The sequence below is a fragment of the Cyprinodon tularosa genome, unplaced genomic scaffold, assembly GCF_016077235.1.
Source record: "Cyprinodon tularosa strain WSP-4 unplaced genomic scaffold, ASM1607723v1 ctg396, whole genome shotgun sequence".
NCBI lineage: Eukaryota > Metazoa > Chordata > Actinopteri > Cyprinodontiformes > Cyprinodontidae > Cyprinodon > Cyprinodon tularosa.
The window spans coordinates 1-283,091 of NW_024039114.1; the positions used below are offsets into that span (position 1 = coordinate 1).

At 38.8% G+C, this 283,091-nt stretch overlaps 4 protein-coding genes across 7 annotated transcripts; 2 read left to right on the top strand and 2 right to left on the bottom strand.

Moving 5' to 3' along the window:
- Positions 1-11,793: 11,793 nt before the first annotated feature.
- Positions 11,794-17,856, bottom strand: LOC119791580 (galactosylgalactosylxylosylprotein 3-beta-glucuronosyltransferase 1-like). The gene is given in 5 exon segments (XM_038297764.1): positions 11,794-11,820; positions 12,904-13,006; positions 16,304-16,600; positions 16,745-17,163; positions 17,646-17,856. Coding segments are annotated over 4 exon segments (1,014 nt in total). The 3' UTR covers positions 11,794-11,820; positions 12,904-12,919.
- Positions 17,857-45,451: 27,595 nt separating this feature from the next.
- LOC119791576 (vacuole membrane protein 1-like) lies at positions 45,452-151,078 on the top strand. Of its 4 annotated transcripts, XM_038297757.1 has the most exons (13): positions 45,453-45,599; positions 49,538-49,642; positions 51,666-51,804; positions 67,530-67,620; positions 68,617-68,727; positions 99,007-99,240; positions 107,819-107,950; positions 121,391-121,471; positions 121,672-121,788; positions 125,388-125,449; positions 149,419-149,494; positions 149,621-149,723; positions 150,778-151,078. In XM_038297757.1, the coding sequence occupies exons 2-13, from the start codon at positions 49,561-49,563 to the stop codon at positions 151,008-151,010; spliced, it is 1,461 nt and encodes a 486-aa protein (XP_038153685.1). In that variant the 5' UTR covers positions 45,453-45,599; positions 49,538-49,560; the 3' UTR covers positions 151,011-151,078. The 4 variants fall into 4 exon arrangements, with proteins under 4 accessions (XP_038153686.1, XP_038153685.1, XP_038153687.1 ...); XM_038297758.1 differs by lacking the exon at positions 121,391-121,471 and having other exon boundaries at positions 45,452-45,599; XM_038297759.1 differs by lacking the exon at positions 149,419-149,494 and having other exon boundaries at positions 150,778-151,034.
- A 32,693-nt stretch (positions 151,079-183,771) lies between these two features.
- Positions 183,772-211,082, top strand: LOC119791578 (ribosomal protein S6 kinase beta-1-like). Its single transcript, XM_038297762.1, has 15 exons — positions 183,772-183,966; positions 184,798-184,841; positions 189,377-189,497; positions 194,525-194,593; positions 197,467-197,614; positions 197,726-197,783; positions 199,710-199,810; positions 203,690-203,780; positions 203,874-203,964; positions 204,031-204,138; positions 204,871-204,933; positions 205,034-205,111; positions 205,329-205,436; positions 207,156-207,268; positions 210,512-211,082. Exons 1-15 carry the CDS (start codon positions 183,895-183,897, stop codon positions 210,774-210,776), a joined length of 1,530 nt encoding a protein of 509 aa, XP_038153690.1. The 5' UTR covers positions 183,772-183,894; the 3' UTR covers positions 210,777-211,082.
- Positions 211,083-215,990: 4,908 nt separating this feature from the next.
- Positions 215,991-225,149, bottom strand: rnft1 (ring finger protein, transmembrane 1). Its single transcript, XM_038297756.1, has 9 exons — positions 224,975-225,149; positions 223,174-223,640; positions 223,003-223,079; positions 222,822-222,922; positions 221,277-221,430; positions 221,041-221,199; positions 220,902-220,967; positions 220,731-220,832; positions 215,991-216,391 (listed from the first exon to the last, which is right to left on the bottom strand). The coding sequence occupies exons 1-9, from the start codon at positions 224,998-225,000 to the stop codon at positions 216,257-216,259; spliced, it is 1,287 nt and encodes a 428-aa protein (XP_038153684.1). The 5' UTR covers positions 225,001-225,149; the 3' UTR covers positions 215,991-216,256.
- Positions 225,150-283,091: the final 57,942 nt, after the last annotated feature.

A 283,091-nucleotide genomic window follows, 5' to 3' on the forward strand; every position in this document is an offset into this window, starting at 1 on the left:
AATAAAATTTTGGCTGGGGGCCTTTTTCTAAGCATCTTGGCAGTTTTTGTTTCTCTTAATGCGCTCATCATACAGAACAGCGACCTCATCTTCATGATCTGTTTACTGCATTTCTATTTTCTGAGTCAGCTTCATCACTTCTTCTCTTAATGAGGCGTTTTCCTGCTGAAGTGCTGAGATCTTCTCGTCTTTGGAGCCTAAAATGGCATTAAACTCCAACTCTAACACCATTATAGTGCTGCTGGTTTTATCAGCAGTGTGTCCTTCAGCAGCTGTCTTACTTTGAAGAAGCTGTAAAATTGGATGTTTTCCTTCGTCTTCAGCCTTTGGGCGAGACATTGTTTTCAGTTGTTGTTGAACATAAAGTTTGTCAGAGAAATGACTGATTGGATTCATCCTTTCTCTTCAGAAAGGTTTTCTTCACGTGCACAAACGATTCACAAGATGTGACAAGGAACGGCCAGGGTCCATTGAAAGGTTCTTGGAGAAAGCATTGCAAGAAAAACACCTTCTGGCTCTCATAGATGAAGAGTGTCCATATTTGGGTTGGGCAAGTTCAGGGTTGAAGGTGGAGAGATTAAGGTTTCTGAGAAGGGTTATAAGCTGATAATGCTAATGGGGGGGTTAAAGGTTACAGTTGAGGGGGAGCTTCAGGAAGTATTTTGTCACTGTGATGGTTTGGTTGAAGGAGGGTTTCTTCGGGTTTAGCTGTGGTCAGTTTTCTGAGTGAGGTGCAGCCTTTTTAGAGCCTCTGAAGATCTTTAGGAATCTTTTTCTGAAAGATTTCTTTTTGGGTATTTCTTGAAGCCACTGCTGCCTCTCATTGTGCAGTACCTCCTGAACATCTTTCATAGCGGCTTCTGCATCTCTGACAGTTTTCTGCTGCTCTGTCAGGAGCCTGGATTTTTCCTGGATCCAGAGCTGTCTTTGGTTCTCCAGGTCTTGCTGAACTTTGACCAAAGCAGCCTGAGATTTTTCCTTCTCCCACTGCAGGCGCTGCTCCGCCAAAGCTCTCTCCATTTGGACCAGAACAGCTTGTAGTCTGGACGTTGCCTCATTTTTCTGGGCAAAGCGATCCTGAGCCTCTTTTGCTTGGCTTTTCTCTTTAATCAGGGTTTCTTCCAGCTGTTCAGCCCTTTTGATGGCATCTTGCAGGTCCTTGTTTCTCTTGCTCAGCTCATGATGCAGAGCAGCGACCTGTTCTTCATGGGTGACCTTCTGCGACTCCAGTTGATATTTCAGCTTTTCCACCTCAGAGGGATCAGGCTTACTGGTCAGGAGGCAGCATTTTTCCTGCTCCCACAGCTGTCTTTGTTTCTCCAAATCTGTCTCCATCTTGGCCAGAGCAGCTTGTAATCTAGATGTTTCTTCCATCTGCTTGGCCAAACAGATCTCAGCCTCCTTTGTTTTGTTCTTCTCAGTGATCAGAAATAGTTTGAGCTGGTCGGCCTTTCTGACGGCATCTCGGCGGTCTTTGTTTGTCTTAATGCGCTCATCATACAGAACAGCGACCTCATCTTCATGATCTGTTTGCTGCATTTCTATTTTCTGAGACAGCTTCATCACTTCTTCTCTTAATGAGGCGTTTTCCTGCTGAAGTGCTGAGATATTCTCGTCTTTGGAGCCTAAGATGGCATTAAACTCCAACTCTAACACCATTATAATGCTGCTGGTTTTATCAGCATTGTGTCCTTCAGCAGCTGTCCTACTTTGAAGAAGCTGTAAAATTGGATGTTTTCCTTCGTCTTCAGCCTTTTGGGGCGAGACATTGTTTTCAGTTGTTGTTGAACATAAAGTTCATCAGAGAAATTACTGATTGGATTCATCTTTTCTCTTCAGAAAGGTTTTCTTCACGTGCACAAGCGATTCACAAGATGTGACAAGGAACGGCCAGGGTCCACTGAAAGGTTCTTGGAGAAAGCATTGCAAGAAAAACATCTTCTGGCTCTCATAGATGAAGCATGTCCATATTTGGGTTGGGCAAGTTCAGGGTTGAAGGTGGAGAGATGAAGGTTTCTGAGAAGGGTTATAAGATGATAATGCTAATGGGGGGGTTAAAGGTTACAGTTGGGGAGTTGGAGCTTCAGGAAGTATTTTGTCAGTGTGATGGTTTGGTTGAAGGAGGGTTTCTTCGGGTTTAGCTGTGGTCAGTTTTCTGAGTGAGGTGCAGCCTTTTTAGAGCCTTTTGAAGACCTTAAGGATTCTTTTTCTGAAAGATTTCTTTTTGGGTTTTTCTTGAAAATTGTCTGTCGCCGTTTGCCACTGCTGCCTCTCATTGTGCAGTACCTCCTGAACATCTTTCATAGCGGCTTCTGCATCTCTGACAATTTTCTGCTTCTCTGTCAGGAGCCTGGATTTTTCCTGGATCCAGAGCTGTCTTTGGTTCTCCAGGTCTTGCTGAACTTTGACCAAAGCAGCCTGAGATTTTTCCTTCTCCCACTGCAGGCGCTGCTCCGCCAAAGCTCTCTCCATTTAGACCAGAACAGCTTGTAGTCTGGACATTGCCTCATTTTTCTTGGCAAAGCGATCCTGAGCCTCTTTTGCTTGGCTTTTCTCTTTAATCAGGGTTTCTTCCAGCTGTTCAGCCCTTTTGATGGCATCTTGCAGGTCCTTGTTTCTCTTGCTCAGCTCATGATGCAGAGCAGCGACCTGTTCTTCATGGGTGACCTTCTGCGACTCCAGTTGATATTTCAGCTTTTCCACCTCAGAGGGATCAGGCTTACTGGTCAGGAGGCAGCATTTTTCCTGCTCCCACTGCTGTCTTTGTTCCTCCAAATCTGTCTCCATCTTGGCCAGAGCAGCTTGTAATCTAGATGTTTCTTCCATCTGCTTGGCCAAACAGATCTCAGCCTCCTTTGTTTTGTTCTTCTCAGTGATCAGAAATACTTTGAGCTGGTCGGCCTTTCTGATGGCATCTCGGCGGTCTTTGTTTGTCTTAATGCGCTCATCATACAGAACAGCGACCTCATCTTCATGATCTGTTTGCTGCATTTCTATTTTCTGAGACAGCTTCATCACTTCTTCTCTTAATGAGGCGTTTTCCTGCTGAAGTGCTGAGATCTTCTCGTCTTTGGAGCCTAAGATGGCATTAAACTCCAACTCTAACACCATTATAGTGCTGCTGGTTTTATCAGCAGTGTGTCCTTCAGCAGCTGTCTTACTTTGAAGAAGCTGTAAAATTGGATGTTTTCCTTTGTCTTCAGCCTTTGGGCGAGACGTTGTTTTCAGTTGTTGTTGAGCATAAAGTTCGTCAGAGAAATGACTGATTGGATTCATCTTTTCTGTTCAAAAAGGTTTTCTTCACGTGCACAAGCGATTCACAAATGTGTTCACGACAAGGCCTTTGGAAGAAAGGAGTCTAGAATCAAATGACCTCAATGTATAGACCCGCCTACCTATGATGTCACAAAGATTAAAGAACACCAGTTATGATGTCATCAGAGCTATAAATAGTGTCCTGTTGCCTGGCAACAAAAAGTTCCGCCATGTGCACCTGGATCCTAAGAAGTAAACATCAGGTGAATTTGAATCCTTTTTTTTTATTAAATTGAAAACTATCTTCAACAAAAAAAAAAACATTTTTAACCCAAAACTATATATATATATATATATATATTTTTTTTTTTTATTTGAATAGGGACAATGCACATTAATGAACATCAGTATAAAACAAATGTAAATATGCCGGAATATAGCTACAAAGCTAGTTTCTATCCGTAGTCCCTAGGCAGGCAAATACATAAGAAAGAACATATAACTTACAATACAAGCATCACAAGGAAATGTTAAGAGTTTAGTGGTTACATGACTTGTTTGTTTTCATCTGTAGTTTGTGTTGAGCTCTAAAGCTGATCAGTGTAGGGCTCTCCCGTATGTTCAGAGGAAGACTGTTCCAGATGTTAGTGGCTCTCACAGAGAGTGTTCTGACCAAAAATTCGCGATCAGAATGTATCATCCCATGCAAAACTCAGTGGTTGAATTTCAACCCCAGTCATGCCAGGCTGTAACAGATGCATCCAGTTTGATGTTGAATTCCAGGCAACATTTTGCAGCTCTGGATGTGGCAGCATATGCCACATGTAGACCAGGCTGCTGCTTATTTTTTCCTGACCACTGATCTAGTAGAGATCCAACCGAGTCCTCCACATGGTGTCCAAGTACTGCAATAACTTGGACTTGGTGACTATGGCTGAAACTGACCTGCATGCAGCCTGTAGTACAGAAAACCTTGGTGTAGAGCTCTGAGTATATTCCCAAGGTTTTCATTTGTTTTTATTTACTGGAAATTCAGCTGGATCTCAATCTCTATGTAATGTCAGACTGGATAAAAATTAGTATGGTAAGAATTACAATACTTAGCTGGCTTAGTATCGCAACAGCCCTGGTTCAGAACCAGAACCCGTAAGTGGAAAACCTCTCAAAGGTTCTAGATCTCCTTTTTGAAACCTTCCAAAGTCAACTACCGGACATACAGGTGCTGGTCATAAAATTAGAATATCATGAAAAAGTAGATTGATTTCAGTAATTCCATTTAAAAAGTGAAACTTGTATATTATATTCATACATTACATACAAACTCATATATTTCAGATGTTTATTTTGTTCAATTTTGATGATTACAAATGACAACAAATGAAAATCTCAAATTCATCATATCAGAAAATTAGAATATTACTGAAGACCAATAAAAACAAAGGATTTATAGAAATGTTGGCCAACTGAAAAGTATGAACATGAAAAGTATGAGCATGTACAGCACTCAGTATTTAGTTGGGCCTCCTTTGGCCTGTATTACTGCAGCAATGCGGCGTGGCATGGAGTCGATCAGTCTGTGGCACTGCTCAGGTGTTATGATAGCCCAGGTTGCTCTAATAGTGGCTTTTAGCTCTTCTGAATTGTTGGGTCTGGTGTATTGCATCTTCTTCTTCACAATACCCCATAGATTTTCTATGGGGTTAAGGTCAGGAGAGTTTGCTGGCCAATTAAGAACAGGGATACCATGGTCCTTCAACCAGGTACTGGTAGCTTTGGCACTGTGTGCAGGTGCCAAGTCCTGTTGGAAAATGAAATCTGTATCTCCAAAAAGTTGGTCAGCTGCAGGAAGCATGAAGTGCTCTAAAACTTCCTGGTATGTGGCTGCGTTGACCCTGGACCTCAGAAAACACAATGGACCAACACCAGCAGATGACATGGCACCCCAAACCATCACTGACTGTGGAAACTTTACACTGGACTTCAAGCAACGTGGATGAAGTGCCTCTCTTCTTTTCCTCCAGACTCTGGAACCTTGATTTCCAAAGGAAATGCAAAATTTACTTTCATCAGAGAACATGACTTTGGACCACTCACCAGCAGTCCAGTCCTGTTTCTCTTTAGCCCAGGCAAGACGCTTCTGACGCTGTCTGTGGTTCAAGAGTGGCTTGACACAAGGAATGCGACAGCAGAAACCCATGTCTTTCATACGTCTGTGTGTGGTGGTTCTTGAAGCACTCACTCCAGCTGCAGTCCACTCTTTGTGAATCTCCCGCACATTTTTGAAGGGGTTTTGTTTCACAATCCTCTCCAGGGTGCGGTTATCTCTCTTGCTTGTACACTTTTTTCGACCACATCTTTTCCTTCCCTTCGCCTCTCTATTAATGTGCTTGGACACTGAGCTCTGTGAACAGCCAGCCTCTTTAGCGATGACCTTTTGTGTCTTGCCCTCCTTGTGCAAGGTGTCGATGGTCGTCTTTTGGACAACTGTCAAGTCAGCAGTCTTCCCCATGATTGTGTAGCCTATAGAACTAGACTGAAAGACCATTTAAAGGCTTTTGCAGGTGGTTTGAGTTAATTAGCTGATTAGAGTGTGGCACCAGGGGCCATCAATTTTGAACCTTTTCACAATATTCTAATTTTCTGATATGATGAATTTGAGATTTTCATTTGTTGTCATTTGTAATCATCAAAATTAAACAAAATAAACATCTGAAATATATGAGTTTGTATGTAATGTATGAATATAATATACAAGTTTCACTTTTTAAATGGAATTACTGAAATCAATCTACTTTTTCATGATATTCTAATTTTATGACCAGCACCTGTATATATATGATGAAATATCATCTTTAACTCTACAGAGCATCCTTTCCTCACATCTGACATCATTCACAATCTCTGGTGATTAGGCTCTTCTTTAGGAAAACCTAACAAACTCTGAGAACTCAGCAGAAAACAAATTTTTACATATAAGCCAAAGAAAAAATCCAACAGTTTCTGTATCTGGTTAGATTAGCTGCTACAAGAGCCACTTATTTTAAATTTGAGGAGAATTAACCAAAGCCTTCCTCACATCACTGCTGCTGATGGGAGAATATTGGGCCTGTGTTTTAACCGGGCAGGCACAGCATGGTAAAGGTAGGTGCCTACTGGAGGGGGTGGACTGGGAAGCTATCACCGTCCTATGATGTTGAGGGTCACTCTTTTTTCCAGGACAGGGAGGGGCTGCAGCTCAGAGAAAAAAACAAGAGGAATACTCTGAATCAAGACAAAAACCACTCTGGGTCAGATTTGGATGAATGAAAACTATTTAAATGGCGTTGGAAGCAAAAAAGTGTTGATTTAGCCCAATGAAGGCCAGATGTGTCAAAGTCCAGTGCTTAAGGGCAGCTGTCCTGCTCCCTTTAGATGTGATTTGAGGCAATTTACAGAGTTAATTTAGTCAAATCATACAGACAAATTCATCAACAGATTTATAACAAAGGAAACCCAGCTGATTGCTTTGATTGAACCATTCAACCCAAACCTCCAACATTAAGAGAGGTGCTGCAGGTAGAGCTTCATTCAGATGACCAGCAGCAGGATAATGAAAAGGATGAATTACCTTTAGATTTGATTCCCAGCAGATGTATGATTTAAATGACAAAAAAGGGTTTTTAAACTCCTCCAACGTGTTTGTAAATCTACAGCTAAGACAACTTTCCACCAAACCAGTTTAAATCTTCAACTGGAGCCAAGTTGGAACCAGTTCTGTTTTTACCAGGGGCACGTGAGGGGCAATAAAACAGCTAATTTGTTGTTCTTCCTCTAGAACAAACCCAATAGAACAGCTAATTTGTTGTTCCTCTTCTAGAACAAACCCAATAAAACAGCTAATTTGTTGTTCCTCCTCTAGAGCAAACCCAATAAAACAGCTAATTTGCTGTTCCTCCTCTAGAACAAACCCAATAAAACAGCTAATTTGTTGTTCCTCCTCTAGAGCAAACCCAATAAAACAGCTAATTTGTTGTTCCTCCTCTAGAACAAACCCAATAAAACAGCTAATTTGTTGTTCTTCCTCTAGAACAAACCCAATAAAACAGAAGTGGCAGCAGCTATACTCTCAACTGTAACGTCCTAACCCATTTTAATTGTTAATGTTTTGAATACTAACGACATAAATATAGTAATGGATTATTAACATCAATATACTGACATTACAGATTATAATTGAGGAATTCACGCTCTTTTCAGGACTAGTATCTGTGTTTTATGAGTGGAAAGGTTAAGATTATGTGTGTCCGTAGATCATTTTGAACTCTTCTATATAATTAAAGACAGTGAAAGACAGTGTGCGAAATACGGGGGGGGGTCCGATTAACCCATGAGACCCCCTGAAAGCCTCAAAAGCAAAATTTAAAGGGGTCTTAAATTGTGTCAAAAAAATTAAAAATTAAATATTTTTTGTCACTAATGGTAACTAAAATGTTTTTAAGCTCAACATGCCCAGTATTTAAAATTCAAAACCTTTATTCAAAAATATGTTCTGATTTTGCCAAGTGGAGCCAGCCAATACTGTTCGCGTATGCAAATTAGCCATGTGCTTTTCCGCAGTTAATAACACGGGCAAGCGCGGAACAGATTGCGCAAAGACAGCAGGTCTTCACTCCTGTTTTTGGACCTCCTCTGGACAAATTCAACCCAGTTTCATTCGTCAGAAACTGGATTAAAGCAGGACATATGCGTGTGTGTGAAAGAGAGAGACAGACAGAGAGACAGAGAGAGAGATAGACAGACAGTCTTTGTGTGTGTGTTTTCACAGACTGACTGACTGTTCAGGCTCTTGCCCGCTCCACCAGATTCACAGAAAACTTCATCCAACAGGCTGTCAGGAAGCTGAGCCCCCCTCAAAAAAAATAATCACCCGGGACAAACTGTCTCCTGCACTACTATTATTACTGTATTTATTTACTGTTCTTTTGCACTGTTACTGTTACAAATATATTTTACATAAGTGGTAATAATAATTATATTATTATTTTTCTGCTGCCATTACCATCTGCCTTTTTGCACTAGCAGAAGTATTGTATATTTTATATTATTGTGCATTTTACATTTTATTATGAAATTGAATGTTTAAATTTTAATATTAGGAACTGATCTTATCTGTTGTGCCTGTGCACTTTATCTGTTTCACTGTTGGTGGATGAGAAACGTCCTCTCCAGTCCTTGTATGTCTGGTGAATGTGAAGAATTGACATTAAAGCTGACTTTGACTTTGCAATGTTATAGGCCTACTGCATATTGAGAAAATTTAGATCGGTATTGCGCAACAATTGGGAGACGGAGACCCCCCAAATATTGACAGGTATTTCTCACCCTGATTAAAGACAAAGTAAAACTGTTCAGCCTTATTTGTGTATATTATGTAAAACCATAAATGATTCATTTAGACAGCATACATGTATTTATACTCAGCACAGGAAATAATTCCTGCCTGTGGTCATCAATCTCCACAACGCCTCCCTCAAGTGATTCAGACACACCCCCTCTGAAATTGACATTTATTCATTCTTTGCACTGTTTTTGCACGTCACTATCACTTTATTTGGATCTATAGTTATACATATGCATATATATACATATATAGTTATAAATGTATATTTATATTTATATTATTTTGTGTGGTTTGTTGTATATATATATATATATATATATATATATATATATATATATATATATATATATATATATATATACATATATATATATATATATATATATATATATATATATATATATATATATATGTATATATATATATATATATATATATATATATATATATATATATATATTTAAATATATATATATATATATACATGTATATATATATACATACATAAAAATAGTTTGTATATTTGGAGCATGTAACAAAAGTAATTGTAAATGTTCTGGCTCTACTATTTGTTTCTACTGCCTAAATTGCTTTTTCTAAGTTTGAAACAGGGTAGGATCATGGAGGAACCATCAGATTAACACATTTCTTTGTCAACTTAATAAGAAGTTGAGCGAGCGCTCGACTAAACGAGCTAAGCAGTATCTCAGGGCTTCTTATAATAAAATTGCCAGTCAGTCAGTTAATCCTGGTCAGCACATTATATATAGGTGTTCTTAAAACATCATTTCAAACTGAGGTTATAAAAGCTGTTTAGTGTCCACCCATCACCAGCTGTTGTTTAGAAATTATATCTTTTATGTAATCCTGTGTTGGGTTCATAAATGTAGGTTTGCAAAGGAAGAACTGAAATATACAGTAATGGATACAATTTCTGCAGAAGGAGAGACAGTTGAACCCCAGACTCAAAAACACTGTCTCCCACTGGACCTCCTCCACAGAGCGTTTTATTAACAGATATTAACTAACAGACAGGATGCTGCACTAGAATGACAAGGCAGGATGGTCTCTTGACTGAATCACAAGACACAGCACCCCCTTGCACAAATGTTTCATAAGCACACATTCATTTTATAATCATCATTGAATAAACCTAACATCCTGTCAGCTAGTTTGCAAGGAGCACCCACGCACTCTTTGACTAAAGCATTGCACACAAGTTTAACACCCTGCAATAAAACGAGAAAAACAGGTTGGATCTGGGTAGATAAAGTGCTTAAGATATTATAAAGATATTCAGAAAGATGGTGGTTTATATTAGAAGAGATAATTTGGTAATTATTAAGCTATAGAGCTATAGAGCCAGCAGTTAAAGTGAAGCGCACAAAGTTCCTGAAGATGTACAGAAGGAGAGATAAACTTTAAATAGAATTCTGTCAACCATTTAGGGAAAAATCTGTTAGATCTACAAAGGATGCACAAAAAAAATATCTTCACTCAAAGCAAAATTGAATGACTCCAAAAGTATTAGTCAAACAGAGAAAAACAGAATAACAGACTTGGCTGCAAAGCACCCAAACGTGGTACCACTGGAACAGCTATCAGCTACAGAAGCTAATCAGAGCAACGAGCACCTTCCAGGTGATTCATTAATTGCTCATTCATTGCTCTGATTCATTGACAGTGAATGAATCTACTTCATTCACTTCAAGCATTGTTTTTTTTCCCCTCCTGTTTCCTAAATTCCAATAATTTACACAAAAACAGGTTAAAATGTTCAGCGCTCAGATCTTAGCTGTTCCCAGAGCAGATCCAAACACTTGCCAAAGCTCCCAATAAGCAGAGGTGTCAAGTAACAAAGTACAAATACTTCGTTACTGTACCTAAGTACACTTTTTAGCAATCTATACTTTTCTTCATTACTTATTTTTCTTTCTACTTCTGACTTCTATTCCTTACATTTTTTAAACAAAGATAACTTGTTACTCTTGGCTTCGGTTTAATGTTTATAAATATTTATTTCACGTCATGTGCGCCATCCAATGCAGATCATTGGCGCCATCCACATCTAGTGAAAACTAGTGTAATTGGATGAGTCATATAACGCAAACACTCATTGGTTAGCTAAAGGAAATCATCAGAAGCAAGCAGGTGTTCTTCAGACTGCAAACGTGAATTGTCTATGCCATGCTACAATGTCAGATTCATAAAAAGATGTGGAAATGTCTGAAAGGTCGGACACAGGCGAGAGCGAATCAGGAGATGGAGACGGAGACCAACAAGACCTCCCTCATCCTCATCTCATCATCTCATAGAGTTTTTTGGAATAGTCAAAAAATTGAGCTCTCAGTTCATATAGTGGCATCTGGCTGGATTTTTTAAGGGTTACTTTATACTTTTATACTTTAAGTAGTTTTTGGAGCACATACTTTTCACTTTTACTTGAATAAAGAGTTCAAGTTGATACTTCAACATGTAGCAGAGTGTATTTAAACTGCAGTATCAATACTTCTACTTAAGTAACAAATGGGTGTACTTTTGACACCACTGCCAATAAGACAAACAATATCTAAACGACAATGCTGACATTCTGCCAATAAATTTAAGATGACAAATAGAAAAAAATCCTTGATTTATCTTCATTAGCACATAAAACAGACCAGGAGACTTTTCTGCATTCATTTATTATTTGTAGTAACAGCTACAGCAACCACATTATTTTTTTTAAGCTTCTCATTAGAGCTCCTGTATTTGTGCATCTGAAGTGAACCCCAAAGTGAACCCATGAATAAATTGTTGGGAGAAAAATCCCCCTAAACTACATAAAATAGTTACTGTAAACAGGAAGCTACAATCTCTGTCACTTTGAGGGTTTTGAGATTCAAATTATTTTATCCTTACCAGATTATAAAGTTATTCAGCTGTAACATTAAGTGCAGAAATTCTAACCTATCTGCCAATTAGTTTTTTGTTAAATAAACCCTTGTATAAAAAAAAAATGTCTGAGGTCAAAAGTTTTAAATATGAAGAGGTGCAGTACTTCTAGGCTAAGAATCAATTGAGATGTTTTTTGGTTTCCAGATTATAAAGTTATTTAGTTCTAACATTAAGTGCAGATGTGTCTGCTTCCAAGCGCCTGAATCAAATGGCTGAATTGTCTCCTCAGTGTGTCGTCACGACTCCTCCTGAATAGAGTTAAGAATAAGAACACTTAGACTTAGACTGTTGCTGCATCATCATACATTCAGTTTATTTCTATAGTGCCCATTAACGACACATATCATCCCGAGGCACTTTACAGAGACAATTCCACCAGATCTCAAGGCACTTTACAGTTCAACCAGATCATATACCCAGATTGGTTCAAAGTTTTCTATCTAAGGAAACCCAGTAAATTGCATCCAGTCATTGACTCGAAAGCAATCCCTCACGCCAAGCATGCTTGTAGCGATAGTAGAGAGGAAAACTCCCTTTGAACAGAAAGAAACCTCCAGTAGAACCAGGCTCAGTGTGAACGGCCATCTGCTGAGGCCGACTGGGGTTCAAGGAGACAGAAGCAGACATAAAGAAAGAAGCAGAGATATAAAGATAATGTCAAACAGGTCCACACAGCCAGGATAGTGCTGGCAGTATGTTAGGAGCTAGGAGGAGGAGGTAGGATGCTTCCTATCAATAGCTCAATTATACAGCCATTCAACCATTCCCTATAATTGTATAAGTTTAACTTTTGTTTTTGTAGTTCTTTTCCAGAAGGCTATAGTACCAGCAGACAATAAAAATGACAAGACTTTCTGAAGTTTGAATGCATTGTGTAATGCTGTTGGTAGAGGTAAAGGCTGACTAGATTCTGCATCGCAGTCTGGATGTTCTTTCCTACTCTGGAAAGTGTTCTTACTGTTGACCCTGCAAAGTGTGCAGTAAAAGGAGTAATATACAGGAGGTAGAAGCTAAATTTAAAGGAGTCAGATTCTCCAGAGTCCTGCTATTTGACAGAGAGACACAGAAGAGGTCTTCTAAGAGGTAGAAGACACCAGACCTGGTGAAACAGAACTGAGAAATGCTGATATGGATGGGGAAATACAAAAGAAGATCCTGGTACAAGCTTTGAATTAAGCCTTCTCCTTACTGTGGACAAGTGATTTTCTTATTACATCCATAAAGGAATAAAGTCTTCAGTGTTAACAGTATCCTTTCACTTTGGGCCAGTCCCCTAAAAATATCACCATACTGAACTGCATTAATTTGCTTTTTTAAATGTATGTTTTTACCTTTGTCAGATCAAGATTATATCTCCACAGTAGAGTCTGTAAATCCGTTCTTGCTCTCATTTATCAGCACAGGCTTAGCAGTTTGTGTATGCCATACTAAGACCTGTGGGTAAGGAAAAAGACATTAACGAGCAGAAAGCTAGTCAAAATAATGAAATACTAATGCAGAATATTGAGTTTGCAGACAACACCTTATATCTCATATCGAGCAAAAATGAGAACCACTATAGAGAGGGCGTGCACAATCTGATGCAGTGGGGTTCCAGGATAAAACAGTTTTTGTACACCGGCAGGACCAAAGAGGTTATGTGGTGGATTACTGGGAAACAGGGAAGCCATACAGTGGGTGGACAGCATGAAGTTGCTGGATTTAAAATCCTCTTTCTCACATCCATCCATCCATCCATCCATCCATCCATCCATCCATCCATCCATCTTCTTCCGCTTATCCGGGGTCGGGTCGCGGCGGTAGCAGCTTCAGTAGGGAGGCCCAGACGTCCATCTCCCCAGCCTCTTGGGCCAGCTCCTCCAGGGGAATCCCAAGGCGCTCCCAGGCCAGCCAAGAAACATAGTCCCTCCAATGTGTCCTGGGTCTCCCCCTGGGCCTCCTCCCGGTGGGACATGCCTGGAACACCTCACCAGGGAGACGTCCAGGAGGCATCCTAATCAGATGCCCGAGCCACCTCAACTGGCTCCTCTCGATGTGGAGGAGCAGCGGCTCTACTCTGAGTCCTTCCCGAATGACTGAGCTCCTCACCCTATCTCTAAGGGAGAGCCCAGACACACTACGGAGAAAACTCATTTCAGCCGCTTGTATCCGGGATCTCCTTTCGGTCATGACCCAAAGCTCATGACCATAGATGAGGGTAGGAACGTAGATCAACCAGTAAATCGAGACCTTTGCTTTTTGGCTCAGCTCTCTCTTCACCACTACAGAGTGGTACAGGGCCCGCTTCACAGCAGACGCCGCACCAATCTGCCTGTCGATCTGCCGCTCCATCTTCCCCTCATTCTTGAACAAGACCCCAAGATACTTAAACTCCTCCACTTAAACTCCTCCACTAGGGGCAGTACATCCTCCCAACCCGGAGAAGGCCCTTTTCCGGATTAAAACCATGGTCTCGGATTTGGAGGCACTGATCCCCATCCCAGCCACTTCACACTTGGCTGCGAACCGCTCTAGTGAGAGCTGTAGATCATGCCCTGATGAAGCCAACAGAACCACATCATCTGCAAAAAACAGAGATGGAATCCTAAGGCCACCAAGGTAGATCCCCTCAACTCCTTGGCTGTGCCTAGAAATTCTGTCCATAAAAGTTATGAACAGAAGCGGTGACAAAGAGCAACCTTCACCCCTCACCTGAAACAAGTCCGACTTATTGCCGGCAATGCAGACCAGGCTCTGACACCAGTCATACAGAGACCTAACAGGCACGGGTAGTGGTCAGTGGAGAGCGCCAGCCCCTCTCTTCACCCGAGTGTCCAAGACATGCGGCCGCAGGTCAGATGAAACAACAACAAAGTCGATCACTGAACAACAACCTAGGGTGTCCTGATGCCAAGAGCACATATGGACACCCTTATGCTTGAACATGGTGTTCGTTATGGACAATCCATGACGAGCACAAAAGTCCAACAACAGAACACCACTCGAGTTCAGGTCAGGTGGGCCATTCCTTCCAACCACGCCTCGCCAGGTCTCACTGTCATTGCCCACGTGAGGGTTGAATTCCCCCAGAAGATTAAGGGAGTTCCCAGGAGGGGCACTCTCCAGTACCCCCTTTAAGGACTCCAAAAAGGGTGGGCAATCTGAACTGCTGTTTCCACACGTATGCGGAGGGAGGCAACCCTCTCGTTCACCAGGTTGAACCCCAACGTACAGGCACCAAGATGAGGGGCAACAAGAATGCCCACTCCTGCTTGGCACCTCTCACCAGGGGCAACTCCAGACTGGTTCCAGAGCCAGAGCCATGCGTCGAGGTAAGTCCAACTATCTCTAGCTGGAACTTTTCCACCTCGCGCACTAACTCAGGCTTCTTCCTCACCAGAGAGACGACGTTCCATGTCCCAAGAGCCAGCTTCTTCAGCCGAGGGTCAGAACGCCAGGGTCCCCGCCCTCGACTGCCACCCATCACAAAATGCACCTAAATCCCCTTTGGCCCCTCCTATAGGTGGCCCATTGGAAGGGGGACCCATATTTCCTCTTCGTGCTGTGCCCGGCCGGGCTCCATCAGTAAAAGCCCTGCCACCAGGCGCTCGACAGCATCCCCCACCTCCAGGCCTGGTTCCAGAGTGGGGCCCCGGTGACCCGTGTCCGGGCGAGGGACCATTAGATCCATTGATTGTATTCATCATAAGGTGTCTTTTGGGCTCCTCTTGTCTGGCCCCTCACCTAGGACCTGTCTGCCTTGGGTAACCCTACTAGGGGGCATAAAGCCCCTAGAAAGCATAACTCCTAAAATCATTGGGACACTCAAACCCCTCCACCACGATAAGGTGGCAGCCCAGGAGGGGCTCTTTCTAACATATAAAGCCTTAAATGGCTAAGCTCCATCTTATATCAGAGATACGATTGTTCCTTATGTTCCTAACAGAGCACTTCGCTCTCAATATGCAGGTTTACTAATGATTCCTAGAATTTCTAAAAGTGGAATGAGAGGCAGATCTTTTAGTCATCAGAATCCTCTCTTGTGGAGCCAACTACCAGTTTCAGCCCATGAAGCAGACATACTGTCTACTTTTAAGGGTAGGCTTAAAACTTTCCGTTTTTGATTAAGCTTACAGTTAGAGTGGCTCAGGTTATCCTGAGCTATCTCTGTAGTTATGCTGCTATAGGCATAGACTTCTAGATCAGCCTGGATCGGCCTGTTTCTCAGTGTAGTCCTGTTTCTCTGACTGTGACTGGCTGGATGTGTTCTCCTCGTCCTCTGAAATGAGAGCTGGCTTGGAGCTCGTCCTCCTGGATGTGTGTTTCCTGGACGGGGCCACCTGTGGAGCTGGCTTACAGTTGCTTTTTGTATCTCTTCTTCTGCCTCCTTAAACCTCAGTCGGCCTCAGCAGATGGTCGCTCACACTGAGTCTGGTTCTGTTGGAGGTTTCTTCCTGTTAAAAGGGAGTTTTCGACTCTTCCTTCTCAAAAAGTGTAATTATTTTCTCATCTGCTCACAAATAGAGAGCTAGGGTATAAAGAATTCTGTGTCTCAGTGTGAAAGTGTGGTATGGGAGCTGCAAGTAAGAGGGAGAAGAAGGACATGGCCGGGGTGATGAGGACATTGTGTTTGTAGTCTATCAGATCTTGTCTGTGTCGGTTATGTAATACTTTAGTTAGTCATTCACCTAAAATCCCCAAAACAGAGTCTAAACTGTAGAAAGACGTCTACATTTAGATACATCATCATACCTTAGTGCAGTTTGAAGCTTTAGGCTCCAATTCACTGAGAGTCACCAGTTCCTTCAGTAAGCTGCTCTCCTGATATCCTCCTTTCACCCCTCGTAACTTGAAATAAGCCTGAGGTTTGGACAGAATAAGGCTGAGGCTCACTGCAAACCCAGCCATGTCAATGGCAAACGGTCTGTGTGGGTCGAATACAGCTTTCCAGCCATACACCTTGCCTAGAGTGTTTATCTTGGGTGATTCGTATCGTAGGCCACCCACTAATGCCACAGGCCACACAGACACTTTTTTCGTGGACCTCATCTGTTAGATGAAAGAGAGATTAAAAAAATTTAAAAAAAACTCACAGGAATTTACAGAAATCATTATGACATATTATTGTCATGTAACAGGGAAGCCAGAGAGCAAAAAACAGATAAATTCTACATGCAATATGTACTAGCTCACCTCTTCAAACAGCTGCAGACTGTATGTGTTGTCATCATCTGCAAAGTAAACGACTCCAGGCTTGCTGGTGTTTAGAGGAAAGGTCTCTCTAAGCCACTGCAGCGCCAGGTTCCTCTGCAACGTACCATGTGGTACTCTGGGGTCACCTTTGGCTTTAAAGTTTGAAGGGGTCTCCACATTGAGATGAGTGAAGTTAAGCCCTGTTTCCTGAAGGAAGCGGCTAACTAGAGCAGTCCTATTCTTGGAGTCCTCCACTACGATCCAGTGCAGGTTGGAGACATGAAGCAAAGTGTTGGCCAAACGAGTCAGCTCAGCCTTCTGCACTGGGCGGCTGTAAGTAGGAGTGATGATGTGTAGAGTAGGAAGGGTTTTGGACCAGGGCGGGGGCCGGATGTAAACGTACTCCTTGCGCACCATTGCTGAAATACCAGTTATGAAGTGAGAAGGATTTCTTTAAGGCTCAGGAGTACAATGCACCACTCAGTGTCAGTGAGTGAGGAGCAAAAAGACACCAAGCTACAGCTTCTGTAATTACACATCTATGAGATCTTTGAGGTGAGAATATTGTCTTTTCTTTGGTTAGATTTGACCAACAGCAATATTAAGTCCTAGCACAACAAGAAATCAGTGATGAATGAAATTAGATAATTTCCAGCTTTATCAACTCTTACAAGTTATCAGCAGGTCAGTTTAAAAGTGTCAACAAATCAACAAATACAAAATACCTAAATACTAACATCATTAAACAACAGATTTAAAACTTGCTTCTCAAATATAAGAGTCAGTTATTTTCAGTATCAGAGAGTTTTATATTTAGTATCAAGAAGTGAAGTTAGAATAAGCACAAAAGTTAAAAGAAACCTGATTCTTTTGGGTAATTTAGCAAAACTAAAGCAGAAACCAAGCTGAAAAAAAATGTCAGAACTTGCTGACAAAGGTTTGCAAAAGGCTTTAAAAAGTCAAATTTCTGAATAGCGCTAACCAAATATTGATATTTTACCTTTTTGAGCAGCTGGACCAAGGCTAATTTTGGTTTGGTGCCAAAAGAAGATGAGCAGCGCCCAAGGCAACACAATCAATACAATGACAATTATGTCTCGTCTTTTCGGCATCTCCAGTATTCCACTGAATGACCTTACTGTCTGTAAGAAATACAAAGTGAAGTTTTGTGTAATTTTGATTTCTTATACTTTGATTTTTGTTCAACAAAGATTGAATTTTATATTTTAAACGTTGATTCGTTTGTAAAGATTTCTTCTAGATTGGGAAATGCCATAAAAACAATTGTTTTTTTAATTTAGGGCCTTACAAAGCCTTAGAAACCTTTATTCTTACTACTTCTTAAGGGTATAGTGGTGGATTTGGGTAAATTTTTGAAAAGACCCTCCCTATCTACTTTAAAAACAAATGCACATGCACAATTTTGTACATAACCTCCAGGAGAACTCCCTGTGCAAAGCATTCTGGGATATATCTGCCTTTTGTGAGGCCTTTCTTTTCTTCTCATACACTTTGTAGACACTTTTTCTCTTACGACCCTCGGCCATTTTCAAAGAACCGCGTTGAGAAAGGTGAGCTTCAATGACTGTCTGAAACCATAGCTCCCCACAGATATACACCTGAAAGTGCGCATGTGCAGAAAAAAGATAAATAAAAGATAAATGGATGAGCATGTAGGACGGCCTTAAGTAACCATATCACGAGAATGATTGACAATTAAGAGGACCCTTTATTTAGATGATCCACCTGGAAATAAAAGATCCTCCTCTATAACTTTAAATGAAATGATTTTATTTTATTAAATGTTTTTAAGTTAGTATGTTTTATTTATTGTAATAATTTTTTTCCCAGCAAAATTTGCCAATTTAGAGTTTTGTTTAAGTACCGTCTTCTTTGGTTGCTGGATTCCCTCCCTTTTGTGATGCTCCTCGCTTGGGGATGTTCTGAAAATGGTTGTCATTTACTTTCTTGTTTGTTTTGTTTTTAATGGCTTATTTAATAGGGACAGATACATTATTATGACAAGAAACAATCTGATGCCTGTATTGCAGTGTTTATAGCCAATGGCTGATTCATACCACCAGTCCCTAGAACAACCTTAAACAGAAAAATGAACTGTTATATAATAAATAACAATAAATGCATTAAAATAACCAGAATGGGATATAAACTAATTATTAAAATCTAGTCATTCAAAATTATTATTTTTTATCTTTAACCTTTTTTATGTCTGAAGGTGAAATTTTTTACTTAAGTTATTTCCATAAAATTTGACGAAGCTGATGAAGATTTGTGGTGTTTCTAGTGGTTTTTAGTCTCTCAACAAATCTATGCGGTGGCTCAGGTGCTCAGTTATCAGTGTTGGGCACGTTACTTTGAAAAAGTAATTAGTTATAGTTACTAGTTACTTCTCCCAAAAAGTAACTGAGTTACTAACTGAGTTACTCCACAATAAAAGTAACTAGTTACTAGTAAAAGTAACTATTGCGTTACTTTTGCGTTTCTCGCCCCCGTAACCCTCACCACCCGGCCCCCACCTTCTCGCGGTGTGTTTCCAAAGCCAGCTGAATAGAGTGGATGACAAAGACAAGAACCTGCAGAGAGTTTAGCATTTATTGCAACTCAACGTAAATTACATCAGGGGGGAACGCCATGGGAAGTTTTTTAACAGGGCATTCAGATCTGGTGAAATTAATAACTGGGGATGTCTAATTCTGAAATCCTGTGTGTTTGGGTTGTTATAGATACTGCAACTTCTATCTATCTATCAATCTATCTATCTGTATACTCTGCGTGTGACATAAAATATGGATCTCCATCCCTGCCACAAAGGCCATCAAATAATGTTTAAAATAAAAAATACAGTAGGTTGAAAAGGCAGAGTATCCATCCATCCATCCATCCGTCCAGATTTCTCCCTTTCATTTGATCGTTCACGCTCTACATAGTTCTCCTGTGGCGTGAGCACAGGGCGACTGTTGCGCGCCTTTAGCGAGCATGTGCGTTTCCTGTCGCTTGCGCGGTGACTCGTGCCGCCTGCGCTGTGCGGAGATGCAGAGGAAACCGTATGTGATGGGGAAACGCAGCTCGACGTAACACCGGTATTTCCATCTGGAAAACACTGTTTTGCTGCTGGAGTCATCCTCACTCTCCATCTCTCTGTGTGTGCTGTACGTTAACACCCGCCAGCGGAAACACCCACCTTCCCAACTGACAGAGGGAATCTCACTATTCATCAGCCATTCTCATCCTCCCCTCTCTCATGACAACGCGCGCACCTCTGGATGACCTAAAAAATAATCTTTAATATCTCTTAAACAAAAGTAGCACAAACAATATTTTTTTCTGCACAAATCTGCACTAACGTTGCACTAACCATTCAGTTTATTTAGAGAGTTTTTTGACGTGGGTGGGGTGTCAGCTTCACGCAGCTGCGCACCAGTCCTATCATGAAAAAAGGTTCATTGTGCGACCTGAGTAACGCGCAGTAACGGGGTGTATGCAATGGTAACTGCGTTATAGTTACAGTCAAAGTAATTAGTTAGATTACTCGTTACTAAAACAAGGTAACGGCCGTTACTTTCAACGCCGTTAGTCCCATCACTGTCAATTATTAACACATTTATTAAATAACTAAACAGAAAAGCCATTCTGAAAGCTTTCAAAGCTCATTAGTTTGTATCTCCTTAGAATAAAGCAACGATTATGGTGGATTTGTGCTTTATTCATCATTTTTATTGCTCCATTGCAAGGGCGTAGGAATATGTTTACAATTGGGGGGGGGGCACATGTCGGAAATCTGACATTCGTAAATATTCAACAGAAACATGTCTTAAGTACGCTACTTTAAAAAAAGGCTATTTAATCTTTTACTTTATTCCTTTATAAATGTGTCTTGCAAAAATAATGCATTTAAAATTTACATAATGCATTTGTTCATAAGATGTGAGCATATCACCAAACAAAATGACTGGAGTCTTTTATTAAGCAAAGGGAGATGTCTTTCAAGGGCTTCAGCCCTTGGCATATTTAGTGTCTGCATACGCACTAGAAAATCAAATATTTCAGTTGGATAAAAAACAATTCAGTAGGCCACAGAAGTGCAAAGTTTGATATGTTTTATTTTGTCAAACTTGCAATAATGGTCAAAAATGAATTTATATAGATTGACTGACAGAGGGAGCTGACAGTGTGGTGAAGAATTATGGACAGGGCGCTTTGAAGCATCTGGTTCAAAAACGCATTCTAAATCTTTAGTAGAAATCCATCTATCCTTCCATTTTCTGTACACCCTGTCTCTTAGTGGGGTCAGGAGGTGCTGGTGCGCCAGTCTGTCCCGACCTTTGGTAGAAATGGCGTCTTTAATTCCCATTTGCAGTACAGAACAGAGAAAACTACAGAGTTGTCAATGTTGTGTTAATCTGTTTATAGTCTAAAAAGAGGAGCCAGCAGTTTATTTGAGGAAATAAAGGTGCAGAAGTTAATTAGTTGGTTAATTAGTGGTTGTGCAGCAGTTCACTGCTAAGAATTAAAATTAATTCTCCCTGTGGTTTTAACTAACGATCAGGAGCGCGGCAGGTATAACATCTGTCCATTTCGGCGAATCAAAACCACACAAAAAATAAAAAATCCCAGACCGGGCTAATTTCAACACAAGTTGTGTAAGGTGACTGTTACTCACACTGACGTTTCTCTTTTTTAAAAATCTGAGTAAGTCCTACTGCTGTTTCAGCCTTTTAGTTGGTGGTGGCATTGTACTGAAATGAGATATATAAAAAAAAATAACATTTTGGCTAGCGTGGCAAACATCTAGAGAAAGTTAGCAGTTAAATATTGGATGAGTGATCATCCCAAGACTACGGAAGAGGATTAGGGCCACTGAAAAAAGTTAAGTGATTTTTAAATTTTATTTCAGTTTAATACATAATCTGACTTTTTTTCACAGAATTCTGACTTTAATCTCATAATTCTGACTTCTTTCTCAGAATTCTGACTTTAATCTCAGAATTCTGACTTTTTTTCTCAGAATTCTGACTTTAATCTCAGAATTTTGGATCTTAATGTAGATGGGCAACATGAAGGTAGAGATTTTCAATTCAATTCAATTCAGTTTATTTATATAGCGGCAAATTCACAACACATGTCATCTCAAGGCACTTTACAGTTCAACCAGATCATACAGTCAAATTGATACAAAGTTTTCTATCTAAGGAAAACCAGTTGATTGCATTGACTCATTGACTCAAATACAATCCCCCACACTAAGCATGCTTGTAGCGACAGTGGAGAGGAAAAACTCCCTTTTAACAGGAAGAAACCTCCAGCAGAACCAGGCTCAGTGTGAGCGGCTATCTGCCGAGGCCGACTGGGGTTCAAGGAGACAGAAGCAGAGATACAAAAAGCAGCTGTAAAAGGCGGCCCCGTCCAGGAAACACACAGCCAGGCAGACGAGCTCCAAGGCAGCTCCCATGCCAGAGGACGAAGAGAGCACATCCACTCAGTCACGGTCAGAGAAACAGGACCACACTGGAAAACAGGCCGATCTCCAACATCTATTAACAAGGGTGTTGATAGAAGCAGCACAGCTGATGTTTTTTCCAGGATGACGTCACAGCCAAACAGGAACAGACGAGGCAAAGCTACTCTGAGGAAAAGCAGAGAGAGCAGAAGGTTAGAGATTGAACTAACAGATTCTGCAGAATAGGAGAACAGAGAGAGAATGAAGCAGAATGATGAAATGGGGGTCCCTATGTCCTCCAAAAGTCTAAGCCTATAGCAGCATAACTATAGAGATAGCTCAGGATAATTGGGAGCCACCCTAACTATAAGCTTTATCAAAAAGGAAAGTTTTAAGCCTAGCCTTAAAAGTAGACAGGGTGTCTGCCTCACGGACTAAAACTGGTAGTTGGTTCCACAGGAGAGGAGCCTGATAACTAAAAGATCTGCCTCCCATTCTACTTTTAGAAATTCTAGGAACCACTAGTAAACCTGCAGATTGAGAGCGAATCCTGTTAGGAACATAAGGAACAATCAGATCTCTGATATAAGATGGAGCTTGGCCATTTAAGGCTTTATATGTGAGAAGGAGGATTTTAAATTCTATTCTTGATTTAACAGGAAGCCAATGAAGAGAAGCCAGGATAGGCGAGATATGATCTCTCTTTTTAATTTTCATTAGAACTCTGGCTGCAGCATTTTGGATCAGCTGAAGGCTTTTAACTACAGTTTGTGGACTTCCTGATAGTAAAGAATTACAATAGTCCAGCCTTGAAGTAACAAATGCATGGACTAGTTTCTCAGCATCACCCCTGGACAGGATATTTCTAATTTTTGCAATGTTCCTCAGATGAAAGAAGGAAATTCTAGAAACCTCTTTGATATGGGATTTAAATGACAGGTCCTGATCAAAAATAACACCAAGATTTTTTACTTTATTATCTGAAATCAGTTTAATCCCATCCAAATGAAGTGACTGGCTAATCAGTTTCTTTTTCAGAGACTCTGGTCCAAAGACTATAACTTCTGTTTTGTCTGCATTCAGAAGCAGAAAATTAAGAGTCATCCAGGTTTTTATGTCTTCAAGACATGCCTGTAATCTATGTAATGGGTTAGCTTCATCTGGATTTATAGACAGATATAGCTGGGTATCATCAGCATAACAGTGGAAATTAATCTCATGCTGTCTAATAATTCTACCAATTGGGAGCATGTATAAAGTGAAGAGAATTGGTCCTAGCACTGATCCCTGTGGTACTCCACAGGTAACCTTTGAGCGTGTTGAAGATCTATCATTAACATGAACAAACTGAATTCGATCAGATAGATAAGATTTAAACCAGTCTAGTGCTGTTCCTTTAATTCCAACAAAATATTCAAGTCTTTCTAAAAGAATATTATGGTCAACTGTATCAAATGCAGCACTAAGATCCAACAGGACGAGCACAGATACAAGTCCATTATCTGAGGCCATGAGAATATCATTAGTGACTTTCACCAGAGCTGTTTCAGTGCTATGATGAGCTCTAAAGCCAGACTGAAACTCTTCAAAAAGTTCATTATGGTGGAAGTGATCGCAAACTTGTTTGGCAACTACTTTCTCAAGAATTTTGGATAAGAAAGGAAGATTGGATATAGGTCTATAATTGACCAAGTCATCTGGGTCAAGAGACAGTTTCTTAAGCAGAGGTTTAATTACAGCAACCTTCAAAGCTTTAGGTACATATCCCTGTAACAGAGATAGATTAATCACATCTAAAATGGAGGAGGAGATCAAAGGGAATACCTCCTTAAATAACCTGGTTGGAACTGGATCTAACATACAAGTTGAAGGCTTAGATGAAGACAATAATTTTGCTAATTCAGAGAGTTCAACTGGATCAAAGCAGTCTAAACCCGGTTCAGATTCCATGACTACCTCAGGTACAATCGCGGATAGAGGAGTGCTTATGATCTTATTTTTAATAAGATCAATCTTATTTATAAAGAATCCCATAAAATCATTGCTGCTAAGAGCAGGTGGAATGGACGGTTCAACAGAGCTATGGCTCTGGGTGAGTTTGGCAACTGTATTAAAAAGAAATCTAGGATTATTCTTATTCTCCTCTATTAATGAGGAGAAGTATGCTGCTCTTGCTTTACAAAGGGTCCTCTTATACAGCAGTAAACCATTTTTCCAGACTAGGAAGGACTCTCGCAGGCCTGTGGAGCGATATTTTCTCTCCAGTTTCCTAGCATTTCAAAGTACGCAGCTCTGCATTAAACCAAGGAGCAAGCTTTCTATTTTTAACGGTTTTCATTTTCAAAGGAGCTGCGTTGTCTAAGGCAATACGCAGAGAACTAGCAACCCCCTCAACAAAATCATCAACCTGTGAAGGGGAATAAGCTAAGCTTTTGCACTCTGCAGCACTGCTCAGTGACACAGAGCAGAGAGAAAGTGAAGCAGATTCTTTAAAATTTATAACTGCACTATCTGATAAAGATCTACTAAAATTGAACCTTCTTTTGGGGGAGGAGAACTCTGTTAAAGTAATCCTGAAGGTTATTAGAAAGTGGTCAGAGAGGACAGGGTTGTGAGGAAATACTGTTATTTCTTCACATTCTATGCCGTATGTCAGCACAAGATCCAGAGTATGAAGATGAGAATGCGTGGGACTATTCACATTTTGAACAAAGCCAATAGTGTCTAAGATAGCATTAAAGGCTGCTCTTAAGCTATCGCCTTCAATGTCAGCATGGATGTTAAAATCTCCCACTATGATGACCCTGTCAGTATTTAATACCAAATCAGAAAGGAACTCTGAAAACTCATCTAAAAATTCAGAGTAAGGACCTGGTGGACGATACAAAGTTACAAAAAGAAGAGGTTTTCTTGCCTTGAAATTTGGATCAGGGAAATTAAGGGTTAAATGTTCAAAAGAGTTGTAGGAATTAATTGTTTTGGGAGTAATCAGTAAGTCAGACTCGAAGATTGTTGCTACTCCTCCTCCTCGCCCAGAACTTCTGGGGATGTGAAAATTTAAATAGCTTGAAGGAGTTGCCTCATTTATGCTCACATAATCCTCTTGCTGCAGCCAGGTTTCTGTAAGGCAAAACAAGTCAATGTGATTATCACAAATCAAGTCATTAACTAGTAGACTTTTAGAGGAAAGCGATCTTATGTTAAACAGACCGCATTTAATTGTTTTAACTTTTTCCCCAATTGGAGTTATTTTGATTTTAATTAGATTATCATGATTTACTCCTTTGGGAATCTTTGCTAATTTATTAGATTTTGGTCGTGGGCAAGACACTGTCTGGATGGAGTAAAGAGTGGGTAACAGTAGAGAAGCTGCAGAGATGTGTGTTGAGATGTGGAGCATTCAGCTTCACTGATAAAGATGTGAGTTGTTTGAGGTGGCCAGTGACATATTGGTGAAAAATTACAGAATTAGGCAACTTTTGATGTGCCCGAGGGGTCCCCCTTATAAATGGAGGAGCAGAAGGTCATTAAAACAAGAGAGCTAGTCTCTAAAACAGACACGGCTATGGCTTGATGCTAACATGTTTGTTTTTAAACATACTTTTGTTATATTACATTTGTGTTGTGTTTTCCAAACAGTGTAGAAAATGAATGGTGGGTTTATAATGTTTACCTTTTATGAGCAGGACAGGAAGCAGAGAAGTGTAGCATTACCTCCAACTAGTTAAACTCATAATTATGAAGTTATTCAACAAATTCCTCAAGTAAAAAAGTGCAACTTTTATTTTTTATTTATTTATTTTTTACCAGATTTGTTGATTAATTTCAAAATTATGTATTCCTTCCAAATTTCCAAATCTGAAGAATTTTTTAAACCAATATCTACATTATTTAACATTTAGTTTGTTTTAGCAGTACTTCCTGTTATATTTCTTTATACGTATATTTTACATTTTCTTGCACAGCAAGCTCAGCAGATTTGAAATTGTGTGCTTGTGTACAAGTAGTAAATCTTTACTCTAAACATATATTCTGGTTATTTTTTTAGTTAGACCTTCTTGTTTTTATATATCTGTATAGTACCCCCCCCCCCCCCCCCCAAAAAAAAAAAAAAAAACAAAAAAAAACACTGTAAATTGATTAGAAATATTAAAAAAAGTCAGAATTCTGAGATTAAAGTCAGAATTTTGAGGAAAAAAGTCAGAATTCTGAGATTAAAGTCAGAATTCCGAGATTAAAGTCAGAATTCTGAGAAAAAAGTCAGAAGAAAAAAGTCAGAAATCTCACTTTTTTACCCATGTTAAACTAAAAAAAAATTTAAAAATCAGTTAACTTTTTTTTTTTCCAGTGGCCCTAATCCTCTTTCGTAGAAGACTAAGATGACTAAACCAAAAAGATTCAGTTTCTATATATGAAAGTGAACTGACAACAAAGACGTTTTAAATAGGCAGCATCCCGACAGACCATTTTACCTCTTTCACAAGTTTCTGACTTCTGTATCGCTGTTTCCCTCCCTTCTGTGCTCAAACACTCTCACTCAGCAGTTCAGAGAGGGGAGGGGGAGTACAGTGACGTAACGCTATTCTGCGCCTTCAAAATAAAAGCACGCTAGTTAAAAAATGTCAAAATCTAATATTTTGCGGTACAATTTTTTTGGGGGGGACATATCCACCTGGCTTTTATATTGGGGGGGACATGTCCCCCCCGTCCCCCCCGCTTCCTACGCCGCTGCTCCATTGTACAAAGAACCGAAGAGCTTGCCAATGCTGTCATGCAATATATGTGAAAGAATGCATGTATGGCATGCATACAAATAAAGAAAACTATTTCTTTATTCAGTCAGTAACTTATGCACCTTGCAAAATTTATTGTTTTAATAAAATAATGTACTATTTCTTTGATTCAGCAAGTATTTAACCCTTTGTGTTATGGAAAGATCCTTTAGATACAAGAGAAAACTCAGTTTTTTATTAAAATAGCCCCTTTTCTATTGATATTCAGTTGATCAATATTTTCCTTTAAAGTAGCTGTGATGAAACCATTTTTATTATCTATTTTAGATCAGTCTCAATGAATCACTTGATGCTCTCTCTCCTAAGTAGTTGTGAAACCTCAGGATTGAAATGATAATTTGCATAGTTTTGCTTTAAGTTTCACAGGCACTAACTTTGTACCCGGCAGAAATACACCTTTGAGATGCATTTAGGTGGGTATTATGTAAAGCCTCGAGGCTTCTGCCTGATATATGTAAAGCAAAGCTCTATGTTTACATCTTTAAGCTTTCTCTCCCCGATTCTTTACTGAGAAGAGATCCCTTGGATCATACACTTTAAATAACACTTTATAAGGATTATGTATTAAATTACTATGAGACATGACAACAGATTTTACAGAAATTGTAATCTTACTCAGAGCAGAGAAAATGCTTAGGGTTAGAGATGGCAGCGCTTACCACCAGGCTCGCTTGCTACTTCATCTTAAATCATTACATCATAACCATTTGTACATGAGGAGACTTCATTGGCTCCAGCATTATCAGAATAGTATAGTGTTCTTAGATCAAGGACAACCTGAATACACAGTTACAGAGCTATCTGTTAAAGGAGAAGTCCGGTCATATTCAGAATACAAACTTCTGAAAGTACTTTAAATCTAAAATTATTACATGATGTTTAATAAATGATAAGTGTTTTTATCAAAGAGTCATTTTCATTTGAATGTGCTTTACTGGAGGCATCCATTTTTATCAAATAACACTACTGCCACCTACTGGTTTGAGATGTCACGGTGCGGTATCGGCTGTTGATCAAGTCCCAGTGCTGTATCTGGTGTTTGTCACAACGCGCTATTATCCAAGTCATCTTGAAAACATTCTTCTTCCAAATGTTGGCTACATGTTACGTGTTTTTTCTCAGGCCATAAGTTTGATGGTAAATCCTCCCTCTTCAAGTTGGCAATCCAACAACGAACCCGTCTGTGGAGGATCATGAACCGGAAAGGTGAAATATCAAAAAAAAAATTTCACTGTTACCCGATGTATTCCAACATCCAGCTGCCATACACGTGGGCATTGTCAGTTTCACTATGGCTCTGGTGAATTTCAATGGTGAAGTCCTCTGGAAATCTTCAATAATTGTTGTTGATTGCAGATGTGTCTAGTAGTTCCCATTGATTTTGCTTGTAAAGCAGAGAGAATGGCGCTACGCTTACCGCACCGTGACGTCACTGCTGGAAGATGGCAGGAGTGAGGTGTTACTATATTTGAGCAAAAATGGCCGGGTTTTTATTTTCTTAAAGGTTAACGTTAAATTCATTAAATTACCACGGAAATATTAGTTTTAGGTATAGACAATGATCCATTGATTATTCCTTGCTGACTGGAATTTTCCTTTAAGAGTAATCCACTGTCTGAATGCTTCTATTATATTCCCAAATCTTTGTTACATACATAATGAAGATTTTTACTTTTTATTCTGACAGAAGAGCTGTCTTAATTAGATAAACTCCTCGGGGAAAACATTATTCTTGACACTTAGCAGGCCGGTAATATTAGGGTTTACCAAGCTCATACATGAATTACAAAAATAATCCTAACATATACAAACAAAATGACTTAAATTTTATGTCATCATTACAACCAAATGAAAAAATAAAACCCCTTAAAGAAAAATCACATAAATTCCAGATAGCTCTACAGAAGGGGATTAGGGCCAGAATTAGGAATTTAATCTCAGAATTATGACTTTGTTCCCAGGGTTCTGACTTTAATCTCAGAATTCTGTCTGAATCCTGACAGCTAACAAACATGTTAGCATAAAGCTGTAACCACGTCTGTTTTAGAAACTAGCTCTCTTGTTTTAATCACCTTCTACTCTTCCCCATTCGGGCATGTAAAAAGTCACCTAATTCCATCATTTTCCATCATTGGCCCTCCCAAACAACTCACATATTTGTCAGTGAAGCTGAGTGCTCCCACATCTCTTCCTTCGTGGTGCCCATCTACGTTAAGATCCAAAATTCTGAGATTAAAGTCATAATTCTGAGAATAAAGTCACAACTCTGAGAATAAAGTCACAATTCTGAGAACAACATCAGAATTCTAAGATTAAAGTCAGAAGTCTGACTTTCTTCCCAAATTAAACTGAAATAAAATTCAAAAATCATATAACTTATTGAATTTTTTTCAGTGGCTCTAATCCTCTTCCGTAGAGCTCTGAGCCATGAGATATCTATTTTGTATGCTGTGACCCTCAGACCATTTATTGCACGATGTTATATAACTGTATTCTTGCAGAAGTAGCTGCTCAGATACCAATCAAGTATTTCTCAGGCGTGCTTCTGCAGCAGAGTTCAACAATGTATGAAAATACATCTTTAAGATCCACATAAAGCCAATTTATAACAGTTCTTAAAAGTTAATCGAGCATGAAAAGTAAATAATTGGACAACTGTGTAATGCACCTATTCTTTCTGTGTATCCCATGTGATATACATGGGATACACATGTGAAAACACCAATAGACAGGTAGGGAAAATTGACAACAGGTTAAACCAAATGATGGTGACAAAATGAGCACCTCTATGATAATCTAAACGTTATGACACTGCAGTGTCTCTCAGGACTAACAGCAGTTGCAGTATATTATAGGATGCTTATTTGCTTTGTCGATATGCAGTTTGTTATGGAAGAAGATACTCAACATACCATTACAATTACAGAGTACAATCTCATGATCTTCATATGGAAAGGTAGCTTATCACATGTGATGAAACTATTTACATGTGTGGACCAAATGATCAAAAGTTTCTCAATTGGCACAAGAAAAAATACTTTCTATCACATGTAGAACATGTGACCCACATGGAAAAAATGAAAACCGCAGGTAAACACATGTAATATGTGGAAATATCCAGTCAAAACATTTTGCCTAAACCGTTAATTTCTTTATATTTTTGAACTGAAACTTCATTGGTTCTGTTCACATACAAGAAAAAATACTCAAAGCTGAAAAATCCTGCCTAAGATGCATCCTAAAGGAGTCTTTTTTACTGCATATAAAAGTAGCAGCTGACAAACTAACAGTAAAGCCAAACAAATTAAAACTAACATCGGAGAGTAAGCATTAACAGTTGCATTATGACTCTTACAGAACAAAAGATGTAAAAACATAGCTTCATCACAGCTACTGTACAAGAAAAAAGATATCCACTACATCCATGTTATAACTCTCTAAGTAATTCTTAGGATTACTTTTGTAATAATTTAAAGGCACTCCATAGATTAACTTAAATATTTAGCTGTAGGTTTTGTTTTCCTTTTAATAAATTCTCTTTTTTTTTTTAATTGTGATATTAGTCAAAAAGCATGCATTCTGTTGGATAGCAGGGCAACAGTTTTAGATTTGCAGAGATAAAGACAACATTTATTTGAAAGAAAAAAGTGTTGCCAACTTTGATTGGAAGCTGAAACAGCAGAGCGATCACATTCCTACAGTATGTGTTTTCTGTCATGTTGGGTTCAAGGCGTCTAACCCACATGCAGAAAACACTCAGGAGGCAGAGAAAAAGTTCAAAGGTTTATTTACAAAATGTATAATGAAATGTGAACTGGTCCTTTGTTTGGCAGACTGGTCACGAGGGGATCACCACTGATGAGGACAGAGAGGTTAATGTTTGATCCAGGTTAACTGCAGGTTTTCTGATGTAGGAGTATATACCTGCTCAAGGGTTAAACGGAACTGCTGAGGGGGGGAACCTTGAGGGTCCAGAGGCTAGTCGGCAGGCAGAGGGCTGAGGGCAGAGGCTTAACTGAGTGCATGCAGGCAGCTTACAGACAGAGAAACTCTCCAGGATATCACTGAGTGGAGGCAGGCAGCTTCCAGACAGAGAAACTCTCCAGGATATCACTGAGTGCAGGCAGGCAGATTTCAGACAGAGATCTCTCTCCAGGATTTCAGATCTTCAGGCTGGACTCTATCTGTGAGGCAGAGAGAAACAGGGTCAGGCAGGTTCAAAAAGTCAGAGATCCAGATCAGGTTATTTGGCTCAGGTCTAGCTCTACCATTACTGGCAAACACTCTGGCAGGGAAGTGTTAGCCTCCTCCTCCTTAAATGGAGCCTACTGATGAGCAGATTGAAGACAGGTGTTGCAGTCAGCTCATGCCCCCAGGAGATCTCGTGCGCTCTCTGGTGGAGAAAGTGGACAAAGCCTCCAGATCCCAACATTTTAAAAGTGATCCTTAATTTATTTTTTTATTTTTATTTTTTGAGCAGTGTATATAGTGAATAAACAAATCTCTTTATATTTATGCAGAATAGCAAATTTTACATATTTGGTTCTCAATGCATGGATTACATTTTTGGAGTATTCTTTTAAAAGGGAAAGTCTTTTAATTGGATTAAGATATAAGATATTTATTGACACTTTTCTGAAAAGATGTTTTTGCCTTTTTCATCTATTATATTGAGTCCTTCAACAAATGTATTTTTAAGTTTAGGAACTGGAATATTACTGAGGCACCCTGAACTAAATTGATCAACGTTTTTAGGATATAATTTATAATTTGCCCATATTCCTGGGATGAGAATTAGGCATTATGCTTATTATTTAAATCATACAGTGACAATAACTCTCCATCACTTCTCATTGCTGTTCTGGGTTCTAATACATTTTTTGCGGAGCTTCAACAGTAGTACTGTATCAGATTTATAGTCTGCAGACTGATTAGAATGTGAGCTTAAATATCAGCCAAACCCATTTACACAGGGACAGATAAAAACCCTTCAATAAACCAAACATTGCCCGCCACATATCTGACTCAGTAACCTCTAAAACAACTATTGTCATTAATTTCAGATGGAACTATTCAAATACCTGTGTTGTGATTTTATGTTCAATGCTCATCCAGGTAGGATGCCATATTAACCTATTAACATCTACCTCATTTTGGATAATCCTCGCCTATTTTGCATACCCAAAGGAAAAAGCAAATAACTTTGGAACTGTAAGCCCAAATTACATCTGTAATACATTATTTGAAAGCTAACACCCTCTAGTTTGGAAATTATAGGTCTTGTTAAAACAGCAGTAATAAAGACATTCTTGAGAGAAAAAAAAACAGGTTTTATTGTATTATATTTGTTCTACATCATGTGAACCGCAAATGCAGAACATTTCAGACCTCTAGCTATAACAGTTCCAGAGCTGTGGGGATTAGAACTTTTGGCGTCAGCTTGGAGCTGCACGCAATGCCTCCACCTGCTGGTAAACATTTTGCTGCTGTAATTTTTAAAAACCAGTAACCAGAGTCTTTTGAGTGAGACTCTGTTTTCAGAGGTTAATGTTGTGTATGTATATTCCATTCATTCCCATCTAGCTGGGAATTTATATTTCTCATACTTGAATATGTTTATTGCCCTCACCGGTAGAGATGGTAAATATCTTATTTAGTCAGATATTATTTCAGCTGTTATATATTATATATGAACACACGCCCTACTAGCTGTGTGTTAGAACAATAAATGAAAGAATGATTCAAGCACTAGTCATGGTCAAACAGTTAATTCTGCACATACATGGAATAAATTCACAACAACTTCTGTTCAAAACATGAGGTTATTAACAAAAATCATTCAGCTCCAAGTCAAACTTATTTCAGTTTAAAAACTCTTAATTAAAACTAGTGAATCTCAATTAACTAAACTACTTTGAACAAAGAGGAAGGGAAACATGGTTGAAAACCATATTACAGTTTAAGATGGATCTTGTGTTTGAAAACCAAAGTTCTTTAAGACTTTGGGATATGATCAAATTAGCTTTTTACTAATTTAGAGAAATTGGAATGTTTTCAGACCAATTCACAATCCAAATCCATGAGTTGAACAAAACATTATGGCCAAATAATGTTTTATTAAATTATTTGCTTAATCAAGAACCAATAACCTTAAGTGCAAAGTAGGTTTATGACTATGGAGGACCAACTCTGCCATATTTAAAAATAAATTACAGAAACAAATAAATGCTTAAATAAATAAGCATACAATTAATCGCCACCAAAAATACAATAAACAAATAAATGTAAGTAGAAATTAAATTATACAGTGAGCCATAAAGGTATATAACTCTTTTAATTAGTTTTTTTATGTCATGATTTTATCTAAAGGTTTGACCCAAAAATGCAGATGAAACCAATTCAGAGAGACACTGGTGAAAAGTTTAACAGGTTTATTGAAGAGTTAAGGCTCGGTGCGGAGTTGCTCAGAACTCAGCTCAACCGGAAACTGGAAGGTGAAGGGAAGACAAACGATTATTTCAGGCTCAGTGGGAAATTTCATTCGTGGATATGGAGAAGAGGATCTGGTGGTTGACTCACTTTTCCAGAGAAGTCGTAGGATCTTGGACTCAATTCAATTCAATTCAGTTTATTTATATAGCGCCAAATTCACAACACATGTCATCTCAAGGCACTTTACAGTTCAACCAGATCATACAGTCAAATTGATACAAAGTTTTCTATCTAAGGAAAACCAGTTGATTGCATTGACTCATTGACTCAAATACAATCCCCCACACTAAGCATGCTTGTAGCGACAGTGGAGAGGAAAAACTCCCTTTTAACAGGAAGAAACCTCCAGCAGAACCAGGCTCAGTGTGAGCGGCCATCTGCAGAGGCCGACTGGGGTTCAAGGAGACAGAAGCAGAGATACAAAAAGCAGCTGTAAAAGGCGGCCCCGTCCAGGAAACACACAGCCAGGCAGACGAGCTCCAAGGCAGCTCCCATGCCAGAGGACGAAGAGAGCACATCCACTCAGTCACGGTCAGAAAAACAGGACCACACTGGAAAACAGGCCGATCTCCAACATCTATTAACAAGGGTGTTGATAGAAGCAGCACAGCTGATGTTTTTTTCCAGGATGACGTCACAGCCAAACAGGAACAGACGAGGCAAAGCTACTCTGAGGAAAAGCAGAGAGAGCAGAAGGTTAGAGATTGAACTAACAGATTCTGCAGAATAGGAGAATAGAGATAGAATGAAGCAGAATGATGAAATGGGGGTCCCTATGTCCTCCAAAAGTCTAAGCCTATAGCAGCATAACTATAGAGATATCTCAGGATAACCTGAGCCACCCTAACTATAAGCTTTATCAAAAAGGAAAGTTTTAAGCCTAGCCTTAAAAGTAGACAGGGTGTCTGCCTCACGGACTAAAACTGGTAGTTGGTTCCACAGGAGAGGAGCCTGATAACTAAAAGATCTGCCTCCCATTCTACTTTTAGAAATTCTAGGAACCACTAGTAAACCTGCAGATTGAGAGCGAAGTGCTCTGTTAGGAACATAAGGAACAATCAGATCTCTGATATAAGATGGAGCTTGGCCATTTAAGGCTTTATATGTGAGAAGGAGGATTTTAAATTCTATTCTTGATTTAACAGGAAGCCAATGAAGAGAAGCCAGGATAGGAGAGATATGATCTCTCTTTTTCATTTTCATTAGAACTCTGGCTGCAGCATTTTGGATCAGCTGAAGGCTTTTAACTACAGTTTGTGGACTTCCTGATAGTAAAGAATTACAATAGTCCAGCCTTGAAGTAACAAATGCATGGACTAGTTTCTCAGCATCACCCCTGGACAGGATATTTCTAATTTTTGCAATGTTCCTCAGATGAAAGAAGGAAATTCTAGAAACCTCTTTGATATGGGATTTAAATGACAGGTCCTGATCAAAAATAACACCAAGATTTTTTACTTTATTATCTGAAATCAGTTTAATCTCATCCAAATGAAGTGACTGGCTAATCAGTTTCTTTTTCAGAGACTCTGGTCCAAAGACTATAACTTCTGTTTTGTCTGCATTCAGAAGCAGAAAATTAAGAGTCATCCAGGTTTTTATGTCTTCAAGACATGCCTGTAATCTATGTAATGGGTTAGCTTCATCTGGATTTATAGACAGATATAGCTGGGTATCATCAGCATAACAGTGGAAATTAATCCCATGCTGTCTAATAATTCTACCAATTGGGAGCATGTATAAAGTAAAGAGAATTGGTCCTAGCACTGATCCCTGTGGTACTCCACAGGTAACCTTTGAGCGTGTTGAAGATCTATCATTAACATGAACAAACTGAATTCGATCAGATAGATAACATTTAAACCAGTCTAGTGCTGTTCCTTTAATTCCAACAAAATATTCAAGTCTTTCTAAAAGAATATTATGGTCAACTGTATCAAATGCAGCACTAAGATCCAACAGGACGAGCACAGATACAAGTCCATTATCTGAGGCCATGAGAATATCATTAGTGACTTTCACCAGAGCTGTTTCAGTGCTATGATGAGCTCTAAAGCCAGACTGAAACTCTTCAAAAAGTTCATTATGGTGGAAGTGATCGCAAACTTGTTTGGCAACTACTTTCTCAAGAATTTTGGATAAGAAAGGAAGATTGGATATAGGTCTATAATTGACCAAGTCATCTGGGTCAAGAGACTCCAATCTGTGTGCTGTTTTCCAGTGTTATTCTGATTCGGTGGAGGGCGGAACAGGGTTTACCCAGAACTCTGATGGTTGTTGGTGAACAGAGAAACTGATTGCCACTCAGATTTCCTACGGTACTTGAACGGGTCATAATGGAGATGATTCCCTTGTTCAGAGAGTTAACTCAACGTCCTCTTCAAGGAAGATAGAAACCTCCTGTTTGAATCCCTAGCTCGGTTTGAGGCTCAGTTGATTCCTTCAGGGAGAGAAGGTCCGAAAAGATCCAGTTTGCAGGAAGACTTCCTGCCGAGAGGCAAAGACAAAAACCAAGTTAAAACTCAGGTAGAACAAGAACTCAGTCTTACTCAGCAAAAAATCAGTTTGGCTAGAGTACCCAAAACTGGCAAACACTCTGGCGTCGAGGTAGTGGCAATCAGCAGCTTAAGAGCACTCCGCTAACGAGGCAACCATCATCAAGCGTGTGAGGAGGCGGACCAGAACTAGGCGCCTCCTGCTGGTGGAAGGGAGAACAACACAAAAAGACAAACACACAGACTGGAGACCTGACACTTTATTTATTTGCCTCTGTAATATTTACCTTATTTATTTTTTGTCCTTTATAATTGTCAACTTTATTTTTTAAGTACTTATATTTTTAAGTGTTTATTTATGTGCAGGTTATAATATTTTTGTTTGTTTTATTCTTCCTTTGGATTTGTTCACCCTAGTTATTTCTTCACCGCTATTTATTTCTGCCTGCCCTTTTTACATTTCTGACTGTCGTATTTACATTTCTGTATGCATTTCTGCCTCATTATGCAAATGAGGAGGGGGGGGTGTCCTTACATCTGCAATACATTATTTGAACGCTAACACTCTCTAGTTTGGAAATTATAGGTCTTGTTAGAACAGCAGTAATAAAGACATTCTTCAGAATTGTATTATATTTGTTCTGCATCATGTCAACCACAAATGCAGAACATTTCAGACTTCTAGCTATAACAGTTCCAGAGCTGTGGGGATTGGAACTTTTGGCGTCAGCTTGGAGCTGCACGCAATGCCTCCACCTGCTGGTAAACATTTTACCGGTGGAATTTTAAAAACCAGTAACCAGAGTCCGAGTTTGGTGAGACTCTGTTTGCGTCAGTCAAACTTACTCCTTGTGGTGGAGAGTATTAAATTAGAGGTGGATAGTTCAGCAAAACCGCACAATGAGGCAGGCTGGACAACTTTTTCAAATGGGAAAGAGAGAGATGGAGGTGGTAAAAGGGGGAAAAGTGGATGGAGAATCAAGGAAATAAATAGGGAAATTGAAAAACTCAGTTCAGATGAAGATAGAGTTGTGCGAAGGAAGTTTGTCAGAATAGAGATAAAATTATTATTTAAATTCAGTGTTGAAGATAAGCAAATTTGAATTTTGACTTCCAGAGAAATAATTAAGAAAATTGGGGAAGTCGAATTAGTGAAGGAGATGAGAGATGGGAACTTGGTGGTAATTTGCAATTATGAGGAGAAAAAAATCAAAGTATTTGATGTTGAACACCTAGGAAAATGAGAGATCATAGGGATAAAAGTCATAGAAGAGAATAAAACAGTTAAATCTGTAACAACAAGAATACCAATTAACGACAATTTAGATCGATTAGAGAATTACATTCTTGGAGGCCAGGTTAACACAACACAGGGACTTTATAAAAACATACAAGGGGAAATGTTGGCAAGCACATCACTGCTGATAGAGTTTTTAGAGTCAGTTCTACTAGAATGAGTCAAAATAGGTTTCATAAGTTTCATGGGAAGGCCTCTAATTCCACCTCCACTCAGGTGCTACAGGTGTCAGCACTACGGCCATGTGCCAGCAGTTTGTAGGGGAAAGCAAAGGTGTTCAAAATGTGGAGAAGAACACAGAATTGAGGAGTGCAGGGAAGGAGTTGAAGAAAGGTGCTGCAACTGTATGGGCCAGCCAAAAATTAAACTATGGAGGATGTGAGGTGAGAAAGAAAGTAGTGGAAATACAACACGTTAAAACAATAAAAAATATAAGCAATGCAGAAGCAGAGAAGAGAGTTCAAGGACAAAGGACAGAGGAAGTAAATCAAACACATAATAAGGTACAAAAAAAAAATGAAGTAGAAAGAGAAGATAATTTCACTCCAACAGTAGATAAACTGATTTTATTCATAGCGTATATCATCAACTGCACAGACCAAGCCAAACATAAAACAAAAAATCAGCATCATTGCAAGAGGAGCTGAAAAGATTTTGGGACTCAAAGAAGTCAGCTGAGAGAACATAGTTACAAGTTTGGAGATGGAGGGAAGAACAGGAGCATCTGGAATATAAAAGTTTAAGATATTTTTAATAATAAATAGTAATTATATTAGATAAAGGAATAGGATTTTGGTTTATTATAGTATGGATATAAAGTAAAGTGGATTTATTTGTTAATATACTGTCATTTTGTTTCACAATCCATACCAGTAGGTGGCGGTAACGCACTTCCAAATTATTTGCCAACCGCCACTAAATTTCACGCAAGACAGAAAAGAGAAAGAGCAGGTGTGGAGGGAAGAATCTAGAAGAAAGCAAGGGGAAGGAGACTGACACAGTCTCACAGGGTTAACAAGAAATACACAAAAATTCAAATGCAACCTGAAAACAACACAAAATGGAAATTAAACAAATGAAAACTCAAAAATAAAACTTCAACAGAACCAAAACCATGATTGGTTACTGATTTAGCAAATCATTTAATTATTTGGCCAAATAATGTTTTATTCACCTCATGGATTTGCCTTGGGAATTGGTTTGAAAACATTGCAATTGCTCTAAATTAGTAAAAAGTTAATTTGATCACATCGCAAATTCTTTGAGATAAACAAAATCCATGCTAAACTCTAATATCTTTGCATCATCTCATTGATTACGGTTTGAACCATTCTTCTTTGTACATAGTAGTTTAGTTGAGTGTAACTAGTTTTTAGTCAAGAGTTTTTAATTGATATATTTTGGACGTGGAGCTGATTGATATTTGTTAATAAATTCTAATATTTCTAACGGATCTTGTGGTGAATTTATTTCATGTATGTGTAGAATTATCGGTTTGACCATGATTTGACTCGATCCGCACTTTCATTTGTATTTCTAAAACACAGCCAGAAGGGTGTGTGTTCATAAACAATATATGACGGTCCGAATTATATCTGATTAAATAAGACATTTATCATCCCTATGGGGGTGGGCAATAAATATATGGAAGTTGCACAACACAGGTTTGTAAAAACGTTATAATACATAACAAATTAAACTTTTCCAATCTTATGAATCCGTTGCGCACTTAAAGAATAATACTCAAAGTTAATTACTGTATAATGTTGAAGCAGGTTATCATATACTATTTTTATCATTTTAGACAAAAGGGTAAGGAAAGGTTTAAATGTTTTAGTGGGCAATCATGCTCCTTGTCTAAAAGGAGTCTACTGTATTTTCATTACCTTTAGGTGTCACAGATAAAGCTGCTGCAGACATCAATTTGACATTTGAGATAAATGTAGAATAATCTCCAAAAACCCAGCTTGGCCTTTAAGTCGGCATCAGTGAGTTTAATAGGTTTCCTTCACACACCTGCAGACAGTTGAACCTCCTCTTAAAATCTCATTTTTATGTGCTTACAATTTCTACCGACTTATCAAATCTTGTTGACTGATGCAGGGTTTCATCAATGGCAAAACTGTGCATCAATCTAACATATATATTAGACTAAATGAGTGACTTCAGGAAAGCGATTAGATTGGGATAAAACCCAGGAAAAATGTACTTGTTGAAAAAAGCTTGACAAAAAACTTTCTCCAGAAAACTGTATTTTTTCTGTAGTCTAAAGTACAGAGTTTTTTTTTTTGTAGCATTCACTTTCATGTTGTAAATAATATTCTTTATAAAAGATAAACTTATATATATTTTTAATATTCTTAGGTGTTTGTAAAACTTAATTTTACATTTTCTTGTAATCCAGGTAAAGGTTTCTTCTCTGAAAGACTTCCTACGGAGTTAGAGGTAAACTAAGCCTTAGAACATGATTTTAATATATTTATTTGGAGCTTCATCAGCCACAGCTAATGCTGCTTCTATTCTTCCTGGAGGTCATTAAAATAAAGTACATTCAAAGTCAAACCAAAATGATCATTATAGATCATAATATTTAACAACAAAATTACATCTGACCCACATGGACATTTCCATTCACAATTCGTAGTGTAAAAACTCTAATTTGCATTAAGCCAAGATCATCATTGGATTTCAATACAACAATTACATCCATGCTAATTTAACCACATATACATTAAACGAGAATAAAATAAATCACATCCATTGGCACACAATCCGCTAACAACTTTTTTGGATCAGCTGATCAGATCTCTACCTCTAAACCCATCTGCTGAGGACAACTCCTGCCCATTCTGCAGGATGACCTTCTTAAGTAACTTTCTACATCTAAAAAATAAAAAATTAACAATTAAAACAACTTTTCATCTGTTTGGTTACCTTCACAGCATGTCTAGTAGCATAATTATGAAGGTCTGAACTAAATGGTAGATTCTGGTAAAGATTCAAAGGAATCATAGTAAAAGAAACACTCCTTAACAAACATAGCAGCAGGTAATATTAAACTCCTTCATGGACCAATGGCAACTTTAATTTGTGTTGTATTAATATAGAGCTGTGAAATAAGCTGTGCATTTCCAGAATTTGTCATTTTCCTTATATTAACTATAGTAGTATTAAACTACACAGTCAGGCAGTTGTCAAGATTTGATCAAATGAATGCTTGCACTATTATATGAATGGTTTTTCTTGTCAAAAATTGTGCATCCTAATCATAGTAACTTCTTTCCATTTTAGCTCTCATCCCTTGCATATGATCTATTATTTCAGTAATTATTTTATTTTATTTTTTTATTGATAATTTATTTCGAACACTTAATAAAAAAGCAAATATAAGTAAATTAATAAAGTCATAACAAAACAAAACAAAACAAAAAAGAAGAAAAAGAAAAAAAATATGTACATACCATCATGTTTGAAAAGGAGTAGGAAGAAGTAATAAAACTTATTAAATCCTACCCCTGTTCTATATTAACATTTACCTATGTTTAAGCATACATACATATCTGTATATACACACACACACATACATACATACATATATATATATATATATATATATATATATATATATATATATGTATATATATATATATATATATATATATATATATATATATATATATATATATATATACACATACATACCTATACATATATATACACGCATACATACTTATACATACACCCATATCTCAAACACATGCACACATACGTGCATATACATACACACCCACATAACTATAGACAGTATACACATATCTCTATCTACATATACATACACATATATCCATACATATCCATATACCAAAAACCCTTTTCTCTCACACTTTTTATATATATATATATATATATATATATATATATATATATATATATTTATTATTATTTCATCTCTCTTGACTTCTTATCGATTTTAATTCATATTGGCAGAGCAAGTTCTATTCCCCCTCAAGCCCCCTCCTCCCTGTATCTTGTAAAAATTATTTGTTTATATTTGTTTTTAAACTGGTTGATGTTTGGACATTGCTTCAAATCCATGCTCAGTCTGTTCCATAGCCTCACTCCACTATTTGTTATACAAAATCTTTTCCTTGCAGTTCTGTATCTTTGAATCTTAAAATTAGTTATCTCCCTTAAATCATACCCCCTCTCTCTCTCATAAAACAAATTTGTGAAGTGACTTGGTAATAGCTTATTTCTAGCTTTAAATAGAAATTGTGCTGTTTAAAATTCTATCATATCATAAAGCTTCATGATTTTAGACATTATAAATAGTGTGTTGGTGTGTTCTCGATATCCAACTTTATGAATTATTCTGATGGCTCTTTTTTGCAATATGAACAGTGGCTCTAGTGAACTTTTATATGTGCTTCCCCATACCTCCATACAGTAAATTAAATGAAGTAAGACCAAAGAACAGAACAGAGCATGGAGTTATTTGTAATCTAAATAATATCTTACTTTGGCTATTACAGAGATGCTTTTAGATATTTTAGTGCTGATGTATTTAATATGAGACTTCCAGCAAATCTTGTCATTTATTATCACCCCGAGAAATTTAGTTTCATATACTTTCTCTATATCGACCCCTCCTATCTGTACTCGTGCATGATGATTTATTTTTTTGTTACCAAATATCATGTATTTTGTTTTACTCAAATTTAGTGACAGTTTATTTTTATTTAGCCAGTATTTAATATTAATGAATTCTGAGGTGATAGTGTCCAAAAGTTGCTGTAAATTCTCACCTGATCCTATTATATTTGTGTCATCCACAAATAAAATAAATTTGAGTTTTTGGGATATCTTACATATGTCATTAATGTACATGATGAATAATTTAGGACCCAAGACCGACCCCTGTAGTACACCACACACAATGTCCAAACATCTTGACTGATGAGCTCCCATCTTCACAAATTGCTTCCTGTTTTTTAAATAACTTCTTACCCACTCTAGTGCCAGTCCCCTGATCCCATATTGCTCTTATTATTCTAACAGCTTGGTGTCATAGACCTGCCTAATTGGTTTATGTTTATTTCCAAAGAAGGATCCCATGCTTGGCTAAAACCCATGACCATGTAATGCATTTTTTATAGTTTTAACACTAGTTTGTTCCTATTTATCCACTCAATAGCAGCATTTAGCTCTAACTGCAAAACAACTTTCAGCTATTATTTTTCTACTGGTGCCTTTCCACTACCTTGGCATATTTTATGTAGTGGCACTCTGCTTCCCAAAAGTTCGTTGTACCACCTTTGCAGTTTGTCTAACAGCCAATATTTGAATCACTCGACTGAAACCAAGTCTTCTTTTATGATGTTTACTTGAAGAACTCAAAAAAGTACACTTACAGAAAAAAGTGAAAAGGCTCGGTACAGATCGGTCAAAAAATTGTGCTGCTTCCACCGTATCCAACTGCAATCTGAACTCAAACGTAAATACTAGAAAAATATTAATGTTACGCATTACGTAGTGGAAGCCAAATTACTTTTCACAATAAAAGTATCCTTTTGTATTAACTAAGTTATACATTCTAGAACATATACTCATCATGAATTTCTTAAAAGTAAATTAAACATATTTATACATTTTTAATCTAAATTATTATTCTATATGAACTCCCCATTAACTGGCTCTTACATTGTTTCAACAGGTTTAATGAAAACAATCAAACGTGGTTGCTTACATTAAAAAGACAATCAACTGTCCAATGACAAATTTTTATTTTATTTTATTTTATATTATTTTATTTTATTTTTTGTGAGCCCAGCAATAAATTCCAATCTCTAATATGAACAAATAACTTCTACAATAATGAAGCCAATCTTTTTCAAAAAGAAATGTAATTACAAATGTGAGGTATATTTATTTAGGTTTAATTTTAACACTTACCTTAAAAGCAAGGAACAATTACACTGCAAAAAAATCGAAATCTAAATAAGTAATAAAAGTGATTTTTTTATTTATTGAGGAGGTGAGACACTTTGCCAATGGAATAAAACAATTTACATTTAAAATAGGGGGGGGGGGGGGAGTATTGTATTGTCTTATTTTAACTGCATATTATTTAATTATCTTATTTGAAGAGTAAAATACTCATTCTATTGGTAAACAATCCCATTTACATACTCAAGTTAAGGGTAAATACATTTCATTTAAGAACATTTTACTTATTTCTACACTGTTTTTGCAGTGTAAGGGCCTTCAGAATATGTGTCTATTATAGGCCTCCTCTTACAAAGTTCAGAATCTAACCCAGTTGGCCAAATATAAGAAAAAAAGAGTGAATCCAAACATGTTTTAAATGCGGGCAAAGATTTCATCTCAGACTCACTCTGGTAAATTGAATTCTAATTATAGATGCACTTAGCAACCTCTCACTAATTCTGCCTCCCAGCAATATTACAGCTCATTTCTAGGAAGATGAAAACTGATCTGCTTTCAGTTCAGCTGCACTGTTTCAACTCAACCAGCAGAGGCTACCCTTGCTACACATATCATCCATGACTTGCTTTCAAGCAGCTAAGAGCATTCATTTCTGCTGACCCCATTATGCAAACAGGATCAAACTTATGAAGGAGTTGTTGCCCCATTAATGTTTCTGCTTTACATACATCAGAAAATCAAAACTGCTTCATGAGATCCACAGGAACCCAGTGGCATTGGAAGAACTTGGTGGATAAACTCTGTGCCGTAAAACTGCTGCCACACATTTATCCTGACATGCATTTGGACTTATCTAAAAATCTGCTTTAAAGCAACCACTAAAGCAGTTATTTTCCTTTAATTTGTAGTTTGTCCGGCATCCAGATGGCCGCTAATTCAAACCTCAGCTCCATCTTTCTCAGTCGTTGTGTCCTTTAGCAAGACCCTTCATCCACATTGCGTACTGATGGTGGTCAGAGGGCCTGATGCCTGCGTATTGCGGCCTCACTTCTGTCAGTGAGCCCCAGGACAGCAGTGGCTACAATATACACACCATCAGTTTGTATGTGTGTGAGTGGCTGAAACTAGTATTAAATGCTTTGGAGTTCCTTGACTTAAAAAGGTGCACAATGAGTACAGGCCATTAACCATGGCATGTGTACTAGTACAGGAAGTCTAAAATGTGTGGCGTACTAATGTTTCTGGATATTAAGCTAAGATGCAGAAACATGATGGGCTTTTTCTGGACTGATACATTTTAAAGACTTTTTTTGACAACATTTTCTGAATTTAAGTCTGAAATCCTTTTGTCGACTTCATGTGACCATTACAGGTTATATTTAAGGGATTTCTACATTACAGAAATTATGTTGTGTTTAAAACATAAGGGAGCTAGCAAAATAGAAATAAAATAACTCAAAAAAGGTGTTTAATTAAAGCTCATTCTTGATTCAACATGGGTGAGATAACTCGTTTACGAAGAGCCAAGTAAGTTAGAATAATATATTTCACCCAAAGAATGAGCTCTTTGTTTTAAAACAGTTTTTTTAAATTCACTGAAGTTTTTTATACATATATAATTAGCTTGAATTGAAAAAATTGAAAAAAATAAATAAACAGTGGAAAACTAAATTAGTAGGCAGGCTTATACTTGCTATATGAATTGTATATCAAAGCTGCAATGCTCATGCCTGGCAATTTGTCAAAGTACCCCCCCAAAAAAAAATCCATGGCAGACTTTGCCAGAGATCAAATTGCATGTGCTTCAGCATCAGTTTACCAGAAAGGCGATGCCAGAGCATGATGTTCAGGCTGTGTACCTTTGCTGAATTATACTGATACATAACAGACTGAGGTATAGAACTCTTAAACAAGCTGAATGATATCTGAGGAGGACAGCTTTGACCTGAAAACTGTAAAATCCGGTGGTCAGTTTGGGAGTAAATTGGGTGCACTTGCTTTGCCCAGCTGCCTTTCACTCATCTGTGAAGAGCCCTGCAGAGAACTGGTGCATCTTTGAAGTTTGCTCCAGGAAAGTTATCTACTTATTTATAGACGTTTAATTAGACTGGCTCTCTGGAGCTTTGACTGGGCAAATTATAAGATCTTCCCCTCTTTTTGTGTCTCTTTTCTATCAGCCCCCCACCACCCCCCACCCTCAGCCACCCTGTATCTGTACTCTATCCCTCACTGGCCCCCTTCATTACAACACCCTGTACTCAAGTTATGATGCAGTTCATGGGTTGCAGACTATTGCCCTATATTACCAGTAGAGCTCCAGTACAGAGTTATATTTGAGCTCAGAGTTCCTTGTGGAAGAAAGGACGGCTGAACGGTGAGTTTACTCTCTGCATGATGCATCGCTTTAACACACAGCACTGTTCTACACAAGGCCGGCCTTTGTTTAACCTTCTGTGGATTTATAAACTCTTTTTGTGAACTTGAAATGTGGGGACTGATTAGGGCTTATTGAATTTCTCATCCTGGACTTTGAATGAGCAGTGTGTTGAGTTTCTGATTGTCTCTTGCTTAAGTTACTCAACAGGTCTGAGTTGTTTTGGAATGAGGGGGATTGCGAAATCCAGCACTGGAACAGTGCATTGCTACCGTGTCACACACAGGCTGGGGGGGTGTTATGAAAATGTTTATTAGCCACTTGTTGAGATGAATGCTTTTGAGTCTAATGAATAATCAATGTAGGTGTTCAATATCATAGAGCCTAGATTATATTTTTTTAGATGAGGGTTATGTTCTGCAAAGACTGTTCTCATAACTATGTGGCAACCAGACAGTATTTTGCATTACATTTGCACTGCTGAACCTTTACTCCTCAGCCAAAAAGAACAAATTATAGGGTTTCTGAAGAACAACTATTAAGGTGTGGTGTATACTGATGATTAAAAAACCTGATGAAAAGCTTTTGTTTGCAGTTCCCATAGAAATCCAAGAGTCCTGCAAACATCTTAACTTTTTAAATCATTGTTTTCATCTCTTTGGTCCTTGCACTCGTTTGACTGCGGCCTCAAATCGAACCTCAATGAATAATACCGTAATGTATCTACAGTACTAGCTAAGAAAATAATAATAATAAAAAGATCTTCCTCTGTGATAGATGATATGAGGATATGAATGCTTCCACTTGGTAATTCTGCTTTTTTTCTATAATATTACACAAAAAGAGAAATATACTGTCCCATTGTGAAGCAGGAAAACTAGTCCACTACTACTATAATACTATGCTATCAGGGAGTGAAAAATGTTAGTACTTGTGTGGTTTTCTACAATTCCCAAAAGCAGAATTGGAGACAGGTATTTTACTAATCAGGCTCCTCTCCGTGGAACCAACTACCAGTTTTAGTCTGCAACACCCTGTCTATTTTTTAGACTAGGCTTAAAACTTGCCTTTTTTATTGCTACAAGCTATAAACCTAAAAGCAAGGAAGGCTAATGTTATCCAGAGCTAACTGTAATTATGCTGCTATAAGTTTAGGCTGCTGGAGGACATAAAGACCACTTTTCTCTCACTCTGCTTCATTTTCCTACTGTTCTCCAGAGATCTATTTTTGCATTTATCGCTTTAACTTAATGCATATTATCTTTTCTCTAGCTCTTCATAGAAGTAGCATCTTACCTGGTGTTTATGTTTACTTCAATTTAGTATATGCATTTTTTTTATCCAATAGATTGTCCAACCCAGAGATGATCTGTTATGTTTTTCCCTTACAGTACATGAGCCGGCTGAAGGAGCTAGTGTGACTACAGACAAGACACATTAAGAAAAACATCAGCCGCAAATGCAACCATTTAGACTCCTACAGGGCCTTGTGTGCATAAATCCTCTAATTGTTGTTTTGTCCAGTTTTTACGCTGCTAAATAAGTTGGTGACTAACTACATAAAGAGTTCTAATGGATATATAGGGGCTTTAATCCATTACAACACTTCTCTCCCATCCTGCAATCTACACAAAACATTATGGGTTTTCAGCCCTGGGAGGCCAAGTTTAACGTATGTTTGAAACACTTTGAGTATTGAAAGAGGAGGTCGCGAATCCTAGAGCACAGGACGGAGAATTTAGCCCAGCGTGTCAGAGTGTTTGCTTGAGGAACTGAAAATTCCTCCAGATGGTGAGCTGCATACCTCAGTGTCAGAATTCCCATACTCACTGCTCGCTGACAGATTTCTGAGGACACAGATACTGAAGACTGGGAAATCCAATGCCTGTGCTGACTTCATTTGCATAAATACAAGGGAAACAAATTGAATTTTTTATTTTGTTATATATATTTTGCAATCTCAAAGATTAAAATAATTTTAAAACTACAACAAGAGACAGTTTTGTGCTCATAAATGTACAATATAGTACCGTAATATATAAAATACTTTGATATTTACACTCGAAAATAAATATTTTCAATACAGACACTGGAGCTAGTTTTGCTTTAGCTACAAGTACAATTCAAAAGAGATATTTGACCGCATGGAACACATGTCTTAGCAGAAGAGATGACACAAATAAACACATAAGAATGTACAGATTCTTATGTGGGGGGATATAATCACATGTTGTAATAAGAGGTATTCAGACATGTCAATATATATTTTACTTATGGGTTTGTATGTTTTTAGTGTTTTGAAGGAGTTCTGAAAATCATGCAGAAACTTCTTAAAACTATAGTTTTCAGAAAGCCTGACTATTTTCCATTTGCAGAAATGAATATTAGAACATCAAAAGAACCAAATCAGACTGTCAGTGTAGACAATATTTACCAACTGAAAATTTGGAATCAATTTTAAGTGATTGCCAGTCAGGTAAAGTGAGACCAGAATTTTCTAAGGTTCTGGACGCAGGAAATATCAGGGGTCAATCATTTCCTCCATAGTTATTCAAAATCCATATTAATCTACTCCAAATGTTAATTTCAACGGTATATTTGGTACAAAACATGAAATTTAGTCATTTAGTCATTTATTTTAATTGTTGAAAGCAAGAAAATGAAAAACGAAAAATTATAATCCAGAAACAACGCTTTAAAAATATTTCCAATGTGTTTAACTTTTTTTTTTTTTTACCGATTTTGTTTTTACAAATTTTCTTTTTAACATTAAACTACATAGAAATGAAGAGACTGTGATCTTTAAAATACAATTTGAAAAGAGTGCAATTCATAAAGCTGAATCTGTAAAACAGAAATTTGAAAATGTTGTTTTATTTTTTAAATTTCTTTAGTAAACTTGTTCCTTGCTTGCGACAATAATAGAACAGCATTCACTCCACCATAGAAGACATATTACAGTGTGCAAATATGCTTCTGGACAAGTACTGTAAATATTTGAGACATGTCTTATTGTCTGATTGAACTAAAACGAAACTGATACTAATACATTTGGAGAAAAAATAGGAAGCCTAAGAAAACTATCCTTACTGTGAAGTATGGGAATGGAAACATCATGTTTTGTTGTAGCTGGGTCTAGTGTGCTTGAAAAAAAAAAACTACCTGATGAGGAAAAATCTTTATCTCGAAGTATGATGTCATTATCTCAAAAAGTTAGTCTGGTAGTTAAAGGTGATTATTAGTCCTATTTTTTTCCAAAATTTGTCATGAAACTATTTTAGAACAAAAAAATAAACCTTTCAGATTCACCATTAAAAAGCCCTGATTTCAGTTCCATATATTTGTGAACAAAGCTGATAGATGTATGATAAACAGCCCACAGTCTGACTTAGTTACAACATTTCTATGAGGAAGAATGGGCCACAATACCAGAAAACTATGGTGACAAGTTTCTGAAAGGAAACCCAAATGTTTGACTCTAAGTCATACAGTTTAAAAGTAATTTTACTAAACACAGATGGAATGTATTTAAACATCTGGCTTTAAAGACTTGGTTTTCACTGTAGTGGGATGGTGTGCGATTGTTCTACTAGTTTATTTAGAGAAGATGAAAATCCTTTTTACATGAGGCAGCCATATGAAATCAATTGCAAGGTAGTTAAAGGATAAAAAAGACAAGAAGACTTTCATGTGCTCGCAGTGTCAAGACCATATGCCACTCAAAGCAGTCATTAAGTCATGCACAGGCCTGATCAGGTTACCAGTAAAATGCAGGCTGTAGCAGCAGGAAAACAGTGTCTGCTTGGCCGGAGAACGGAAAAGGTTTTAGAGGATTTGGGAATGATGCGTAGTTACCTGGGATTCTATGTTTGTTTAGGATTCATGTTGGTTTGGAGAGCAACCTGCATGATACTGAGACCCGTTTCTCTGCTCGACAGAACTCACTATCAGTGAAAGGAGAATGATGGCGGAGAGCGGAGTCGAATTTGAGCAACCTCAAAGGCGTCTTGGTGACAAGAAGCAAGACAATGGAGAACTGACAGGTAAGAGTAATTTATAGCGAGGCACCAGTTTATGCCCATGTTAAACCTTTTGAGCAGGGGCACCGCCACAAATTTGGGGCCCCATATAAGACATTGACATCGGGCCCCCACCCAAAAAAAGATTATGCAAGCTTTAAAACTGCTATAAAGATGGACTGAAGAGCTTAATTTACATTTTAATAAAATTTTTACTGTTCAATTTCAACAAATGAAAATTATCCACACACGAAAAAGATAAATATACTTTAACTTTACATTAAAAATCATTCTCTCAAAATAAGAACAGCTTATTTAGAACAAAAAAAAAAAATTATCTATGTACAGATGAAAAGAAAATAGGTTTTGTATTATTTTGTTTCGCTATAAATTTAAACAAAGGACAGTTTATCTTTATGCTGTCGCTGAGAATTTATTTTTCATTAAAGTCTACATATAATGACAATAATGGTCAATATATTCATGCTTTGTTTCGCTTTTAATCCTGAAAGATCATGGATAACACAAAGATAATTTATTTTACTGGCAGATTTTTTTTTATATTTGAAATATTTAGTGAGACACATGTTTACTTGTTTTTGTAGGGCCCCCCCCCTCAGTCGATGGCACTTGGAATCTTCCTTGGCTATTGACTTAATAGTGTGTGCAAAACTATCCAAACAAAAAATCTATAAAACAGTCGCAAATCGATTTGTGTGTTTCTTCAGTCATTTTCACACCTGGTAGTCAGGTAGATTTGGACCAATTAGGGACCAAAATTGCAACATTGTTACTATTTTCATCTGGTGCAGCTTGCATTCACAAGGAAATTTTTCAAACCGAAACAAACCTGTTGATCCACCTGTTTACCCCCACCTGCAGTCCGGTTTGTCCATCACCACTAAAACATGTCTCTATGAGCTGCAAAACCATTACCCTGCATCTTCATTAAGGGTTTGCAAAATAATAGTCATGACGATGCATCGCAATTTTAATTTTTGTGATCTACTGCATCGATTCTTGAAGGCAAGAATCGATTATTTAAAAAAAAAATGAACAAATAAAATACATTAATGGTTGGCGCACATCAGCCAAATCAAGTGGAATACAACTTCCAGTCCAGCAGATGTCGCTGCGGATGTGTTGACGCCCGCTGCTTTGAGTCACAAGCATGTCCGGCCGAGGGATATTGAGACAAGTCATATGAAATAAAACATGGAAGACACTATGAAAATTCGCCCCACGGCTCCATCACATTTAAAGTCAGATCTTTGGATGCATTTTGGCTTTAAAAACAAAGAAGGTAAAAACGAAATTGATATGACGCACGTAATTTGCAAAAGGGGAAATGTCATAGATTTGAATGTTTTCGTTTCATTGCAATCTAGGTCCTCAAGGCCCCCTGTCCTGCAGGTTTTAGAGGTTTCCTTGCTCCAGCACAGCTGATTTTAATTGAAAGCTGATTAACAGGTTTTGGTCTACTGCAATCATTATAACCAGCTGTGCTGAAGCAGAGAAACCTCTAAAACCTGCAGGACAGGGGGCCTTGAGGACCGAGTTTGGGGATGCCTGGTTTAAAGGACCGATGAGGCCATGTAAACGGCACTGATTATCCTTATTTTGTTGTTTTAAGTTTGATGAATCCTAAGATCTTTTTGTCAGTGTGTCCACGCCAGTAATAGTAATATTTCTGTCCAGTATTTGTTTCCATGGCAACACCTCCAAAAGTCGTTTCAATAAATACAGCTATGTAGGAATTCAGTTGCTTTCAGTTATGTATCAATTGAAGACACTATCCAGATCATACCCAGCCAGTCAGCCTCTGATAAGGGCTGTATCCTTTTCTTACAGTGTTCAGTGAAAATATCGCAATGCATCGCAATATTTCAAGTATCATGATGCATCGTGATAGAATCGCATCGTGGCATGTGAATCGTGATTCGAATCGAATCATGACTTCTTTGCCAATACCCACCCCTAATCTTCATACATTTATATCAAATATGTTAGCTTGTCTTCAGTTCATTTATGTTTGTTTGTGGTTTAGACTCAAAGTTTCTTGTGGAAGAGAAGAATCAGAGAGACAGGGAAGACCAAGAAAGTCTGGTGTTATGGAAGAAACCTCTGCTCACACTTTATTACTTCTCCCTGGAAATGCTCATCACTCTTAACGGGTGGATATTGAGGTAAGGAAAATGCAAAACAATAATACACATCCATACAGCTGATGCAGTCGTCCATTTCATAAAAATACAAGGAAAAAAGTACTAAACATTGTAAAACCTGTTTTTTCTGAGACCTCTCTTCTTAAACCTGAGGGTTGTGTCTTCTAAACCCTTTTTATTTGTTTTATAAAAAAATGAAAGCCCTAGCAGTTAAAATGGAAAATATACGTGGTTCTAGACAAGGGACAACAGGGGCCAGTGCTCCTGTACAATAGGTCCCGGCCCCCGTTATGGCCCCTGACTGAAAACAGACTGAAAAAATGAAAATATATTTTTTATTTTCCTTTAATTAGAGTAGGAAAGAGACAGTTTGCAGATGGATTGAGATGATGTACATTAAAAATATCTACTTATCATATTTGAAGAGCAAAGATCCTAATTTCATTGACAGAGCATCTAATTTTCTTGGTCCAAATACAGGAAAATAGTATTACTCTTATTAATACATTAATACATTTTTCTTGTTTAGAACAATTTAATCCGAGCAATACTAAATATGTTTATGATGGTATCCACTAATAGATGAGAATGGAACTAATTTGTCCCTTGGACCAATTAAAAATGTTACAGTTTAGTTTGACAGTTATTTAGAAATTGAAGTTAGTTTTAAACTTTAGCCGTATTAAATAGGATCACAGTTTTCATCTGTTACATCAGAGGCCCCTTTCACAAAGCAGGTTTTGTCATGATATTGGTCTTTCTCATCACTGCTTATCTAATCTACCTGCACCTGCCTCTATTTAAGGTGCCTGCATCCAGTATTCAGGGCCAAATTATTCTTTATCTGTCTAGCCAGTGGTGAGGGTGTTTATAGTGTACCTTGGTGTTTCTAATTTTCTGATCCTGACCTGTAATGCCTTTCAACCACTGAGCCTGCCTGTTAACATCTGATCACAGTAGTTAGAGTGTTTTTAGCCTACCTGAGGGTTTCTGATTACCTAATCCTGGCCTGTTCTGCTGCTCAACCATTGATCCTGCCTGTTCCCATCTGGACGGTTTGCCTGACCTGGCTTTGGACTCCCAGACCTCTGTGACTGCCTGTTCCTGTTCTGATCTGTTTGCCTGACCTGGCTTTAGACTCCTGTACCACTAAGCCTGCCTGGTTCTGTTCTTATCTGTTTGCCTGACCTGGCTTCAGACTCTGAATGTTCTTTGGGGCTGTAGCATCTGGGACACTCTGGGTGGCGCCTGCTACATATTGATGGCAGCCCACCAGCTGGATCCTACAATTGCCTTCGAGTCACTACGGGGTTTGGGATGGTACTTAATGTGGCAGACCCTCAGTGGGAAAGCGCACGTTCCTCCAACTTCAGGTTACACTCGTTTCACACTGACAAATCAGTTAAATTCAGTTTATTTATATAGCGCCAATTCACAACACATTTCATCTGAAGGCATTTTATAATTCACCAGATCATACAGTCAAATTGATTCAAAGTTTTCTATCTAAGAAAAACAAGTTGACTGCACCGACTCTCACACTAAGCATGCTTGTAGCAACAATGGAGAGGGGGAAAAAATCCCTTTTGCCAGGAAGAAACCTCCAGCAGAACTGGACTCAGTGTGAGCAGCGACCTGCCAATGAAGGGGTTTTTTAAAGGATAAAAAGCCAAGATAGAAGAAAAAAAGAGTTTAAAAAAAGGGGGAAACTTTTTAACCCTTTAAGCCCCCCAAAAGGGGAAACCCCCTTTTTGGGAAAACACCAGGGGACAGGAAAGAGCCCCCAATTGGCCTCCCTTTTTCAGGGGGGAAGGGAACATAAAAGCGTAAGGTAAAAACAGTAAACCCGGGAAAAAAGGGGTCAAAAACAAAAATTTAAATTTTAAAATTCCTGGGGGCAAAAATTAAATTTTTTCTCCATTTTAAAACCAAATAAATTGTTTTTGAAATGTAAAAACAGAGGGAGCCATTACCCGTTAAATTTTTTCTTTTTTTCCCAGCGGGGAAATAGAGTAGAATTTGCCAGGGGTTTAAAAAAGGGGCCACTCCCCCGGTCTAAAAAAGCCGAAACATCCCTAAATTAAAACCTTTTTTGGTCCTGGGGCCAATTTAAAATGGTTTTTTTTTAAAAGTAAAGCTTTAACCCGGATTTAAAAGTGGGCGGGGGGTTTTTCCCCTTTTACGGTTTTAAAACCCCCTGGAAGGGGGTTTTCCCTGGGGGAGCCCCCTGAAAAACCCCTTCTTTCTTTTTTAGGACCCCACTTTCCTGCGATTGAGGTGAGGGTCCGTTTGGAATGCACCTGGTTTCCCCGGAACAGCCCCTTCAAAAAAGGGGGCTATTGGGGGTTAAATTTCCAAAAAATTTCCATAAGAAAGATAAAACTTGCACCCTTATATTTGGGGGTAGTTTCATTCCCACAAGGGTTTTGGGGGTTTTTATTTAAAATCCCCTTAATTTTGGACTAGGCCCTTTTAAACCCCCAAATTTTCTACCCCACAAAACGATTTTATTAAAAATTTAAATTTTAAAAAAATTAAAATTTTTTTTTAAAAAAAATATATAATATAAAAAAATATTATATATATATATATTATATTATATATATATAAAATATATATATATTTTAAAATTATAAAATAAAAATTTTATAATAAAATATATAATATATTATTTTACGGGGTGCTGGCAAAAAATTTTAAATATCTTTTAAAAAAGTAGATTAAATTTCGAAATTTCCCTTTTTAAAAAGTAAAAATTTGGGTATATTAAAATTCATACTTTACAAAAAAAAAACCCATATATTTCAGATGTTTTTTTTTGTTTAATTTTGAGGATTACAAATAAAACAACAAATGAAAAACCCTTCAAATTCACCCATATCAAAAAAATTGAAAATTACTGAAGACCAATAAAAAAAAAGGGTTTTTATAAAAAAATGTTGGCCAACTGAAAAGTATAAAACCTGAAAGTTTGGCGTCAGAAATCAGTTTTTTTGGGGTTGGGCCTCCTTTGGCCTGTATTACGCAAAAAAGCGGCGGGGGCATGGAGTCGTTTCGGGCCCCTGGGGGCCCACTGCTCATGTTTTTAAATGATAGCCCGGGTTTGCTCAAAAAAGGTGGCTTTTAGCTTTTCTGAATTTTTGGGGTTTTGGGTGTTTTTGGGAAAACTTCTTCTTCCCCAATCCCCCCCCATGTTTTTTCTAGGGTTTTTTAAGGGGTCGGGAAGGTTTGCTGGAAAAATTTAAAAAACGGGGTTTCCATGGTCCTTAAAAACCGGGGTACTGGTTAGCTTTCCCACGGTGTCCCGGTCCCAAAGCCCCTGTTGGAAAATAAAAATTTTTGCATCTAAAAAAAAATTTGGGGTCGGGTTTGGCAGGAAGCATGAATTTGGCTCAACAACTTCCTGGAAATGGGGGCTGGGGGGTTAAAAACCCTTGGACCCAGGAAAACACAATGGCCCAAAAACCCCCAGCAGATGACATGGAACCCCAAAAACCATCACGACTGTGGAAAAATTTAACCCCGGGAAACTTAAAACAACGTGGTGAAGGGGGCCCTCCCCTTCTTTTCCCTCCGGGAATTTTGGGCCCTTTTGGTTTTCCCAAAAAGGAAAAATGCAAAATTTACTTTTAAAATCAGAGAAACTTATTTTGGGACCACTCCCCACAGTCCAGCCCCTGTTTTCTTTAGCCCAGGAAAGAGGGCTTCGGACGCTGTCTGGGGTTTTCAAGAGTGGTTTTAAACAAAAGGGAAAGCGACAGCAGAAACCCATGCCCCTTTCTTTTAGGGTCGTGTGGGGGTGTTTTTTAAGCCCCTCCCCCAAATTTTCGGGTCCCTCTATTGGGGAATTTTCCCCCCACATTTTTAAAAAGGGGTTTTTTTGTTTCACAATCCTCTCCAGGGTGGGGTTTATCTCTCGTTTGGGTTAACCTTTTTTTGGACCACTTTTTTTCCCTTCCCTTCCCCTTTCCTTTTTAAGGGTCCCTTGGAAAACTAAAGCCTGTAAAAAGGGCCCAGCCTTTTTAAAAGCGAGGGGCCCTTTTTGTGTCTTCCCCCTCCTTTGTGCAAGGGGGCCCATGGTCGTTTTTTGGGAAAAAATTCCCAAGTCGCGGGTTTTTCCCCATGTTTGTGTAGCCTATAAAAACTAGACGGGAAAGACCTTTTAAAGGGTTTTTTGGGGGGTTTTGGGGATTTTAATTAGCTGATTTGAGTGGGGCACCAGGGGCCATAAATTTTAAACCCTTTTTTCCAAAAATATTCAAAATTTTCAATATGATGAATTTGAGATTTTCATTTGTTGTCTTTTTGAAAACATCAAAATTAAACAAAAATAAACATCTGAAATATATGAGTTTGTATGTAATGTATGAATATAATATACAAGTTTCACTTTTTAAATGGAATTACTGAAATCAATCTACTTTTTCATGATATTCTAATTTTATGACCAGCACCTGTATATATATATATATATATATATATATATATATATATATATATATATATATATATATATATATATATATATGACAACCTTTAAGCTCTAGGGAAAATGTTTATACGGTATCAGGCACAGAGGTTGAGTAAATTCTTCATGAAACAGAAAACTCAGGGTTTCTCTGATTTTACGTTTAGAAAACATAAAGATTCCATTAAGCCTGCTTCCTGAAATGGAACCCAGTGGTCTGCCAACTTTGATTGACAGCCACAGCTAAAACTGGAAACCGGTATGCCACTTTTGAAAAATGGTATATGCTATTTCAAAAGTGGCATATGCCATTTCAAAAGTGGCATGCGCCAATTAATAAGTTGTATGTACCAAATAAAAAACAGCATATGACACTTTGAAATGGCATATGCTAATTTCACCAAAGGAATGGGTGCTGAATTTCATAATCTGATTTTATTGACATTACATTATGGGGAGATTTTTTTGTTCCATCATTGTTGTAAGCAAAAACATGTTTTTTATATCAAATTTAAAAAAGCAATCCGGGAATGAAACTTTGAAAAAAAAGACTTTGAGAGTAACTTTGTTGTTTTCTCAGATTTATTTTCTAATTTTGTTATTTTTTTCAGATTTAGCTTTCAGATTTAGTTTTTTTTCCAGTTTGTTTTAAAAAATGTATATTTACATACTATATATTTTCAAAATGTATAATTTTTTTTTTCTTTGTTTTACAAATTTTATATTTTTTTTTATAGTTTTCAGATTCTGTTGCATTCTTTTCGAATTGCGTTTTAAAGATCACACTCTTCACTTCTGGTGATGGGCTTTCCTCTGGAGTGAGGACAGAAGATTAATTTCTATTGCTTGAACATACAGTAAGCAACAACATTGTATCGATCAATGAGTCAAGAGCGAGTATTTGTATTGGCCTTGAAGTGAAGAGAATGTGATCTGTAAAATGCAATCTGAAAATGAAATATATATACCGTATATACATTAAATTTGAAGAAAAGATTACATTTGAAATAAAAAAATATATTAGAACACAGCAAATGTATCCGCATGCCATTTTTGTTTATTAAAAACCTTTTTCAAAGTTCCATTTTTAGATTGCATTATTTTTCTAATTTACATTTCTAAACTGTCTTCTTTGTGTGCAACAATAATGGAGCACATTCACTTCATACTATATAAAAAATCCACAGTTGAAGTCATCATCATAATAATCATATTCAGACAGTTTTAATTGGACGTGTTAAATGTTTAATGTCTGCTCTGCACACTGTTAATGTGTTAACTTTAATACCAATCTGAGTGCATTTGGTCCCACTCTAAATGTTCTAAACTTTTTACATAGTTCATATCTTACTCCAGTTGTTGTTGCAATAACTTTAAAAGAGTCATTGTACTTTAACACTGCATATTACACACTGTGTTTTTATGAAAGTATTGTATTCATCATAAAGAACTTCCTTTAATGTCTTTTTTGTTGATGAGCCTCTTTGTGTGTTTTTTTATATATGTATTCCTGTTGATTTCCCTTCAGGGATTATAAAGTTTAACTGAACTGAGCTACAGTGCAAATATTGCTTATCCACATGAGGATGAGTCCTTTTGGCGGCACTCTTATTCAGGGATCACTGCAACATGTCAGTACAACTTGCATACAGGTTTTGGAAAGTTTTCTTACTGGTTACCCTTCTTCACACTCCTGGGATTCAAACCCTGATGTAAAGCGGTTTTATGGCTTAACCCTATGGATGTACAATAAATAAAGGGTTTTATATGCAGTAGATTACAGAAATTATTAACTCTTTTATATTTATACAGATGTATGCCTTTATTTAATTGTTTTACTAGTCTTTGCAGGATATTATTCTGGTAAAGCTTTTCACGAGGCTACATTTTTAATCATACTCTAGTTGAGCTTTTGTTTCCAGTTCATACGTTTATATGGGGCAAGAAGGCCTGGTTTGCCCTAATTCCTGCTGAACATGTTCTATCAGTTGAGGTCAGGTCTCTTTACACGCCAGTTAGGTTCTTCCACATCAAACTTTCTTTCTGTCAAGCTTCATGGCTTTAAGGATATGCCTTTTTCCATTAATGTGCAGGGATGTCATTGCAGAAAAATGCCGCACTGATTGCTCCTACAGGGTTTGATCAAAAAAATTGTCCAAAATGTCTTGGTAAGCTGGAGCAATAGGAGTATCTTTGGTAAAAGACTTTACATCCTATTTGTAAAAAGGAGCGCTTAAGGCAGGTCATTCATCCCTGCTGCAACCAGACTCTACGATGCGCCACTACAATGGCAGTAACTTGTGCAAGGTACAATGTGCAATTACCATTTAATAACGTGTGCAGAAAACCTGTTTCTTTATATTTGATACCCAGTACAATAGCAATATATATATATATATATATATATATATATATATATATATATATATATATATATATATATATATATATATATATATATATATATATATATATATATATATATATATATATATATATCCATCTATATAAATACCCTGTGCAATAACCCTGCATAATAATCCAGCTAAATAAGACACTTCAGCTGTCATATATGTGGACGCACTGTACTGTATATACCCCATGCACCTTTTACTTCCTTTGGCACCTTCTTCTTCTCTCTTTGACAATTTGAGCTGATGTAACGAGGAAATTTCTTCACTGTAAGATCAATAAATTCAATAAATCAATTTAAGCCCAACTTCTAGGTACTGCCCCACCCCACAATCCCTTCTATGCCAAAGTTTACACTTGACATAATAGAGTCAGGCAAAAACTGCTCTCCTAAAAAGTGCCATGCTTAGACTTGTCGACTGGATTTTCAGAAAGGCTTGAATTTTCCTTCCATGTCGATATCTCTTAACTGTGTCCTTTGGAGGTATGCTTTACATCACTCCAACTGACCAGTGCATCTCACACCTTGATTTCCTGGGCAATTTATATGACAGATTATGGTTCTTCTGTTTGCTTGCTTCTTTTTTTTAGTTCTCTTTCTGCTTTAACAAACATGAATAACATATTCAGGTCATTGACAGCACTCTGGAGAACCTGACTGTAACTGAGGAGGTAATTCAGCTGTTTATTTCAAACGTGGAAGAAGATACATATCTAAGACGTGCAGGAAAACAGACTTAGCCACAATTGAGAAACCCCGGCACAGATGCACACAGAGAGATACACTAGGAGTAAAGCAGAGGAAGAAGTGACAGAGTTTGAAAATAAATGCAACTAATAAATTAACAAATATCTAAATTGTGTCATTTACTTCTCTCTTGGGATTTAAGTCTTTGCAAAGTTACAACGGGCTTCTAAGCTGATTATCAATTTTTCTGCAACCTTATCTTTATTGACTTTTCAACCATCTCTCCAATAATCTACAGGACATAAGTTTACTCTCACATGAAAGGAAAAGAAAAGATCCAGAGAGGTTAATTATTGTCCAACATTGTCAACTTATTTGTCCTTGCACTCGGATGTTATAGGATATTTTAGAGCAGTACTTATTTCATACAGAGTATATAAAAAAAAAAAACAATAACCCCCCAAATGAAATGAAAAAGTGACAGTTTCCATTTTATAATGAAAGTAATCTTTTCCGTTGGTAAGGTTGTGGATATTTCATAAATGTAGTTAATGAATTTTGGTTTACTGGTACTCGTCCATGAGAGTGCTGTGACTCTTTTTGCAAATAGAAAACCCATGGCGGCTCAGATGGACAGCCATGTCTTGGTAGATGTGATAAGTTTTACATTTAATCTATAAGCAACTCTTGTTGACATTTTCAAAATAAATAAAACATAATGCTTTATGTTTCTTGTCATAAAATGATAAAATGCAGAAACTTCCATAAAGTAATAGTGCTTTGCCGAGCTACTTAAGGACGCAATGCACAACTGTTTTTATTTTTTAACTGATATATGAAAAAGGAAGCACCTCCTACAGTATGAGTCTTCTAGTCTGTGTTCTTGTTATGCCTGTGAAACACTTATAACATGTGAGCAGAGTTTAGAGTTTATCAGTTTGTCTTTTTGTTTAAAGGTGTTACAGACGTCTCAGTTGTGCGCATACAGGAGGAGGAAATAGCAACACTAAAAGAGTGTCCATGTTTCATTACCCAGACGCTTATTCACACAAACAGCCACAGACACCAAACAACTGCTGACCTTGACCGTCTCTCGGCGCTATCAGCCTCACAGCTTAGACTCAACTAAATATCTTAAACACCTCACAGGAGACATTGAATGCCTTTCTTATCATTATCTACCTCTATTACTCCTCATAATTACCCTACTTAAAGTCTGAAAAACAAAACTCCACCTCACAAACTACTGTTTTGATACCTGCAGAGCAACAACATTGCGTCAGACTATGTCAGAGTTTGCCTTAATGTGGAATCCAGGTACAGCACAAAAAGTCTTAAATAAACTTTGTTGACACCAAAGGCCCAGAAGAAGGTCAGAGTGTACTCTCGCAGGGCCCCTTTGCGGTTAAGTGTGTCAGGACAACGTGTTTATGCTAAAACTACAAGAGGATGTGGTTAACCACAAGCACCACAAGCAGTGCTCCGACTTAGAGAAGCTGTTATTTACGCAACGCTCACAACACATGGTATTCTAACTGCTAGGGTGGCATATAAGTGAGAGCATTATGGGTTACAAGCGTGCAGAGAAGTTTATTGTGGATTTTTATCTGAAGTGGTTTGTAATGTAAAACATATGACCAGAAAGTCCACAAGGCATCACACTGTCTGTTGCTGTGCCTTTACTGTTCTGTAGGTGTAAACAGATCCTTTTTTTTTTTTTTTTTTTGGAGTGGGAGGGGAGGAATCGTTATGGTAGATTTAACTCAAAGCCTTCTGCTTAAAGTGAGGCTCACAACAAAATGGTCTTAATGCGGCTGTGCCTTCAGCCTCATATCCCTGGAAAGGAAATGAGCCAATTAGTTGGGAATGATGTATAACAATTGGATTTGATGCTGGTTAAAAAGAGTGGCTGATAATTATTTGATCTTTTTCTGGTAAATAGCAACGCTTGCTTTGATTGTTTCTGTCATCACACAAGTTTGTTTAGATTATGTTTCTTTTTCTTTGCCTCTGATTCGTCAGCTATCCCTCATTAATGCAACTCGTTCCTCTTAGATCATTTTTTAAAGAGACTTTCGATAGATTTTGGTTGCCTGCCAGTGAAATATTCACCAATATGGTGTGATTGTGATATTTACAAACCCGTCTTATTCTGTGAGCCTAGATTAATATAAAACTGTAAATACTCCTTGAAACTATTCTGTAATCGTAGGCAGATATTCAGATGCTTCTAATTCCTTCTGTGAAGGACTACTTGTTACAGTAGCATAACAAGTATGTCATAATTGGTTTAAGTGATCTGACCCACATACAGAGAACCACTCAGAGACCAAGGGAAAAAGTTTAACAATTCAATTCAATTCAATTCAGTTTATTTATATAGCGCCAAATTCACAACACATGTCATCTCAAGGCACTTTACAGTTCAACCAGATCAAATTGATACAAAGTTTTCTATCTAAGGAAAACCAGTTGATTGCATTGACTCATTGACTCAAATACAATCCCCCACACTAAGCATGCTTGTAGCGACAGTGGAGAGGAAAAACTCCCTTTTAACAGGAAGAAACCTCCAGCAGAACCAGGCTCAGTGTGAGCGGCCATCTGCCGAGGCCGACTGGGGTTCAAGGAGACAGAAGCAGAGATACAAAAAGCAGCTGTAAAAGGCGGCCCCGTCCAGGAAACACACAGCCAGGCAGACGAGCTCCAAGGCAGCTCCCATGCCAGAGGACGAAGAAAGCACATCCACTCAGTCACGGTCAGAGAAACAGGACCACACTGGAAAACAGGCCGATCTCCAACATCTATAAACAAGGGTGTTGATGGAAGCATGGAAGCTTTCCAGGATGACGTCACAGCTAAACAGGAACAGACGAGGCAAAGCTACTCTGAGGAAAAGCAGAGAGAGCAGAAGGTTAGAGATTGAACTAACAGATTCTGCAGAATAGGAGAACAGAGAGAGAATGAAGCAGAATGATGAAATGGGGGTCCCTATGTCCTCCAAAAGTCTAAGCCTATAGCAGCATAACTATAGAGATAGCTCAGGATAACCTGAGCCACTCTAACTATAAGCTTTATCAAAAAGGAAAGTTTTAAGCCTAGCCTTAAAAGTAGACAGGGTGTCTGCCTCACGGACTAAAACTGGTAGTTGGTTCCACAGGAGAGGAGCCTGATGACTAAAAGATCTGCCTCCCATTCTACTTTTAGAAATTCTAGGAACCACTAGTAAACCTGCAGATTGAGAGCGAAGTGCTCTGTTAGGAACATAAGGAACAATCAGATCTCTGATATAAGATGGAGCTTGGCCATTTAAGCCTTTATATGTGAGAAGGAGGATTTTAAATTCTATTCTTGATTTAACAGGAAGCCAATGAAGAGAAGCCAGGATAGGCGAGATATGATCTCTCTTTTTAATTTTCATTAGAACTCTGGCTGCAGCATTTTGGATCAGCTGAAGGCTTTTAACTACAGTTTGTGGACTTCCTGATAGTAAAGAATTACAATAGTCCAGCCTTGAAGTAACAAATGCATGGACTAGTTTCTCAGCATCACCCCTGGACAGGATATTTCTAATTTTTGCAATGTTCCTCAGATGAAAGAAGGAAATTCTAGAAACCTCTTTGATATGGGATTTAAATGACAGGTCCTGATCAAAAATAACACCAAGATTTTTTACTTTATTATCTGAAATCAGTTTAATCCCATCCAAATGAAGTGACTGGCTAATCAGTTTCTTTTTCAGAGACTCTGGTCCAAAGACTATAACTTCTGTTTTGTCTGCATTCAGAAGCAGAAAGTTAAGAGTCATCCAGGTTTTTATGTCTTCAAGACATGCCTGTAATCTATGTAATGGGTTAGCTTCATCTGGATTTATAGACAGATATAGCTGGGTATCATCAGCATAACAGTGGAAATTAATCCCATGCTGTCTAATAATTCTACCAATTGGGAGCATGTATAAAGTAAAGAGAATTGGTCCTAGCACTGATCCCTGTGGTACTCCACAGGTAACCTTTGAGCGTGTTGAAGATCTATCATTAACATGAACAAACTGAATTCGATCAGATAGATAAGATTTAAACCAGTCTAGTGCTGTTCCAACAGGTTTATTGAATGTTGATGAAACACAGAAGTAGGAGCTGGAACTCAGTGGACTGGTGAACTGGAACTGGAAAGTCTGAAGGAGAGGTCACAGAGATGGGAGGAAAATTGACTGAGGCTTGAATATAGCTGGAGAGAAACTCAAGTTTGAGGGGGCTCTTGTTAATCCTTGAATCCAGTTTGGAGGAGAGGGAACTCGTTGGAGAGCGGACAGGTAGACATACGTTGGACCCAGAGGAGTAAAGGAGCGGACTTTTACTGTACTTGGTTTTTCGATGAGGACTTGAACGGATCATGTGGAGGTTTACCCCTGCTCAGTGTGTACTCAGTAATCCTTCCAGGGGGAGCAGGTCCAGGTTATCCAGTTACACAGGAAGGGCTTCCTGCCGGAGAACAAAGACAAAACAAGAGCTTGTTTGCCTGGCTGTGTGTTTCCTGGACGGGGTCGCCTTTACAGCTGCTTTTTGTATCTCTGCTTCTGTCTCCTTGAACCCCAGTCGGCCTCAGCAGATGGCCGCTCACACTGAGCCTGGTTCTGCTGGAGGTTTCTTCCTGTTCAAAGGGAGTTTTTCCTCTCCACTGTCGCTACAAGCATGCTTAGTGTGAAGGATTGTATTTGAGTCAATGAGTCGATGCAATCAACTGGTTTTCCTTAGATTAGAAAACTTTGTATCAATTTGACTGGATGATCTGGTTGAACTGTAAAGTGCCTTGAGATGACATGTGTTATGAATTTGGCGCTATATAAATAAACTGAATTGAATTGAATTGAATAGATAAGACTCAGAGAAACAAAGCTTTGGTTAGACTCTGCTAACCTCAGCTTGGCTAGAGTACCCAAAACTGGCAAACACTCTGGCCTCGAGGTAGTGACAGCCCGCTGCTCAAATACTCCTCCGGTAATGATCCAACGAGGTGTGCAGGGAGGCCCAAGGAGGAGAAGGGCACCACCTGGCGGTAGAGAGAGAAAAACACAAAAACAACCCACACAAACTGGATTCCTAACAAAGTACTGCTGCACTAACATAAGAATAAGGGCTTTGTTTGATAAATGATTCTATAAAATAATGAAAAAATATTACTGGTTGGCATTTGAGAAATGAGACAAAATGTATGTGTCCTGTTATTAATCTGAAATGTAAATTTTAGTAAAAGGGACTTGAAGCCAATTTTAAGTTCAGAAAATTTTGGCTTTTCAAAGCCAAGTCTAAATTAAATCTCTTGCATATAAGGTAAGCGGTCACTCCAGTCAAATAACAACAACAACCATTTAGGGGGAATTTAAGTGGAATTTTCAACTTTTAATCTCTGTAAGTACTGATCAGTGTGGTTTAGTAACATTCTAGAAAATGTAATATAAAACCTTCTCATTAGGTTTTATTTTAATCATGAGTTAAGTGAACATATCAGTTAGGCAATCCCTCTGGTTTTCCAGCTTCATGAACAGTAAAGTTCAGGTGGATGTCATTCCCCTTCTAAAAAATTTAACAAAACACACTAGTTGCTACAAGTGAATGTTCCTGCTTCACTGTTCCCCACTTCACTGTGTTTGTTTACCTTGCCAATACAGTAATTGTGTGATTTTTATGTGTACCATATAAACCACTACACCAGTGGAAATCCAGTCAAAGTACCACCAATAATGCTCACAGCAAAGATGCAAGAAGCTCATTTATGCATCTAGATAATCTAAGAAAAAAGAAAAGCCAGGATTCTGCCTCACTGCTACAGTTACAATTTTTTGGTGACATTTGAAAATGGGTGCGGTAGAACAAGATACTGCAACTGTATCTGCAACTATAAACTGGTATAAAACATTAATCTAATACATTTCTGAAGCACAGGTTCTAACTTGTTACAACTATCTCCCAGTCATTGAAAGATGAGTTCCTTCCTTTTAATCTTTATAAGCTGTCCTTTAAAAGTCAGATTAACTAAACTAACATTGCTTTTAGACAGGCTAAGTCCTGTGTTGAAATGTTGAAACAAATGTTTGTATTGCTTTAGATCATTCATATATTAACTATATTAACAGTGCTTTTAAACTAGCATGTTGTATCTAAAGAGCTCAGCATTTCATGTACCCTCACGGTTGGACCCTGAGGGTACATATATATATTCTTTCCACTTTAACTGAGTTCATAGTTTGTGGTGCTTTTCTCCTGAAGTTCGTTTACTTCGCATTTAGTTGCATTTAGAAATGATTTCATGCTCAACTGGACGATAGCCACACTGGAAAAACAAGGGATTTTGCTTTTGCTTTACTCTGTTAGCAATTTAACTGGGATTTATATTCTATTAGCATTCCTGTGACTAATATTATCAATAATCTTTATGTTAGTATAGTCGTTTTACATTCCTATGCATTTGATCCTGCCACTTGGAAGAAATCTGTCATGAAGGGTCTTGCTAACGGACCCATAATGAGACTCTTTGGAGATCAAACCAGGTACTTCCAACCTTCTCAGCATGTGATTTGCTTTACCATTAGGCCAATAATAGGCAGTTGCCTATGGTGCCAAGTTCCTGGGGCCCCATAAAACTCTGTTTATATGTATAGTTAATACAGCTATTCCTTACTTGTGCACATTAATTATGTTTTTTTATCAAAATCCTTTTGCTAAAATGTCATCAGAACGCAACAAACCATTTCAAAACAAACGATGCAAAGAGGGGTGTTGCCAACTTAGCGTTTTTGTCGCTATATTTAGCAACTATTTTGAGACCTCTCAAGTACTTTTATTTCAAAAAAACATCTAGCACCAAATATAGCGACTTTTTTCTACTAGTCGAGACTTTGGCAACAACATATAAAAGCAGCGAACTCTGCTCTCCAGAGCAAGTAGATTGGTAACCCCGCCTCCTGCTCTCCTCTATCTTGTCTGCTGTCATGATTCATGCAGCTATTTTTTCATCCAAATGAAAAATGGAGAACAGATAAGCAGATCATGGCTTGTCTACTGTGAAAAGAAGGACTGGGTTATTTACTTTTGCCGTCGCCTTTTTGGAAACACAGGAAGGAGCAATCAGCTAAGTGAGCTTAGTGCTTGGAAACAATCTTTCATTCCTTTAGAGACAGCATGAAAAGTCAGCTGAGTACAAAACATAGAGAGGAAAACAACAAGAAAGGGACAAGAAGAGAGGGACAAAACCTAGAACAAATAATGGATGTCTATTCTATTAATGTATGTCTATTCTATAAAAAATTATGTATCTGTATAATGGGTCTGTTTTATGTGTTGTTTTCTCAATTCAGAGGGCCACATGCCTGTTTTTGCCTAGGGCCCCAAATTTCCTAATTCCGCCCCTAATTTCTGCCTCCATAAGGCAACAAAAAAATAAAGATTGAGACTTTCAGTTCATATGATAATTAATAAAATAATTATGCATAATAATAATATCTTACATTTCTTTCAGTAAATACCTGCAATTATTAAACACTGTAGCTTTAAGAGCTGGAAAGACATGCATAAAGAGGAAGGATGTGCAAAGAATGAAAAGTGACATGCGTTATTAAAAATATGCAAATAGGAATAGAAAACAATAAGAAGTGGTGGAAAAAGTATGAATAGAAAAATGTGTTACACTGACTCTGCAACTCTGTTGATCCTCAGACAGGTAAGGGTAATAATCCTTAGCAGATTTAATATAAATATCTTACTGGCTTTAGACAGCCATGCCAATCAGAAATCCTTTAACATGCCTCTTACAATAATTAGATTAAATAAAAAACAAAAAATAAGCTCCAGTCTTCACTTAAATTTAAAATAAATATTTGTCCAAATACAATAGAATCCAATGAATGGTCAATAAACAAGCCTCCGCAGAACTTGATGATGTTCTGAGGAGGTAGTTCAGACATTTTCTTCGGGTATCCTACATAAAACAAAGATCTTGCTCCTTTAAAAGCTGTTACTAATACTTGCAGTCTTAACTTACATACCCCCCCTCCCCGTAAAATCCTTTTGCTTTACTCACTCCAACTTTTCTGCCTATAAACACGATTCCTCCCCATCGTGTTTTCTGTTTTTGTTTCATTTTCCTTCCTCTTTTCTTGTCTTTTTCTTCTCTATTTAGGCTTTGGCATCAAAGACAGATGGTGTTTGGCCTTGTGATGCTTCTTATGCTTCTCTCTATTGCTTACCGCATTGAGGGACCACATCAGAAGGTGACTGCACTGTTATTTATATGAAAATACCATAGGGGCTGTCAGTGATGTAACCAGCTACATAGGCTCTAGCTTTAAGAGGCATACACCTTATTAGAAACTGTTTATCCTGTAATTGAGAAGCTTTTTAATCGACGCATCATTCTGTCATAGTATTACTTAAAATAACATAAGACTATTTTTTTCCCTGCTTTCTTTATAACTTCCCTAAAATCATCCTCCAGTCATTCTGTAAATCTGCATGCAGCTCTTCCGCTGAAGTTTTTTCTCCCACTATCTCTGTTTTGGATACTCTTTTCACGTCCCATTGGCATTTTCTTTTCAGTTTTGTATGCAAAGGCCTGTGAGTTGTGTAATCACTTCTTCTCAGGAACAATTGCTCATGGCTGGCCCCTCACTTCCCAGCACTCTGCCAGCAAACAGAGACAGTATGTGCTGTTTTTGTTTTCCTGGGTTTCCTGGGAAATTGAGTCTTTGGTAAGCCTCCCCCCCCTCACCATTCCCAACCTCCTGACATATATTCCGTTCAAACCCTTTAAAGTCCCCTCCTCTTTTCCCGTAATCTGGATTCTTGATGCTTCCTTTTGGAAACAACCTGCCCTGGCTGAAGGGAGGAGGTATAAAATGGAGGGATGATTTGATAGTGGTGGAGAGAGAGAGAGAGAAAGAGTGGGAGACAGAGAGAGAGATCTTGGCTTGTGTTATTTTACATGTTGTGTAAGAGCTGGTTGCCACCAGAAAGAATAATGGTGCTGTTCTTCTCTGAGTGCTGAACACTCCTACCCTACAGCTCTGCTCTGCTCTGAAACCCAACAACCTCTCCCTCTGAAGGTTTCTCTTTCTCTCTTCCTCTCGCTCACTTGTCCTCTCCCACCCTTTAAAGTACCCTCTGTTTTTCACACTTTCACTCATGTAACTTCTCTCTCTGGTCCCTCCCCCCCCTTATGCATGTGGCTCTGCCATGTGGTGGACTGTCCCTCTCTTTGGCCCCTGCAGTACGTGTGCTCCATGGAGAAGAGGACACTGTGGTGCGCCTATTGGGTCGGCCTGGGTATCCTCTCCTCCGTCGGTCTTGGCACCGGCCTGCACACCTTCCTGCTTTACCTGGTAAGACATCATTTGTTCATGGCAGAGCTACTCCACGCTGCAGCTCTTCACTTCCCCCCATGCTGGTTTATGTCACCGCTCAAACCCAAACAGAGCGGATGATGGTGGCGCAGTCAGTGACGCAGATTTTTAAAAGGCACTGTTGATGTTTCACTGGTTGTGCTGCTGCATAGTTAGAAAAGAAAAAAGGGATTTCTGGAGTTGTTTTCGTGCATTCGCATTTATTTTTGATGCATTTGTCTGTTTGCATTACAGAGAGAAGTGGGGATGTTGAGGTAGCTGCATTGTTTTGACAGGCAGTCTAAAAACATTTGCACTCACTGACCCCTCTGAGTCCACATGAGGATAAAAACAACCCCCCCTCCCCTTCTAACTTCTTTCTCTGTTGTTTTCTTTTTATTTGTCCCTCCCTTCCCTATATATGCCTCTTCTCTTATTTGCGTTTCCACTTTTACTCTTCTCCTTTTTTTTTTTTTTTTTGGGGTGGAGGGGTCTTTTCTTCTGATACCAGGACATCTGCTGGTCCTTTCTGCTTCCAGTCCATCTGTCATCTCTCACACTCGGATGCTCGGATCCGAACTAGGAACTTTGAAGTGCGTGTTCCTCATCCTGCTGTTTGGTTTTGTTTTCAGATAAACGCTCCAAAATGTAATATGAGAGACCTTGTTGTATTTTTCCCCTATAATCTCTCTTTCCGCGCTGCTCAATTCACTGGAAAGTTTCTAAAAAGGGGTAATGTCACCATCTAGTGGGCGTGTCCGGTACTGCAGGCTGTGGTGTCACTGAGTTCATGACAGAACCTGATGCTCCTTCCTGCGGCTGCTGCTGTACATTCTGTCTCCAGCCTGTGAGATACAGCCTGTTAAACACTGTTATTAGCGCTGCTGATGCACAAAGCTCACTAAAAATACGCCTTTTTTAAAATCACATAACGTGGTGGTTATAAAAGATGTTTTCTCCCAAAAAATATGTTTGTAAAAGAAAACACAGGCACTGTAAATTTATGTTTTATTGATTTTCTTTGATTTTTTTTTTTAATTTACAGACTTCATTATAAACAGTAAAGTGCAGATAGTCTCATTAGTAAATGATTGTAGAAAACAAAACAACATTTAAAAACCCTTCTTTATGATAATACTAAGCAGTATTTAACTGAACCTTTCAACAATAGACCAACATACCCACATATCCAGCTCAGAATCAAATCATTTTCAGATTATTCTAAAGAAGAATATAAAAGCGTATTTATCAGAAGAACACGTGTTTATTACAACATTATATCTCTTTACACTCAAAGATGCCTTATGCTCCCTGAAAGTTCACATTCACTTTCTGATAAGAATAAAAACACAGACCTTAGCTAAAGAGAGGAGAAAACTGCAACTAGGGGGAGAGAATAATTGTGCAACAGACAAAAAAAGGGCTTTTAAACTGAAACATTTTGACAAAAGGCTGTGATGTTTTTTTGTTGTTGTTTTTTTTTACCATATTCATATAACCACTGTGCATGTATCACAGATTTTTACTTTTAATGGGGGATAATATCATGTTTGGCTTTGTAGCAAAGAGCACAAGTGCAGTTATTTGTCTCTTTAATAATAAATGTAAAACATTCTTAGATATTATATTCATATAACATGGTCAGACAATGAAAGTAAATAGAAGACATCAGCAATGAGTAATAAAAAAAATAGGGAGTTTGTATGCAGAGGGGGTTGGAAAACATGTATGGGCAAACAGGTGGAGGATCCACTGAGGCTCCACTTTCCCTCATTAAGGGGTGGGCATTTATCGCATCATTTATCATTATCGTGATAAAAACTTTTTTTTATCATCTAAATGATAAATTAGAATAAATTATGTTTAACATCCCGCCCAACGCCCACATCCCCACAAAAAAAGGTAAACTGTCAGTTGTCAATTTGTAAACAGTCTTTCATCTTTTATTATTATCTCTTGGGGGATTGATGCATTTCAAAGAAGAGGATTATATGTCGTTACTTTAAGATTTTCACTTTAAGATTAGATTGGTTGGCAAAAACAACCTATCTAGTTGTTTAAACCAATTTTGGTTAGATGGTTTACTGGTCTGACTGTCTGGCTGTTTCCTCTTCAACCAAAGCATTATTGGTTCAAACCCTGGCTCTGGCTTTCAAAGTTGATAACTACTAGACAGATTGGTAAAATTCATCCAATTTTTTGGTTGTGTTGACCAATCTGTTTTTAGGGTGTCGGGTGTTTAGCACTAAAAATCCCACTCTTGTATGTAATTGATGTCCCAATGAAGCTTATTTTGCATGGGTATATATTTAAAGTGTTATTTGTTGTTATGAGAGTTGGATAGCTGTGACATGCAGTCACAGCCATACAGTGAATATAGCAAAAAGTAATGAAGACTTGTTGTTTTTTTAATTTTCACTTTTGTCCCTTTCACAATAGAATAAAAAAACAATGATTTAATGACCATATCGCCCACCGCATCCCTCATCCTGACCACACTGCCGCTTAACCCCCGCTCATGTTTGACTTAAGGAGACATTGGCTTTATCTGAGTATAGCAAATCAGAGCTCTTAATTCCTCTACATTCATCTTTCATGGGATTAACAGAAAGAAACATATGATGGTAAGGAAGGGAATTAAAACCAGTCCTTATGAGCCTAAAGAGAATTCCATCACTGGGTGCAACAAGCTGACATTATCAGACATGGCGCCCTCTGCTGTCAGAACCATAAAAAAAAGAAAAGAAAAAACATAGAGCCTGCAATGCCGTAAAGCAAACAGCTCAGCGTGGTTAAAGACCAATGGAGATCATTTATATCATTTATATAAAACGATCTACAGGAACTAAGTTGTAGTCAAACATCTTTAGAGCCTCTTATCAAATTCATCAAAGAAAATAAAATTGACTTTTCTTGTAAACTCAAACAGAGACACAGCATCAATGATCCTGAATCGCCTTCTGAATTTTAGCAGCTGTGACAGCTGTGACTCCCCCCCCCCCCCCCCCCCCCCCCGCCGACTTTGTTTATTTTATACAATTTATCTATCTATTTATAAGACCAAGGATAGCATTGTTATCACCAGTATTAGCATTAATAATGACATTTACTCTCACATACAACAACTCTGCAACTTTAGCTCCCTACTGATAGTCGTACCGTATTCCTGGCACTATTCCGGTCTTATCCCACTTGGAATAAAATGTTTCTTTTTTCATGCTGGAGCTTTTCTTATGCCTCAAATTTCACTAGGAGATGCTAAGTTGTTTCCCTATTGCATTGAAAGCAGTGCTGTTATTGTAGATATACAGGAAAGGCTTTATTTACTGGCGATGGGCGTACACTGTACGAGATGTTCAATCGTCGCACGCAGCTACAGCTCACACTGTACAACGAAACCGCAGAGTTTAAAATTTCGCAGCTCTCAATGTATGTTCTCACACTGTGTGGCCCGACGCTCTGATGCGATCCACCTGCTCACACTGTATGTCTAAAAACTGCGTCGGACTCCTCTCTGCAGTGAGATGGCGCTACTCGGACTCGTCTATCTGTAAGCCAAACGAGTAGAAGAGGAATATGTAGCTCACTAAAGAGAAACGCGCTGCCTTGGCAATTTGTGTCATTTTGTGCTGAAAGCCCTTAAAAGAAAAGGCAACAATGTATTTGGACAAAGAAATGGCTGAGCAAATGTGGCTACTACGATCTGTCAATTTTACAGAAAGAATTCCACTTCACCCGCACCCCCGCCATGCTTCTGCTTTTTGATTCTTAGAGGAGGAAGAAGAATCCTTGTTTGCGCACTGAGTGATTTGCCCACGAAGGCCGACTGAATTTAAAAAATGTTTGATTTTCTCCCGACCTCGGGATTCCTGATCGGAAGGTGATCGTGAGAGGCTGATCGCCCCTCGTTACCCCCTGTATACTATACTAAGCACGATCAGGCTGAAAATTAGCCCGATCGAAAAATTCTGACAAGACTGGAAAATCGGCCCAAAAAAGGCAAATAATCATACAGTGTATGCCTGGCTTAATCAATTTAGGAAAAAGTAAGTGGAAAAACACACACAAAAATACAAATGATATCCCAGAAGGACGTGGTAATCTGTCAGATATCTTTGGATATATGGATTTAAAATATATACCCCTTTAAACTATGGTCAAACAGTACAGACTGTACATATGTTACGCCAAGCTTTATTAAAAATGTGTTAAACATTTCTGATGTAGATTTAAAAAAAATACTAAATAGTTTAAAAAAAAATCCTGTTTTATTAAGTTGTGGTAACAACAATTAAATTCAGTTAAGTTTATTTCTATAGCGCCAATTCACAACACATGTCATCTCAAGGCACTTTACAGTTCAACCAGATCATCCAGTCAAATTGATTCAAAGTTTTCTATTGAAGGAAAACCAGTTGATTGCATTGACTCATTGACTCAAATGCAATCCCTCACACTAAGCATGCTTGTAGCGACAGTGGAGAGGAAAAGCAAAGAGAGCATAACATTAGAGATTGAACTATCTGCAGAGCATGAGAATAGAGATAGAATGAAGCAGAATGATGAAATAGGGGTCCCTATGTCCTCCAGCAGTCTAAGCCTATAGCAGCATAACTATAGAAATAGCTCAGGATAACCTGAGCCACCCTAACTATAAGCTTTATCAAAAAGGAAAGTTTTAAGCCTAGCCTTAAAAGTAGACAGGGTGTCTGCCTCACGGACTAAAACTGGTAGTTGGTTCCACAGGAGAGGAGCCTGATAACTAAAAATCTGCCTCCCATTCTACTTTTAGAAATTCTAGGAACCACTAGTAAACCTGCAGATTGAAAAGCGAAGTGCTCTGTTAGGAACATAAGAAACAATCAGATCTCTGATATCAGATGGAGCTTGGCCATTTAAGACTTTATATGCGAGACGGAGGATTTTAAATTCTATTCTGGATTTAACAGGAAGCCAATGAAGAGAAGCTTTTTAATCAGAACTCTGGCTGCAGCATTTTGGATCAGCTGAAGGCTTTTAACTACAGTTTGTGGACTATCTGAAATCAGTTTAATCCCATCCAAATGAAGCAACAGACAAATCAGCTTATTTTTCAAAGACTCTGGTCCAAAGACTTTAACTTCTGTTTTGTCTGCATTCAGAAGGAGAAAGTTAAGAGTCATCCAGGTTCTTATGTCTTCAAGACATGCCTGTAATCTATGTAATGGGTTAGCTTCATCTGGATTTATTGACAGATATAGCTGGGTATCATCAGCATAACAGTGGAAATTAATCCCATGCTGTCTAATAACTCTACTGATTGGGAGCATATATTATGTAAAGAGAATTGGTCCTAGCACTGATCCCTGTGGTACTCCACATGTAACCTTTGAGCATGTTGAAGATCTATCATTAACATGAACAAACTGAATTCGATCAGATAGATAAGATTTAAACCAGACTAGTGCTGTTCCTTTAATTCCTATAAAATACTCAAGTCTTTCTAAAAAGAATATTATGATAAACTGTATCTAATGCAGCGCTAGGACAGAACAAGTAGAGATACAAGTCCATTGTACAACAACACCCTTTGGTGTGGACGCTATTGCTGAGTAAAGAAGACTTGAGGTTGTCTTTCCTGCGGTGTCATGTAGGATTTGAAAATGTAAGCCATAGGAAGTACTGTGTTGTCAGAGGCTATTTTATAGGAAGTCATGTTTTCTGTCATGTTGAGACTTGTCTTCACATACAGGCTGTGAGAGAGCGCGATTTACAGTAGATCATAGGTAGGCTCAACAAAGTATATTTAATCTTTTATATCCTTTTAAGCTTTTAACCGCTGTCTGTTAGGAACATCCTGGATTTAAGCATCAAAAACTCAGAGGAAGATGCCTAATAAAAACCTTTATCATGCTGTTCTCGTGTACTCTTATATTACGCACTTTTTAACCGGCTGTTGTTCTAGAACTGATTGTAGACAGGGGCTAGCCTAAATGGCTAATCATATGCAGTGCATTTTAATGACAATAAATGATTCAAAATTTAGTTATATGTCTTATTTTGTCAGTACATTTAAACCTGTCCTTTTGAGGCTCTGAATCATCTTATGTTATTCTCAGCTGCAACAATAACCGGACAAATCTAAACTTGGTTCTTTAACAAATAGACATGCATGTTGACCATGCACTCAAAGAGAAACAGAATTGTTCATGCAAACAGTAGGTTGGTTTCCAAAAGAAGATGAACAGGAAAACATGTGCCTCCAAGTTCTAAGATCAAGATTAGTGTGTTTAAAAACATGTGCAAACTTCATAGTGTGGGCAAAACTGATATACTAGCCAGGTGCAAATCAAATATCTTGTTTAAAATTAGTAGATCAGCAGGTACAAACTTCTCTTCATTGTGTTTTGTCTTCCTGAATATGCTGAGCATATGCTTAGACAGGGAAATCATAGAGAGGCTAGTGGAATGAAGGTGGTGAGGGGGTGGAGTCTAAACAATGATTATCTGATATGAAGGCTTGGATTATGGTGGTGTTCGCAACACATCAGCCTCAGCACTGTTACAATTGACAAGATAACAAGACCGAGACAAGACAAAGTCCCCGGACGTTGTGGAACGCTCACAGAGCTCAGAGCATTAAGCTAAAAGTGTCATGAAAACGGGAAAGATGGACCCAGTATTCAAGGTGAGACAGTCAGTGGGAAAGTTCAAAACGTTTATTAACATAAAACAAACAGAAACAGATCAGGAGCGCGGGGCTGTATCTCACGGCAACTGCAGGAGGGAGGCGGGGCGCCAAATAACAAACACTCTGGTTTGTGGGAGAAACGCAGGTAAGTGACCACGATCATCTGACAGCAGAGGATTATCTGTGTGAGTCACTTACCTGGTTTGATAGTCCAGTCCAGCACCGTCACCAGTCCATGAGAGGCGCGCGGGGCCGATGGTCTTCTAAGCAATGCAGCGTGCGTCACACAGTGCCCCCAATGCTGCAGCCCCAGAGAGCTTGCAGGAAGCCGATCCAAGTCAGGGGAAGACAGATCAGGCAGGAACAGTAGGATCCAGACTTCCAGGAATTCTCAGAGTGCTCAGGCAGGTTCCGAGTCTGACAGAGTCAAGAAGCATGCCCAAAACAACACGCACAGATGCAAATAGGCAGCCTCAGATGCAGATGGGCGGACCCTGCGGTTGAGAGGAATCAGAGACAAGATGTTGAACCAGGACGAGCATGACTTTAGACTGGTCCTCTCCTTGGAGCCAGGCTTACCAGGATAAAACTGATCCTTCCCACGTTGAGCCAAAACCCTGAGGAACTCTGCAGCGAAAGAACAGGACACCATCAGGAGACAAGACAGACACAAAACCCTCTCTTTCCACTGGCCGCCAGGAACCATGAAAGAACTAAAAACTGACTAACAGACGAAACAGAAAACAAACAGAAAACAAAATTATGATCTGACCTCGATAGCTGGGCGGGATCGAATATAAAGCCCCGACCGCAGGTGGATGAGATGAGAAGTAAATAGACGGCCGGGCGGGAACGGCCGGAGAATGATATAAGCAATTAAGGCTAGCTATCAGAGCAGATCATGACAAAAAGTTCACTTTTTTGTTCCCGTTGTTCTACAAAAGTATGTATAAAGATCATTTGGGTCAAGAAGTTTATAAGTTTAAGCTTCACTATCTGGCCCATTCACTGATTTAGTGCGTAATTTAAAAAAAAAGTTCTGAAGTTGAGAGGACCGTGGCTACCAGTGGAGATGGGAGGCTAACCATAGCTGATGTCTGCATTAGGCCTCTCAGCATAGTGTTGTAGCACTGGCTCTCATGGGGGATTGTTGTGTTTGGGCAGAATGATTTTGATCTTTTAAAATCTTATAATTTTTGTTTGAAGGACTTACTATAAAAATAATCATTATTATTATTATTGGTATTATTTATTACATTACAATTATACCTTCCAAACCCATGGCTGCAGCTTTGGTCATTTCTTTTATTCCAGTAGCACATGCAAAGTTCTCATTTAAACAGAGTGTTCTGGATCACCATTGCACACATAATTCTTAAAGATCACCAGCAAAATGCCTTAAATAGATATGAACCTCTTCATTTGCACCAGCAATTTATGTGGATCAAGCCTTAAATCTGACATTAATCAATCGTCAAATCTTTACTAAAGAAGATTGAAAATCAGATGCAAAAAACAGAATAGTGTTATTTTGAGTATTATATCCCCAGCCTGGAACAATGACCGGCTTTGTTCTTTGAATTTCTAAGTTAACCACTTGGAAATTTCTTGCTGAAATATAATTTGAGCACATTCAGAGAGAGATGGATAAATGACTCCTTTGATACCAAACCACACTGAAATATTTGGATCTTGTGCCTCTAACATTTCATCAAACCCAAATAAGTATTGTTAATGTTCTGGATTTAAGTACTTCTCGTGTTTTTGGCTGTTTGTTTTTGACATCTTCCTTTTTCATAGGTTTCTATGCACCAAATTTATTTATTAGCTTGTACATTTCTAAAGGGAACATAAAACAAATTAATCAGGGAGTTTTGAGAATTTAAAGACAAGCCTGTGGATGTCTCGCACTGTTTTTAGTAACTAGGATTGGGTCATTGATTGTAATTAGGTCAAAGATGTTCAAAACCAGCAACAAGATGTCTCCCTTCCCTGCAAAAAGACACAAGCTAAATAGAATTATTCACCAATTGACGGACACATTGACAGAAAGAAATTACTTTTGTTTTTACATCTGTTCATATATATATAAATAAAATTCCTAACATAACTATATTTTAAGTCTGACATCATGATTATTAACGAATCCACTTTGGTTAGTCAGTAGAGGGTGCCAGTGATCTAAAGATGGCAATCAACAAGTTCATCTCTTCCTCTGATGTCACTTTTTAATAATGTTTAAACATAAAGACCAAGCTAAAATATGTTTATGTAATCTTTTTTTATGAAACACAAAAAGGAATCTGACCATAACATTTGCAAATGTACTGACATTAGTGATAATATCCCATTAAATCATTAAAGCTATGCTTAATTTTTCATTTAGTTGTTAATATGTTAACATATTTAATCAATGTTTTTTAGATGAGTTCCTCAGACTCTCCTACTGTACTTTCATTCTGGATCATGTTGCTGGTTAAATTACAGGGAATAAGGAGTCACATTATTTGTTCATATTATGTAAACTCTGAATACAAAAAAAGAGAAGAAAACTTTTGATTTAACTCTACTAAAACGAAAGTTTGGTTCTTTTTATAACTGATCTGTTAAAATAAAAAATATACCTCACATTGATTAAAAATCCAACTTTGTTCAAAATTGGTGGGAAACCGTGACATTGTACTCTGGTAATTTTACACAGAACAACCAGCAGGGGCGCTAAAGAGTCATCTCAGTCAATGGGAGCAGAGCACAAGTGGCAGCTCTCCTGTCCCCTGACAATAACATTGCTGCTCTGTGTCTCCTCTCTGTGTTTTTATCCCGCTGAGACGGCGGGAGATCATTGTACACGGTTCAGGGCCGGTTAATGGAGAAAGACAAAACGGTGCCGCTCAGGCGTATGAAGCAGAGAAAAAAGGGTAAACTTGGCACATCATCAAGTATATTTTATCCAGCTGCTTTGGAAGTAGGAGGTAGTGGGTGGCTGCACTCATTACAGAGCATAAAAACAATAAAATGGCACAGGGAAGTTAGAGAGATCTCATTTCATTTAGGATCAGGGAAAGATCATTGTCGAGACATGTGCATTTGGGAACATGTTCTCACGTTGGAAGTCCCTCACCTGTGTGGGTATGTCCCACATTGACTGTTAGCTTTGCAGACTGCAAACAGCTTTCATCTCAGATTTTTATCTATTTGTTCAGAGGTTAACTTTAATGTTAACGGTGTCCATAAATCCTTAATTTAGTTGGAAAGATGTTAAAAGCTTTGGGTTGTTGTAAATATTTCAGAAGACAGCTCATCTGAGTCATGCAACATTAAGTTGCTTTCCGTAATGGTTGTTGCCTTAAACTCATTATGGCAGCATGAAAGGTAGTGTCAGTGTTAGAAATGTGTTTGTTGCTGTTTACATAATAGCAACAGGGTTTTTTGTTTTATTCTTTTGCGTGTAAATCCTTGTTTTAAGAGTTAGAGGTGTACTTATAGTGGATTTCCATAGACAGGAGTTTGCAAAAGAAGCCCCAACCTTTGGACTTTTACTAAAAAACACTGAATTGTTGTGAAGATAAATGGCCTCAAATGATTTTAAATCACAAATGCAGTGGTGTCCACTGGTGGCTAACTACTTTGTAAAACTTAGTAAACCTTTGTTCCAGTCTCTCTCCTTTTACATCAGTTCTTTATTCATCTTCTAATCAGCAAGCTCAAGAAAAGCAAAGTGATGCATGTTGATCAGATAAATGCTTGTGTCATCTGACCACTTCATTGTCCTCCACATGGTTTCACAGGCTTATAGAGAGCAGCTTCTAAACAACCTGTGATGGCTTTCTTTAAACAATACCTTTCTACTTAGTTGATTTTTTATTTCAGGTTAAATTTATGAGATGCAGAAAGTTTTTCCTCACCCACCAGAGGCCCCTGCAGCTTCTTTAGCATTGCCCTCTTAGCTTCTTTACTAAGTGATGAAATGATGATCATGTGATGCTAGATTTTGTCGTGCCAATTTTCATATGATGGTTAGAGCAGAAAGTATATTTAATTCAATTGTTGATTGTATTCAGTTCTAAGACATTTAATACATTTATGAAAATACATTTCAGAATTTATTTGGTTTAAAAGGTGTTTTGTTATGCTGAAAACTCAGCTTTCAATGCCGTGACCAGAAAAGAGGTCAACTCTTTGATTTATTTGTTCTACTTTCAGTTCTAGAATTTAATTTATATTAGAAAGACAGTTTTTTGTGTCAGATGCATTAGTTGTTTTGCGACAGAGCAATCAAACAGATTCACAAATTTTCATTCCTTATCAGGTTAGACTTATTTTACAGCAACTTTGAGCTGAAGCTGTGTAGCATAGATTCGCTCTGTGGAGTCATTTACAGTGAAAAAAAAGTATACAAAAACATCATGATAGAAAATAGCGAGGTCGTTCTAACAGTTATGCTGTGTGTTGATATTAGCTTTAGCTATATTTGCGTGGCGTACCATCAGTGTGTGTTTGCAAATCAACTCACATCAGCTCAAAATGTCGTAAAAATATTTTTACTTGATGAAAAAAAAAGTAAAACTATATGCGATTTAAAGCAGTGAATTTGTATTTGATTACCCGGAGACTAAATACTCCAATTTTATTTTTGAACTATAATTTATGTTGAATGGAGGAAAACAGACAAACTGAATTTCCCATACAAAAAAAAAGCATTTTCAAAACAAATATTTTAGTCATAAACTCTTTAACTCAGTTTAACTTTACTAAAAAATTATTTTCAAACCAATGCATTGAATTTTCATAAGCTGTTTGAACTTGAGCTGTTTACTTTCTGCCTTTTATTCACAATCTGCTCAATTTTGCACTGGACTCCCCACCTCAGGCATCCGTGCTTTACTTCATTCAATCATATAACCTATATTTATAGGTTAATGTTTATGTCCTACCCTTTTTTACACACAGTAATATATATCTTATACAATTGTTTTTCCTAAATTGTCTTAGATTAAGAACTTTTGTCTCCTTTTTTAACTTTTTAGCGGCTACCTGTGTTGTGACGGGACCGAGTCATGGAATTTAATTTCCCCAATATGTCCTTTATGTATATCTAACAACATGAATCCAGTTTTATAACCATTTAAATTCAGTTTCTGAAGCCCATACCCGCAAGGTGCTCATAATCTAAAAGTGTTTGTTTTATAAATTTGCTTTAAATCTTCTCCACAATCTTCTTCCAACCTCATTTGTCTTCAGGATGCTTCATATTCTCTAACAAACGTCTGACAGAACATTTATTGTAAAATGGAAGTAGAGGCTAATGTACTCTTTAGACTAACTCTGTGACGTTCCTACCCTAACAGATTGAATTTTATTTAGATGTCTTAGAATAAAGGAATCTGAATGCAAATGCCTGATTTAACATTTGTGATCGTAAAACAAAAGTTTACTGTGGATGCTTTGCAAGGGGCTGTTAGCGACGTCCGTTACTGATGAGAAAAAGAGGAGTTGAAAGAATTTAACCATATTTATGTGACTTGTGATTTACAACTGCTTTTCTTTTTAAAAAAAACAAAACATCGGCTTATCTAAATAAAGGAACATTCTGTGTATTCTGTATTGGGTTTCTTTTAGTATCGCTAGATTATAGGTTGCAAAGGGAGGCTGGTGTAGAATATACATATTTTCCACTGCAGCCCCCCTGAAATTAAGCTTGGACTGTTGGCAATTACCAAAAAGCCCAGCTTTAATTACAGCCGACTATCATTCTAAGTGACGAGCAGGTCGGAGAATGTGGCTTTCAGAGGTTATTCCTGCATTGTTGTAACACTTACAGCAGGACACCTCTGCCTCAGTAATCTAGTTTCTCTGGATCAGGCGACTTGCTTTAGAGTGAAGAGCAGCGTGCCCACACTTCCACCGCCTGAGAAGGTGTGGGCGAGGGGAAACTCATTCACGTCATGGCAGGACACTGGACAAAGGACTGGTATGTGAGTGATGGCGTGTGCCTTACTCCTCATCATTGTGTGGCTTTTGCAGTGACAAGCCTCTGTTGTATTCCAGGGCAAATAGAAATTCACACAGACAGAAACTCGGTTGCTTTGTTTGAATTGTGACTCAGAACTTTTGCTGCTCTATATGACCTGAGGGCTGTACTGCTCAGCAGGATTAATGACTCGGTGAGGCAACTCTAGGTTCAACCCAGGTATTCAGTGTCATGATGGTGCTTTACAGCTGAGTGCATCTATACTGGAAACTACCCGTTCCGGATGCAGGTCAGGTTCAAAGGGATGCCTAATGGGGGGTAAATATTGGTCTTTTAATAATGACCAATATTTACTTGCTGATGCATTTTGTCATGCATATCTTTTCATAAAAAAACAAATAATATTGATTTACAGTATAAAAAGAACAAGTAATAAAATAAATAAATAGGCTCAAATGTTAAGATTTTTTAACAATAATATATCAATAAAAAATGCATACATAGAGGAAAACCAGCTGTTTTTTTTGAACACTTTGACTTTTTTTAATGCTAATTTTCTTAACACCAACAAAACATAATGACAAAACCCAAACGGCATTCATACCCAATCACAGCTGGTAACAGTTCATTTTATCTATATATATAAGTAGCTTAAAATTCATTTTTACTATTTATAGATAAGATAAAGTGAATTTTTGGGAACCAAAAGTAAGTTACAGTTTATTTTAAGTATTTATAAATAAGTTAAATCTTGTTTGTAGTATTTATAGGTGGTACAGTTGATTTTTAGTGTTTATAAGTTGGTTAAAATTAATTTATATTATTAATAAATAAGATTTTTAGTATCATAAGTAAGCTATAGTTAATTTAAAGTATTTATAAGTACGTTACAGTTCTTTTTTTGTATTTATAAATAGGTTACAATTCATTCATTTATTTAATTATAAGTAGGATACTTTTAATTTTTAGTATCCATTAGTAAGTTAATCAATAATATTTGTAAGTTACCATTCAGTTATAGTATTTATATGTCTTATATAAGTACATTAAGCTGCAATGCTATTATATAAATGTAGGTCACATTGTTTATAGTATTAACAAAAAATATATATTTTTATTTCTTTTGAACTTTCTGGATTTATACATTTTTTGTTTTTTTCTTAAAAAGTTAGTTTTACTGCATGAAAGTTAATTATTTATGATTTATGATCATAGAGACTGGATATTGTTTCCTTTCTGGTCACAGCTGAACCGATACTCTTGCATACTTGTTACCCAGAAGTGGAGTGACACATCGGGATCAAGTGTAGTTGATCTTTGGAAAAGCTGAAAAGTGGCCCCTCACTCACAGCTACCCGGCAGTAACTGATCTCTCAATTTAACTTCAACGCCTCCTTAAGTTCCATTTGGAGCCATTCATTTTTAACTAATTCTAGATAGTGTGTCTGAGCTTTGTCTTGTGGATTTGATCTTGTCACCACAACAAAAGAAAAAAAAAAGGCAGTAGTAATTACAAACTATAAAAATGCATTGTTTGTGGATTTTTCTCTCTTTAGAGCTCCAGCTATGAGTGACTAAGCAGGAGTTAAAATGCTGAAAAAAAGTTTAAGCTCTGATAACAAAAAAATGAAGCAAGAACCACAAATATGTTTATTGATGATCAATTAATGCTTCATTTCTGTCCTCACAAGACTGCAGACACGGATATGCCTAAATATGTTGTGACTCATGCATCCTCCCAAAAGTTTTTCAATGACAAATACCAGAATGATGTTTTCATGATTCTCAATCGTCTTAACTCGGTGATTCAAGGCATTTGGCTCTCGGTGTGTAAGAAACCCCGGGAGTCCCGTCAATAACAAGAAAAAATTCTATTCAGCATAAAAAGCACGCAAACACATTTACATACAAACACACTAATGGCCAAAGTTAGCAGGTCCTGAGCTAAAATGGGTTTAGTGTTTAAAAATGGAGCCACAGCTACCCTGGAACCAGCCAGACCAAAGCAGAGGGCTGCTTCCAGGTTGCATAGATGAAACATTTCCAGTAACGTTATCTTTACAGCGTCAATGCTGTATAACGCCATCTCATTCTTTTTATTTTTCCTGATTTCTTTAATTTAGCAACTTAAAAAAAAAGATAACCTTCCTTTATTAAGCGATTTTTCTCAACACATTTGAGAAAATTATATTTAATGTAAGGAAACTAAACTTTCAGGCCTACCATCATGTAATAATTTAAACTAAAATAAATCCAGTAAAACACATTTATAGTAAATTTATTTAAATCTATGAATACCGTGATTTGACCAGAACAATTAATTAGACGATCAATTAAAAAAAAGGAGAAATGTCCGGTAATTCTGCTTGATTGTCAGACAAAAAGGCATAAACTTAGGTGATAAATGTTCGAAAAAAAAAAAAAATAACATCACACATTGTTTATTTAGGCTTTTGTATAATGTGAAAGGTCTAAATGATAATGATGTAAAATGTTTTTTTTTTTAGTTCTTGAGATGAACATATTAAATTCTTTACTCTCCTGCCTCTACAGACCAGATCTGTCTTTTTTGCCAGTTTTTTTGCATTCAGAAACGCCCAGTAATCATCATACTGCCTGACACTGAAATTTGAAGCTCCATTTATAAAAAATTGTTTTAAGTTTCTGCACATTTTTTTCTATAGCTTCACAGCCACCAACTGACATATATCCTCCAGCCTTTTTATAATTCTGATCTGATAAAACTTGATTTTGTCCTGTAGATTTTTCAATTCAATTTTCATTTTCATCTCATTCAAAATTTTCATTTTGAAATGAAAAAGCTTCCTGGATGGGAAGCGAAACATCTTCAAACTTTAAACAAAGTCCATTGGATTGTTTTATTTATTTATTTTTTTTACTTTTTTGTAATGACTATGACCTGGATTACTGAGAATCTTCACCAGCAAGTTCAAATTTCAGATTCAACAAAAGACGTCTTTGTCATCAGTTTATTTTAGGTACAGGGAGAAATAGCTGATTTATTTTAATACTTCATGTTCTATATCTGTATTTTACATAAAACCGCTTCAAAATCCTCTTGCCTGAGCTGAAATGAAATCCTTTTTGTGCCGTCTCCAAAGTTTCCTCTACTGAGCTGCTGAGGACAGAATGAATCTGTGTGTCTGCTGGGGAGTGGTTTCAGAACACCAAGTCATATGGTGAAACCACACGGATAAATCACCAGGACCAACTCCTCTAACCTCTTCTTGGTGTGTACTTAACCACCCACTTCTGAACACCCCGGCCCTCCTCTGTGTGTCTCTGCCCCATCCGTGGCCGGAGTCCAGGGTTCCCTCTCCTCCCTCTCAGGTCCAGACCAGGGCTTCTTCATAACGAACTAACCTCTAATGTTTGTCGCACTTTGCCTCCAGCAATCTCCCACTGTATGAAGTGGTTAGCAGGTTATGCTAGCTGGACCATGTCTAATGTGCCTAAATGACCCTTGACAACCACAGCGACCTGTTAATGATGGGACCATCCTGTGGCGGCAGAGGACTGGTCAGTTTCTGGTCAGCCATTAATGTCTGCTCGGCTCCTGCAGCAACTGGAAAATGAGACGAAGAGATCCCAGCATGACTTGTTTTTGAGGCAATATCAAGCTGTTGCTGCGTCTGATTGGCTACTCATTAAAAAAAAAGAATATTAATTTTTATTACTCAAAGGGCTTTAGAGGTACTCCGAAAGAAAACATAGTATCAGATTTAGAATGTATGAGCACCATCAGGAAGGAAGCAGAATGGTCCGAGCTCATTGAGCTTCACTTCATCAAAACCTGCACATAAGGGGAACATTTCGATAACTTCCATTGTAAAGTTAGACTGTGTCTCATTTGCCTCTGAACTACCAACCTGGATCTAACACACCAACTAAAACCTCAACAGGGCTCAAGATGGTATTTGCTAATCAGTGCACTCAGTGGCACATATAGCAGCTGTTAACAAGACAATTTCATACAAATTTTTTTCTCTGCATTTTTAATTTTCACACATTCCCTGCATGCTAACTAAGGAATTTGTAAAAAAAAAAAAAAAATCAAGTAAACATCCATCAATCTTTCTTCTATTGCTTGTCCATCGGGGTCACAGGGGTGCTGCTGTTATCTGCAAAGCCCTGGACAGACAAGGCAACATGAACCACACATCTAAGGGGAAATTAGAGCCACAATTTAACCTAGAAGTAAGGCTTTTGGACTGTTGAAAGAAGCAGTAGTACCCGGAGAGAACACACACATGCACAGGGAGACAGCCAGCCCATAGCCCACAGATATACCCAGGATCCCTTTGCTGCTGAAACCAAGGTAAACTTTCTTTCGATGTTGCTGCTGTCCACCGTCAACATGGCGCCACACATAAAAGAAATCCACATTGCATTTTAAAGCTGAAGTCTGTAAGTTTTTAAAAATCACTTTTTTTGTCATATTGGCTAAAACTGTCCCTATGCCCAGACAGCAGTACATGTGATATGTAACCTGTGAAAAAAACTGCTTCAATTGGTACCGCCTACTGCCTGTATTTCAATCTGGAAAGAATAATTCGGGACGAGTCAAAACAACCAATCACAGCCAGAGGAGCGTCTGATGGAGTGTCAATCACAGCTCACACACGCTGAATCCCCCCCCCCCCACCCCCCCCACCCCTTCTGGTCGCATGCGGTAGCCGCGCAGATGCTGTTAGAGGGGTGGAGCTTGGAGGTGTGGCATGAGTGAAGCAGAGAGGGTGGGGGAGTGGCGTGAAACCTGTTTTTCTTCAAATTTTCAGTCGAAGTCTGCTCTCTTCTCAATGTTACAGACTGCAGCTTTAAGGTCAGAGCTGGTAAGAAATCTCCACCCTTCTGGTTCAGGATTTCATTTTTATTCAAAATGTAGAAAGTTCATGTCATGTTACATGGCATGGCAATGTAAGTTCATGTTAGAGGATAAAGAGAGCACATCCAGCCAGTCACACTCAGAGAAACAGGACTACACTGAAAAACAGGCAGATCTTGAACATCTATAGATAAAGGTGTTAATGGCAGCAGCACAGCTGATATTTCTCTCCATGATGGAATCACAGCCAAACAGATACAGACCAGAAAGAAGTCCTGTAATGCCAAACTTAAATCAGTAATTTCCAATTTCACTGAGGCTCCATCGACATGAAGCCTGGTTGGGTGTAACCATTGACCTTCTTGGTCAGACAGTTTGCACAGAGTGGTATTAAGAGGACATTTTACGTCTACTTTCTTTGTGCAGAGTTTGTGCGGGCAGACCAAACCACTTAAACCACAATAAACAGGATGTGAGCCAAACTAGGACTCCCCTCTCCCTTAGCACGCATTTACTAACACAAACAAACAAGTAAACAACTTGTTCCTCATTCCTTGGTTTATTGTTTTCATCCTGCTCTTCTTCTTCCCTTCGCTGACCTTCTTTACTGCGGTCACTGAACCTCTCACTGCTGTGGCAGTATTACAACGCTTGCAAAGCTATTTTGTGGTGTTGCACCGGTACTAGTATCGGGCAGGGAATGATCCAGCACTGAAATGGAGGTATCAGTACTGGCAAGTACCAACTAATAGAGCATCGATACCATTTTAAGAGCCAAAAGTTTATTCAACTATTGTCACCCATTCCAGGTAGGCAATAAAAAGTTCTACTGGATTCACTTTGTATTAGTCTTTTTCCTGCTTCACAAAGGTAGGCAGCAGCTTGACAAAGCCATGATGGCAATTATTTTACATCATCAATTTCAACAGATGGTATCGGTATCGGCCAATACTGCACAGTCAGGTATGGGGTATCGGTATCGGGGCCAAAAAATGGCATCGGCACAACACTAATATTTTGTGCAGAAACCATAGTTGGATAAATTTGGACATGCTAGGGCGGACATCACTTCATCACTGTTTGCTAACAAGGACGAAATTTAGATTTTTTGGGGGAGGGGGGCCACAATCATTTTTAATATAACTTCCGCGTGTTTGACCATCTTATCACAGACCTGATTCAGTGGTGCATCAGATGTTTGTAAAGTGAGCTTCTCAGGAGTGACAGCGGTGACAGCAAATCACACAAGAAAAGACGGAGGGCCAATTAGGAGATTGTGGGCGGGCTAAAACTCAGGGAAGCGGGCTACAGTTCTCCGCTCGGTCCTAGTGCTCCAGGAGTGTCAGTAACATTGTGTAACATTGATTTTGTACAGACCAAAACGGACGTTTGAAAAAGTGCAGGGGACATGTCCCCCCTGTCCCCCCCCCAAAGAAAAAGTATGTCCATGGCGTGTAATATGACTAGCTGCACACATTTAGTCTGTTATATTTTCATTGTTTGTTGTATGTCCTTTTTCCTAGTTTCTTAACTATAAGATAGAAAGAAAAAGAGATCATATGGATTTTGCAGAAAGAAAATCATATATTAGGTTTTTAAGCCACTTCATTTGGCCCTATTATACCCACTCAGTCAGCAGAAAAGTTTTCTACAGAACTTCAGCAGAGTAAGCATAAAAAATAAAAAAGAATAAAACGTTTTTTCCTTCATGTTTTTATTTAAAACAAATAAACAGTGGGAAAAAACAAAGATACCCACAACTTCCAGTTAGTTTTCAGTGGGATTTAAAGGATAATCTTAAAGCTGCTCTACTTCGGCCATGTTTTCTCAAAGACACCCACATCTTTCAGTGATATCACTGCACACACTGGCAGCAGAGTTCAGACTTTCCTTGTTTCTAGATCAGTGTAAATGTAAACCTGCTTTATTTTGTGGCATAGAGCCTGCCATCATACAACAGATATGGAAACAGAAACAGCATGGAGCGGGGATTAGTGAGTTGAGTACACATCAACTCTCACCTGGATTTTGTTTACAGTAAACTCTATTATGTATGTGTGTGTCACTGTTTGTCTTATAGTTAATCATTTACTGTTTTACTCCAGGGCTAAAGGACTTGGGGTTTTCTACGTTTCTGCTTGTCTGTCAGACAAACAGCGAGACAGAGGGGCAGGCTACCTGGATGGTAAGCCGTCCGGGCAACGTGAGACGGGCTGTATTTTTCCTGAAGGATAGAAGCAGTGACACAGCAATAAGCAGGGAGAGAAAGAGAGCGAGTGCCAGCAGGTACTCTTAGTCACGCAACATGCTCTTTTGTTGAGCGCTTAAGTGCGTGTGTTGGGTAAACACATACTTGTACGTGTGAGGAAGATAGTTTTTCCTGTTCAACTGAGTTTGGGCTAATGAATGATCTGTATGTGTAGATATGAGAGTGGCCCTGCTGCATATTCAGATGGGAGGACATGAGGAGTAACGTCTCCGACAGGGTCAATGCAGGGAGTTTCTTTACTTTTTCCATCTGGGTCTCTAAGATGTCCCTGTTTTTGTTTCGTAACAACTGCTTTAGCAACCAGACCTCTTCACTGAAATCTGGGGCAGCTGACACTGTAAGAAGAACTGTTATTTAGGCTTGTAGAGGTTTTACAGCCATTATGGGCAAAAATGGCATGATTTAGTTGAAACTTTCGTTTTTCAATTATATTTAATTTATTGATCTCAAAATGGAGAAATTAACTCTCTGCATTTAACCTATTCCCTTGGGTAGCAGTGGGCTGCCATTGTGTGGCACCCAGGGAGCAGTGTGGGGTTAAGGGTCTTGCTCAGGGAGCCAAAGCGGAGGCTGTGTGGAATTAACTGGGTACTTACAACCTTCTCAGAGCACAAGTGCACTGCTCTAACCACTAAAGGCCAATTTATACTTCTGACGCATAGCTTCTGCAACTGTCAAATCTGTCTCCGTGCAGGGGTTCTGCAACCGTCGTCACACACCACAAAAAATCTGGACTCTATGTTGGATGGACGTAAACCTGCACAGACCTAAAGCGGAAATGCGCAGACCAAAAGCTGTGATTGGTCTTTGGGTTGCCTTTTCGGCTGTCTGTGTGGTCGTCCTTCTTGATTCGGCCAAGGACAATGGGAAACCACGACGAAAGGTTGATCGAGGATTCGGAAGTACAACCACTTGTACGTTGCCTCAGACAAGTTATACAAAGATGCCAAGGTCTCTGCCAACTCCTGGAGGGATATCAGCCAGATCCTTGAGCGGGATCCAAAGAGTGTAAAGGTGGAAGAGATGGACTCCCGCCGGCGCCTCCGAAGAAGTTCTCCTGACCAGCCACCGAAGTTCTCGCAAGTTCTCAAATAGGCTCCCCCTTGCGCGGGAAACTGTTGTGCGTCCCTAGAAATTCCAGACCAAAGTTGCAGAAGCATATCAGCAAAACTGGTTCGCGACCAGACACAAGCGATGTTTGAAGTGTGCGGTTGCAGAAGTATAATCCATCCTTAACGCTACAGTCCCCATGCAAACTGATCATGTAACATTTACTTTTACTTGTAGAAATGTATGTTGCTCTCTTTCTTTTAGTGATTATGAGTGATTGTCGCTTCTATTTGCTAGAATGTAAAAGTCAGAAGACTAAACCAAATTTTCCCAAACTTTTCTATGCAATGGTGCCCAAAATAAATTTTTGAATGTTTTTCTATTTTTTTATTACCATTCATGATAATTGCATTTGTTAAGCATAAGACTATTAATATGTTTTACGCACTATGTTATGCCCACACTAAATAACAAGCATTCCAAGAGGATCAGTGTCGGCTCCGCCCACTGACTTTTTAAGAACTTATTAGAGATATTTCAGATCAAGCTAAGGACATAGAGCCTGGATTTGCTCACCCAGAAGTTGTTGTAAATAGTTTGTAGCACGTTAATAAAGTTATTTTCAAACTTAAAAAAATATATTGAGCTCAGAGTCAAAGTAAACAGCAGCCAATCAGATGTCAGATTGTCTCTAGGAGCTGCTCTAATCCCGCCTACTGAGTTTGATGAGTTACACTGACAGATTATATATTTTTATGAGTTAAATGGATAAATTCCTAGCAAATTATTTATATTTATATTTAAATGAAATAATTCTTTAAAAAATACTTTCGAATGTTAACATCTAAATCTTAAATCATCTCTTGAAGAAATTAATTAAATTATTTAATAGCTAGTGCAGTTAAATTATTGTAAATTTCTTAATCTTATGGTGCATTTCTTTATTTAACCATGTATTAAAATAATGAATTGCACATTTTATGAAGTAAGGTGACATTAAATGTTGCATGTATTTATTTGTACTTCATAATATATATTTATGTTATGTTGAGTTTTCACCTTTAAAGGTACACTATGCAACCGGTGTTGATTTTCCAGCGAGGCTCCCCCCAGAGGGCGAAAGTAAAAGTGCACTGTCGTAAATATGCACAGCTGTTCTCCTGGTTTCTCCGTCAAGCCAGGCACGGTTGTTTTGAGCTTAGCAGACAGGCGAACGCAACGAATGCACACAATGGACGCAGCTGGTGCGACAGAAGCAGCAAGTTTACATGCAAAGTCAATGGTTGACGCGCGTCAAGGTGCAGCAAAAGGTCCCGCGGCGCGTTTTGAGCAGCAGCACTGAAGCAGCGCATCGGGCGCGTTTAATGCTACGTTCGCTTTTATTATTATCCTGCTGCCTGCAGTTTGGATTATTTAGATGAAAAACACCTACCAGCTGCCGCGGTGAACCGCAAGGAGGCGACCAGGCCAGAGGCTGCTGATGAAGGGATTCCTACTGTCGGCGCACTACTGGTATGTGGGGGTCTGAGCGGCTCCCACAGAAAAAATATTGGAAGGCAGGATTATAATCTGAATGAACTGACGGCACTGTTTACGTTTTCGGGTGTATTTTCTCACTTAAAAACATATTAAAACTACTTTATTCCCACTGATCACAGCAAATATAGCTGCAAGGCAGAGAAAGGATAGTGAAGCTCCGCCCAACGCGCGTCAGACACACTTTTGCACCACGCAGCCAGAGCAGCAAAGCTGCTTCAGCCGCGCGTCAGAACTAACTGGTACAAGCAGCAAAAATGAAGCAGCAGACGCGATTTTGCTGCTTTTGCTGCGTCCGGTGTGAAAGCAGCACTGCACAAAGATCGCCACTGTGCTAGCAACGAGCATGCTTTTCACTGGGGGCGTGTAGCAGTTCTTGCCGTAAAGCAAGACCGACTCTCGCGAGACTTCTGAGCCTGTGGGTGCGGGTCGGTGCTCCTGCAATTGCAAGTGCAGTATTTCCCCCACAGACCACCAGGGCGGCCGAGAATACCTTTGTTCAACCTGAAATGACTCATTTAATCATCCAAAACGTTATGGAACACATTAATTAACTGAAAAATGTTGCACAGTGTGCCTTTAACCCTCCACAATGGATATGCATCATACAAACAGATTTTTGCAAAAGCGCAAATGCATTTCAGTGCCCTGTCAGCAAATGTGCTTAGATTGACTTAAAGGAATAGTACACCCAAAACATGATTAGCCTTCATTTTCTACTCACCCCCATGCTGAACAACACTCTGGAGTACTTTTTTGATATCTCAAATGCATCTGGAGATCTGGGAGGCTTCGTGCTGTCTGCTGACATTCAAATAATGGAGGTCTATGGTGCCCGAGACAGAAAGGTCCATAAAAGTCCACAAAAAACGTGTCAATATTCCTCCATACTGCTCGTCCAATGTATTCCAAGTGTCCTGAGTGGGTAGCATCCAAAATTTACTCGAAACGAAGTCATTTAGAATGTTTTTAGAGCAGAAACAGTAGTGTATAGGATTTCCTGAAAGCACGCACATGCGCGATCACGACGCTACGGAAGCCGGCAGACCAAACCAGATGAAAGTGCGCATTCAGCGTCTGCTCTGCCAATAATGAAAGCGTAGAAGAAGAAATGTGCTGTTTACCTATGCAAAGAAAGAAACAACGAAAGAAAAATGTCTGAGGACTTCAATGTTGAGGAAGAGCATGAGTTCTTTGCCGAGCTGAATGCGCTGGTTTGGTCTGCCGGCTTCCGTAGCGTCGTGATCGCGCATGTGCGCGCTTTCAGGAAATCCTATACACTACTGTTTATGCTCTAAAAACATTCTAAATGACTTCGTTTCGAGTAAATTATGGACGCTACCCACTCAGGACACTTGGAATACATTGGACGAGCAGTATGGAGGAATAATGAAACGTTTTTTGTGGACTTTTATGGACCTTTCTGCCTCGGGCACCATAGACCTCCATTATTTGAATGTCAGCAGACAGCAAGAAGCCTCCCAGATCTCCAGATGCATTTGAGATATCAAAAAAGTACTCCAGAGTGTTGTTCAGCATGGGGGTGAGTAGAAAATGAAGGCTAATCATGTTTTGGGTGTACTATTCCTTTAAGTTTAAAAACATCAGTTAATCTTTAATGCTGCTCTAATGACTTCAACCTACGATTCCTATTGATGAAGAATCCAAAGTTGTAGTTATGACTCTTAAACAGATATTAGTAGGCTCAATAGAATAGACAATAATCACAACCGTCCTAGACACTGTGAAGGGAAAAGGAAATAACTGTCCTTTGGTAAGTAGAGAGAGATTGGTGATGATTATCAAGCTAGAATTGCAGGAATAAGAGGGGAAAGAAATGCATCCTAAAGAGGTCTGTAACTGTTCTAAGTCAGACAGAGAAAAAACTTGATCTTATATTTCAAATGTTGATTCGTTTGGCTCCCATCTGAGATACAAAATGAAAAACCTAGAGCTGGCCGTGAGTTATACAACATACAGTGAGCATTCCTCTGTTTATCGGCTGGTAGTCATGAGGAGGGACATCTGCTGTGAAGACAGAGCAAATGCTTCTGTCAGGTTACATCACATGAACAAGGCTAGATGAAATTGTTTTTGAACAGAACTTCTCACTCTTCATACATAATAGGACATAACATAACCCATAACTTAAAGGCAGTCATAGGGTTGTAAAAAAACAAAACAATCATTACTTGGTCACGAGACTGAAGCAAAGCAAGGAACACATTTTACCACAACATTCCTAACTGTTGAACAAAAAACAGAATTAATCACAGGTTAAATTTTACTAGTCAGGCACTTAAAATAGTCATTTTAGGTTTTTCTTGTAAGGTCACAGAATGGAATAATAATTTTAGTTTTTATGAAAGCTAATTTCAACACATATTAGAGAGGCTTTAATGGCTGGATCTTAAAAGATTAATATTAAGGAGTGTTAAATTGTGTGGGAACAAAAACAATTTAATAGATGGGCGTGTTGTGGGTGATCTACAAAAACTAAATGCAGATTTATTAAGACTTGTAAAACCAGTTCGGTCCACACTATTTAAATACTTGCAGTTTGAGAGTGAAAGGATAATGAAAATCTAAGCATGTAGTTTAAGGTTAAAACGATAGGAATAAAAAAAGAATAATAATAATAATAATAGTGATGTTACTAATGAATTGTATTTTAAGCGCACTTTCTCATGTAATAATCTCAAAATGCCTCAAACAAAAGTAAAAAAGATAAGAAAAGGAAAGTTAAAGTTACATGTAACACTAAATATCAGTTATAAAAGCTGGAAAATTTCTGTATTTATTAGCATAATTACTAATAAATACATTTACATGCGCACAGGGTCTTGCGCACAGTTTGAGGGAGGGTTATATATATGGGTGGTATTTTCAATCTATGAGTTTGCACAATAAGAATAATTGTCTTGATGCCAAAAAGAGAGCCCAACAGGTTTTACTTTAATGCATATAAATAGCTTTATTGTAATTCTTATATATATATTATATATATATATATATTATATATATATATATATATATATATATATATATATATATATATATATATATATATATATATATATATATATATATAATATATATATATATATATTATATATATATATATATATATATATATATATATATATATATATATATATATATATATATATATATATATATATATATATATATATATATATATATATATATGAATGTATATATTTACACAATTATTCCACTCTGGATGTTTCAGAGGCCCCCAGCTCATGCTGAGAGTATCTCTACTTTGAATGTATATGTTATGATTATGCAAATGTAATGGTTTAATATGATTCAGCAGTTTACTGTTCTTTAACCATCCTCAAATGCACGTACAGTCCTGTCTTGCCTTGTCCCATGCTGGTTCGGAAGTTCCAGCCCCGCCCCAAGTTTTACCAGAGTGCTGTGCTGTGGCATTGTGTAATGCCAAACTGTCTTTGTGCGTCACTGGGAGCACCCTTCCTACACGCACGTACATGAGTGTAAACACATGGAAGAAACAGTACAAAGTGTCTTCTTACATCAGCCCACGCCACAGACTTGCCTTTATTTACAGGGATCATGCTACAGAATTGTTTGATCGTCTCCGTTGTTTCACATCTGCTTATGCATTTGTTCGGCATATAACTCGTGTTTGTTCAAATAAATCGTGTCACATGATCCTTCCTTTCCACAATGACTCCTGTTCATTAAAGAAACCTAATCAAACTTTGAGCTCTCAGACCAGATGTTATCATCCTTACTGTCAAAGTGAGTCATCTGTGAATGACCATGTAGCATAATGTTTAAAGGGGTGTTGTTCCATTTCAGGAAGCCTATGATAACTAAATTACAGGAGTGGAAGCAACATTGCAAGAACTGATTGTTATGTATTTGTCCACTACTTAGCAGGCAGTTACTGCAATCATGAGAGTTCTTTGAGTTCATCTACCTTGAAAACTAAATTACGTCTCTAAATTTCTCTATAGAGATTGTTCAAACATCATGAAGTGTTTCACTTACACAAGTTATTTGTAGAATTTCAAGTTAACACTCTTAGCAAAAGCATATATAATTCAAATTAATATTTCAAAGTATACTGAAGTATACAAAAGAATATATCCTTTAAGATTAATAAGAAGTTTAAAAAATGTATACTTATTGGGACTAAATTCTGACATTTTAAGTTTACTTTACAGTAAACTTAAGGTAGTCCTGAAGATATGCCTTTATTTACCCATTATAAACTTACAATCTACTTATAGTTTATAAAAATATACTTTTAAGTATTCTGGGAAAACTCAGGTTATACTGATGAGCACATAAGTCCTAATGGACTAAACTTAACTATATTCTGTTGAAATACTAGCAGTTCAGAGCACTTAAGAAGGAGTATAAACAAGTTGATGCGCATGGAGTTCTGTTGACTTGAAGCTTTTTTTATAAAGCATGATGTTGCATCTTACAGTGTAAATTAAATGTGTTTTTTTACTTTGATATATTTGCATTAAAGGAGAATTCTGGTTTTTAACACTTTTAGCCCATTTTCTGTAGTGTCCAGGATGAAATCGAATGATCGACACCACAATTTTGACAATTGGTCCTGTCTCTGCTTTTTGGCTCATGCAGAATCCCCCCCTGGCTGCTTCAGAATGGCTTCCATAGTGCATGTCCGATAATGTCCTTAAAACAACCTTAAACGTTCTTTTTTAAAAATATGCTACTCACCGGGTCGTCAGCGCTGTTCAATGACGTTCCAAAAAAAGTTTTGTAAAGAAAAAACGTTCCTGTAGTGTTTTATTTAGCATTTTGTAAATCCCATTGAGTTCTGTTGGAATAGTCAATATCCCTCCGCCACCAGAAATGGAAATGGGGCCTGTTTACACTTAATTGTAGTCTTTTCGCTTCACTCTGTGTACTCCGAGGTCGAGGTGCTAACGTCTCTGTTAAACACTTTAAAAAACTCTGAAAATGGAATACGAAAGGTGGATTCTTGAGGAGGACATATTGGACTTTGAGTTTGACGGTAGAGGATACCGTTTTGAACCGGAATATACTGAGGAGGAGTATATAGAGACATTGTCGCCAACTAGTGGTCTGGAGTGTGCAACGCTTCAGATTCGAACGGGAAGCGGAAGTTTATAAGCGGTTGTGATGTATCGGAAAAAATAGTTCTGGGATTTACAAAATGCTAAATAAAACAAGACAGGAACGGTTTTTCTTCACGAAACTTTTTTTGGAACGTCATTGAACAGCGCTGACGACCCGGTGAGTAGCATATTTTAAAAAAAGAACGTTTAAGGTTGTTTTAAGGACATTATCGGACATGCACAATGGAAGCCATTCTGAAGCAGCCAGGGGGGGATTCTGCATGAGCCAAAAAGCAGAGACAGGACCAATTGTCAAAATTTTGGTGTCGATCATTCGATTTCATCCTGGACACTACAGAAAATGGGCTAAAAGTGTTAAAAACCGGAATTCTCCTTTAATGAACTAGCAAAACTTGGGATATATATAATTTTGCATACTTGAGTGATCTTAAAAATATAAACAGATATGTAAATATATACCTAGTTTTACTAAGAGTACATATACGGTAATTCAATTCAGTTTATTTATATAGTGCCACTTCAGAACACATGTCATCTCTAGGCTTCAAAGGTTCTATCTAAGGAAAACCAGTTGATTCCATCGACTCACTTTCTCAAAGGCAACCCCTCACACCAAGCATGCTTGTAGTGAGCGTGGAGAGGAAAACTCCCTTTTAACAGGAAGAAACATCCAGTAGATCCAGGCTCAGTGTTCAGTGTGATCGGCTATTTGCTGGGGCCGACTGGGGTTCAGGGAGATAGAAACAGACTAAGGCCCCGTCCACAAGAAGCCAAACCCTGGCCTAAACGCACAAATTTTTCACCAAACCAGCCTCTCATCCATACAAAGCCGGCGTTTCGGGGGTCTGTAAACGATCTTTTTTTTATTCAGCCTTCAGAGTGGGAAGATTTTGAAACGCCGTTTTCGCGGTTCCATCTTTAAGCTCTAACCGCATTTTTTTTTTCTTACACGCATGCGTCATAGCGTCGCCTCTAAACACGCATGCGCCACACAGTATCACAACAACAATGGCGGCGTACTGTGTTGAATGGTTGCTGCTCATGCTACTCACCCTGCTGTCGGGCTTACAACAGAATCTTCTTCTTCTGGAATATCTACAGGAAGAACAGAGCAATATCGACGACATAGTTCAGCACCTGAATTTGACTGAACCACGAAAATGGACCCGCAGGTCAACCATGTATAACTATTAGTGCGCATGCCCAACATTTCGTCACCTCTTTTTGCTTTGGCACCAGAGCGCCACTTACAGGCCTGGCATACATTTTGCAGCGTTTTCATGCATTCGTGTGGACGATCACATTTATTTTATGTCTCCGTCTTTACGACAAACGTTCTGGAAAATATTAGCGTTTCGTGTTCATTTTGACTTCGTGTGGACGGGGCCTAAAATGCCCTCTCTGGAGCCAAAGTGAGTGTTAAAGTACCCCCTTGGGAGCCAAACAACTGCTCAAGTGGCCCCTTGGGAGCCAAAATGCATATTAAAGTGCCCTCTCAGGAGCCAAAGTGTGTGTTAAAGTACCCCCTTGGGAGCCAAACATCTGCTCAAGCGGCCCCTTGGGAGCCAAAATGCATGTTAAAGTTCCCTCTCTGGAGCTAGAGTGAGTGTTAAAGTACCCCCTTGGGAGCCAAACAGCTGCTCAAGTGGCCCCTTGGGAGCCAAAATGCATGTTAAAGTGCCCTCTCAGGAGCTTAAACGTGTGATAAAGTCTGCCCTCTAGATTCAAAAACATGTGGTATAGTACCCCCTTGGGAACCAAAAGGCATGTTCAGGTTCCCCCTTGGAGGGAAAAAGCACTCAAATGCCCCCTTGGGTGCCAAAACCAATGTTAAAGGGCCCTCTCAGGAGCCCAAACACATTTTAAAGTGCCCTTTTGGCAGCCAACATGTGTGTTAAAGTGCCATCTACAGTGGTGCTATATATGTGCCCTTTTTTTTCTTTCCTCCCCTGCAGTTCAAAAACTCTACAGACACAACTGAGTTACAACAAGTAACGTGAAATAATATTTACTTATCTCTATTTTATAATGAGTATACGTTAAACTTGCGTATACTAATTTTTGTGTTCGTCAATAAAACCTGGCAGAAATTACAAAAATAAGATAACACATCATGTTATGATTATTAATGTGTGTCCGTCATACAGAAATACAACTCTGCTGACATTACAATTGACCGATTTTAAAATGTATTTACATGACCAACTTTGTAATGTCAATACCTTGGATGCCAACAGGACTAAGCCTGCTCTCTTTACCAATTCTACAGTTTTTTTTTTTATTGAATTATAGCAACATTTGGCTTACTTCATAGTTTAATAAAACAAAGCACATACACATTTTCTCTGGTTCATTATCATCTACTTCTTCTCATGCTTGAAGTTCTCTGACTTCAAGCATGAGAAGAAGTAGATGATAATTCCGCCTTTGTCTTGGAGATGTTTCTAGCTGAACATACAGACACATTTGCTTAAACAGATTAACCTTTAGGTTGTTTGTGCTTAGATGCTTTTGTCTTTATCTTGCAAGTATTAAATATTTAATTTTATTGAACGGCGGCCGAGATAGCACCAGTGCCTTTAGTCACTGGCCCATATATAAATGTCATTATCTTAGAAGTCAGTATTTGACTCATTGCTGCCCCTTTCAGCTATGCTAATATTAAAAGGGGTCTTCCACTGACTCAAAATATCAAAAAGTAGCTCTACTCCTACTCTGTTCATCACTTATTTTGGCTTGAACTAATTTCCATTTTTTTTCCCTCTTTCTCGCTGTCTGTATTTTTGTCTTTGTTTCTCTTTGTTTCAGGGACCTCACATTGCATCAGTGACTCTGGCAGCCTATGAATGCGGTTCAGTGGAATTCCCTGAGCCTCCCTATCCGGACCAAATTGTCTGTCCTCATGAGGGAGCACCGACATCCGGCACTGGTGCGGAGCAGGTGGGCGTGAGGGCAGATGGAATGGTGGAGCCTGCAGGCCTCCAGGGAAGCATATCCCTCTGGACCATCATGTCAAAAGTTCGCCTGGAAGCTTGTATGTGGGTAAGTCTTAATAGAACTGTTATAGCTGGGGGTACTTCTCAGACTCAAATTAACTTCTCTGAGTTACTTTGCACTGATCGTACACCGCTTTCTCTGGTTTTCTGAGTCTATTTTATTATAAAATAAAACACACTATGTATAAATGTCCTTAGAACTGTTATTTTGTTGTTGTTTTTTTTACTGTATCTCAGTTCCATAACAAGCTTTTTTTATTAAAGATTACCATTATTTCTGTGGTGCTTGTTTTGCTAAATTTATCGGTAGATGAAGCCCTTTGTGTGTGCTTATAATAACAGCACTGTTTTGACCGAAAGTACAATACTGCGCATGTATGCAGGCGCTTAACAAGGAAGCGATGGGCTAAGCCAATTAGCACCTCCCGGTGAAGTTGTAAAAAGTCCAAGATCCACCCATCCATTTTCTCTTATGCGTATCCCAAGTGGGGTCACAAGGGGTGCTGGTGCCTATCTCCAGTTGTCTACAGGCGAGAGGAGGGGTCCACCCTGGACAGGTCGCCAGTCCATCGCTGGGTAACACAGAGACAAACAGGACAAACAACCATTCACACACACTCACACCTGAGGAGAATTTAGAGAAGTCAATGAACCTAACAGTCAAGTTTTTAGATTGTGGGAGGAAGCTGGAGTACCCGGAGAGAACCCACGCATGCTTAAGGAGAACATGCAAACTCCATGCAGAAAGACCCCGGGTCGGGAATCAAACCCGGAAGCTTCTTGCTGCAAGGCAGCAGTGCTAACCACTGAGCAGCCCAAGATCCACTGTAAAAACAAAAACAAAACAAAAAATGAGAGAATTGTTCATTCCAAGTGGGAAAGACTTGAATATTGTATAAAAGTTGATGTTCACTAAAGCAAGAGTTGTTGGATGTGCGAGGTAACATCCTTATTAATAGCAGTGATAGAAATGCTATTCTTAGCCTCTACAGTCTAAGGACAAACATTTTATAGATACATGATCAGCTGATTGATTGGTTGACTGAAATAGTCATCATGGTGTCCCATGCAGTTTTCTGTTTAAGCCAATAAAATCCTGCAGCCTACTCAAGATCAGATTCAATTCATCTCCCATGGACAATCTACTTGCCAAGGAAATTGTATTTCAATGCGTTAAATTGACCTTTATTACTATTAAAATGTTTTAACTTAGGATTTTTTTTATTTATGTAATTGAAAAATGTCTTATCACAATTCTTAGAGTTTGTGGGGAACAGGAATTTTCTTCTTCCCTTTATATTTAATAGGAGGCTCCAATGAAGTCTCAGTAAAACTTAAAGTTGCCATAGATCCATCCATATATTTGATTTTTATGGGATTGTCTCCAACCATGTCATTTTACAGCAAGGCACTGCAGGACGGCCGAGCTCCTTTAACTAGCTGACAAATTTGTCACCATCTTGTTTATGACAGTTCTGTGGTACTGCCAGCAGATGGTATAAATGTCTGTGTATATACCCGCTCATTGCGTCATGTGCAGAAATTCTATTTATGCTCAAAAAGTAAACTATTAGGATTGACCCTTGGTGTATGAACCCATATTTTATTACCATCAAATGGTTTTTAGTATTTCTGTATAGGCATATACTGTGGGTATGCACCTTTAAAGCTTTAAACCTTACCTACACCAACACACTGTAGTGCAGGCATCCCCAAAGTTGGTCCTCAAGGGCCATTGACCTGCAGGTTTTAGAGGTTTCCCTGCTCCATCCCAGGTGATTTACATTGATAGTTGATAAACAGGCTTTTGCTGAACTGCAATCATCTGAATCAGCTGTGCTAAAGCAGAAAAACCTCTAAAACCTGCAGGACAGCACCCCTAGAGGACTGACTTTAGGGATGCCTGCTGTAGTGAATAACTGTACAGTGGAAGCTCCAATTCATAGGATATATCCCTCAGTTTGATCTGCACTGCTAAACAATAAAATCTTTCCCTATTCTGGTCTTATTTTTAAAAACTGAGATCATCAACCAGGACAGTTCCCCTGTCTGTGCTAAAGAAAAGCCTCAATACAGCATGGTGCTGCCACCACCATGGTTGTCAGCAAGGATTTGGTTTGTAGTGTTTTTTCTACTTTATTTTATAAAACAATTTTCAAATTGCGTCTTATCTAAGCAAAGTTTACTGTGTCCTCTTTAATTCATCTGCCTAAATGTGAGTGATGCTTCTTAGAAACGCCACAAATGTACAACGTCCACAGTAATACCCTATTCTTGGAAAACCCTACTTCCTTACTGAGAATTTCCAACGAGCAACGTCAACCAGTTTGGTGGCCACCTAAACCTTTTTTTTGCTTATCAGTTTTTATTTTTTTTCTGGGCCTGGACAGAAAACTACCCACGACTTCACAGGCACTGTGTGTAAAAATAGACAGTGAGGGTTTGTGGTGCCAGAGTTCCTTTTTAAAAAGTTGAACTATGTCACAGAGCAGCCTTTTGAAGTTCTGCTGGTTTATCAGTGTCTCACACCTGTTTCTGCTGCTGCTACTCTTCTTACTCATTAAACATAAAAAGAAGAACAAGAAGAATAAGAGCTTGACGTGTCACAGACTCACGCTTGGTTGCAGATTTCAGTTTAGCTTTTGAGAACTGCAGAGAGCTTGAAAAGCTGAACTTGGTGGATTGTTTTACAATTAACTGCTTCCCTCTTCCTTGTAATGTGGAAGGTAGTGTGCTGAGGGGAAATAAAGCTCTTTAGTTACTTCTTCACTGCTGGCGTCTTTACGGGAACCTGTCCTTCTGCTCTGTGCCGTAATTGGCCCCCCATGCTTCAATGGAGCTGTAAAATATTAACTACACACACTCTTCCTTCCTTTCAAAGGATTACCAAACTCTCTGTTTGTTGTTGTGTTTGATGTCACCAAATCCCCCTTTGGATTCACCCCCACCCACGAGGCTTGTCAGCTCTACAGTTGGAGGCACCTGTTGCACGCCCGTTTTCAAAGCAACATCACCGCCCCCCCCCACCACCACCACCACCTCGCTGCTTATGTTTGGTGATGAGACATGAAACTGCCCCCCGCTCCCCCTCTTAACAACTGCTTCTCCACCTCCTCCTTCCACTTTCTCTTTCCTCCTCTTTCTTTGTCCATCTCCTGCTTTGCTCCTGCAGTCGATGACAGCGGATGCCTTAAGTGCTCCACTTCAAACAGCAGCACGGTGCAGGTGGACAAATTTCATCGCACTGCTTCACAAATACCCCGAGCTGCGTACTTGCAAACAGAGGCTGAGCGCTTTGAATGGAGCAGCTGCCAGGGAGATTAAAATACATCCCCATTATTAAGAAAAAGAAAAAAACAAAGTAGAGGGTTTCATTAAAGACTGCAGTGTTAACTTGAGCACAGGGTGTCCAGATTAGGTGCAGTGTGCCAGGATTTTTTGGCTTGCACCGCCCCCTGACAGTGATTGTTTTGGCTTGTTTGTGCTGCCATGGTTGCTAACTACCCACTAATCATCTTCTGGCTCAGCCCGTCAGCAACATATAACGCTCCTGTGATTAGTTAGTTATACTCCTCTTTGAAGCTGATGTGTTTTATGTGTTTTACCAGAACAGCAAATTCGGCTTAGATATTTTTATTATTATTTTAACTCTTGCCTGTCTTTTGAAGATGAAGCTTGTACTCATGCGAATCTATTTCCTGGTTGTAATTTAATTGGGCCAGAAATATTCATACCAATTGAGCTATTCATAAAATATAATGAATTTAATGGGATTTTGTGCAATTCACATAAATTCAGCTCGGCTTTTAAGATCCAGACTTTACAAGAGCGTTAGGCTAAATTAACTTTAACTGTGCTTTAGGGACAACGGCAGAAAGAATTAATTAGATTAATTGTGATCAATCGATTATTGAATTAGTTGTCAACTAATTTAGTAGTTGCTTAATCATTAATCATTAACCCCCTCTCTCTCTGTATATATATAGATATATATATATATATCTATATATATACATCTATATAGATATATATATATATTAGGGATGCAACGGTTTATGAAAACCGTCCGAACCGTTCGGTTCGACTGTCTCGGTTCGATTCGCGTGTGTTTCGTTCGGTTCATGCGCTGCTCCTTTTTCTCATAGGCGAAGCGTTTACACTCCAGAGCAGAAGGTGGCGGTACTGCGACCAAAGCCAACCACCAGTAGTAAACAAGAAGAAGAAGAAGCGAAGCAGCATAGCCAGCAGCACTTTATAGGTTTGCTGTATGGGACCACTTTGCATTTAGAGTGACCTACGATGACGGCGGAAAGAAAGTTGTGGATAAAAACAGTGTGCAAGCATTGTGCAACACGTTTTGTTTATGCTAACAGCAACACGACCAACATGTCAGGCTAACAATCAACATATACCGAAACCAAACCGAAAGCCGTGACCACAAAACCGTGAACCGAACCGATTTTGTGAACCGTTCCACCCCTAATATTTATATATATATATATATAAATATCAGCTGTGCTGCTGCCATCAACACCTTTGTTTATAGAGGGTGGAGATCTACCTGTTTTTCAGTGTAGTCCTGTTTCTCTGACTGTGACTGGCTGGATGTGCTCTCTTCATCCTCTGACATGGGAGCTGGCTTGGAGCTCGTCTGCCTGGCTGTGTGTTTCCTGGACGGGGCTGCCTTTTACAGCTTCTTTTTGTATCTCTGCTTCTATCTCCTTGAATCCCAGTCGGCCTCAGCAGACGGCCCTCACACTGAGCCTGGTTCTGCTGGAAGTTTCTTCTTGTTAAAAGGGAGTTTTTGCTCTCCACTGTCGCTACAAGCATTAATTTAAATAAATATTTATTCAAACAAATAACCTTTCTGTCAGTCAATATGTTCTACCCAGAACTCCTCAAGTGGAAAAGCTTTAGGTTCACGTGGTTTAAAGCTGTAAAAAACATTTCCTGCGATTATTTATTGAATTAATGAAAAAACAAATCAACAGATGAATCTATTAGTAAAATCGCAGCTTTAATAGTCACAGCCGGGTTCAAAGGTCATGGACAAACTATGTTACTAATATTCAGTGTTTTTTGCCTGATTAAAGCTCTGTGCACAGGACAACTGTTTCATTTAAATGTAATTGTTCTTCTCTTCCTCTGAACCCATGAGAATATTGTAATTATAATCTCTGTGCTGTTTACTCCAATAGCTCTTGAAAAGGAACTTATTTTAAGCTCTTTTAGCTCCATATAGCCTCAGCTGCCCCATATTCTCTCCTAATAAACACATCCTGTTCCTGTGTCATTCTCCACACCTCCCTCAGTATAAACTCTCAGCTCATCATTGTACTGCGTCGGACTTTTCCATCACCATATTCATTTCTGCCTCATGCTTATCAGCTGTTTTCTCCATCACTGCTCCATGTTATGTCCTCCTGATGCTCTACGGTTGTTATTATTTTTTAGTTTTGGGCGTGCAGGTGGAGCAGTGGTTAGTGTGCACAACCCATGTACTGAGGCCTTAAAGGAATAGTACACCCAAAACATGATTAGCCTTCATTTTCTACTCACCCCCATGCTGAACAACACCCTGGAGTACTTTTTTGATATCTCAAATGCATCTGGAGATCTGGGAGGCTTCTTGCTGTCTGCTGACATTCAAATAATGGAGGTCTATGGCGCCCGAGACAGAAAGGTCCATAAAAGTCCACAAAAAACGTTTCAATATTCCTCCATACTGCTCGTCCAATGTAATCCAAGTGTCCTGAGTGGGTAGCGTCCAGAATTTACTCGAAACGAAGTCATTTAGAATGTTTTCAGAGCATAAACAGTAGTGTATAGGATTTCCTGAAAGCGCGCACATGCGCGATCACGACGCTACGGAAGCCGGCAGACCAAACCAGCGCATTCAGCTCGGCAAAGAACTCATGCTCTTCCTCAACACTGAAGTCCTCAGACATTTTTCTTTCGTTGTTTCATTTCTTTGCACAGGTAAACAGCACATTTCTTCTTCTACGCTTGCATTATTGGCAGAGCAGACGCTGAATGCGCACTTTCATCTGGTTTGGTCTGCCGGCTTCCGTAGCATCGTGAACGCGCATGTGCGCGCTTTCAGGAAATCCTATACATTACTGTTTATGCTCTAAAAACCTTCTAAATGACTTCGTTTCGAGTAAATTCTGGATGCTACCCACTCAGGACACTTGGAATACATTGGACGAGCAGTATGGAGGAATATTGACACGTTTTTTGTGGACTTTTATGGACCTTTCTGTCTCGGGCGCTATGGACCTCCATTATTTGAATGTCAGCAGACAGAAAGAAGCCTCCCAGATCTCCAGATGCATTTGAGATATCAAAAAAGTACTCCAGAGTGTTGTTCAGCATGGGGGTGAGTAGAAAATGAAGGCTAATCATGTTTTGGGTGTACTATTCCTTTAATCTTCAACGCGGGTGAGTGGGGTTCGATTCCGGCCTGTGGTCCTTTCCTGCATGTCACTCCCTTTCTCTCATGCTCCCTATCCTGTAAGCCTGCTGTTGGAAAGATCAAATGAGCCAAAAGTGCCATAAAAATATATATATTTTTTAGTTCATCGTGCTGCTCCCTGTCTTTGCTTTGTGAAAGATGCTGCGATACGACTTATGAAGCTATCAGAAGTCACCCTGTAAGGAAATAGTCCTTAGTGTAGATTGAGCTGTTGTGTTAAAGTCTCAGAGATCTCTAGAGGACATTTTTTCAAACAGCAAGATGATGGCCAAGGAACACATTAAGACACATCGGAGAGAAAGTTGTGGGGAAGTTTAAAGCACTTTAAAGAGTTGGTTTCTTAGAGCCTGCTGTTTTATTTCATTCGACTCCCTCCCTCTGAACTTGTTTTCATGTTTTGATTCATGAACTTGGTGAACTCACCAAATTGCTTCAGATTTATTTCCCTCAAATTGCTTCCTTTTTGTTAAGCCTTTTCTCATTCACACATGCTCCAGCTACGAGCTCCTTTGGAAAGTTGTAATATATTTAGAGCTTTTCCCCTGATTTGAGCCTGTGTGTAATCGATCCACAGATCCACAAATCCTGGTGCACTGGGATTTTCACTCTTGTAAATCTTTTCCGTTTTAGCTCTGTTAATTGCTCCTGTTACACAATCCTGGCCATCAAGCAAAGAAAGCTTGTTCAGATTGTGCCTGGTTGTATACTTGCTTTTGCTTTTGACTTTCTGGTCCAAAGGGAAACATTCTAGTGATTGTTTCATGACTGTAGCCGGTTCAGGTTCCTAAAGTCTGGGTCATCATTGAGTCAAAATGGAAAAGGATTACTGTACCATTGCATGTTTTCCTCACTGCTCCTTTCAATGCTGTTCACTTCAGACTCCTGTTAAAATCCCTAAGTTGGCAGAACCTTGTTACAAATACAACTAAACCTTATATTTTAACTAAAAAAATGGCAGGACCTTAATTGTTTTTGGATAACTGGAGTAAATACAGGATGCAGGTTTGAAAAGGGACATTTAGTTGAATAAGGGGGAAAAGAAGCTGCTTAAGCATCGTATCCAGCTCGATTTTATTTTTTGCATAGGAAAATAATAAATAAATTCTGTCAAAACACTTAAGATATACCCTATTGAAATAAGTTGAGCCTAGACAGAAGTTTAACTGAATAAACCGATTACTCGCCTTCATCCGCCTAAGACACAGCCAATCAGCTTTGATCCATGCCTCCGTGAAAGCAATCAGCATCCAAAGTTCATCTTAAAAGGCCTCCGATCCGCAACTTGTCTGCTACCTAGTGTGCAGGCGGTGGTTGCGCTGTGACTTTATTCAGATGACCCCGTTTCAACCCACCTCCAGCCCCTCCTCCACCATCGTAGCTAAAGCTTCATTAGTGTCATTACTCCTGGACTCTTACTGCATTCTGAGTCTCATTTCAACCGGTCCAGCAGAAGACCGCCATGTTCAGCCTGGTTCTGCGAGACATTTCTTCACAACGGGGAGTTTTTCCTCTCCACTGTCGCTCCATGCTTGCTCATCATGGACAGGTTCTCTCAACCTGTGTTATCCAACTGGACTTCCATCTTCCAGGTCCCTGAGTTAAGCTCTAGTATCAGCTCATGCAGTCCACTGGATCTCCCCATAAAGCTCAGCAGACCGTCTCTCTAACCAGCAGTCTACAGACTGACCAACTTCATCTATCTCCACTCCACCACCAGTTTCAGGCCTGGGGGGGGCAAACAGCCCTATTCTTTATTGCTGTTCATGTATATCGATCAAAATTCAGCGCTATGTTTCCTGCCGAGGTCTGAGCGCCAAAGACTAAGTAATGGTCTCAATAAATCTCTTCTAATTGTCTTTTCTCTCCGGGTCTGTTTTTCAGATTGAAATAACCTCCAATATGTACGAGTAAATCAGAGTCACAGACAAGAGGGTGCAGAAATGTCTTTGTAGGGAATAATTTCATCAGATATTTGGAAAGCTTTTCCCCCTTTAAAAAGTTAGTTTATCTTTAATAATAGAATTAGTTTGATCCTAAATATTCAAGCATAACAAAAAAGAGAAACAAATAAAATCATCTCTAGACGCAATGTTTTAAACTGAAGCATTCACATTGAGTATTTTTCTGTTTGTGTAATTTTTTTTACCAGGGTGCTGGTACAGCTATCGGGGAGCTCCCTCCCTACTTCATGGCAAGGGCAGCCCGGCTGTCTGGTTCCGACCCAGATGATGAAGATTACCAGAAGTTTGAGGAAATGCTGGACCAGACCGAGTCTGCTCAGGTGACACATCCTCTGCAGCTTCTTCTTATCGTGCCATCTACAGCTTTTTGCTTTCTCCTTTGTCCTTTCATCCTACTCATGTGACAAAAGATATATTACTCAATTTGTTAGAGTACAAGAGTCACCACACACTTCAGCTTTTGAAAAGGCCCCACCTTTATTTCTCAATAAGACAGTCACAATTAAGCTCTTGCTCAACATCATGACTAATAGAACATTGGTGATACGCTTGAGTAAAATCCTTTTTGCACTCTGGGCTTTCATTGAGAAATCCTCTGAAAACATGTTCAGCATGTCTTCCCTCCACATATTTCCGCTCTAACTATTGCCTCTTTGTAAATATTTATTGTTCTGTCCTTCTATGACTATGAATGATGCATTAGGAATGAAAAGAAAGTCATTAAAATACCAGCGGAAACATGCAACAAGCAATTTGGTAATTTAAGGAGAGGTTGGTTCCAACTATTGCTAAGTACGATTTTTCTAGTTCGTAGAATAAACGGTAAAAAAACGTAGACTTTTTAAATTAGAATTTAAATAAAAAAAAATAAAAGCATTGTTTTCTGCTCTTTTTCATTTTATTTTGAGAAATGCCAGATTTTTTTTTTCTAGAAAGAAACTTTTTGATGTATAAACTTGCCAGGGTAATAGTTTCATAATTTGGGGTTATTTATAAACCTGATAGAAATATATGAACACTGAGTCTTTATAAAGGCTGTGTTTAATGAGTGAAACACCATAAGCATAAGACTAAAAACATCCCACACTAATTCCTGACTGAATCTTTACTGTTCCATGATAAAACCTGCTTCTGCATCTGTTAAAATGCTGAAAAAGGTGAAAAAATATACATTTATTTAGAAAGTATGAAAAGAAAATGAACAAAACAACTTATCACTGCTCTGTGGACAGATTTTTATGAACCAAAAAAGTTAAATAAAAAAAAAATGTTTGGGCTTTTAATCGTTTAAATGAATGATTTATTTTCTTAGATTATAACCAGAACATAATTAATACCTTTTTTGTTGAATCAGACAAAAATGTAAATAAAGACAAACCTGCAATTGTTGTAATTTAAACAGGGTATAAGATGATAGAGTTGAATTAATTTAAGGTTAAGTTGAACAATTTGGATGGAGTTCTCCATTTTTATTTCCTTTGAACAATAGCCCCTTTTATGTTGCCTTTGGCTGGGGCTTTCCAGAGCTCGGGTAGCATTTGGATGCACATTTACCCTGAGTAATTTCACTATAGATCCATTCCTCAGGTAGGTCTAAAATCTTCCTGGGATTTTTTTTTGCGATATATGTTCAACAAGATTTCCTGCAGAACTTGCCACCGGTAGTAGCAGTAACTTGAAAAGGTAAGTGTACTCATGGTTTTTATACCTCTTTATATTGATGTTATACCTCAAACTTCATCTGTGGATTTTGTTTATCAAAAACTAGCATACTAGTTGCTTTGAGAGATTTTAGAGCGGTGGAGCTCCGTGTTGTTAATGCTGCAGGTTTAGCTCTGACTTACGGTTTCCCTTTCACTGAGTTTAAGTTTTATTTCCCATTAAATAAGTTATTACAGAAAGTAGATTTAGGCTGTTTTTAGGACAGAAATTACACCCGTAAATGTATCTTTACAGTCAGTTCATCAAGTTTATTATCCTACTTATTAAATGAGCTTTTAGAGTTTATGTAGCAGCAGAGCTCTGCTGACAGCTCAGTATGGCTCCTAAGCCAGGTTTAACTAGCCGGGTGGTAGCACTGCTAGTCCTCGGTTACAGCTGCCTTTCCTGGCACTATGGGATTTCCCAGCACCTGTTATGTGTTTGTAGCAGCTAAACGTGAATATAACGCATTTATTAGATAGCTACGCTGTTAAAACTGCAGAAACAAACATTTTAAAGCTACAGTGTGTAATAATTACAGGGATATACAGTCAGAAATGTAATATATTATACATAACTATGTTATCTATAAACATCTACGAGCTCAGCCTCTTAACCTTAAAGGAATAGTACACCCAAAACATGATTAGCCTTCATTTTCTACTCACCCCCATGCTGAACAACACTCTGGAGTACTTTTTTGATATCTCAAATGCATCTGGAGATCTGGGAGGCTTCTTGCTGTCTGCTGACATTCAAATAATGGAGGTCTATGGTGCCCGAGATAGGAAGGTCCATAAAAGTCCACAAAAACGTGTCAATATTCCTCCATACTGCTCGTCCAATGTATTCCAAGTGTCCTGAGTGGGTAGCATCCAGAATTTACTCGAAACGAAGTCATTTAGAATGTTTTTAGAGCATAAACAGTAGTGTATAGGATTTCCTGAAAGCGCGCACATGCGCGTTCACGACGCTACGGAAGCCGGCAGACCAAACCAGCGCATTCAGCTCGGCAAAGAACTCATGCTCTTCCTCAACACTGAAGTCCTCAGACATTTTTCTTTCGTTGTTTCTTTCTTTGCACAGGTAAACGGCACATTTCTTCTTCTACGCTTGCATTATTGGCAGAGCAGACGCTGAATGCGCACTTTCATCTGGTTTGGTCTGCCGGCTTCCGTAGCGTCGTGAACGCGCATGTGCGCGCTTTCAGGAAATCCTACACACTACTGTTTATGCTCTAAAAACATTCTAAATGACTTCGTTTCGAGTAAATTCTGGACGCTACCCACTCAGGACACTTGGAATACATTGGACGACCAGTATGGAGGAATATTGACACTTTTTTTGTGGACTTTTATGGACCTTTGTGCCTCGGGCGCCACAGACCTCCATTATTTGAATGTCAGCAGACAGCAAGAAGCCTCCCAGATCTCCAGATGCATTTGAGATATCAAAAAAGTACTCCAGAGTGTTGTTCAGCATGGGGGTGAGTAGAAAATGAAGGCTAATCATGTTTTGGGTGTACTATTCCTTTAATATTTGTGTTGCCTTAGAATTCGTTATTTATAATTACATAGGAGCGGGTCTCGCAGCCATGGAGGCAGACATCTTTGCACTACGGCAGCGCAGAGCCAACAAACTAGCGATTGCGAGATCGCCCATTACGCTCGAAAGTAACTACGGCAAGTTGAGAGAGATGAACTGAGACGGTACTGAACAATAGATGGCAGTATACCCTACACAGACTAATGAAATACTATCTGTAAAATTATCTATGTAAACAAACCTCATCACTTGAGAAGGTAGGTGATGCGGACGTTGTGGAAGACATTTTGTCCAGTAACGCTCGCCGTACTGTTGGGGGGGAGAAGCGGTGGGGGGGAGATGTTCATGTTGCTGCGGTCTGCAGTCTGGACGTTAGATGTCGCTGAAAATTACACACTGTAGCTTTAAATCTAATATTTTTCTCTGGAGATTTTTGATATTTTAAGTTGTTGATAAAAAAAAATTTTTGTCATAGCACAGTAAGAAAAATGTCTAAATAACATACTTGTTACTAAAAAAGCTGTGTGTTTCCATGTAAGCCTACTTTAGCAATCCCTTGGATTTTTCTTGTTAAGATTCTTTTTCATATTTTTCATGGTTTCATGCTGAAGCTCTGCTAGAAGAAAGATCTGGTTTGGATGTGGTGACTGTTTCCCAGGCAACTCCCGGAGGTCGTCTTTGAAGTCCTGCCTTCATCGACTGAACTGTTTACAAGACATAAACAAATATTTCTATGTAGTAGAACTTCTATATAATATAAAAATGACACTTTTTTATTTGCCATAAATGGTGTTTAGTGAAAACCAATTGAAACCAAAGTCATTGTTTGATAGCATAAACTTTACTAATAAAACTGGTTCATATTGTGCAGTGCAGCATTGTCAGAGAAACAGTCCCACGGTGTCATGCTGCCAACACCATGCCAGACCATAGATGCAGGTTTTTTGTTTAATGTCATCTAAAAATATTCATATTGACACCTTAAAACATAACTTTTTATCATTATAGCCATTCAGCTTATTGTTTCATTTAACAATAAACTTTGTCTGCATGTGGTATTTGGCTTTTATAATAATCACAGCTATATTTAAGCTTGAAGTCTTTATATTTGACTGTTTATGTATGACAGAGGCATCAAGAAGATCATCAATCCCCTGAAACTGAGGTGCAGTGCCTGCACAGGTCTCGCCATATATGTGTTTCTCGCATATCTAGTTTTCATTGCAAGCACAATGCATGAAATTGGTCAACATGGCTTGTTGTCTAAGATGGAAGCATCTTTTAATCTTCTAAAAATTATGCACATGAATGAAAGTTTTCTAAAGACAAGCAGACAGAGGACATAGATTACTGGAACCATGTCCTGTGGGTTGGTGAGACTAAGATAAACCTATTTGGGTTAGATGGTATTGAGTGTTTAGAAATTAGCAATTAGTAGTATGAAGAAAAAAATCTCGCTTATAATCAAACATTGTGGTTGATGCGTCATGGTTTAGGGCTTTATTGTCATGGTTGTACCCTTTTTATCTATGTCAATCTGCTTTCTTGATCTTTGGTTTATTTTCCATTTTGTGTTATATTTAAGCTGTGTTCCATTTTTTGAGTTACTCTCTGTTGCCCCCTTGTGCCAGTCTCCTTTCCCCCACACCTGCTTATTAGTCCACAAATTCTTTTGTTTCCCATATATGCACCGCCTCTACAGTTCCTTATTGTTGGTTTCTTGTTGTCGCTTGGCTCACCATGTATGTTTCCCCCTGATGTCTCCTGGTTTTTGGTTTCCTGTATTTTGATTTTTGGATTTTGTTTCTTTTGTCTTTTTGGTTTCATTAAACTTGCAAGAACTTATCTCTGCTGCCCTCATCTCCGCATTTGGGTCCTCAACCAACCTCTACCCAACCTGATATTAATGAGTTTTGACTGAAGCACAACCCTGATGCAACAGAGAGTAAAGGTGCTGAACTGGTCAAGCATTTTTCCAGATCTTAACCTTACTGAGCATCTGTGGAGCATCTTTAACCAAAGGTGTAGCAAACACCAAAGGCCGACTCAGAAACCAAGTTTGTCTGCATGTGTGTGTCGCAGTGAGTGCAGATATGCCCCGCCCCTTCCGCAGACACTCTGCTGCACCTCTCCAAAATTGTAGGTGACCGCAGACAGTGCCGCAGACAGGAGACCTCTGATTGGTCAAATCTACATCCACTCTACACTATGCGTATTTCCTGTTTGGTACCTTACCGGCTTGTTTTGTTTGTATGACCGCCATTGTGTAAACCACTTATGAAGAGTGAGGTGTGCAAGAACGCTGGGACCCTTTTCCCACCTGGATCCCACCTCTTTTTCACCCTCATGTCCCTCCATTGTCGCACAAACTTGCCCCCACTTCCTCACCGCCTCTGCCGTATCTAGACCCACAGTGAATTCCTGATTGAACCTCTTGCGTTGTGGCGTATCATGTGGCATAAATCAAAAATATCTGCAACAAGCTCACTGTGACCCACTGCTGCAGGAGTATAACCAGCCCTTAAGTGTCTGTCCACCAGTGTTACGCCTGAGGTAGATGAGGTAGTGATGTCACAGATGGCTGGAAGAGGATTCTGGTGGCAACCAATGAGGTTCTTATGAATTCATGCAAAACTGTTAGTGCAAAAAATGGTATTGGTACTTTGGAACCATACTAGTGTATTCATTTGTTATCAGCGGTCTAGACTGTAATTGCTGTGCCTTGAGTTTTGTTCTTAGTTTTTTTTTTTTTTTGCAGGGCCAGAAAATTTACACTGTTATACAAGCTGTACGCTGAGTACTTTAGATTGTATTAACATCTTGTGATTTCACATTAAAATGTGTCATAAAATAGTTCCAACCATGTGAGGGGTGCATGCACTTTAATGAGATACTTCATCTGAGTCTGGACGTATAATTTTCAACCTTTTGTTAACAATAAACTTTAACATGTGCATCCAGCTCTACTTTTTGGGAATCAGATAAACTCCAGGTTGTATATCATATAAACCAAATATATTATTTATTTTTTTCCTGGTCTTCCCAAATTAAATCCCATGGGTTTGATACATATAAAGAAAAAAAGCTGCGTAAAAGTCCATCCTGCGGCTGAATAAAAGGCATCGATGATGCACCTGCTAAAATCGCCTGCGGACAGCTGCGTAGGTTGGCACCAACATCAGCCCCGGAGTTTGGACCACATGTGTATGAAGGCTGCTCTGACATCATTGGCTGATGTAGGGGTGCTTCTCAGCCAACAGGAGCGGTGAGGTGCAGGAGACGGCAGCGGAGTCAGACAAACGGGTGATGTTGGAGAAGATGTCTAAATCATCATCTGGCCGTTGAAGACCTCGCGTGCGTCTTTCCGCAAACAAACCAGTGACAAAATGTGACAGGAGGAGCATCACCTATTGGTCTCGCATCCATGAAGAGGCTGATTGGAAGTGACGCAGCTCCCGCAGCCTAAACCCTGCTCTCTTTTTGACTTATTTCTCTGACTGTCCCTCAGCTGCTATTCTCACAACTCCTCTGTCCTGCACTGAGCATTGCTCTCTCTAAGCTCTGTCTCTTATTCTCTCTCTCTCTCTCTCCCTCTCTCTCTATGCAGCTGTGTGTGAAAGTATGTGACGAGGGCTGGTGTGTTTGAACAGCATCCGGATACAGGTTTTTTGCACCACTGTGGACTTATGACATGTCGAACCTGTTTCTTCTCACTCCTCAGGCTTTTCCTGCTTCTTGGATAATCTTTGTTGTGACGTGGTGACACAACGCCATTTTTTAAGTCTACTTTCACTTTTTTGTACTCTGCACCTTGGACTGATGTCTTCTTAACCTGTATGTGTAACGCTGACGGTCTTGTTAGTGGTAGAACAAAGTGAATTCGCTGAAACCGGAACGGAGAATCACCATTATCACTGTGAATCGGACAGGCAGCGGTTAATTCTTTTCATCAAGGATGTGACCTTGCTTCAACCCGCCATGGCTGCACATCCATACCTCCCCTTCAAATGCATACCCTCAGCCAACACACTTGACATGTTAGCGTGGCTCTCTTTTGTCGGTGTTGACTTGGTCAGCCTGAAGCTTTGGCCTCAAAGGTCCGCCGATTTCAAACAGTTGACTTAAGTCTTGTGGTTTTTGCTGTTTTTTTCTCCTCCAAGCCCGCTCAGGGCCAACTTCCTGCCGCAAGTGCACGTGAGGCACAGCGGCGACCCTCTCAAAGTATTCCCTGTGTCTCTGACTCTCCCTCTCTCTCATTCAACAGACCTATTCAAAAATAATGAAGTCATGCTTTTTCTAACGGTTCCAGACGCTGATGTCATGAATGTCAGGCTCCTCTTAAATCTTTTGCACACACACACACACACACACACACACACACAGTCCAGGAGCACATGGGATCCTCTGGACTGACACATGTTGCCTCAGAAGACCCTGGCTGGACTCTGTTCCCCTAGCTTCCATCTCCATTACAGTTTTTTATTTGCCTTGGCAATTTTCTTTCTCTTTTCTTTGATCCAGACCACAAGGGGTTAACAGGCTGTGAATTCTTGATTGCCAACTCCCAGGATCGTATCTCCTGTAACTCAAATCAGGGCCATCTGCGCTGGGCGTATGCCTCCTTTCCCCCCTGGCCTACTGCACTCAAAGCCTCTCTGTGCTGTGGTTTGCCCAGCCCCGTCACGTGACTTCTCTGAAAATGCCCCCTCCCTCCTCCTCCCTCTTTATTTCCAGTAAACTGTTTGAAAGGAGGGGGTGACTCACACTAAAACCAGCTTCCCTTTAACCACAGCTTGTTAAAGAATTTGTCAACGTGGACCCAGGGGTGCATTTTCTGCATGTATATGTGTGCGGACAGATTTGAATGTGCGCTTCTTCCTTTTCTTGATTCTTGAAAGGGGCACCGTTACGTCAGTTGCGTCATGAGTTCTTAATAATCAGACCACTTCCTGTAGCCCAGAGAGAGAGCAGGCGCGGGCTTGTCAGGACTTAATGAGATGAACTTTAGACGTTGAGCGTGCCAGGGATGTGTGTGGGTGTCCTCTGAACGATTTTCATTGAGAAAAAAAAGGAAAACAGACACGGGGAGGCGGGGGTTGGTTGTTGGGGATCTTGAGGGTGACATAGGCTATGTATAGATTTTCCTTGTCTCATGCTAATTATTCCACGAGATCACAGAATGTTGTCTCTGTCTGCTTTTTGTCTGTGACTCAAATAAATAAAATAAAAATCCACCAAGAAAGAGATGAAAGTGATTTCTGATTTTATGCAGGACTTTAATGGGTTAAACAATATATTATGGGTTATATCCCAAACCTTTCTTTCATTTTCATATTTTTTTCAACCTAAATGTAAAGTAGCTTTTTTAAATTTGATGCAATCAGGAAAAAAAAAAATAATAAAAAAAAAAAAATATATATATATATATATATATATATATATATATATATATACTTGATGATTTCTGGAACAAATATTAGCAAGCAGAAAATATCCCTACTCTAGTAAAGTACATCTCCTCTTGATCCTGAATAAACAGGAAAAAATGTTTTCTGTTTTGTTGTGTGTGTTTGTTTACTCCTGTTTTACAATAACAATAAGGACCAGTTCCAGTGCAGTTTTTTTTACAAAGGGAGCATATTTTTGCCGGTCCTCATAAGCTATTTTGTTAACACTTAAAATGAATCAAAATGTTGTTTCTGCAACTTAACTCAAATAAATGGATACCACACCATCCTGTGTCCTGTTTAATGCTTTGAAAATGCTATATTAAAAAAAAATAATAATGACAAAAGTAAAAATCCACCAAGAAACAAGAAAAAGACGAAAGTGATTTCTGATGCTAGGCAGGACTTTAAAGGGTTAAAAATATATTTTAAGGTTTACGTCCAAAACCTTTCTTTCATTTTCATATACATTTTTAAACCTTAATTTAAAAGAGCTTTTTAAAATTATATGCAATCAAAAAAACATTATATATATATATATATATATATATATATATATATATATATATATATATATATATATATATATATATATTTATATACATACATCAAGCTATCTTTCTAACACTTGTAAGGGTTAGTTTTAGGGTTATTTTCAAGGTTAGGGCACAGAAAGGGTTAAAAATGAATAAAAATCAATGAAAGTCAATGTGGGACACTACATTTATCAAAACGAGAGGTTGTGGGTGTGCTCTGAGGTATCTATGTCTATCTTTAACGTTATAGAGGGAAAAGAGGCATTGGGTGCATTTTATTTTATGTACCCACTGGGTTACCCTCTGCTATCCATCCTAATTTTTTGGGTCCCTTTTTCGGTGCTGCTGTAAAATTTCAACCAATAAATCAACCAATAAACAATTTTTATGATTGTTTTTTTAACCCCATCCATGATATGCGCTGCTGATTTTTTTTGGGGGGGGGCGGATCCTTGAAGCTGATATTTCTTTCTCTTCCTCCATTTATGAGGTAGAGATGATGCAATGCAAACAATTGTTACGCAATGCATTAATAATCCGGTGATGAGCATGTATCGACCGATACAAGAAATAAAAACGTTAATAATCGGCCAGAAATACGGTCTGGCTGATAAGTCGTTCCATCCCAAAACCACAGCGTTAAAAAAACTGCTGACAATCTTCCTCCTTTTGGTCTGGGTGGGCCCCTATTACATTCATAGGACCCTTGTTTGGCCATGTTCTTTCAGAGCCTCCCCTCCATCAAGCTTGCACATTACTCTATATAATTTACAATTATCCTGGAATTAAAAGAAAACCGACATTAAATTAATCACTTGTAATAGAGTCTCTATTTTGCCCAGTGAGCCCGATGTTAGGGTTAATTTATCAAGATATAAAGTTGCTCATTAAGGTTTCTATTTGTTTCAACCAAAGCGTGATATAAAATGCTTACGGAGGAAATCTGAGCCAATAATGTGCCAGAAAGTAGAATCACCTTCTGAGGATGAGCTGCGCTGAGCAACTAAAGGTGAAACCGAACCTCATTGTTCTGTGAAATCACATCCTGAAGATGATCTTACAAAATCCAATTCCTCCCTTAGCCTAGATCCTCAGCCTGCTGTTAACTGGGGTGGAGAAGTGGGTTAGCGTTTGGTAGGACAAATCGCTGGCGAGTTGCCAGGGAAAATCAGTGATTTTCCTCTTGCCGCCAGTGGCTGAGTCTGGATGTCTGATTCCCATCCATCCTGGACAGATGCTTCCATGGCCCAGAAACGCACAAAGGAGAGATCCAAGTGTGCAGTTCAACTGCACTAAATCACAGTGTCACTAGTTGACACATACACTCTCTAACCTTCTTTTGGCCCCCTCCCTTTAGCCCCTCTGGGACCCTTTGTTCAGGCTGCAATGATATTTTCATGCTCTCTGACTATTTTTATGGTCCCTCATTATGTGAGCCAAACGTTCAGCTGCAGCACCTAAATAACTATGGAGGTGTCATGATGTCTGCAAACAAAAGAATGAGTGATTGGTTCTACAGGAGTCGGGCCGCAGTGGATCGGTCGACGTTGTCAGGTGTCCTAGACTGTCCTCAAAGCAGCCATCTACATTCCTTCCCTCCCTGTATCCCACCAGCTGAGCCACACTCACACACTCATGCACATGGGGACAGGGTGAAATTAAAACTTCCGGGTTGTCTGAGGAGAAACTTTTATGATTGGACATCAGTGGAGGCAGAAATTCAAATCGAGAGCCAATCAGATTGGACGTCTCTTTGCTCCCCCCACCACCACCTTATTAGGCTGCCTCCCATGTCGCTCAGATTTCCTGTCTGCTGAGTAGCACCCCGCAAAGAATGTCATCAGCAATGAATTGGTTTCATTGACCATATAAGGCCTGATACTGTATAACAAACCTCCCCTCTGGACTTCATGAAGCAAGGGAAAAAAATCCCCCCAAAAAGTCCTATTTAGGCCTTACTTTATTTACTTTAATTGTTGTTTTTTCCATCTAACTTTAGACTTTTAGATTAGAACAAATCTTTATTCTTTAGAAAAGTAATTATCCAGAAAAAATCAAATAATCATAATAAGCTTTGAAATAAACATTTATCCAAAGCTGTAATAAAGCTAAATTATGATACTTTAGGAAGGCCTTCATATGGCTATGATTTATACATTTTAAGGCTAATTTCAGGACAAAAATATTATTGTTGTTTTAACTTTAACATCACTTAGAGAGGTTTTAAAGCTGCAAACCAGATGCACAGCTTTCTAAAGTAGAATTGCTATTATAGAAAATTTAAATCAATACTTTTAATTTCTTTGTTTTGAAATAAAAAAGAGAAACTAGGCCTAAATCTTTTTAAACGTTTGTTATTTTATTTTACATTCCAAAACTTGTCTGTGTAAAAAAAAACATTTAAATAACAAGCATAATTTTTTGTTTTAAAAAAGCTTTTCTAAATAAATGTGTTAGCAAAATAATTAAATTAGATTGATGTATCTTTAAAAAAATACCTTAGAAAGTGTAATAAAAGTTTGATATATCATTTTTTTCATATTGTAACACTTCTGGGTATTGTTAATAAGAACAAAATAGGTTAGGTCTTTAAAAGTTTAAGAGTTCTTTAAATATTTAGCAAATTTGGTAAAAATTTTAAATTACATTTTGCAAAAAAAAAATTTAAATAATAAAGAGTAAAAATCAGCATTACTGGTGGAAAAAGAAAAACTTTAATAGTAATAAATTAACTCTGCATTAAAGTAATCTTTTCCCCTTTACCTTCAAATTGAAATATCCAAATATCAGAGGTGTGGGAGATGCAGCGCCGGCCTGCATGCACTGATCCTCTTCCCAGAAATATAATTTAGCTAAATTCCAAACAGGTTAAACCTTCTCTTCCTGGAATATTCTGGACAAATCTGTGTCACTGGAGTGAAAAGAGGCCTTTGTTGTTCTGTCAGGAGCGATGGGGCAGCAGCGATCGGAAAAGTCCTGGATGTCTGAGTCACAGGAACATGACCAGAAATTGCTGCTTTGTCTCAGATATTTCCAATTAAAGAAATGATAAGGCATTAAACCTGAAGATGATTAATTGCAGAAAACAAATTAGTGTTACTTCAGGCTATAAAACATGTTGAGAAATATTTTTTCCTGACTTATTTAGAGTCATACAGGTGAATCAGAGCATTGAAATGCAAAATTTAATTTATCTGCAGATGCTGGAGGGTTCTCTCCTTACTGCAGCAAGCAGTTCTACTTTAAAATTCCTTTTAAAAATAAATATTTATAATAAATAAAATTATCTAATGTAAAAATAGTTGTTTTTTGCAGCTTTTAAGCACCTCTCTGCAGCAAACACTCTTATTTATCAGGTTTGGCTTTTGCATGTTTTCTATAAAAATCAAGAAAAATGTTCATGTGTTTAAAAATAAATATTTATTTGCTTTTATCAAGAAGATTTTTGCTTCTGACATAAAATAAAAAAAAACTTTAGAAACAAAGAGGTTCAGATTAGTTTTCATAGAAAATTTAATTTAGTCACATTTAAAGTTCTAAATAATCTTTACTGATATATAACTTTTTATTTAGGATTTTATTTCTTTTTTTCTTGTTGCTAAGAAATTGTTTAAAGTCATTTGTTGCTAAATTTGTTTACAGGAGGAGCAAGAATCTCCTCACTTTGCTGCTTTTCTTTAACACACAGTATTACTGGAAGGATTTGAAAAGCAAGTTTTTCTTTCACACTTCATTTGATTGTAATAATAAGAAACTTTCAGCCAGAATTCAAATATAAAACTAAATACTGTGAACTGCTGATACCTAGACATGATGGGAAAACTCTGAAAAGCTCTTTTTTTGTCACTTTTAATAAAAAAACAAAACTTTTTTCAGACTGAAAAAATTATTTTGACCATTTTGCAAACATGAAATAAAAAGCAAGCCTTCAAATTTGTTCACAAGCCTCTTTGTCATAAATCTAATCGCTGCTCTGCAACATAAATTAAACTATTGCTCTTGTTTTGCCTTCAGAAACATTTCTGTTTTATTTTAGTTTAATTTTAGTGATATATTAGAGAGAGAATGGGCTCTAAAACTTATTTCTTTGAGAAGAAATGCACTTTATCTGACGATAATAAATCACAGTTTTGTTGGAAGAGTTACGAATATTTGATTCCAACTTTCTGAACCACAGTTTTAAAAAACAAACCATTAAAACAAATTGTAAGTTAAAGTGTTTGTTAATGAGGCTGAATAAATACAGCCGCTTCAAACCAATAAATAAGACATTATTTTAAAGCGGATCATTTGTTTCAAGAAGTGTAAATAATGATTATATTTTAAGAAATGATGATAAACAATTTATCTTTGGTTTCCTAAAGTCGGTCTAATGTAGATGTGATTATAGGTCATGATTTTAAATAAAAAGTAGGATTTTTCTAGTTTCCCCTGAAAAAAAAGTTTTTCATTCATTATTAAGAACGAAAAAAAATGACATATTTCTCTATTTAATTTATATTTTGTTTTGTTTGCTTGTTTTTTATTACAGGATTTTGCATCTAGGGTGAAAGTTGCCATCCAGAAGCTTATCCAGAAGGTCGGGTTTTTGGGGATTTTAGCATGTGCCTCTGTGAGTCAAATTCACCAGCTTTCAAATATCTTGCTCTAAAAAGTCTATTTAATGCAATTACAGACCTTCTGTTTTAGTCAGTGGGGTGCAGAAAGGAAGCAAAGCTACTAAAATAAAGACACAGAAACCTTTCATATTATATAGTCTTTTGTTTCTTGTGCAGAATTAAGTCTAAAAAGATCCTATATTTCCCTCCTTAGATTCCCAATCCATTGTTTGACCTGGCCGGATTAACGTGTGGACATTTTCTGGTCCCCTTCTGGACTTTTTTTGGGGCAACACTGATCGGGAAGGCGGTAATCAAAATGCACATTCAGGTGAGCTTCTTTATATTCACACTGAAATGCTCTGGATTCGTCCCTCTGCTCCATAAATCTTGTGAAAGAACAGCCTGGCATGTCTGCTTTTAGATGTATTTCCTGTTCTCTGGCCAGTTCTAATTTAAATTTAACTATATATCCTCCATGCAACTGTAACGGACAGCTGGGTTATGCAATGACTCACTGTCAGGCTCAGCGTCGCAGCACTAGCAGCTGCTCACAGGGAGGCCATTTTGTGCACAGAGGCAGGGGAGTCAACCATTTTGTGACTGCAGCAGTAGCCCCTGTGTGCTGCACAGCAGACTGAGAAAGTTTCCTAAAGCCTGACTAAGAAAGTACAGTAGGGAAATTTGGCCTTACTGATGTTTCATCTAATCCTGGAAAATCCTCAATTTGCGTCCAGGAATTTGCAGTATGTCCGTGATTAGCGTCAGGAGCTTAGCGTTTTGTTTTCTAAGCAGAGTTGGGGAATGTGCTGGTGGTGGGGTGTTTGGAGCGCAGCTTTGTCCCGAACCGCGTCGTATTTAGGAGAGATGTGCAAATTTGCAGTGAGCACACGTTACAGCAGATCAACATTGTCTGCAGGAGGTGATGGAGGCAGAGAAGGAGAGAGGGACAGATGGGGTGAGGGGAAGGCGGGGGAGCGGTTGCATGTGGGGCAGGCACAATCACACATACAGGACCAGATTACACCCAGGGGTCCCTGGGGGCCCCCCACTGGTAGAGGTGTGTCCTTCTCTGTCTCTTTTAGAAAGAAAAGACTTCTCCCGGCTCCCCGGCATGCCTGGGGGCCCCAGTCTGTCCTGTAGCTGCTTGGTCTAATTTACTTCAAACTCAACTTTTGCCTCCAATGAAAAATGTCCAGTAATTTACATTGTGAGCAGAAAACAAAGGAAACCTACAGCAGAGCAGGTGAAGCTTTCACTAATGGTCCAGGAAAGAACAAAGGGGGATTTTCAGGCCTATTGTGTGTGTTTGATCTTTGTACCTGTGCTTCAGGTGTGTCCTCACCCATCTCCAAGGACTGAGTTTTTCCTTTTTGTTTTTTTTTTATTCACTGCTGCTTGTGTCTTTTGTTGCTCTGAATGCATGCTGCTGAATAGTTAACGTCACCGGCTTTGTGACGCAGCGGGTCACTTGAGGATCCCTGGTGATGTCAGTGAGGTGCAGACTTTGGACCCTTGGGATAGGTGACTCTTTTTTTCCTGAGAACAGGAACTGAGGTGTGGCACAGAGTGCAGCAAAGGAGAGGGCAAAGATGCAACACTTCCACTCTTACTCCTTGATGTAAATGCATTCGCGGTCAGAGCTGCTGAAACATGTTGAGGAGGGAATTGAGATGATTTTACCTGCTTAGATGGTGTGTGTTTGAATCTGAGGGTGCTTCATGAGTCCTTTGTTGACATGAGCTGTTATCAGAATTTAGCGAGTCAAGACAATGTCATCAGGTTTCCGAGCAGACCAGTTCTGGGGATCTTAGTCAGCTTTCCTGCCATCCTGCTCGTCTCTTCCTCCTTCCTTTTGTCTTAGATGATGGATGATGCGTCAGTGTTTGCTGGAGCTGCTGGTGCATCGAGAGAAAAGCTCCTTTAATGAAGCACATTATTGCTCTTCTGTATCTCTCCATCTCTTTAATGCAAACAAAAGTTATTTTTCAGAAAAAAAAGTGTTTTACTGTTAGAAAAAAATCCTCAATTTTTGTAAAAAAAAAAAAAAAACTAGGAGCATTCTCTTCAGATTAAATAACCAAACTGCCCTTATAATTTTAGAAGTAGAACAGATGGTAAACAATAGGTTCATGTTTTTCTTCCTCATCTTCCTCATCACAGCTTTAAAAGCTCAGCTGCATCAGTAACCTGGGTCTAACTTTGACCTTGAAATTATCATCACCTTCATAATTTTCCTGGTTTATCCTCCATCTTTAAAAGAAACAACAAATAAAACACGTTTCTGAATTATACACAAAATATTACAGAGATACTAAAAAAACTGAAGTTTTAGTGATACCCATATAAGATTTAATAAACAGTTGACTGAACATCTTATGGAGTTATTCGCACATCTCTGTAAGAACTGTTAGGTTTAAATAAATGTTAATATTGTCAGAGAGCCCGACGGATAATAATATGACAATGAATCCCTAGGATTTTATTGTTGTAAATGCGTTGTGGTTAGCCACGCACAGAGGCTTTAACAGATACACAAAGAGGTGGACGAATATACGACAATACATGGATGACCTGGATTGCATGTTACATTAGCTGAGAGCCAAGACTGTAACAAAAGAAGTGATCAAAGCGTCCTGTCACATGAAATTAAAATTGCCGCCCGGGAAAACTGGTGCCGGGTGCCGTCTAAGCGTGGTCGTTGGTCCTCAGCCTGCTGAGCGGGACATGGCTACTTTATTTCTATTTATTTAGCTTCATCTTACTTTATTATTACTTTTCTTACACCTTAAATTAGTTTTTTTTATTGTTCTTGGGAGTTAATTACAATTACGGTTAAAACTTCCCTGTTTTGGCCAATAAACAGATAAAGTCTCTAAAAATGATGGCAGCTGAAAAAATTAAAATTGTCTCTGCTGTAAATATGACAAGAAGGATCCATATTTATATCATTTTCACAAAAAATGTAATGAAAAAAATCTTATCTGAAAAGACCAGTCATACAATTCTGTCTTATGATTTGTTGTTTTTTTTAAACTCTCCAGTCAATTTTTAGGATGAGATTTTATTGTTTTCCTGACAACCTGTTAAAGGAACGTATTGATACCAGTCCACAATTTCACAGATGATGGAAGGAGTTAGTAAAAAATAGGTAAACAAGCTCTGCTGTTTTTTTTTTTTTAAATTTAGGGCTTCGTACTGAATGATTTTCCTCTTCCAAACTATGCATTTCAGTTATAAGACCTACATTTAGAAAGTTGTGCATCTTATAAAAAATTTATTGGCTTATTTTCTGCAAATGTTTTTAGAAAGAAGCAAAGAAATTAACAATCCTTGTTTTTTTTATCGTAAAACCTAAATAGGCCCAGAGCTCGAGTATTCTTCAGAATTAGGTCAGTTTTTGTGTGCATGTTCTAGCCCCCCCCACCCCCCACCTACCCCCCACCCACCCAACACGACACAGAGCCTGTTTGAGCCGGCATGGCCACACCAGTCACCAGTTGCATGTTCCCCCCATGTTACCAGTGACTAAGCAGTAAATCAAGCTGGGCAGGAACTGAATCCAGACCCCCCCCCCCCAGTGACACATCACCTATGATCCCCCCCCATCACGCTGAAAGCCTCTTTGACATGCTGACCCACTCATGTGTCACAAAGTCCAGGCCTTTTTTGTTTTTTCTTGTTTTTTCAACCCCTCTTGACCAAATTTCTCGTCCTTCATTCCTGCTTTCACCAAAACCACTTAGAAGGCATGGGTTTGGGCATGATGATGTGTCTGATGGTGGTGGTTGAGGAGTGTGGGTGTTGGGGGGGGGGATGTACTGGTCAAACTGATGATGCATGCACGGCGCCTTGTTCAACAGGCTCAGCGCCGACCTTATGGCTCAGTAACTGACTCTCTGCTTCTCTGTGTGCCTCTTTGTCATACAGAAACTGTTTGTGATCATCACCTTCAGCAAGCACATTGTGGAGCAGATGGTCTCCTTCATTGGGTGAGTATGTGTGATCCTATGTGTGTGTTGGGGGGGGGGGTGTCTTTGCAGTCAGAAAGCATCATAACTATTACCAGTCTTTACCTGGACTGTTCAGCTGTTCAGCTCGCCTCTGGTTGGTTTTGGGGCATTTAGTTAGTCAGCTGGTTTCCTTTCCTCCTCTTGGTCATTTGCAGTCAGAAATTATTCAAAGTTGACTTAGCGATAGAGGGAGATTGCATGAAACTTTATCCTGCTTAAAAGACTTCCCTGAGATTGTGAAAAAGAAGTTTTGTCACATTTGAATTCCCCTTTTAGAGGATGATTAATAGCTTGAATTTTTCCATTGGATGTTCTGGCTCCGTCCCAGGACAGGAAGGCCCTTCGTCTGTCACCAAAAACACTCCTCCTTATCTCTAAAAGCACGCTGCTTTTGTGCACCAGAAACATTCCCTTCTTGTAAGTCACACTAATCATTGCATGAGGTGTAGAGAGCATCAAGCATCCAAGTGAGAGGTGTCATTTTAAAGCAGCACTAAAGGGAAAATTTTGTTGTTGTTTTTTTTGCTGTAGAAAGGAAAATAGACTCTGTCTTCTATTGCTTATAATGGGAGGGTTTGTCTTAGTGGTTTTATAGAAATATTAATAAATTAAACATAACTTTTGGTATCCTCTGCACTAAATGTACCAGGGGGGCTTTTTTTTTTTTTATAAGGGTACAGAATAAAAAAAAAAGGGCAATAGTTCTTCATTTCAACCTGGAGAGACTCACACAGAGAAAAGCTACAATTAGAAAAGTTTTATTACATTCAATGTATTTATTTATACAGTTAATAGATTCAGATTGGTCAATTTTTCTATCCGACGGAAACAGGCTGATTGAATGGATTCATTGACTCTTGGCAATCTCTGACACTGGTCATGCATGCAGCAACAGTGGGGAGGAAAACTCAGCAAGAAGCCTCCAGCAGAACCAGGTTCAGTGTGAGCGGCCATCTGCCGAGACCGACTGGGGTTCAAGGAGACAGAAGCAGAGATACGGATATTGACATGAATAAAACCAACTTTCAGAGATTATTAGACCTATTTTAGCTGTTTTGACTTTGTTGAATTTTCCCAATTCTTCATCATTCTTTAAACAACTCTTACAATTACACTTGTTCTTATAGTAAACAACTCGTAGTTAAGATTTAAAATTTAAAATGTTTTACTCTAAATTTAGCGGAGAACAGGTACAGTTACAGCTCTGTGGCTCATGTCAACCTTGTTCTCAAAAGAATGGAAACTTGCCAAGAAAAACGTTTCCTCATCGTTTTTAAGCATTTGAACTATTAGCACACCATGTGGATCCTATATGTGTTATCATTTGCATCTCTTCTTCAACTAATTTGACTGCTCAGGGATATTATGCACAACATTAGAATTTGTACCATAAGCATTATAGTATGGGTAGGAAAAACTATTTAACTTATAGAGAAGTATATACATCTGTTATATTTAACAAGCTTTTTTATAAATTATAAAGATTAATCCTAAAACAACCATCATGGCTCTGAAGGGACCTTAATTCTTCTTGGAGTCTGTGTGAAGCACAGTTATGCTGTGAGGAATTATTCTGGGGCTGCCTTGGTTTGCAGTGCTTTACACTGGATGATGTGAGCAGTTGGTGGAAGTAAATCCAGCTGTTTAGACATGAATCTCTCTGTGAATCTGAATCTGGCTTCTTTGCTGTCAAAGAGGGGTTGGATGTAAGGACAAATTGTACGACTAATATTTGGTCTTTTAAATTTAAGGTTTGCTCTTTTCTTTTTGTATTATCTTTATGATATTTATGTAAAGTGTGCTATGAATAATATTCAGATTTAAAATTATGGTTCTGATTTTATCTATCATTATTATTATCATGTTTACCTCTGATTAATTCTTAGAACTTTACCTCTATTTTACATCCACTCTCAAACTACCAGAAGGACTTGTAATTTTCTGATTTTAATGGGGCGGATTAAACCTTTTTGCATTTCTTTCCCTTTCTGAATGTGCAAACATGCCCAGTTGTTATACTTGCTTTTTTTTTTTTTTTTTTTTTTTTCGCTCTAAGCAATTTAACGCTCCTTATTTGGATTTTTTAAGCTCAAACCAAAATGTCAGAAAACAGCAATTGTGTCTCTTTTGAAAAGCACATCTCGCAGTCAGCTGAACAATAACAGACTCGGCGTTGCTTTGGTGGAACAAGATGGCTGTTTGGATCTGCTGGACTAGCTAGTCCAACAATGGCTGTGTCCTAAAGATTGCCCTGTATAGTGGTTATGCCATTTTATATGAGTGTCCGAATTTTGGGTGGATGAAAAAGTTTTATTTCTCACAATGCATCTTGAAAAGTAGCAGCAACCATGGTCACTAGACCATATATCCCAGAAAGCTTTGCAAGTGCTCACCTTGCAGTGCATCATGGGATTGATTTTTGGGGCAAGAAGAACAAAGATGGCACTGTCATTACCCGATCCGTACCGGAAGCACGATCCGTACTATCAGCTCATTTGCGCGTGCGCAAACAGAATAACTTCCGGTGGAAATATTTCCGTTTTCTTACTTTTTTATTCTTTTGTATTTTTTAGAGGCATGGGTTTCTTTTTGTATAACCTTAAATAATTAAAGAATACTAAACTACATCGTAAAGACAATATTGAAGACGTAATTTTTTCTGGAATAAAAATCGATGGATTTTTATTCCAGAAAAAATTACGTCAAGCAATACAATGGATTGAATTTAAAAAGCATCAATTTCTTCCAGAAAAGTCTTCAATATTGTCTTTACGATGTAGTTTAGTATTCTTTAATTATTTAAGGATATAAATAAAGTTTTTTCAGTGCCGTAATTACATTATTTCTTGGCGACCCGGAAGTTATTCTGTTCGCGCAGGCGCAAATGAGCTGATGGTACGGATCGTGCTACCGGTACGGGCCGGGTAGCGACAGGCACAATCCACTCATTTTCTCCTCCAACTGGCTTTATTTTTTTTCTGCCTTAAAGCTTGACTTCCTGTTTGTATGGGGATCTAGTCGGATCGGGTTTGTGCTTAGTTCGTCTCCCTCTAGTGGTCTGGAGCACTTCCGTTTTGTGGGGTTAGGGCAGTTTATAGAGTATCTTATTTTGAAAAATCTTTTACCATGAAAAACATCAACGCTCACCATTCCTATTCCTTCCTGCAGCAACACTTTACACCAGCTGCACTTCATTGGCGGTTATTTCACCTCAACTCATGACACGGGTCATATTTGCTGTGTCCATCGAAACCACCCCAAAAAACTTCAAATCTACAGCACCATTTTTTGCAGCTTGTTTTACAGACTAGAAAGGGGCACTGCCTTCATTCGTGATCCTGAGGAACATTTTGTGGCTTAGGCTGTTTTTGATGTTTAAGAAATCAGTTAAGAAATAAGATCAACTGATATGAAAATAAAAAAGGTTGAGGTTTTTGTCATGAGACATTTCAATGATTAAAAATGTGCGGCTCTTTGAACTGCGAGTTTATTTTGGCTCCTGATGCTGAACTGGTCGGCCTCTTCTGTCATAGTTGATTTTGGCCTTTTTTCTTTTATTTAGGAAAAAGAGAAAAATAAAAGAGAAACTTCAAAAAGTATTCATGCAACAATATATTTTTCTTTTTATTATTTCTACTGATGTACTATGGCTTCATATGGGTTTTACGCTTTTTGAGTTTCTAGCTGTTAGCCCTATGCAGCTCTCCTGCAAACCTGATTCAACATGACAGCTTTTTTCACAGAGCCTTGCTTAAAAAACTGGAAATAAAACATTTATTTGAGTGTTTTTCCTAATACTCATGCAGGTGCTTGGAAAATACCTACGCTAAAGTTGTTATACTGAATTATACCAATAACATCATTCATTTAAAAGATTGGAAATGTGCTTTTTTTTGTTTTTTTGGGGAGATCGTTTAAAGCGAGTTGATATAATAGATTATATTACAGTTGCTGGCTTCACTTCCCAAAAACAGGGAGCTGAGTGTTCGAGGCGTTGAATCAGATTTAGTGTTGGGTGTGTTAGCAGATGGACACCATTTAGGTCCTGGTAGAGATGAAAACTACCCTGGACACACCTGCTGCTGGTGGGAGTGCCGCTTATTACACACAAATAGTCACTCAGATCCACATACTTTATCTTTACCGTCTCTCCTACTCACACACGCTTAGTCTTATTCTCAATTTCGCAATGTTGAAATCAAACAAGAGGATTGCATCAGCTCGCATTTCTTTTTTACTATTTCGCCACTTTGTGTTTCTGCACATTTTTAAAGACTTCAGTTGGAATAAAAACGGTATATATATATAAATACCGTATATATATATGTATATATATATATATATATATATATATATATATATATATATATATATATATATATATATATATATATATATATATATATATATATATACATATATAATTGAAACTTTAATTTATTTAAGTAGCTGAAATGACAAAATTAACGCATTATATTGATTAATTAAATACGGATGTTTTCTGGCTACTTTTTTATTACCAAATTCTCAGCTTAACACTTATAAATAAAAAAATAAGTACAAGGTATAACTTTACATCAGATCAAAAAAAAATATTTGAAGAAATGAGGGATGGAAAAAGTCAAACCTTTTTTTTATTTTTTTTTATCTAATAGTTTTTTGTTTTTGTTTTTTTACTTTTGCAAATTATTTATTATTTCTTTTGGATCAGTTCACCTAAAGGTTAGAGGACAAGGTATTTGAGAGATCATCTCTATCTGTTCTTGCTCTCTGCAGTCACCGTTCAATGAGCTGAGGTCTCAGATGATTGGTTACTGGCAGGTTTCAGTCTGACTCTTCTCCGTTGGAAGTTTCCCCCTTTTACAACCGTCGTCTTCCTTCCCTGTGAACGTCTTTCCGCGCTCACCTCTAGTTCTCTGTTCAATACTCTCGCTTTCAGTCACATTTCACCTTATGAATGAGTGACAGCTTCACCGCTAGATACCTGTTTGTGCTGGCACACCGCCGCCATAACTGTAAAAGATGCTAGAGGGGAAAAGAAATTACCTTGATGCTCGTGAAAATAAAAACACCTGCACTTGTCCCCTGTTCCTTCTGCACATGAAGGATGGTGAATGCATGCAAAGGACGCATGGGACACCTGTACTTTGCATGCTTTATTTCTCTGCAGCTGATAAAAGTGTAAATTCTTGTTTCCTCTTCCCTTCTCACCTTAGCCACAGATGGGTTTAATGTTCAACACTTCATTGTTTCGCAGTTCAAATAAAAGTGGGGATGCTTTAACGGTTCTTCATTGATTGGCTTTGATAAAAAATAAATTAATAAACTGGATTTCTTTGTTTTGAGACACCTTAAAATTATGGAATATGTTTTGTATAAAAAAAATAATTAAATATTTTTAGAAATTGATTGATTCTTCCTAAAAAAAAAAAAAAAAACTAAATAAAAAAAAAAGTTTTTCCATATAAGGACATTTTGTTTGTACATTTTCTCTGATATCTTTCCGCCTTAGCTTTAGCCTCTGTTTTTGTTTTGGAGTTTCTGAGGTCGCTGATGGACTTTGGTTCTGGTGATCTCATTCTCACATGACCAGCTGCGCCACTACACCTCAAAAATAAAATTCCTCCTTGTCTCCTTGTCTGTAAGGTGAACTCACTAACGCACACTTACACACACTCACTGAAGACGCAGCTTGCTGTAATCTCTGACAGCGTCAGACTACATCGGCTGAAAAATGATTTAAAAGCTTCTCAGAACAAACCGAACAGTCTGATCCAGAACAATTATTTTCTGCACAATTTTTTTTTTTATAAAGCAGTTTATCTTGTTTGTCTCTGAGCTGTTTCTTTTACTCAATAAGTCTCTCAGGCTCCTATGTGGGTTTTAGTCTGCATGAGAATTTAGTTGAGCAAAACCTTTAGGGTGATTTCCCTCAAACTGAGCGTTCTCAATAATTTGAATTTTGTTTTTTTTTAGTCCTTTTTTTCTGGTTTTGGTCAGAAGTGCATTATTTCATACGATTTTTCGTTACCTACAGTAAATATCAACATTAAAGAATACTTTCATTAAATTAATGAAGCTTCTATCCAAAAGTGAAGCAACTTGTACAATAATATTAACATTTTCTTTATGTTTTTTTAGTTTTTAATTGTGAGAATGTATTCAAACTTTATCCTGCTCATTTGATTCAATTTTTTTCTTTTTTACACATCACTTATAAACTTTTTTTTAAAAGCCTTATTTCCTTTGATGATTCATTTTGGTTTTTTTATCCAGTTTTAAACTTGAATGATGTCCCTAAATTTCGTTCTAATGGAAATTGTTTAACATTTAAAGCAAAAAATAAATGTATTCTACTGACGGACGCCTAAATTCTTTTAGGAACTTTGCAATACGCTCGTGTTCATCTAAAACACAGTGACTCAAATGTTTCGCAGCTATGACTGTTTGATTTTCTCTCAGGAAGAGATAATGCAGAAAAAATAAGATACATACCTTGAGAATTACTCAATTAAATTAACCAATCTTTTTTTCTTTTTGTTTTGGAACAGCAAATTCTTAGTTCTTTCTGAATACTTAAGACAGATTTGTGTCTCACAGTCTCGTCTGACATGCAAATCCTTTTGTTAGATATGTGAATGTTTTAGCAGAAGCAGGGGGGGTGATAAAGCAAGGTTGACTTTGAACTTGTACAGAGACAAAGTAAAGGCTTCTCTCAAATGCCTTCTGGGCTGATAGCTTAAGGTGATATATGGGGTCGGGATGAGAACTGGTGTCTGATCAGACTTGTTAACATCGCAGGAATAATGCACAGACGTCTTCTCTTCAAAACCAGCTGCGTTTGGTTAAGTTAGTGTTTATTTCTGGACAAACTATGACTAACAAACACTTAAAGTGGATTATAATCCTCTGTGGACAGAAAAACACTTCTGCTGACATTCTAGGATTTTCTGATTAAAATAAATAAAACCTTAATTATTTCATCACTTCAAAGAAATCTGTCTAAGGAGGAATGAAAGGTGCAATTTCTACGTTGCATAATTGTGCACACCCTTAAAGTAATACTGCACTAAAGCATCTTTTGGTTTAATTACAGGAGTCATACTGCTTTCATATGGGTCTATCAGCATGCCACATCTTGACTTGGCTATATTTGCTCACACTGTCTTGCAAAAGTCCCTCAGGGCATTTAGATGGTGAGGACATCTCGTGTCCACAGTCTTGTTCAGGTAAACAAACAGAATTTCTATCAGATAAAGTTCTGGATTCTGGTTAATCGTTTCCAAATCTTGAATACTTTTCATTTAGATTTGCAGCCACTGGGAGACTGAAAACGTAATTCCCTCCTAATCTTTCGTTTTCTAACACACCCTCAAAGGTTTTGGATTTAAACTGACTAGTATTATAAACTATAATCTGAAGAAACAATGAGACTCATGTTTGTCAGTGAGCCAACACACAGGAAGGACTCCTTGATCAGAACTGAATAAATGCATTTAGGAAAAGCTAAAGGAGATAAAATGACGTCTTGTACAATAAAACTATTTAAAAGGATGAAACTTCAGTGGATATTGATAGCAATGTTATAATTGTAAAACTATGAAAATAACTGAAAAATAAAAGACATTTTGGACAGAGAGGCTTTAACGCAGTCATGATGACGTCACCACCATGTTCAGGGTTCACGCAGGCAAATTACAGAGGTGTTACACTTAAATCTGTCCTGTCGGCTGTTTGACCGCCATCGGGTTCCCTCTCCCAGGGTTCTGTCCAGCAAATTTCAGCACTAATGCTGGCTACACTGAAAGTTATCAAAATTACACAAAAATTAGACAGATTTCCTTACTTTTAATGAACATAACAGCCTTGGAAATTGTTTTCAATCACATTTACCTGCTTATTTATACATATATATGAAAGATAAGCTGTGAAAATATGAGCCCTACCGCAGCTGCACTGCAAAAAATCTAAATCTAGACAAGTCATTTTTTTCTTAAAATAAGTGCATTTGTTCTTGAATTGAAGAGGTAAAAGAGACATTCTGCCAATGAAACAAGACAATTTACACTTAAAATAAGAAAACACAATTGCATTGTCTTATTTCAAGTACATATTATCTAATTATCTTATTTTAAGAGTAAAATTACTCATTCCATTGGCAAACTATCTCATTTACATACTCAAATCAAGGGTGAATACACTTATTTAAGGAATTTTTCACTTATTTCTAGATCGTTTTTGCAGTGCAGGTGGATCAGAGAACCATCTCTGGGTCAATCTCATAGTTTGCATATTAGAGGGAGATGCCTCCAACATGGAGGAAAGATGGAAATAAAAAGGAGTGGGTTTAATTAGCAAAGAGACAATAAAAAAATTAAAACCCCCACACTCCTGGTGAGACATCTGATGCTTTAGGTACGGATCACTGAACAGGTAACTCTGTGTTTGGAGGCATATGTGGAACTGATAAATAAAAAAAAATGCTTGTTGGACTGTTTTAAAAAAATAAAATAAAATTGTTTCTAATATTAATTCCTAAAGATTAATTTTTATTAAAGAAACTGCATTATCCACTGTCCTTACAGTCATCAATGACCAGTAACCGTTATTTTATTAATTTGGAGTTAAATGTTGATATAATACTGTCTAAAACCAGAAAATCAATCAAGCTGAAATTGAATTGTATTGAATTGATTCTTTAAGATTTGAATCAATACTCAGCCATTACTACTTGGTATTTTAATTCTACATAATTATTTTTTATAAAATTTCTATCCACCTTGTCAAATAATAAAAAAGAATTTGTTCTTTGTGTACAGGACATTAACCCCACAGCATGATGCTGCCACTACAACAATCAACAGTGGGGAGGGTGTTTCTGTAGGGATGCAGGATGTTCGGTAATCTGATACTTGGACTAAAAGTTCCACTTTAACTTTTTTATTTTCTAATTAAAAAGAATAACTGAGGTCTTGCTGAAGTTCTTGTGAAGTCGATAACTCCAATTACTCTTCAGAAAGTTGGCAGTGCTTCACCGCTACGCTCCATCTAACACAAGATTTATCTTTTTCTCTCTGCCTTCTTTTCCCTTCTTAAAGTTTAGGTTTTGTCAGCCGACAAGTTGATGATATAAAACAGAAACGACTGCATCCAGTATCTGATGTGGAGCCTTCATGAGTTTCGCTCAATTAAGAGAAATTTATTTAGACAATTACTTTGTCTTTGGCGCTCAGACCTCGGCAGGAAACATAGCACTGAATTTTGATAGATATGCCTGAAAAGGAGTAAAGAACAGGTCTGTTCCCCCCTAGGCCTGAAACTGGTGGTGTAGTGGAGATAGATGAAGTTGGTCAGTCTGTAGACTGCTGGTTAGCCAGACGGTCTGCTGAGCTTTATGGGGAGATCCAGTGGACTGCATGATCTTATACTAGAGCTGCACTCAGGGACCTGGAAGATGGAAGTCCAGTTGGATAACAGAGGTTGAGAGAACATATCCATGATGAGCAAGCATAAGGCAAAGGTGGAGAGGAAAAACTCCCCATTGGGAAAACAACCTCTGGCAGAACCAGGCTCAACATGCCGGTCTTCTGCCGGACCGGCTGAAATGAGATGCAGAATGCACTAAGAGTCCAGGAGGAATTAAACTCTGATGAAGTTTTAGCTACGATGGTGGAGGAGGGGCTGGAGGTGGGTTGAAACAGGGTCATCTAAATAAAGTCACAGCACAACCACCGCCTGCTCACTAGGTAGCAAACGAGTTGTGGATCGGAGATGAACTTTGGATGCTGATTACCTCTTTTGCACTGGAAAAACGATCTAGAAATAAGTAAAAATGTCTCAAATTAAGTACATTTACCCTTAATTTGAGAAGGTAAATTAGATGATCTGCCAGTGGAATGAGTCTTTTCCTCTTAAAATAAGATATTTAGATAAAATGCACTTGAAATAGAATAATGCAATTGTGTTTTCTTATTTTAAATGTAGATTGTCTTGTTCCATTGGCAAAATGTCTCTTTTACCTCATCAATTCAAGAACAAATGCACTTATTTTGATAAAAATGACTTATCTAGATTTAGATTTTTTTTCAGTGTGGATGTCTGGATCAAAGCTGATTGGCTGTGTGGTATGCGGATGAAGGCGAGCAATCAGTTTATTCAGTTGAACTTCCTAGGCTCCATAAAAAATGCAGTTATGAAGGTGGTATGATGGTTTTGGTGTTGAGGCGTTTGTAAGTCAAAAAACTGCAGGATTCAGATTTTCTATACTCTGTTGACTCTGGAGGGACTGATTGAGGTTTCTGAGGAGAAACAAAAGTGTTTGACCGATAAACAGTTTCATTGACAAGGTCAGCCCATCTCCACCTTTTGTATAAAGCTTAATCAATCTTTAATGGGAGTACCTCTGTCATACTCAGTAAAAGCCATTGACATGCAGAAAGGAAGAATCCAAACCCCTAAAAAGCCAGGAGGGGGGGACCCAGCACGTCTCCATGAGAATGCATCTATTTCCATGTGAGTCTATCTCCAAGGCAGGAGTCCATTACCAGCACAATGGGCTCCCAGGTTGCTGTTCCTGCTGCTGGAGGCTGTCAGCTTTAGGAGCTCACAGCGGGCCACGCTGCTCAGAGGGGGTCAGAGGAAGATCTCAGGTCAGGGGAGGACAACCACTGCCTGTCTGAGCTTTTATAGTAGAGGTGGAACCAGAAGTTATAGAAATCTATCTATCTATCTATCTATCTATCTATCTATCTATCTATCTATCTATCTATCTATAATCTAATTATCTATTTTAGAAGGAGAGTAATTCATGAAGGTATTGTTTGACGATTTTGCTAAACAAAAAGTTCTGCTAAATCCAAAGAAAAAACAAACTGTGCATTAAAAAACATCCACAAAGACATAATTTTAATGCAATTCTTTGATAAAATAAAGTACATCTCCTAAGCTCTGTAGTTAAAATAATCCTTAAACACTTCTCTTCCTAAAGCCTGAGGCCTTCCTAAATACCACAAAGATGACCGCTCTTCAAAATGAATCTATTTATGGTTTTTAATTCTTAAACTAACCTTAAAGTCTGTTTTTCTTCCAAACAATTCAAGAAAAGGTTAATTTTACACAATATAGATTCATATATAGATGTTTATAGTGTCATGGTGTAATTATTAGACTATTATTATTTTTCAAATGTTAACAAACTGTTAAAACTGGTTATTTTTCTTATTCCTGACAAACTTAGAAGATATTTAAATCTTAATAATTCCTGAAGGAGGATATGAGCCAATCATTCCTTAAAGCATAAAAAAAAAAAAACTTAAAGGAGTACAGGTTTTAAAAATAAATAATTTCATTATTTTAATTCCCATATCAATAAAAAATGCACGTTAAAAAACATCTATACTCTTTGCAAAAACCTGTGAAAAAATGATCCTTTCTTTCCACCAGTCAAGCCTTTCTTACTGTTGCTTAAAAGCTCTTTGCTTGTTTCTTCTTCTTTCTGGATTTGATATTTTTTATCTTAATTATTAACTATCTTTACACATTTTTAATCATATTGAGGTCAGAACTCTCGAGAGGGTCACTTAAAAAAAATCACATCCAGACAGAAAAAAAAACCATGTTGATAAAGTTAAAGGATCATTTTTTTAATCTAAATCTGGCTGATAAATCAGTATATAAAGTCATAAAATTATGGTAAGTGTATAAAAAAATAAAAATAAACAAAGTCTTTTTATTTGTATGCATTTAGAAATAAAATTTTCAAGATCTTTAGGAGTCAGAAATAGTCAAACTGTTCTGTTAAGGTAAACAGGCCTGATAATAACCGTTAATAGTCTATGTTAATACTTTACATTTAAAAAGTTTAAATAAAGAGTTTCCACGTAACGTACATATAAATTGTATCTAATTAAATTTATTATCCATGTTATTTTCCTGTTTAAAATGTTGAAGTTTAGACCCTGAAAATGCAGGAGAGCAAAGCTATTTCTGATGGCAGCATAAAGCTTTCTGGTCCCGTAGATTCAGAGTTAGTCAATCAGATGTGAGGCAAATATATATGAAATGTTTTAGGTGGAATACGTAGCAGACAGACAACCTGTCTCATTTTATAGAGTAGTTTGATCAGTTGGAATAACAGACGCATCAGAAACTCATTCATGGTGCAGATTTAGGTTCTCCAGGACTTTAAACCCCAGACTGACCATCCAGACGTCGTCATATAAATGTTTAGAAATTATATCTAAGATGAAACTAACTAATTATTTGATGACAAATGCAAGACGCACACCTGCAGCACAACAGCAATGCAAGGAGAAAACAATGATTTTTAAAATGAATTCTGTAATGTTAAGAAGAAGCAAAGGAAAAATGATGTATTGAATAAATATACTAATGATGGCGGATTATTTAAATTCTCATCAAGTGGGATGATTGCTGCTATAGAACAGCCTGATACAGATAACAGTTTTTCTTTCTTCTCTTCTTTGATGATGTTGCTCACTTCAAAGAAACTTGATTTTAATGTTTAAAATGATTCATCTTCTAATGAAAAGCAAAAGTCTCACGGAGTCATGCAGCTGTTTCATCTGATTTGGAGGCATTAAAGTCATTTGGCGTACAGCGATAGTGATGAATGTTTTAATAGAGAGATCAAACTTTCAGATTTCAGTTATTCTTCGTGTCTTCAGTCAGACTTTCTCAGCACTGGGACTTCTGCTTTCTCTCTGATTTCCTCTTGTTTTCTGGAAGGGAATCCGTTGACTGTTGGGATGTAGGTGTAATCTCTTTAATTTAGAAAACCAAACTGAATCATAACTCATTTTATGTGACGTTCAAAGATTTAGGCCAAGGTTGGAGGAATGCAATGAGTGGAAGGGTTCAGCTCTTTGAATTAAATCGACTGGAAAAAGTCCCTCACTTCTTCAACTATGCCCCTCTCAGCATTTGATCAGATTCTAAAGTACTTTATAAATAAATTCACCTTGTATATTTAAAAAAAATGTAATCAAAATTATGAGTTAATTAATTTTTAAACATTTTAAACTGTGTTTTTGTCAGTTACCTTTTTTAGAAGAATGGAAAGTAACACCTTAACATAAGGAAGACAGTTTATTTCAAATAACACATGATGTGTAAAAAAAAAAAAAGGTTAACAGATAATTTTATCAAATTTATCTTACTGCTCATTTCCTGTTCCGTTTTTAAGCTCATTTTTAAATGTAAAAGAGGAGAAGTGAAATTACAGAAGACCATGCAAATCGCACCGTTCTGGGTATTCACACTGGTTCTACTATTTGTGTGAACTGGTGGTGTTTGAGTGCAGATAGAAAAGGTCTGTTACAGCTTGTTTCCACTGACATATTCACCCATCTTGAACACTTCGCTCATATAGAAAGAAGGTTTATATAGTTTCAAAGTGAATGTGTGGCTGTCTTCGCTAGAAGTAGAGATCTGAAAATCACCTACTGTAGCATGAAGGGATTTTTTTTCTGCTTTCTCTCTTTCCCCACGTTTAGTCTGTGGAGTAATTAGTTCTGTTGATACGTCAGTTTCTTTTAGAAGATAACAAACTGTAGACCCGACATTTAATATTGGGTTTACTTTGAAGAGTTTCAAACCGATAGAAGCATGGTTAACTGTGATCATCCTGCTCTGTGTTTTTTTTTTTTTGATGATCAAAGTCGTTTTGTTAACGTAATCTGCAGGAGGGGAGATTTTTGTTACTAAAGGAGGAGAGAGTTGGCATTGATCGCTCCTCCCATGCAATGAAAACATGTCCGGTAAGAAGTTGAACAGGTCAGTCGCGGTGGTCGATGGCCTTGGTGGGCTGCAACAGGCTCTCCATTTATACGGCATCATTAGGTTTAATGTCGGGCTCAGCGGGGCGCCCATTTCCTCATTTAATCCACTACAGCTCCCATTACCATAGACCTTAATCTCTGACAAAAACAGAGAGGCAGTGAGAGGTTTACCCGTGGGCTATAAGGTCTTACAGATGCTATCATGTATATATAGAGAGAGTTTTTTTTTTCTCCCTCTGACAGAGCAGCTGGGTAATAAAATGCTAATAATAATTCCTGAATCTCACAAAATATATAAAGTGCACAAAAAAAACCCTGCTAATTTTCATCTGTGTTTGGAGCGATGACATCACAAGACATGCAGGGGTCACAAAGGGCGGCTGGAGTGAGCAAAAGGCTGTGGTAGATAAGCAGCTTTTTACAGCCTTTATCTTCCATCGAGAAGCATGCGAGGTGTGCTTCAGCCTCACACACAGCTTCAATGTATTTACCTGTTGTCCAATGATCAAAACCAGCGCATTGTTCTTGCATTGGCCTCAAAGAGTTTTCCTGCTGGAAGAGCAAATTTTATTTAAGGCGTAAAGGAGAAAAAATAATTATAATCATCCTATCTGTTGTTTAATGTTATTAAATGTGAAGGGAGCAGCTTTTCTTTCCTGGGAGTGACGACATGTTTTGCTCTCTAATGAGCTATATCTAAACTTTCTCCTTATATATTTCAAACAGAAGGATCAGGAAAGCTGTTATATACTTAAATGGTTCAAAAAAGTTTTGTCCAAACGTTTTTACCTTGAGGGCCGAAATTGTAAATCTTAAAATAAATGCAGCCTGTGAAGATCAAATTTTTAGATAAAATGCAAAATTTTTTTTAAAAAAGATCTGACTTTATCTTTCTCAACTATAAATCCTCATGAATAAACAAAAAAAAATCAATATATTAATGTCTGTGAGGAGATGTTTTTTTTCATGCATTTGTTAAATTTACAAACAAAAACAAGCAAAGAAAACGGGGGGTGGAGAAATTATATTGACAAAAGATTTAAATTCTTACCCCCTTTCCACACCTGGTCAACAAATGTCTTATAAATATCTATAATATTAACACAGTTTTTTAATATTTCAAAAATAATTTGCTCATTTGTTTTCTAATTGTATGTATTGGCTTAAAATATTGTTCTGATAAAACTTTTTGGACATACTTTCGTACGGTGTCATTGAACGCATCCCATACTTTAACTCCATACGTAGAGGGACAAGGTGGAAAAAATCCAAATCTAGATGAGACTTTTTCTTAAAATAAGTGCATTTGTTCTTGGATTGAGGAGATAAAAGAGACATTTTATCAATGGAACAAGATAATTTACACTTAAAATAAGAAAACACAATTGCATTGTCTTATTTATAGTGCATAGTATCTAATTATCTTATTTTAAGACTGAAAACAATCATCCCATTGGCAAACTATCTCATTTACCAACTCATTTTTCTAGATCATTTTTCCAGTGCACTTTATTTTCATGGTTGTTTCTGGGAACATAGTAGGGAAATAATTTCTTCTTCTGTGACTAGGTCTGGGTTTAACGCCACTAAACTAATTTTGATCCACATCTAATAAGGTCTTTTGTTTAGATTTCCACATAATGAGTTTAGTTTTTAAATCATCAAGATGCTTCAATTGAAGTTTTCTGGTTTCAATATATAAATGATTGATATTCTCTCTGTAACCTTTAAAGCGCTGCAAGTTTTTGTAGAAAATGGATCTAGTTGATGTTGGATCTGAAATACTAAAGAGAATAATTCTCGCTTCTATTTATCAGCTGCTTGGTAAAATTAGTGCCTCTGTAAACGTCGAGCTTTAAAATCATATTCTGTGTTAAGGAGGAGGCGTGCCGTCAGAGGGGGGCTTGGGGAATTTTCAAGTGTGAAATAGTTTGGATGAGTAAGAATTTTGTGGTTTCTGTTCAACTGGGACCTCAAGCAAACGGTAGATTTAAAGCAAAGCTTATTAATAGGATTCCTTTTTACATTTTTTGACAATGAACATCTCAGACTCTAGAGTAGGGGTCTGCAACCTGCGGCTCCAGGGCCTCATGTGGCTCTTTGTTCTCTGCATAATGGCTCTTAATAGAGGTTAAAAGGAGATAAAGAACTAACTAATATATTTTAATAACAGTCTTAGGAACTTTAGTGGTTTTTATAAAGAATATTTGAACTGAATCTTCACAAAAGAATAACATAAAAAGAGTCTGAAATAAGTTTTTAGAGCCATTTTTCTTTTTATTAGCTTGGAAATTATGTGTTTATCATTTTGTAAAAGCTAAAAACACCAATAAGCTTTTGTTTTTTTAATATGGCAACAGATTCCCTACGACAAATATTGGATAAAAATAATAATAGGGTGTGTTTGATTAAAAAGTCATGTAATATTTTGTGGCTCTAAATGACTTTTACCTGGTCGGACGCAAGGATAAATGGCCCTTTGGATATGAAAGGTTGCAGAGGTTCATTGTCTCAGTAGTTACCAAAAAGATTTTAATGAAGAACGTTTAAACTTTTTTTTTGTATTATGGATTCCTTTTCATTTATACTTTCCTTATATCCTGCTATTGATAAACTGATGATATGAATGAGGGATTTTCAGCAAACTTTTAAAAAGATGAAATTGTCCAGAGAGCTGTTCCAAACAAAATGACAAATAAATCCAAGTCTAAATGTGGATTTTATGCTTTAAATAAAAGCAAATATTAATTGTTCAGTGGTTAATTTACAGTACATTTTTATTTTTTTTTTACATTGCATAGACCTGCTGCTTCCTAATCAGATTATTATTAAATGTTCAGGCCAAGTCTCCAGAAAACGAGCTGGTGACAAATGACCTTCATGTCTTTTTTTAGGTGAGGGTATGACTCAGATTGGTGTCCAGAACAGCTAATTTGTCAGGGAGGAACCTAACGTGAAGTCAGAGCCTCAATCAGCAGCGTCCAAGTGAAATCTGTGGTTTCCCCAACATCCCAAGTGCTCCGTATGGCATGCTGTCGGCTCACCAGTCGCCTGCGATGGTGTGTGTGTGCGTGGGTGTGGGTGTGTGTGTTCTGGGAGACGAGTCACCCCAGACAGGACCTGACTCAGAGGACAGCTGGGCAGACATCCGGGCCCGCTCGCTCCCAGCTTTGTATCAATCACACCTCAGTGAAAATAGACACTTTGTTCCTCATCAGCATCTTGACTTTTAGGGGGGAAAAAGTCACAAAGAGGGAGAAATCTGAAGTATTGTGAACATCGGGGAAAAATAGGCCCCAGTCTGAAACAGCAGAAGCAATAAAACAAGGTGTAGTAATCTTTCTGATATTATTAGCATTTTAAACACCTTTTTTTTCTTTTTTTCTTTCTTGAGTTGCTGCAGCACATTGAGACACGGTATCACACACTGACACGCAGACACAGAGTACTTTCACTTCACTCTTGCTGACTTTCTAACCACAACGTCTGCAGCACCTAAACGCAGACAGAAGCCTTCAGCTTTACGTTTCTAGCAGATCTGGAAAGGGGGGGGAAGCATCAGCGCATAGCTGCCTTCACATAACTGGATGCTTTGTTGAGTCTTGCACACATTGTCTGTACAGAAAATAAGGAGGTATCTGATCTAGCTCTCCATCTGTTGGCTCTGTTGCTGTCTGGTGAAAGCTCTGACGTATGGAGCAGCTTTAAGAGCAGGAGATATGGAGCATGTTGTGGCTTTTACCAGGTACATTGTACTGTAACCTATGTGGTTGTTTCAGCAGCAAATAGCAGTGTATGTCACATGCCTCATAAGCACAATACAGACCTGTAGTGTAGTGTGTGCTGAAAATGTCTGAGCTTCAGTGCTAAATAAGTGATGGACTGCACCTTTAAAAAAGAGATATATTTGCACACATTGAGTTTTATTTAATTATTTTTATTTAGTTGTATCATTGCAAACAAGAAGCAGGGTTTAAGAAAACATTTCTCTGCTGCAGCCTTTATAGTGGTACCCATAGGTCAAATTAATAGATGGGAAGCAATGATCTTTATGTTAAGGCTAGCGTTGCACATCTCCCTGAAAAGGTCACAACCATGGTAGGACGTGAATGTGGCAGCTTCATGCTGTGGAGATACTTTCCTCTTCAAATAAGTGAGTCTGTCCTTTATTTTTCGTTTCCATTAATAAAATATTTAGAATTTGAATTAAATTATTGAATTGATCTCATTTAAATGAAATTTAAATGAGCTGCATTGAATTACTGAATTGGATTGATTTAAACTGAATGAGTGACTTCAAATGAGTTCAGTTAAGTTTAACTTGATTTAATTAAATTGAACTTTCAAATGAGTTTAATGAATAATTTTTCTAATTGAAATGAAACAAATTATTTAATTGAATTGAATTTAAGCAAAAAATCTGATCCCATTTGCTGATCATTTTACTTGCATACTCCGAATTAGTGCAATTACATTACATTTACAAAAAGTGAAAATGACTTTTTTCACTTTTTGCAGTCATTCATGATTTTTTTGGGCTGCAATGGAAAAAAATCAGGGCAGAAATGTACATTTTAACAGTATACTGCCATGAAAATATTAGATTCAGGTCGCATATGGACCAAAAAGTTGGATTTGGGTCACTTCAGGCATCAGTGTGAATGTAGCCAAAGACGCTTGAAATAACAGAATAGAATAACAGCTAGAGTAAATATGAAATGGTTTAGTTTAGATCATAGTCGAATGCCAGACCAGTGTATTTAAAGTTTGTGCTGAAACTGATCAGAAAATGTTTTGTGAGCTTGAGAAAACATCTGTTGCCTGATGTTCTTCATCCATTTGGGTTGAAATTGATCCATTTTGCAAAGAGGAAATATGAAAACTTTTGGGTGTGGAAAGCTGCTTGTGTCATACAAAATAATACATACGTTTGTGTTTCAATAGGTGATGGGTGGCTAAGACAAATGTGCTCCACACTTCTCAGATTTAAGGTTTGTCTTTTGTTTTAAATCCCAAATAAAATACACTGGAGGGTCTGAAAATACTTCAAAATGTAATCCAAAGAAGCAGTTTAATTCTTTTCCAAGTTGATGAACTATGAACACAGTTTTCCTGCATCCCTTGTGACGGTGGCTCGTTTAGGACAAATAAAGTGTTAAATCAAACCTAAATGTGTCAAGTGTAGCACATAGGTACCAGTGTGAACCCCAGGCAGCGACTGTCCTTCCTAGTATAATGTTAGGAAAATCTGATCCGCCTGTTTCTGCCGTTCACTTGTCTGGATTTGTCTTCACTCACTTCTGAGTCAACCGTTTTCCATCATCTGAAGGGTCCAGGTGTGGTCGCTGGGTGACCCGGGAGCTGCAAACACAGCGGTGCCCGGGGCCCACAGGCTCTGGTTAAAGCTGGTTTCTGTGTGACCCCAAGAGGATAGCATGTGTCCATATGTGGGTGTGTGTGCTGGCTGAAGCTGGGATGTGATAAACACCCTGGGCAGGGGGATCTCCATCCAGGAGTATGCTCCATGTTTTAGTGGTGAGGTCATTGGGAAAAAGTCTGGTCAAGCTGGAGGAGGAACAAACACCCACTCACTCAAACTCGTAGACAGATATTACCTGCAAACATTTTTCTCCTCTATTAGCCAGAACAGACTTTTTCATTTATCTGATCATATCTGGGCATCTTCATTCAGCTCGTAACATTCAGAGGGAGATTCTTTGGTGAGGAGGTCAGAGCTTCGGTACCTCAGGTCACAGCACCTCCTCGCCACCCTGTGTGTGTTCTTCTTGCAGTGTTGGTGCTGTTATGTTAGGTGTGAACTCTGGCCCTGTGGAGCATTGGGTAACAAGATTGCCTAACCCTGTTGTTGAGATGATGTTGTAACCCGGCGGACCTGGCCAGCGTTCGGCTGTCATGTGAGACGTTCTCCATCTTCCTCTGCCCAGGACGTCAGGGCATGAGTGTGAGTCTCATCCTGTGTGTGTGAGAGGAAGGGGGAACGAGGAATCCTAAAAGGTGGCAGCTCTCGGAGGGGGCAGACGTGTCAAAGGTTACGTGTGACTCTAGGTCTGTGGAATTTGGTGTTCCCAGATCGAACACTGGATACTCAGACATGCTCTGCTCACCGTAAACAGAAGCAGGAAATGATAGTGGTTGATTAAAAGAAAAAAAATGGCTGAAATGTGGCTCACAAATTAACCCTTTGAAACAATAATCAAACAACAGGAAGCAGAGATGTGGGGGGGGTTTCCCCTCCCTAGCTTTCCTTGCCTGGCTGAAGCCTTTCTACGTTATTGAACACATATTTCAGAAAATGTTCACACAAGCAGCACAAATTTTAAGATCTGTTCGATCTTGTTTGCATTTTGGAGATTTTGTAAAGAAGCGAATCTGCCGTCTGTTTTTATCAGCAAACTCCTTTTGCTACGTGATTTCCTCTCTATGCTTCAACAACACATTTATTTTATTGATTTCTTTTTTAAACATGCTGCTTTTAGGTTTAGTTTTTGTTTTTGCAGACACACACAGACCATGTGGGTGGGTGTGAATGCCAGAGATTTCTTTTCAGTAAGAAGCACTACAGTGTTTTTACTTTTGAGACTTTGTTCGCGACTTCCACAAAACAGGCATGATTGTCAAATTTCTCCGATACTCTAAAAAAGTAGCTCATGATTTTTGTTGTTTTTGTGGATGTTTTGCAGAGATGTTCTCTGTGAACGCTCAGGGAGGTTTGTGTTGGTCGCATTATGGGAAGGATCTCTGGATGAGAGCGTTTCATGTTCAAAAAAAGCTGATCAAACTGGGTTAATTTGATTTTACTCTTGGATGGAAGAAAGAAAGAAAGAAAGAAAGAAAGAAAGAAAGAAAGAAAGAAAGAAAGAAAGAAAGAAAGAAAGAAAGAAAGAAAGAAAGAAAGAAAGAAAGAAAGAAAGAAAGAAAGAAAGAAAGAAAGAAAGAAAGAAAGAAAGAAAGAAAGAAAGAAAGAAAGAAAGAAGAACTAAATTTTTATCTCCATTACAACATGAAAATACAAAGAGAAAAAAAAACTTGAAGACCTTAAACGTTACCAGTAACGTATATTTAAATTATTTTGCTACAGCCCATTTTACAGATAAAAACATATTTTGTTACGCCTTACACATGACAAACTGATTGATACATTTTTGTATCAATCAATAAAACAAATAAAATTCTTATTTTTCTTTGTATATAATATTAAAATGCCAAATCTCCTATAATATATTTCATTATCTAAGTTGAACACATTATATACACATACTTTAGTTTTAATGACTCCAATTATTTTTATTGTGTCACTTTACACCTACAGCTAAAGTTAAAACAGCAAGATTGGAATTTTATGTCACATCAATAAAAATAAGATTTTAATAAATAAATGAAGGCTTTGTTAAAATTATGTTTAATACCTATCTATCCCTGTGTGTGTGTGTGTGGGGAGAGAGAGAGAGCATTTTTCTAGGCAGTTGAAATAATTGATCCTGCTGATAAGTGTTTAAGAGGATCCACTTGTGGGAAGTTTTACAGTTTTACAGTAAAACATTTACAGCCTCTTTAAATTTTCCTTCCTGCTATTATTTCTGCTTTTCCTCTTTCCTTATCATTAGCGTTCTAAAGAGGATCACACACACACACACACACACACACACACACTAGATAAGTCAATGTTCCTTTTTTTAATGCAGAAAAAGTAAACAACTGTTATTATATTGCTGCAAACACTCGTTTGGGATTATTATGTGAATGAAATAAAAAAAATGTTTTTATCATTTTTATTTTCATGAAAGAGTGAGTTAGTCTTCCACTGACGGACACAGAAGGGAGGCACACCTCCATGGCACATGTGGAGCATATTTTTCCACCTTATTTCTTACAGTGAAAGATTTTGCTTGGTTTTCAGTGGAGAGAACGTTCATATTTAAGACTTTTACAGTTAGCATAACATTTAAAATGCAGGTTTTAAAGGAGCAATTTTTTATCAAATAAAATTTAATCACGGTTAGTTTCAGTTTCAGGGATTTATAACTGATGGAGTTAATATTTAAAACCCTTGGATTAAGGTTTTCCTTCTTTTTTTCTGTTTAAACTTCCTGGTTTCTCTTTTAATCCTAAGCCAACAGTCAGTTGAGTTTCTTATAGAAGCTTTTTTTTATATTTAAAGTAGTTTGATAAGATTTACACTAATTTAGGCTCTGCTTGACCATAGAGGCATTTTATTGCTATTTTAATTTTTTTACATAATCATGTAATTAGATAGATAGATCATCTGAAAATCACCTTTAGATTTCACTGAAGAAGAAAATCAGCTTTAACATTTTATATACGTTCTACAACATTTCTTATAGATTTTTGTTTTTGAATTAGAAAAATTCTATATCTATATTTTGAACCCCTTCTAACAGAAAAACAAGTTAACCTTGGACCAGTAAAGAGCTTCTCCACATGTACTCACGGATGCATTTTGAACACACTTAAAGGAGGAATTCCTGAGTCCAACATTCTCCATAAACCCTGTCCAGTTAGAGGAAGGTTTTCCCCAAGAAGAAACAGAAAATGATCAGACGTGTGAAGCAGAGACACGGGACTGTGTGGCTGTATTTTCTGCTGCAGACTGTCAGCTTTGAGCTTCTTTGTTGGTGGATTCGGTCGAGCTCATGACTCAGTGTTGCTCATCGTGAGATGATTCGCGCGCCATTTCTAAAAAATTCTCCTTCTCTCTCCTTTCTTGCCTCTCTACTTTTACAAGCTTAGTGAATGTATTTCTTTTTTTTTTTGTTTTAGAGACATTTTTAAATTTATATCAAGGGTTCCCTTTAATATCTATACATATATGTATTATAGCTTCTTTAAATGTGTGGAGCTGAGGGGGATTCAAGCCTGATTTTCCCTCCGAAAAAACTACAAACTACTTTATTATTTTTCATTTTTTGCCATGAGTTCAATGCCAATTTAAGCGATTTAAATCCAAAGTGCAGTTCAGAGTCTCTCTGCCTGCTTTATGCTCCTCTACAAGTCGGATATCAACTACTTGTTCTAAAGTTAATCATTAAAAGGTTGTAAAACCCAGTCATTTAACACAAAGTGTTTCTCTTCTCACCATAACATAGGTGTGTGTACATGTAGGAGAGCGTGGAGGTGGGGAGGAACGGAAATGACTTGCCTCCTTGAGAGAAAGTTATCAGCCATAAACCCAACCGTATGTGACACTCTGCCCACGCAGAAGCTGCCCTGAAATCTTTGATGTGCCTTTTTGTTTTTTTTTTTGACAAAAAAAAACTAAGATGCGTACGTGGAAAAGCAAGGAGCGCGTTGATCTGAAACATCAGGGGAGGCTTTCTTCTATAAGGGAAAACTAGTGGAGGTCTTTAGTAGGTATTTGTTTAGTGATTAATCACTAACTCCAGGGATGGGCCACTGATTTGGCTATTCTAGGCCATTCTCTGCCGGCTCTTACATCTTTTTTTTTTTTTAGCGTGTGTAAGAGGGCACGGAAGAAGGCGGGGGGGTGAGCAGAATGCTTGTAGTCAGTGACTACATTTTGTAAAGGGTTTCCTAATATGGGCTGTCTTTACAGCAGCACCGCCCCCCCACCTCCCTTCCAGTGGGTCATCCCCCTCCCTCCACCCCCCCACAGGTCTCAACCAGTGACGACACAGCTAGGGTACGACTCACTTCCTCATTAATTGGCTGAAACCAGTTCTTACAGGAACCGCCTATGATAAATGTGAGAGTTCTGAGAAGTCATTCATTTCTCCTCGTTGCAGCGGCAGAGGAGGCACTGCAGGGGAGGTGAACGAGTTCACCGATGTGAGAGAGAGAGAGGGAGGGAGAGAGGAAGCTGAGTATGTGTGTGAGAGCAGAGAGGACAGGAGAGGACTGACTGCTGCCGTCCGCCGCTGCCGCATGAGGACCAGGAGGACAACTTTTATTTTCCTTCTCAGTTTATTTCACTGATCCTTTCAGTCTATTATTTTTTTGGGGGTTGTTTTTGATTGTCACAGCTTGCTGTGGTTTTATTTCATTTATTTGTAATGTGTGTGTGAGTGTAGTAGTGTAGTGTAGTGTAGTGTAGTGTATAGGGGATGAGTGGTTTGCACTCGTTGCTCTCTACGCCTTTCTCTCTTCCCAAAGAGAGGAAGCGGGGGCCAGCTCTGTACAGTACAGGAGACAGGACAGCATGCCTCCCTTTGTTGCTGCCCTTGGGCTGGTGAGTAACAATGATGTGACGTGATTTGTACCCCCCCCCCTCACCCCCTCCCTATCTCCCTCTCTTCCCTCTCTTTCTGTTTCCACCCACCCCTCTCATCCTCCCTCTCTCTGTTGGTGGAAACAGCGCTGTTCCTCTGCTGGGTGCGGCACTGCAGAAGCCCTTCAGGGAGTACTTGGAGGCCCAGAAGGCCAAGCTGCACCATGTCACCGGAGAGGGGACCCCAACGGTAAGAACCAAATATCACCCACATTATGCCAAGACAAAAAAAAAAATGCCTCATTTTTTGTCTTTTACATAACTGCCCTATTTTCAGCCTGAATTTCACCAAATATCAAATAATAACTAAAAAACAAATGAAACTTTGAGCTGATTTCTTTAGGTTTAGTTGCTTCTCCTGTCAGCTGTTGGTGATCCGGTAAATTATACAGGCTTGTTTTGGGGACCAGAGTGACAGAGTGGGTTTCGCGCTGCTTCGGACCAACTTTGAGTGGGAAAGGTGGAGGGGGGGGGGGGGGGGGGGGGGGGGCAGCGTGGGGTCCAGCTTCACCCGAACTGTACTACTGTAGCATGGGGCGTGCTGACTCATGCTCCATCTTACCAATGGGAGAGTGTGTGTGAGTGTAGTCACTCCCCTCAGTGCCTCACACACACACATGCACTCGGTGCCCCGTCTGAACCCAGAACTAACTGTAGACCAAAGCCACCCACCCCTCCCTTGTGACAATCCATCACCCCCCCACATCTAGAACAAAAAGAGCCAGTTGTAGCTAAAGCCTGTTTCTTCTTTAAAAGCTGTTCTCTCCTCTTTCTCCTTTCCTTGCACTCAGTGATTAATTCAGAGCGTTATTTTTTTCTCTAGTGTACGAGGAAGAAGAAAAGACATAATGGATAGACTTAGAGGCGTAGAAGGACAGATTAAGGCATTTTCTAGAACAATGTTCCTTTTTTTTTTTTTTTTTGTCTTGTAACCTGAGCTTCCAGCAGTTACTGGAGAGAAGCAGGGCAATTGAAGTCGGTGGAGGCAGGCTGCAGGCTGGGGTCACTGGGGGCTTTATAGGAGGGGAGGACGGCGGGGGCTGCCGCGTGTTTTATTACCCCTGATCTCTATCTGTCCTGCACATGGACCTGGATCCCCACCTAGCCTACAGCATCAGGAGCAGAGGGGAGAGCAGGGGGTGCGGCAAATGCGGGGGTGGAGGTGGAGAGAAGAAGGGGGTGGCCCTTCTCTTACTGACCGAGCTCTTCTCTCTCTCTCTCTCTCTTTCTGTGGTTCCTGGTAGGAGGAGAGCTGGCTCTCGTGGCTCTTCGAGAAGGTTGTGGTCATCATGGTATGCTTCTTTGTCTGCTCCATTGTCAACTCCATGGCGCAGAGCTATGCCAAGCACAAGCGGCAGGAGAAGTCCTCGGACAGCAAGACGGAATGAGGGCCAGCAAGGTGTGGGGGGAGTTGGGTGGGTTGGGGTCGATCGTATCGGACCACAAGCCCTTCATATCTACTCTCCCTTTTGGCTGATACCCCATCATTATCCTAGGCACACAAAAAAACGGCACCATCTGGTTTCTCTCTAGCTTCTGTAACAACATGTTTATCTTCAGCTTGGACTTCCATTTGCTTGTTTATGAAGGCTCTGCAATTTTGGTCGCAATTTTGGTATTTCTGTATGTTCTCTCCTGCAAAGGTAGGTGCTCGCTGAGACATGTGGGGCTGTATGTAGGCATCCACGCTTTGAACTAGTGCTGAGTCTGAGTGCTGAGTTTTTTTTTCTATTTAGGATATTATAGCTCGTAGATGTTTGATATTGGCTGTTTAGATAAGGAACGTAGTTAGAGCTGAATCATTTCCATTTCATGTGCTGCAGTTGTAGGGATGGCAGTGGATGCTTTAGGCTCCACATGGTGTAATAGGTGACTTCTGTGCAGGATGTAGTATTTTGGATAGGTAATGATAAATGACTCCTGGATCACCCCCGCCGGTCCCTTTGTCTCCCCTCATTGTTCTGCTTCCAGGAAGAGAGCGCATGAGTCAGCCCCGGGGGCCACTTTGACCAGATGCAGGGTATATATTCAATCAGATCTACAACGTTGTGTGTGTCACATGTAGATAGCGGGTTGTCTTAATGTGGTCGCAATATTTTTCGTGGATTAAAGCAGATGGTGAGATCGGACTGCTGCCTGGTGTGCTAGATGAGAGAGAAATCTTCTTTGTTTCTACTTTTCCTTTGGAGGTTTTTCCTTCTTTTTTTTTTTTTTTGGTACCAAAAGAAGGACACCAAGCTGTGATCCACCACCTTCCCCTGTTTCTTTCTTCTTTTTTTCTTATTTGTTTTCTCTATAATTGCCAATGAAATGTGCAATTTTCCTCTCCCTGTGCTGGACTGAGAGCAGCGGGGACGCTAGAGCAGCAGGGAGGAGGGATAGAGGAGGGGGGGGGGGGAGGGAAAAAAAACCTCCATCTCACAGTGAAAAGCGTCTGTGCCGTTACCTCAGCTGAACCCTCGAATGAACTCGTTGCACTCCCTCAGTCACGGAGCCAGGAGACGAATCACTCGAGTAGATTCAAAACAGAGGGGTACTGTTGGGTGAGCTGAACCCTGTGCACCGCACCGGCTCTTGCCTAGAACATTCACATGTTCTTTTTTTTCCTCCCATCATGGTAAGTCGGATTAGGACTCTCTCTCTCTTTCTTTCTCTCTTCTTTTTGTTGAAGTCATTGTTTTCTGTGTCCATGCATACATCTTCAGGCATGTCCGTCACTCTCTCGGCCTGTCAGATAGCTTATCAGACTGGTGTTGGCTGTTAAGATTGCAAGGCGACAACAGTCTGTAGGCTGTCTGACATTTCGGGCTCTTTCATCTGACCAGCATCCTGTCGTGTCCTCCTCCTCCTCCTCCTTGTTGGTATATCATTGTTTCAGTTAGCATTAGTTCCCATTCAGAGGTGTATGTATTACGATGTCACTTCTCTTATCCAAACCGCTTGCGCAACGTTGGAGTTGCGGGTCTATTGTTTATTTCCTCCGTGCTGACGTCTGTGAAGGTTTTTTTATTTTTTGTGTGGCTTTGTGTGAGGAAGTGTGTTTTGAAAATGCAGATGCTGGTGTGTGAGATGTGTGTGTGTGTGAAAGCTGACTCTGTGTTTTTGAGTTTCCAGAGAATCCAGACAGTACACACCTCATTGCAAAACATCACATTGTGACACCCAGCCTTAGGTATAGTACACCAAGTCCTCAGCTTGTTTCCTCCTTCCCCTTTTTTACACTTCCCTCTTCTGTTGCAATGAAACCTTTCTTCTGTTTCTCAATACTCACTTTTTTGTACGAGGTAACACTTTATTAGAACAGCCCTGTTAGTTGTGCGTGTGTGTGTGTGTTTTTTTTTAACCCACAAGTAAGTAAATATAAAAGGCTGAAATTAGTCTGACCTTTTTTTTCCTCTTTATGAGCAAACATGTTGAACTTCTTTAGGTTGTAAAAGTAAAATCTCAGATTAAGCTGGAATGCCTTCCTGTCATAAGGAATGTTTTTCTTGGCCGGTTTCAGGATGTCCTGTTCCAAAAGGGAGCCCCTTTTGGCACAACCACCTGAATGTGTTTGTGTAGAAACTGGCTGTATATGTTGGAGGGTGAGTTCCTGTTTATGATAAATGTCTGTAATTAGCTTTTACGGTTGTATGCATTATTCTAACCTGTACTTTTATCTTTAATAAAGCTTAATTCAAAGAAAATAAATGAAAAAAGCCTGGTGTGGTGTTTCTTCCGTGATGAGTTTTAAGCCGGGTCCACGCTGACCCTTTGAGCCTCAGAAGAATCTCACATGTCAGCCAAGAAACAGGGATAGGGAGGATGGTTAGTCCCTCACAACTCCAGTTTCCACGTCTAGTGTTTCACATCTAAGGGGTTATCACATTACCAGATGTGCGCCCGCCGCGCTGACATCATCTCCATGTTGTCAGAGTCCAAGCTAGGAGTTCAGAATTATGGCAGCGCTTTGTTTTTTCTAAGAAATGGAATAAAAAAGATATATATAATATGCTGAATTTTGCACCATCTGCTAAAAAAACGTAGATTCATCCAACAATTTTATTAGCAAAGAATAGAATAAAATCTCTTTATTGTCCTACAATGGGGAAATTCTGGTGTTTACAGCAAAAATATTATAGGAAAAAATAAAAATGTATAAGAATATCATAATAGTGAAGAGTTAAAAGATAAACAATAAAATACTGTACTGTAAAGTGTTTTAACAACATAAAACTTTGCACCTGGAGAATAAATAACCAATAAACAGCCATGGATATTTTTACAGTAATGGATATTTGAAAATAGCAGCAACATCAGAGATGTTCAAAATGACAGCAGCATGTTATTTAACTCACTAAGGTAAAAATTGTGCAAAATCAGCATAAATGTAACTTATAGAGGTTATAGCTATAGTCTTACAGCTGATGGGAGATTTTAAACACTTTTTTATGTAAAAGAGAGTTGAATTCAAATGTAAAAACGACCATAAAACATTTAAAATACTTTATATTTTTTATTTAATAATGGGGTGCTGTTTATCTTAATGCTACACGCTGCAGGTCTGACCTCAGATCAGAAACAAACACAGCATCATCCTGAGGTCTGATGTGTGAGACCTGTTCTGCTGCCCCGTTCCCAGATCAACCACACCCAGAGCGCCATAACGAGGAGCATCTATCCCCACCCACAGGTCCTCGCCCTGGGCTTCGCTTTAAAGCCTTCAGCTCCTGCCTGTCCAAACAGGCGCTTTGAGTCCCACCCCTCTGATTTCTCCATATGCTGCTCATACTACAGTCAGCTCAAATCTGAAGGATCTGGTTTAATTTCTGGCACTGCTTATATTCACATGATTGTGTGTCCCCCCCCACCCACCCAAACTGCTTCCTGTCAGCAATTTAACCACCGGGGGGACGCTGAAATATCACTGACTTCATCCACCACCCACCCACAAGCCCACTCTGCATTTGGTTATCCACTTAGTTCCTTTCACACTCTGTCTCATTAAATTATGCTGACCGGGTGGATTTCTTTCTCTTTTTTTTTTTAACATTTACATTAAATCACATCACGGTTCTTTTGTTTCATGAGTAGCAGCCAGTGACCAAGACCGAAAAGATCTTTGCAAAGAAAAATCCCAAATTAAATAAGATTCAATTAGAAAATTTCATAATTTGTGGATTGCAAATTATTTGAAGCCTGTTATGACTTATTTACAGCTTACATAATGCGTCCCAATATTAAAAGGGGGTGTGATTTTAAGGAATTACTACTGGATCATTTTTATAAAAGAAATTAGCAAATGAATAAGCACCTATAAAATAAAATTAAAAAACTGTAAGACCTTAAAAAATAATCAACCCCTTGGAAATGTAGACATTTTTGCAACCACACAATTCACTGTGTTTTGTTAAAAGCAGAAACATGATGAAGTGTGGTTTTTACATTTGCATTTAAAAACAAAGCTGGGGAAAGTACTCAAAAAATTTATTCAAGTAAGATAGCACTAATTTAACCCACAATTATAAAGTAATCATCCAAGAAATTACAAGTAAAAACTAAAACAGTACTGAGTAATTGGTGGCTCTTAAATTCTGATTTAAATTTCAGAATTCATGATTAGACATTTATGTGACATTTGGTTTTCTAACGTATGAAATATTCACATAAGCTCCGAAAACCGATCTTTACTGGAGGTTCTGCATATATGTTAGAAAAGGATACAGAACTTCTACCGCTTATTGTATTTTTATCTGATGTTGGAACATTTAAAATGACTCACGGTGGGTAAAGTACCTAGATATTTTACTCGAGTAAAAATAGCCAAACTATAACAAGAATATTACTGCAGCAAAAGTAAAAGTCACAATGTTTTAAGGTGATTATAAAAAAAACAAAACATGAAATGCTTTTTTTTTTTATTTCGCTTCCCTTTTTCTAAATCGCTTACATAAATTGTTGTGTAATCCAGCTGAGTTTAAAACCAAAGTTTCATTTAGTTCCCCTGCAGTTCGCTGTGTTGTATTATATCGGATTACTTTCTGAGAAACACTCTGAAATGTGTTGTTGTTAAAATCAATACATGGGTTCCTGTTCAAGCTGACATTTTAGGCAAGGACAGCATCAAACATCCCATGGTGACTCTGGTGGAGGTATAAAGATCTACAGTTCATGAGAGACAAACTACTAACAGAACAATTTCTGTGCACCAAACAGACCAAACCTTTATGGAGTCACAAGAAAAAATAAATACTGCTTAATAAAAAGATAGATATTCAGTTCAGAGGTTGATCTATGTTTTATGTGTAGCAATAAAAACTAATTATAGCATGGCGGTGGTAGCACTATAATGTGGGAAAGCTCTTCTGCAGGAGCAGGAATGGAGGGAGCTAAACATGGAGAAAATGTTTAAGGCTGCAAATTATTGAAACATGACGAAATCCCTGCTCTCTGCAGCTTTGTGTGTTAGAATCCAGATCTGAATAATATGTGGAGTTACTAGATTCTCTCGGAAATATTTTATTGAAGATAATTGGTTTATGGAAAAGTTGTAGGTAAACAAACTACTTTCTAATGCAATAGTGGCAAAATCTGTATTTTTTTGTTTTTAAAAAGATCAAACCACATATCCCTTCTTTTACTATACCAAGAGTCTGAAATCTTAAAAATTCAAAGAACCGATTTGCCTTAAATCCAGCTAAATAAACGTTGTTTAGAGCAACAAATATTTTATGACTTTTTAATAAAAGACAAATTATTAGATTTGCAACAGGAAATATCTTGCCATAAAAAAATAAAATAAAAGCACTGTTTTATAAACATTTTCCAGCCTATGATCTTTTTGTTAACTTTTGGTACTGAAAATTGAATTCAAATAAAAAAAACTAGAGTGGTACTTGTTCTTATACTGTATTTAAAACCTTAGTTGGGTCATTATTGTTTTTCCCCAAAAGGAAGAACCAATGCGGGCTGCAGCCCCCTGGTCTAGTTACATACATTTTCTAGTTGTAAATTAAAATGTGACCGACTCTACATGACACAAACAGTTCGCACAGCACTGCTTTTGAGGAATATTTTCCAACGTTTGATTTGATCAGGTTTATTAAAAGAATCTCAGTAAAAAGTCCAGCTTGAACGACAATTCGTTTGGATCCACAGCTGCCTGATTGATCTGTTTCCCTGTGTTAAACACATGCCTGTACGCACTAGTTCATCATGACTGTGGTTGGTGCAAAGGCCTGACTCCAAAGGCCTTTGCTTCCTTTCTTGTGGCTTCGGCATTCCAAGATCAAACAGACTTATCAGCAGCTTCATAGCCATCATGATTAACTTCATCTGAGAGGGGAGCGCTTATTCCATTCAGATCACAAGCTCTCCTCACACTGATAGATTGACTACCGAACATCTCAGCAGCCACTTAGATGGCCCCCTTGTTGATGATTTATAATTATCCAAACACAGCTATTCAAAGCATAACTGGGATATGATGAAGCGTTTGTCGGATTTAGTTGGACACACAAAAACACATCGGTCCGTGTTGAGCAGAGCTAACTCCTGATGTGTGGGTATTTTAACTGCATAGTTTGGCAGAACCCTCTGCTCTTCCTGTCCACATGAAGCCAGTATGGCAGAAACATTAATGCTTGGTGCCAGGAGGCCCCGCCGGGGGCATTTAATGCAACTTTTTTTTTTTTTTTTTTTACTCTATGAACAACTGTATTTGCAGGTCTTTTTTTCTTTTTTCTTTTTTTTTTCGTAGAAAACTGCATGAGGTAGAACTGTCAAGCACAAAGAGGTTTTTGAATAAATATAATAATAATTACTTGAAAAATAACTTCAACTGTGTCTCTGAAGAGTATAAACTCCACTTGGAAAATGATTTCTAGGAAAAGAAATGAGGCCATAATAAACCTTTTAAACTTTTTCTCTACTTTTCATGGGACAGGTTTCCTGTATACATTTCCAGAAAATCTAATTAACCTGTAAAGAGAAAAATTGTAGAAATGAAATATTCATTAATCTGGTTGTATATAATACCTTGAAGCACATATGGATGTAGTCGAATAACATCCAACGTCTCTTCTTAAAAGTGTGTCCTCTGTTTTCCAAAAGCAGTTTTTTATTTTATTTTTTTGCTGTGACACCGCCTGTCCACAGCCCTCTTGACATGAACCCCCAGATTTTCTATTAAATTTACTTCTGGGCTTTGGCTAAAACTTTCGTTTTTCTCTTACTGAAGTCATTCTTATGTGGATTTGGACATTTGCTTAGGCCCAAATGAAATCAAATCTATCTTTACTTTTAGCTTTCTTAAAGGCAGAAGAAGGTTTTGCGTCAGAACTGACTGGCAATGGCGTACAAGCCCAGGTCCACGTGTAGAAATGTACCCCAACTCAATTAGTGCAGTGCTTTTCTTCTGTTTTTGATATATTATTATAAAACTGCTGCCTTAAACTTCAGGTTTTTCTGCATCAAACTGCTTTTCATTAGGTTTTGGAGACAGTTGCTGATTCTAAAAGTTTTCTTTAGAAAGGAACGACATCCTCTGTGGACAATGGTTCCTTTTTCTTGATAAATAGAAAAAACAAAAGATCATCGACGTATGTAGAATACAAAAAGTAACGTCAGATCTTCTGTCAGACATTTCTAACCAGATTTAGTCTAATTTTTTAGTTTTTGTAATATCCCATATTTCCCTCCATAATTAGGTATTATTCTATTTAATTTAGTTTATGTCTATAGCGCCAATTCACAACACATGTCATCTCAAGGCACTTTACAGTTCACCAGATCATACAGTAAAATTAATTCAAAGTTTCTATCTAAGGAAAACCAGTTGATTGCATTGACTCATTGACTGGAAGGCAATCCCTCACACTAAGAGCATGCTTGTAGCGACAGTGGAGAGGAAAAACTCCCTTTTAACAGGAAGAAACCTCCAGCAGAACCAGGCTCAGTGTGAGCGGCCGACTGGGGTTCAAGGAGACAGAAGCAAAGACACAAAAAGCAGCTGTAAAAGGCGGCCCCGTCCAGGAAACACACAGCCAGGCAGACGAGCTCTGAGCCAGCTCCCATGTCAGAGGATGAGGATGGCAGATCTAGCCGACCATCAACTCCATCAAGGCCTTACCATCAACTAAATAATTTTTATGATGCATTTAGAAAATAAGGGCTGGGACTGCCAGAAATTCTCAATGTGTAGTCTCTTTGTATACACTCTGGGCCGGATTTATCAAGCTCCAATTTTGCGTGCAGTAATTTGCACTCGCAAACTGGAATTTTGCGCGAGGGGCTGAACCATGGTTTGCGGGGGATTTAACAAGAGCGATTGCGTAACTGGTGGCAGGTGCAAAACTGTTGGAGACGCCCTATTTAAATGATGGTTTTGCGCGTTTTGTGGTTTGCGGCATGGCGAGTTTGGACAGCAGAAGGCGCAAAAGGAAATTCGACCCCATGGAAATGGAGGTATTGGTGGATGAAGTCAACAAACATTTAAGTGAGCTAAAGCAAAGAAGTGTGCCTGTCACACAGAGGAACGCTATATGTGAACAAATCTGTAATAAAGTAAACGCTGTTGGTGAAACATTGTGAACAGTGGATAAAGTAAAAAGAAGATACCAGGATATTAGAAGGCGAACCAAAGAAAATTGGCATATAACAAAACATCTGCGAACAAAAGAGGAGGGGGTACAGTAGATGAGATGCCTCTGACCAGCATTGAGGAACAAGTACATCTGACGCTCTGTGAGGAGCAAATCACTGGAATTGCAGCTCCAAAATGGCAATGCTGGATAAACGAAATGTTTTGATGATCGTTTCCTCGTTCATTCCAAAAATATTCACACGGAGTGAAAAAATGCGTTCTCTGCGTCTCCTTGCTTCATTTCGATGTCTCCTTCTTGCGACAATAACCGCTGTGTGCGCAATTACGCATACAGACCATTTGCACCTTCTTTTGAAACGTGTTAAATATAGAGTCAGATACTGTTAGCAAAATTGCTTTCAGGTTTGATAAATCACTTTGCGAGCGCTAAATTAATATATTTACATGTTCTCCTCCCTCAAGACGCACTTTTGCGTGTAAACGCCCCATATTGCATATTCATTGCAGAAAAAGTACTAAATGGATAAGAGGCGCTATTTAGCACGTTTTAAAGACCAAATCCTTTTAGCACGCTGTTGATAGATCAGTTTGTACATTTTTTAGCGTGCGCAGTGAAATAGCTCACGTTTTTATACACGCAAACCTTTGATAGATCCGGCCCTCTGTGTATACAAAACATGATTCCGATACATACAATTTCAGATATTGAATAATCAGCAGCTTAGCAGTGAAATGAACTTTTCCATTTATTAAGTGCAGCAGTGATCAAAATGTAAATAGTGTAGGAGAGACATGGTGCAAAGACATTTGATGTGGAAGTTTCAGAGTAGTGCAAAAATAAATAGATATGGTGGAAAATGCAGTAGAAACACTGAGTTGAGTTCTATTTCGAAGATTCGCCATGTAGTGCAAGAAAGAAGAAGCAGAGATACATTGTCATTATTATTACATCATTAATGGACAGAGGTGAGAGGTATCAAAGTAAACTACCTTATTATTGTACTTAAGTAACTTTTATTTGTATCTGTTTGTTACTTGAGTATTTTCTGATAACTGTTGAATTTTATTCATGACATTTAAACACAAATATCTTTACTTTCTACTCCTGAAGAGTGCAGAGATAATCTGTCCAGTTGGAGCTGAGATTGCAACCTAAAGCAACATGGAGGAATACCGGTGTCTGAGAAACCATCGCAGATAACGGACCAGATTCCCAATTCAATCGCCTTCTATTAGATTTAAATCAGATTTAAAAATCTACATTTTTGTTGTATTTTATTTACATGTTGCAAACTTTAATACTGTTTGCAGCTATTATGCTGTGATGAATCCCACAGCTCTAGTGTTTGGTTCAATCTCTATCATTTTAATTTAGAGCAAAACTAAACCGTCTGTTTATTTTAATGTTTTCTTTACCAACATGGTGAGCAAAAGAGAACATTTATACTGATATAACTTTTTAATAATTTAGTTTTTTAAAGTTATTTGCTATTATTGAAGGCAGAAATATGAGTACTCTGTCTATGAATAACGCCGTTAACATTTTCTAGTTGTATGACCTCCTTTTGATTATTTATTTTGCTGCTTTGTAAGTCTGGAAAATCCGACAAAGCCAGCTAAAGTTTATCTCAGCTTCATCAGTTTCACTGTAACTGATATAAGGTGTGAACATAAGAAGGATGAATGCTGACACTAAATGAAAAGACGACTCAACAAGGTCTTAGTTACAGGGTGTGCACTCAGGTTATTGCAGCTTTTCTTCAAATGTATATAATAAATACCACTACATAGGAAGGTGTTTTAATAATTATTTATCATGATATTATTTTATATGAAAAATTGGGGTGTGTTTTACTTTAAGACCCCTATAGATTGTTTGCTTCAACCCCCAAAAAATGGAAGAAAAAAAAAACCTTGAAAACCAAGTCCAGTGGATATTTTTTGAATTTTTACGGAAAGAAAAAAAAAACTTTTAACCTTTTAGGAAACTTGTCATAACAAGGCTCAGAGGATTGGTCATAAACCTGAATATGTGTTTTTTTTTATTATATTAAATGCGGTGTTTGTTTTTTTTAAACCTCTTACGTGTTCATGCCATTCAGGTGTGTCAAGCATTCAGAGGGAACATGACTGCCGTTCAGCAAGGCACAGCATGCCTGGGAGAAGGGTGGGTGTACAACCTGTGAACAACACTGCCGTCGGACGTGAGAACCACTGAGTCAGCTCATGGAATGCATGTAATCTGACAGCGACGGATCCACCTCCACTATATTTTCTCTTCAGGTGCTGCTTACGCACTGCTTTAAGCATCAACCCAGGCCTTTGTGTCATGACATGATGCCATCTACCAAATATTACACAGGAATGCATTACTCATACCAACCCCTAGAGGTTTTTTGTTGCAAATTAAGGACAAGAATCAATCAACTGCTGAAACAAAACAAAAAAGAAAAATAATACTCAATCAGTTGCAATTTAATAGTTTCTTACAAAATCTTCTCTTTAAATTGGAGGCTATCCTTGGATAGTGTCTTCGTATTAAAGAATTGCTATTTTCCCTTCATTTGATTGATAGCAACAACTTTAATTCCTCCAGCCCAGTAAGTGGAGCACTCACAATTGCCAGCTCTTCTTGGGGGAGTGTTGGTCTAGTGGTTAGAGCAGTGCGCTTGTGCTCTGAGAAGTTTGCAAGTAGATCCCTGCAGCTCTGGGCTCCTGATCCCTTAACCCCACAATGGCTGCCCGCTGCTCCCCAAGGAGAGGGGTCAAATGCAGAGTGTGATTTTTTCCCATTGTGGGACAATAAAGGGATTTGTTTAAGTTGCCACCAAGGCTCAAAACACTGACCACTGTTCTCCTTGTTGTTGCTTCTGTCTTTCAGCTTCCCTCTGAGAAGAAGCCATTCCTCTGCTCTATTTTGGAACTACTAAGATGCCTAAACTATCTAATGTGACCTTAACCTACTGTTACTGTTGGTAAAGATGTTTTCATTATAACTAGAAGTAAATGTAAAATAAATACTATCAAATATTATAGCTACCGCTATCTGACTACACAACTACAATTTTACTTACCTACTACAAGGTTTAAATCCACTAAACTTGGCTTAATACTTAAAACATACAAAAATTACATATCTGTTCATATTTTTAATCTCTTAAAACCCACCGCGTTTACATCTAATAACTCAGAATGCATGAAAATTACATCAGTAAAATGTTTACCAATATAGACATGTTAGACATAATTGGAATGCTTAGATTCTCCACAATTCTACCACCAAGTTCATTTTATGGACACAGCGAGCACCAAAGCACAATTAACACAAATATAGCAGCATGTCAAAATGTAAACATGACTGTTACGACCACCCAGGCCACAACATATTTGAGGACACGAGACACACATGAGGTTCAAAAGAATTATTTTATTCTTAATCTCTGGAACTTCTTTTTAGATCAGTTGTTTTGCTTGTCTGCAAAGAGACAAAAAAAAACAGAGAGTCAGATTTTTCCCCAATTCCCTGTGTCCAAAAAAAAAACTAAGAAAAAAACAAAAACAAAGTATGAACAGAAAGTTGGACCTGGTGAGCCGATCCAAAGCAACAAAACGGTACAGCAGAGGGCCAACCCTATACAGGGCCGTCGAAGCCTCTGCTAGTACCGAACTAACTGAAAAACTCTAATAAATATATATGGAAAAAAAAAAAAAAAACAGGACAACCGGTCCCACCAGGTCAAAGTTACAAAAAAATGAGCAAAAAAAAGAAGGCTGACGAAGAAAAATATCGCTCTCTGTGTGATGGTGGCTCGATCAGAAGGTTCCCAGAGGGGAAAAACCCAGCCTACTTATAGGCGGACCAATATCACAACAAATTAACGTTTGAATCATTTACAAAAGGAAAAAGAAATAATTAGCAAGTCTAAAATTTACGTGACTTAACTAAGGTCTATACAACACTAAAAGGGGAAAAAAAGAAACAAAAAGAATTAATGTGCCCGACGCACATAACAATGACAAAGCAGCCACAACAAGCAAGCATGTCTTTATTACTGCTGTTCAAAAACACCTATTATTTTCGAGGATAAAACAAAAACTTTGAGTCCTGTTTGAACTGATGCAGCTTAGACTGTATTTTACTCACCCAATTTTCGTTTTTATATTCAGAAACAAGAAGGTGTTGTCACTAAAGATCAGATGCAGAGAAAACCATTATAGAGAGACCAGGGAAAATGTTTAACAGGTTTATTGAGAAGCTTGTGGAGATTCCAGTGTTGCTCTGAACACTGCTCAACCGGAACTGTAAGGTGAGGGGAAGACACTGTGGTTAGTTCAGGTTCAGTGGGAAAATTGATTCTCGATCTTGAAGAGGAGAAAAGGTTTGCAGACTCACGTTACCAAAAAAGTGGTTGACTCTTAGACTCCAGTAGGTATGGAATGTGTTTCGGTGTTTGTCTAATACGGTGGAGGGTGGAACATGGTTACCCAGAATGCGGTTGCTAGTTGTTTAACAGAGAACGACTGACTCCCACTTAGATTTCCTGTGGTAACTGAAAGGACTGTTGTGCAGATGAATCCCTTGCTCAGTGTGAAGCTCAAACGTTTCCTCGGGGAAAAGTGGATCCAAACCTCCGGTTTGTGTCCTCATCTCAGTTTGAAGCTCAGTAGATCCTTCCAGGGAGAGGAGGTCCGAAAAATCCAGTTTGCAGGATGATTTCCTGCCGAGAAGCAAAGACAAAAACAACGTTAAGACTCAGGTTGACAAAAACTCAGTTTGACTCAGCAAAACTCAGCTTGGCTAGAGTACCCAAAACTCGCAAACACTCTGGCGTTGAGGTAGTGGCAGTCAGCAGCTTAAGAACACTCTGTTAACGATGTAACCCCTTGCAGGTGTGTGAGGAGGAGAATCAGAACCAGGCGCCGCATGTTGGAGGAAGGAAGACAAACACACAGAAACACAGACCACACTGACTGGAGTCCTAACAGGTGTTAGCTTTGAAATAATGTATCACACCTGTAACTTGGGCTTAGAGTTCCTATGTTATTTCCTTTACATTTGGAATGTAAAATAGGTAAGATATTACTCTGTTCGTATCACTATCCTAAGCAGCTCCCTAAAACATGACAATAATATGTAACAAATAACGACTATAATCTCTTTCTTAGGCCTATATAAAATCTACATCTCACACAGACTATTAAATACTATTTATATAGTCATCTATGTAAACAAATTTCATCATCATTTGACAAGATAAGTGATGCTGACATTGCGGAAGCCATTACGAAGTTTTCAATGGATGTTCCTGAAAACTATACTGGGGCTTTAAAAGTCCATCCACCCAACCATCTGTCAGGGTCGCAGTGGGCCGGTCTCTGGCAGTCTATGAGGTGAGACGCAACAGTCTGTCGCTGGGCAACACAGAAACACACAAAGATACAAACATGCACACACACTTACACCTAAGGACAATTTAGGGACTGTGGGAGGAAGCTGGAGTACCCAGAAAGAACCCAGGCATGTTCAGGAGGAACATGCGAATTTCATGCAGAGGGACCCCGGGCTGGGAATCGAACCCACAACCTTCTTGCTGCCCAGCTCTAAAAATAATAAATACAATATAAGTTTGTACCCACCACAATTAAAAAAAAAAATTAATGTTTTTTTCTGTAAAATTAATGCTTTTATTCTGCTCTACAGTAGACGTTCTGTGTATTTCTTTTCTTTTTAATCGTTTTTAGTATTTATCTATATTATTTACAGATGAATAATCAAAAAGTTTAGAAATCTAATGGATATCTCAATTTAAATGCATACGATGTTTTATGTTTGAACCCTGGGGGGACAGTGTAGACTAATTTGTCTTAAAAGGGAAACATTATGATTCCTGATAAAACCAGGATAACTATGACTGACCGCCTACTGATAGATATTTATAATTAAAATAATAATTGAATTAATTATCGATCTCACATTGGAGAAATTTACCTCTGTATTTAACCCATCCCCTTGGGGAGCAGTAGGCTGCCATTGTGTGGCGCCCGAGGAGTAATCAGGGGTTAAGGGTCTTCCACAGAGAGCCAGTTTGTGGGAGTGGGTTTCAAACTCACAACCCCAGGATTCCAAGCTCTATGTCCTAACCACTAGGCTGCCCCCCCCCCCCCCCATTAACATTTAACAGCATCATAAAGGTTTGCAGGTTCTAGATTACTCTAAAAAGTGAGAAAAATGCCCCCTAGCAGCTATGCATGACTGAAAGTGAAACATAAAACCAAATGAGGCAAACTGATCTGTTATGTCTCCCAATAAGTTGAGAATAAAATTTTAAACAGACTGAATGAGCACAAATGACTTAACTCTTCTCATGTTAAATTAACTGCTTTACCTGAACATCAACATTAAGTTGATCATTTCTTATTCCTGAGGGGAAAATCTAAGGCTGCAAATGAATATTGTTTTATCCATGGCTGAAGTAAATATGTAAAACTGTAATTAATAGTAAAAAGTCCTAAACATGAAGCTGTTCCAACGTGCATATGTAATTACTGATGTCCCAAATGCTTTTCTTTACTGAACACCATGAGAAGGTTATAGAATCAGTTGTAAAACCAAGAACAAAATGTTCTGCTTGGTGTTGGTACAGGACGTCCCCTGTTTAAATCGTATCTAGAGATCAACACTGTAGAAGTCTCTGTGTGGAGCTCTGATCAGGGTTTAGATCTTTTGGTGAAAAGCTAACACAGCATGCCTCCTAATGTCATGATTATCATGTTAAACTAGGCTGTTCTGTGGCTTCAACGAGGGGGGGCTTGCCACTGAAGAACCCAGTAAATGGAGATGACGCTGGAAACACCCAAATGTGGTGCTAACAGAGACAAAGGAAACTAACAACTGTTGAAGTGATCGTAAAACCGTGACCACTAGAAGAAAAAAAAAGGAAAAATAACCTTCTGAACTCACTTCTATTTTATTACATGTCAAACAAATTACACCCAGAGATCTCTCAGAAGCGTGTCTGTGTCTGTGTTCTCACATCAAAGCCAAGCGACATCCCTCTTTCAACCTTAAACGCTTAGCTTCTACAGCAAAAGGTTTAATTTTAGGGCTCTGCGCAAACTGTGCAGCAAACTTGTTTACTGTGCACAGTCTGTTTGTATCCTGCGTGCCCATCAACATGCTGCAAACAACCACAAAGAGCAAACAAAACCAGACTACACAGCGAACATGCTGTGCTGCCATGCAGCTCATCTGGAAAGGCTTCCCAGCTGTGGTACTCCATAAGAGGACTGCATTAACACCATCCATCCGTCCGTCCGTCCGTCCGTCCGTCCGTCCGTCCGTCTACAGCCAGAAAAACAAGGTACATTGAAGTGGCATACAGGTTTAATTAATAATTAATAATTCATTAAAACAAGATGATAATATAAAAACGATTAAAGAAAAGTTGGACTTAAAATTTAACTCATAATGTTTAGATGTATTATTTAGTGGATGGGAGTATATTCCAAATTAGTGAAGCATAAAAATGTAAATGTACTTCTCCATGATGGTTCTGGTTTGGGTTCTGCAGGGTAAATTAGAGCCAGAGGACCTGTGAGGTCTGGGCGGGTTGATTCATTGACAACAACTCTGTATGTACTTTGGAGCTAAGCTGATTGGGGATTTAAAGATAAGATTTAAAGATAGATAAGTATTTTCAAATAAATTGTCTGAGATACGGAGCGCCAACTCTGCTGATGTGCTCTATTTTTTCAGTGAGGATGCTGGCAGCAGCTTTCCAGATCAGCCTCAGCTGTCTGATCCACTTTTTAGGCAGACCTGTGAAGACACCGCTGCAGGGATCAAGTCTGCTAATGAAGGCATGAACTAGTATTTCATAGTCCTGTTGAGACATTAGTCTTTTAATCCTAGAGATGTTCTTATGTGATAGAAGGCTGACTTTATGGCTCATTATGCTTGACCAGAGGTGTCAAGCAACAAAGTACACATACTTTGTTACTGTACTTAAGCACACTTTTTAGGTATCTATACTTTACTCCATTACTTATTTTTCTTCCTACTTCTGTCTTCTACTCATTACATTTTCACACAACTATCTGTACTTTCTATTCCTTACATTTTTAAAACAAACGTTACTTGTTACTCTTGGCTTCGGGTTAATGTTTATAAATATTTATTTCACGTCACGTGCGCCATCCAATGCAGATCATTGGCGCCATCCACATCTAGTGAAAACCATTGTCATTGGATGAGTCATAGAACACTAACACTCATTGGTTAGCTAAAGGAAATCATCAGAAGCAAGCAGGTGTTCTTCAAACTGCTAACGTGAATTGTCTATGCCATGCTACAATGACAGATTCAGAAAAAGATGTTGAAATGTCTGAAAGGTCGGACACAGGCGAGAGCGAATCCGGAGACGGAGACCAACAAGACCTCCCTCACCCTTGGCTCTATCTCAAACCATTTTTCGAATTAGTCGAAAATTTGAGCTTTCAATTCATATAGTGGCATCTGGCTGTTGTTTTTAAGGTTACTTTATACTTTTATACTTTAAGTAGTTTTTGGAGCACATACTTTTTCACTTTTACTTGAGTAAAGAGGTCAAGTTGATACTTCAACTTTTACCAGAGTGTTTTTAAACTGCAGTATCTATACTATAAGTAACGAATGTGTGTACTTTTGACACCACTGTGCTTGACGCAAGGACATTCCACAGTGTCTGCTGGCCACTGTTCTGTCCGGTTCTGTGTGGTCGGGGTGGAGGTGGGGAGGTTGGAGGGCTGTTTAGCACAAACAGCAAGTTTACAACACCACACTACACAAGTAAGTAGAAAATACAGCTTTTTACAACTTTATCAAAGTCTCTTCATGTCGTTCGCGAACGAAAGTAATTTCTTTCCTGAAGTTTTTACACCATGTGCTGATATTGAACTCGTGAACAGGACCCCAAGATACTTGAACTCCTCCACTTGAGGCAGGGACTCTCCTCCAACCTGAAGGGGACAAGCCACCTTTTTCCGGTCGAGAACCATGGCCTCGGACTTGGAGGAGCTGATTCCCATCCTGGCCGCTTCACACTTGGCTGCGAACCGCCCCAGCGCACGCTGTAGGTCTTGGCAGGAGGGAGCCAGCAGAACTACATCATCCGCAAAAAGCAGGGATGAGATCCGCTGGTCCCCTCACCTATGGTCATGAAATTTGGATCATGACCAAAAGAACGAGATCCCGGATACAAGCGGCTGAAATGAGCTTCCTCCGCAGGGTGGCTGGGCTCTCCCTTAGAGATAGGGTGAGGAGCTCGGTCATTCAGGAGAGGCTCAGTGTAGAGCCGGTTCTCCTCCACATCGAGAGGAGTCAGTTGAGGGGGCTCGGACATCTTCTTCGGATGCCCCCTGGACGCCTCCCTCGGGAGGTGTTTTTTCCAGGCACGTCCCACTGGGAGGAGGCCCAGGGGACGGCCCAGGACACGCTGGAGAGACTATGTCTCTCGGCTGGCCTGGGAGCGCCTAGGGCTTCCCCCAGCAGAGCTGGAGGAGGTGTCTGCGGAGAGGGAAGTCTGGGAGTCTCTGCTTAGTCTGCTGCCCCCGCGACCCGGTTCCGGATAAAGCGGGAGACGACGACGAGTGCTGATATTGGCAATATCTATGAGCTAAATCATGGGATGTCTCCAGATGTTTACATTTACGAACATAGTTACAAATGTTCCCAGTATGCACAGAGGGACTTGAAAGCTTAAAATAACATTATTCGGCTTAGTGGACATGGCGCAAGCATAAACCATGCTTTAATCATTGTCTTTATGAGCCTCTGAAGGTCCAGGGATGAGTCCATCATTACATCCAGATTTAGAGCTTGATTTTGTGGTTTCTAGGTGGATTAACTGAAGCTGTTTGCTAACATTTTTAACGCTCTTCGCTTGTTTAAAAAACTATTACTTAATTTTCTTTTATACAGTGTATAAGCAAGTGAACAGGGAAGTTAATGATTGAATTAATGAACTAATTCATCAACTGAATGAATTCACTAACTCATTCAGAGCACTGGACACCTGTTGGACTGCATTTTTCCTGAGCAGGTCTGCATCCTCCTCCTAGGAGACAGGATCACGGGATTTAAAACTGGCCTTCCCCGCACTCCGAGAGGAGCCACGACCTGAGCCCCCCCCGCTCGCCAAGCCAAAACCCTGAGGACTCTGCGGAGAACAACCAGGACATGATCAGGAGACACACGACAAACACTAACACTTTCTCGACACTCTGGCCCCCAAGACTCACGACATGAACCAGGGACTTAACTAAACTCAAAAACAAACAAACATGAACTACTAACACGAATACTACGAATAAAGATCTGGCCCCGATAGCTGAACAAAGCAGCAGGAGCAGGTGGATAAGATGAATAATTAGAGAGCGGGTGTCATGATTTTACTAAAGTTCAAACTCATATGCAGAAGACCAAACAGGGAGACCAGGGGAAAGTGTTTAACAGGTTTTATTGAAGAGATAATGCAGAGAGAAGAGTTGCTCTGAACACTGCTCAACCGGAACTGAAAAGTGAGGGGAAGGCACAGCGATTAGTTCAGGCTCAGTGGGAAAATAGATTTGTGAACTTGGAGAAGAGGATTTGGTTGCTGACTCACGTTTCCAGAGAAGTTGTTGAATCTTTGACTCCAGTCTGTATTCTGTAGTTCCAGTGTTTGTCTGATTCGGTGGTGGGCGGAACAGGGTTTACCCAGAATGCAGTTGTTTGTAGGTGAACAGAGAAACTGACTGCCACTCGGGTTTCCTGTGGTACTTAAACGAGTCATATTGGAGATGAATCCCTTTCTCAATGTGAAGCTCAAATTATCTCTTGGGGAAAGTGGATCCAAACCTCCTGTTTGAACCCCAGCTCAGTTTGAAGCTCAGTTGATCCTTAAAAGGAGAGAAGGTCCGAAAAATCCAGTTTACAGGATGACTTCCTGCCGAGAGGCAAAAGACAAACAAAGTTAAACTCAGGTTGACAAGAACTCACTTTGCAATGGCTGTGAGAAGTTGCTGGATATTGGCAGGAACTGTATACGCCCATCCAGAGCATCCCAAACATGCTCAGTGAGTATGCCGGCCATGCAAGAAGACCATTTTAGCTTCCAAGAATTGTGTACAGAACCTTCCAACATGGGGCCTTGCATTATTCTGCTGCAACAAGAGGTTATGTTCTTGGATGTATAGCACAACAATGAGGCTCAGGATCTCGCCATGATATCTCTATGCATTCAAAATACCATCATTAAAATACACCTCTGTTCTTCATCCATAACAGATGCCTGCCCATGCCATAACCCCACCTCCACCACTGGCCACTCGATCCACAACAATGACATCAGAAAACCATTCTCCTACACAGCGCCACACACGCTGTCAGTAGTCTGCCCTGAACAGTGTAAGCTTGGATTCACTGGGGTCGTGAGGTTGGTTTGATATACTGTCAAATGCGCTTAAATGCCTTTGGAGATGTCTTATTTAAAATAAACATATAATAAATGAACAACATCTCTGTTTAACATTCATGCTGTCAGCATGGCATGGTCCTTTAAATCTTGTGACATCTGTGGCATTGTGCAGTGTGATAAAACTGTACCTTTCAGAGTGGCCTTTTATTGTGGGCAATCTAAGGAACACCTGTACACTAATGGTGTCTAATCAGCATCTTGATAAAGCTCACCTGTGAGGTGGGATGGATTATCTCAGAAAATAAGAAGTGCTCACTATCAGAGATTTAGACTGGTTTTTGAACAATATTTGAGGAAAATTTTCATATCGTGTATGTGGAAGAAGATTTAGAACTTTGAGTTCATCTCATAAAAAATGGGAGCAAAATCAAAAGTGTTGCGTTTTTACTTTTGATCAGTGTATAATTCTGGCTGGACCCTTGCTAGGGCTTGGAGCTCTTCTAACTTGTTTCCTAGAGATCTCACATTGCCCATGATGATGTAAGAGAGGGATTAAACTTTCTATGGTTGCAGTTGTGGTTTTGGTTGAGGTTACGCTGCGTACTTACACATCATAACAAGTATCCAAGAAGGAAAAAAGAAGAAGAAACTAAAGTTCTAATAAAAAAGAATATCTAGCTGCTTTCCCACTGAGAACCTGGGTTTTGCAAAACCGGGTTAACCCGCTAACAATCGACTTTCGGCTCTTTTCCCATTGGACCAAAAAGCTGAGTATGACTCCCTGATGGAAATCTGCGCGGTCACTGTCCCGCACCACTGTGTGTCTGTTGACAGCATCACGCTGGGTGAGCGTTGATGATGTTGACATTGTGACGAAAATCAGGAAAGTAAATAATGGAAACAAACATGGACGGGAGCCAGAGCGTACTGTAGTCAGTATTCTTTATTGTTTTGCTCTTTCATATGTCCGAATCCCTCTCACCAGAGCTGCGCCATGTTTATCAAATGTAAACAGAGTTGTGTCGGCTTGTTAGATCAGAAGCGACTAGAACGGTGTGTTGACCTCCGTAGTTTTTGTTCAATGTTGTCACCTAATTAGCTGGTTTTCCCACAGCATGCCGATCAGAGCCAAGGCGATTTTAATGCGGGTCGATTTCTGAGTCATTTGTTCCCACTGCTGCTAAAAGCCGATTGTTCCCGGGATTAAAACAGTTTTTTGGCTGGTGTGACAAGGGTAACAGAGTCAAGCTAGCAGAGCTACTCCAACATGCAGCCACCTTAAGCAACTAGAATCTAGACTGTTGTTTTTAGAACTACTTCTTGTTCCTTGTTGTTAGCTTGGAAATTATCTTAATATCCTATGGAGGAAGCTTAATGCTTAATCTTCACAAAAAGCATTTTGTACGGTGGCTGAGAAGTGCAAAACACATTTACAATTCAAAAACACATTAACAAATAAAAAAACAAAATAACATTTGAAGAAACAAAATTATATTTTATGAAACAATTTATTTTTGAAAAAAAAGTTACAATTTTTAAAAACACATTTACATTTTAGCAAACAAATTTACATTAACAAATAAACAAAATAACATTTGAAAAAACAAAATTATATTTTATGAAACAAATGTATTTCTGAAAAAAAAGTTACAATTTTTAAAAACACATTTGCAATTCAAAAACACATTAACAAATAAAAAACAAAATAACATTTGAAGAAACAAAATTATATTTTATGAAACAATTTATTTTTGAAAAAAAAAGTTTAAATTTTTAAAAACACATTTACAATTCAAAAACACATTAACAAATAAAAAACAAAATAACATTTGAAGAAACAAAATTATATTTTATGAAACAATTTATTTTTGAAAAAAAAAGTTTAAATTTTTAAAAACACATTTACATTTAAGGAAACAAATTCACATTTTAAATAAGTTAGATTTTAGGTGAGAGAAAGTTTCATTTTAGAGAAAAAAAATACATTATAGGGAAACAAATTTACATCTAAAAAAAAATTGACCGTTCGGAAACACTTGTACAAGTGCAAAGACAAAACTGCAAGTGGCAAAACACATTTACATAGCCAAAAACAAATTAACAAAAGACGGCTACACGGAAAGGGAATGTCCCAGTGGCCGGATGTGACGTCACGATTACCCTGACTTGTAGTTCAAAAAGCTCAATCTGTAGTCCTCCTGCTTCACGTGAAAAGTCAGTGGCGATTTTAGATGGAAAGAATTGCACTGAAGCTGTTTTTCTTAAGTTTACGCTAACCGAACAATGTTTTCAGCCAATTTACACCATTTTGTTCTTCGTGCGGACGGTCTCTGGAACTTTTACGGGACACGGACCAGGTGGCAGGACCAAGCAGCAGGGCCGGGCGTATTACTGGCCGGAGCCACTATTATTTTGTCATGTAGTTTTTTAATTACTTTTCTTTGGTATTTAATTATTTTTTAGGTATTTTTCCTGCCGTTTTTCGGCAAATGCCTTATTTATAGTACTTCTAACTAGATTGTTTTATATAGATATATATAGGCTATCAGGGCCGTCACTAGGTTTGAGAGACATGGGTGGCTTAGCCCCTAGGTAAGACATTGCGCGCGCGTAGCGCGCGCCGAAATTTTTTCAGTGCACTTTCTAAGGCGCTGTCTATAAATTCATTATTTTAAGAGCAACATACCTGGGAAACACTTCCCTCACTAATGCTACTTCACCAACTAAACTACACCAGTTAAAATGTGCTAAATTACAAAGAGTAAATGGTAGGTGCCATGCATTACTGCATAAATGGAAGAAGGCAAGTGGTTCGCCACTCATCATAATGGAAACCTTCTACAGAAGACAGTTGTCTAACCAACAGACTCCCAACATCTTCATAAACCCTTAACCTGGCCATTCATCTTTCCCCATCTCCCCTGCACCCACAACCTGTCAGGAACCCCTGTCTGCTTTGCAATAACCCTGTTTCTGTGTGTGTGCTTGGTGTGTGTGTGTGACCTGGACTTTGGCATGTCTTTCTCTACACCTGGCACAGAGAGAAACACATATATGTGAGGAACTTAACAATAAATGCAGCATTATCTTTGATAGATTTCTGCTTAATCTAAAGTTTAACCACAAAATACAAGTTGCATAAATGGACAGTAGGCAATAGGCAATAGCATCATTGCAAAGAAGGATATCCTTGAAACTTTTTCACATCAGTCTGACAAAGTTTTAATGCAAATAAAGGAAGTATTTTTAAGTACAATGTATTAATGAAAACACAAAATCAACAGTATATGAAACGTACAACTTAGAACTATAGTCAACCCAAGGAAGCACTACCATATCACACAGTGTCGCCCTATCAGACTGGTGGCACATAGATATGGGAGAATTATCCTGCCATAATGCAAGAGCACATAACTTCAATTAGAGAAAAGAATTTCATCTTCTTGCACTCAAAACTTATAATGCTCACACTCAAAACATGCGCTCTCTCTCAAATATTTTCTCTTCTCTCAAAAATCTTTGTTTCTTCTCTCAGATTTAAACAGATATTTTCTATATTATCACAGATATTTTTTCCTCTCGCTTGCCTCCATCTCCGCTCTGCACGGGTCTCAGTTACGCTCTGCTTGCGGATTTGTTTTGCTCTCTCAGACTGCAGTTGGATCGTTGCCTAGCAACCTTTCCAGCCAATAGAACGACAGCCTCGGAAAAGGTGCGCTTGTTTAACCCTACGGAGTGTGCCTGTGCTACTACGCCACTTATAAAGCGTCAGCTGAAACTGCTATTTACAGTAGTTTTGTGGCTGATTGTTGTTTAGAAATAGAAAACCTGGTTTCATTTCTTAGTTTTGCCCTGGATTTTGTAGCGTTTGTGGACGCTACGTCGCTACTTGATCAAAACAATAACGTCGCTACAGGAAAGTTACTTGATAAATAAAGCAGCGACGCTACGGTCAAGCTACTTGAAAATGTAGTTAAACTAATAGCTTCGCTACATGTAGCGGCGCTACTGCCCATCACTGCTCCTGTGACAAAACTATTATAATGATGCTAGTAGGCTACAACAACATCGTGTTTTCCCACACCACTGACTTTGTTCTCCATGGTAACGTAATTCCTACTGAATCAGACAAGCTATTAGGCCTATATTGTCTCTTTCCTCACTCCAGGTAAAGTGAAGAAAATGTAAACCGCTGACATCAAATGGCAAACTCACCGTATGTATCTGCACGCAACCATAACTTTCCTAATCAAGCTCGATGACTGTGTGGAGATTCAAAGGGCGCGCTGTTGCTGCACTGCACAGCTGCTATGGTCCAGTTGATGGCCGTGTACCACGTGACGTGACGCTGGACGCGGAGCCAATGAAGGAAATGAATATCCTAACGATATTAATAATTGTATAAATAATTGTGTTTGTAAATAAACTAACAGGAACTTATCTTCAGATTAACTTGCCTTCTTGGTGGCTCGTTTTCAGTGCTTTACTGCAATTGTTTGGGGTTATATGGAAAAAAAATCAATAAATAAAAAAATAACAATAAAAATCGCAAAATAATTATGGGGTGGCTAATACCAACGAAGGGATGACTTCAGCCACCCTAAAATAGGTCTAGCCACGTCCCTGTAGGCTATATATTGTGATGTTATCGCTTAATAACCTGTATTAAAATGTATTCTTTACGGGTTTCTTTTTATTGTGATGTTATTGCTTAATAAACTGCATTAAAACTTTTATAATGTCACATTTACTTGATGGAACGGAGTACTTTATCTGCGAATAAGTGGCCTCGGCCGGCAGCAGCCACCATCGGCCTCTCCGATGGCAAGCTCTGCCGGCAGCGGCCACCATCGGCCTCTCCGATGGCAGGCTCTGCCGGCAGCGGGCAACAACGGCCACTCCGATGGCAGGCTCTGCCGGCAGCGGGCAACAACGGCCACTCCGATGGCAGGCTCTGCCGGCAGCGGCCACCATCGGCCTCTCCGATGGCAAGCTCTGCCGGCAGCGGCCACCATCGGCCTCTCCGATGGCAGTCTCTGCCGGCAGCGGCCACCATCGGCCTCTCCGATGGCAAGCTCTGCCGGCAGCGGCCACCATCGGCCTCTCCGATGGCAGGCTCTGCCGGCAGCGGGCAACAACGGCCACTCCGATGGCAGGCTCTGCCGCAGCCACTGCCACGAATTGAGCTCGGCCCTCCTGCTTGGTCCTGCCACCTTGTACCGTGTCTCGTAAAAGTTCCAGAGACCGTCCGCACGAAGAACAAAATGGTGTAAATTGGCTGAAAACATTGTTCGGTTAGCGTAAACTTAAGAAAAACAGCTTAAGTGCAATTCTTTCCATCTAAAATCGCCGCTGACTTTTCACGTGAAGCAGGAGGACTACAGATTGAGCTGTTTGTACTACAAGTCAGGGTATTCGTGACGTCACATCCGGCCACTGGGACATTCCCTTTCCGTGTAGCCGTCTTTTGTTAATTTGTTTTTGGCTATGTAACTGGTTTTGCCACTTGCAGTTTTGTCTTTGCACTTGTACAAGTGTTTCCGAACGGTCAATTTTTTTTTAGATGTAAATTTGTTTCCCTATAATGTATTTTTTTCTCTAAAATTAAACTTTCTCTCACCTAAAATCTAACTTATTTAAAATGTGAATTTGTTTCTTAAATGTAAATGTGTTTTTAAAAATTTAAACTTTTTTTTTCAAAAATAAATTGTTTCATAAAATATAATTTTGTTTCTTCAAATGTAATTTAGTTTTTTATTTGTTAATGTGTTTTTGAATTGTAAATGTGTTTTTAAAAATTTAAACTTTTTTTTTCAAAAATAAATTGTTTCATAAAATATAATTTTGTTTCTTCAAATGTTATTTTGTTTTTTATTTGTTAATGTGTTTTTGAATTGTAAATGTGTTTTGCACTTCTCAGCCACTGTAATTTTGTCTTCCTTAAACTTTTATGGTATTTTGTATAAACACAGTGTATAAAATGGAAATTTAGTTTGGAACAGCTTTCCATACAGTACATGAACATTTAAATTCCATAAAGCGCAGCAGTGATCAAATGTAAACAGTGTGGAAAAAAAAAACATGATTCAAGTTTAGAGCATTAATATACATGGTGCAGATATGCGGTATTTTTGGTTTGGTGTTATCAGTGGGAGGCAGAGAAGAGTTTTTTTGTTTTTCAACAGTTCAGCTGAACAGTTTCAACAGTTCAGCTGAACTGTTGAAACTGTTCAGCTGCAACAGTCTGATGGCAGTGGGGACTGCCATCAGAAAATGTCTTTAATGGAGGGAAGATGAGGCCCCATGATCTTCTCTGCTGTTCCCACCACTCTTCTCACCTTCTTCCAGTCTGAGGCGCTGCAGCCTCCACACCACACAGTGAGACACCTGGTCAGAACGCTCTCTATGGTGCTTCTGTAGAAGGTGGTGAGGATGGGTGACTGCTGAACTGTTGGAAAAAAACTCTTGGGGCTCCTCTCCCCTCCATAAGACATTTGGAGGGGAGAGGAGAAGGTCCAGCAGATTCCAGAACAGCTTCTTCCCACCGCCATCAGACAGCTGAATGTTAAAAAAAAAACTCTAAATCATGTCGCAGACTCAATCATCAAACTGAGTATATCAATTTGTGTTTTTGCACCCTGTTATTTCTCCAACAATGCTTACATTTGATTACTGCTGCACCTTAACAAATGGAATATTCTGAAAGCTGTACAAAATGAAATTTCGTTTTGTATGCAGTTTTTGTAAACAAAACCACAATAAACGTTTTCTAAGTCTAAGATATAATTTTTTCTGGAATCACCTTATTTCAAAACAAGCTTGTTTGTTATTCTGTGAAGTTACTCATGATGGATGGAGGAGCCAAACATCTTACACAAGTTAGTATAGTATATACGAGTATAGATATTAAATTAAGATTTTACTAGAGTGAAACTAAAACTTACGGTGCTGTAAAACTACTCCTAAAATTATCTTTTTGTCAAAAACTTCCTCAAGTAACTGAGTAAATGTAACTAGTTACTACCCACCTTTTCAAACTACTGAGTAGTTTTTTAAGATTTCTGCAAATCATATGTTATCGGCTTCACTTTGGGTCTCTATGGGTTAATAATTTCTATTTTCATCAAATGTTGGGATATCCTTTTTGTACTCATCCCATTTCAGTCTAAGTAGATCCACATCCTTCTAAATCAGGCCCTGAATGAATCACTTCATATTTAAAACATTAAAAACTAATCCTCTTGGCAGTTTCACCTGCTGTTCCCTTTAAATGTATTGCTGTTTTTTGTGTCACGAGTCCAAAGCAGTTTTTCAAACATGAGCTCTTGAAGGGTCAATAAAGCATATATAACACATATGATTTCATATTAAACAAAAGCAGAGTGAAATCAGTGACAGCTTCAGTCAGCAGCCTTCAATGAATGGCTCTTCATATTGAGCACAGGTACACAATAAAGTGAGTTGATATGCAAAGTGATTGGGGTGGGGGGGATACAAAACCAGTCTGGAGTCGTCACCACAATTCTCTTCCAGTGTCTAGTCTGCTGCTTTTTTCCCAGCATAAACAGAACACTGAACACAAGCAGAAAACAGATTTTTTTCTCTTCACCCACCGGAGCTGGTCTCCATCACAAGGCAGCTGAGGTTAAACAAACCCTGCGGATGGAGTTAAAGGCAGTGGTCAAAATAAGGCTGCCCAGCAGGGGGTGTGGGGGGCTTTCCTCAGGAATAAGAAAACAAGTTCTAGGTGAACCCCCTCCTCACAACCTGACCACACAAACCCAAAGTAAAAGAAGTTGTGGTTAAAACCAGCCCTCCACATTCAAAACTGTGGAAATGGAGGGGATTTCATCTAACTAATTTCATTGTGACTGTGATATAGGGTCAAATGCAGTGTAAATAAGTCCGTTTGTAAACAAACTCTTATCAGGAAACACTTTCTGCCGGCGCCGCGTCACTCTGAGTGTACTGAAGAGAAACAGCAGGGGGCAGATCTTAGAGATTAATCCTTTTGACATGCACCAAACTGGTTTTACTGTTCATTTTGTCATCATGACAAAGCATTAAGTTAGGAAACAGTTTTGTAAAAAAAAAAAAAAAAAATGAAACCACATGTTTTTATGATGAAGGGAAATGCAGGTCAAGTGCTGCTCTTTGAGTTTATACCAGCCTACATAAACTAAACCAGCAGACACATCAAAATAAACTATGTTGAAGTTTTTTTCTAAGCTACAAACATGCTGTCATTTAAAAATATTTATATATTTTTTTTTTTTGCATTAGTTTTTCTAAAGCTATGTGAAAAATTGGATTTTTCTTGTTTAAAAAAAATCAGAAATAGATTATGTGGTTAACTGTTATTTGCATCCAGTATTCGTTAATATTGGGGCTAGTCTAGCTGAAACAGCTCTCCTGTTCAACTGGATATTCCTCAAACAGGAAATATCGGTTTTTGCCTTAATTTTGAACTCTCCAAAGAGCTCCCATAAATTAATTTTATTTTTTACCAAGATGATAAACTCAAAAGAAAACAAATAAAATAAAGCAGCTTTTCTGCTTTAATTAAGCCAAATAATCTACACATGTTTCAGCAGGTTAAAGTTTAGGTTAGTTTCTTATTGCTTTATGCTTCTTTGAATTTGTATTGTGGGTTTTTTGTAAACTCTAACTTCAGCCATTGCTTTTTGATGTTTATTTTTAGTTATTAATTTTTCTGTTTTTTTCCCCCCTCTGAGCACAGAGCTTTATTGGAAGAAAATATCGAGGGTTTGGAGCCAGAGGGGCGTAAGTGGCATTTGACCAACTTTACAGGAGAGCGAAAACAAAATTATGACCAAACTTTAATCAACTGTATTTATTAACCTTCAACGTCAACATTGCACCCACATACATACTTGTATTAAGTAGTAGTTCAGTAAACAGATTATGATATATTAAAGCAATTAACATATTGTAAAACATTACAAAATCATAAAAAATAGGTCAAAAACAGCAGATACGCCCTTTTGACACCAAGCATATACAGAATTTGTAAAGAAAATAAGGCGTATCTGCTGATTTACATACAAAATATTGGCTTCAAACACTTGACATTCATAAGAAAAACAGTCTTATTTTATTATTTTTGCTATTATTATCATTTATTAATATTTCATTTATTTAGCCTGGGCGTGGCCAAAATGAGATAGACCTATTTCAATTCTGAGTCATGACAGAAAAAATATGTATTTCATTTAAAACAGTTATTCAGTTAACCAGTTAGTTCACCTTAAAACATTTAAACATGTAAAACTTTGACATTTAATTTTTGACATTTAACATTTAAGTTCTTTAACTCTAACATTTAATTTAATGCGTCATGTTTACACATTCCACTTGTCAACTACACATCTGTACTATCAGTGCCTACTACTTTCAGGGAGTTGTAAAACTCTGCATAGTAATTAGGAATACTCCTATTGGTGCAAAGGGTGAGGAGATCCTTTTTTTCCCAGGCATTTATGCCTGGGGGGCTTTCATACAGTGAGCTTGGTGATTGTATGGTGCTTGTGGCTCTGGTTGGTAGGCGTACCATCATCTTTTTGAAAGTTGGGGCAGTGACATCATACTTGAAGTAGATTGTCTTCGGGTTTTCTTTCGTGTAGCCGAACCACTTTATCTTCTGCCAATGGACAGCTTGTCCCTCCTCATCTTTTGATCTGTTCTTCACCGTGAGGTTGGAGAGGGATTTGAAATCAAGGAAATCCTTATGCAGAAGCTCATTCACACGGTATGGGTTTCCCTGCCTTGCCATCCTCACCAGTGTGTAATACCCATCAGGGGAGTAGATGCACACTTTGCGCCTTGCAGTTTCTACTGCGGCATGCACACTGTCGCATTCCATTTGGCTGTGCCCCGACTCCATGAACTTGTGGTCAATTGTTGAGAGAGGCAGCGAGCTCACAGCATGCAAGCACATAGTGCTGAAGGCTGCATTTCTGTTCTGTCCCCCACAAGTGTCTGAGTACAGAACAACATGTTTCACTTGAGGACTAAGTCCTTTAAGGTACATGTGAACACATGTGCTGATCTCAGAAGATCCACGGCCACCTTCCCCCTCATGCCACATGTAGCAGTCAACATCCTTACAGCCCATGTCATACACGGTGAGGTTGTATGTACTCAACTTTCGTGAGTAAAACAGGCTACTCACATTACTCCATGGAGTTGTCAAGACTTGCTCAATGTCAAAGGTGACAGCCTTGCATGATTCATCTTCTTTTGCTCTGTTTTTATCAGTTTCTTTCTGCCTTGGTCTTTCTTAATTGGTGGGCATTGTATTCCTCACTGTGCTTTGTTTTTTCGTGGTCTTCTAGACGTTTATACCAGTCGCAGTATTTGCATGCGTCTTTTTTAGGAGTATGGAAGGCCATGTTAAACTCCTTGTCAAACACTGACCTATACATACTAAGCTTTTCTGGTTGGATGTTCCACTCTCCACATTTCTCTTTATACAAGTCATACATTTTCATGAGATTTAGAGAACCTTCCAGATACAGCTTGCTTGTGTCTTTTCTGGAGTAGTGAGATTCAAGTGTGGGAAATGAGCGGATGTGTTCTCTGATCTTTTCTTTGCTGCTTTCTGGGATTTTGTTATGCGGTGCATGGCGTCCTTTCTTGCTTGGAGGGGTCATTCCCAAATCACTGTGTGTGAGGGCGCCTGCTGATCGTGCAAACTTCTCTGAAATATCAAGGGTCTTCAAAGAGTTCAAGAGTTAAGTAGTAAAAGTGCAAATAAATATTGTATGACAGAATATTAGGCTACTTCTATTCAAAGTTGACTAGATTAAACAAAGGCAAGGTGTTAGCCATGCTAGGCTAGGTTAGGCTAACAAGGCTAGACCAAATAGTGCACATTCATGAGGGTAGTTTTTGTATCTTACCTCCATCACTGAAATGAAGAGCAATCTCTGAAGCTTCATCTTCAACTTCATCACTTTCCCTTATTATACTGATCAAAATCTTTTCTGCCTCAGTCAGTTCTTGCATGTCTGCAGTTCTGTCACCCATTTTAGCACTGGGCACCACTTGTGTTACGCCCTTTTGACTCTGAAATGCACTGCAGGGTCTGGTATTACTCAGAGCCACAAGGGCGTATATGTACATACGCCCTTCTGGCTCCAAACAGTACTCCACCTTTTTGGTAAGGTCTTTGTTGTTTTATTGTTTTATTCAATACAGATTCATTTCTGATTTGTATCTTTGGCACCACTAGATGAAGCTAATCAAGACCTTTCATTTGATATATAGAACTCATTTTTGACCAAAATGCCACTTACGCCCCTCTGGCTCCAAACCCTCGATATGTTAAATCTCTGACACTGTTTATGTTTTAGATATAAAGATTCTCAAATCAGTGAACAAAAAAGTAAAAAAAATAGCTGTTTGTCCATATTTTTTCTTAAATTCCAAATATATATATATATATATATATATATATATATATATATATATATATATATATATATATATATATATATATATATATATATATATATATATTTTGCAGCTGACTGACATATATTTATAGAGAAATGAAATGAAAACACTTTAAAACTCATTAGCTTCTTCTGTACCCAGTAAAGGTGTTAAACATGCTTTTCCTCTGGAATTTGACTTAGAAAACATAAGAAATATATCATATTCTTGGTATTTAATATATATGTGAGCCCTGTGTATGTTTGTGCTTCAAACAGATCGATGGAGATGTAAAGTTCACTGGATATTTTTTCTTATGTTTAAAACATTAAAAGCTAAATCAGAGGTAAAACAAAAACAGAGAATTTTCTAACAAATTATGGCAATAATATTCTTTAACTGTAAAAGAGGCAATTTCTCCTGCTATAATATGCAGAAAATCATTGGTTATTACATATGGTTTAAAAATATATATATTGTTTTCTTGTCTTGTTTTTTTTTTTTTTTTTTTGTAGTAGTGCTGGTGAGAGGGGGTTCCTATTTTGAAACCACTTGCCTTTATTTATCACTTTAAATAGAAAATTAAAATAAAAGGGTAAAAACTGCTTGAATTTAATTTAATCTGTTTTATTTTAAAATTAAAGTTAAACTTTTTATTTTTTTATTTTTGTTAATAATTTGAATAGAATAGAATAGAAAATACCTTTATTCTGCCACAATGGGGATATTCTGGTATTTACAGCAGCAAAAGGTTTATAGAAAAAAATAGTCACACAAATGTGGAGCTTAGAAAAAAATTCATAAGAATAACATAATAGTAAAGAGTTAAAACATAAACAATAAATAACTGTACTGTAAAGTGTTTTGACAATACAAATACTCTAGAAACTGGAGATTTAATAACCAACATACAGCTATAGACATTTTTACAGTAATATTTATTTGATTAATAAAAAAAAAAATGATTATTGATTTATGCTGAGGAAATAAATCCTCCTACCAAAACATGAACAATTTTATTAAGTTTACTTTTTACACTGTGAAAAATTAGGCAAATACATTTTAAAATGTTTCCCAATGCTGCTTCATATTTAGTGGAAATTTCTGAAGACATGTTGGCAATTTTTATGAAAGCTGATTGTCTAAACGGAAATTAAACCACAAATCTAACATTTTAACTCATCATAAAGAGGCAGTTGTACTGCATATAATTTACCTTGAGGGCGTGTTTTGAACTCCCACTTTTCCCTTTATCTGATGATCTGGTGTATTGATTATGAAATCTTCCCCAAATGCAGGGTTTACTTTTATTGTACACCACTAGAGGGCGCCATACAAACGAAATTCAGGTAATTTAAGCAAAAGACCTGCAGCAGTGGGAGGGTTTATTACTACACCTTAAGGAAGGTGCTGAAGAAAAAAATATTATAGCAAAAATAAAAATAAATAAATAAAGCTAATTTCTGCGCTGCTGCCATCTCCTGGTTGGAAAAATGCAATAAGTTAGTCTAGTTTTTAAAATAAATAAAATTAAATACAAAATAAATACGGGTTGTAGTTGTTTGCTTTTAGTATTTTAATAAAATAAATTTAAATAAAAATAGTTTATTTTAAAAACTTTATGAAATGAAGTTAAAATATTAGCTCATTTTTATTTTTTTCTTCTACCGGTAAAAAAAAGAGCGATAGTGTTTGAGGCGTGACGCCGCGCTCGCGGTTGTTTTGGTTAGCATCAGCTAGCATCAGTTAGCCTAGCTAGCATTGGCTAACTGAAGCTAGCTTGATATTTGCTGCTGTAGCCGGTGGTTGCGGTGATGGCTCTCCCATGAGGTGGGAGAGCGGGACTGCTTTTTTTACTGATTACTCTCTGATAAAGTGTCGCTAACATGGCCGGGGTTTTTGACATCGATTTAGATCAACCAGACGAGAATGTCTCTGACGACGATCTGGAGGATGGGGTGAGTTTAAAGCTGCACCGCCGTCTCTCCGCTAGCTACTCATCAGTTTGCCGCCTCGAGGCCTGTGTTATCAGTGTCAACCCGGCTTCCATTATCGGACAATGTTTTACCCGCCCATTGCCTTTTATATGATGTTTATGTCTAGATTCGTTTTGAAATATATCAATTATTACTCCGAATCAGTGAAATATTCCTTGTTATATTTCTGAAATGATCTTACTATAAGGAAACTTATCGATAATAGTCATAAGCATTATCAGAAGAGCCGAACACGGCTGTCAATTTAACACATTTAAATGTACAGCTAAGCTGAACTCAAACTGTCGATAAACTGATAAAAGTGGGATAACCTTACATCAGATAAGCTCAAATAAAATAAGGAATATTATCAATATACACCCTAAGGTAAGGTATTATGACATGTCCGATAATGGACTCATGTGATCTAATGCTATATTTTTAACATTTGATACTACAACGTGTTTATAAATGTTAGAAATAGTTTTGGTGCTTTTTTATTTTCTATTCCAGATAAAGTTAAAGCTATCTGTTTTTTAATGGGATGTATTATGTCTGTGCTGATGCTAACAGAGCTGTCTGAAATCTCTGCAGCGTTAGCTAGTTTCTCTTCTAGTTCTCGTGATAGAAATCCCCTTTTTTGCTGTGGTTACTTCCATTTAGCTGATAATTTTTGTAACGTGTAGGATTGTTTGTGCTTTTAACATTTTATAATCTATCCTGCATGCTTATTGATAAACACATACTTTGCAAACGTGATGTAGTTGTTTTAGTGTGTTTATACTGTTGTTTTGTGGTGTCTCCTGTTTAAAGGCCCAGCATGGTGAATACATGGAGCAGTGCAGCAGCTTTGAGTTGTAAGTAGTGATTCAGTGCATCGCCCCGTCTTTCTGCAGAGTTTAACTCTATTAATGTCGTTTCTCATGTTGATGATTAGCTTCTTATCTTTATTTCAAGACAGGGGTGCTCAAGTGCAACTATCCTGCACCTTTTTGATGTACCCCATTTTTAACACACCTGAATTAAATGAGTGGCTCCTTATTGAGCCTTTAGATTCAGGTGTGTTAGGGAAGTGATACATCTAAAAGTTACAGGGCGGTAGCTCTTGAGGGCTGGACTTGAGCGCCTCTGCTTTAAGAGGTTTTTCTAATGGCCAAATGCACTTCTGGTTGTTAATAGAGGAGGAGACTGGAGGATTTCCAGCTGTAACATAAACCGATAAAATCTTTCCAGTGGAAAAATTCAGCTCCTGATTGCTGTTGAGAGGATTTTGTTGGCTCGAGTTATTAAATAACCAGAAAACCCCAGGTTTGTGGTTTCCTGGTATAGTTTCTACCTGAAATAGTTTAGTTTTTTTAGGAACTGTAGATAGCAGCTTCAAATGACCAAAGCTGCAGCTCAAACTCTGCTGTTTTTGCCCAAAAAATTTCAGATTAATAAAACAAGTCATTTTATTTGATTCAAATTTATACTGGGCCAAATTAAATCATTTATACTGGGCCATATTACAACATAAATAATGGCAAGATAGTTTGCAGACAGTTTAAAAGCGGAAAAAAGAAACATCATTGTGATGTGCTCCCTGAGGATTACCGAGGACAACAGTACATCATGAAATACATACGTGAGAATTTCTCATAAAGTAAGTAGATTGAACATTAATTTGATTCTATCCCCTACATGAGTCAAATGTTTTATTTATTTATTTATATATATATATATATATATATATATATATATATATATATATATATATATATATATATATAATATACACTGTTAGGATATAAAATATTTGAATGTCCCATTATATAACTAAAATAAATAAAAAATAGTTTTATTTAATTCAATTCAGTTTATTTCTATAGCACCAATTCACAACACATATCATCTCAAGGCACTTTACAGTTCACCAGATCATACAGTCAGATTGTTTCAAAGTTTTCCATCTAAGGAAAACCCGTTGATTGCATCGACTCAAATGCAATCCCTCACACTAAGCATGCTTTGAGCGACAGTGGAGAGGAAAAACTCCCTTTTAACAGGAAGAAGGCTACAGCAGAACCAGGCTCAGTGTGCGGCCATCTGCTGATGCCGACTGGGGTTCAAGGAGACAGAAGCAGAGACACAAAAAGCAGCTGTAAAAGGCCAGGAAACACACAGCCAGGCAGATGAGCTGCGAGCCAGCTCCCATGTCAGAGGACGAAGAGAGCACATCCAGCCAGTCACGGTCAGAGAAACAGGACTACACTGAAAAACAGGCCACGCTCAAACATCTATAAACAAGGGTGTTGATGGCAGCAGCAAAGCTGACATTTCTCTCCAATATGGAGTCACAGCCAAAGCGGAACAGACCAGATGAAGCTACTATGAGAAAAAGCAGACAGAGCATAATGTTAGGGACTGAATCAACAAATTCTGCAGAGTGGGAGAATAGAGATAGAATGAAGAAGAATTATGTGTCTCTATGTCCTCCAGCAGTCTAAACCTATAGCAGCGTAACTATAGAGATAGCTCAGGATAACCTGAACCACTCTAACTATAAGCTTTATCAAAAAGGAAAGTTTTAAGCCTAGCCTTAATAGTAGACAGGGTGTGTGCCTCACGGACTAAAACTGGTAGTTGGTTCCACAGGAGAGGAGCCTGATAACTAAAAGTAAAAAATGTAATAATGGATATAACTTAACTTTATACCCGTAGATAGATGTAAAGTAAATATATGTATTTTTAGGGGTCTCCTGTCTATTGGTGGTTATTGTTGGGGTCACAGGCTGGAATGTTTGGGATGATCTACTAGTAGGAACGGGGGGTGTTGGAAGTTGACCTAGCAATATTAAAACTTGAGCCACCTTGGGAGGTAGCAATAAGCCTGTGACGACAATGTAATTTAAAGGCTAATAAAGGATTGTGGAACAATTGTGACGTAAGCTTCTTTCACAAAGCTGGATTGAGGCACATTTTCCCCACATCCGTGTGTTTTGGGAAATGATGAGGAAAGCAGAGCAGGTGAGTTACTCAGAGGTCAACATCAGCTGACTGGAATAGAGGCATGCTGCTCCGTGGGGCGAAGGAGGGAAGCAGTGGCCATATGTGCTTTGTGCAACAAGTCAGATGATTTCAAATAAGACTCAGAAAATCTTAAAGAGACGACAGAATACTGCAGGTTTATACTTTCAGTTTGGTCTGTGGTGATGGATTTCCCTTGGCTTGGTCTTTTCTCTGTGTGACGAGAGACAAGTTACCAAACTCAACGAATGGTTCGAATTAAACTAAACAAAGTAAAGAGCTGAAAGCATCTGGACCGTGACACACAGATCCACCAGATCCACTGAAAAAAGTCTAACATGTAACTGTTCATTCAAACTAATGCTTTTCACTCTAAACTAGATCAAATTATTGATTTGATTAGGTAAATAATTCTTTTTGGATTTTGAGACATCCAGTTTGATTTAACCTGAACTAAATACACGTAGAAAGGACCCCAAAAAAAAGTTTTTGATTTCTCTCAATATGTATATATTTATTCGTGGCCTGCAGGTAATTTTTTTTGTGTGAGTTTATGTGAACTGCGCTTTGCATGCAGTCACAGCACGTGATCCGGGATCTTTCTGCACAGAGTTTGCATGTTCTCCCTGAGCATGCGTGGGTTTTCTCCGGGTACTCCAGCTTCCTCCCACGATCCAAAAACATGATTTTTAGGTTAATTGGCTTGTCTAAATTCTTTTAAATTTAGTTAGTTAGGTTGGTCCAATGTCAATATACCTTATTTTCACAACCATAAGGATCACCGTACTAAAAGGCGCAGTCTCAGTTATGTGTGCCATTTCTGTATTTAACACACACATAAGGCGCACAGGATTATAGGGCGCGGGTTTTATATACCGGTACATGTCCTCTACTACGTTTAAATACTTCTACTGCGTATTTAAAAATAGAGCGGGAGCAAAACTGAGTATGTTTGTGCTTTATTCAAGTATTTATTACAAAGTATTAATCAAACCCATCAAAGTCATCATCTTCTGTTTCTGAATTAAACAGCTGCACTAAATCAGACATGCCAATTTCCCCTTCTTCGCTGTCAGAGTCACTTTCCGTGCCGTGCAGCTCCTCGGAAATGATGCCGGCTTTTGCGAAAGCTCGAACAACAGTGCCAGCAGACGCGTTAGTCCAAGCATCAACAATCCATCCGCAAACGGTGGCGTAACTTGCCCGGCGCTGCCTTCCACTTTTCGTGAAACTGTGGTCTCCGTCGGTCATCCATCGCTCCCACGCCGCTCGCAGCCTCACTTTGAACGGCCGGTTCATACCGATGTCGAGCGGTTGAAGTTCCTTTGTCAGACCTCCCGCAATAATAGCGAGCGCAGCGTTCATTAGTTTCACCATGTTTTTCACATCGGCTGTGAGATGGGCACGCATGGAGTCACAGATTAACAGCGATGGTGTCCGCGGAAACTCAGCTGCGTCTTCTTCACCTGTCGGAGTTCGTTTTCCATCTTCCTCCACTTGCGAGCCATCGTTTCATTAATCTTGAACTCTCTTGCGGCTGCTCGATTTCCATGTTCCTCTGTGTAGCTGATAGCCTTCAGTTTAAACTGTGCTTCATAGGCGTGTCTCTGCCATTTTCAGGGTTGTTAAGACAACAGTGTTCTGCATAAAGCACATACCTGTTCTTTTATACACAATCCACGCCCACACTTCCCCCTTTAAGGTTCTCTCGTCCGCAGTAACAACACATAGGGCGCACCGGACTATAGGGTGCGCCACACATTTTGAGGGGAAAAAAAGACGTTTATATGCGCCTTATAGTTGAGAAAATACAGTATTAGTTTGGTTCGTCCACTGAAATGTTCAGAAAATCATTTGGAACACAGCATTATCAGGTCGTAACAAGCGATTAAATTCAGATTCTGTGAAGTCATATATTTTAGATGTGATATCTGGACATCATTTTTGTTAGTTTGAGCAAGGTTATACTTTTTCCAGTGAACAGGCTGAACAGATCCCTCGGTGAAAAAATGAAATCAATCATTCATTTTCAGATCCTGCTTCAAGACCATTTTGATTTCACTCCAGTATGATCAAAATCAAGTGATAACATGCTAGTACTGGATGATGTTGTCCACCTAAAGGAAGAGCAGCAGATTGCATTTAGCCTTTGACTCTGCAGCAATCCCTCAACCAGAGTGAGCAGATGGCTCAATAGATCCTGTTTAACGGGAAGAAGCCTCCAGCAGAACCCGGGTCATTATCAGTGACCATTTGCTCAGAGCCACCAGGAGGACCTGTTGGAACAAATCTGGATGTTTGAACTTGCTTGTACCTGTTTCTTTTGTGTTTGTCACTCTGATCTTTCAATGTTTTTTTTGCTTTTGTTTTGTTTTGTTTTTTCCAGTAACATGGACGGTTGTGAGAAGTTTGAAATTTCCGAGAACAGCGTGAACAAGGGAACGGAGCAGATCGGGCCGGAATGTTTCGAATTGCTCAAAGTTTTGGGAAAAGGTGGTTACGGAAAGGTGAAGCCTCTCAGTCTTTACTGTAAACATTCTGATCAGATACTTCTTTTTAAACTGTTTTTGTTGTTTTTAATACATCCTAGCCACACTTTACTTTAGGAACTTTTCTTCAAACTACTAATTTGCCCTGAATAGCTGTGGGCCGTTTGCTTTGCCTTTACTGGAAGATGCTAAAGATGAAGGAATGTGGGGGCGAGGGTATGGCAGTAGTCTAGAAATCCAATCCAAGCTGGTTGGGGGGGATTTTTACACCAAGTGGGTTTGTTACAGGAACTCTGCAGAGTTTGACATGTCATGGTTGTTTACGAACGGTTCCACCATCTCAATATTTGTGTTTATGGTTCCAAAATGCTTGGATCTTTCTAACTGTCTCATCTCACATTCATCACTTAGCAAAATTATTCACAACTCCTGAATTAGATTACATTTTGTTCCAGCTAAAACCATAAAACCTTTTATTTAATTTTTTTGCATAATTATGAAGTGGAAAAAGCTGCATGCAGTTGATTCCCCTGAATAGAGATCAGTGAGAAGTCGCCGTATTAGTCAACAAAGTTCCTCTGTGTAAAATTCAACTAGGGTTGAAGCAATTAATCGGATTAATCTTGATTAATCGATTATTGAAATAATCGTTAACTAATTTAGCTGACAGAGCGACCCACTAAGACCAGAAATTATATCAAAATTGTTAAAAAAAATATGTAAACATTTTGCCTTTAAGATAAAAAAAAAAACTTTTTCATATGTCAGTATACTTTATCCAGAACTTCTCAAGTGGAAAAGTTTTAGTTTTAACTGGTTTAATTTAGTAAAAAAAAAAAAGTCATTCAAAAAAATCTTTGGCTATTCAATTATTAATCGATTAATTAGAAAAATAATCGACAGATTAATCGATCTGCAAAGTAATCGTTAGCTCCAGCCCTAAATTCAACCTGAGATTCAGTCTCTGTGATCACATGTGCATTTCTTTCATTAAAAGAGGGGCCCCACAGTCTGCCACCGTTTGTATAACGGCACTTTGATCTTTTAAATTTCAATTCAATTCAGTTTATTTATATAGCGCCAAATTCACAACACATGTCATCTCAAGGCACTTTAAAGTTCACCAGATCATACAGTCAAATTGATACAAAGTTTTCTATCTAAGGAAAACCAGTTGATTGCATCGACTCATTAACTCAAATACAATCCCTCACACTAAGCATGCTTGTAGCGACAGTGGAGAGGAAAAACTCCCTTTTAACAGGAAGAAACCTCCAGCAGAACCAGGCTCAGTGTGAGCGGCCATCTGCCGAGGCCGACTGGGGTTCAAGGAGACAGAAGCAGAGATACAAAAAGCAGCTGTAAAAGGCGGCCCCGTCCAGGAAACACACAGCCAGGCAGACGAGCTCCAAGGCAGCTCCCATGCCAGAGGACGAAGAGAGCACATCCACTCAGTCACAGTCAGAGAAACAGGACCACACTGGAAAACAGGCCGATCTCCAGCATCTATAAACAAGGGTGTTGATGGAAGCAGCACAGCTGAAGTTTCTTTCTAGGATGACGTCACAGCCAAACAGGAACAGACGAGGCAAAGCTACTCTGAGGAAAAGCAGAGAGAGCAGAAGGTTAGAGATTGAACTAACAGATTCTGCAGAATAGAATAGAGAGAGAATGAAGCAGAATAATGAAATAAATCAATGGCCCAGTAAAGTTAAACCCCCTGTAATACCTTGCTGATTTAGCCAGCGTATGCCTGACATCCCAGATTCTCAGAAAACGCTGCCATACGCTGAACTTTCTATGTATTTTTTCAATTTTGTCCACATACATAGGGTATTCTTAGTCCAGAACTTATGTCCAACGACAGTCTAGCTTTTGCATAACGCATGGCAGGATAATGCAATGCACCCTAAGCCATTCAGCCTGGATAAAAAGATTTCTTTGATTGCGGTATTAACCTAGCTGCCGTTTACCGCCCGCAAAAAAAAAAGGAATAAATGGTTTATTAGGAAAGTAGCGGGGAACTCTCCCAACAAACATAGGGTATCTTCCCAAGAATAAAGTCACTCTAAAGCTGTGCTAATCTCAGCCACTGGAAAACTAAGAGGAGTTGAGGAGTTAAATTCTCCCTTACATTAACATTTGTATCCGTACAAAAGCTTGAAAATGACTCGTGTTCTTCGCTTCGCCGCAAAGTTCTGAGCTCCTGTAGTGTTGAACATTACTCGAAAGTCTTGTTCTTATCGGTTTCATCTTTACGATAACAAAGAGGGCTTCTCTTCGGATCCCCCTTCTTCTTGTCTTTAGCAGCAATCCATTATACAGGTGCTGGTCATAAAATTAGAATATCATGAAAAAGTTGATTGATTTCAGTAATTCCATTTAAAAAGTGAAACTTGTATATTATATTCATACATTACATACAAACTCATATATTTCAGATGTTTATTTTGTTTAATTTTGATGATTACAAATGACAACAAATGAAAATCTCAAATTCATCATATCAGAAAATTAGAATATTGTGAAAAGGTTCAAAATTGATGGCCCCTGGTGCCACACTCTAATCAGCTAATTAACTCAAACCACCTGCAAAAGCCTTTAAATGGTCTTTCAGTCTAGTTCTATAGGCTACACAATCATGGGGAAGACTGCTGACTTGACAGTTGTCCAAAAGACGACCATCGACACCTTGCACAAGGAGGGCAAGACACAAAAGGTCATCGCTAAAGAGGCTGGCTGTTCACAGAGCTCAGTGTCCAAGCACATTAATAGAGAGGCGAAGGGAAGGAAAAGATGTGGTCGAAAAAAGTGTACAAGCAAGAGAGATAACCGCACCCTGGAGAGGATTGTGAAACAAAACCCATTCAAAAATGTGGGGGAGATTCACAAAGAGTGGACTGCAGCTGGAGTGAGTGCTTCAAGAACCACCACACACAGACGTATGAAAGACAGGGGTTTCTGCTGTCGCATTCCTTGTGTCAAGCCACTCTTGAACCACAGACAGCGTCAGAAGCGTCTTGCCTGGGCTAAAGAGAAACAGGACTGGACTGCTGGTGAGTGGTCCAAAGTCATGTTCTCTGATGAAAGTAAATTTTGCATTTCCTTTGGAAATCAAGGTCCCAGAGTCTGGAGGAAAAGAAGAGAGGCACTTCATCCACGTTGCTTGAAGTCCAGTGTAAAGTTTCCACAGTCAGTGATGGTTTGGGGTGCCATGTCATCTGCTGGTGTTGGTCCATTGTGTTTTCTGAGGTCCAGGGTCAACGCAGCCACATACCAGGAAGTTTTAGAGCACTTCATGCTTCCTGCAGCTGACCAACTTTTTGGAGATGCAGATTTCATTTTCCAACAGGACTTGGCACCTGCACACAGTGCCAAAGCTACCAGTACCTGGTTGAAGGACCATGGTATCCCTGTTCTTAATTGGCCAGCAAACTCTCCTGACCTTAACCCCATAGAAAATCTATGGGGTATTGTGAAGAAGAAGATGCAATACACCAGACCCAACAATTCAGAAGAGCTAAAAGCCACTATTAGAGCAACCTGGGCTATCATAACACCTGAGCAGTGCCACAGACTGATCGACTCCATGCCACGCCGCATTGCTGCAGTAATACAGGCCAAAGGAGGCCCAACTAAATACTGAGTGCTGTACATGCTCATACTTTTCATGTTCATACTTTTCAGTTGGCCAACATTTCTATAAATCCTTTGTTTTTATTGGTCTTCAGTAATATTCTAATTTTCTGATATGATGAATTTGAGATTTTCATTTGTTGTCATTTGTAATCATCAAAATTAAACAAAATAAACATCTGAAATATATGAGTTTGTATGTAATGTATGAATATAATATACAAGTTTCACTTTTTAAATGGAATTACTGAAATCAATCAACTTTTTCATGATATTCTAATTTTATGACCAGCACCGGTATTTCTAAATTTATTGGCAGTTCCTTGCCTACATTTTAAAAACATCTAAAATCTGAAGGCAAGAACAGTGTAGAAAAACATGGGATATACTTTCCTGGGGAAAAGATCCCCCATCAGAGCAAGAAGGAACGTTAACTAAACTCTCTGGCTGTAATGACTTCGCCTGTTATTAGTAGGTGTGCTCATTAATAACCACAGGTTTATTCAAAGCTTTTCTACCAGCAGGAAGCATCATTTATAGCTGGCAGGTCCTGAATGTACGTTTTATCATTGCTGGTTGCATTGAAAGCCTGAGGGGCCAAACTCGCCACGAGTCACCTGTGCAACTTGTTCTGCAGCATCCTCAGAGGTGCAGAAGGTTGTCGTTCCGTATAGTTTAAGATCTTTGGTTTATTTTATTCCTGCTAGTACTGAGAAGATTCATCAGATTAATTATGATGAATCGGTTATTGAAATAATTGTTGACTAATTTGGCAATGATATGGCACACAGACTCTATAACAGGTCATCTTCTGAAGCAATAACCTACTTGCAGCAGTAATTGATAGAGAACTACAAAAACTATTAACTTGTTTCATTTAAGATGCATAAGTACATACATTTTAAATGTTTTTTCCTTTCTAATGAATTTAAAATCAACATAAAGGTTTTCTTTTCAAAATTTCAAAAATTTTGTATTTAGAATTATTACCTGAAAGTATCTTTTAAGCTTAACTGATAATCGAATACTACAATAATCAAAAACTGCAGTCCTAATTCCTGCTGGGAATCTTATAGCAGATTTTAAATCACTGATTTTTAAACATTAAAAATGAGCCTCACTGATTGAAATCGACTCCGTCCTTCCTTTCCATCCTGTTCTTTGGTTTTCTGTGACAGACATCATTTTCTACCAGTATGGTTCTGCCAAATGGTGCCACCTGCTGACAACAATCAGCACCTGCAGCATTTCTGAAATTGTAACATGCTGTTCAATCAGAAATACTTATTACAAAAGACAAAAGAAAAACCTTATTGAATCTTAGGGTGGAACACATTTGGAAAGCTTTCACTGGTTTATGTGCTGGAGGCGTTCTGTCAACGTCAGACTGACTGGCATCTTTCCTTCAGGTCTTTCAGGTCCGGAAGGTGACCGGGGCCGCATCTGGGAAAATCTTTGCCATGAAAGTTTTGAAGAAGGTCAGTGGATTTACTTTATATTTCAATCGTTTCCTTTTGGTGTCAAAGGCGAACTCTGGTAACCCGACCAGACAAGACAGCCTGACACGGAGCGCTAGTCTGTCTGATAAGGCTCAGTAATCTAAAACCGATCAGACCAATCAGTCCAATCGATATCAGCTCAGTTACGCATCTAGAAATGCATCCAGGTTGCCCGTGATTGTGCTTTTTAAAATGTGCAAAATTACATTTTTTTTATCACATTAATTACAAAAAGGTTACTTGGCTACTATGTGTAAAAGGCTAACAATTTATTTTCTGAGATAACAAAAGCATTAACATTAATATTCTACCCATCGGGATTTTTGGAGCTGATCACCAATCACAATAATCTCTGCTTCAGCACAGCTGGTTATAATGATTGCAGTAGACCAAAAGCCTGTTAATCAGCTTTCAATTAAAATCAGCTGTGCTAGAGCAAGGAAACCTCTAAAACCTGCAGGACAGGGGGCCTTGAGGACCGAGTTTGGGGATGCCTGCTCTAGAGGTTAGCCTCTGCTATCCGTAACCTTTCCCGGCTCATTCTCCTTAGCGGGCTTCTCAAAAACACAGCAGTCTTATGCTACATTCAGATATGCTAATTCATTTTTAAAAACCATGGAACAACTACAATGGACAACTACGATGAAAGGTTAATCGAGGAGGTTCGGTAGTACAACCACTTGTACGATGCCTCAGACAAATTATATAAAGATGCCAAGATCTCTGCCAAAACAAAGTTCTCGTGACCATCCGCCGAAGTTCTCACAAGTTCTCAAATAGGCTCCCCCTTGTGCTCCAGACCGACGGTGCAGAAGCATACCAGCAAAACTGGTTCACGACCAGACCCAAGCGACATTTGATGTGTGCCATTGCAGAAGTCTAATCTGCCCTTAAATATCCACAAATTATGACAGAATATTTTAGTACAAAGGTTGATGTTTAAAAAGGAATTGCAGGGGACCAGCCAAGATCCCGTCAAGGAATGTGGGGAAATTTTGAATGGCTACTACTGTATATTTGCTGTGATCAGTGGGTAAAAAGTAGTTTTAATGTTTCTAAGCATCGTCTGTGAAGTCAGTTCATTGAGGTTACGATCCTGCCTTAAAATATTATTTCACTAGAATAATAATAATCTTAATAAATAATACTTGAACTTTTATTGATCTGACATGAGAGAAATGTATCTCTGCTATTAACTTCACAGCTGCTTGTGAAGCATGTCACGCGCCTCAGAAGCTGATGAGGCGATGCTCCTGCTGGTCGAAATGTGCTGCAGGAGCTTTTGATGCGCATCAACCATTGACTTTGCACGTAAACGAGCTGCTTTTGCTGCCTCTATCACGTACGGTCTGAAGGTAGCATTAGTCCTAGCCAGCAGTAGCCTCTGCCCAGCATTCGCCATACTGTTTCCCCGGCAGATGTTTCGTTGTGCTCCTTCCATCCTCTGCAGTTAGCCTAGCTAGCCTCGGTCAGCTGTAGCCTCTCCTCAGTGCCATCGTTCCTTAACTCCAGAGGGGGGCACGGCTGGCCCCGTCACCCCGGTTACGATGCTCTCTCTCTCTCTCCTGTTGTTCTCACACTAATTACCTGCTGCGTCTGTCTTAGCTCAGGGTGCTGTGTCTCCTCTTCTCTTTGTGGTCTGGTTAATTTGTCGCCCTGTTTTGAGCACTCTGACCAAAACAAACATGGACCAAGGGCAGGAGAAAAAGATATGCGTCAGCTAAGAGAAAAGTTCATCAAAAATGCAACAACTGCTGCTTAAAATCAGTTTTCTTCATAGTTACCGGCCATAGATGATCACGTGAAAACGTGGCGATTGACCGGTGCTCGTCTACTTAACGTCCTTATCTCACTCGTCTGTCCTGGAAGTCTGTCCTCTTGTGGCTTGTTTTCTTGTTTGTCTGCTTTCTTATGTTTGATTTTTTGCTGTACTTTTATCGTGTAATCTAAAGAAAGAATCTACAAAATTGAGATAAACATGCACTGGAAAAATGATCTAGAAATAAGTAAAAATTCCTTAAATTAACTGTATTTACCCTTAATTTATGTAGGTAAATGAGATAGTTTGCCAATGGGATGAGTATTTTAACTCCTAAAATACGTTTTGTTGCATAATATGCTCTTGTAATAAAACAATGCAGTTGTGTTTTCTTATTTAAAATCTAAATTGTCTTATTTCACCAGACTGCTCCGATGATGATGATGATGGCGTTAGAGAATCAACCTCTCCAATTCTGTCAGAAAAGTTGTAAAATATATTTTATAAGATGCAGACGTAGCATTCTCCGGTGATTTAAGGATAGATCAGTACTTTTAATACAGTAATTAGATTATTTATGACAACCTGGATGAATTTCTGCACACATAAATGAGCTTATGGTACGGATCAGATAGTGAGAATTACTACAGTCAGCAGTAATTTTTTCTGGATGCCCTTTATTATCTCTACAAAGAGCTGTTTATATTGTTGACATTTTTATAACTGTTTCATGCTGGAACCTTTCTTTATGGAAAAAAAACTGTTTTTTGCGTCACATGCGTAGTTATCTGATTGGTTCCACTGACTCTGTGAGTCCTTATTCTTTCCAGACTAGAGCTCTGATGTATAGAGCTTATTGTAGATCCAAACCCAGCGGTGAATAATCCATAGATAAGCAGAAAAAGAGGCGGTTCTGTAATGTAAGTTTTCTTATGGAGAAAATATGTGTTGAGCCTGATGGGTCCTTAAAGACATCAGGTTTTTCTGGTTTATTCAGAGCAGCTCCTTCTTTCCTCTCTTATTAACACAGAACTAACCAGAACTGATGAAGGAATGAGAATAAATTCCTGAATCTGTTTTCTGTTGTTTCCAGGCCATGATTGTTCGTAACGCAAAGGACACAGCACACACCAAAGCTGAGAGGAACATATTGGAGGAGGTGAAGCATCCCTTCATCGTGGACCTCATCTATGCCTTCCAAACTGGAGGAAAGCTCTACCTGATTTTGGAGTATCTGAGCGGTAAGCATGGGGATGCTGTTAACGCAGGTCGTTATGTGCAAAGCTAACACTGGTTTTCTGCTATTATAAATGTGTTAAACAGATTCTTGTCCCTGATTGCTTTGGCTGCAGGTGGAGAGCTCTTCATGCAGCTAGAAAGAGAAGGGATCTTCATGGAGGACACGGCTTGGTGAGCATGTCCGTCACTGGTAACCGGATCAGAATAGGGCTGGGCAATTCATTGCATTTGCAGTATGATTGCAATTTTAAAAAATGCAATTTTCAAATCGCAGATTAGTAACTTATTGCTCTAAGGTTATTCTTTCAGCAGACAGCATTTTTAGAGTCTGTGAGTCATTACTCTAATCATTAGATTTGATTATTAAATAGGTCGACGGTTAATTTCAACAATTGATTGATCTATTTAACCCTTTCTGCCCTGGTCTGCACCAAGGGGTTAGAAATGAAGGTTTTATTTCCAGAATCACTCCCGAGTCTTAGGCCGTTTCTCAGTTCACAAGAAAGCAGGTACGGACTCGCGTCCTCGAGGGACTTTGTCTGTTTTCGGTTTGGTGTGTCACTACCCGATCCTTCCCGGAAGCACGATCCATCCTGCACATGCGCGTTTAGATATACATCCGGGTCGTCCTCAATTTTATTTTGTTAAAAAGATCTAAATGACATTTTCCCCTCCCCCCAAAATAGTAAACGTACTAGGGTTGTCACGATACTAAACTTTTCAACTCGTTACCGATACTAAGGAAAATATTCGATTCTCTATACCATTTTCGATACCAAAAGAATAAAAACTCCAAATTTCAACAGAAATATTTTGATTAATATTTAAAATACAATAAATAAATACAATAAACAATAAGAACAATATTTTGAGGTTGTTTGCTGTGCACAATATTAAGCAAGCTTGATAAAAAACTTACTAAATTAAAATTAAGTGTTCCTTCCTTGGCTATGCTTTACACACATAGCAGTGACACTAGCCAAACCAGTTAAGAAACAAAAATAATTCTCAGCAGCTGCACCTGTTACAAAAAAAGTCTGAAACTGAAAAGTGCGTAGAATTATTCAATCATACAGTGTTCAGAAAGTGCATTTTCCTCTATTTCCTATAGTATCGATACTTTTGACAACCTAAAGTGTACTAAAATATAATTTCTTAAAGGTTAATAATGTATTTCCTGAGAAAATAGATGGATTAAAATCCTTTCTCTTTTCTCACTCGTCTGTTCGCGATCTGCACCGGAACCGGAATCCTACGTTACTTTCAGGAAGCTAGCTTTTTCAGCTTTGGGTTTAAACATAGATCCAGACTTTTTGAGTTTTATTTTTCCATTCGTTTTAACCTTATGCTATATAATGCATGATCTAAAGAAAGAAACATCTAAAATGCAGATAAACATGATATAATCATATTTTGCTGGACTGCTCTGTCCCCATGATGACGTCAGACGAGCAGTTAAACAAAGGAAATGTAAAAAGCATCAAAATAGTCTCACAAAAGTCATAAAATATTTTTTTAAAGGCGGTATTAGCGGATCGGGTAGGGACAAAGTGTTCTTGTGATTTGGAGCAGTATTAGAGCAGAGGCTGATGATGTTTCACAAGTTACATGAGAACTCACAAAACACATTAGAAACGGCCTTAATCTGACGGGTTCACCTGAAGAGGTCTTTGGAGAACAGACATCCTCCTAATCTGAGGACTTGGAGAGCATTTCTTAGTCAGAATAGGAAAGTATTTGTAAATACTAAATGCTAAAATTGAATCTAAATTTCAAAGTATTATTTTTAAGGTGTGCATCCTTGTTTTTCAGCTGATCATAACGTCCCAACAGACCATTTAGCTTTTAAGGTGACCGTAGAGGATGCATTTCGCTTTTCATGGATGTTCATGATCAGGACTCTGTAGCTCTGCGTAAACAGCTGTTTCATTTGTTTAATGTTAATATATTTTTGTATGAAGTTTGCAATTTATTAAAATGAAATGAATACTGTTTGTGTTTAGTTGGTTACTTTAAAGACTATGACAGCTGTAGACCCAAAACGTTTTTCCCATCCCACCAGATTGCATCGTTACTGAAGCGTTTTTCTCTTGTCAGCTTCTACCTGGCAGAGATCTCAATGGCGCTAGGTCATCTGCACCAGAAAGGAATCATCTATAGAGACCTGAAGCCTGAGAACATCATGCTCAACAACAACGGTACGGAAAAGTCCTTTGGTTATAAAGTCCTGCAGTAGAGAGGTTATGGTCCCAAGCTTTGGCAGAGAGACCAGCATTTTAAAACCTGTATATGGTTTACTGAAGAACAATTACCAAAAACTTCAGATTTACCAGAACATCTGTCTAACATCAACATATATTGTTGGTGCTTTTAGTTGATTATATTTCACATTTAGTTTTTGAGACGCTGCTCTCAGTTTTAACCTTGTGGTTGTCATGACGCCCCATAAGGCTTGAAAAAGCAGATATTCTCCCTGAATAAAGCTTTATCCCCAGATTGCACATACTCCGTCAGCGCTCCGCCCCGCTCACGTACGTCGTGCAGAGTACTTGTCTGTCATGTTAATCAACAACAGCAGTTCCACATCCACCTCTACTCCTCTGGACGTCTCCGTCCACATACATCTTCTCCGTCCATCACCGTCAAAATATGGAGCCGAGCTATTTTTTGCTCCGGTCCGGACGGTTCAATATCCGCTATTGCAATCGCACCAAACAGGAAAAAGAACGTAGAGAAGATCCATTTTGACAAATTAACATATGGTGATGACAGATGAGTAACTACAAATTTGTGAATAATTGAATTTATTATTTATTAATGTAATTAATTTATTAATCAGTTACATTATTGGAAGCAAGCTATTGGTATTTCAACATACCAGGAAGCAGATTTCTCATCTCGATATAAATATTTTATACCGAAGAGCACATCTGACAGCTTCAAAACAAACTTCTTATCGCAGGCATGGATGAAGAGATGCTTTGTTTGGAAGTAGAGAACAAACATAGTTCATTAAAAACAATTTTAGATGATCCTAGTTATCCCTGTTACCAAAAATCCACAACAAAAAGAAGATATTTGGGCAGAAACTGAACATATGCTGATGGGGATTTATTTAATATGTCACATTAAATTTAGCATTCAGTTCTGCATGTTTTGCTCCTATTAATTTAATAATAACATTGCGCATGATCTCCTCGATCTCAGAGGAAGTCGGAGCGGAGTAAGGAGGGAGGAACAGCGGAGGCTGTAGGCTTTGCTTTGCGCAGGTGGTTTGGAGCGCAGCGGGGCGGTGATGGAGGAATGTGGGATTTCCAGCTTAGCCCAAGTCTTCTGCTCCGACTTCCTCGTACATCCAGGAAGATTGATCTCTGTGTCGTCCTGTAAGAAACACGAAGGAAAGTCAAGTCATAATCTGCTGGCTCTTATTCCAAGGAAGCTCTGCCATGTTTGCATCAGCATTTCCTCATGTTTGGAGCTGGTCCTAAGTTATAGATTAATGCCATAATATAACAGTTAATTGATTTATCGATCAACTAGACATTTACTGATAATAAATCATTTTCTTAAAGGCCCCAATTTTATCTTGTATCAAAATTATCTTTATTGTTTTTAAAGTAAATCATTAAATTTGTATCAAATTATTGAAATACTGACTAAAGGAATTAAAATATTTCTTATACATTACTGAACATGATAATTTGGAAGAAATAAAACGGAAACCTATTAGGTTTATGAAATAAAAAGTGTTACTGTCAGACTATTACCTCCTTGTTTCAATGATGTACTGCCTTTCACTTTTCTCCACCTTACATGGTGCCGTTCAGGCGATAGCTGTAGGAGTTTGTTGAGTATTTCTATTTACAAGTAGAAACACATAAAGTTAATTCTGAATTTCCATTAAAGACAACAACATTTCCCAGACCGGCACTCTGGATCGTGTCTGTTCATGTTTCTGTTCCTGAACGCCTCCCACTTACCTGGCATTACTTCTCTCACAAACACCAGTGAGTGCCTGCTTTAGAATGAACAGCAGCGCCCTCTAGTGGACAGGTGTAACAGTTCAGCATTGATAGAAATCCCCTCAAAGTGGACGTTATCAGTTGATCCATTGGAACAAATTTGACTCCAGTTTAGTCATTCTTTGTTTAGTTTCTGGTTTGCCAGCTCTTTTGTTTCTATGAAAAGCTACTTTGATTTCCTTCAGACGTAACCATTCCTAGCAGAAGAAAACAATCATTTCAAGCACTTCTTTTAATTCAACTGGTTCATATTTACATTGACAGGCATTAAAGTATCTCTTGTATACTGTACAAGAGATAATTATGCCCGTGGGTAAAAAAAATCACTCTAAAATAAATAAAAACATCAAAATTCCTTTTTGGTTTGTCAGCCAATGGTAGCAAAGGAGTGCTCTGATACTAACAGTATTAGCCAATCAGAAGATGAAGGGGGCGGGTCTTAGGAAAGCATGTATCTCCTCTCATCTCTTGCTCAAGTTGACAGGTAAATAGCACTTTTAATGTTCTCTAAATGCCAGCCTGAACTTCATCTACCATTATAAAAGTTCACCTTGTGAGTGTAGGTTTATTTAGAACCTGTTAAGGACTAACCTGACTCCGTCAGATGGATTTGCTCCGCATATCCATCTGGAAACCTTCCGTAGAAGTAATTTTGGGAAGGGGCGAAAATACTGGTTAGCTGATTGGCCTATGTTGGTGATAAACCAATCAGATCAACGAAGCATATGACAGAGCGACGACGAAAACACAACCACAAGCCAGGCACAAGCCAATTTATAGATCAAACTCTTGTCAAAACCAGTCGGGAGAAGAGCAAAAACATCTTTCCCTCTGAGAAAAGCCTCCAGAGCAGTGTTTTGCTCTTCTTACAGTGAAGAAACACTCTGTAATTCCGATAAAACTTGCTCGATAGCCACGCTAACGCTAGTTTCATCGGCTGAAGCCGCCATGTTCTTTAGACTGAACTGTCGCGCTTCTCGTTGCGTCACACCTCAACCCGCCTCAAAGCCAACGCTGATTGGACGTTCGTTTGGTGAACGGCTCCAAATTTTCTTTAACGAAAAGTAGCCAGACTGATCTGCGAATGAAACCTTGAAAGCTCGCGAGATCAGGATGGTCTCACGAGGCTAGTTAAGGACAACGCTCAGCAGCAAAACTGGATGTCAAAAGAAATGTGGTTCATGCAAGCGGTAGATATAGAAGCACTTTTGTCATCTTTTGGTCGTTTGTCTTCAATCATTTATGCATTTTATATATATATATATATATATATATATATATATATATATATATATATATATATATATATATATATACACACACACAAATATACTCACAAGACCATTTTGTTTTGCTTTAATCCCTGCATTTAAAGACATTGATTTTTCCCAGAAAACTTTCATTTAGATCAGCTCTCGACTGCTCTGCTATTCCCGTCTGACTACCTTTTAACTAACTCATGTATGAAATAAATTTTTATAGGCTGAACTTTCTATGTATTTTTTTTATTTTTGTTTTTCCAATTTTGGGCGTATACATAAAGTATTCATAACGAGTCCAGCACTTGTGTCCAACGACAGCCTAACTTATGCATAACACACGACAGTGATTGTGAAGCATCAGTTAAATCTGCTCCTCTCAGGCGCCCGTCTGCATAAAAAGATGTCTTTGATCGCGGTATTAACCTAGCTGCTGTTTACCGCCCACCAGAAAAAAAAGAATAATTAAAAAGAAAAAGAAAGAAAGAAGGTTTGCAGTCTCAGCAGATTCAGCATTATGTCTGCTAGGAAGTTTGTTGGTCGTAACGTATTTCAACGATCAGATAACTTACCTGTAACTTATGCCACACATATGGCATACATGGGCATACGTCAAAATTTCTCAATATACTTGCTGTATGTCACCGTGTGCCATTGTGTTTCAACGTGCTTCAGCATTCTCATAACTCATACAAAACATACGCATAAGTTATCCAACGTATCCCAGCGTTTTTGTTGTCAGGCATACGCTGATTAAATCATCAAGGTGTGACAGATGTCTTCTCTTTCTTTCTAGGACACGTGAAGCTGACAGACTTCGGTCTATGCAAAGAGTCCATCCATGATGGAACGTACACCCACACCTTCTGTGGGACCATTGAGTACATGTAAGGAAGATTGGTCTGATTATTAATCGATTTAAGCCTTGTCCTTCCTCTTGCTTCACGGTTTCCCACTTCTTTGCTTTCTTCCCTCCTCAGGGCTCCAGAGATCCTGATGAGGAGCGGACACAATCGCGCCGTGGACTGGTGGAGTCTCGGCGCCCTCATGTATGACATGCTGACTGGAGCAGTAAGTCTACACCCATCAGAAGATCTGTAGCAGAGTCTGAGTTTCTGACCAGCTTCTCTCTGTTAGCCTCCTTTTACAGGTGAAAACAGGAAGAAGACTATTGATAAAATCCTGAAATGCAAACTCAGCCTTCCACCTTACCTCACACAAGAAGCCAGGGACCTCCTGAAAAAGGTGAGCTGTTTAAACCCAGGATCCCCGAGCAACCTGGGAAGGATTGGAATTGGATTAAGACGGTTTCTAGGTTTAAATGAGGATGGAGAGCGTAGTAAAACTGTAAATGTGAGCGAAAAATGCACTTGAACCCTTTTCTTTCTTTTAACAGTGTCCTGTCTGGCAATGTGGCAATAAGAATAATTGTCTTGATGCCAAAAAGGGCCCACGAGATTTTACTTTCACAAGAGGAGCAGTACGGCTATCGCCATAGTGTTCCGCTTGATTTATGCATATAAATTATATTTAATATAATTCATGCAGGGAGTATTACAGATTATATGGACACTGCAATATAAGTAGAACAGGAAAGGAAAAACAGAAAAAAGGAGAAAAGATGAAAGAAAGAGGAGATAAAAGGGAGATAATGATAAAACATCTTCAGTCTGCTTCATCACCTGCAAAGAGATGTAGAAAGAACAGCACAACCAACAGATGTAAGAGATATAATAAAGGAACACCTTGATACTATCGCTGAAGTATAAGTATTATTATTTAATCTGACATGTATACTGTGGTAGCTGAAGAGAAGAATATGGGCTTTCTGTATGGAAGTGAATCTCTAAGTATCTGGAACCAAGCATGTAAAGATTATCCAAAGGAAAAATTCTTAATAGTGGTTGTGAAGAGCCGAAGACCTAAGAACCCTTTTCTAGAAAGCTGAGAGATTCCTTTCTATCTGTTTCCTTTAAGCTGCTGAGACGAAGTGCCTCATCACGACTCGGAGGTGGATCCGGTGACTCTGCTGAGGTCCAGGTAAACAGGTTCATCCGCTTCCTTCTGCTTTACCAGAGATGCACCAGAAAGAGAAAAAAAAACTGTGTTAGTGTAGTAAATGAAACTCTGTTTCTTCCAGGCCCATCCATTCTTCCGCTTCATAAACTGGGACGATCTCCTCGCTCGCAAAGTAGAGCCTCCCTTCAAACCCTTCCTGGTGGGTGTGGCTTCCTGTCGTCACAGCTTCTTCTCCATGGTTCCTATTCTTACAAAGAAAATCATGCGAGTTACAGATAAATCATCAATCTGACACTTTACTGATGTTTTCTTAGAAGCTTTTTTACCAGTAAATCCAAAGCGATGCTGTCTAGTAGAATTCAATGATCAGCTCCTCTAACTTCCTGCAGATTTATTCAGCTTTCTTCTTTCTGCAGCAATCAGCAGATGATGTAAGCCAGTTTGACTCCAAGTTCACCAGCCAGACTCCAGTAGACAGTCCAGATGACTCCACACTCAGCGAAAGTGCAAATCAAGTCTTCCTGGTGAGCATGTAGCGCCATGCAGAGCAGCAGGCGCTCAGCCTTACAGCTTAGCTTTCCTCATCCCATCTTCATTAATCAGGGTCTTATTAAGGAGCTTTTCAACAGAAAACAACTTCGGATGCCAAAATAATAGGATTGTTGCTGCAGGGGGAAAATATTGAGCTCTATTTGAAAAAAACAAACAAACAAATTAAAAACATGATCGCCTCCAGCAAGTTTGTAGTGGAGGCGTTTAACTCTGGTTTCAAACTTTGATTCAACAGCAGAATTTACAAATCATAACATTAACCCTTATATTGGCAGCTGATTGATATTTTGCCAAAAAAAAAAAAAAAAACGCCCATCAGCGGTCCTTCACACACAGCTATGCCAAGAGTAGGATGCTGCAGACGGGCTAACGTTAGCCCTGGCTGCCGTTAGCCTATGAGCTCCGCTGGTTGATGCAGTCTTCTAAACATCGGAACTTTTATTTTTAATTACGCATTAAATAAGTAAATGGTACACATCTAGTGAAAACTAGTGTCATTGGATGAGTCATATAGCGCAAACACTCATTGGTTTGCTAAAGGAAATCATCAGAAGCAAGCAGGTGTTCTTCAGACTGCAAACGTGAATTGTCTATGCCATGCTACAATGTAGGATTCAGAAAAAGATGTTGAAATGTCTGACAGGTCGGACGCAAGCGAGAGCGTATCGGGAGACGGAGACCAACAAGACCTCCCTCATCCTTGGCCCTATATCAAATAATTTTTTCAAATAGTTGAACAAATTAGCTTTCAATTCACTTAGTGGCATCTGGCTGTTTTTTTTAAAGGTTACTTTATACTTTTATGCTTTAAGTAGTTTTTGTCGCACATACTTTTTCACTTTTACTTGAGTAAAGAGGTCAAGTTGATACTTCAACTTTTACCAGAGTGTTTTTAAACTGCAGTATCTATACTTCTACTTAAGTAACAAATGTGTGTATGTTTGACACCACTGACAAGAACTAACCTGATAAAGAAATATTTGAGCAGATCCGGACAGATGAGTCGTTTAAATCCCCCCCCCGAATGATACCTGTTGTTTTCTTGTGTCCGTAATGGTTACCTCCAAAGAAAAGCAGCTTTTAAAACATGCAGAATAACCTGGCATGTTACGAAAACAGGCCGAGGACAATTAAAACCTTAAGTCTTCAACAGCCCAAATTTAAATTCATATCTACTCTTAAAATACAAAGAGTTTCAAATTTAGGTTGCTAAACTTTTTAATTTTTTTAATTTTAAGAGTTGTGAAAGTTTTAGTTTGCAGGAAAAAAAAAAAAAACAGCATCCCTCCTGCTTCTTTCTGTTTACGCTTTCATAAACGTTTGTGAATGATTTAACTTTAAATATTTATGAATAACTTTGTTGTTTTTGACTTTTTTATCTTGGGATAACAATTAAAAAAGTCATAAATCTTAAATGTTGCTGAAGAGTCTGCAGGTTTTCTACAAACCAAGCAGATCAGCTCTCTGTTGTTACGAGAAGCGGTTAATGTCTCCCATCTGCTGACCAAACCCCCGCTCTTCCTGGAAGCTTCTCTCCCTCTTCCACCAAATTGCATGTTATGGTTCACTCCAAGTTTTCATTGCTCATCATCAGCTGTGGCTTGTTTTTGTTTTTTTATATAAATCTGGTCTTTGAAGAGGTGGGACTCAGACGTCTCTGTGTTTTTTTTGTCCCCCTCCTTTGCCCCCAGGGTTTCACATATGTAGCCCCATCTGTGCTCGAAAACCTGAAGGAGAAATTCTCCTTCGAGCCCAAAGTCCGCTCTCCGCGGAAGTTCCCTGGAAGCCCAAGGACACCTGTGAGGTAAGCCTCCTGTTTTTGTCTTGAATTTTGTTGAATCGCCTCGATCATTGGAAAAGTTTTCCTAAACAAGTCTGCCCCCTCACTGATGACTCACTCGCTGACCTTGTAAATGTGGTTTGCTCAGCCTACATGCTGCTGTAAGGATTTAATATAGCAGTCTGTCTGCTGATTTCCCATCACTAGTTTGTTGTTTTCTTTTTAGCCGATTCAGATTTCTGTACAAAGCTTCAAAAACAATCTAAAAATGAGTGAAAAATGTCTTAAATTGAGTGTATTTACCCGTAATCTGAGCAGGTAAATAAGAGAATATGCCAATGGGATGAGCATTTTTACTCTTAAAAGAACTATGAAATAAGCTAGTTAGATAGTATGTACTTGAATTAATAGGCTGGAGTTTTTTGTTTCTTATTTTAAATGTAAATTGCCTTATTCCATTGGCAAAGTGTATCACTTAACTGCTTAATTCAAGAAACAATGCTTATTTTAAAAAGATAAAACTTACCGGTACTTCAATTTTTTGCAGTGACCTGCATCCACACAGGAAAAACGATCTAGATATAAGTAAAAAATGTCTTAAATTAAGTGTATTTGCCCTTAATTTGATTTGAGTAGGTAAATTAGATAGTTTGCCAAAGGAATGAGTATTTTTACTCTTAATATAAGATAACATGCACTTGAAATAAGACAATGCAGTTGTGTTTTCTTATTTTGAGTGTAAATTATCTTGTTCCATTGGCAAAATATCTCTTTTTACCTCATCGATCCAAGAAGAAATGCACTTGTTTTAAGGAAAAATGACTTATCTAGATTTTTTTCTAGTGCATTAAAACAAGGACTAAACGTGTGAAAACAGCCTTGATCAAATAAAATAATATTTGTCCCTCTGCTTCTGTGAAATGAGCAGTTTGTTCTTCGCCCCTTTGTGTCTGAATTATGAACCCTTATCCTACAGTTAGATGCAGAGCCTCAGTTTGGTTACTTTGAGGTTTGTTCTCTTTGTGATTCTAACAAATCTTGGTTCTTTTAAACCATCAAAAAATCAAAAATGTTAGGGCCCTGTCACACCTTGCTGATTTAGCCAGTGTTGCCCGACATCCCAGAATCAATTTTGGGCATATCTGAGTATTCATGAGTCCAGAACGTATGTCCTCTGACAGCCTAACTTAATGCATAACGCACGGCAGCATAATGCCCATCATTTCATGGATATTACGCACTATGCAGCATCAGTTAAAGCTCTGAGGGGAGAATAAATAGGAAGAAGGTTTGCCGTCGCAGCGGGTTCAGCGTCATGTCTGCTAGGAAGTTTGTTGGTGGTGGGCGTGAACGCAGGGCGGATCCATCACACTCACCTTCACTCTCACCCTATGATGGGGATGAAGTCTGGAGGAGAGTTACTCACAGGTTTTGGATAAGTTGGATGCCACAAATTTTGAGTAACCTGCACTTAAAGGTGCAGTAGGAGATCTTTTCTGATGCATTTTTTACCATGTGGCTTGAAGATCTCCCCTCAGCCGCTTAGCGAGCAGTGAAATAGAAGGTCTGGAAGTGAAACTAAAATAAATGGTCCCTGCTATAGTGAGAAATCAATTAATAACCTCAACCAATCACAAAACACAGTCCGTTATACACGATTGGTTCCTGACACGTCAGTCATGGTCGCCTGCTTGCCCCTCCCCCCTGTGCGCGTACACTGACACATGATCGAATCGACCCCCCAATGCTCGTGCAGGACGCCATGGCTGGAAGCTAGCCACTGTTATCCTACGTTCACACCTAAAGCAGCAGCAAAAACATGCTTGCTGCTTCATTTTTGATGCTTGTACAAGTTTAGTTCTGATGCGCGGCTGAAGCATCTTTGCTACTCTGGCTGTGCGGTGGTAAAGTAGGTCTGATGCGCGTTGGGCGGAGCTACCGTATCCTTTCTTTGCCTTGAACAATGGCAGCTATATTTGAGGCGCTGGAAGGCGTTTTTCATGTACTTAATCCAAACTGCAGGCACCAGGATAATAAAAGTGAACATGTTTTGCTGGCAGATTTCAGCATTTTAAGTTAATTTAGGCGTTAATAAAGTGTTTCAGGGGAGTGATAATAGCGCTCTGCATCATCAGTGCTGCTCGAGACGCTCTGCAGACAGCAAGCGCGTTCATGTGTTTTGAAGGCGTGCTTTCTACGGATGGTCTGAAGGGAGAGGCGAGGTTTTGTATGTTCAAAATATAGCATGCTTGAAACGTTTTTCCAAGATCTCCTACAGCACCTTTAACGTATGTCAACGATCAGATAACTTAGCTGTAACTTGTGGCTCACGAATGGCATACGCTGGCATTAGTCAGGAAATGTCGTATCTCAACGTGTGCCAGTGTGTTTCAGCGTGCTTCAGCGTGCCATGGCAACAATTTGTTAGATTTTCCCTACGTCAGGGATACTCTGGAATAAATCATGTAGGTGTGACAGAGGCTTCAGACAAAACTAAAACAATGCAGCGCCTCAATAAAAGCGTCATTTAACAGAAAATGATCTGCCCTGATTCTTTTTAGTTTCACTGTAATGGATGATCTGGACCAGATATAAACCGATACAGTTTTGTTTTTCTTTATCTGCAGCACTGTCTGCCATCACCTACCATTTTGGAGAGGTGCAGCAGAGTGTCTGCGGAGTGGGCGGGGCATATCTTTGTTAACTGCAACACACACGCAGACAACCTGGTTTCTGAGTATAAACCAGCCTGTAGCCGTCTGAATGATTTTTATTTTTAAATTTTTGCATTAATCAGTGTGATTTTGTTTGTCGGAGTTCTGCGTGGGTCTGTAGCCGTAAAGCAGTGATCTGTGCCTCAGTCTCCAAGAACAGCTGTTTCTCAGCTCAGACCAGTTTTAGTTTGTTTTTTGTGTTTTTTTTCCCGTCTGTGACGGCAGATAATAGTTAGCAGGTGTGAACCTGTTGAGCTGTCTGCATCTTTGGATGAGCTGTAGTGAGATCCTTCCCCCCTCCTATCCTGAAAACAGCTTCCTTCATTCTGCATACAGGAACAACTTTCCCTCTGAAGGGATCTTTATCACCTGGTAGCAGATTTGGAGCATCATGAATCTCAGAGATTCAGGGATAAAGAAAAACTAAAATCCTCCAGTTGATTCCTGTTTATCTTTCTTTTCCACAGCTGAAAGGCTTTAGTAGAACTGAGGGACATTTTCTCATTTAATCGCTGAATATTTATTGCTTCTCGTCTGCCCTGTTATTCCACAGTCCAGTGAAGTTTGCGGGAGGAGACTGCTGGCCCCGCGGACCCCCGCTGACGGACACGCCGCCGCTGCTGTCCCCCAGCAGCTCTATAGACCAGCCCATGGAGGTCTCCACCATGGAGCAAATGGACACAAGTAGCGGCCTCACCACGGAGACGTCGGCTCCTCTTCCTATCAGGCATCCCTCAGGGCTCCAGGCGGGGCCTTACAAGAAGCAGGCGTACCCCATGAACTCCAGGCGGCCTGAGCACCTGAGGATGAACCTATGACGCTCGGCTCACCAATGAACTTCTCTCCTCTTTGTTGTTTTAAAATAATTTGTTAGTTTCTAAGACTTTGATGTTGATGCTGATCACCAGCTCTTCCAGCAGCGCCTTCTTCCAAAGTCTGCTCAGCCTGACCTCTGGGGTTCCATCTACTGGGCTTGGGCGGGGGTGGGGAGGGGTCTGGGTCGAGCTCAGCTGGCATTATACGATTGTACTGGTGCTCTTTTATCTCCAGATCTGCGCTGTTTTTTCCTACTGTGGAGTCCCATTTTTTTGTTTTGTTTTGTTTAGAATCAGCGTTTTTTTTTTTAGGTCTATTTTCTATGAGCAGGTGGATCTCCCTGGATGTGGAATGATGCGTATAAAGACAGAACCTTCCCATGGACTGAACGCAGGCTCTGCTGCGTAACTGGACCGTTTCCCGCCTGCAGGAGCCGCTGCTCACCTGCTTTTGTTTTGAATGTAAAAACCGTCCAAAAGCCTTTTTTTAAATAATTGTTCTTTTATTTTTCTCCTCCATCACTCCAACCTAATCTCACTTCCTGTCACCGACACTGATCCAGGCTGATTTTTGCAGAATTTTGGCGTTTAAAGAAGAATTTCTGTCAGACTGACTTTTAGGCTTTGTTATAAAACTGGAGCGAAGCCATTTGACCCTCCTGTACGAAGCTGACCTCCAGTCGGAATCATCCGACTGCGTTTCTGGAAACGTTTGGAAAACTGACAAGTTATCAATGTTGAAAGTTTCATCCTTACTTCATATATGTCCTTCAAATACCAACCTTCTTTTTTATATATATATATAAAACTATCATTTGCATCATTGATTGTTTTGTGAGCAGCGATCAGGTCTGCTGGACTAAAGTGACTCTTTTATTCCGGTAGTTTTTAGTTTATTAATTTATTTTTAAGCGCTGTTTTGCTGCCACTGAATTGTGCACTCTATGCAAACGGATGTATTTATAATTTAGTATAACGCGCTACAGAATGTTGGGTCTTTTATCCCCGTAAGGATGTACAAAGTTTATTTCCACTTCACTCCTCTCCAACCTCTGATGGAGCTGCTTTTTATTTGGAATCGGCTTTAATGTTTTACAGTATTTATTTTGTGTCACATTATCACATTCCTAAGAGATATGTCAGATTTTTTTTAATATTTTTTTATGTTTGAACATCAATTGTTTACTTCTTAAAGTAAATGGGAGTGGCATTGTGCCTTTGAGTTACAGTGTACATGATGTATTTACAGTTAGCAGTAAATGGGAATCATTTTTCTTTAAAAACCGGGATCAGCTGTTTGACTCTGCAGAGATCACAGGAGCGGCTCAATTTTTTTCATTTCTGAGGAAAAACCATCCAGCTGATTTTCTGGAGACGTTTGTGGTTATTTCTGGTTGCATTCAGGTTTAGGAATGAAAAGTTGTATCATGTACATACTGGAATCCAATAAAGAGGTTCTTTGTAAACCCTGCTGCTGGCGAGCTGGAATATTTAGAACACGCTGGAAATAAACGCTCTGGATTAACCAGGATTTAGAGATGGAAAACAAGGTTTTTATTTCACTTTCAACATTTCAGCTTCATTGGAACGCATGATGGGAATAAACTAAAATGTGGTTTCATGAGTTTGCAGGGAATATCTGGTAGAGGCATTTTTAAGATCGTATCCTAGCAACCAGACTTTGCAAATATTTCTGCAATTATCTGTAAAAATTACTCGGGTTATTGATGCGACACCACCGAGTCAGTTTTTCTTTATTTCCCCTTGATTTGAGCAGGAAAGTACAAAAAGTACAATTTGACAACAGAAAAAAAAATTTTTTTTATTCTTAAAATAAGAAAAAACTTTATCTGATTTTAAATGTATTATAAATGGGCAAAAAAGGGCAAAGATACTAATTCCATTGATAGATCTTATGTATCGACAAAACTTAAGGGCAGATCCGTTTTTGCAGTGCATCAACCTTCCCCAGATCAGATTCTAAGTCAGTCTGCTCTGAATAATCTCCCACAACAACCTGAACTAAGTCAACTTCCAATTGGCACACAGTCCCATAGCATGATACTTCCACCACCATGCTTCACTGCGTCCAACAGACCTGGAGGAATCGTGCTGAACAGTTAACATTGGGTTCATCAGATCAAACTTTCTCCTCATGCTTTCAGAGACTTTACATCTATCAGGACGGTAAGTTTTATTTTTCATATGTTTTTTTTTTTTACCGTACAGTCCATAGGTGTGAGGATTCTGTTAGATGAGCAGAATTAGACCGAAATCCCTGCAGCTCCTCTGAGGTTATCAACCTTTAAAACGTTAATCTATCAGACCAGCTTTCTTCAGGTTTGGAGGAACGTCCAGTGTTTGGAACATCAGCGCTGCCTCCTGTTTTCCACTAGAGCAGGGCTGTGATGTGTTATCTGCATTAGAAATGGCTTCTCATAAAGTTTTTTTTTTCAATTAAAGATTTTAAGTTTAGTTATACACTGCAAAAAATGACCTAAAAAATTGTGTACCCTTGATTTGAGCAGCTAAAGAAGTTCTGGGAATGGGATGGGTGTTTTTTTGTTGTTGCACTTATTAAAAGATAATTAGATATCATTAGAAGGCTGGACTATTGTAATTCTTTACTATCAGGAAGTCCACAAACTGTAGTTAAAATCCTTCAGCTGATCCAAAATGCTGCAGCCAGAGTTCTAATGAAAATTGAAAAGAGAGATCATATCTCTCCTATCCTGGCTTCTCTTCATTAGCTTCCCGTTAAATCCAGAATAGAATTTAAAATCCTCCTTCTCACATATAAAGCCTTAAATGGCCAAGCTCCATCCGATATCAGAGATCTGATTGTTCCTTATGTTCCTAACAGAACACTTCGCTCTCAATCTACAGGTTTACTAGTGGTTCCTAGAATTTCCTTTTTGATAAAGCTTATAGTTAGAGTGGCTCAGGTTATCCTGAGACATCTCTATAGTTATGCTGCTATAGGCTTAGACTTCTGGAGGACATAGGGACCCCCATTTCATCATTCTGCTTTATTCTATCTCTAGTTTCCCACTCTGCAGAATCTGTTGGTTCAATCTCTTAACAGTTTGCTCTCTCTTTTTCTCATAGTAGCTTCACCTGGTCTGTTCCTGCTTGGCTGTGACTCCATCCTGGAGAGAAATATCAGCTGCGCCCTTTCCAACAACACCTTTGTTTATAGATGTTGGAGATCAGCCTGTTTTTCAGTGTAGTCCTGTTTCTCTAACTGTGACAGGCTGGATGTGCTCTTTTCATCCTCTGGCATGGGAGCTGCCTTGGAGCTCGTCTGCCTGGCTGTGTGTTTCCTGGAGGGGCCGCCTTTTACAGCTGCTTTTTGTATCTCTGCTTCTGTCTCCTTGAACCCCAGTCGGCCTCGGCAGATGGCCGCTCACACTGAGCCTGGTTCTGCTGGAGGTTTCTTCCTGTTAAAAGGGAGTTTTTTTCTCTCCACTGTCGCTACAAGCATGCTTAGTGTGAGGGATTGCATCTGAGTCAATGAGTCGATACAATCAACTGGTTTTCCTTAGATAGAAAACTTTGAATCATTTTGACTGGATGATTTGTTGAACTGTAAAGAGCCTTGAGATGACATGTGTTGTGAATTTGCCCTATAGAAATAAACTGAAATGAATAGAATCGTTTAATTATTTTTTGCTAATGTAAATCATATTATTATAGCGAAATTTAACAGCGTTCTGTCTAAAACAAAAACAAAACATATTTCAGATCAGTTTGCAATGCTCAGAAAAAATAAACGCAAAAACAAAGGTTTTATGCAAAATATCAGTTTTTTAAACCAATTTGTTTACGATTTTACAAAACGAGCGTAGGTAAAAGAGAAATCCCGAATTAAAAAGTAACTTTTAAAAAAAAATCTTTCCAAATCTTGCTTTGTTTTTCAGTGAGATGTCAGAAGGAAAAATCCTTTCCTCTGCTATGTCCTAAAATACCATGTGGCTCTAGATCAGAGCCCAGAGGAGCTACTAAAATGTATTGGAGGTATTTTCTACTCATATTTCATATCTATAGTGACATATATTGCCTAGCTCTATTATACATCTAATCATGTTCATATATTTGATAAACATACAACAGTTTGTTTTTCCTTCCAGTTGAAACTTTTTTCTACATTTTAATTTTCGTTCTCTCTACTAACCTGGTTTATAGTGTAAAAAAATCTTAATATTTCATTAGGGGTATTTGTATTGATTTAAAATATGGCTGAATGGATCTTAAATGTAAAAATGTGGGCTAATTTCAAATGTTAAATCCACCCTAAGACAATAGCTTAAAACTTCAGGTGTGTTTGACTCCTTTCCAACGGGACTTTAAATGTGGCGATCGAACTCCTTCAGGACTAAAAGATAAGAGCACTTTTATTTTCTACCAAGTTTGATTTTAAATGAATGGAAAAAGTCCTAAAATGACCAATTTAAGGGTCATTTCATAACACAGCCAGCAGGAGGTAAAATTTTCCCAATATTTACTCTTATCTTCATTAAAGGATTCCTTCCAAGCTCATAATTTCCACAATAATTTAAATGTAAATCTTTATTTAGACAGTTGATGAAATCATTTTTAATACATAAAATAGATTCCAATCTTTGGTCTTTATATAAACAGTGAAGTCACCCCAATAGAAAAATAATTTATGAGTAAATCTCAAAGTTGATTTTTCTTTCTTTTCACCAGAGATGGGAAAAACAAGTTCAACACTTTCTACATTTATCAGGAACTTTATCAGAAATTAAAACTGCTGGATGATGACATGTTTTGCTCATTTGACTTTTAAATACTTGATGTAACTTGCCTGATGTCAAGAAATAAAAAATTAGGCAACAGAACAATTTTCAGCCCCATATAGGGGGTCTAACATTGGAAAAAATCGAAAACTAGATAAGTCATTTTTTCTTAAAATAAGTGAATTTGTTCTTGGATCGAGGAGGTAAAAAAGACATTTTGACAATGGAACCAGACAATTTACACCTAAAATAAGAAAACACAATTGCATTGTCTTATTTCAAGTACATCTTATCTAACTATCTTATTTAAAAAAAAAAAGAAAAAAAAAACACTAAATCCATTGGCAAACTAATTTACCGACTCAATTAAGGGGAAATACACTTAGTTTAGGAAATTTTAACTTATTTCTAGATCTTTTTCCAGCGTTCCAGTGACATGAAAAGGTGAAAACAGTGATTCTGCTCAAAAGGGGAAAAAATATTTAATAAACATGAGATTTCTGTGGAAGAAGAGATGAGCTGGTAGAGAAACATTCAGGCTGTGCAGCTCGTGTCCATTAGTGCGTCTGGCATTCCGGTAGCATAGCCCTTATCACTCTACTGAAAATGAGCACAACACCAAACCCTGCTGTGGTTCCAAGAGGAAAAAGAAAAGCTGGAATACATGAAAAAAGGAATGCCGCAGTCCCACATGCGTAAAACTCTGCGTCTGCACCCCGCCAATCAATAAATCTGCAGGTGTGGAGACGTGGCGCCGTCCCTCCATTTGTACACCTTGTCTGTGATGACTGTGCGGCACAGGGGGCAGCTCCTCTCCCGGTTAAACCACAGAGCGATGCACTCGTCACAGAATACGTGCTGCAAAGCAGAAGAGGGGAAACGGGTTAGCAGGTTTCACACTTCTCATACAGCTGCATTAGGGTCACATTAATCCGTTTACCCAACAGCACCGCACCTCACAAAGAGGTAGAAAAACACTTTATTGTCCCGCACTGGGAAAATTCTGGTGTTTACAGCAGCAAAAAAGATAAGGACAAATATGGACCATAGAAAAATGCAGAATAATAGTGAAGAGTTAAAAGATTAACAATAAAATACTGTAAAGTGTTTTAACAATATAAGAAACTGCACCTGGAGAATAAATAACCAATATGCAGCTATGGACATTTTTACAGTTTGAAAATAGCAGCAACATCAGAGTTGAGCAAAATGATGGCAGCATGTTATTTTACTGACTAAGTAGAAACTGCAAAATCAGCATGAAAGTAATAACATATAGAGGTTGTTGGGAGCAGTGGGTGGTTATAGAGTCTTTTGCTACGTTCAGACCGCACGCAGCAGGAAAAACGCACATGCCGCTACATTTTTGATGCTTGTTTAAGTTTAGTTCTGACGTGCGGCTGAAGCATCTTTGCTGCTCAAGCTGCGCGGTGGAAAAAGTGGATCTGATGCGTGTTGGGCGGAGCTACCCTCTCCTTTCTTTGACTGTAACAATGCTGCTATATTTGCTGTGATCAGTGGGTAAAAAGTAGTTTGAATCTCTTTTGAAGTGAGAAAGTCCACCTTAAAACATCCTCAGTACCATCCTGCCTTCAAATATAATTTCTGTCGGAGCCCCCGTACCCCGGCGCTATGCTGTCACTAGGAATCCCATTCAACAGCAGCCTCTGGCCTGGTTGCCTCCTTGCGGTTTGCCGCGGCAGCTGGAAGGCGTTTTTAATGCACATAATCTAAACTGCAGGCACCCGGATAATAAAAAAACGTTTTGCCGGCAGATTTCAGCATTTTAATTTAATTTAGGTGTTAATAAACTGTTTCAGAGGGGTGATGATAGCGCTTTGCATCAGCAGCGATGTGTCTGTCTCCCTGCCAGCTCCCAGATCAACTTCTCTGATTGGTTGATGTGGCACGTAGAGCAGCAAAACTTAAATTTTTCCAACTCCAGCAGCTCCTGCTGCTAAAAACGTGCTGCAGGACATTTTGCTGCACGTCAACCATTGACTTTGCATGTAAACTAGCTGCTCCTGCTGCTTTAGGTCTGAATGTAGCATTACAGCTGCTGGAAGGAAGGATCTGTGATAACGCTCCCTGGTGCATTTAGGGTGCAGCTGTCTGTCATTGCAGGAGCTCTCCAGTTCTTCATGCATGGGATAGGAAACATCATCCAACAGAGTTGGATAGTTCAAGAGTTCAATAATATGACAGCTTGGCTTTCCACTAAGATGAAGGTAGTTTTGCATTTAGAACAAGCCTGCAGGTTTAGGACCTTGCATATGTAACAATAACTGGAGACTCCTGGATCGACTTAGTTCAGAGAGCGTCTGTATTATGGGGAAAAACGACAGTCAATAGCTCAAGAACCTGAATTTGAAAAAGCCAATGTGAATACATTTAAGGTTTTTTTTTTTCTTTAAACAGGGTTTTTACAGGAATGAGTAACTCTAATTTAATTGTTTTTAATGCTCTTAGAAACAATTTTAATGCCATCAGCCCATGATTAACTCTCACTGTATTGACATAAATCATATTTCTTTGAGTATTTTATATCAGACTTAGTGTCAGTGCACTTACAGCCATGCGGTCACCTAAGAATGACTGTTAAAAAGTCATAAAGAGAAAATTAATTATAGTTACAGCTTTGCAACAAGTATGAATTACAAATTTAAAAGTAGGCACCAACAACCCCTGATGAAGCTGTTACGCTTCTTACCAGTAGGTGGCGGTAATGCGCCTGATAGTTCCTATAACAAGATGATGAAACCCAAACCATTGATCCAGTTGTTTAGTGTAATTATCGATCAGTGATTCTTCTTCCTCTTCCTATTTAAAAGTGAATTAAAGACACATTTCTAGTCATCTGTGTGTATGAATTAAGAAAAAGGAAACAAATGTTAAGTTGAAACTTATCTAGGTTTAATGACATCATTTACATCTTTATTGACACTTATCTAAGCGTATACTGCATCTACATAAGAAATAAATTCCCTTTTTTTCATTTATCTGACTAAAAAATGATGTTTACAACTAATGGCCTGAAACATTCTTTTTATATAAAATTTTATTTGTCTTTTAATGTTTGTTTGTTTTTTTTAACAGTGAAGCGATTTATGAATTTTTGCCCAGAAAAATCCTTTATAAATAAATGTTATTTACTTTAACAGAGATGTTTACACAAAGCTGCCTTATAATTATTTCATAGTTAGCTTAAAATTGTGATACTTTCTCAGAAATCTCTGCATATTGATCGTAGTGTGACTATGGTGTAGTCTTTCCCTTAGCGCTCTACTGTGCTGATATTTTTATATCTAAGGGAAACATCTTCCAGGATATTACAACTTTTTAAATTCTTTTTAATGCTTTTATGGTGCTATAAACACTCTTTATAGTTTCCGTCATATTTTTGTATCTTTTGCTTTAACTCTATGTACTCTATATAACAGGTTTTATACAGGAATGAGTATCTCTGATTTAATGCTTTTTAATGCTCTTAGAAACTATTTTAATGCCATCAACAAATTATATATATATATATATATATATATATATATATATATATATATATATATATATATATATATATATATATATATATATATATATATATATATATATATATATATATATATATATATTTATTAGGGCTGCAACTAACGATTATTTTAAAAATCGATGAATCAGCCGATAATTTTTTCGACAAAAAATATTTTTTATATTAACCTCTTTATTCCAAAATAAACATTTTAGACAGAACAAACAAGCACACAAGCACAGGTTGCTCATTAACTGTACTGGTGCAATATGAAAAATAAATGTTTATGTTAAAACTACGCAAACTTACATGAGAAATGTAGCTGTACATCCACAAAATATAGGATACTTTGTTTCATAAAGAGCAAAAATATACTTTTTTTTTTTTTTTAAGCCCCTAATGGGTTCAAACAATAGGCCGCCCCATTTCAACAAAGGAGGTTTTTTTTAGACTAGAAGAGTTCTGCCTTTTAAGACAGGAAAGTATAGCAGTTAAAGTTGCTACTTGAGAAAATACTGAACCATAGAGATAAAAATAGCCCTGTGATTCAAATTATAAATTGTATTTGGAATAAAAATGAGAGAACTAGGGGTGCTAAAAAACACATCCTCCAAAGACAGATATTTACATGGGAATGTGGCATATAATTAATTGACATATTACTGATCTTGCTGGATTTTATTCTGCTTTACTTCCATAAATTGCAGGATCTTCTTTACTTTATCTTTCCCAGAAGATTTAAACTTTAAAAGCCTTGCCCTCATAATTTGCAAGTTAATTTATTTATAAAGAAAATATAAACGCTGCTTAAGCTAATTCAAATGAAATTAAAAGTAAAATAAGTAGCCAACCTTATCACTGTCTGTAACCTACTAACACGGTAAGGAAAGCATCAGATGAGCTACCTGAGAAACTAACGTTACGTTTCCCCACTTTAAAACCAAACAAACATGGTGGTTCCGTGCCATGTTCATTTGTTTTTACAAAAGTTGCATGTTACGACCTTTTTCACTTTACAAAGCGCAGGCTACTTTAATTATTGTGATCAATTTGCGCCGTCAATCCTGCTGCTCTGACTGCAGCGCTGAGAGGGACTCCTGTGGGAGCGGGGGGAGGCGCCCCACAGCAGAGTAGGAACGATGCATGCTTTCACGTAAGAGTCTACAGAAGCCGCCAGTGGCACCGTAAAAAGTCGCCAGATTTGTCGCTAGTCGCTTTTTTGAAAAATAGTCGCTGGAGGGGTCTGAAAAGTCGCTGAGTTGGCAACACTGCACCAACAGCGCTGGCTCGCTCTGTCGTATTTTTTTTTCTTCCCCCGTTTCAGTCAAGTGGATGTGATGACGGCGGCGGCTGATGACGCATTAATCACGCGACACAACTAATCGATGATGAAATTCGTTGCCAACGCTTTTAAAAGTCGATTTTTATCGATTTTATTGATTCGTTGTTGTAGCCCTATAAACAACTTTGAATTATATGACTGTAAGGTTATAGCAATTATAATAAACACAAACTATAGCAAACTATAGCTATTATAGCAATTATAATAAACTGCTCAGATTAAAAGTTTAGTCTTTAAAAAGAGAAGGCGTTTATAGAGGCTCTAAATGGAACAAGTCAACCTGGAGGACAGTGAAGCTACATGCCAGCCTGTTTTTTTGTGCTTACCTGGCAGATTAGCACCCTGGGCTCTCTGTACTCTCCCTGGCAGATGGGACACACATCTCCAGCCTCGCTGCACTGAGCCCTTGTTGCTGCAGAGCCTGTGTGCTGAAACAGCACAGAAAATATGAAAATCTAGAAGATCTGACCCTTTTATAGGTAGTGAGGTTTACTGACCTTGCCTGCTAGAAAAATCCTCACAGTTTTCAGAAAAGACGTCCACTGGTTGTACAATCCTAAAAGCTGAAAAAAGAAAATCTTTAAAGTAACATTTGCAAAATTTTTGGTAAAAAAAACGAAATAAATAAAATGTCACCTTCAGTATGAGGTAGAGTAGAGCCAGCAGGACTCCGAGTGTGAGCCCAGGGGCCCCGTCTGACTCCTGGTAAGTGACCAGGAATCGGAACCACAGTGGAAAAGGTGCGGTAGCTTGGTACACCTGACCCAGCTCCTCCGTCACCATCAGCCACCGACCCTGTGCAGGTAAACAAACCTTAAGATTCTGCCACATATTTAACCTGAGCTGCGATGACAGAAATCAGCCTCTCCTACCTGGTTTCTGTATGTAGCCAGTGATGAGGGCACCAGCAGGATAAGGCACTTCATTCCCATGAAGAGAAACTTTATTACAAAGTTGGTGACGCCGACAGCCCAAAGGATCTCCCAGAAACCCAGAGGCTCGATGGTTGGATTCAAGAAGATGAGGCTGGAGGATCATTGATAATAATGTTAAAAAAACATCATCCTCCACTAACTGGACTGTCTAAGTATTCCTAGAAAACCTTCAAAGTTTTCAGTAAATATTGAACTTAGATGGACTGAGACAAGCTACTATTAAATATAAAGAAAACCATTAAAAATATTATTACATTTGATAATTATTAAAGGGTAAATAGATATAACTGTTCAAAATGTAAAGGAAAATACAAATAGACAAAAAACTCAGTTGAAAAATCCACATAACATGCATACGGAAAAAAAACAACGTAATTATAAATACAATGAAGCAGCTTTTAGATTGAAATTCACTATAATCCGTTTTTGTTCACCAGTTCAGTTTTTCACCTACTGTGTGGAGATCTGTGTCAAAATAATCTATGCTCACTACACTGCAGAATAAGGCGCTCTGTCACAAACAAACAAGACGAAATTCTTAGTTTTTGCATTCAGAAAAAAAAAAATAAAGATCTGGTTCTAAAATTGCAGAATTGAGTATTTACTGCCTCCTAACATCCAAAGTCATTTAGCCTGAGAGACAGGAGTCATGATTTATAACAAACACAAACTCCCAAATTCACTCGGAGGAAACCTCAAGAGTTTCTGTATGTGGAGGAAAAATGTGGAACCAACTCAACGTCCCAAAAACACGTCTTTAAAATCGTCATAAAAGAAAACGGTCTTTAATGAGTAAAAAATGAGGGGCAGTGATGTTTATCTGCTATTATGAGGCATTTTAAAAACATTTGTTGCGGCGTTTTTCATATCTTTTCGCTAACTGGAGTATAGAGACTGTAAAACTTAAAAAATAATAATAATCGACAGATTATTTGCAAAAGAATCGTTAGTTGCTACCCTAATCCTGATAAATTCCTAGTCATCAAAAATCTAGTCTGCAAAAAATAAATTACAATTGATTACATTTAAAATCTATCAAAAATGGTTAAATTTCCAGAATTTTAAGTTTAATTTTTTCTACTTTTCCAGTTTGGGTTTAAAAAAATTCAATTAATATGAATAAATGATGATACTGGTGGATGTTTAGTGACATAAATCCTACTTATTTATGTAACTGTTGTCCTAAAGAAGCTTATTTCATATTTACTTTCAAAGAGCAGCATTTGTGGCTATAATTGTTGTAGCCTGCAGTCACAGCCATACAGTTACCTGCAAAGAGGTAATTAATAGTTTATTTCCATTTATCATCATCATGATTGCTGTTATTATTCTTGTTCACCAGGGAGGTTATGTTTTTAGGGGTTTGTGTGATTTTTTATTTTGCTTTAGTACTCTGTATTTTTTGTTTGTCTTAAAAAGTAAATTGTTATCAGACCTAAAAAGATTTTTAAATGCGGTTATTAAAGAGTGAATGAGCCTTACGAGTGGTAAAGTGTTTCTGAGAGAAAGGTGTAGTACAGCAGGAGCGTGGAGGAGGTGAGGAAGAGAAGCAGCCATATGCACTGCAGCTTCGAGTGACGATCCTTAGAGGTGGAAAAAACAAAAACAGTGATGTCAGGGATTTAAAAAGGATTATTGATAAATGTGTCAAACTGGAGCTTACCTGAAGAAAGACTTGGGTCTGAATGTTTTTATTCACATATAAAAAAGTAGTGAGGAGGCCCACCCCAACTGCTAAACCTTTTAAAATATAAAAAGATGAATAAAAAACGTTAGAGTTTGAGCTCTGCTTCTCATCCCTCATCACAGTTATAAATGTGTAACTCGTCCTCACCGAGGGCATGCTGGATGACCAGTTTAGCACACAGAATGACGAGGAAGGGAAGACTCTTCTGGATCCAACGGAACAAGCAGCGAAGCTCGGTCAGGGAGCCGCTGGGCTCACCAGAATCCCCATCGGAGTCGGGTGGGTCCAGATCAGGCTCTGAACTGGAGTGGAGCTGTGCCCTACTGTGGCTGTGTGAGTGAGAATGAGTGTGGGAGTGGGAGTTGACCCTGGACCTCCTGGATGACGCGCCTCCATTCGACTCTCCAGAACTCCCAGTCAAAGATACCCTCACCTCACTGCTGTCATTGCTGGAAGCAGCAGCTGCAGCGTTAGTAGCAGCAGGTGCCCCAATCAGAAGCTCTGCTGGCAGATTTAAGGATAAACCATTTCCTGCATGAACACCTCCTTCACTTGGATTGGGCTGCATAACAGTAGGAGACTCCCTTGGTTTTAATACCCTTCTGGAATCACTCCTTAAAGAAGAAAAAAAAAGTCAGATGGTGGTTGATTTCTTTCAGAGGCTGTAAGTCAGAGCAGCTTTAAATAGTGATGTTATGAGATGAGCCGAGGCTTCGAGGCGTGTCAAGTAAAGGTGGCGGCGTTTCCACAAAGTGCATGTCGGGGCGTGATTCATTTAAGGGAGGGGCCAAAATTGATGACATCCGAAGCCTCGCTACCGTGATACTACATGACCGCTTCAGGAAGTGGTTCAGAAAGCGCAAGAACTTCTACAGGCATTTAAACAGCCTCAGTATTCAGTCAACATGTGGGAGTTGGGAGGACAGTTGCTGGATAGAGTTTGGATAGATTCTAAGAATAGATTGGTGAAAAAAACAACCAATATAGTTGGTTAAAATTATTTTAGTTAGATTAAACAATGTAATCATCAAAATCACTGGTCACAGTTGTAACTTTAGTGTTAAGTACTATTGCTGTCTGTTGACATTATCTTCCAATCCTCAGGTTCGATACCCATCTTCAACTATTGAAAGTTCTGATTAGTTCCGATAAGCATTTTGGCTAATGGGACTCATTTGTATTAGTTTGCCTTAGTAAAAATATAAATTGGGTAAAAACACTGCCAAATTAGATTGACTGGTTTAGCCAAAATGGCTGAACACATAACTTCCAACCTAATTAAAACCAAAAACCATGGAAAAACTATTTTATTTGAATAAAAATGACTAACACCTTTCATTTTGCTCATTATTGCCCAATTTGCACAAACACTTTCCCTGTCTGCTTGAGCTTATTTTACCAAAATGGCAGAAAAACTGTGTACCTAAAATGATTGTTCTCTTCAAAGACATTTTACACACACAAAAAAAAAAACTTACAAAAGATTGTATTGAACACACCAATCGTAAAAGAATTTAAAGGAACTTAAATGGGGGAAAATTGCAAAAAAAATAAAATCACAGATTATATTACTACCTGTAGTTCTGCACACCACCAGTAGGTGGTGAAATGAAGCTTCATGAACTGTGAGGATCGTTGAAGCCAAACGGTTCAGTGAGGCTTCATCTCATCATCACTACCTTAAAACGTCTCAAACAACAACTCTTAAATCTGTTGTCTCTATATATTCAATAAGAAGAAAAGGCAAAAAATAAACCCAAACAAAAATGTAAAGGATGTTTAAAGTTTTTCCTTCTGTTATTTCTAAACACTTTCCACTCAGCAGCATAGGAATTCGGTGACAGATTCAGTTAACACAGCAAACAATTTCCTTAAGCCAGCTAGTAGCTAGCAGCTAACAGCTGTTTCCCACCACTCCGAAGCAGCGGCTCTAAAAGCTCCAGCTCACCTGTCATTCTGACCTCGGAGTTTCATCGTAATCTCCTGGCCGCCATTTAGTAAAAAATACCCGAACCAAGCGCAATGAACTCAAAAAGAAACGAAAAAAGGCTAAGCTGAGCTGCTAGCTTCTAGGCTAAGGGTTTCAAGCAAGACATTTTTACGACCTTTGACGTCGAAAGCGTCATGGAGACGTAAGTGTGAGCGTTAGTATGGCAGGCCAACTTAACATAAAATCATCTTCTTCTGACTCCGTGATTACATCTAAGATATATATAAAAAAGAGTTGAATCGGAAAAACTACATTTTGACTATCTTGAATGATTTTTGTCCCATGTCCTATTCTTTTTTTAATCTAGTTTGAACAATTTTGATAAAAACATGTTAAAGTTTTCCTTTTTCATTAGGACACATCACATTATCACATTAAAACCTACCTTTTAAAACTCAAAGGGCAGTTTTTTGATGTGGTTTAGTCTAATGTGTTTATTATTCTGATATTGTGTCCAAATCACAATTAATGCAGCCCATTATTACTTATCAAGGCTCTCAAATTGAAGCCCTACCTCACCATAAAGATTTAGCAGTGAGCAGTACAAACTGTGAACCTATCAGCCTCTTAACTATACTAGGTATAAGATTATTGAAAACTTATCTCCTGAACAAGCAATTAGAAAATAGTAAATATTTGATTTAACCACATGTCACTTTCAACACGCTTGTTGTGAAGGTCATTCAGTTGCCTCTGCACTGACTTGGATGGTTTGTAAATTTCATTGATGTAAATAATTTGACTGGAGCTTTCTATTCGACCTTAGTTTTGCCTTTAACCAATAAGATGAGGATTTATTTTTAGAAAAACTTTAGCATGGGGAATTATGTTCTAATGCAGTAGATTAGTAATTTTTTATCATCAAAATACATATGTATTTAAAAGAGGCAATGTTTCATTTAGTCTTCCAGCATGTCAGAGCTGATTTATGTTGATGACAACTGCAGTCATTTGTTAGGCTCATCCGCTGAGAAGTTGCCTCGAACACGGCCCTGCAACCTTTGCAATCCAAGGAGCCCTTTTTGTCTTTTTTTCCAGTTATTTAAACTCATTTAGAGCAGCAAACATTATATGACCTTAAATAAAAAAAGATAAATTCTATTTGAAATAAATATGTAATGCAGGAGATCTGTCCTTCAAAAAAAAATTTTTTGAGCCATTTCAAATTTTAGGTTTTAAAGCAATAAATGGGTTGCTGATATTCTTCAAAAATAATGTTGCAAAAAATAAAATGTTCCCAAGATTAAAAGATATATTTGTGTTATAACTAGAGTGCATTTATTTTGTGACTTGGAAAAAAGGACTTCAGTCCTGTTAATTAAATTTCTTTCGAGCCATAAACATCTCTAGTTAAAAAAAATGCACAGAAAAATGTAAAAACATGCATTTCTTAGTATATCTATTGTACAAAGAATAGTTCATATTTATCAGTTTTAGCCAACATGATGAAGAGCCATTGTTTATTGTCTTAAGAGCCACTTGCATCCCCAGGTTGCAGAACCCTGAGCTAGTACCTTGGACAGCGATCTTTATACAGTGATAAATACAGTTTATACTAATGAATGTGTTTTAAATATATCTAAAATTTAAATTATAGCATTTACATCAAATTAAAAGAAGAAGAAGAAGAAGAAATTAAAAACTCAGCTAATACTAGACATGTTTGTAGATGGCACCCCCATTAACCAGGTTTGATTTTTTTTTATTTCATCTACAATCTGAAATAACATGATTATATTATTTAGTAATTATATACTTTTCATGTTTAAAATAAACCAATATTCTGTTGCACATGGTTTTAGGATAGTCATTGGTAAAATATAAGGTTGCCATTTACCTTCTTTGCTCTTAGAAATGTTTGTGTATATAAAATACCACAATTTTTTGCCATACTTTACGTTGATTAACCGAAAGAGATGCTTTAAAGCCTGTTTCAGTCTTCCATCACGCAATACCAATGCTGAAATAAAGTCAGTTATTATCAGGGGGTTATTTTTGAATTCCTTTCATTTAAAACAAATGCAGCAGTTTTTAAGCTTATTTTAATTTTTTTATTGGTTTTATATCTTTTTATTGCATATAGTGTACAGAGATGGGAAGTAACGAAGTACAAATACTTCGTTACTGTACTCAAGTAGATTTTTCTGATATTTTTACTTTACTTTACTACTTATTTTTATGGCGACTTTTTACTTCTACTCCTTACATTTTTACACAAATATCTGTACTTTCTACTCCTTACATTTTAAAAAATTGGCTCGTTACTTTAGTTTTGAATCATTTCAATGGAGTTACCGTTATTATTTTTCACGTCATCAATACCAAATTCAGTCTAATTGGATGGGAATCTACATTGCATTTGACGCACCACTACAAGATGAATCAACAGATTCGGCGGTATTCATTCGCAGCAAATCATTGCAGCTTGGTGGCGGTGGCGTTAGCATAGTAATATGGACGACGAGATGATTGAAAATGAACACAACGGAGATCTAGTCCTATTGGCAGACATCCATTTAAAATGTAGGCAACAGCATGAAAAAAGTGGTTTCTACTTTTACTTTTATACTTTAAGTAAATTTACAAGCCTGTACTTTGTTACTTTTACTTGAGTAAAGAAGTTTAATCAGTACTTCCACTTTTACCAGAGTATTTTTTAACACAAGTATCTGTACTTTTACTCAAGTACGGAAAGTGAGTACTTTTGCCATCTCTGATAGTGTATGAATGAATCGTTATTTTAATGTGTTTTTATTATGTAGACCCCAAAAGGAGTTGCCATTGTCATGATAATGACTAATGGGGATCCTGATAAACACGCTCTTTCTCTGTTTCTAATTCTCAGTGAAACCTGATCCATATTAAAATATGGAACAGAGCATTTTGTTGGGATCTGGAGTTCTGCCACCTTTCTCCAGCAGAGTTTCTCCAGAGTTGAGCCACCTGCACACCTGAGGCTCATCCTCTCATCAGGAGACCAACTACTTAAGCAGCGGCCAGACCTGTCTTCAGTGCCAGAGTGTTGCCAGTTATGGTTAGCAGAACCTGAGCCAAGCCTGCTGATCCGATACTCTGAAGAGTATTCTGATCCTAACCTGTTTTTGTCTTCTCTGCCTCCCTGACCTGCCTGCCTGCCCTGACAGCCAAACCTGAAGAACCTCAAGCTGAGTCTTTTCCAGTTCTCAGGAGAGAACCTTGGCTGACCATTCAAAGTCTGAGCTCAAGTCTGAAGTCAAGCTCTGCTGCTGCTAGCTCTCTGCTGAACCCTCAAACTCTGGACCCAACTGGTTCCCTCTCTCACTGCGTCAGTCTGAATCTCCCCAGGTACAGATCAGTATCTGACTGTGTCAAGATTCCACAGACCTCTGGCTAACCTAACTATCCCTTCTCTACAGAGAAACCCTTGTGAAGTCATCCCGGACCAGAATCAGTATCTGTGATTTATTCTGTGTGATTCAAAATAAACTGTTGAACTTTTTACCCCTGTCTCCGTGGTGTGTTCTGCATTTGGGTTTGATCCCCATACCCAACATGACACATTTCTCTCTCAATCTGCAGGTTTTCTAAAAGTCGAACTACCAGTTTCAGTCTGTGAGGCAGACGCCTGTCTACTTTTAAGGGTAGGCTATAAACTTTCCTTTTTGACAAAGAATAGTTAGATTATCATTGGTTATCCTGAACCATCTCTGTAGTTATGCTGCTATAGGATTGGACTTCTGGAGGACATAGGGACCACTATTTCATCGTTCTGCTTCATTCTATCTCTAACGTTATGCACTCTCTGCTTTTTCTCATAGTAGCTTCGCCTCGTCTGTTCCTATTTGGCCGTGGCCCCATCCTGGGGAGGGGTATTAGGTGTGCTGCTGCCATCAACACCTTTTTTTCATAGCTGTTGGAGATTGGCCTGTTTTTCAGTGTAGTCCTGTTTCTCTAACTGTGACTGGCTGGATGTGCTCCCTTCATCCTCTGACATGGGAGCTGGCTCGAAACTCTTCTGCCTGGCTGTGTGTTTCCTGGACGGGGCCGCCTTTTACAGTTACCTTTTGTATCTCTGCTTCTTTTTCTATCTCTGCTTCTGTCTCCTTGAACCCCAGTCGGCCTTGGCAGATAGCTGCTCACACTGAGCCTGGTTCTTCTGGAGGTTTCTCTAGTTTTCATTAGAGTTGTGCCATATGCCACGATCATACTTTTTGGACATTGGGAACCAGTGTCCATATTTCATCTTGATAGGATGATCAGAGGAGAAAAATGCAGCTTTGGTGAATAACAGCTGGGGAACTTCTGCAGCCCCCCTTTTTCAGCCAAAGCAGTCACATGGAAGTCACAGAGGTGTGAAAACCTACCCCTCCCTCTCTGTAAGGACGAACAAAACCACAGAGCACACAGAATTCTGATTTCTTCTGCTCCAGCCTTTTTTTTGCTTCCTTCCGCTCCTGGTCTCTTCTACTCCTGCGCTCAAAGCTGGGGCCCACTGTGGCCCACAGTGGAGATGCAAGGATAAGTCAGAACCTTTCAGAACCGAACTGCTACAACAGACCTTTTGCAACACATTTCTCTTGAGTTTCAGAACTTACAGAGCCACACTGGATGAGGACCATGCCCTGGGTGTGAGACTGAGGGGACCCCTGCTGTGAGACTGAGTCTAAGGCCCCGTCCACACGAAGCCAAACGAACACGAAACGCTGATATTTTCCAAAACGTTTGCCGTAAAGACGGAGACGTAAAATAAATGGGATCGTCCACACGAATGCATGAAAACGCTGCAAAATGTATGCCAGGCCTGTAAGTGGCGCTGTGGTGCCACAGCAAAAATAGGCGACGAAATGTTGGGCATGCGCACTAATATTTATACATGGTTGCCCTGCGGGTCCATTTTCGTGGTTCAGTCAAATTCAGGTGCTGAACTATGTCGTCGATATTGCTCTGTTCTTCCTGGAGATATTCCAGAAGAAGAAGATTCTGTTGTAAGCCCGACAGCAGGGTGAGTAGCATGAGCAGCAACCATTCAACACAGTACGCCGCCATTGTTGTTGTGATACTGTTTCGCGCATGCGTGTTTAGAGGCGACGCTATGACGCATGCGTGTAAAAAAAAATGCGGTTAGAGCTTAAAGATGGAAACGCGAAAACGGCGTTTCAAAATCTTCCCACTCTGAAGGCTGAATAAAAAAAAGATCGTTTACAGACCCCCGAAACGCCGGCTTCGTGTGGATGAGAGGCTGGTTTGGTGAAAAATTTGTGCATTTAGGCCAGGGTTCGGCTTCGTGTGGACGGGGCCTAAGAATCCCTGACTGCAGAGCTGAAAAACTAGATAAAAACTCAAGCTTTCCAAACGGACATGGAAATAGGTTTGCAGGTCTGGCATGATTAGGGACAGAACAAGCAATGTGTCTTTTGATGATGCTATTCATATCGTGTGTTTACTGCTGAGTAAAGACAACGCTAATTGATGCTAAAGAATGGATTGCATGCTACGCTATGCTACAGGAATATGTGTTGAGCTGTTGCTAAAGCTTAGACAAGCTTTATTCACTAAGGATTTAAACACTGATATAACATTAATTCAATTCAATTCAATTCAATTCAGTTTATTTATATAGCGCCAAATTCACAACACATGTCATCTCAAGGCACTTTACAGTTCAACCAGATCATACAGTCAAATTGATACAAAGTTTTCTATCTAAGGAAAACCAGTTGATTGCATCGACTCATTGACTCAAATACAATCCCCCACACTAAGCATGCTTGTAGCGACAGTGGAGAGGAAAAACTCCCTTTTAACAGGAAGAAACCTCCAGCAGAACCAGGCTCAGTGTGAGCGGCCATCTGCTGAGGCCGACTGGGGTTCAAGGAGACAGAAGCAGAGATACAAAAAGCAGCTGTAAAAGGCGGCCCCGTCCAGGAAACACACAGCCAGGCAGACAAGCTCCAAGGCAGCTCCCATGTCAGAGGACGAAGAGAGCACATCCACTCAGTCACGGTCAGAGAAACAGGACCACACTGGAAAACAGGCCGATCTCCAACATCTATAAACAAGGGTGTTGATAGAAGCAGCACAGCTGATGTTTCTTTCCAGGATGGCGTCACAGCCAAACAGGAACAGACGAGGCAAAGCTACTCTGAGGAAAAGCAGAGAGAGCAGAAGGTTAGAGATTGATTAGTGTTCATGTGTTCCTCAGATGCTCATTACATTTCCATTACCAAGTATGACCAAGAGTCATTTAGTGGAATCCTGATGTCTATTCGCTTCTAGCTAAAGAGGGTAAAGAATCATTTAGCTAAAGGTCTTTGGTTCTTGATTAAGCAAATCATTCAATAAAACATTAATTGGTCAAATAATGTTTTATTTACCTCATGGATTTGCATTGTGAATTGGTCTGAAAACATTCCAATTTCTTTAAAATTAGTGAAAAGCTAATTTGATCATATCCCAAATTCTTCCAGATAAACTTTGGTTTCAAACACAGAATCCATCTTAAACTGTAAAATGGTTTGCAACCATGTTTCCCTTCCTCTTTGTACATAGTAGTTAGTTTAGTTTAGTTGAGTTTTACTAGTCTTAGTTGAGAGTGTTAAATTGAAATATGTTAACTTGGAGCTGAATGATTTTTGTTAATAAAATCTTATATTTTGAACAGAAGTTGTGGTGAATTTATTCCATGTATGTGCAGAATTAACTGTTTGACCATGATTAGTGCTCGAATCACTCTTTCATCTATTGTTCTAACACACAGTTAGTAGGACTGTGTGTCATAAACAATATATAACAGCTGAAATATAAATAAGATATTTTGCATATAAGAATAAACATCTTAAAGTATCAGAAACATAAATTCCCAGCGGGCTGGGAATAGAAAAGAACATAAAATCACAACACTAGATAGACAACTTTGAATCAGTTTGACTGGATGATCTGGTGAATTGTAAAGTGCCTTGAGAAGACTTGTGTTGTGAATTGGCGCTATAAAAATAAACTGAATTGAAACTGAATTCTTACAGAGTAAATTCAAAGAGACGATCCCGATTGGTTAAAAAGAAGATGTGCACAAACTTCTCTTATCTTTTCAACCTGATGGAGCTAAAGCTGTACTGCATAGAGGAATGGGAGGAACTGCCTGAAGAGAAGTGTGATAAGCTTGTCATCTAATACTAAAAAGAGGCTGTCATTGCTCTGAAAGAAGGATAGAAACACTACTGAACAAAGCCTGTGAATACTTAATCTACATTTAATCTCTCTGTTATTTTTATTTATTTATATTTTAATGCAAAAATGTAAACAACTATTTTTTTTATATTCTCCTAAAGGGGTGCTGTGTAAATAATTTTGAGAAGGTAAATTAATTTAATACCATTTGGAGAAAGGCTATAACATTCATTCATAAAATATTTCACTGTATACACTTTAGATCAAATTAAACATAAACTAGTTTTAATTAGACTGGAAAATGTTGAAATCCAAATCCATTTTCCTTTTAGGTGCAGTTTTGTTTTGAGCAGGTAAGTAAAACCATTTGCCAATTGAATAAGATGACTTGCATTTAAAACAAAAAGAAATAACTACATCATCTATTATAGGTGTATATTCTCAAATTATTTTACTTTTAAGGGAAACATGCTTATTCTTTTGGTAGATCATATTGTTTAACTACTCAAATTAAGGGCAAATACACTTTGAGATCAGTTTTATGCAGAGGTCGAGTGTCACAGATTGAGGGAAATGGCCCTGATGCAATATGTGGGAATGAAAGAATAAAATGCTGATTAAACTGTTGAAATTCAAAGAGAAAGAGAGGGAGGAGTGACATTATGTGCATAAACAAAAATAATTAGTACCTTTTATCACTAATATCGTGAAATATAGAGTATAGATTTATTACACATAGAGGGAAATATGTCAAGCTAATGCTTATAATGATAAAAAGAACCCCAAATTCAGGGTCTTAGGAAATTTGATTATTAACTAAGATATTTTTTAAATATAAAGGAAAAATTGATATTTAAAATGAAAAATCAGGCTTCTGTAAAGTGTGTCCATTTCTAGCAATCAGTTCTAGTTGGTTGAGGTTCGTTTTGCATGAATTACTGCATCAGTGCGGCACGGCATGGAAGCGATCAGCCTGTGGTTCTGCTGGTTGCCTTTTTAGGGCCTTCAGATCATCTGCAATGTTGTGTTTGATGTTTTTCATCATCTTTCTCTCTACAGTTCTCCAAAGATTCTCACATTGTCTATTCTGCTCATCTTGGCTCTTCTGCTAAACTCTTAAATACATTTAGGAACACACAGTTCCGTTTTTTATTCTCTTTAGCCCAGACAGGAGGCTCCTGAAGTTTGATCTAGTTCAGGTTGGCGCTCGAGTCATGTGACTTTTGTAGCCATGTGTGAGGTTCAGGCTTTAGATGCTCTGACTGCAGCATCAGCCTTCTGGAAATGATGCGGATTGACAATCTTCTCGGGGCTGAATGGTTCCTTGTTGTTTGTTCACTTTTTTTCTCTTCTGCTCAGTTTTTTATTGATAATCTTGCAGGCAGCGCTTAGCTTATTTAACAGTAAGCAGAGAAGATCATCGGGGCTCCTCTTCCCTCAATTAAAGACATTTCATCCCAGCGCTGTATGTCCCGAGCCTGAAAATTCCGAAACAGCTTCTTCCCCACCTCCATCAGACTGCTGAACTGTTGAGAAAACCCATGTCACAGACTCTGCATCAAACTGATGCTGCATATTTGCACCATATATATTTAATGCTCTGAACTTTGGGCCATGTTTTTTCTCCCACACTGTTTACATTTGATCACTGCTGCAATTTAAGAATTGGAAATGTCATCAAAAGCTGTACTAAACGAAATTTGGTTTTGTACAGACTGTTTATGTACAGAATGACAATAAAAGCTATCTAAGTAACCATCATTGCTGTTTACCCTTTCTGTGGAGGTTGCCAGTGAACGATTGTCTTGGTTATGAAATCCTTCTTTGCTCTCAATATTTCAATCAATATATAAACAATATTTTTATCAAGTCACAGAAAACATTTAACATTTAAGCCTTTTTAAAGCTTTGTAAAGCTTTTAGCTGAGCCTGGATTGAGTGAGATCATCTGGATGTCAGTTACAGAGCCAGAATGAGGTTAATGCACCGCAGCTGTGTGAGCTGTTCCCCTGCTTTGTTCCCCTGTCAGTAATAGTGTTATTGCTCTACAGGATTGTCAGTGGATCCGTACTGCCCCAGTCAAGGCATCTGAGGCGCGTCTGTGGAGGCAGGTTAACTTGACATAGAAATTGCTATCTGGCAAGATGAATGGAGCTCAGCGGAAAGCAGAAGAGGAGAGCAGTGACCTGACATCATTTCTGACAGACTCTGTGCATCCCCAGCCATCTTCTCTTTTTATGGCACAAGCTGCCCCCCTGCTGTCAAACTGGTACGGCAAGAGAGTCATGAAAGTACCGTCAGCATATCCGTGTCTGAGAGTGAGAAAAACAGAAAAAAAAGAAGTCTTACTGAATGCAATAATGCCTCATATTTGTTTTTTATGTAAGAATTAAATAACATCTTTTTCAATTTCAATGTATTTTTTTATAAAGCGCAAATTCACAACACATGTCATCTCAAGGCACTTCGCAGTTCACCAGATCATCCAGTCAGACTGATTCAAAGTTTTCTATCTAAGGAAAACCAGTTGATTGCATCGACTCATTGACTAGAAGGCAATCCCTCACACTAAGCATGCTTGTAGCGACTGTGGAGAGGAAAAAAACTCCCTTTTAACAGGAAGAAACCTCCAGCAGAACCAGGCTCAGTGTGAGCGGCCATCTGCTGAGGCCGACTGGGGTTCAAGGAGACAGAAGCAGAGATACAAAAAGCAGCTGTAAAAGGCGGCCCCGTCCAGGAAACACACAGCCAGGCAGACGAGCTCCGAGCCAGCTCCCATGTCTGAGGACGAAGAGAGCACATCCAGCCAGTCACTCAGAGAAACAGGACTACACTGGAAAACAGGCCGATCTCCAACATCTATAAACAAGGTGTTGATGGAAGCAGCACAGCTGATGTTTCTCTCCAGGATGGAGTCAGAGCCAAACAGGAACAGACCAGATGAAGCTTTTTCATTTTAATGTTTTAGTTTCTATTTTTACTGTATTATTTTTCTGATTACTTGTTTTTAAGCTTTTTCTTCAGTTCAATTAAGAAATTAAAAACCTCACATGATTTATAACCGTGTAATTAAAAATTAAGGAATACTCTTGGGGTTTGTCTGCCAGTGTCCGGTGGCCAGCCAAGCCATAACCAGTGATTAAAGGCCATCTCAAAGCTGGAAGGGGAGCCTTCAGGGACCGCTGCAGTCGGGTTGGAGGGTGAAGCTTAAAATGGGTCTGGGGCCAATGGATGTCACCTCAGGGGTCATGGGGGGAGAGGCTGAGCTTGTGCAGGAAGATGAATGAGTGATTTGGGCTAGAAACAGTCAGGCTCCTCTCCCTGCACAGCATGGATTCTGAACCTAGAGGTGCAGGCCGGGGTTGGTAAGCTCAGTCTTTAATGCCCGTATGGGAAATGACCCCCAGCTCTGAACCATCCATCCATCCATCTTCCGTTATGCTTATCCCAAGTGGGGTCGCGAGGGGTGCTGGTGCCTATATCTCCAGCTGTCAACGGGTGAGAGGCAGGGTCCACCCTGGACAGGATGCCGGTCCATCTCAGCGCAACACAGAGACAAACAGGACAAACAACCATTTACACACACACTCACACCTAAGGAGAATTTAGAGAAACCAGCTCCTAACGAACAGAATAAAATTATAATTGATGCCTGACTTCTCTTCAGATCAACTCTGTCCCTGGATGTTTGTGAATATTCCTTTTTTAATTCTCAGCTTTATTTAATTGAATTTTCCCCTCAGTTGTATTGTTTATTTCTATTAAACTGATAGAGATCTATAAGACAAACCAAGCCACAGACTGCACTAAAAGATAGTAACGTCTCAGTTTCAGCACATTGTTTGTACTGAATGATTACAGCCACTGAAAACAATCAAGTTTTAATATTTTCATGGTAAATTGTTTGTGTAAAGATTTACATTGAGGAATTTTAGATCACAGCAATTATTATTTGTTTTAATGAACTGTTTTTTTTTTATTTGGTTTCCATGAAAAAAAGAGAAAATTGATTTTAAAAAACTGTTGAGTACTTTCCTGACTCATCAAAGAGTCCTGTGTATTTCCTTGATCAACATCTGACTCCTATGAATCAGGAACATACCAGATAGACATTTACACCCTCTAAACATGGCATGTCTATAAAACATGAAACATCAAATATATTCAACAACAATTTTTGGTTAAATTGTTCTTTTCTTATAAAGTGCTTTATGAAGTCTGAGGACCCAACACCACTTTACACTGAGTTCTATCATTCACACGCTGATGGTGGGAGGTTACATCATTGCCACTGACTGCATGCATTAGGGACCTCTGTGTTGTATCTTGCCCTTGTTGGGTGGTTGAACCAGCAACCCAACAGTGTTTAGCAACTTGTCCTATAAAAACTGGTAGCGCTTCATACATACAAACAGTTTGGCTGTTTGTTTTAAACAATTTTCTGTTGCAACTCACAGTTTTACTTAGATGATCTTTTACGTGACACTTTTATTGTTGGAGATGTTTTGCTTGTATTTATAGAGCTTTGATTTAATTTCGAAAGTTCTGATTCACTTGTAGATTTTTAATTCCTAAATTGGTGATTTGTTTTCATAATTTTGTGGTTTCTACGCGTAAATATGCAATCTGACTCATAAAATTGTGATTCTGCATGTAACTTTGTGGTTTGTACTCATACATTTTAAATTTTTGCTTCTATTGATGCAGTTTTAACTCTCTAACCTCGATACACAACATCTAAACTTGTATTTTCACAGATCTGATCCAACATTTATATATGAGGAACCAGGAACAAAAACAAATCCTAAATGTAATTACATGTTTGACTTTCATTTACAAATACAGACCCCTTCTAGATATGGTTCTAGATATTTATGGTTACCCAATAAAATCTTTACATAATAACAGTTAATGTGTTAGTTTCAATGATTTCCTAAGATGGTTATTGTTGAAATGCAAAGTTTGACATGTCGTTCTGTAAACATGCAGCAGCATGTCACCGGTTCTCACACACAGCAATGCCTAAAAGAATTGCAAGAGCATCAATGTAAGAGCATCAGAAAATGAATGAAGAATCTGTTCTTTACTTTTCTAGTGACTTCCTTTTAGTCACATTTGTTAGTTTTTTCTGCATCCAGCAGGTGGTGCTGTTTGATAAAGGATGTAAGGAAACCACAGGCTAATCACTGCTTTGGCAGCACAGGGGCATTACAGCAGATAATTTAACACTGCTGATTAAAACTTAACAATAACTGGAGTGATTTAGGCCTAAGATGACAGGCTGTAAATGCTGCATGCAAACACCAGTGATTCCTTTATCTAATTACAGGTGTCTGCAGCCAGTCTTCACAAAACATGGAAATTTACAGCTTACTGAGCAGCTGAAACACATGCAGCCATAAAGCAGCGTCAGAGAGAGCAGATAACTACCAGTGTGTCAGCTCGTCTCTAACAGCCCACTGTAAACACCAACAGAGAAAGAAAAAAAAATCATTCCCTGGTGACCTTTGTGCATCACTGCTTGTTCAAAACATATCCCATCATCCTCCCTCTGACACACATGTTCTGCCACTGCTTTTTCCTTTCATCTTCACACACAGCTTTTACTTCCATCTCTATGAGGGATAAAGAAAAAAAAAAGAAACTTATCGGCTGCGACACAGTCCTTCAATTGTCAGTGTGATCGATGTGTGCAGCCTGGATCTAGGCCACTGCATTAAGCCGCTCTCTGGATACACATCGCTGCTCACATCTTGTTGCTTCTGCAGTGTAATTGTTTTGTTATTGCAGCTTAGACTGAGTCTGTTTAAATGTTCACATGCAGACAGCTTAATGGGAATGACCTGGTACGTTTGTTATGTCTTCATGTGACTACAGAGTTAAACGCGTTACTAAAGCCAGCTAAACCCAACTAATATAAATAATTCGCTTTTACTTTAACTTATATGTGTCAGCTGAGGTAGAAGCAAACTAAAGGCACATATAAATGTAGTAAGCTTTATCAGGAAGCACTTTTAACCCCTAAACAGTGACCCATGCTTCTTTATTTACCTAAAAAAACAATAAGTTGTAAGGTGAATGAAAGGATTTGGCTCAAACTTTTTTATCATTAGATTTCTGTTTTTCCTGTTTAATCTAATAAAAATCACAATAAGTTTATTTATATATAACACCTGTCATCTCAAAGCACTTTACAGTTCAACCAGATCATACAATCAAATTGATACAAAGCTTTCTATCTAAGGAAAACCAGCTGATTGCATTGACTCATTGACTTAAATGCAATCCCTCACACTAAGCATGCTTGTAGTGACAGTGGAGAGGAAAAACTCCCTTTTAACAGGAATAAACCTCCAGCAGAACCAGGCTCAGTGTGAGCGGCCATCTGCTGAGGCCGACTGGGGTTCAAGGAGACAGAAGCAGAGTTATAAAAAGAAGCTGTAAAAGGCGGCCCCGTCCAGGAAACACACAGCCAGGCATATGAAGTCCAAGCCAGCTCCCATATCAGAGGATGAAGAGAGCACATCCAGCCAGTCACAGTCAGAGAAACAGGACTACACTGAAAAACAGGCTAAGCTCCAACATCTATAAACAAGGGTGTTGATGGCAGCAGCACAGCTGCTATTTCTCTCCAGGATGAAGTCACAGCCAAACAGGAACAGACGAGGCAAAGCTACTATGAGGAAAAGCAGAGAGAACATAGTTGTTTTATTTCCTTTTTTTTTTTTTTTTAGAAAAATCACCCAATTTCACTGAAAATTGTCAGCTCTAGAAGTAGGAGTAGAGATTACTTTTCTAGTGCAAAACGATTCACATTAATTTCATTTTTAAATATCAGGCACTTGTGTTAACACAATACTGAAAGGCACTTGACACTGTGTTAATACTTATATATATTTTAAGTGAATGGTTCAGAAGAAAGCTGTTTTACTACAACAACGTATTAGGGCCATTTTAGATCAAAAATAAAAAGTAAAAAAAAAACATTTTAATAAAAATCACGTGTACATTGTGCATATGAGCAACATCCTCTCTTGTCAGGTGGTCTTGTTATGGTAAATATACCAAAAGCACTTGTTTACCAACAATCCATCCATCCATCCATTTTCTGTCACCATTATCCCAAGCATGGATACTTGTGCCTATTTCCAGCTGTCTACAGGCAAGAGACGGACAGGTTGCCAGAAATGAGAGACAAACTGGACAAACAACCATTAACACACACCTTCACATCTAAGGAGAATTTAGAGAAGCCAATTAACCTAATAGTCATGTTTTTGGACTGTGGGAGGAAGCCGGAATACCCGGAGAGAACCCATGCATGCTCAGGGAGAACAATTTCGCCCTGAGATTATTAAAGTATTTTGATTCGGATTCCTCTTTGATGGGACAGGTTTTGTGAATGAAACGGTGCCCAGCTTGAAGAGCTCCTGTTTGTCGTTGAATATGTGCATTGATGACTGAAAGACATCTTCTGCCTCCATTTATCAGTTTACTACAGTGAGTTGAATTCATCCATCTCTGAACTTATTGTGATTTCTGATTTGAATAAATGAAAGTAACTTATGGTGCTGATGCCCCATCATATGGCCTTACAAGGCCATACAAAACCCAGATCACTGCTCTACACTTAACAGGCTCCATTTCAGACTTAACTCAGTTCAAACGCCTGTAAATCAGAAACCACAATTAACTCAGAGCTGTAATTTGCCAATGTATAGAGGTATAAATAATTGTGCATACAAAATTTCAACTAGAAGGGACATTACTTATTGATCGCGCCACATACTCTTAGATAAAAGAGAGGATATATTGCAAAGATGATGATGATGAAGATAGAGCTGTCAAGCAGAAAGGACAGAGGCAGAGAGAATCCATGGAGGCAGAGGATTGGCTAAAGGAGAAGAAGATAATTGTACCATGTTTAAAAATGTGAGGTTAGATTAGTTCATCTGTTGGTAGTAAGCTGGTGAGCTCCTGCATACAAATCTGCTCAGGGCTTCATACGTTTGCCCTGCTTAGAATCAGCAAGGCAGTCCAAACACCCAAACACGAGTCCTTTAAGAGGCACCATGATGTTTTCTATTAATGGCCTGTAATATCTCAGCAGACATCCTCCTCCTCCCCTCTCCTCTGATAGCTGGAGGCCAAAAGCCTGGTCTGCTGCGCCAGTCCTAATGAATCCCCAGCTGAGAGTGGCGGCAGCAGCAGCAGCAGGCCTGCATTCTTCAGGAGCCAGCACTTCCCTTAATCCTTCCCGGAGTTGGAGCAACAGTTGGCCTAGCTGGCGGCGATGGGAGTGGAGAGTCGAGGAGGGGATTCCTTAGTGACATAAGCGTGATGGGTTTGTAAAAACACTGGGAATGTTGGAATTGGACACGCTCAGACTGCTGCTCTCCCTTAAGTGGGCTTGTGTAAAGATTCAGAGGCTGGTTTTGGCAGATGTGTTCAGTTTCTCCAGCGCCCTGTGCTAAACACAGACACAATCAGAAGGCATTACTCCACCTGCCACACTGGGTTTTTTTTCCATGTTTGACAGCTCTGTCCCCTCTAGTCTGTGTGTTTCTGTGTGTTTGTGTTGGACTAAGCAGAGGAAGAAAAGAAAGGAAATGCCTTGCAGATGTGTGCAGTAATGCAGCCTCTTGTTTCAGCCAGGAGGTTCTGTTGGTGAGAGATGGATTACGCTTCTGTGTTATAAATGACTTTTAAGGGTTTCTGATGCTGTGTGGGACACCTTAAATCTATTTGCATCCCTGTAAGTGCATCCCATTAGCTGACCATGAGGCTCATTAACAGGCTGATGGGTGAGAGACCCTGGTCAATAAGCAGGGTTATGTGGAGATATACAGCTGACACAGCCTGTGCACTCTATAAAGCAGAGATCAGACCCCCGTGAATGAATTCCTCACTGCTGGTCTCTGGTTTCAATTGATTGCTTTAATTTGGCCTGTAATGAGTAGGAGGCATCCTGCCTCCAATTAGTGCATGTGTAAGTCTGAGTGTGTGTGAGGGTGCATTGGTGTGGGCTGTGTTTAATTACTGCAGTGGGTGGATGCAGTGTGGCCCAGCCAGGATCCTGCAGAAATGAGATGGATCCAGAACTGACACCTCCACCGACAGCAAGGACTTAATGTACCGTTTTGAATAAAGAAAAAAAAATGTTGCATTTCCCCTTAGCTTTTAAAACCATTAACCTCTAAAATTATGGGTTGAACTCTCTATAGCGGCGTACTTTGGTCACACTTTATCACATTAAACCACAAACTGTATTGCTTTCTGTTGAAACTTTATGTGATAGACTACATTAAAGGAATTCACGGTTGTGAAGTGGAACTAAAACGCACTTTCAGTGTGTTCTAAAACTTAAACATCTTAAAAAAATGTGGCAGGTATTTGTAAAAAGCCCCTTTTATTGTGAGAAACCTAAATACATTCTGTTGCAAACAAATAATTAGTTATTAGTGTTCACCTGTTTGTAAGATAAAATATAAATAAAATATGCAAATATAATGGGAAATTTTTAGGATTAGGATATTAAACAATACTTAAAAAAACTTTAAATAGGATAGTGGAGTTGCTTTTTGTCTAATTTCAAACTTAAATTATCTTATTCCATTGAAAAATGCTCTTATTTACCTGGTGAAAATAAAGAAGAATAAACATATTTCAAGAATAAAATGACTTAGATTTCATTTCTTGCAGTGTATAAATCCAGCTAGTGAAGAGAAAAAGCACAATAAAAAGAGAAAGTTGTGGAGATGTTGGAAGCAGGGTAAGGATACTAACAGCTCTGAACGTTTGTATCTTAGCCGGATAAGCTAAGAAACCACCTAAAAAGGCAGGAAGGGCGAAGCCAAAAGGCAACAGCTCTGCTCAGATAAAGGAAATCTATTGACGAGAGGATGCACAACTCCACAAAACATTTGGAGTTTGCTACTGGCGATACTAGGAGAGCAAAGCTAACATCTGGAATAAAGTGATCTGGAAAAGCACAAATGTTTGCACCTCTCCCGTATTCTGCGTGTTCTGATGATCAGGATATTTTCCGCTTACATATTAAGGCATCTCAAATAAACATTCTACATTGCATCATATTAGAAAATTAGCTTTGGTTACCCTGTCAAGTTATCTAATGTTCTTTATAGATACAAATCTTTAACAGATCAGGCTAATGGTGTTTAACATGCTGTTGAATATTTATATTCTGTTTTTTTATTTCAAAATACACAGTTGTCAAAACAGTATATTAGTATAATTTTTCTCCCCCACTCCCCCTGAACACAAAAATAATGGTGGGTCGGTGTAAATGTGGAACCCATATATGGAATAAAGTCTTAAGAATAGCATACAAAAATTAAAAACTAAACAAAACCAGGTCTCCAATATTATAAATTACTATAAATGCAGGTGCAAAAAATAAAGCAATAGATCAAATCCATCCATTTTCCATCACGCTTATCCCAAGCAGGGTCATGAGGGGTGCTGGTGCTTATCTCTAGCTGTCTACCGGCGAGAGGCGGGGTCCACCCTGGACAGGTCGCCAGTCCATCGCAGGGAAACACAGAGACAAACAGGACAAACAACCATTCACAGACACTCACACCTAAAGAGAATTTAGAGAAGCCAATCAACCTAACAGTCATGTTTTTGGACTGTGGGAGGAAGCCGGAGTACCCGGAGAGAACCCACACATGCTCAGGGAGAACATGCAAACTCCATGCAGAAAGAAGAAGAATAGAACCCAGAACCTTCTTGCTTCAAGACAGCAGTGCTACCCACTGTGCTACTGAGCAGCCCTGAAAGGACATCAAGGGCAAAAATAAAAATAAATAAATGAATACATAACTAATTTTAGCCAGCTTTGGAGGGAATATTTAAACAGGGCAAAGTCTGAATATAAAACAAAAAAGGGCTGCCATACCTTTAAAAACTTACTCGTAGAACCCGTAAGGTAAACTTAATTTTCTCAACCCTACTGCAGTGAAGAACATCTCTGATCCAAATCTCATACAGAAGAGGAGATGAGGATGTCCAACACAAAAGTATTCTGCCTCTCGCCAGTTACGTAAGAAAAGCTACAAAATCTTTTTTTTAAACTTGGGCAATAGCGCAGTGTCAGGAGTCAATCCAAGTAAAACAAGCAACGGATCCGAATGGAAAGTCAACTGAAATGTATTTGATAAGGTCGGGAAAATATGACCGACTAACACTGGTGGTTGGTTCACAGGAGCCTGATGACTAAAAGATCTGTCTCCCATTCTACTTTTAGATCAATAATACATGATACATGATCCAGAATGTTATTGATAGTAAATTATGTGTAAATATGATTAAAAAAATTTGTTCGCCATCCTCTTCACAATTACTTTAAGGTATAGAGGACAATCTTTTATTTCCGGGTGGATCATCTAAATAAGTGGTCCTCCTAATTGTCAATCATTCTGGTGATATGTTTACCAAAGGCCGTCCTACATGCTCGTCCCATTGGAGATCTTTTTCTGAGATGAGCTACGGTTTCAATCAGTCATTGAAGTTCACCTTTCTCACCCGAGGATGGCCAAAGAAAAAATGTCTACGAAGTGTTTGAGAAGACAAGAAAGGCCTCAGAAAAGGCAGATGTTTCCCAGAATGCTTTTTGTGTCAGGACTCCTGTTTTTGTGTTTGTCTCCTTCATCCACCAGGAGGCGCCTGGTTCTGGTCCGCCTCCTCACACACCTGCTGATGGTTTCCTTGTCAAACGGAGTGTTCTTAAGCTGCTGACTGCCACTACCTCGACGCCAGAGTGTTTGCCAGTTTAGGGTACTCTAGCCAAGCTGAGTTTTTTGCTGAGTCAAGCTGAGCTTTTGTCAACCTGAGTTTAACTTTGTTTTTGTCTTTGCCTCTTGGCAGGAAGTCATCCTGCAAACTGAATTTCTCGGACCTTCTCTCCCTGGAAGGATCAACTGAGCTACAAACTGAGCTGGGATTCAAACAGGAGGTTTGGATCCACTTTCCCCAAGAGATCGTTTGAGCTTTTCCACTGAGAAAGGGATTATTCTCCACTTCGACCCGTTCAAGTACCGCAGGAAATCTGAGTGGCAGTCAGTTTCTCCGTTCACCTACTTTCAACTGCATTCTGGGTAAACCCTGTTCCACCCTCCACCGAATCAGACAAACACTGGGACTACAGCACATAGACAGGAGTCAAGGATTCAACAACTTCTCTGGAAACGTGAGTCGGCAACCAAATCCTCTTTCCCAAGTTCTCGAGTCAAATTCCCCACTGAGCCTGAACTAACCGCTGTGTCTTCCCCTCACTTTACAGTTATGGTTGAGCAGTGTTCAGAGCAACACTTCTCCCTCTGCTAAACTTCTTCAATAAAACCCATTAAACCTTTTCCCTGGTCTCTCTGTTTGGTTTTCTGCATTTGGGTCTTAACTTTGTAACATCATGACATTTTGCAGAAAGCTCTCCTCACAAAGCATTATGGGATTTGATGTTGCTACCCGACAGTGGTGACTAATAAAGAAGATGGCGGTGGAGGCGGAGTTACGTGACCAACAGACCAAAAAGCAGTGATCATCTGTCCAAATGGTCAGTTAACAGAGTTTCCTATCAACTCCACTATATAGTCCCCGCTCTATATAGTGATTTAGGGATTAGGGTGGATGTTCGAACACAGTAAGCTTGTATGAGCTATAAGAACAGCAACTTTTAAACAGAGCATGCACAAGGAGAAATGGGCTTGTGCACGCTCTTGCAAGCGCTTAATAGGCATTCCCTCTCAGGAGCGGGTACAGGGTTGTTTAAGTGCATTTTTTTTTTTTATGGAGAGGGCAGGTCTCTTAAAAAATTGGCAAATTCCTCCACAATACCTTTAACTTTATGTTAGTCTCTTGCATGACCCCCCCAACATTAATTTAAGAGTTTTGTTGTAAAATAATAAATAAAAAGAAGTAAAAGAAGAAAAACCTTTGTGATGGAGTGTATCTGGATACAATCATGTTTATGAAGCCTGTTCCTGGATATTAGCGGGTTTGTGTGTTTTTAGGTCTACACTAATAAGTTATTTCATTAAATTTGTATGTATTTGTTGTCTTGTTTTAAAGAATGGCCCTGACTAATCAAATGAGCTTCTTGTGTTTGTAAATTGGTGCTGTTTAAGTGCTCACCCAAAGAACTATTCCCACAGTCACTAATTCTAAATTACGACAACGCACTAAACTGCCTGGGATAATAGACGAGGACCTAAGGAGATCATGTCCTCAGCATAACAAACACAGAAGCACTCCTTCCTCCGTCTCTCGTTTGTCTATCCATCTTTACACTTTACTGTTCAAAGAACTCATGCTTGTCTCTTTCTTGGAGTGCAAAAATAGGCAGATGCTCCCTCAGGAAATGGTAAGGGCAGGCGGGGGTTGATTTGCTGTGCACTCTTGGTCCTTCATGAATGCAAATAAGTCTCAATTTCTCTTTGAGACATTTTTTCAATATGGACAAGCACTGATTCTGTTTTTCAGTCCCTCAAACTCTTCTCCCGCCTGTCTGAAGGTGCACATTCTTTATCTTATAGTTTCAATACTAAAACCGAGCTTTACTTTCCATCAGCTGTCATACAGAGAAACCCCCACTGGCTTTATTATATCCATACTCAGAAGAAAATAGACTAATGTTCAGACATGTTTTTTTTTTCATTCCTTACCATGACCAGGCTAACCTTAACCCTTTAAATAGTACAAGCGCGCTGCTCTAACCACTAGGCCAACACTCCCCCTTAATAATGTCTTTCTGAATTGCATTATGTTATTCTGCTTATTATTCATAATTATTCACAAACAGCTTTAACCTTTTAGATTGTTAAAATGAAGACTTTCTTCCTGTATAAACGTCTCACATATTTAAATGTTAAATTTTTGTATTATTACTTTGTAAACCTGCTAAAATCTATGTTTTTTCCTATTTTTTTCTTTTCTTTTTTTTCTTTTTTTTAACAGTGTCCTGTCTGGCAATGTGGCAATAAGAATAATTGTCTTGATGCCAAAAAGAGCCCAACAGATTTTACTTTCACAAGTGGAGCAGTATGGCAATTGCCATATTGCTCCACTTGTTTCATGCATATAAATTGCTTTACCATAATTATGCAGGGAGTTGTACAGTTTATGGACATTGCAATGTAAATAGAGCAGAAAAACAGAAGAAGAAAAAGGAAAAAAGAAAATAAAAAAAGAGAGAAAAGATTAAAGAAAGAGGAGATAGAAAGGAGACAATGACAAAACATTTTTAGTCTGCTTCATCACCTGTAACGAGATGTAAAAAGAACAGCACAACCAAAAGACATGGTACGAGACATACAATAAAGCAACACCTTGAAACTATCGCTAAAGTAATATTATTAAGTCTGACATGTATTCTGTGTTACCTGAAGATATGAATGTGGGCTTTCTGTATGGAAGTGAATCTCTGAGTACCTGGAGCCAAGCACCTGTAATTGTTTGTGAGGGTGCACTTGTGCATGTAAAGTTTATCCATAGAAAAAAGGCTCAATGGTGGTTGTGGAGAGCTGAAGAGGCGCCCTCCCAGAGCACTGAGTCCAGTGCTGGGGAGATCCAAAGCCCCAGGCGCCCAAAGGGACCCCATGAGCGAAGGCACCAAGGAGGGGCCAGCCCCGGAAATCAGACCCCCACCAAGGGAGGAAATATTTTTTTATATTTTTTTTTCTGCAAGTGAGCCAGTAGAACTCCTCCTTGTCACATATTAAGCCTTAAAAGCTGCAGCTTATACTGTTTAGAGGGGTCAGGTTGAATAAGAATGGGTGCACTGGAAAAAAGAGCCTTGAGTTTATTGAATGCGGCATCAGCCTCAGCGGACCAGTGGAAAGTTCTCTTGACAGATGTCAAAGCAGTGAGTGGCGGCTGGGCTGTCTGACTGTAATTCCTTATGAATCTCCTGTAAAAATTAGCAAAACCCAAAAACCTTTGGAGTTACTTGCGATTCTCGGGGGTAGGCCAGTCCAGAACTGCTTTAATCTTGTCCTCCGATGGCTTCACCTGCCCGCCCTCGACCACAAATCCTAGAAAAGTGACAGAAGGTTGGTGAAATTCCCATTTTTCAGCCTTGACAAAAAGTTTGTTTTCGAGAAGTCTTTGGAGAACCAAACGAACGTGTTTCTTGTGGTCTGACAGGTTCTTAGAATAAATCAGGATGTCATCAATATAAACAAAAACAAAGATGTTGAGAAAATCTCTCAACACGTCGTTAACCAGGGCTTGAAAACAGGGTATAACAGGGTATTCGAATAACTAGGTATTCGAATTGACCTAGAGGGGTTTTCCAGTCTTCCACTCATCTCCCTCTCTTATACGGAGAAGGTGGTAGGCATTTCTTAAATCCAGTTTGGTAAAAACAGTAGCCCCTTGAATGGGTTCAAACGCAGATGTGAGCAGAGGCAAGGGATACTTTTTTTTAATGGTTATTTGGTTGAGTCCTCTGTAATCTATACAGGGTCGGAGAGATCCATCCTTCTTTCCAACAAAAAAGAAGCCTGCACCAAGAGGGGATGAGGACGGCCGAATAATTCCAGCAGCTAGAGACTCATTAATGTACTTCTCCATTGTTTCTCTCTCTGGTTTGGAGATATTGAAGAGTCGGCTGCTAGGAAGGGGAGCCCCAGGCAACAGATCTATGGCACAGTCATATGGTTTGTGAGGAGGAAGAGACAGTTCACTGACCTTGCTGAAGACTGGTGCCAGATCGTGATAATCAGATGGTACGGAGGATAAGTCGGGTGGGTCTGGCTCCCTTTGATTACTTGGAGACTGAATGGCAGGTGCTGCGGAACGGAGACAGGAGACATGGCAGGAGGCAGACCACTTCACATTCAATGTGTCTTTTTGCCCAATTTATATGAGGGTTGTGTAGCTCTAACCACTCATATCCCAGAACTAGAGATGAACAGGCAGAAGGAAAAACAAAAAAGGTTATAGTCTCTCTATGGTTTCCGGAGATAAGGAGTTCAAGAGGCAGAGTCTGGTGTGTAACTTGATGTAATTTCTTTCCATCAATGGCTGAGACTCTAAGAGGTTTCTTCAGAGGGATGGTTTCGATGTTTAACTGTTGAACCAGGTTAGAGTTAATTAAATTCTTCTAACAACCTGAATCAATAAAGGCTGATAAGGTGAGAGTCTGATCAGAAACAAACAAGGTAGCTGGTAGCAGTAGATGAGGAGATTTTTCAGATTGCAGATGATCCGCCAGACTCCTCATATCCTCTGGCGGACCCCGGCTTTTACCTTAGCTGGGCAGGTGGAGACAAAATGGCCGGGCTCACCACAATACATGCACAAGTTCCCCTTTTATCTCCTTTGCCTTTCCTCAGTTGTGAGTCTGGTGTGACCAATCTGCATAGGTTCAACCTCAGAGGTTTCTGTGGAAGGGGAGACGCCATGGGTTAAAGAAGCAGGAACAGAAGCTGACTGGTTACGATTCCGTGGTCTAGAATCAGTCTCAGGTGGTGCAGAAAGAACAGAAGAGCTGTTAGTCTTCGGGGCAGTTACAGAGAAAACATGGCTCCTTAGTTTAGACCTGGCTCTGGCTCAAAGTCGATTATCCAGACGAATTGTTAATCTGATTAATTCCTCCAGGGTAGCACTCGACATCAGAAACTAGAATCTGATGCTTCATGTTTTAAAAGTTGGGACGTTCCCCCTTTTTGTCAAATAATGTCCTTGATAGGATTAGCGCGACTAAACCGTCTTAATCTATGGAAAATGTATTAAATGTGTGATGGTAAGAGTCTATGCCTCATTAAAAGCAGAGACCAATTATTTGTTCAAAATCTCCTGGCTCCAGTAGGACTAACCTCCACCTCAGCTTAATTATGTTTGAGCTCTTTCATGCTAATTTCAAGCGTAAAGCAGGCTTCCTAATGATGCTGTGTGCTTGATTGCTCAGGCTTCTCTGCCAGTAGGATGCATATCATTTGCTTTTCTCTGTCATTAAGGAAATAATCTTATGGAAATTGCCAAAAGCAAATTACACCAGCCACTGCTGGAATCTTCAGTGCGGCATACAATAAAACAGCTGTGCAGGTAAAGCTGACAAGCTTTTAGTGGAGCTGTTCACCTCTCCACTCTTCCTTTATAATCCTCATGAATATTGCTGACTTTGTTCTGCAGAAATGGGAAATATATTTCATTTACTGTGCTTTGACACTGCAGGCTGGGCTGACCTTGCATCCTTTTCCATTTTTATAAGGTGGCCCGGGAAGACTTTTGTTCTTTGAAGCATCGGTGTTATGAAGCGTTTCGTTCTCTGCAGGTGCAGCATGACAACATGACATAATGAAGGAACACTGCAGGTGAAAAATCATGTTTACCTTGCAAATGCTGGTTATTAAAAGGATACATTGCCAGCTTTAAAATCATCCTGGCATCTACATAATGCACAATGTGGGTGTACATATTAAACCACTCATACCAAAATTAGACTAAGCTGTTGCAATAAATTTCTCAGTTCAGTAATCAGTATTCTGAGTATATATAGGTTTTTAATATTTACAAACACATGTTTTGAGCTGTTAACTTTGGCAAGGCTTTTCCTCATGCTTTTCAAGAAGTAGAATTACTTTTACAGTTAGATAATGTCTGAAGAATCTATTCTTCACACTACTGTTGCTCTGTGGTCATTAAAAGCCTGTAATGATCTGCCCTGATGGCTCACCTTAATTACTCATGCCTTTAACCTGCTTAATTCTGTCCAGCTCCTAATTATCACTCATCTCATCCACCTGCCGGTTTCCCTTATATTGGGCTCAGTTCCAGCTACCAGGGCCAGATCATTGTTTGATTTCTGTTTGATTTCTGTTTGATTTCTGTTTCTCCGGTCAGTCGGTTTTGTTAATTTTAGTTAGTTTCAAGGTTCTTGTCCCTGTTCCACTGAGGAGTTTATTCTACAGCCAGTGACCTCAGGCGAGTTAATTCCCTAGCCAGAGGTGAGGGCGTTTCAGCGTTTCCCTAGTGATTCTGTTTTCCTGATTCTGTTCCCTCTGATCCACTGTCTGATCTGCCTGCCTGAACCTAGGTTTGACCCCTGCTAGATTCTGCCTCTCTGTGCGTTTCTGTCTGAGCTGGTTGCTCTGAACCTGCCTTCACTTGCTGATGGATTCCTGGAACCTGGATCAGTCCGTTCCTGTGTGGATCGGAACCCCTTACCGGACTGCGGAATCCGGACTCCTGGATCCCAGTACCACTCCAGTCTGATCCGAATCCCTGTCCTGGATCAGAGTCATGCTTGCTCATTGGGGCTGCTGCATCGGGGACCCTCTGGATGGCTCAGGCCGCTTCTCGTTGGCAGTGCATCGGCTAATACTGCCTAAGGTTGAGAGGATGGGCTGAACTGTTAAACCAGAGTGTCCGTGATTGGGCGGTGCCCCTCCTTCCTCCTGCAGCCGCTGTGAGCTGCAGATCCCCAGCACCTTCACATCTGTTCCGTCTGTTTATGTTTGTATTTTAATAATCGTTTTGAAGTTTCCTACTGGCTGTCTCACCTTGAATACTGGGTCCATCTGTCCCGTTTTATGACAAAGCCATTCCTGCAGCTGCTTTCAGGATCTACCTGCAAACAATCTTTTTCATTTTGAGATTTTATATCCAGCCTCCAGATGTGGGCAGTAACTAGTTATTTTTACTTGATTCACTTTTAGAGGAAGTTCACAGTAGAGATTGATTGATACAGGTATTTTAAGGCCCATGCAGATTAACTTAATACTCACTTTAACTGATCTGGATATGTGCCAGTGTTCTGTCAATATCTGTTTATACTTTTAGTTTATACCTTTAGTTTATCTCTGTTTATTCAATTCAATTTAGTTTATTTATATATTCACAAAACTTGTCATCTCAAGGCACTTTACAGTTCACCAGATGTTACAGTCAAATTTATTCAAAGTTTTCTATCTAAGGAAACCAGTTGATTGCATCGACTCATTGACTCGAAGGCAATCCCTCACACTAAGCATGGTTGCAGCGACAGTGGAGAGGAAAAACTCCCTTTTAACAGGAAGAAACCTCCAGCAAAACCAGGCTCAGTGTGATCGGCCATCTGCTGAGGCCGACTGGGGCCCTTTAGTTTTGTTAGGAAAAAAAACAGTTTAAACTACCTTAACAGGCGTGTATCCCGCTAGTCATATGCAAAAAAACAATTTAATTATTTACTTTTGGGTATTTTTTTGAAGCGTATGGCGATCAGACCTAAAATATTTTTTTTTGTACATGACTAAAGGAATACACGCTCGTTGAGATAGTTTAAAGCAGGCATCCCCAAAGTTGGTCCTCGAGGGCCACAGTCCTGCAGATTTTAGAGGTTTTCCTGCTCCAGCAGAGCCAATTTACATTGATAGTTGATTAACAGGCTTTTGCTGAACTGCAATAATCAGAATAAGGTGTGCTAAATCAGAGAAATCTCTAAAATCCTCGAGGACTGACTTTAATAAATAGTTGGAATAACATCAAATTAGCAGTGAGAAACACCATTGCAAAAGCAGTATACCTCCCTCACATATTGGTTGAGGGCATCACTGTTATTACGTTAGTAGCCTTATCCCGACTATTGTCATTTGGGTTTGACACCAAGTATCCTGGAGAGAAATATCAACTGGGCTGCTGCCATCATCACTTTAATGCACAATTATTAATGTTATAATAATGTTTTGCCCGTTTTTAAGTGTTTAGTCCTGTTTCTCCCCTGGACAGAGAAATGGGCTCAACTTTTACTGTGACTTACTGTATGAGATGATGACATTAAAACTGCCCCAGAATTCATCTGCTTATCTGTTTGTTTCCTAGATAGAGCCGCCTATTAAGCTAGTTTACCGTTAGCTTTTCTAAAATAGAAAGTATTTATAGATCAGGGCTTCTATATTTCCTTTGTCTGTCTGCTTGGCAGAGGTACACTGTTCATATCAAGGTAAAGGAAAGATGGAAACTTCTGAAGGAAGATTGCTGCTGAGTTCTAACTTGAAGACAAGGAGGAGAATAAACAAGACAGTGTAGTGAGTGGTCAGAGGAGGGATGGAGCAATGCTTCCACACTGACATCCAGCAGGAGAGGCAGAAGAGCTGCAAAGAGATCAGGAGAAGACACACTGAAGAGATGAAAGCCAAGGCCTAGAGGGAACAATGGTTCAATCCACAGGACTACACACACCAAACCACTTTAAGTGATGCATTTCTGTCAAGGAATATGACTTTCCACAGACAGGACTCGCAGGACTATATGAGATAAAACACACACAAATAAATAAAGGTAATTTTCACTCATGTAACCAAGACCATTTGGCATCTGCCTTTTTAAGCTCCTGCTGTGACAGTCTGCAGAAAACCAAGCAAACCTGCACATAATCCAAGAGATGGAAAAAGATTGTATCTCCATTCCCATACTACAGTTTACGCCGCTTTATGAAGTGTAAACTTTATAAACACTGTCATATTTCTGGTTCAATTATCAAAATGTCACATGCAGCAATGTACTACAGGTAATAGGCTTCACAAAAGTCATCTGAGATGCACACTTAGCCAAAGTGTGGATTCAGGGTGCGAAGGGGGCAAGAACAAAGACCACTCTGGAGAATTTGGGGACATTCCACACTCAAACCCAACGGCCAGTTGATGGACACAAATTGCCAGTAATCGGGCGTGACAAAATTAGATTATATATGTTTTAACACTTTAAAGCCTGGACCATGAAATAATGGATTGAATTTTTTGTCACTGAACTTTCAGACAAATGAAAGAGGAAACAAACTGACAATTTGTATAACTTAAATTAGATCATTTATGTGCATCAATTTTGATACATTAGGTGTAATCTTATACATTTTCTGTCCACTACATGTGTCTGATTGTGTAAGTCTGGGTTTTCAAGAGCAAAACTATCACACTGATAAAACATAGGTCTGAAAAACTCATGTACCAAATGTGATACACTTGGCTTTAAAGGGTTAAAATGTATCTGTTGTAGTTTTCCCCTTTTGGACTTTTAACTTCCAGTTATCTAAGTGAGTGTTCAGTTGATCTTTGGTTTATTTTCCATTAATATTTTATTTAAGCAGACTTTAGTTACTCTCTGTTGCCCTTCTAGTTACTTCCATCCACACCTGCTCCATATTAGCTGATTACCCCAGTCTTTGTTCTATCTCCCATATATACTTTACCTGTACAGTCATTCAGTCCTGGTTCCTTGTTGTTATTTGGCTCCCTATGTGTGTTTTGTCCTGACGTCTCCTAGTTTTTTGGGTTTGATTCCTGGATTTTGTTTCTGTTACTGTTTACTTCATTTAACCTGCAAGAACTCATCTCTGATACAACTATGATTTCTTTTGGGATCTAAATTTTTTTATTATTATTACTGATCATCATGCATTTGAACTATACAGGAGCTGGTAGTCTCAGCAATAAAGGCCCAGTCACCTCATATATATGTGAAAGACAAACTGTGAAATTTTTCAAAAGTCAATTTTCCATCGATGTCATAGTTGTTCTTATAATATGTGAATATGTTGTTTGTTGTGTTTTCTCAGTTTTGTTTTTTTGTTTTACCACATGTCTAGATGCTTCTTTCTCTAATTTACTTTTCTTTTGATCTGTTCCGCACCTTTCTCTCTTTTCTTCTGTGTTTCTAGTCTTTGTTTTTTTATTTGTTAATGTGTTTTTGAATTGTAAATGTGTTTTGCACTTCTCAGCCACCGTACTTTGTGAACCAAAATTATTTATTTAAAAAAGTTGTATTGATATAAATAAATATATATATATATATATATATATATATATATACACTCACCGGCCACTTTATTAGGTACATCTTTCCAACTGCTCGTTAACACTTAATTTCTAAGCAGCCAATCACATGGCGGCAACTCAGTGCATTTAGGCATGTAGACATGGTCAAGACAATCTCCTGCAGTTCAAACCGAGCATCAGTATGGGGAAGAAAGGTGATTTGAGTGACTTTGAACGTGGCATGATTGTTGGTGCCAGAAGGGCTGGTCTGAGTATTTCAGAAACTGCTGATCTACTGGGATTTTCACGCACAACCATCTCTAGGGTTTACAGAGAATGGTCCGAAAAAGAAAAAACATCCAGTGAGCGGCAGTTCTGTGGGCGGAAATGCCTTGTTGATGCCAGAGGTCAGAGGAGAATGGCCAGACTGGTTCGAGCTGATAGAAGGGCAACAGTGACTCAAATAACCACCCGTTACAACCAAGGTGGGCAGAAGAGCATCTCTGAATGCACAGTACATCGAACTTTGAGGCAGATGGGCTACAGCAGCAGAAGACCACACCGGGTGCCACTCCTTTCAGCTAAGAACAGGAAACTGAGGCTACAATTTGCACAAGCTCATGGAAATTGGACAATAGAAGATTGGAAAAACGTTGCCTGGTCTGATGAGTCTCGATTTCTGCTGAGACGTTCGGATGGTAGGGTCAGAATTTGGCGTCTACAACATGAAAGCATGGATCCATCCTGCCTTGTATCAACGGTTCAGGCTGGTGGTGGTGGTGTCATGGTGTGGGGAATATTTTCTTGGCACTCTTTGGGCCCCTTGGTACCAATTGAGCATCGTTGCAACGCCACAGCCTACCTGAGTATTGTTGCTGACCATGTCCATCCCTTTATGACCACAATGTACCCAACTTCTGATGGCTACTTTCAGCAGGATAATGCGCCATGTCATAAAGCTGGAATCATCTCAGACTGGTTTCTTGAACATGACAATGAGTTCACTGTACTCAAATGGCCTCCACAGTCACCAGATCTCAATCCAATAGAGCATCTTTGGGATGTGGTGGAACGGGAGATTCGCATCATGGATGTGCAGCCGACAAATCTGCGGCAACTGTGTGATGCCATCATGTCAATATGGACCAAACTCCCTGAGGAATGCTTCCAGCACCTTGATGAATCTATGCCACGGAGAATTGAGGCAGTTCTGAAGGCAATAGGGGGTCCAACCCGTTACTAACATGGGGTACCTAATAAAGTGGCCGGTGAGTGTATATATATATATATATATATATATATATATATATATATATATATATATATATATATATATATATATATATATATATATATATATATATATATATATAAATGGCCTGTGATCTTAAAATAAAGTATTAAACTTTCATTTTCCCTGACACAATTAACAGAAACATGTTATTTGTTAATATGTAACCCTTGAAATATTTCCAGAGGAAATGTTGTTTTATTGGAACCATAGATTACACAATGTCTTAAATCTTTACACAAGCTTGCATAACCATTAAGTAGATAGTCGTGCTGTGTTGCTAAAGGGAACAATGAAGCAGATATATGGGGAACAATCGTTGCAATGGATCACAAACATGTTTGACACCATACCCACCATGCACCCTCTGCAATAGGCATTAAACAGCCTAACAAACAGGACTAAAGGAGTAACAGGACGTGTTTGTACGTCTCAGCTTCTCTCTCTCAGCCCCTACTGTCTGTGGGTGTGATTGACTTTTTCATTTTGTTTGTGTAAGCTGATTTTTTTTTTTTTCTCTCTAGTTGTTGTTGTTGTTGCCTCTGAGACTTGGCCCATCCACCGCCTCCAGCTGTGAGCTTTAACCCACAAGTTCCTGTGAGGTGTGTGACCCACCACTTTAAATCTACACATACATGCAGAAACGTGCGTCTTTAAGGAATTATTTATACAATAAGCACCCAGAATTTACATACATTACCTTAGATCATGCATGTTAAGGCTGCCAACAAGGTCACAGCTCAACCCTTTCCTCATATTAAGATAACACAGATGACGACTGCAGACGACTTACTCGAGGCAGTGTAGTGATTCTTTATTATGCTTGATCCAACTTATCCTCCTACCAGCAATGACATGTGAAATACATAGACCTTATTATCACATAATTGCAGGGTGCACCAGTGTCTCTTTTCGAGGAAGAGCCCTTAATGCTAAACAATGGGGCCTCTGTTCCTTCAGTGGAGGTATTTAATGGCACTAAAAAGGAGAGTGGGATGTATGGAGCCAGCAATGGCTCTCTCACCCTGCCTTTTTTTTCTGTGCCGTGATAGAACCGGCGAAAACAGCCTTTATCGGAGCGTCATGCTGACTGGGCTTTCCCGCCATCCCCACTGCGGATTCCTCAAGGACTGAATGTAACGGTTTTCCAACATGGAAGCCCATCCAATCCCACTTCCTGCTTTCCAGTCACAAAGAAATCTGTGGATAATTCCCTTCTCCTCATTGCTCTGTATCTAACTGAGATGGATGCAGATGAGCTTCTATATCTCACTTCACGTGTGTGTGTGTGTTTTTGAACGCCCTAAGCAAGAAATGCTTTAGTCTGTGTTTTAAGAATGAGTCCAGTGTGGCAGGGGGGAGAGCATAATCTGATTTAAAGCATGTCAAGAATTGTGAATAATTTCCTCATTACCTCATATTTAATTTAACACGAACAAGGAGAAGATTTTTGTGTGCGTGTCTACGTGTGTTGAATTTGTGTGCATGTCACACATATGCAGAAGACAGTCTCATTGCTTCCTGCTTGAGAGAGAAGGAGTCACTCCTTGTGCACTTCTCCTCTCACTTTGCCTTCCTCACTAACCCCCTGAGAGCTACAGCTGTCACAGTGTCACTTTTCCCATCTATAATTGAGGAGTGTGCACAGCACACAGCCTGTGAAACCATGTCAACTACTGGCACTTGCCTCTGTTAAATAATCAGGCAAAACCAACACTACGGAGGGGGTTCGCTTGTGTTGCTGCTTGTGTAATCGTTCCCCCATCCCCTCCCACCCCTCTTAGAATAGTCCAGCTGTTAGTCTAAACTGTTTCAATCAAAAATGTTAAGACTTTGCCTGTTGCCAACATTATTAGGCTCCACCTTTATTATACCTTATCAAAATTAGTTAGTTCATCCTGAGCTAATTCTATAGTTATGCTGCTATAGGCTTAGGCTGCTGGAGGACATAGAGACCCTTTTTCATCATTCTGCTTCATTCTGTCTCTATTCTCCCATTCTGCACTCTTTGTTAGTTCAATGTCTACCATTATGCTCTCTCTGCCTTTTCTCGTTATATTATATTCGTTTGGTCTGTCCCTGTGGAGCTGGTTGATAGTTACCTTCTGCATATCTACTTCAATCTCCTTAAACTGAGGCTGGTTCTGCTGTTTCTTCCTGTTAAAAAGGAGTTTTCCTCTCCACTGTTGCTGCATGAATGCTTGCATGCAACGACAAAATGTAAACGGATATCTGCAGGCTCAGCCATGTGAAGCATGTCTTACAAGTCAATGACTCCAAGCAATCAAGTCATTGATTGAAAGAAATTTTTAACCAATCTGACTGTATTTTTTTCTGCTAAGTGCCTTGAGATGACGTGTTGCGAATTAAAGCTATGTAAATACAGTAAACTGAGTTTTACTCTTCTTTTTGCACAGGCATGGGAAGACATACTGCCTTGGTTAAAGGTATAGAGGATGATGTTTTATTTCCGGGTGTATCATCTAAATGAATGGACCTCCTAATTGCCAATCATGCTGGTGATTTGTTTACGAAAAGCCGTCCTACGCGCTCGTCGTGTTAGCTATCTTTTTCTCCGCATGTGCACTTTCAGCCGCATATGTGTGGTGAGCTACGTCTTTAGACAGTCATTGAAGCTCACCTTTCTCACAGCTGATCTTTGAAAATGGCTGGGTAAGAGAAAAACTGTCTACGAAGTGTATTAGAAGAAGGCAAAGGCCTCAGAAGAGGCAGATATATCCCGGAATGCTTTGCGTGGAAAGCTCCCCTCATAAAGCACTATGGAATTTATTGTCACAGCGGCACACTGTCGCCATAGGCTGTCGCAACCTGGCAGTGGTGACTAATAACAAAGATGGTGCAGGCCCCGCGTGGTGAAGGAGGAGTTAGTGACCAACGGAGCAAAAAGCAGTGATCATCTGTCAGTTAACTGAGTTTTCTATAAAGTCCGCTATATAGTCCCTGCTATGTGTGGACACAGTGAGCTTGTATGAGCTATGAGAAGAGCACATTTTAAACAGGGCGTTCACGAGGATATATGGGCTTGTGCATGCCCTAGCATAAACATTTTTTTAAAGAGGAGAGGGCGGGTCTTTTAAAAAATCTTCCACAATGTTAGGAATCGAGTTTATATGGGTTGTTTGTGTGTTTTTCTCTCCCTCCACCACCAGGTGGTGCCCTGTTGTTGTTGGCCTTACTGCACACCTGTGGCTCATTGGTTCATCACTGAAGAGTATATGAGCGGCGGACTGTCACTACCTCGATGCCAGAAAGTTTGCCAGTTTTTGGTACTCTAGCCGAGCTGAGTTTAGCTGAGTCTAATCTGAGCCTTTGTTTTTCTGAGTCTGACCTCATTTTTGTCTTTGCCTTTTCGGCAGGAAGCCTTCCTGTGTATCTGGATGTCTGGCCTTCTCCCCCTGGAAGGATTAACTGAGTTCACACTGAGCAGGGGAAAACTTCCACAGGGGCCGTTCAAGTCCCCATCGTAAATCCAAGTGACAGTCCGCTCCATTGCTCCTCAGGGTCCAAAGAATGTCTACCTGTCCTCTCTCCAACGAGTCTCTACTCTGGATAAACCCACACCAACTAGATCAAGGAAAGACAAGAACAACCTCAAACATAAGTTCTGCTTCCACTGTGCTAAAGACTCAATCAGTTTTCCCATGAACTGATCACTGTGATCTCCTCTCCAGAATTTCCAGTTCCGGTTCACCAGTTCTCTGAGTTCCTGATTCAACACCTGTACTGCCTCCTCAATAAACCTGTTAAACTTTTCCCCTGGTTCTCTGAGTGGTTCTCTCGCATGTGGGTCAGATCTCTTAAATCGATCATGACACACAGTACCCTTAAATACCGCTATATCATTGCCTTCTTACTCATTTGTTGTTATTTCTGCAGCACTGAATAATGAGTATTTATTTATTTTATTTTTATTCAATGGATTCATCTGTCACTAACTAGCTGAACCAATAATACTTTTGAAATCCTGCATAAGGGGTTCATAGGATTTACTCTATTGAGCCTTTTTGATAGATTTATGATAGCAGTAACAAATCTTTCCCAAACTACTCAGACTGATTTAATTCTGAATACACAAGTATAATTTTCAATAATTGTACTAATAAAGCTCAACCTCTGAGCTATTTTATGTGTCTGTGTTTGTTACCTTAGAAATCTTATGGATGCCATACATCTGCCCAGCCTCTTTTTTTATTTGATCAGCCACTTTTGTTTAATATAGATATATTTGATCAATTGTCATACATGCGGTTACTGGTTGGATTCCCCTTTTAAAATCAAACAGAGCAGAAAAATCAAAGGCTGGTTTTATAAAAATTTAACAAAACTCATAAACTAGAACTGTCTGAATTATTGCTTTCAGCTGCAACAACATGGCAGACAGGATCGCCCTGCAGGGGACGGTGAGGGGAACCCAAAAGCACACTCTTGGTGTCTGAACCCTCTACCAAGGATTTTAGCTCTGCGTCAGTAGCATTGAAAGTTCACCACCTCTGCATGAACTTGCTGAACTGGTGCCTTTAGGCAAAATGGAGCATGGGTAGCAAAACCTTCTGCACCTCTGCAGAGCTTTCAGCCCGACGCTGGTAAAATGCTAAACAGCAGATCCTTCATGCTGCTGCGCTTATTTTATATGTGATGTCTATAGTGACTTTTTCTGTTCATCTTATTCTAATCTCTTGAAAAATCTATGAACAAGCTTTTCTTTTTGTTATATTATGTTTGCTTTACCAAAATAAGATGGTTTGATTGGAAACTATATCATATTCCAAAATTTAGAATATGTCATTGTTTTCAATTTTGTTCAGTTCCTTAGCTGATTCGATTCAGTGCAAGTCATCAAAGTAAACACAGGTAATTACAAAAAATATAAGTAATAAATAAAGTAAAGTAAACAATTATTTATTGTGTGTGTTGTGCAATATTGGCTTATTCAGATTTGCAAGGTACATCAACATACATTGTACATACAAAGAATCCTTAATAAAATAAAAAATAGCTACCGGTATATTTTTTGCATTTTTATAGTTGGTAGGTCTATTATCTTGACTTGGTTGATTAGAGAATAATTTTTGCATTTGCAACAGTTTAACCAACACCTTTAGGGCTTTTTCAGATTTTTCTTTTTTTCTGTTTTCTTGTTTGGTAGAATGAGTGTTATGAGTTTCAATCTATTTAAATTGCTATTAAAGATGAAATTTTCCATTTCAATCTTGTGGCTCTTGGATGCGGGGCTTTCACCGAAGGCTGGAGTGAATATGCATTTCCATTGGTCAAAATGGTTGTAAGAAATTGCCTTTTTATTGGAAATGTGCCTTTTCAGTCATATTTAAGCAGATGATTGACAATGGAAAGTCGCTTTAAGTTGAGCAGACAGGAAAGACCAATTTGGTAAAGTATAGAAGAACACTTGACAGGATCAAAAAAGCTGTCCTTCAGAAAGAAGAAAAAACATCTTTAACAGAATCTCAGTTGATCCATGGACCATGACTCACGTATGCATCAATTAGACCTACATATGATTGGAACCTTCCTGGAGAGAAATATGGAGAGAAATATCAGCTGTGCAAATTCCATCAACACCTCTGTTTATAGATGTTGAAGATTAGCCTGTTTTTCCCGTTTAGTCCTGTTTCTCTTACTGTGACTGGCTGGATGTGCTCTCTTCATCCTCATGGGAGCTGGTTCAGAGCTCATCTGCCTGGCTGTGTGTTTCCTGGACGGTGCCGCCTTTTACAGTAGCTTTTTGTATCTCTGCTTCTGGTACCGCTGGAGGTTTCTTCCTGTTAAAAGGGAGTTTTTCCTCTCCACTGTCGCTACAAGCATGCTTAGTGTGAGCAATTGCATTTGAGTCAATTAGTCGATGCAATCAACTGGTTTTCCTTAGATAGAAAACTTTGAATCAGTTTGACTGTATGATCTGGTGAACTGTAAAGTGCCTTGAGATGACATGTGTTGTGAATTGGCCTGCTAGAACTAAACTGAAGTGAATTGAAATTCAATTGAATTGAAATTGAATATAAACCTTTTCTCACTAGAGCATTTATTTCAGCTGTTCTTCCTTATTCCTGTCAAACATGTTCCTCCAACACTCACTCTGCATCTCCAAACTTCTTTTTTTTTGACTGTCAGGTTTGTTTTCTTCACCCCACCCTCCTTGCCCCATCTCTCCACTTGAAGCTCAGAGGACACCAACAGAATGTCAGTTCAGCAGTGCATCTTGAGGGATTTCTGCTGAGGGGAATGCATATTTAATGACACCTCCAACTGGGACTTTTTCAAACTCAGCCCTTAACCTCACAAGGGATGAACAGAGGGATAGGAAGGGACATTACCCATACTTACCTTTACTTGACCTGAGAAACATACAGCCCCGACTGAAAAATAGGTTTATTAGTTAAATCCACAGATTTTCATCAGTTTGCATTAAACTAATTCGGCAACAACCAGTAAAATAGCTCAACAAAACTAATTTAAAAATTGGTTCCTCCAAAATGAAACACATGTCCCAGTTCTTATTGCCTGGAGCATTTTCAAAATGGTTCAATCCATCATTAAAAGCATCTGTTATATTAAGCAGCGCAGTATGTTGGTGTTATGACTTACTGCAAATGTGCACCATAGCCAAACACCTGATTTTAGCACAGTTCCTTTGTCAGGGACTCTGAAACTGTTAAGGCCTCTTCTTATCAGCAAAGGCTTCAGGTTCAATATCATTTATATTGGGTTTTTCAAGTCCTAGCAGAAATTTTTAAATGAGTTAAAATCAGGTGACTCCGATGGCTTTTCTAGTATCTTTCAAGTCTTCTTCTGTAAAAGTTTTTAAATTGGTCCCTTTTCCCTGTAGGATCAACCAAGCTTTTGTTTCTAGATAACCTTTAGATTCTACTAAAAGAACCAAATCTACCTAAGATCACCCTAGATCCTGTTGGGATCTGGAGTTGTACCACCTTTCTCCAGCAGAGTGCGCCGTGGATCCTCCTGAGCTGAGCCCCCAACACACCTGTGGCGCATCTCGTCATCAGAGGATCCTCCAGTATATAATCTGCCTTCAGACCTTGCCTCAACGCCGCAGTGTTGATCCAGTTTGGTTAGCACCTGAGCCTAGCAAACACCTGAGAATCTGAGCTATCTCTGTTGAGATCAGATTCTAACTCCTCCTTGTCTCTGCTTCACAGGAATCCTGTTTCCCCTGGAAGCTCTGGATGAGCTTAGCCTGCCGAGCCTGCCCTCTGAGCCAAACCTGAAGACTCTTCTCTGGATTCCCATGCAGCTCTTGGCTAAGAGCTGGAAACCCAAACCAAGGTCTGCCCTCAAGTCAGAAGTAAGACGCTGAAGCGGTTATTGGACTCTGCTGAACTAAACAGTCTCTGGACCCAACAGTTCCTCTCTCTAAGTGAGACCCGGACTCCTCAAGGTATTCTTCAGAAACTCTCAAACTCAAACTCTTCAGTCCCAGAGCTAACTGAACTGTCATCCTTACAGACTCCAGTGAACCTGCCCCCTGGCCTGAACCAGTTCCAGTGTTTCCATTCATGTGCTTGTGCTTTAATAAACTTTGTTAAACTTTTCATCAGACTCCGTTGCGTTCTGCATATTGGGCTTTTCTGTACCAATCATGACAGATCCATGGTTATGTTTCTCTGTAGGCATGCTGTACTTTTTCATGGTATACTGATTATTCCAGAACAAATCAGCAAACTTTCTTTTTCATATGTAGATTTGAAAAAAAATAAAAAATAGCAGTGGCATTGGAAATTGATCATATTAAAAACTTAAGGCCTACTCCTTAGTACTTATTCAATTTGCTTTAAATCCCACTGTAATGTACTGTTTTTGTTTTTTTACTCACATAGGTTTAAATTGTCTGACCAATGAAATGTGCGACATAAACAAACTTGCTTTGCTTTACTTTCACCAAGTCATGTTGCAGGTCGTCTGAAACCAGTTAAGGTTTGACCGACTCTCTCTTCTGGAAGCTGTTTTTGCAAACAGCTTTTTCAGTTGAAAGGACAGCTGGCCATTATTTTGTACCCTTTCCTTTGCAAGGCGAGGATCTATTGTACTGACTAAGCCATATCTCTAAAGTTATATAAAAATTAACCCAAAATACCCCAGGTGTTAGAGATGGTAATTAAAATCTATTTTCGTTTCATAAGATGTGCCTAATTTTTTTTAAACTTACAGTTCACTTACTTTGGGTCGAATCAGTTAATGATTTGGTTTAACTTGTAGATTTTATGGGTGGTGCGCTTTCTTTAAAAGGGGTCAAGTCATGTTCTACGACTGTAAGAAAAACACACAAAATCATTTCATCTTCAAATAAAACATGTGTTCATCCTGTTAGTGTTTACTTTGTCCTTTAGAGTCTGAAAATAATTTTTGCACCAAGGATGATCAGCCAATGTAAACATTGTTGGGCAGCATCTGCCGGCAGTTTATGTTATCAAATTTGAAAAGAGGAATATTTGCAAATATTGTACAAGTTACATACCATTTGAACTTTTGACACATAAAAAAATACCAAAATAAATCCAATTCAACTTGGTTTATTTATATAGTGCTATTCCACAAAACATGTCATCTCAAGGCACTTTACAGTTCAACCAGATCATACAGTCAAATTGAAAGTTTTCTATCTAAGGAAAACCAGTTGATTGCATCGACTCATTGACTCAAAGGCAATCCCTCACAGTAAGCATGCTTGTAGCAACAGTGGAGAAGAAAAACTCCCTTTTAACAGGAAGAAACCTCCAGCAGAACCAGGCTCAGTGTGAACGGCCATCTGCTGAGGCCGACTGGAGTTCAAGGCGGCCCCATGCAGGAAACACACAGCCAGGCAGACGAGCTCTGAGCCAGCTCCCATGATAGAGGATGAAGAGAGCACATCCAGCCAGTCACAGTCAGAGAAACAGGTCTACATTGAAAAAACAGGATGATCTCTAGCATCTATAAACAAAGGTGTTAATGGCAGCAGCACAGCTGATATTTCTCTCCAGGATGCAGTCACAGCCAAACAATAACAGATGAGGCAAAAAAAAGCATAGCGTTAGAGATTGAACTAATAGATTCTGCAGAGTGGAAATGATGAAATAGGTGTCCCTATGTCCTCCAGCAGTCTAAGCCTATAGCAGCATAACTATAGAGATAGCTCAGGATAACCTGAGCCACTCTAACTATAAGCTTCATCAAAAAGGAACTTTTTAAGCCTGCCCTTAAAATTAGACAGGGTGTCTGCCTCACGGACTAAAACTGGTAGTTGGTTCCACAGGAGAGGAGCCTGATAACTAAAAGATCTGCCTCCCATTCTATTTTTAGAAATTCTAGGAACCACTAGTAAACCTGCAGATTGAGAGCAAAGTGTTCTGTTAGGAACATATGGAATAAAGAGTTACATTTTCAAGATGAAAGGAAAAGATATATGAAAAATAACCAAAAAAATGAAAGTAGAAAATCATAAATTAAATGCTTAAATGTTATTTTAAACTGCATGTATTTATTTATTCAAAACATTCTTATGTGTATATATTAGATATACAATAAACATATGAAATGGACAATAATTCAATATCCAACTGAATAATCAAAAATATATTTAATATGTATTAAATATTAAGATGTTATCTAAACTTTTACTACATGGCTTTATGTACTTTTAGGGGGTCACCTCCAGTCTGGGACACTGTTATTTTTGGGGTCACAGGCTGAAATGTCTATACGGGTTGAATAACCAGAGATTTGGTGTTGGATTTGGATAAAATGTGTTGTTGTTTTTTACAATGTACATTTCCCCTTTTTTTTGTTTCTAAGCAGTAATGTATTTTCCCGGCAAAGTAAATTTTGTAGTATTAATTTAATTTAGGTACAACTGTATCACCCTAAACTGAGACAAGTGTGATGCGGGGGTGTTTGGAACAGGCTGTAACTTGTTTGTTTTACCACTAATTTTATGTCTGCAGCAGAAAACACCAGCATTAGTCCAGGCATAATTAGATTTGTGGGAAGCCTTTATACTGTATATTTACTTGCTTTTCAACAACTGATTAGTCTCCCATGGCCCTTGGAGTTTCATGCTGGATGTAGCATTTCAATTCAGCACACATCTCGCTTTATCCTGGAGCCAAATAAGTGTCTGTCTCCAGTGGGAGTTTGAGCCAAGAAGAACGCAACCACTTCTAAACGTGGTGGAGGGGTGCGCGAGGAAGACAGCAGGGGAGGCAAAGACACAGAAAAAGGCATTGTGCAGAAACCTGGGAAGATGAAAAATGACAATGAGTGACTGCCGCAAGGGGCGAAGAGATCCTCTGCATCAGGCGGCTATGCAATTAGAGACGAACCCGGCAACACATGATGCAGCTGCTTTTTCTTTCCGTTAGCTAGGGCACAGCTGGAGAGACTCTGTTCTTTTCCTTCTTCTGCTGCTGCTGCTCTTCACAACACAGGCCCAAAAGCATCATCAACAGCTCTGAGACTGAGAGGGCTCAGGGAGCTGAGGGCGGCTGTTTGGAACTAGAAAAACACCTTACCAGTACATCTTAATGACAGGTGACAAATGAGCACCAAGTTGGGCTCGGTTATTCCCTGTTCATAAATCAAGGGCAAACTGCAGACATGGGTGCATGTAAGAAGATTGGTTTACTCACTGCTCCAGAACAAACCTAAATGACACCAATGAAGCAAGCAATCTAGATCACGGATGCAGGCGGGGGGGAGGTAAAACTCCACATGTAAGCACCCTGTCACAGCAATTGTAGCTCACCTTTGATGACCAGCGAAACCCACGATACAGCCGTTAAGGTTTTCAAATCATCAGTTTAAAAGGATGGCTTCCATCATCCATTCTTTCATTGAAAAAAAAATGAATTAAATAAATCTTGAGCAGCAGTAAAATTGTCATTTCTAGACAGAAACTGGCCCCTGTAATGGCCCCTGCTCTGAAAACATACACTGCAAACATTTTAACATAAGAAATCAGTGTATTCTTAAAATTTAGTGCATTTTCCTTTTATTTGAGATTATCTTATTTCAGAAGCATCACATCTAATTGTCTTATTACAAAGGCAACATATTTGAATAGAATAGAATAGAATAGAATAGAATAGAATAGAATAGAATAGAATAGAATAGAATAGAATAGAATAGAATAGAAAAACCCTTTGTTGTCTCACCATGGGGAAATTCTGGGGTTTACAGCAGCAGAAAGATTACAGAAAAAATGGTCACACAAATGTTGACCTTACAAAAATGTATAAGAATAATAAACAATAAAATACTGTACTGTAAAGTGTTTTAACAATATCGAACTGTGCACCTGGAGAATAAATAACCAATATACAGCTATGGACATTTTGACAGTAATGAATATTTGAAAAATAGCAGCAACATCAGAGACAGCAGTATATTCATTCCTTTGGTATATCATCTTATTTGCCTTCTCAAACACTGGGCAAATATACTTATTTTAAGCAATTGTTACTTTTTTAGATCATATTTTCTGTATAATAATAAATTACCTATGATGCTCTGATAGAAGAGATTATAAATGATTCGTCCGTTTGACCAATTTAATGTTTTACCTATGCAAATTATTTAAATTTATTTGAAATTAAAGTATCTATCTTTTACATCAGGAGTTGGTAACCTTAGCTTTGTATGTCACTTTAAGGTGTCCTACCTGATCGTGTAAAGTTGTTAACCATGAGCTAAGCTATCAGTTACTCAACTATAAATTAAGCTTCACTACAACAAAGCTACCACCTAAAGAATTATAGCAAGCTAAGTTACACTAATGTGTTAAAATTAGCTTAACTACATCAGAAGCTACCTAACGTTGTACCAACCTAATATCAATTCAAAATGAGTCTGACACACTCGTTAAAACATTTATTAAAGATCAGCCAATGACATAACACAGTGTAAAAATTGTTTTATGATCAGCATAATAAAAAAAACAAAAGTATTTACTAGTAGACAACAAAAATAAACAATCTGCTGTTATTAGAACCAAATTAAAGGTACTGTGTAGTGTAGTACACATGGAGACATGGCTATGAGTTTGCATTCAATGGACATCTCTAGGGAAAACAAAACCCTACAAAAGGCATCTTATTTCTTTAGGGTCTCCCTTAGAGAAAACTTCTTTAGACCTCAATTAAACAGTCGATTCAAGTAACAAATGAAACTGTTTACAAAAAAGGTGAAAAAATAAAGAAGCTAATTAAGAGATATATATACATTTATGTCTCACTGTATAATTTAATTTCTACCTACATATTTATTCATTGTATTTTTGGGGGTTATTAATTGAATGCTTATTTATTTATTGAGCATGTATTTATTTTTATATATGGGAGAGCTGTTCCTCCATACCTAAAAAACCCTATCTGTGCAAATAAGCCTTAAAACAGATATATGTAAACATCCTGTCTGGTAAATTAGGCCATGAAAATACAATATCTAAGTTTGGCTACTGCTCTCTAATGAGAATATCTTAGTGGCACTCATCAGATTTAACTATCTGAAAATTAAAGGCGCCAATAAAGATAAAGCTGATATATTTTTCTCATTTTTATTTTAAAAAATTGACTGCAGTTGACTGTTTTAATGAGTGTTTGGCTATGTAAAACAAATGGCTAGTCTTGGCCACATGAGCTCTCTATGGCCAAGAACCGAAATTTGAACATGTACTTTTTATCAGAGGACTCAACAAGTTTCATAATCTCTGAAGATAAGGCCACGGTAGTTAGCTGCTCTTCTCGCTCTGCTCCTGTCTCCTCCATCCTGTGTGTGTGGCTCTGTGTGTCTGCGTGTGTCTGTGGGTGTCATTCATTGAGTTCCACTGCCGTGCGCATGCGCATGTTTCGTAGATACAGACAGGAGAGGCAGAATAGAGGCTCATGCATGAATGTCCAACAAATAATTCCGATTGTTGTTTCAAAAATAGAAAACCTGCTTTCATTACTTAGTTATGCCCTGGATTTTGTAGCGTTTGTGGACGCTATGTCGCTACTTGATAAAAATAATAACGTCACTACTGGAAAGTTACTTGATAAATAGAGCAGCGACGCTACGGTCAAGCTACTGGAAAATGTAGTTAAACTAATAGCTTCGCTACATGTAGCGGCGCTACTGCCCATCACTGGGTGTGATGCAACGAGATGCGCGACAGTTCAGTCTAAAGAACATGGCGGCTTCAGCCGATGAAACTAGCGTTAGCGTGGCTATCGAGCAAGTTTTATCGGAATTACAGAGTATTTCTTCACTGAAAGAAGAACAAAACACTGCTCTGGAGGCTTTTCTCAGAGGAAAAGATGTTTTTGCTCTTCTCCCGACTGGTTTTGGCAAGAGTAGCCTGGCTTGTGGTTGTGTTTTCGTCGTCGCTCTGTTAGTACGTCATATGCTTCGTTGATCTGATTGGTTTATTTGGCCCGTCTATCACCAACATAGGCCAATCAGCTAACCAGTATTTTCGCCCCTTCCCAAAATGACTTACACAGAAGGTTTCCAGATGGATATGCAGAGCAAATCCATCTGGCGGAGTCAGGTTAGCTGACGACTGGCTTAATTACTAAATAAATTAGCCTATCTAACTCTGCCCAGTTTCTAAGCACTGCTCACCTGATCCACCTGCTCCTGCCTCTATTTAAGGCGCTTGCATCCAGTCATCAGTGTCAGATTATTATTGTTCTCTATAGCCAGTGGTGGGAGGGATTTTAGCATACCTGTGTGTTTCTGATTACCTGATGCTGACCTGTTCTGCCTCTCAACCACTGAGCCTGCCTGTTCTAGTCTGAATGGTTTGCCTGAACTGGCTTTACCCTCGTGGACCTCTGAGCCTACCTGTTCCCATCAGAATAGTTTGCCCGACCTGGCTTCGGACTCCTGCTGGTTCTCCGGGGCTGCAGTTTCTGGGACAGTCAGGGAGGCGCCCGCCGCATCTTGTTGACAGCCCACCGGTTGGCTCCTACCTCGTTCTCAGGACATGAGCTGAACTGTTAAACCAAGTTAGTGACTCAAGCGTTCATATCATCCTCCCTAGGTTTGCGTGGTCACTAACCTGTGTTTTCTTTTACAGAGTTTCCTGTAGAAACCGCTGCTACTATAGATCCGTTCGGCCAGTTTTTAAATAAATGCCTTTTGAGGTGATTTCACTGTCTTGCCTGAATAATCGCTCCCTCTGTTCTGATTCTTTACAGACACACATTTTAAAGTGTTTCCCATGTTTTTCACATGTGATACTCAAGTGCTTCAAATGGGAAGCAGAAGTACTTCACATGAAACTACAATGTATTTTTATCACGAAATGTTCCAAATCCACAGGTATAAATGGACTTTCACATGTGTTTCATAGTCTTAATGGTGCACATCAGATTCTGTGTTTCACACATTATTCAGTTTAATGTGATAAATATGTGTTTACATGATTACCTCCTTTCATTTTTTAGGACATGACTCCACTTAATATACACTTGTTGCTCTAAAAAAAATGTTTTATTATTTAAAACTATTCAGAATCAGAAGAAATTTGAGGAACATTGCTTGGATATCAAAAAAAGAATATCAATACTAGAGAGTATCAAATTAACCTTTTGACTCAAGTAAAAGTGTTAAAGTACCATTTTAAAAACTACTTAAAGTATAAAAGCAAAACTAATGCTGGAAAAATGTTAGGACCAAAGCTTTACTACACTATCCTATTATAGAGACATTTTTTCTAAAATTCTGGATGATAATTTCCCTATAATTAATCTTCATAGTTATTGGTAGCAGTGTCAAATTTAACATTGCATCATCTTGATAAAGTATCTATTTTGGTATGTGGCGAACAACAACTTGGTGCAGAACAGAGTTAGACCACAAAGAAATTATTTTAATGGTTTTTATCATTTTTAATACCAACATTGCATAATGAAAATATGGTTAAATGAAACAAAACTAAGAAGTCTATTTTTAAAATGTAAGAAATAGAAAGTAGAGATAATTGCAAGCTTCCCTCTGTAATCTATTCGTCCATTTTAACTTGAGAGCTTCCTCTTGTTATTTCATTTGGACAGTGACATAAGCCCCATTTACACAACCCTTTTGAAACCGTGCTGAGAGCGGTCAGAGCGCAGTAACTGATATAAATGGTGTAAATGGTTTGCAGAACTGAACCGGACCGTGCTGGACAAAACAGAACCAGGCTAACATGGTACTAGTTCATCAGCGTGGTTCAGTTCTGGCTCGGTTCCCAGATAACAGAGAGCGCATGAGCAGGCCGCGTCATCTCCTAACAATTAGCCTCCGTAATCATATAAATTTAGACATTCATAAAAATACTAGCTTCCCTACCTCGCCACACAATTTCCAGTGATGATTCTGCTTAGCAGTGTGATGAAACTCAAGGTCTGTTGTTGTTTCCTGCATCTGCAAGCCCTGATTATTGGAGAAAATGAACAGCCTCTCCACAGTCGCATGGCCCGACACAGAAGAGCAACTTTCTCCGGTGTTAGGTTTAAACACCAAACACCTTATTCAGCAACCTGCACAAAGAATGACACAGAGAATTTAGTATATTTTACTTGCAAGGAGAGGGGATCAGAAACTGCATTCAGTTACAACTTCAAACCCACTCTGAAGCAGTATCTGCTCTCCAAGCCCTTTATTGAAGAAACGCCCTGATTACAATGTGGTTTCAACCGCTAAAGGGGGAGGGAACAGAACCCAGTTGAAACCAGAATTTTCGTACAACATCATACAACATCATACAACATCATAGGATAAGGAGAACCCCTCTCCTTATCTAGTTGCACAGTTCTCCATTCTCCTCCACACCCTTAACGACATCTGTTAACAGCAGTCGCAGTCAACATCCCTCCTGCACAGACTTAAAAAACATTAATGACACAGCAAACAAAACTAAATGTTTTAACACTCTTTGTAATATGAGTAAGATAGAGATAACAAAATGTGTAAGTATAATATGATTAAAGTAGAATAACTTATGTTCAATTAATTAACCCAACATTTCCCTCCTGTTTATTCACTTTAAGCTATTTATTTTTATCATTCAATAGTTACTTCTTTTCAGATTTTCAACTAAGAAATCATTCTTTTTTCTTTTTTTAGCTGTAAAGGGTACACTCAGAGGTACTTTAAACTGGTGGGTTATTGTCGTTGGGATTAGGATAAAAGTCAGGAAAGTGTAAAGAGAATTCATCCTCTTCGCTGTCTTCATCATCCGATAGGTGTTCCTCAGTGGACATAAGGGCATACATTTCTGTTTTAATGGGTTGTATTGCAGTGGTAATTAGTCTATTTAGCAGCAATCTAATACATGGAATACAACAACATCCACATAAGGTCAGGATGGCGGCAAATATAGCTACAGACATCAAAATAGAAAGTACCAGTTGTTTGTATTTACCAAAAATGTCTCCAGATCCATCCCACATTTTTGTGTCAACTCCAGAATGGTCTTTCATTTTGCTGTTAAGAGAGCGAAGGCCTTCAAGGGCCTTTGTGAGGCTGCCATCTGCAGCAGTGTTGTTGGGAATAAAGGTGCAACACTGATCTCCAAAAATAGAGCACACACCACCTTTTTCAGCTAACAACATGTCAACAGCAATACGGTTCTGGAAAGCCATCAGAGAGGTAGCTGACAATTGTTCATGGACGGCGGAGAAGCCTTGTTCTGTTTTATTTCCCAGCCTCTGGACGTTATAATGGATGTAGTTGATCCTGTCTACATTTTTATTTATAGTACACCACCAGCATAAGAAAGATTCAAATCCTGCAGAAACTTGATTCACTAGTTTATACTCATCTGGAACACCTCTGGGTACTCCAATACTGTCAATATAAGTAGGGTCATCTGGACTCCACGCATTTTCAGATGCCCTCCTTCGTCCAGTATGCTCTGTGTGAGGTAAAATACTGTTTACAGTCGTTAACAATTCATCCATTGTGAGTGAAGTAATAGAAACAGGTAAAATCAAGGTGACTGCAGCACACAATCCAGTGGTGTTGCATGGAAGTCTGTCAAACAATTTGTCATCTCCACACCACCACCAGATGTCACTGCGGGATTGAGGTTTAAAAAAGGTGGATACCAGTAAAATACTTGCACATTGTTTTTCATTTAGTGTACCCAATTTTGGGCCCACTCCGGTCCTGTTTACACAGGTGAAATTTGCCACAGCCACTTTCTTCAAAAAGATTGGTTTTTTTTTTTTCTTCTCATCTGTGGTCAGGGGATAGATCTTATCCCAATAGGTGCAATTATCAGTTGGAACTGTATAATTCATTATATTTAGAAGACATTGAGGAGTTATGGTGGCAGGAACCACACGTAACAGCGGTCTGGCTCCCATACACACAAGACAATCATTAGACACTGTTTTAGCTGCTTGTTCTGCCATTAAAAGCCAGTTGTTTGTTTGCCCAGAGATTCCAGTGATGACTTGAAACAATTCATCTGTTTTAAGCGGGTCATTAATATTTTGAATTTTTATCTGTTCACCTTGGGCAGAAGTAAGAATCCCTTGTATCTCATTTTCTTCTTGTGTAACATTTGCAGAGCACAGATACAATGTCCAACATGGATCGGTTTCACTAGACCGTGCACATATAAATGAGGAAGAACAGCCTTCCTTCTCAAGGGGTTCTGCTGTGGAGTTTATTGTCATAGTGAAAACTTTGGAGGCATGGTTAACAGTGAACCCTGATATTCTACTCATCCATTTCTTAGCTAAAGATGTCCATCCATATGATCCTTTTTTCCACTGTCCAGTGGTTCTGAAAACTCCCCAACTCTTTTGAGTTCTTTGAACTACACGGGGATATAGGTAGAAATCATAACCTCGCCAATCTCCCGGGTCAATTTTAAATCTTTGCGAGAATGTTTGAAAAGGAATAGTCACTACACTGATTACTCTAGTAGAGTTATAGCAGAGATAGACGTCCCTTTTACAAATAGCTGGCTCATGGGGGCAACAAGAATCCTTGCCCTGAGTGAGAGCTAAAAACAAAACTAATATGAAAAGTTGCAACATCATCTAGGTTCAAACTTCAAAAAGTTTCCTATGGGTAATCTTTTACACAGTGGTCTACTTCCTATGACCTCTCGGCAGAGTTGTTGAACCTTCACCAGTTTGAGATGGTTGTATGCTAAAAAATACAACCCCCTTTGTACGATGGACTTCCTCTGAAGGTCGGTGAAGGAGACCAAATGTGTATTCTATAACAGGTACCACAGTAGAATTACTAGAGTGCTAAGCAGTACGGTAAGGTTCCACAGAATTATTAAGAAAGTGATTTTACACATTACTCATCTGATCTATCTATCACTTTCTTGCAGTGTGACAAGTGGATCCATGTGCTTCTTTCAGCTATTTTTAATGCAGTTGGAGTGGTCAACAAAACCTGATAGGGTCCTTCCCACTTAGGTGAATACCAATGTTTCCTCTTTATGCTCTTTATGAGGACCCAATCACCTGGTTCAACTAATTGGTTTTCCTGTGGAGACACAGAGGGTGGGACACTGTCAGTTTGGTTCAGCTGTTGCTTTTGTTGCTCCAGCATCTTTCTCATGTAGTCTGCTAGAGTACTTTCATCATCTGTTTCCCAGCTATTATTAAAATAGGGAAGTCTATATGGTCTGCCAAATATTGTTTCATAAGGGGTCAACCCGGTCGTACTTGTAATATTTATGTGTAGTTTAACTAAATCCAAACATTGAGTCCATGATCTTCCCGTTTCTTCCATACATTTCCTAGGTCGGTTTTTAACGAATCCGTTCGTTCTTTCCACAAGGCCTGCGCTTTGTGGATGGTAAGCACAGTGGTTTTTCAAGTCTATGTGAAAGGCTTGTCCTATTTTGGTTATTATCTGATTTACAAAATGTGTGCCATTATCACTATAAATTTTCTCTGGAATCCCATAACGGGGAATTATGTCTTTGCATAATGCTTTTGCGACTGTTAGTGCATCTGGATGTTTTGTAGGAAACAGTTCTACCCATTTAGAAAACGAGTCAACTATTACTAAACAGAACTTTTTACCTTCACTAGGGCTTAGTTCTATAAAATCCATATGTATATGTTGAAAGGGGTAGTTTGGCTTTGGGAATTGTCCTCTTTTAGGCCTTAGGTTCCCCTGAGCATTGTGCTTTGCACATATTAAGCATGCTCTACAAAAATTTTTGAATAAGCATTAAAACCATAGGTCGTATATGTTTGGTTTACCAATCCTACCATCCCTCCGGTTGACACATGAGTTTTACCATGGGTCAACATAGCTGCCCATTTGTATAAGTTTTTTGGAAGGATTGGTTTATTTTCTGGTCAGGTGTAAATCCCCTCCTTTAATCGTGCTCCTTTGCTTTTCCATTGTTCTTGTTCCTGTTTAGGAGCTTGCTGCTGCATGTCTTGTAAGATGTCGTCTTTTAGTGAATTGTCTGTTAATGTTAATACTGTTATTTCTTTTAAAGCAGCTTCTTTTGCTATTTTATCTGCAAAGGAATTCCCTTTTGAAACAGCATCTTTTCCCGATGTGTGGGCCGCACATTTGCATATTGCCAGCTGCTTTGGCAGCTGTACTGCTTGTAAAAGTTCTTTCAGTAAATTGGCATGGGTCACTAGTTTCCCGGTTGATGTTATCATGCCTCTGTTTTTCCAATGTTGTGCAAACGTATGTGTTGTAGCATAAGCATATTGACTATCTGTCCAGATAGTTACTATTTTGTCTTTCATCAATTTGCATGCTTCAGTAAGAGCAATCAGTTCTGCTGCTTGTGCAGAGTAATGTTGTGGTAAAGCTTCCGCTTTTAGCACAGCGGTATGTGTCACTACAGCATAACCAGTTCTTGTTTTCCCTTTTTCATCTTTTTTAGAGGATCCATCAACAAATAATGTTTCTCCTTCTGACAAAGGAGTGTCTTTCAAATCTGGCCTACTTTTAGCAGTTTGTTCAGCCAGAGCCTCACAATCATGAGATTCCCCATCATCTGGTGTGGGGATAAGTGTTGCTGGGTTCAGCACCGTGCAGCGTTCTATTTTCAAATGCGGCTGTGACAGAAGTAAAGACATGCATGAGAGGTGTCTGGCTGGGGATAGAAAAGTCATTTTAGTTTGTAAAAGCAAAGCAGACACCGAGTGGGGAACTTTTAATGTCAGTGGATGGAATAATACTATGTCAGCACTGGACGTTACTGCCAATGAAGCAGCTATCACTGCTCGCACACAGTGTGGAAGTGCACATGCTACAGCATCTAATTTAGTAGAATAGTATGCTATTGGCCGTAATTTATTCCCATGCATTTGAGTTAAGACCGAGGTCATAAAATGACCTTTACAGTCCACCATTTGTACAAATTCTTTTTCATAGTCTGGGAGTGCTAACGTGCAACTGCTCACCATAGCCTGCTTAATGTTACAGAAGGCCGCTTCTGCTTCAGATGTCCATTTTAGGTTGTCTGACATTTTCAGTTCCTCTTTATACATAAGTAAGTTTAACGGTGCAGTTATTTCTGCATAATTTGGTACCCAGCTTCTGCAATAATTAGTGAGTCCTAAGAAGGACATCATTTGTTTCTTTGTAAGTGGCTTAGGCGCATGCAGTATTGCTGCTTTTCTTTCTTCCATTATGGTTCTGCCGCCAGCACTTAATTGATGTCCTAAGTATTTTACACGTTTTTGGCAAAATTGTAGCTTGTTTTTGCTAACTTTATGGCCTTCATCTGCCAAATGTTTCAGTAATGCGATTGTATCAATTTCACAACCTTCTTTAGTCTCAGATGCTATCAAAATGTCATCAACATATGTTAATAGTTGGCTTTGTCTAGGTGGTTCAAAGGAGGACAAGCTGGAAGAGATCACTTGGGAATATATCGTAGGACTTTCACAGTATCCCTGGGGTAAACGCGTATATGTATATCGTTTCCCTTTAAAGGTGAAAGCAAACCAGTACCGACTGTCTTTATGTACTGGAACAGAGAAAAAAGCATTGCTAATGTCCACTACTGTGAAATATTTAGCTTGAGGATTTAGGGAATTCAATAATGTGTGAGGGTCTGCAACACATGGTGATCTCTGTATTACTGCATTGTTCACTGCTTGTAAGTCCTGAACCATTCGCCATCCTGTTGATGGGGGTGCCTTTTTAACAGGAAATATTGGTGTGTTACAGGGAGAATCTGCACATTCCACCAACACTCCTGCTTTCTTTACTTTGCCCCTTTCCCATTTTGAACTAAATTTGGGCCCAGTGGGTTTTCAACACCTGTCGTGTTCTAAACACTGGGGCTTCAGACAAGATGGTGATCAACGACTTTTTGTGGTAAAACTCACTTCAACCCTTACAGGTGGAGTTTTCTTGTCTACAAACATCCACAAAAGCTCACCATTTAACCCTTGTCTTTTTGGTATGAAATACAGATATCTAGTGATATCTATATTTCCTTACACACGCACACACACACACACACACACACTCACTGCGCAGTTAACTTTTACTTTATTTCTGTTTACTTATTTTAAACACAGAGGACGCCGCTATCCTATGCAGAATTTAACTAGTTTACAACTCGGGGAGCCTGCCCTTACGAACTAGGGGAGCCTGCCCTCCCGCGGACTTTAACTGTTTTAAAATTTCTATTTTACCTGATAGAGTCTAGAATTGTCAGGGTTTTAGTACAAAAGGGGGACCTCGTTACCCCATGCGGAATTTAACTATTTAAGATAGAGGACACCGCCGTCCTTCACGAGGTTTAAACTGTTTGCAAAGGGGAATCTCGTGACCCCACGCTGAGAGGACTTCAAAAGGGGAATCTCGTGACCCCACGCCCTTCACTTCGATCTTTTTTTCTTTTTTTTTTATATTATTATATTTTTATAAATTTTTTATATTTTATATATTTTTCTTCCAATAATTCACTCACTCCTTATTAAAAGAAAAACTACTCACAATTCTCTGCGTCCTCGAAATGCTTCAACCGTCGGACCCCAGCTTGTAAGGGAGAGACCAGTCCCGTAAAGGGTCTCTTTGCTGCGGCCGCAGGCTTATCTGGATCTCACTCACCTGCTGGGGGTCGTCGGGTATCTTGCAATCCGGCTCGAAGGACCAATTAATGTTAGGTTTAAACACCAAACACCTTATTCAGCAACCTGCACAAAGAATGACACAGAGAATTTAGTATATTTTACTTGCAAGGAGAGGGGATCAGAAACTGCATTCAGTTACAACTTCAAACCCACTCTGAAGCAGTATCTGCTCTCCAAGCCCTTTATTGAAGAAACGCCCTGATTACAATGTGGTTTCAACCGCTAAAGGGGGAGGGAACAGAACCCAGTTGAAACCAGAATTTTCGTACAACATCATACAACATCATACAACATCATAGGATAAGGAGAACCCCTCTCCTTATCTAGTTGCACAGTTCTCCATTCTCCTCCACACCCTTAACGACATCTGTTAACAGCAGTCGCAGTCAACATCCCTCCTGCACAGACTTAAAAAACATTAATGACACAGCAAACAAAACTAAATGTTTTAACACTCTTTGTAATATGAGTAAGATAGAGATAACAAAATGTGTAAGTATAATATGATTAAAGTAGAATAACTTATGTTCAATTAATTAACCCAACATCCGGACACAACTCTGCAGTCCATCTTCACCTAATGGACAAAGGACATTCTTTTGAGGACCAGAATGTTCACATTTTGGATAAAGAAGGGAGGTGGTTTGAGAGGGGCGTGGAGGAAGCCATTAATGTTAAGAAAGAGAAAACAACCTTAAACAGAGATCTACAATGAAGAAATTGAGTTCCGGCTAACATCGCAGCCTTTGTACAGGAGAGCAGAGGACCTTGCCTATTCAGCCAGGCCAACAATTCCCTTTAACGACCAACCTTTCAGACACTTAGATTGGTATGGGGTATTGTAGGATAACAAAAGAAGCCAAACGACCCCCATTCTAAAGGGGTGGACTCCTTTGTCCCTTTCAATTTGCATGTTTTCAAAACAAAAACAAGGCTTTCTTGGGCTACTGTATAAAGCCTCGAATTCAACGCTATTCCTGACATATTTGATTAAAAAATCTTTTTGAATGGGAAGCGAAATGTCTTCAAACTTGAAAAAAAAGGTCCAGTGGATCTTTTAAAATATTATTATTAATAATATAAAAAATAGTGTTCATTTAATTTTTTTAAAAATCTGGACTCATTTTGGGGGTTAATGCATCTTATACAGTACCTGTTACAGGTGTAACATGGGGGCCCTTCAGAAAACACCCGGTGCTAAGGCAGAGGAGGCATAGGTCTAGGGTTGGGAATTGAAAAGATTTTCACGATTCCGATTCCCTTTTCGATTCTATGAAACGATTCGATTCTTTATCGATTCTTTTTTCGATTCCAATTTGGGGGAAAAAGGAGAACAAACAGTTTGATTATCAGAATCAACTTTGTTTACTTAACTATTGCACAATCTTACAAACTCAACAAGATTAAGATGTCCACAGGAAATGTGAAACTGGAGTAACATCTGTGTTTAAATGAAAAATGAATACAAGAACAAACTTAATAACCAACAATGTCTAATAACAAATTATGGGATAATAACCTATTTTAAATAACAAAAAATACTAATTATAAAACAGTAGTAGGGAAAATTAACACTTCTTTTGCAGAAAGATGAGCATATCTGCTTTTCTGAAAGGATACGGGATCTTTCAGGGCTTATGGTGTCTCCAGCCGTGGAGAACACCCTCTCAGATGGGGTGGAGGAAGCCTGCACACAGAGGTAGTTTTCAGCCAGTCCAGATAGCAAGGGCAGCGTATCTTGCTTGTTCCACCACCACAGTGTGGCGCTATCCCTGCAGGGGATGGAGGGCAAGCTTTTATAGAGCTGGATTTCCTGATCTACCCTCTGGGCTAAGGAAAGACGGGGCTTTGATTCACAAAGTGACCGCAGCTCGTTGTCTTCCTCCTCGAATTGTTCTTCCAACTTGCGTAACTTGCGTAACTTGCGTAACTTACGTAAAAAAACGTGACGTAAGTCGTGCTTCCCAGAGCCGGCGCTCTAGGCTCTGGTGCTGCGGGAATCGAAAAAAGAATCGTTCAGTGAGCTGCCAAACGATGCCATGGAATCGGAAAATACGGAACCGGTTCTTAACAGGAACCGGTTTTCGATTCCCATCCCTACATAGGTCTAATTGCTTATGAATCAGAAGTGAAAGCAAATCATAAAACCAACAATGTTGTCTCGTTACCTAACAGTTAAACACAGGAATATTTACAGAATTACACATACGCTGCCATGACTTATACTTATAAATCCTCTCCCGCTGTTGTGGTATTGAAGGATGTAATCAGTTTTAACACACATCAATCATCTAGTTAGGGCAAGAAAACGGCTTTCGTTATCTTTGGATAATGAGAAAATTAACTTGTTTTCTTGAGAAAACCAAAGACAAAAATTATCGGAGGGACACGATTTCTCTCGGCTTCCGTAGAAAAGTAATGGATGGATTTTAATTATTTTTACCAGAGGTGCCCCTCATGCCAAGTAACAATACATCGATATTTGGTAATGGTCCTGATCATGTGTGAGTTTTAGCTGTAGTTGGAAGTTGCAATATGAATGCTTTTCTAGTTTCTTGTTTTGGACTTTATAACACATTTTGATCCAAAACATGTTAATTTCTCAGACATAACACTCCACTCCTCCCTAAGCACCTAAGCAGTAAGTCCGGACTTCTTATTTTAACCTGCATATAATCAGAGATGGCAAAAGTACTCACTTTCCGTTCTTGAGTAAAAGTATAGATACTTGTGTTAAAAAATACTCTGGTAAAAGTGGAAGTACTGATTAAACTTCTTTATTCACGTAAAAGTAACAAAGTACAGGCTTGTAAATTTACTTAAAGTATAAAAGTAAAAGTAGAAACCACTTTTTTCATGCTGCTGCCTACATTTTACATGGATGTCTGCCAATAGGACTAGATATCCGTTGTGTTCATTTTCAATCATCTCGTCGTCCATACTACTATGCTAACGCCACCGCCACCAAGCTGCAATTATTTGCCGCGAATGAATACCGCCGAATCGGTCGATTCATCTTGTAGTGGTGCGTCAAATGCAACGTAGATTCCCATCCAATTAGACTGAATTTGGTATTGATGACGTGAAAAATAATAACAGTAACTCCATTGAAATAATTCAAAACTAAAGTAACGAGCCAATTTTTTTTGAATGTAAGGAGTAGAAAGTACAGATATTTGTGTAAAAATGTAAGGAGTAGAAGTAAAAAGTCGGCATAAAAATAAGTAGTAAAGTAAATGTTGGGAGCTGGAGAAGTTCCACCTTTCTCCAGCAGAGTCCGCAGTGGATCCTCTGAGGGAGCCTCCTGCACAGCTGCAGTTCATCAAGATCATCAGAGGATCCACTACTTAAGCTGTCTTCAGACCTTGCCTCAACGCCGCAGTGTTGTTCCAGTTGGTCAGCGCTTAAGCCTAGATCCTCAGTGAAACTTATGACTTTGAATCAAGCCTGGATTCTAACTATTGTCTCTGTCTTCCAGGAAACCAGTGTCTCCTCTGAGAAGCTCAGGAAGAGCTAACCTGCCGAGCCGACCCTCTGAGCCAAACCTGAAGAATCCTAGAGAACCTCAAAGCAGCTCAGGGCTAAGAGCTGGAAAACCTAAAGCCAAGGTCTGTGCATTACTAGAAGTGAGACGCTGAAGCAGCTAGCGGACTCTGCTGATGAACCCCTCTCCAGATCCAACAGAGACTCTCCCAAAGCTAAACCTCAAGAACCCTCAAGGTACAATCAGTAAGCTTCAGGAAATCAAACCTCTGTTGGCAACGCTAACTGAACTGTCTCTCACGCAGACTCCGGTGAACCAGTATCCAGGCCCTGAACCCGAACCAGTACATTCTGTGTGCTTGAGCAAAATAAACTTGTTAAACTTTCATCCCTGTGTCCGTCAGTGGTGTTCTGCATACTTGGGTCGCTTTTAGTCAACCCATCATGACAGTAAAGTAAAAATATCAGAAAAATCTACTTGAGTACAGTAATGAAGTATTTGGACTTCGTTACTTCCCATCTCTGCATATAATCATTTGAAAAGAAGAATAAAGCACTTTTACTCACTTGTAATCTGGACCCAGACTTGAAGAATTCTGTCTCCCTGATATTATCTTTTAAGTTTTTCTCATTTTTTTTAGAAAAATAATGCATTCAAGAAGTATTATCCTAAAATAACTCTTCAGGGCATCTCCATTTAACTGAGAAGATATGAATAAACCAGAAGGAAGGTGACATTTTAATAATAATCTTGGCTTCACAAATTCTGTCAGGTGATTTTAACGTATGTGGAATCTATGTAATAATGAAGGAAATAAAACAATACATTATTAATCTGGTACCTAGTCATATAAATCATTTCAGTAATTTTAACTGATCATAAAGGGTAAACATTTGGTCTGATCTAATGTTAGACAGACAGAAATAATTTTGTGTTTTATAAAGCATATGCGAAAACCAGGTTTCAAATGTACCAAGACGTTATGAGGAGAAGGAAAAAAAGGCTTATGATTCAAGGTCCTTTCGTTTGGCTATCTATCCTCCCAGTGTCCCATTTTTACACCTCTCTTGTCCTCTTACCGCAGGCTGTGTTGGATGAGACGGATGCTTTTTGCCGGACTTTTCATTTGCCAGTGAGTCTGGCACAGGAATAATTACCTGTCTCTATGATCAATTACCTGATTACTCACCAGAGACGAGGCAGGATGGCTGAGGAACAAGAGCCTGGTTCTGTGCTGTAGAAGAGCACAAGGCTGCTGCATGGAGGTGCACACGCACAGAAAAAAGGACTGGAAAAGGGGACCTAAATGTGTGTTAAGCACGCATGCATAATCTTTCTAGCACACTTCACACATGCAAACCGAGGATCATGATCTGGTCGTGTTCTTCAGGAAGCCAAGCAGCTAATAGAGTCAAGGACAAACTGACTGCTTGGCCAGAGAAAACACGAGGACGTCGTTATGAAGCATCCTGACACATTCTGGCCAGAGAGAATCCCTGTGTGGGGCAACACAATCCCAGACTGCCTTGTTATGATGATAAGTGTTTTTTTCCAAGGGTAATTTATAAGGTGAGAACAAAAAACTATCAGAGAACGTTTTTAGTGATATTCTGATGTGCTACCTGAAGTCAAATTAGATGCTTATTGAGGTGACATGCTCTATCAAAACAGACTTACATCCAATGTCAACCATTGAGCCAGCAGCCAAAACGTTTTGGTTCTGGATGTTTTTTAAATTAACACTTAAGAAAATTCTATTTTTCCATCAATGTGGAAATTTGTCCACAATTTTCCACCAAAAAAATAATTAAATAAGATAGACATCAGCCATTCAACAGTCCTAAAACCGATTATACATTTTATGCTTGTAACATTTATAAAGTACCCATATGAAGGTAGAGAAATGTGAAAGGACCCAAATTAAAGTATTTATTTAATGAATCATATATCCAAAATACAAAAAAGTTCAATTTACAATAAAAAATTCTCTATTCAATGACAAGTCGTAGTTCCTCATTAAAGGTGTTTTTGTTTGCTAATATGACCCTATATAAGAGGTCACAGATCAGCAGACCAGGAACCGGACCCACCGGCTGGCTAATCCGGATCCAATCGGATTTAAAATCTATAAATTACCGTATGTTGTCCAACGACAGTCTCTAACTTCACTTGCGCCGCTTCTCCTGTGCGTCCGGCACCTGCTGTCAATCTGGTTTGCTGCTGCTGCTACTTTTAGACACAGCACTAGAATAGTCTATTTTTTTTCATATTTTTTATTTAACAAGTCATTGTATAATATGGATGC

Coding starts and splice junctions, on each gene's coding strand:
- rnft1 (XM_038297756.1), bottom strand. CDS start 225,000: ATGAAACTCCGAGGTCAGAATGACAG. Junction 222,923..223,002: donor AGACCCAAGTCTTTCTTCAG/GTAAGCTCCAGT, acceptor TCCACCTCTAAG/GATCGTCACTCGAAGCTGCA. Junction 220,968..221,040: donor TACTCTACCTCATACTGAAG/GTGACATTTTAT, acceptor TTCTTTTTTCAG/CTTTTAGGATTGTACAACCA.
- LOC119791578 (XM_038297762.1), top strand. CDS start 183,895: ATGGCCGGGGTTTTTGACATCGATTTAGATCAACCAGACGAGAATGTC. Junction 189,498..194,524: donor GAAAAGGTGGTTACGGAAAG/GTGAAGCCTCTC, acceptor TCTTTCCTTCAG/GTCTTTCAGGTCCGGAAGGT. Junction 197,615..197,725: donor GATTTTGGAGTATCTGAGCG/GTAAGCATGGGG, acceptor CTTTGGCTGCAG/GTGGAGAGCTCTTCATGCAG.
- LOC119791576 (XM_038297757.1), top strand. CDS start 49,561: ATGATGGCGGAGAGCGGAGTCGAATTTGAGCAACCTCAAAGGCGTCTT. Junction 49,643..51,665: donor AGACAATGGAGAACTGACAG/GTAAGAGTAATT, acceptor TTTGTGGTTTAG/ACTCAAAGTTTCTTGTGGAA. Junction 121,472..121,671: donor GGATTTTAGCATGTGCCTCT/GTGAGTCAAATT, acceptor TTCCCTCCTTAG/ATTCCCAATCCATTGTTTGA.